The 275,075-nt window shown below is 53.4% G+C and overlaps 11 protein-coding genes and 3 long non-coding RNA genes across 71 annotated transcripts; 9 read left to right on the top strand and 5 right to left on the bottom strand.

Moving 5' to 3' along the window:
- Positions 1-1,217: 1,217 nt before the first annotated feature.
- On the top strand, positions 1,218-13,036 carry TEX28 (testis expressed 28; the record flags this gene model as incomplete). Its single annotated transcript, XM_082376239.1, has 5 exons — positions 1,218-1,370; positions 1,648-2,050; positions 8,470-9,005; positions 9,906-10,035; positions 10,250-13,036. Coding segments are annotated over 2 exons (465 nt in total), but the record flags the coding sequence as incomplete, so codon positions are not given.
- On the bottom strand, positions 2,310-15,956 carry LOC309620471 (long-wave-sensitive opsin 1-like). The gene is given in 7 exon segments (XM_082376904.1): positions 2,310-2,484; positions 4,983-5,222; positions 6,175-6,340; positions 7,510-7,678; positions 9,794-10,054; positions 10,057-10,089; positions 13,121-15,956. Coding segments are annotated over 7 exon segments (1,197 nt in total). The 5' UTR covers positions 13,338-15,956; the 3' UTR covers positions 2,310-2,373.
- Positions 15,957-45,268: 29,312 nt separating this feature from the next.
- On the top strand, positions 45,269-106,346 carry MECP2 (methyl-CpG binding protein 2). 9 transcript variants are annotated; one of them, XM_082376381.1, is made up of 5 exons: positions 45,283-45,424; positions 75,801-76,103; positions 84,843-85,652; positions 94,740-95,090; positions 96,389-106,346. In XM_082376381.1, exons 3-5 carry the CDS (start codon positions 85,564-85,566, stop codon positions 97,470-97,472), a joined length of 1,524 nt encoding a protein of 507 aa, XP_082232507.1. In that variant the 5' UTR covers positions 45,283-45,424; positions 75,801-76,103; positions 84,843-85,563; the 3' UTR covers positions 97,473-106,346. The 9 variants fall into 9 exon arrangements, with proteins under 9 accessions (XP_082232511.1, XP_082232510.1, XP_082232507.1 ...); XM_082376379.1 differs by lacking the exon at positions 45,283-45,424 and adding an exon at positions 50,649-50,770; XM_082376385.1 differs by lacking the exons at positions 75,801-76,103; positions 84,843-85,652 and adding an exon at positions 50,647-50,770 and having other exon boundaries at positions 45,269-45,424.
- Positions 104,722-107,324, bottom strand: LOC309620268. Its single transcript, XR_014239494.1, has 2 exons — positions 106,872-107,324; positions 104,722-106,753 (listed from the first exon to the last, which is right to left on the bottom strand). It is a non-coding gene; the product is annotated as an uncharacterized lncRNA (long non-coding RNA).
- A 1,281-nt stretch (positions 107,325-108,605) lies between these two features.
- On the top strand, positions 108,606-116,964 carry IRAK1 (interleukin 1 receptor associated kinase 1). 5 transcript variants are annotated; one of them, XM_082376376.1, is made up of 14 exons: positions 108,607-108,868; positions 108,962-109,129; positions 109,274-109,405; positions 109,525-109,628; positions 109,780-109,968; positions 110,119-110,183; positions 110,367-110,481; positions 111,160-111,278; positions 111,768-111,975; positions 112,308-112,373; positions 113,575-113,811; positions 114,355-114,781; positions 115,260-115,424; positions 115,875-116,964. In XM_082376376.1, exons 1-14 carry the CDS (start codon positions 108,733-108,735, stop codon positions 115,934-115,936), a joined length of 2,193 nt encoding a protein of 730 aa, XP_082232502.1. In that variant the 5' UTR covers positions 108,607-108,732; the 3' UTR covers positions 115,937-116,964. The 5 variants fall into 5 exon arrangements, with proteins under 5 accessions (XP_082232500.1, XP_082232501.1, XP_082232502.1 ...); XM_082376377.1 differs by having other exon boundaries at positions 108,609-108,868; positions 115,281-115,424; XM_082376374.1 differs by having other exon boundaries at positions 108,606-108,868; positions 109,780-110,183; positions 115,281-115,424.
- Positions 116,965-117,427: 463 nt separating this feature from the next.
- LOC309620267 lies at positions 117,428-133,270 on the bottom strand. The gene is made up of 2 exons (XR_014239493.1): positions 128,096-133,270; positions 117,428-127,729 (listed from the first exon to the last, which is right to left on the bottom strand). It is a non-coding gene; the product is annotated as an uncharacterized lncRNA (long non-coding RNA).
- Positions 133,271-139,491: 6,221 nt separating this feature from the next.
- On the bottom strand, positions 139,492-147,077 carry TMEM187 (transmembrane protein 187). Of its 5 annotated transcripts, none has more exons than XM_082376893.1 (3): positions 146,732-147,077; positions 143,083-143,211; positions 139,492-142,444 (listed from the first exon to the last, which is right to left on the bottom strand). In XM_082376893.1, the coding sequence occupies exon 3, from the start codon at positions 142,191-142,193 to the stop codon at positions 141,393-141,395; it is 801 nt and encodes a 266-aa protein (XP_082233019.1). In that variant the 5' UTR covers positions 142,194-142,444; positions 143,083-143,211; positions 146,732-147,077; the 3' UTR covers positions 139,492-141,392. The 5 variants fall into 5 exon arrangements, with proteins under 5 accessions (XP_082233019.1, XP_082233020.1, XP_082233016.1 ...); XM_082376894.1 differs by lacking the exon at positions 146,732-147,077 and adding an exon at positions 144,464-145,541; XM_082376890.1 differs by lacking the exon at positions 143,083-143,211 and having other exon boundaries at positions 146,706-147,077.
- A 681-nt stretch (positions 147,078-147,758) lies between these two features.
- Positions 147,759-171,391, top strand: HCFC1 (host cell factor C1). Of its 11 annotated transcripts, XM_082376868.1 has the most exons (27): positions 147,760-148,932; positions 154,372-154,520; positions 154,680-154,840; positions 155,416-155,624; positions 156,515-156,599; positions 157,094-157,200; positions 158,267-158,446; positions 158,533-158,591; positions 158,838-158,895; positions 159,135-159,295; positions 159,804-160,001; positions 160,392-160,616; positions 160,707-160,811; positions 161,211-161,454; positions 161,749-161,891; positions 162,040-162,178; positions 162,319-162,539; positions 163,166-164,573; positions 164,772-164,935; positions 165,463-166,039; positions 166,446-166,766; positions 166,959-167,077; positions 167,172-167,309; positions 167,638-167,823; positions 168,432-168,732; positions 169,176-169,239; positions 169,469-171,391. In XM_082376868.1, exons 1-27 carry the CDS (start codon positions 148,740-148,742, stop codon positions 169,506-169,508), a joined length of 5,955 nt encoding a protein of 1,984 aa, XP_082232994.1. In that variant the 5' UTR covers positions 147,760-148,739; the 3' UTR covers positions 169,509-171,391. The 11 variants fall into 11 exon arrangements, with proteins under 11 accessions (XP_082232995.1, XP_082232994.1, XP_082232990.1 ...); XM_082376864.1 differs by having other exon boundaries at positions 158,533-158,895; positions 165,466-166,039; XM_082376867.1 differs by having other exon boundaries at positions 147,761-148,932; positions 158,533-158,895; positions 165,595-166,039; positions 166,449-166,766.
- Positions 171,392-173,541: 2,150 nt separating this feature from the next.
- On the top strand, positions 173,542-181,245 carry RENBP (renin binding protein). 5 transcript variants are annotated; one of them, XM_082376886.1, is made up of 11 exons: positions 173,542-173,631; positions 174,158-174,267; positions 174,393-174,468; positions 174,562-174,637; positions 174,825-175,000; positions 176,066-176,290; positions 176,844-176,925; positions 177,209-177,384; positions 178,064-178,195; positions 180,903-180,990; positions 181,079-181,245. In XM_082376886.1, the coding sequence occupies exons 2-11, from the start codon at positions 174,161-174,163 to the stop codon at positions 181,222-181,224; spliced, it is 1,284 nt and encodes a 427-aa protein (XP_082233012.1). In that variant the 5' UTR covers positions 173,542-173,631; positions 174,158-174,160; the 3' UTR covers positions 181,225-181,245. The 5 variants fall into 5 exon arrangements, with proteins under 5 accessions (XP_082233012.1, XP_082233011.1, XP_082233013.1 ...); XM_082376885.1 differs by lacking the exon at positions 173,542-173,631 and adding an exon at positions 173,755-173,883; XM_082376889.1 differs by lacking the exon at positions 173,542-173,631 and adding an exon at positions 173,851-173,883 and having other exon boundaries at positions 174,828-175,000.
- Positions 181,246-181,470: 225 nt separating this feature from the next.
- NAA10 (N-alpha-acetyltransferase 10, NatA catalytic subunit) lies at positions 181,471-186,732 on the top strand. Of its 9 annotated transcripts, none has more exons than XM_082376902.1 (9): positions 181,471-181,748; positions 182,209-182,307; positions 182,759-182,817; positions 183,467-183,512; positions 183,598-183,713; positions 183,812-183,909; positions 184,060-184,104; positions 185,310-185,466; positions 186,398-186,538. In XM_082376902.1, exons 1-8 carry the CDS (start codon positions 181,728-181,730, stop codon positions 185,435-185,437), a joined length of 612 nt encoding a protein of 203 aa, XP_082233028.1. In that variant the 5' UTR covers positions 181,471-181,727; the 3' UTR covers positions 185,438-185,466; positions 186,398-186,538. The 9 variants fall into 9 exon arrangements, with proteins under 9 accessions (XP_082233028.1, XP_082233027.1, XP_082233023.1 ...); XM_082376901.1 differs by having other exon boundaries at positions 181,472-181,748; positions 183,809-183,909; XM_082376897.1 differs by lacking the exon at positions 183,812-183,909 and having other exon boundaries at positions 181,483-181,748; positions 182,759-182,799; positions 184,057-184,104; positions 186,398-186,732.
- A 4,008-nt stretch (positions 186,733-190,740) lies between these two features.
- ARHGAP4 (Rho GTPase activating protein 4) lies at positions 190,741-206,128 on the top strand. 13 transcript variants are annotated; one of them, XM_082376877.1, is made up of 22 exons: positions 190,741-190,894; positions 194,784-194,991; positions 195,078-195,240; positions 195,476-195,538; positions 195,784-195,948; positions 196,537-196,665; positions 196,744-196,965; positions 200,551-200,652; positions 200,803-200,994; positions 201,080-201,164; positions 201,441-201,468; positions 201,699-201,801; positions 202,447-202,507; positions 202,610-202,687; positions 202,783-202,917; positions 203,018-203,123; positions 203,247-203,480; positions 203,583-203,656; positions 203,749-203,932; positions 204,145-204,237; positions 204,442-204,556; positions 205,757-206,128. In XM_082376877.1, exons 1-22 carry the CDS (start codon positions 190,828-190,830, stop codon positions 205,988-205,990), a joined length of 2,841 nt encoding a protein of 946 aa, XP_082233003.1. In that variant the 5' UTR covers positions 190,741-190,827; the 3' UTR covers positions 205,991-206,128. The 13 variants fall into 13 exon arrangements, 10 of the variants coding, with proteins under 10 accessions (XP_082233003.1, XP_082232997.1, XP_082232998.1 ...); XM_082376871.1 differs by having other exon boundaries at positions 190,764-190,894; positions 191,621-194,991; XM_082376878.1 differs by lacking the exon at positions 190,741-190,894 and adding an exon at positions 190,912-192,009.
- Positions 206,129-206,249: 121 nt separating this feature from the next.
- On the bottom strand, positions 206,250-209,126 carry AVPR2 (arginine vasopressin receptor 2). 4 transcript variants are annotated; one of them, XM_082376881.1, is made up of 4 exons: positions 209,036-209,126; positions 208,548-208,599; positions 207,313-208,197; positions 206,250-207,041 (listed from the first exon to the last, which is right to left on the bottom strand). In XM_082376881.1, exons 2-4 carry the CDS (start codon positions 208,570-208,572, stop codon positions 206,488-206,490), a joined length of 1,464 nt encoding a protein of 487 aa, XP_082233007.1. In that variant the 5' UTR covers positions 208,573-208,599; positions 209,036-209,126; the 3' UTR covers positions 206,250-206,487. The 4 variants fall into 4 exon arrangements, with proteins under 4 accessions (XP_082233007.1, XP_082233008.1, XP_082233009.1 ...); XM_082376882.1 differs by having other exon boundaries at positions 206,578-207,117; positions 207,387-208,197; XM_082376883.1 differs by having other exon boundaries at positions 206,814-207,117.
- Positions 209,127-228,202: 19,076 nt separating this feature from the next.
- Positions 228,203-252,854, top strand: L1CAM (L1 cell adhesion molecule). Of its 3 annotated transcripts, none has more exons than XM_082377785.1 (28): positions 228,203-228,324; positions 237,781-237,972; positions 240,684-240,698; positions 241,311-241,416; positions 241,659-241,861; positions 242,821-242,943; positions 243,049-243,219; positions 243,489-243,600; positions 243,733-243,917; positions 244,058-244,189; positions 244,310-244,453; positions 245,134-245,245; positions 245,357-245,523; positions 245,636-245,792; positions 246,004-246,128; positions 246,274-246,384; positions 246,639-246,836; positions 247,023-247,093; positions 247,268-247,490; positions 248,097-248,212; positions 248,426-248,627; positions 248,718-248,840; positions 248,952-249,125; positions 249,225-249,344; positions 249,474-249,629; positions 250,143-250,277; positions 250,653-250,725; positions 251,439-252,854. In XM_082377785.1, exons 2-28 carry the CDS (start codon positions 237,897-237,899, stop codon positions 251,668-251,670), a joined length of 3,762 nt encoding a protein of 1,253 aa, XP_082233911.1. In that variant the 5' UTR covers positions 228,203-228,324; positions 237,781-237,896; the 3' UTR covers positions 251,671-252,854. The 3 variants fall into 3 exon arrangements, with proteins under 3 accessions (XP_082233911.1, XP_082233913.1, XP_082233912.1); XM_082377786.1 differs by lacking the exon at positions 228,203-228,324 and adding an exon at positions 228,354-228,544; XM_082377787.1 differs by lacking the exon at positions 240,684-240,698.
- A 2,053-nt stretch (positions 252,855-254,907) lies between these two features.
- Positions 254,908-274,180, top strand: LOC309620472. Of its 3 annotated transcripts, none has more exons than XR_014239563.1 (4): positions 254,908-260,253; positions 263,750-267,464; positions 268,224-271,943; positions 271,983-274,180. It is a non-coding gene; the product is annotated as an uncharacterized lncRNA (long non-coding RNA). The 3 variants fall into 3 exon arrangements; XR_014239564.1 differs by having other exon boundaries at positions 254,908-263,970; positions 267,310-267,464; XR_014239565.1 differs by having other exon boundaries at positions 254,908-267,464.
- Positions 274,181-275,075: the final 895 nt, after the last annotated feature.

The following is a 275,075-nucleotide window of genomic DNA, read 5'->3' as shown; positions in this document are numbered from 1 at the left end:
TCAGCTGCCTGGGGGCCATCTCCACGTGGTGCCAGTCAAGTCCCTGAAGTAGGACCTAGTTGACCCACTCACCTCCCATTCCCTGTCGGTGCCTGTGCTTCTCCGCAGGGCCCCGGGCCCCAGCCATTCTCCAGCCTCACCACCCCTGGCTCGGGTCAGGCCTTCCTCGGCTCTTCCCTAAAGAGCTAGAAGCTGCTGTTTGGAAATATTCTAAACCCAGGGAAAACAGAGAAGAACATGATGAAGGTGATATGACCGCCCCCAGCTTTCTCAAGTCTTAATCTATTTGCTTCAAAAATTTTTTTAAGAAATAAAAGTTTAAAAGATGATTCGCTTGAAACTCTCCCATTCCCCTTCCCCCTTTCTCCCCACCTCGCTATCCTCACTAGGCGCTTACCTTTTCCAGGCATGTTTTTAGACTTTTACTACTTACATATGTGGCCATAAAAAACAGGTAGTGATGTTTTATTTGTGTTTTTTTAACAGGTCTACTGAGATATAATTTATGTGCCATAAAATGCACCATTTGAACTGTTTCAATGATCTTTAGTAAATTTACTGAGTTGTGCAGTCGTTACCACAGCCCAATTTTGCTTTTTGTTTTAAACAGCTTTATTGAGCTACAGTTCACATCCCATACAATTCAGCCATTTAAAGTGTAAAGTTCAGTGTTTTTAGCATATTCACAGAGCAGGCCCAGTCCAGAACACTGTCATCGCTTCCAAAAGAAATTCCATCCCCACTAGCAGTCAATCCCCACCTCCTACCCCGTCCAGCCCCCGGCAACCGCAGATTTATTTCTGTCTTTATGGATTGGCCTATTCTGGACATTTCTTATAAATGGAATCATACGATATGTGGTCTTTTGTGATTGCTCCATCCCTGTAATCAACAGACTTTTATGGAAGAACTACTGCATACCAAACACTGGTGTGGGACTATGTATGGAATTTAACAGCACGCACGGACAGTTTAGATCTTGATTTGTGCAACTTCTAGTTTATTGCTATTTTTGTAAAGCCGTTACAAAACAGTGACTATATATAAAAGATACATGAATATCGGTGTGGGTGTGTGGCTGACGTGCACCTGGGGTGTTCTGAGGCAGCCCTGGAGGAGGAGGAGGAAGGTGGATTCTGAACCCAAGTCTAGTCCTGAGGGAGGGCCGCTCAGCCCCAGAACGAGCTTGGGGCCGGGCACTCAGGGAGTGTTAACTTTCTCTTTTGCTCCCAAGACAAGTGCAGCTGGAAGGACAGGTGAATGAGCACCTACAGGGGCACCTGGACAAGATTTACCACCTCAAACAGAATCTGGCCTGCACCGAGGAGAGAATGGCCTATCTGTCCTACGAGAGAGCCAAGGAGATATGGGTGAGAACCTCACAGTGGGACCTTGTGAGAAGCGGCCAGTGAGAAGGCCGTGGGGACGAGAGAAGCAGAAGATGAGTGAATCCGCTCTGACACCCCTGAACCGAGGGAAGAGGCAGATCCTCAAGCTGTGCCCCACAGCGTCCCGTGTTCCCGTTCATGCTGCCCTTTCCCCGGCTCCGGCTCCGGCTTAGCTGATCTGGGAACTCGCGCACTGAGGCTCCGGTACCCCCGGGTGGTGGGGGATCGGGGTGACAGCGTCACTCTCTTCCTCCCGCAGGAGGTTATGGACACGTTCAAGAGCCGTGTAGTCAAGCTGGAGGCTCTGCAGCAGGTGACCCAACTGGAGGTGACAGAGGGCGTGCGTAGCCGGCCCCGGGGCTTCCTGGTCCTGGTCTCCAGTGCCTGCGCCTGCCCGGTGCCGCTGCTGAACTCGCGCCTGCGCACGGGCACCGCGTTCCTGCTCGTCGGGCTGGACGCCCTGGCCTGGCAGAAGCAGCATGCCATCCCCGCCGCGAACTGGCAGGCCTGGGTCCCCTCCAGATGGAGACTGTGTTCCGGGGATTCCAAGCCTCTACCAGAGGGACCTTAAAGGGCCTGGCGTCGCTAGCTCCTCCCGCCTCCCCAGACAGCTGCTTCTCTGCTCTCCCTTTCTTGTTCCATCACCAGCAGCCCAATGAGAGGTACGTGGACGCCCGCCCGCCTTGCGCTCGCCTTTCTTGCGATCCTTCTATCCCGTCTGTAGACATGAGGCTTAGAAAAGATGAGCAGCTCCAAAGTACGGTGCTGCGCCCCTCTCTCCCCCACGTGCTCTCTCACGACCCAGTGACCCAGCGCTCAGAGGCTCGGGTGTCCCAAAACTGCAGTGGCAGCCTCTATGACTCGGTTGCTTTTGGCAAAGAGAAACTACATTTATTTCACAGGGATGGAAAAAAGGGGCAGGGGCGGGGTGGCCAAAGCCCCGGAGGGTGGGGGTGGTTACATTGTCCAGTGGGAGACAGACGACTCAGGCAGGTGAGATCGAAGAGACAGATGAAGCTTCTGCTTTGCAAACGCTGGAGAGCTCAGAGCTGTCTTCCACCTTCTTCCCGAAAAGCTGCAAGCTGCAGCTTCGAAACTGGCAGGACAGAAAGTGTCATTGAGCAGAGCAGGCAGGGCCAACGTGCTAGGCTAAATGTAGTGCTGGGGCACTCTGAGGAAAGCGTTCATTCAGTGCCACCTTGATGGCTTACACATTCACAATCTACAAGGAGAATGGAGGAAGCCTCCAGTTACTCCTTGCACATGGGGATGGTCTATTCCTGAGTATTCGATTATCTAAGTCATCTAATTTAGCAGTTGACAGTGACTATTGTGGGCCCAACTGTGTTCCCCCAGAGATATGTTCAAGTCCTGACCCCTGGAGCCTGTGACTGTGACCTTATTTGGAAATAGAGTCTCTGCAGATGTGATTAAGATGCATATTATCATGAGGTCATGCTGGAGTAGAGTAGGCACTAATCCAATGACTGGTGTCCTCCTGAAAACAAGGGAATTTGGAATCAGACACAGAGGGAAGGTAAAGGCAGAGATTGGGGAGACTCGTCTACAAGCCAAGGAACACCAAAGGTTACGGGTACCTGTCAGGACCTAGGAGAGGGGCCTGGAACAGACTCTCCCTCAGAAACAACCAACACTGCCCACACCTTGAGCTCAGATTTCTTGCCACCAGAACGATCGTCTCTTCAGCCAAGAGAGTCTTCTGGCAACAGGAGGGCTCTGCGCTTTACTGCTCCACCCCTAAAGGCATGCGGGCTGTGCTCACTTCTCAGATTGTATCTCCTGTCATCACTGAGTTAAGAACAATGCTTTGAGAATACAAAGCAGAGGCATTTGCTGTATATTTCGGGCCTCTTCTCGACTACGTCCAGCTACTCCAACATCAAAACTCTTAAAAAAACCATAATTTCTGAAATCAATAGCATTGGGCCGGACAGCAGAACTGACTCGGCTGAAGAGCTGGCAGATGAGGCTGAGGGACTCACCTCTTCAGCTGAGTCAGTTCTGCTGTCCGGCCCAATTCTTATGTTATTATTTTTTAATTTATTTATTTATGGCTGTGTTGGGTCTTCGTTTCTGTGCGAGGGCTTTCTCTAGTTGCGGCAAGCGGGGGCCACTCTTCATCGTGGTGCGCGGGCCTCTCACTATCGTGGCCTCTCTTGTTGCGGAGCACAGGCTCCAGACGCGCAGGCTCAGTAGTTGTGGCGCACGGGCCCAGTTGCTCCGCGGCATGTGGGATCTTCCCAGACCAGGGCTCGAGCCCGTGTCTCCTGCATTGGCAGGCAGATTCTCAACCACTGCGCCACCAGGGAAGCCCTTCTTATGTTATTGATTTCAGCAATTATGGGTTTTTTTTAAGAGTTTTGATGTTGAAGTAGCTGGACGTAGTCGAGAAGAGGCTGGAAATATACAGCAAATGCCTCTGCTTTGTATTCTCAAAGCATTGTTCTTAACTCAGTGATGATAGGAGATATAATCTACATACTGGGCGCCCACTCTGTACTAGACTGTGTCCTCGGGGCATCAGCAGTAAACCAAAAAGAGCAAAATTCCATGTCTTTGTGGAGCTCAATTCCAGAAAATTCTCTCTGAATGCAACAGGAAGGGATAACAGTGTGGAAAGGGTGAAAGCAAAGTTCGAAAGTCTGGAGAGTCTGGAAGTGCAAATAACTGTAGAGGAGGGGGAGTTCCAGAAGGGGAGAATGGAAAGGCTCAAGTAAAGACAATATTTGGCAAGATGGCCTAGGATTCCACAACCAAAAGCCAGACCTAAAAAGAGACCCACGTGAAAGACAGGAAACAGTGGTCAGGTGTAGAGCTATGCTCTGGGTGTTGAGGTGCCAACGGTGGAGTCCCGGGCACTCCTTTGTGGTGCCGGTCCTACTTGATACTTAAACGTTACCATGGTGAGATGGGACGCCCCTGAGGGGGTGGTATTTCTGACCCACAGACCTTGCTGGTCATCATCAAGTCACATCACAGCTGCACCTTAGTGAAGTGGACATGAGGGATTCAAGGACGAATAAGGCAAATTGCCCTTGGAAGATGATGAGCCTCAATCACCTGTAACCTACTAAGAGGCCTAGGACTTGTGGGCTGCCATCTAGCAAGACCACAGCATGTCCTGCCTGAACTAACCCATGAAGTCACAACAGCCAAAGATCAGCACAGGCAAGAAGGGCCTCTTTGTGTCCTGGTCACTGTTAGGGCTTGAAGATGGAAAGATTAAGTTCAAGAGAAGAGTTGTGTCTATGAAATCAAGAAGGGCATGCCTAGGGGACATGTAGACACGTTCTGGCAATCCTAGGCTGTCTGAGCTCCGGGCTCGCCCAAAGGCCAGCAGAGGGGAAGGGCACGCAGCACACAGTACACTGCGGGAAATGCCCACCCTCAGGCCCAGATCATAAAGGGATCCAGAGGGAGGGCTGGCTGGGGCTGGGTCGCGTGCTGAGCCTTCCCTGATTATTGTCCTGGAGGTCATTGTCAGCCTTCCCACAGACACGCTTCCAGGTGGGAGCCATCACTGGGCTCTTCCAGGGTCCATTTCCAGTTTGCTCTGTCAACTGCGTGACTTACCTGCCGGTTCATAAAGACATAGATAATGGGGTTGTAGATAGTGGCACTTTTGGCGAAGTAGGATGGCAGGGCGGCCACCAGAGGGTGGAAGGCATAGCCAGGGTGGGCAGCGGCGAAGCATGCAAAGAATGTGTAGGGCCCCCAGCAGAGGCAGTACGCGAAGATCATCACCATCACCATGCGGGTCACCTCCTTCTCCGCCTTCTGGGCGGACTCGGATTCTTTCTGCTGCTTCGCCACCTGGGGGAGACAGAGAGTCGCCCCGGGGGCAGTGCGTGGGAGAGCCCCTCAGGGCTCCGTACCCCAGGGGATTCCCTGCTGCTGCTGCTTGGGTAGCTAGTCAGGGAGGGTAGTGGGGAGAAGCAGATGGGCCCAGCTGTGTGCGGATACCTGTGGGAGTCGGCTAAGTTGCTTCTGGTCCCTGACTGCCAACATGGTGAGGGGAGCGAGAAGGGGGGCAGGCCACACACTGAAGGCAGCGAGGGGAGGGGAGCTTATCTCCAGCCCGTGGCCTCCACTCCACAAAGAGCTCATAAGCACGTGCTGATCCGATTGTGGGCACAAGCAGCTTCGTAGAGGAAAGGTGCCACCCCAGAGGCCTCTTATTCCCTGTGCCAGGCAGGAGCCCCACAGGGACAGATGGCACCTCCAGATCAAGCTGATTGTAGGTAAGCTGACTGACAAAGGGACAACGTATGCACAGTGTTCAGGACCCCGATCTCATTCTCCTGCTTCGCTCTGATTTCCCACACCAGGGGATCACCTTCCCGGGGGGAGGGGGGAGTACAGGTCTGGGGGGCAGATGGCATGTGAAGGGGACGCGAGCACTCCGGTAGCAGCCTTTTCAAAACACCCCTTGACTGGCAAGTTTAGCCTTTGGATCTGGCCGGCTGTGCTCCGCTCCATGGCAGAGGCTGGCTTTCCACCCCCGGGATCAGGAGGAAATGCAGTTGTGTTCCCTTATTGGGTCCCTCCGCGAGGAGGCGGGCAGTCCCTTCCCACCCTGTAGGGGCGAGGCCGAGGGAGCCAGGGCTGCACCTGCCACCCCGAAGGCATTGGCAGATTCTGGCAGTTCCAGATATCTGGTTTTGGGGCTGGAGAGCGGACTGGGCGGTCCTCTGTGCCAGCCTAGACCTCCCCGGCGTTCATGATCCTGCCCGCGGGGGTGAAGCTGGGAGGGTGCGGGGCTCACCGCTCGGATGGCCAGCCGCACTTGCAGGTAGCAGAGCACGATGACGCTGAGCGGGAGGAAGCAGCAGGTGGTCATGAGCACGATCATGTAAGACTGCACCCCGGGGTATGAGCTGCCGCTGAACACGTCCGGGCCGCACGAAGTCTTCAGGCCGTGGGGCCAGTACCTGGGGAGAAGGGCCGGCAGCCCGTCCTTAAGTGGGCAGGGACCCGGACCCCCGCCCGCCCCAGCACACCACTGACTTGGGTAAGGTTGTTGGGCTTTTTTATTGAGGTGAAATTCACATTACATGAATTAACCGTTTTTGAAGTGAACAATTCGGAGGCATTTAGTACGTTCACAGTGTTGTGCAACTGCCACCTCTGTCTAGTTCCAGAACATTTTCATTGCCCCCAAAGGCAGCGCCTCAGAAGGATTGTAGTAAATCCTTGTCCGTCTCTGCTCTCACGTTCCCTTCTTTCTTTATTGAGGTAAAATACACATAACATAATTATGAGGTTTGGTACATTCACAATGTTATGCATCCATCACCACTATCTGGTTCCACAACATTTTCATAACCCCAATCACACCCCCTTTCTATGAAGGGAAGGCGAGGCACCCTCTCGTCTTAACACCTGTGAACCCCTGAGGATTCAGTGAGTACATGTTCAACAGTCGCAGCCATTGTGGGCCTGGGAGCATGAAGAGGGGGACAGACAGAGCCTGGTTTCCCACAGTGATGGAAGCTTCCCAAAGAAGGACTATACCCTCTCCAGACACCACAAGAACTTGTTCACGAGCTTGCAGTGGAAGATACGAATGCAACGGCCTTGTCCCGTCCAGCCCCCTCAAACACCTGAGCCGTTTCCTTGGAAGTTCGGGACTTCCCCCAAAGGATCCGCCTGGTAAGGACACTGGTAACCAACAGCCCAGGTGTACCTGCGACCCAAGGAGCCTCGGAAAGGGGGGGCCCCTCAGCAGGTGCAAGAAAGAGGCCTGGGGCAGAGTGGGCAAGAGGGCTCTGGAATCCAAACGTGCCTGTGGCCTCAGCTGGCAGCGTTTCTCTGTGTGTTCTCATGAGCTGCCCCTGTTTGGGAGAAACAGACCTTTCCAGAGGCTTGGAGACCACACGGCCCATTTCCACGTTGCAGCCAGGCAGATTCACGCATTCACAGACAGCGCACGCTCCAAGGGGTCTCAGGGAGAGTCAGGGCCATCCTCACTCTACTCGTGGAGCCACAAAGGCCCAGGGACAGGAAATGATTTGCCTCAAGGTCACAAAGGGAATCACGAGTTTGACCCTCCCTGCTCTGTTCTAAACTAATCGCCTTCCTGGCACCCTGGCATCCTTACCTGCTCCAACCAAAGATGGGTGGAGCTGCCCACACAGCAGCCCAGATCCAGGAGAAGGCAATGCCCGCGATGGCCAGCTTGGCATCAAATCTCACGTTGCCAAAGGGCTTGCAGACCACCATCCACCTCTCCCAGGAAATGATGGCCAAGGACCAGAGACCGGTGATCCCTGCAGGGGGAGGAGCAGACAGAGGAGGGCTTTGAGTCAACGCTTTTCAAGATCAAGAGGACACCCCCCACCTACCTGCAAAACCTAATTCTCCAAAAAGTGTTTTCCGGTCCAGGGAGCAGCGGGTCTCTTGGTCAGTTTCTTTCTCTAACCCCTGCTTCCCCGGCTCCTTCCCCATTCGGCCTGCACCCGCCTCCCCTTGCCTTCTCTGATTTGGCCTCATGGCCCACCTCGCTTCCCATCTCTCTTTTACTCGGCCACCAGCCTTTCTTGTGATGCTGTCAGTGCAACTCCTGATGGCCACGTACACACCTGAGGCCACACTGAGGTGCTGCAGTCCCAGCCCAGAGCAAGGAAACAGGACGTGTGCAGTAAGCTGTGCCCTCCTGCCGGTGGGCGGGCCTCCCCTCAGCCCAGGCCTCTCAGCACCGCCCACCATGCAGCGGTCCGTGGATGGAATCCGGGGCTCCATGAACTGGGGTGGGGAAAATGATGTGTTTGTTTCCACTAAGGTCTACTGGACACTTGGCCTTCTTTACTTCCATTACGAGTGTGGTAGCATTAGCAGTGCCCGTGACTTGGTCACTTTACAGGGGTGGCAGACATTTCCCAATATGACTATATTCATTACTACTTTGACATTTCAGTGGCTGTCTGGCCAGATACAGTTATTTGATACCTTAATAAAGAATAGCGTCATGAATACTTCTAAAAATACTGTTAATACTAATACTTTTAATGAGGGATTATGTCGCTAATTAGTGTTTAATACTTTGATAACTATATTTCAGTATCATTGGCTTCCTTTGTAATCCTATGGATCTCATTGTGCACGTCTGCCAACGTTCTTCTAAGAAGGGGTCCACGGGCTTCCCCAGAGGGCTGAGGATGTCTGTGGCCCCAAGACTGGTGACCCGAGAACAGACCTCGAGCAGTTGCAAAGGCAAGACGGACGTAAGTGAGGAGCCGCCCAGGGGGGCCGGGCACCAGCTACCGAGGTGCATGGAGTGTTTGAACTTGGGATGGACTTTCTCTGCCTAACTTCGCTGGTAAAGTAACTTGGTGGAGCTGACACCACTAGTAATTCAAGTCATTGACCAGGTCCCCGCTCCCATGTCCCTCTAATCCTAGTGTCTTTCTGTCATTCTCTCCTCAGAATCTGAATTGGAGATCACTTCAGGCGGCAACAAGACAAACCCAAGTTAGATGTGGGAGCTAAGGACCCAGGCATTGTGACCAGGTGGCCCTGGGAAACTTGAAAAATGGGAAGGCAGCTGCAAGCCTTCGCTGCTTTGATGGCCGGGGGCCTGGAGACAGGCTGCACGTGGTGAGTGCTGTGGCCCTTGGGCTCCCTGTCATCTCGGGTGGACGCCAAGCTGCAACCGCACAGCCCTTGGTTCTGTCCTGGGGACGTGGTGCAAGGGCCTCTGAGGCGTCCTTGGCCTTGTCAGGCCTGCCTGTGTGCCTGTTCTTCATGGGCCCTTGGCAAGGAAACCCCGCCACCCTGACCTTGCCTGGCACCCAGTGCAGACCCACACCCTGCTCTACCTGCCTCCGCCCTCGCTCCCTCATTCGGCCTCCCCGCTGTCAGCCAGCCTCCTCCCGGTCTCCCCATGGGGTCCCCTCCTCCCCACTCCTCAGCGTGCCGTCCTGCTCTGGCCACCCAACCAGCCCAGCTGTCTGTGCCCCTTCCCGCTGACTCAACATTCGGCTCCCTCATCGCCTCCTCCTCCAACTCACGCTCCTCTGAGAGTACTGATGACACCACGTGCTCACTATCTGGGGTGGGAGCCCCTCAGGGCTCGGACCCCGTGTGCAGCATCCTAGAGGCCTTACAGCACGGAGCCGGGAGCGCAGGTACTTCTGGCCCAAGTTGACGTGAACAGGGTCACAGCCCACGGAGATATTAGCAATGGGGCTGGTAGGATCTAGTTTCAATATCTCGGAGCCCTCCCCTCCCACACTGTTCTGAGGTCATGTGGATCTGTCTGTCCCCGTTCAGAGATGTGCCTCGATCACGCCCCAGAGGCACACCTGCAGATTTTGCCGCATGAGTGTTTCCTTTACGCACGGGAGGCTGTGCCCAGGCCTGTGCCCGGGCCCCGGCTGGCTTACCACACAAGGAGACAGTGTAGCCCTCCACGATGCACAAGGGGTGGCCCAGCACAAAGTAGCCGTACATCTGGTTCACAATGCTGATGGTGCCGGCAATGATCGTCTCCGCCAGGTCAGCAATGGCCAAGTTCACCAGGATCCAGTTCAGAGGGTGGCGCAGCTTCTTGAACTTCATGGTGGCTGCCAGCACGAGCCCATTGGTGAGGATGGAGGCGACGACCACAAAGACCATCCAGACACTGGTGAGCTGATACACCCATCGGGAACGATGTGGTGATTGGGGCCGTCGAAGGGGTCTGGAGGCAGGAGACACGCAGTGAGGAGAGGAGCTGGGCAGCAGCTCCACCACCTGGACAGCTACATCTCTGCCGCCCTCCCCACCCCATCAGAATCTCCCCTCAGCCCCCCTGCCTTCCTCCCGCCGCACTCACCTTTGCGACTGGTCTTTCCCTCTAGCTTTGCACATCTGCAGACAACCTTCCCTCCATTCTGTCTCTCGAGCTCGAGGCCATGGCCTGCTAGATGCCTGCACGGGCATCCTTGAACTTAACAAAGCGGAACTCCTCATCATCGCTGCCGGGTGTCGCTCCCCCGTCTGATCTGCGCCCTGCCATATGCCAGGTCGGCCTCCTGGAGTGTGGTTGGCCGGCTTGCTCCCCTCCCCTGAACCCTTCTGCGCCTGGGCCTCATTCGCCCCTACCACAGGGAGCTCCCAGAAACCTGCCGACAGTATCTGCAGCCACGCTAGATACCACAGGTTCCCGAGGAACAGGCCTCTGACAACTTAACACCTGTGTAGTGCCAGTTTCTGTGCAAAAGGGAGCAGAGGGGAAGCCCTGGGGTTGCTGATGGGCCCGAGAACAGCAACCCCCCAAATTGCCAGCAGATCTGACCCAGAAAGTCCAATGGGTTAGTGTGAGAAAAGCAGCTGCAACTAGGAGGTGCGTGGAATGCTATGGCTCGCAGGCAAGCGAGAGGGGCTGGGACGGTTTCAAAACAAGGCAGCCCGACTGTCCTTCCTGGACAACCCATGCAGTCTGAATCAGGCAGGGACAAGGGCCATGTGTGGCACGGAAGGGACAGGAGCATTCCAAACGTGGGAAGCAAAAAGAGGGGGCCTCCGGCAGCGCAACAAGAGCAGGTGCACCGGCCTGCCCCCTTCTCCTGAAAGTTTCAGGTCTAATTTTGTGAAGAAATGAGCACGAGAAGGGTTATCACAGTCAACTCCCAGGTAAGGGTCTCCTGAGCAATACAGGGCGGGAGGGAATTGGGTACGGGGGCTGGCAGGAAGCAAGATTTCTTCCAGTATACCTTGTTTTCTAGATTTTAATTTGGAGCCTTGTAAATATTTTATTCCATAATTATAAAACAACATTAAATTTTAAAAAGCAATCCCTGAAAAATCAAAAATAAAACAAATGGACCTGACCGCATATGCACTCGGTGGCATGGTCACATGGAGAGGGGCTACTCGGAGCGACTCAAGAAGACGCTAGTTTGCCTATTCGAGCCTAGTGGCGTGTTCCCAAAGGATGAAAAGACCTGTCCAAAGGTTAAGCTTTGGGTAATCATGTTGTTGGCGATAGTGTTGGCATCATGATTCTGAGACCATTTTGAGTGTGTTTGAGATAAAGCAAATGAGTAATGAAATGATATTCTAATTCCAACTCTACCCACAGCCCTTAAGAACACGATTCTTAGTGGGAGAGAAAGGAGACGCAGAGGTCAAACCCAACTGGCTCCACTGGGGAACCAAGTCACTATTTGGAACTGGGCGAAATAGAAGGAGACTCAAGCATCTCTTCTGCCTTTCCCACGCACACCGTGTCCCTGGGGAACCCGATAGCACGTGAGAGCCTGTTTCTCTTTATCAAAGTAGTTAAGCTAATAAATGAAGACAGGGTCAGAAGAATCCCAATGTCACCATTTCGAAGTCCCCAGTAGTTTAATGGGTCCTGGCATTGAGTGTCAGCAGCTGCCAACACTGTGGAAAAAGGGACACCCTCCTAATGGAGCGGGCTTGCCCAAACACCTGACACATCCGCCTGGCTGATCGGCAGACCTTCAGCTCGACAGCTAGTTGACGGGAACAGGCGCAGCAGAGGGTGTGGGGAGCCGTCAGCCAAGTCTGAAGCGGGTGAGTCTGGGGACAACAGACTCGCTTTCTTCAACAAATAAATTGCAAGGAGGTTGAGGGGGAACCTCTAAAAGTATGACCTTGTGGTTATGTTTTTAAAGAGTCCTTTCCTCTTACAGGTACCTACCGAAGATTTACAGAGGAAATGATGTGATGTCTTGGATCTGCTTCCAGAAATCGGCAGGAGTGGTTGGTGGAGGGGTTAGAGATGAAATAAGACAAGTGATGGATCCCCGGGGGCCGTTATACTCTCCCCTCTACTTTGGTAGACACTTGAACTTTTGAAAAAATTTTACAATAAGGAATCTTGTGCATCGATGAAGCCCCAGGGGCCTCCAGGGAGAGCATTGTTGTGTCTACATCGAGGACGTTTTGGGGTGCAAACAGTCAGGTCAAGGTGAACTTCACGGTTCTCAACCAATTCGGCTTGGGAACCCTGTTGCTGGTCCTGCTCTGGCTGTCAAGGAGCTGGTGTGGCTTCTGGAAACTGCAGCAAGTGAGACATTCTTAAAGGAACTGAAGGTCTTTGGTTTGAAGAAGGGACCCGGGGAAGGGGGGCCACGGGCTGAGGGTCATTACACTCCTCAGGTCTCTGATGGACTGGCATGCCCAGGGCAGAACTCGGGCTACCTCGATGGAGTTTTCGGCTTTCTTTTGGGCCAAAGCCATCTCTACTGGGGCAGCTTGGAGCAGAACAGCTGCCCCGGGAGCCGAGCTAGCCTCTTCCCTAGCATGTACCGCCAGAGGCCATGGGCTCTGTGCATGAACTTGGACAAGATGGCCACCACAGTCTCTTCTACCCTTAGGCTCTCGAAGTCACTCACCCTCCTCCGGGCCAACCCAGCCTCCCACTCCTGCTGGTGGTCTCCATTTGGCTTTGGGAGATGCAAAGATGAGTCAGGCCCAGTTCCCTCCCTGGAAGCTCAGGGATGAGTGTAATAAGCGCTCACTGGAAGCCTGGGGCCACACGGGAAGAGTTCCTGAACTTTCCTGGGGCAGGAATTCTCAAAGGGTCTGGGAAGCCCATGTGGTTTGAAAATGCGCATTCGATATTACGGTGTCCTTTTATATTCAGAGAGGACCCCCCCATTCATGTTATCATAAAGGCTAAGAAAGAAGGCCACTCGGGCCTGTGTCCCAGGAGGGCTGTTCCAGCCAGCGTGACCCAGCCTTGGCACCTACTCGCTCACCTCTGGTGGAGCTGCTGCTGGTGTAGGTGAAGACGCTCCCCTGGGTGCTGTCCTCAAAGCTGGCCTGTGCCTGCCCGCCTGCAAACCTTTGAGGGCCCCACTGCTGGGCCCCGATGCCTGCCAGCCCTGGCGCTGCCCGGCGGTCACGGTGCTTTATACCAGCCTGCGGGATCAGCCCAGGCCTCCTCACCTTAAAAACTCCCAAACCTTTCACCATCTGATCTCTTAATTGGGCCTGGGACTTAGACCTCCTACTTCCCCACCCCTGGGCCTCCTGGCTCCTAAGGCGAGCCCACGAGGGCGGCTCAGAGGGATTTGCTGGGAGCCAGACTCAGAGCCAGGGTGGCTGTGGAGGCTGTCGTGGGCCCTCGCTGCTGTTTCCCTGTCCTCTCTTCCCTTCTACCGTCCAGTGTCTGCTCCTAGGCCAGGCAGGCACAAGTGTCAGGCTTTTCAGCCCGAAGCCCAGACCCACCTTTCCCAGCGGCTGCTCCCCAAGTGACTTCGCGGGGCTGAGGCCTGGAGCTGGAGCCTCCCTGTGGGTCAGACCATCTCGGGGGCCCAGATGGATGCAAGTTGTGCCAGTGGGGCTCCTTCCCTGGGAAGGGGTGGACAGGCCGGGGGTGGGAGAGACTCTGCCGTGCATCTTGCTTCCCCTTCACCCCACCACCTTGCTCCCTGTGAGCTGCAGCTCGTTCCGTCACCAGGGAGCTCGGCCAGGCCCTCCCAGCAGCCCTCCCGAAGCAGCTGAGGGTGCCCAGAGGCCCTCAGACCCCACCTCAACTCTCCCTCCCCTGAGTTGACAACCTTTCCTTGGCCTGCCCGTGACTACAGCCTCCCTCTAGACTTGCCTTCAAAAGCAAAGCTCTCCACAGAGTGTTCCAGGCAGGCTGCCTTCACTGTCCCTTTTGACCCACTGCAGTCTGGCTGCTGGTACCGCTTACCTGCTAATTGCCCAATTCTGCAGCCTTGCGTGTTTCCACACAAGAAGGCGAATAGGAATGCTCAGAGCAGCATTAGTCACAAGAGGTCAAAAGGTAGAAAGAGTCCAAAAGTGAGTCGACAGCTGAATAGATAAACAAAATGTCGTCTATCCATGCAATGGAATATTATTCAGCCATCACAAGGAATGAAATTCTGACACATGTTCCAACATGAGTGAATCTTGAAAACGTGATGCTAAGTGCGAGGAGCCAGACACGAAAGACCTCATACTGTATGATTCCGTTTACATGAAGCGTCCGGAATAGATAAATCCATAGAGACAGAAAGCAGATTGGTGGTGCCAGGGGCTGGGGTGGGGGGTGATGGAGCGTGACTGCTAGCGGCGACGGGGATGCCTTTGGTGGTGATGAAACTATTCTAAAATTAGATGGTGATGGTGCAGCCACTGTGGAAAACAGTTTGGCAATTCCAAAGATTGAAAAATAGAATTACCACGTGATTCAGCAATTCTCCTTCTGGGTACGTAACCAAAAGAACTGAAAGGGGTCTTTGAGGGGCTCACAATGCGAACATAGCATGTTTGATGGCACTTGATGTCACAAGGTCAGATGCCTAGAACTCAACCCCAGGTTCTTCTGACTTCCAAGGCCATTCTTTTCCCTCTTCCTGGATCCCCGGGAGCTCTGCCTGTCCCCCCCGAACCAGAGTCAAAGAATCAGCGCATCTGAGAATGTGAGAGCCGGAGGTGGGCCCCCTCTGAGATCACCTTCTCAACCTGGTCCCTTCTGAGCATTGGCTGCAGGCCTGCCTCTTCCCAGCACTGCCATGGACTGGCCAGGTGGCCTTGGGTGGGGTGACCCCTCCCTCTCAGGCCAGGTTCACCTTCTGTCTAAAGGGAGAGGGCCCATCCTGCCTGCCCCTGCCACCCCCCACCCCACGGGGCTGCCGCGGGCCCTTTGGAAGCCCTTCGTGAAGCCTCCAGCCGGGGCTGGCCCACTGCTTGCCCAGCCTGCCCCTGTCCAGCATGGCACCAATGACTGAGCTCAGCGGCAGGGCTGCCCCAAGACCCTGGGGAACGAGGGGACGGGGCAAAGGTGGGAGGAGGTGGCGCTGGCAGTGAGTCCTGGACCCTACCCTGGGCCGTCTGCAGAGTGGGGTGCTAATTGATGATTAGGGCTAACAGAAGATCAAGTCCACTTTTAGCCAAAAGCAGATTACTGCCCTGGAAAGTCCCCTGGCACCTGGGTGCACACGTGTGCTTCCCGAGCGAGGCCCAGCGAAAGCTCACCGGTGTCCCGCACTCTGGCAAAGCGTGGAGAAAAAGGGAGGGGCTCTCGAGACGGAGATGAAGAAAAGTGGGTGGGGCCAAAATGTGAGTGAGGAGTGGGAGGAGAAATAGGAGGGGGGAGGAGGGAGAAAGGGCCAAGCCCGGAGGCTAGCGTGCTTCAGGAAACGGCCCCCTGGGCAAAGGCCAAGCCCTCCACTCGGCCCTGGGTCACCCGCCCTCGCCCCAGCTGGGGCCCCCTGGCCAGGCTGGAAGATGAGATGTCAGCCTTGTCTCTAATCCAACTACTCCAAAGTGACTCGACATGGGGGTGCTGATTAGGAGCCCTGGGAGCTGACTGTCACCTGGATTCAGCTCTTGGCTCTGGCCAGTAGACCAGGGGCTTTGTCTTTAATAGCCGGTGGCTGCTACAGCTGCAGGGCAAGGAATCTTTTGGCCATTTGCCTTTGACCTTTTTTTTTAATGTGACAAAATATACATAACATCAAGTTTACCACGTTAAGCATTTTTCAGCGCCCAGTTGGGCGGCATTCAGTACACTCAGGTTGGTGTGCAGCCATCCCCACCATCCATCTCTAGAACTGTCCATCTTCCCCAAGGGAAACTCTGTCCCCGTTAGACACTAGCCCCCCTCCCCCTCCCCCAGCCCGTGCCCTCCTACCCCTCCCCCAGCCCATGGCTCCCCTACCCCTCCCCCAGCCCGTGCCCCCCTATCCCTCCCCCAGCCCCTGCCCCCCTCCCCCTCCCCCTGCCCGTGCCCCCCCATCCTACTTTCCGTCTCTAGGAATCTGATGACTCTAGACTCTAAGCGGCTCATACAAGTGGAGTCATACAGTATCCGTCCTTTGTGTCTGGCTTATCTCACTTAGCACAGTATTTTCAAGGATCATCCATTGCCTTTGACTTGGTGTTTGGAAAAGATTTATATACATTGAATTTTCATTTTTATGTGGTCAAATATGACTCCATTTCCCTTTTGGTTTCTGTTGGAAAAGTTCTCTCAGCTTAAGCTCCTCAGAGATCTGTAAACAGGCACCGCAGATATGAAGTCCAAAGACAAGGGGCGGGCTGTTTCCCCGTTTCTGTGGTGGTCCCAACAAGTCCCCGATCGCTCACCTCAGAACCGACAAGCATCAGATTTTCCTCACCTGTCCAGGTGGCTGATCCCCCAAACTGGCCGAGAGGTCCTCCTCAGTCTAGCCTGCAGACACTCACCTCAGGCCCACACTTTCACCCCGTCCGTCTGCTGCGGGCCTCCCGAAGTACTGCCCTGCTGCCCTCTGTGACCTTGAGCAAGTCAGCCACCATCTCTGGGGTGTGTGTCCTCATCGGGAAGATGGGGATAACATTTACTTGCTGTAAAGCTTGAATGAGGTCATCCTTGAAAAGGTCTAGCGATTCATTCCACAGCGACCCAGCCAGCACCTATTGTGGCCAGGCCGTGTTCTAGGCTCCAGGTGAACAAACAGATGGAGATCCCTGCCTTCTTGCAGCTGCCATTCTAGTTGGGGGCAGGGAGACTACAACATGAACACTAGACATAATAAATAAGCTGTGATAAGTAGGATGGAGAATGGGAGAAAGAGAACAGGTTGTGGAGGTCGGGGAGGGAATGGAGGCCCATTTTCATAGGGCAGCCTGGTGGGCCTCTCCGAGAAAGGGACATGTGAGCAAAGACTCAAAGGAGGGAGGGAGCCATGTGGAGAACTGAGGGGGGCATCCCAGGAGAGGGCCCAGAAAGTAGTGCAAAGGCCCTGGGGCAGGAGCGTGCCTGGCGTGTTAGAGGAACAGTAAGGAGACCAGGGGAGCTGAAGCAGAGTGAGCCAGTGGAGACTAGGAAAGGGAAGGTCAGAGAGGGGATGAGGGCCAGAGACTGTGTGTCCAGGAGGCCGCTTTCAGCATTACCTTTCACTGTGAATGAAATGGAGAGCATTTGATGATTTTGAGTGGAAAGTGGCACGCTGTGATTTAGATGCTAACAAACTCCCTCTGGTTGCTGTTCTGAGAGTGGTGGGGGCCCCGGAGGAAGCAGCGCTATCGGGTGGCAGGCCCTCTGGGCATCCATCCAGGTGAAAGAGCAGAAAGGCTCCCAGCAGGGAGGGGCCCCAGGCCTGGCGACAGTGTGGATTGGGGGATAGCTTGGGAACTGAGCAACTAGAGGGATGGAGTTGTCTGCAGCCCAGAAGTCAGGGCAATGGGGGTGTGGCTGGTGGAGGGAAGGTGTGAGTGTCAGGAATCCAAGCATAAATGTCCAGTGTGAGGAATGAGAAGGAGCCGGCACCTCAACCCAAGTTATTCCAAAGGGGACTTGCTGATCACTTGATTCAAATCAATGTGAAAATTTGGATGAAATGGATAAGCTCCTAGAGAAACACAAAGTAACCAAATGAGCCCAGAAGAAACAGAAAATCTGAAGGGCTCTGTATCTATGAGGACATTGAAGCCCTAGCTTCAAAGCTGCCCTCAAGGACTGCCTCTGTTCTGTTTCTCCTCCCCACAAGGCTTCAGATGATTTTCGGCTGGGCTATGACTTTTTTGTATCATCTTCATCAGCAATTCCCACACCTTTGCAGCTCATCCCCAGAAGTCTTTATTCCTGCCCCAACATCAGAATTAACAAGTGATAGCTTAAAACTTCTGGTGCAAATATCCGAAATTTGAATGGATTAAAAGTTGTCATGCCTCTGCCCCCCAATTCTGCTTGCTGTGGTGGCCATATGATCACCATTGGGAAGAAACAGTTTTGTTTGTTTACAATATTATGAAATGTTACTCTAGAAAAACCTGTTGGGCTTTTGTTGCTTTTTCTTTCTTTGTTTCTTCTTCCTTGTGTTTTAAATTTTATTTTTCTTCTTTTTACTTGGAAAAATGTGTTTTATTTCCAATCTGATCCATAGTTATAATCCAGTTCAGAGCCAAGCCTTAAACTGTACAGAATTTCGACTGTAATTAAACTATCTATTTTGGAATGGAAAGAGCCTTCAAAGAGAGATATTCTCCAAAGCCAGTTACAAAAGGACAGAGAAAGTAGGGGGGTAGGGGCCAGGGGCTGGGGTAAGGGAGATGTAGAGTTAATGTTTCATGGAGACCGAGTTTCAGTTTTGCCTGATGAAAACTTTCTGGAGCCTGGCTGCACAAAGTGTAACACTACCGAACTGTACATCTAGAAATGATTAAGTGTGTGATGCAAATACAATTTAAAAATATATTTATATTTCCCATGACACTGTCAGTGACATCACATCCATGGTGAATGTATGCTCCTGCAGGACAAAATTAAAATGGCCAAAGTCACCTTTGGCAACAGTGTACCCCATCGGTCCCTGCGACTAAAAAAAACACGAAGAAGTTGTTATACGGTTGGCACTGAAGTCTCTGATAGGCGAACGTGTGGGTCTATGACAGCGGTGTTGCCCCTTCGCAAGTATTGGTGTCCACTCCAAACAGGCCAACCACGCATTTGGCTTTGAGCTTGAAGCTGCATTGGGCCAGGGCCAGTCACTTCTTAAGCTCCTGGGGTTTCTGGGAGCCGCCCCTGCACACCTGAGGCACCATGTGGTCTGTAGGAACCTCCCGTGGGAGGGGGACCCACACTGCAGCACGTGCGGCGATGGGGCGCTGAGCCCGGGTAGGCTCCGCTCGGAGGGGACCGGCGAGAGGACACGGGAGCCAGCTTGAGGGGCTGCCCCCGGCCAAACTCGCGACACATTGAGCATCGAACAGAATTTCTGACAGCAGTGGAGTGTGTGCAAGCCTCTGAGTCCATGCTGGCGCGCAAGATGTTTCGCTGCGAGTGAAACGACTCGGGTTTTCCTAACCGCCAACTCTCGGCGCGGGGACCCTGAGCGGGCGGGGGAGGGAAGGGCCCCCGCTGGGCCCGCGCGCCGGCTCTCGGGCGCCCTCTCCTGGCGGCGCCGTGCCGCTCGCCCGGCTAGACCTCGCCGCGCGGCCGCCGGGGCCGCTTCCGCTCTCTGAGCCTCCTCCATCCCTCCACCCGCACCGCCTCGGTCCTGAGCCCCCTCAGATCTGCCCACCGCTGTCCCCGCGCGGCAGTGGGCCGTGTCCCGAGGGGCTGGATCCCAGCCGGTGCGTCCTAGGGACGCCTGGGACCCTTCCTGCCGCCCTGCTGCCCCGCCACACCCTAGTGGCTTCTGGTTGTACAGATTCTTCTGGTTGCCAGTTGTCTGTGCTTTCTGGTTCCCCGAAACACGTGAATTGGGGGTGGAGGGAGTTTCATGCGTTTTTATGTTTCTGTGCTTTTAGAAGTGGGGGAGTTCGGATTTGTTGCTGCTCCCTACTCCTACCTGAACCCAGAAATCTCTTCATTATCCTTTTTTAAAAAACTAGGTTTTAAATTGTGGTAAAACACACATAACAAAATTAACCATCGTCACCATTTCTAAGTGTACAATTCAGTGGCATTAGTACATTAACACTGTCTTCATTGTCATTTTTGTATTAAGATCATTTAAAATTTTTTTAAATTTTATTTTTGGCTGCGTTGGGTCTTCGTCGCTGCGCATGGGCCTTCTCTAGTTGTGGGGAGTGGGGGCTACTCGATGTTGCGGTGCGCGGGCTTCTCATTGCGGTGGCTTCTCTTGTTGCACAGCACGGGCTCTAGGTGCGCAGGCTCAGTAGTTGTGGCGCACGGGCTTAGTTGCTCTGTGGCATGTGGGATCTTTCCGGACCAGGGCTCGAACCCGTGTGCCCTGCATTGGCAGTCGGATTCATAACCACTGTGCCACCGGGAGAGTCTTGTGTTAAGATCATTAATTCAGTTTATGGTCCAGTTAATTATTTTTTTTAAATTTTCACTATCACAAACAGTGAAAATCAGACAAAAGCTTACCCAATATATATGCAATTAAATTATCAACAAGATGTGCATATACAATATGACTCCCTTTAATTGTCCACCATGGTTAGGGAAGAAATTCCAAACAGAAGCCTAGGGAGAATCCGTTTTTTAACAGTAGTATTTGCTGTAGCTCAGGGCTCCGTGTTTTTATTGTGTGTATTCACATTATCTGTTCCTGTGTGTGTTCCTCTTGTCTGTCCTGCCTTTTATACACAGTTCAACAAGAGATATGCTGCTTTGTTTCCATTGTTCTAGAAAGGTTTTTTTACTGTCTTGATTCAGGGAGCCAAGGACAGAGGCTCGTCCCCACCGGGTCCAATTGCAGGGTGCCCCTCTTTCCCTAGGGGAGTGACCTGCTTGCTTCTCTGTAAGGCTGTGACCTTCCACGTCGTTAGGGGACTCCCCAGGCCATTTTCTGCAAGGTCGATTCATGCTTTCTTCTCTAAGGCTGGGTGTCTGAATCCGATAAGATGCGCTTTACCTTTATAAGTGACATTTCTGGTGAGGTTGTGATTAGAAATTCAATTTACCCACAAGCCCGACGCGGACGGACCGATGCAAATGACTGCTTTGCTCTGAAGCCCAGTGTGGCTGCACAGTGCTTAGGGATGAGCCAGCTGCCTTCGGCCAAGGTCTCCGTTGACTTGTTATAAACTTCACCTGAGGTTACTTATCAATGTATTATGATCTTGCTATGACCTGAATATTTGTGTCCTCCCCAAATTTATATATTGAAATCCAAATGGCCAATGTGCTGGTATTAGGAGGTGAGGCCTCTGAACAGTGATAAAATCATAAGGGCAGAACCCTTGTGAATGAGGTTGTGCCCTTGTAAAAGAGGCCTGAGAGGGCTTCCCTGGTGGCGCAGTGGTTGAGGGTCTGCCTGCCGGTGCAGGGGACACGGGTTCGAGCCCTGGTCTGGGAAGATCCCACATGCCGCGGAGCAACTGGGCCCGTGGGCCACAACTACTGAGCCTGCGCCTCTGGAGCCTGTGCTCCACAACAAGAGAGGCCGCGATAGTGAGAGGCCCGCGCACCGCGATGAAGAGTGGCTCCCGCTTGCCGCAACTAGAGAAAGCCCTCGCACAGAAACGAAGACCCAACACAGTCAAAATAATAATAATAATAATTAATTAATAAAAAATTAAAAATAAAAAAAAGAGGCCTGAGAGAGACTCCCTGCGCTTCTGCCATGTGAGGATACGACGGGAAGTCTGAGACCCCGAAGAGGGCCCCCGTCTGACCATGCTCACGCTCTCATCTCCAGCTTCCAGCTCCCAGCACTGTGCGAAACCACTGTTTGTGGTTTACAAGCTACTCCAGTCTCTGCTATTTTGTCACAGTGGCCCGAACTGACTAAGACAGAAACTTGGTACCGAATAGCGGGAGTGCTGCTGTAACGAGTATGGAAAAATGTGGAAGCAGCTTTGGAACCCCGCCATGAGTAGAGGCTGAAAGAGTGTAGAAGCAAGTCCGATGTGGACCAGAAGGTAAAGAGGAGAGCCTCAGCCTTCTCAGAGAAAGCCTAAGTGGTCGTGAGTGGAATGTTGGCAGAAGTGTGGACGGTAAAGGCCATTCTGACGAGGTTGCGGGTGGAAATGAGGAAGAAAGGCCATCTTTGTTATAAAATGGCAAAGAACTTGTCTGAATTGTGTTCATGTTCTTCTAGTGTTTTGTAGAAGGTAGAATCTGTGAGCAGTGAAATTGGCTATTTGGGTGAGGAAATACCCAAGTAGAGTGGTGAAGGTGTGGCTTGGCGTCTCTTGAATGCTCACAGTAAAATTCAAGAACGGAGAAATGACTTAAAGATGGAACGATTAATCAGAAGGGAAGCAGAACTTAAAATTTTGGAAAATTCTCAGCCGTTCCGTCTTGCAAAAAATGAGCAGGCGTGTTGGGAAGAGAACAGTAAGGGTGTGGCCGAGCGAGCCTTTGCTGAGGAGACTAGCGCTCAACCACCTCAGCGGGAAAACTGCCCACTGGCACCGAACGGAGTGAAGGGAGGCTATTCAGAGATCGTCGGCGCTGCCTCCTCTTTTTCAAGGGGGGGTATTGCCTGGGTTTCATCGGGCCAGAAGACTCCCACCCAAAACTGTGGGACAGCGCCTCCCACAGCTCTGGGGGCGTGGCTCCCTCCACCTGGGTTTTGAAGGATGGAGGGCACCTGGTGCTGCAGGCGTGAGACCCAGGCAGAGAGCCTCGGCTTGGGCAACACCCGGTGGAGACATGGGGCTGGCACTGCCCCCCGGAGCCCAAGACTGCTCGAACCACGGGCATGTGACTGGAGCCCGGGAGGGCTGCGGGCGCCCAACTCCAGTCCGTGAGAGCTGCTGCGTGGGCTGCGCCCAGCAAAGCCCTGGGGACAGGGACGCCCCAGTTGTCTGGAAGGCAGGACTCCTATTCCACTGGGTCTGGTGGGCAGAGCATCGGGTTAAAGAAGCTGATACTCAAGCCTTTGTGCTTTATGTTTTGCACTTGCTTGGGACTTTCTTTCTGATTTCTCCCTTTTGAAATGGGAGCGTTCACCCCCTGCCTGTCCTGCTGTTGTATTTTGGAAGCACAGAACTTGTTTGATTTACAGGTTTACAGCTGGAGAGGACTTTGCTTCAGGATGGATTGGACATCAAGTCTGACCCATATCTGATTTAGATGATATTTAGATGAGACTTTGGACTCTAGACTTTTGAGTCAATGCTGGGACTGCTTAAGACTTTGAGGGCTGTTGGGATGGAATGAATGTATTTTGCATGTGAGAAGGACATGACTTTGGAAGGCACGGGGAGGGGGCGGGGTCCAGGGGCAGAAGGCTAAGACAAATGTGAATGAATAAAAGTCAAGGTTAATGTACTGTCAACCCAAATTCCTCTATCAAAAGACAGTTGTGGGCTTTCGAATCCATTTGTGATACAGTGGATCTGCATCTCACTCTGTACTCATCGTCTTCAGGTTTTCTGGAGCATTTTCTGCATTGCAGCGCTTCCCATTTGCATGGTGGCATCAGGAAAATCTAACGTGATCCTGGTGTCAGTGGGCTGTGTAGTACAGTCTGCACAGGTGTAACCTGTTAAATGGAGAGCTAGAGAAAGAGCAAGAAGAAAAGGTTTCTTTTTTTAAATTAATTTATTTACTTTTGGTTGCATTGGGCTTTTGTTGCTGCGCGCGGGCTTTCTCTAGTTGCAACGAGCGTGGGCTACTGTTCGTTGTGGTGCGCGGGCTTCTCATTGCAGTGGCTTCTCTTGTTGCGGAGCACGGGCTCTAGGCACACAGGCTTCAGTAGTTGTGGCACGTGGGCTTCAGTAGTTGTGGTGCACGGGCTTAGTTGCTCCATGGCATGTGGGATCTTCCCAGACCAGGGATTGAACCCGTGTCCCCTGCATTGACAGGCAGATTCTTAACCACTGCACCACGAGGGAAGCCCCTGAAGTAAAGGTTTCATTGTGTGACTATTAGAAAATGGGACTCTAAGGACAATGCCCCCAAAATGCCAGGACAGATCATGATAGCTGGCTCTCCCTCATCAATTTCACTTGTTCCCTGAACGTTTCTGGTAATTACATCTTGCTCACTGGTCTTTGGCCAGCAGCCCACTCCAGGAAGTCACCTACTTCTGGTCAGGGCTGATCCTAGGAATCTTGAGCTTTCGTCCTCTACAGGTTGACGTGGGTTCTTCAGGTAGATTCAGGCTGTTCTCAGGAGTTTACATACATTCTACGATTTGGTCTGGATCTCAGGTGTATCTGCTATCTAGTGCTGCTTACCAAGCCACCCTAAAAGCACAGTGATTTGTTATTTCTTATGAGTTGATGTGTTGGCTAAGCTCTGGGGGGGGGGCCTTTGCTCCACATGGTATTGGTTGGGGTCCCTCTTGTGACTTCATTCAACTGGGCGCATAGCTGAGGAGGCCGGAACATTCTAGACGGCCTCAGTCCCGTGTCTGGCAGTTGGTGCTGGCTGTTAGCTAGGTTCTATTATTCTCTTCCACATGGCATCTCATCCTCCAGGATCTTTCTCCCTGCAGGGCCTCTCAAGCAAAACAGCCCAAACTTTTTTTCCATGGGACTGGATTCCAAGAGGGCAAGTACAGAAACTGTAAAGCCTCCTCTGCTTAGGCCTGGAAGTCACCCAGTGTCACTTCTGCCACAGTGGATTAGTCAAAGCAAGTTGCAGGGCCAGACGTGGTCAAGAGAAGGGGAAATAGACTCCACCTCTTGTTGGGAGGAGGAGTGGCCCAGGCATATTGCAGAAGGACGTGCAGAATGGGAGCCACTGCAGTGGCCATCTGTGGAAACAGTCCGCCCATCCGGTGAGAAGTGCTGCCACTCCCCCCATCTGAGAGAAAACCCAGGAGACAGGAAGATGCTGTTAAAAGTTGGCACTGAGGTCTCTGGTGGGGAGCATGTGGGTAAGTGACAGCAGCACTGGCCCTTCCCAAGCATCGGTGCCTGTGTTGTCAGCACTTGACAAGCCTCAGTGTGGATGCACAGTAGCCAGGCTGCCCACCATGGGACTGTCCTGCGGGGCCATGTGTCTCCAGCCTCCTTGGGCCTGACAATCTGTCCATTTTGTGTGTCCCTGAAGCTATTAATAAACAAGGGGATTTTAAACCTTGGAATATGATCTTGCAGTAGGTATAAAAGTCATTGTGCTGAGAGGGCTTGTGTTAGCTCTTGCATAAAAATAGGAGCATTTAAACACTTATCCTAAGAAGTTATACAATTGCCAAAACATATTTTAACTGTTTTTATTGAAGTGAAATTCATATAACATAAAATTAACCATCTTAAAATGTACAATTCAGTGGCATTTAGTACCTTCACAATGTTGTACAACTATCACTGCTGTCTAATTCCAGAACACTTTCATCATCCCTGCTCCCGTTAGCAGTCACTCGCCATTCCCTGCTCCCCCCAGCCCTTGGCAACCCCCCAACCTGCTTTCCGTCTCTATGGATTTGCCCATTCTGGACGTTTCATATAACTGGAATCATGCAATATGTAGCCTTTTGTGTTTGGCTTCTTTCATGGAGCATCGTGTTTTGGAGATTCATCCAAAATATAGCATGGATCAGTACTTCATTCCATTTTATCAAAACATATTTAAATTAATAACACCTAAATAAATGTACAGGGTAGCTTTTATAATCCCATTGAGCGATTTTTAATAACTATGTCGCATTCTTTTTTAAATTAAACCTTTTTTTAGATAAATTTATTTATTTATTTATTTATGGTTCTGTTGGGTCTTCGTTGCTGCGCGCGGGCTTTCTCTAGGTGCAGCGAGCAGGGGCTACTCTTGGTTGCGGTGCGTGGTCTTCTCATTGCGGTGGCTTCTCTTGTTGCAGAGCACGGGCTCTAGGTGTGCAGGCTTCAGTAGTTGTGGCACGTGGGCTTCAGTAGTTGTGGCTCGTGGACTCTAGAGCACAGGCTCAGTAGTTGTGGCGCACGGGCTTAGTTGCTCTGCGGCATGTGGGGTCTTCCTGGACCAGGGATTGAACCCATGTCCCCTGCATTGGCAGGCTGATTCTTAACCACTGTGCCACGAGGGAAGTCTAAACTAACCCTTTTTTGTTGAAGTATGATTAATTTACAATGTTGTGTTAGCTTCAGGTGTACAGCAAAGTGATTCAGCTATACATATATATATATATATATATATATATATATATATATATATATACATATATTCTTTTCCAGATTCTTTTCCATTATTGGTTATTACAAGTCATTGAACATAGTTCCCTGGGCTGTAGAGTAGGACCTTGTTGTTTATCTATTTTATATAAAGTAGTGTGTATCTGTTAATCCCAAACTCCTAATTTATCCCCCCCCCCCTTGCTATCGCCTTTGGTAACCATGTTTGTTTAACCAGTTTTTAGGTTTTTTAAAAAATTTTATTGGAGTATAGTTTATTTGCAATGTCGTGTTAGTTTCAGGTACACAGCAAAGTGATCCAGTTATACATATACATACATCAATTCTTTTTCAGATTCTTTACCCATACAGGTTGTTACAGAATATTGAGTAGAATAACCAGCTTTTAGTTTCATTGATCTTTTCTATTGTTTTTTTTTAGTCTCTATTTCATTTATTTTCTGCTCTGATCTGTATGATTTCTTTCCTTCTACTAACTTTGGGTTTTCTTTGCTCTTCTTTCTCTAGGTGCTTTACACATAAGGTTAGGTTGTTTATTTGAGACTTCTCTTGTTTTCTGAGGTAAACTGGTATCACTATAAACTCCTCTTAGAACTGCTTTTGCTGTGTCCCATAGGTTTTGGATTGTCGTGTTTTTGTTGTCATTTGTTTCTAGGTATTTTTTTATTTCCTCTTTGAGTTCTTCAGTGATCCATTGGTTGTTTAGTAGCATATTATTTAGCCTCCACGTGTTTGTGTTTTTTGCAGTTTTTTTCTTTTAGTTGATCTCTAGCTTCATAGCATTGCGGCCAGAAAAGATGCTCGATGTGATTTCAGTTTTCCTAAATTTACCGAGGCTTGCTTTGTGGCCCAGCGTGTGATCTATGCTGGAGAACGTTCCATGTGCACTTGAAAAGAATGTGTATTCTGCTGCTTTCAGATGGACTGTCCTATAGATATCAATTAAGTCCATCTGATCTAATGTGTCATTAAAGGCCTGTGTTTCCTTATTGATTTTCTGTCTGGATGATCTGTCCATTGATGAAAGTGGGGGTGTTAAAATCCCCCACTATTATTGTGTTACTGTTGATTTCTCCTTTTATGTCTGTTAACATTTGCCTTATATATTGAGGTGCTCCTATGTTCAGCACATATATATTTACAGTTGTTATATCTTCTTCTTGGATTGATCCCTTAATCATTATGTAGTGTCCTTCTTTGTCTCTTGTGACCGTCTTTATTTTAAAGTCTATTTTCTCTGATATAAGTATTGCTACTCTGGCTTTCTTTTGATTTCCATTTGCATAGAATACCTTTTTCCATTCCCTCACTTTCAGTCTGTATGTGTTTCTAGATTTGAAGTGAGTCTCTTGTAGGCAGCATATATATGGGTCCTGTTTTTGTATCCATTCAGCCAGTCTATGTGTTTTGGTTGGAGCATTTAGTCCATTTACATTTAAGGCAATGTAGTGGAAATCACTGCCACCAAACAGAAAAGAGAATGAAAAGAAATGAGGACAGGTTAAGAGACCTCTGGAAGAACATCAAGCACACTAATATTCACATTATGGGGGTCCCAGAAGAAGAAGAGAAAGGAAAAGGGCCTGAGAAAATATTTGAAGAGATTATAGTTGAAAACTTCCCTAACCTGGGAAAGGAAGTAGTCACCCAAGTCCAGGAAGTGCAGAGAGTCCCTATACAGGATTAACCCAAAAAGGAACACACCAAGACACATTGTAATCAAAATGATGAAAATTAAAGATAAAGAGAGAATATTAAAAGCAGCAAGGGAGGGACTTCCCTTGTGGTGCAGTGGTTAAGACTCCGTGCTCCCAATGCAGGGGGCCTGAGTTCGATCCCTGATCAGGGAACTAGATCCCACATGCATGCTGCAACTAAGAGTTCACATGCCACAACTAAGGAGCCCACGTGACGCAACTAAGGAGCCCATGTGCCACAACCAAGACCCGGTTCAACCAAATAAATAAATAAATAAATAAATAAATAAATGTTTTTTTAAAAAGCAGCAAGGGAAAAGAAACAAATAACATACAAGGGAACTCCCAAAAGGCTATCAGCTGATTTTTCAGCAGAAACTCTGCAGGCCAGAAGGGAGTGGAATGATATAGTTAAAGTGAAGAATGGGAAAAACCTACAACCAAGAATACTCTACCCTGCCAGGCTCTTGTTCAGATCTGATGGAGAAATCAAAAGCTTTACAGACAAGCAAAAGCTAAAAGAATTCAGCACCACCAAACCAGCTTTATGACAGATGTTAAAGGAACTTCTCTAGGTGAAAAAGAAAAGACCACAACCAGAAACAAGAAAATTATGAAATGGAAAAGCTCACTGGTAAAGTCAAACATACAGTAAAGGTAGGAAATCATCCACACACAAAGCTAGTTGGGAGGTTAGAAGACAAAAGTAGTAAAATGATCTGTATCCACAATACGCAGTTAAGGGATACATAAAACAATTAGATGTACAATATGATATCAAAAACAGTCATCATGGGGACTTCCTTGGTAGTGCAGTGGTTAAGAATCCTCCTGCCAATGCAGGGGACACGGGTTCGAGCCCTGGTGCAGGAAGATCCCACATGCCACGGAGCAACAAAGGCTGTGTGCCACAACTACTGAGCCTGCGCTCTAGAGCCCATGAGCCACAACTAATGAGCCCATGTGCCACAGCTACTGAAGCCTGTGTGCCTAGAGCCCATGCTCTGCAACAAGAGAAGCCACTGCAATGAGAAACCCACACACCACAACCAAGAGTAGCCCCTGCTCACGGCAACTAGAGAAAGCCTGTGTACAGCAACAAAGACCCAACGCAGCCAAAAATAAGTTAATTAATTAATTAATTTAAAAAAAAACAGTCATCATGAGGGGAGGAGAGTACAAATACAGGGTTTTTAAAATGCATTTGAAATTAAGAGATCAGCAACTTAAAACAATCACATATATAGAGAGAGTGCTATACAAAAACCTCACAGTAGCTGCAAAAAAAAATCTATAATAGATATACACACAAAAAAGAAAAAGGAATCCAAACATAACACTAAAGATAGTCAGCAAATCACAAGACAAGAGAACAAAAGAAGAGGGAAGAGAGACCTACAAAAACAAATCCAAAACAACAAAACAGCAATGGGAACATACATACGGTGCATTCTGATCATGCCTCACTATTCCTGACCCCCCGCTTTATTCACATGCACTGTACAGTGGGTCACCCAAGCCAGACAAAGGGGCAAACCTTGCTGCTATTAGGCAGCCATCTACCAAGGATGGTGGCATGGAGGAGACCCTCATCAGCATTGTTATTAATTTGAGGACAGACCTTGGAGAAGACCAGTACCAAAGAACATTGTGAGAGGAGAGCTGTCAACTGCTTGATAAGAGCAGAGGTTCCCTAGAACCAGAAATGCCTGCAGCCTTGACAGTGTAACAAGAGTCACAATATTTGATAACAACCCACAGGAGAAAGTAACACAATAACCAGTAAGAATTTTAGCTCCTCCATTAAGGAAGGTCCTTTGCTACTTGTTTTGTTTGCTTGTTTATTTTCCTACAATTGGCCTGAGTTGTGAAATAACCATACCAAGGGGCAGCAGGAAAGCACCTCTGTTAATGGAATTTTGAGCTGTCAGTTCCTACTAGGGTGAGAAAAAAACCTCTGCCCTCTGGATAGAATATCTGTGTTGAAAAGATATTGATTACTTAAAGACCCCTTTCCTTCTGAGTGCCCAGGCCTCTCTACTGTATTATACATAAGTTTTTAAAACATTTATTGACTTAATACACCTTTACATGTATTATGCAAATTTACACTTACATACAGTGACAATGAAAGATGTTCAGGTGGCAATGTTATTTAAAGCGTTAAGATTTTAAGTTTTCAAATACAACTAAAACCACCAGGCAGAGCACAAAACAATGTTTATGCTACAGTAATTTTCTGAATTTGAGTGTTATGAGGGGCAATTTTGTTTATACACAGACAAGAATGTATCAGCAAAAAGTGATCATGTACTTCTGGGGACTTCCCTGGTGGTCCAGTGGTTAAGACTCTACACTCCCAATTCAGGGGGTCCAGGTTCGATCCTTAATCAGGGAACTAGATCCCACATGGCACAAAGAAAAGATCCCACACGCGGCAACAAAGATCCCGCATGCCGCAGCTAAGACCCCGCACAGCCAAAAAAATGTGATCATGTACTTCTGTATTCTTTGTCTCTATGAATTTTAATTCTTTTGGAGATTGTCCAGGTAAAGATTATTTGCTAATTACCTCAATTTATTATTCACCCAAGGACTCAAAGTCAAGGGATTAGGGAATCTTAGAAATTATAGTGGGTCGAGATAGAAGAAAAATACAATCACAGTTGATGAATGAGAATTACTCACTTTACAAAGTGGAGTAGCTTTGTAGAGCTACATAATTACTGCTATTGTTGGAAATTTAAAAGGATCCATTTTTAAAATAAAAACATTAATTATGGGACTTCCTTGGTGGTGCAGTGGTTAAGAGCCCGCCTGCCAATGCAGAGGACACAGGTTCGAACCCTGGTCGGGAAGATCCCACATGTCACGGAGCAACTAAGCCTGTGCACCACAACTACTGAGCCCGCGTGCCACAACTACTGAAGCCTGCACACCTAGAGCCCCTGCTCTGCAACAAGAGAAGCTGCCGCAATGAGAAGCCCACGCACCGCAACGAAGAGTAGCCCCGCTCACCGCAACTAGAGAAAGCCCGCGTGCAGCAACGAGGACCCAACGCAGCCAAAAATTAATTAATTAATTAATTAATTAATTTAAGAAAATGCATTATTTTAACTCAATTTAGTTCAACTCACGTGTTTACATTTACATAACCATTGATATTTAGTGTAAGAAGTGATAACATATCTGATCTATAATTACCATGAGTTTAGGAAGTTACATTCAATAAAGTTTCTTGTAAAAAATTAATAATAAATACATCTCAAACCTTGCAAAAACCCAAATGTAGTGTTTGCATGATATTTTATATTGTGATAAAACTGGGGAGAAGACAGAGCTATCTTTTAAATGAAAATTAACAAAATAATTTATTGAAGGGTTTACCTTGCATAGAAATACTGAAGGAACTTGGAGTTTTAGATTACTACCTTGGCTTTATTTCATCAAATGGAGTACAACTAAGGTCACGACTTGATAAGTGGGGTCCAAAAATTTTAATCACAAAAAATGAAGGGTTGTGTCATTTGGAGATGAATGCAGTGACCGGGGCCTTTGCAACCCAAGGCCACCCAGTTTCCAGCTTAAATGGCCCTAGAATCCCATGACTGGTGGGGACTTGAGAAGCCTCCCAAGTGTTGGCGCCCATGCCTCGGCCCTGGAGGTGTGTGAAGCAGTCAAACCTCAAGGCTCAGGGCATTCCTCTTGGCTTTCCCATTCCCGTCGGGCTTGCAGGCCACTGCCCCATTTATCTCTCTTATGTTGTTAAAGCCCTTGACATATTGGTGAGAGTGTGTAATACGGAAGGGGTTCCTGAAGCTTCTTTATAACTGCTAACGTTTGGCCTGATAGCAATATATGTTTCCTTTCCCTTATTCTGTAACTTAGCAACCAGGATATTGCGACAATTACAGAAAAAAAAATCCAGTTTTCCATTTTCTATCCTCCAAAAACTTTTTTTTTTTTTTTTAAGGAAAGGTTTGAACTTTTTTTTTTTTTTAATTTTTATTTATTTATTTATTTATTTTTGGCTGTGTTGGGTCTTCGTTTCTGCGCGTGGGCTTTCTCTAGTTGTGGCAAGTGGGGGCCACTCTTCATCACGGTGTGCGGGCCTCTCACTGTCGCGGCCTCTCTTGTTGCGGAGCACAGGCTCCAGACGCGCAGGCTCAGTAATTGTGGCTCACGGGCTTAGTTGCTCCGCGGCATGTGGGATCTTCCCAGACCAGGGCTCGAGCCCGTGTCCCCTGCATTGGCAGGCAGATTCTCAACCACTGCGCCACCAGGGAAGCCCCAAAAACTTTTTTTAGAGAGAGAAAGAATGTATTGAGGAAAGAGGGCTACTGCTTAGACTTTTACTATAATAGTCTAGTTGGTTTTATATGGTTATTTATACATTTTTAAAAACTTATTAGAATATAATAACCTCAAGTTCTATGAGTTTATTGATTAATTTTTCTCTTTTCCTTTTTGAGCATTTAGAAATTACCTTTGTGCACAGAAAATAACCCATGATGTGATATTGTCCCCACAAGATCAATTTCTTTAATTTATTTAAATATCTGAATAGGTATACTGACCGGAGGGCAGGTCCACATTGTGTGGGTTCTGAAGTTTAAACAATCTGGGTCCCTCTTTAAGAAAAAGATACAAATTTAGTTCCAAAAGTGTATATTTATTTAGGAAAAGAAAAGAAATCCCAACAAATTACAAATTTTAAAAAGTTGACAAGTACCACAAAAATAACAAAAGCCAGCAAAATTCTACTATTGTTGCATTATAATTTCAACTTCAGCTGACTGTATTATCTTTTTCTCCCTTCGTTTTGGCTGCATACTCTGATCACATCTTTATAGGACAATGATTGTGAAACAGGATTTTCTTTTAAGGGAATAGAACAGTAAGTAAAGCTGTCTTCCTTCCAGCCTGCTTGATGGAAACGGCTTACTGTGGATGGTTTAGAACAGTCTGTTTCCGTTTCGCTGGTCCTTGTCAGGAAAGCCACCTCAGGAGCTTCCTCTGAGGTTTCTTGCTCGGAGGCCCAGCCCTTGGGGGTGAGCTGTGGGTGGGAGCGTGGCCCGGACCCTGCCACTGCTCCAAGCCAGCCTGTGGTTTCTTCTGTGTCCTCACCTTGAAGGACCACGACTTTTACAGCATCAGAGGTGTGGGCTTAACACTTCCAAAGGTTTTCCTCCTGGGAGTCTTTGAGACCAATGAGAACAGGAGTTCTCTGGGCTTTGAGAACCTCAGTATCTTTGCTTGTTCATTTCTTCCGGAAGTGGGCAAAAGTAGCTTTCCAAGGAAACTCCTCCCACTGATATGCATACGGAGGAAAAGGCCCCGCTGTCACCCAGCAGAAGCATCTTCTTGAACTCGCTGGCATGCTGGAGACTGTCAAGGGGTCCCCCCACTGCCACTGTGCCCCAACTGGGGGTCCTCGTTGGGTGCGGGGTCGATAGGGTCAGGAACTCCTGGGTGCGAATTGGCAGGTGGAGTGGAGCGCCCGCATTTCCTGGAACCTTCCCACAACTTCTCCTGCCGTCCTGCCACATGGGTCTATTCCTGGGATTCCTCTGCTTCTTCAGAGGGGAAGAAAGACAGAAAGCCGACAATAAAACACCATGACACATGCACCAGATTGGCAAGAATTAACAGTCCCAACTCTGACAGCACCAAGTCGGCAAGGGACACCAAGTCTCAGGAGCCCTCGGGCATTGCCGCTGCGACCGCAACTTGGCGCACGTGCTGGGAGAAAGTCTGCTCAGCTTGACCATGCACGTGCCCTTGGCCCCAAGCAGTCACTCCCACGTGTGTGTCTGTGCCCAGCAGAGAGGCATGCTGCGCACAGGCTCCAAGACGAACTTTCATAGCAGAATGTTTGACTCTTCGTCATGAGCAAAAACCGGAAACCACGTAAATGCCCATCAGCAGTAGAACAGAGAAATAAACTGTGCTATAGTCACACATCGAAAGATCGTACAGGAGTGACAATTAATTAAGTATAGCTGTATTGAATAACACACGTAAATCTCATAATGGTGAGTGAAAGAAGAGAGACACCAACTAACCTATACTGCATTACTCCATTCACATAAAGTCCCAAAATAGGCCAAAGGAAACTCTTGTTTGGGGAAGCTTCTTTAGGGGGCAACACTCTAAAGAAAAATGAGGACGTGATTATTGCAAAAGTGAAGACAGGAGTGCCAGCTGGCTGTGGGAAGAGGACTGCGGCTGAGAAGTGGTGACACAGGTGTTCGCTTCAGAATTGTTCTTTAAACTGTACAGTATATTTCATGCGCTTTATTTCAAACAGCTTTATTGAGGTATAACTTACATACAACAAAGCGTATTGTTTAAAGTGTACAATGTGGCACGTTTTGACACATATATACACCTGAGAAACCACCACAATCAAAATGATGAGCATAGCCATCACCCCAGAAAGTTCCTGGCACCCCCTGTAAATCCTCTCCCTGCAGCACTCCTCATAGACCAATCCCTGGGCAACTCCGATCTACTTTCTATCACTATATGTTAGCTTGCATTTTCTAGAGTCTTATATCAATGGACTCACAGTACATACACTTTTTCTGTCGGCTTCTTTCTCTCAGCACGATTACTTCGAGGTTCATCCAGGTGGCTGCATGTTTCGATATTTCCTTCTTTTTTGTTGTTAAGCAGTATTCCCTTGGGTGGGTGGATCACAGACTGGTCCCCATTCATATTCTGAAGGACATTTGAGTTGTTTCCAGTTGGAGCTATTACAAATAAAGCCGCTCTGAACACAAAAATGCAGAGAGTTTAATTCCAGGTTGAGATAGCAGATTGAACATCTGTATCTAATTCTGCCCTTCAGTAAAGCTACAGTCAAGAGACTTTTGGGAGAAAAAACAACATAAATCTCTGAAAGGGGAGGGCAGAGGCTGAGACCACAGCAACAATGTTTCGGGAGCTGAGAAAACAGGTAGGTGAGTGGAAACTGACTTAGCCCACCAGAAAGTCAGAGGACAAAACAAGGAGTCAATGGGCTGTGAAATTCTACCTGGACAGGGCAGAGAGCCTTTCCTCCGCACCCAGATGGGAGCCTCCAGGCAGCGTGTTACAAGTCAGGATTCAGAAGGGCAACCCCTGAAACCACGGCTAATGCACCAATTCCTTCTAGATGCTGGAGGAGAATCATTTCCAACCCAGCATTCTGTAAGTAGCCAAATTATCACTGGATTCTCACAAATGTCTCTCCTGCTTGCTTTTCTCAGGGAACTGAAGGTAAACACAACAGAGGAAGGCAAGAGCCACAGGGAAACAAGCTCCAACAGGGGAGAGACGGGGAGGAGTTCCAGGAGGAGCCAGCCTGGACTGGAAAAAATGTTATGCAAAAGACAGACACAGGCGGTCCCCGGTCTCCACCCCAGCCCCGCCACATGCCCGACCAGGGAGCCCTGTTTCCCAGTGGTCACTCATGACCTTGCCCGCTGGCATCTCCAGAAGGGAGCTCCCTGAGAAGCAGAGGCCAGACCACAACCCGGAAACTCTGTCCAGCCTCCCGTCTCTGGGGAGCCTGGACCCTACAGTGATGATGCTAGTTCCTCTTGATGCTGATAATAAAGGCGACAGAGATGCAGGTGTCTTGAGAATGTCTCCATTAGGTCAGCTGACATTTGAGTGCCAAGGACGGGTGGAGAACAAGGTGCAGCCCTGCCCTCATGGTGCTCACCTTTCAGTGGAGGAGACGAAAGCTAACATGCCTCTAGATGCTGTAACGTTGGGGAGAGGTAGGTACCTGGAGCGGGAGGCAGAGTCCAGGTGTGCAGCACGGCGGCTGCGATTTCACGTGTTGTGGGTGCAGAGGGCTTCTCAGAGCCGGGACACTTGAGCAATTGCTTCCGATTTCCTTTGAAGCATATTCTGTGACCACTTTTTGTAAATTTCTCATTGGAACCAGAAAACATGTATTCCTGTAGTATACACGGCTTGATACATAGAAAACCAATGTCATGGATTATAGTTTTAGCCAACTGTATTGTACTGTAAATATTTAAAATGTCTCTGTATATTATGATGTTTTGACATTCTGGCTGCGGAGAGACTGCCCTTCCCAGGGCTAGCCAATTCTTCGAGATAGCAAAGGGCCCAGCCGGGAGTATGTCTTGGATGTGAAAACCAATCCAGTGCCAGGCCTCCTCCATCTGCCCTGACAGCCTGGGAGGCAATACTCCTCCACCTTCATCATCCAAAGGCCAGGTGCCAGGCGACTAGAGACACCCCCATAGCCCAAAGCCCGCGAGAGTATTCAAACCAGCCAGTCCTAAACCGTTCGCCCTGTCCCTTGGAAACCCCAATAACGGCCTTAGCCTAAAGCTTCCCCTCACTCCTGTTCTCTGACTCCTGACCATCCCGGGGCTTCCCCATGTGGCCCTGCAAGGGAAGCATCCTGTCTCTAGGATCCAGGAAGGGAAGGCACTTTGTTGTCCTGAGGCTCTCCTCTGTCTCCTCTTGCGGCCGCACCTGATGGATCATCCTTTAAAAGAATACGAAACACCACTCGGAAGCTTCTGTTTGTTTTGCCCCAAGAATAAGACTGTTATATTTCTGCCCATTTCTTCTTCGCGTATTTCCAGCAAATTGTGCTTTCTCTGCTTCAGTGAAATGCTGCTCATAAAGATTCATTACAGTGACTTCTTTATGGTAAAGTGCTCTCCTTATTGACATAAAATGATACTTTTGGGGTACCATTTAATATTCTTTGAATTCTCCTTTGTCAGACACTAATATTGCTTTTTCCGTTAATTTACGAAGGAGGCACATCTAAGGGACAAACCAGCGCGCCTTGGCTTGGAGTGGTGGGTCCACGGGGTGTAGGGAGGCCGGGGGGGCATCTTTGGTAACTGGTTCAGGGGTAATCATCCCATTTTGGAAATGAGTGATTATCTGAAAGGAAACATTCTGAAGAATGACGGTGAGCATGAAATCCATGAAGATTGGGAGCTGTGGAGCTGCTGTCCCCAAACACAACATACATGTCTGGAAGCGCGAGTTCACAGAAATAATAGTTCAGAGAATGCAATCAGGGCTGGAGGGAGAAGAGGTAGGAGAAAGTTCCAGTGGGCTGACTTCCTTATTTTTTGATAACAGCTATTGCCCAGTGTTGTTCAATCAAGTAGTAAAGGTTTGACTATATTATTTAAAGGTATAAATGAAACCACGAGAAAATCTAAAAGTAATAATATAAACAGAAAGTTTGGAGGAGCAGAGGGCAGGGAGGGAGGGAGGTGGCAAGGAGGATGCATGTGTTAATTTCCTGTCTTTTAAAGTAGAGAATTCATTGATGGGCCTGCCCCAGGCCTTTTTGGCCTCACATCCATGCCTCTGCTGGGCACCATGGCAGAGGGAAGTGACAAACCAGTGACCAAATATTAAGCCAGAAAGTATCCTGAAGAAATTTCAAAAAATAGAAAAGAAAGTAATCCAGAACACATTCTTGGCATAGAACGTTAACAACAAAAAATGGAAAAGAAAAGAAAACAAAAGCCTACCTATAGAATTTAGAACACCCTTAAAAAACATCTTCGGTTAAAAAAAAAAAAAAGCCAAAAAAAATTGCAGAATATCTAGAAAACAGGAATTATGAGAACAGAAAGTACTGAGTTGGAACACAGAGAAATCAGAGAACTAATAAATCAATCCCAAAACTGGTTTTTTGAGAACACAAAAACAAGACAAAAAGATAAAACAGTAGCCAACCTAAGCAAGGCCAAAAAACAACGCAAAGTTAAAAACCCAAACTAGGAAATAACAACACATACTGATGAAGTCTCTAATCCCCCCAAACCCCACACAAGTGGCTATAATCCACCCTAGGGCCACGAGCACCTTGTGATCAAGGCAACAGAAAAAGTAGTTATGGCAGGGAAACCCTTAACCACAGAAAAAGTTCTCGTAAAGCGACCTCTGAGGCCTGACTGAGCTACCGCCACCATCTCAGTTGTCACCTTCAGGCTCAACCCAGTCCAAGCGGAGCAGAGGGGCTGAGGCCTCCCAGAAGCCCCTGAAGGATTTGCCTGAACTTCTCATTGGCCGGAACTAGGTCACGGGCCACCACAGTTCCTTGCAGCAGGATTTCTTCCTGGTTCACACAAGAAAAGAGTGGAATTCAGAATCTAAGCAGAGGGGCTTCCCCGGTGGTCCAGTGGTTAAGACTCCGCGCTGCCAATGCAGAATCTAAGCAGAGCTCTACCGACGAGGCAGAAAGGGGATCTGCCCTGACTATGTCTGGGTCTCTTCAGGGCTCTGCTCAGTCCCGTTGATCATTTGTCTCTTTCAGCACGAAAGCTGCACTATTTCCCTCAATGTCATTTCCACGTGTGTTTGGATAGCTGGTAAGGCAAGTCTTCCCCTGAGTCAACATTTTCTTTACCCACCTTGTGCATTTACTCTGATGAACCTTAGAATCATATTGTCACGTTCCATGACACTCAGGTAGGAAAAGTTGGTATCATTTCTTGGGCACCTTCAAGCCCCAATATGCTTTTGTTTCCCGAACTTCCTCCAGTCTCCTACCTCCCCCTTAGTGATTATCTTTTCATCTTTATCAGGATGGTATGTAAATGTTAACTCTGACAGTATACAAGTAAAGTGTAGCTGATACCAAGTGGTCAAAGATACATGGCTATTGAAAGTTAAGGGAACAAGAGATCTGAGTGTATTATTCAAGCTTACAAGGAACTAAAGATAACAGTGTGAATATCAAATATGGTGTGTCAGGAGTCCCCAAGACCACCCTCAGGAACACCCAGGCCTGCCAAGTTAACCCTTTACTACACCTGAGGGGAAGAGGGCTGTGTCCCACCCTGTAACAAAACCTATGCCTCCATGTTTTGTGCACAAGTTGACTCTAAAAGTTGAAAAGCCGAAGGCAAACATTCACATTATGATGTTTCTGTAAATATTTTAAAACGCCAGATCAAGAAGACGCATAACTAGGATTACATTTCCTTCTTATAAATCTAATTTGATGACCCCCATTTGAAAAGAGAAGTTTCTTAGCAACAAGGGTCAATGGATTCTCTTTTCTTAAACATCATCAATTGGTAGAATTATATTTTACTTTGCTTCTTATTCTGATGATAACTTCCTATTACAGTTCTTTTTTCCCTGCTGTTTCTAATTGGTTTCCTTATTTTCTTGAACTAATTACCATCATCATATTTAATTTTCTTCAAACTCCCAATCACACTATCTAATATGTTGAGTTCACATACATACACTTTAAAAAAAAAGAAACAAAACTTTTCCTCTCTCCCAGAGCCTGCCATTCTCATATTCCAATCTGGACTGATTGCCAGTCAGGCCTTCTGCCCAGTTGGCATCCCTGGTATTTCCTGTCACTGCTCTCCTAGATTAGATCCACTGTCTTGTGGATCCCACATCTTCCTTTTTCTTGGCTTACACCCTTGTTTTGCTGGAGAACATCCTTAAGAAGCTTCCTAAGAAAATATATTTGAGAGGTAAATTTTCTTAGGTATTTATTGCATATTTTTTAATATTTTTATTTCATTTCACACTTGATGGATATCTTGGCTGGTGTAGAATTCTAAATCGAAAATCATTTTCTCTTGGAAGTTTGAAAGCATTGCCCTATTATCACTTTTTAATTGTTGCCCTATTATCTTTTCTTAATTGTTGCCCTATTATCTCTTATCATCCAGTGTTATTATGAGGTCTGATTCCTATTCCTTTTTCTTGGTTTTATCTTGTGAAAACTATTGTTAGTTGCTTGCTGAACTTCCTAGATCTCTTGCAAAGTCCTTATATTTTCTCTATTTTTTGTCTGTGTTGCTTTGTTCTATTTTCCAGGAGACTTCTTCAGTTTTATCTTTCAGTATTTCTATTGGAGGGACTTCCCTGGTGGTCCAGTGGGTAAGACTCCGAGCTCCCAATGCAGGGGGCCCCGGTTCAGTCCTTGGTTGGGGAACTAGATCCCGCATGCATGCCGCAGCTAAGTCTGCATGCCACAACTAAGAAGTCCACATGCCGCAGTGAAGACCCTGAATGCCGCAACTAAGACCCAGAGCAGCCTAAATAAATTAATTAATTAATTAATTAAATATTTTAAAAAATATTTCTATTGGAATTTGAACTTCAATATCACATTTAATTTCCAAGAATTATTTCTTGTCCTCTACTCCTTTTACATAATATTCTGTTCTTGTTCTGTGGATACAGTCTTTTCTTAGTTCTCTGAATATGCTAATTAAATTTTTTAAATTTCCCATATTTTCCACTGCATTTTCTGGGATTCTTCCAAGTTCATCTTTCCCCTATAGTTTATACTTGACTATTTTTCATGTTGAAGACTTTCTTCAAATTTCTGATGATGCTTTGTGGTTTAGTAAAGAAGGGCTGGATAGCTTTTGCAGATTTAATCGGCTTTAGGGCAATGGGTCAATTCTCCTGCTATGACTCCTCTGTGTAAAACAGGGAGCTGAGGAACAGAGTTGCCCACATCCATGCTGGAAGCCCTAGTTCTCTACAGATATTTCATTTAATTTCTTTAGAGAACTGTCAGGTATTTTCCCTGCAGGCCTGCACCAGCTGCTAGCTCAGCTGTCTGGTGGAGGAGAGGAAGTCTCAAATGATGCAGTCATTCTGTATTGGGGCCTTCAGTTAATCCCCGTGTGTTCAGACCCATTTAATTCTGTTGCTTCCACCACGTGCCTGCTGATTCTGAGCCTACTCTCCGGTGTTATATCTGGCTCCACCTCCTCTGTAGTTCCTTTGTCAAATATTCTAGGCTGGATTTTTCCTTCTTATTTTATTATTCAACTAATTCCCATCTGCTTTCCAAAAAATTGTTGAAATGTGTCAATTGAGGATAACCTCCCATCCTCACCACATTCTCTTCACTCTGATGAGTTTATTCCTTTGTGTTCCTAGATACTTTTCTTGTAGTGAGCATCTACGGGTAAAGAAAGAAAATTCCCTGTGTGCGTATGTGTCCGTGTGCACGCATAAATGTGAGCATGATGTGCAAGTATCAACTCATTTCTTATCTATTTTCCTCTTTTCAGTCAGTCAAATATTTCTTTCTTTATTTACAATTATTTATTTATTAAATAAGTTATTTATTAAATTGAAGTATAGTTGATTTACAATGTGTTAATTTCTGCTGTATGGCAAAGTGACTCAGTTATACACATATATATATATATATATATATATATACATTCTTTTTCATAAACTTTTCTATGATGGTTTATCACAGGATATTGAATATAGTTCCCTGTGCTATACAGTAGGACCTTGCTGTTTATCCATACTATATATACTAGTTTGCATCTGCTAACCCCAAACTCCCAATTGTTCCCCCCCCATATTTTCTTCTTTTCTAATAAATGTAGTTACGGTTATTAATTTTTTTTTAAAGAAATTCACGTTCTTTTATTTATTTATTTATTTATGACTGTGTTGAGTCTTCGTTTCTGTGCGAGGGCTTTCTCCAGTTGCGGCAAGCGGGGGCCACTCTTCATCGCGGTGCGCGGGCCTCTCACCATCGCGGCCTATCTTGTTGCGGAGCACAGGCTCCAGACGCGCAGGCTCAGCAATTGTGGCTCACGGGCCCAGTTGCTCCGTGGCATGTGGGATCTTCCCAGACCAGGGCTCGAACCCGTGTCCCCTGCATTGGCAGGCAGATTCTCAACCACTGCACCACCAGGGAAGCCCACGGTTATTAATTTTTCTAGATGGCCACTTTGGCCGCACAGCATAGGTTTTAATATGTGCGGCTCTCATTGTTGGTCATATCTGAAGAGTTTATAATTTCAGTTTATGTTTCCCCTTTAACCAAAGAATTATTTTGAAGCCTGTTTTAAAACTTCCAAGTAGAGAGTGCTTTTTTGGTTTGGTTTTGTTTTACTTTTGCCCATTCTTTTGTTCTTAAGTTTTAATTTTATTGTATTGTTGCCAGAGAATGAACTGCATGATTTCTATGTTTTGGAATTTACTGAGATTTTTTTTGAGAGGTCTAATTCATAAGCAGCTTGAGGAAATGTTCCATGGAGTTTGAAACATATTTGTGTGTTTTATGTTTTGTCGTATCATCTGGGATGTTAGTTCTAAAATTTTGAACAGTTTTACCCTTCTCATTTTCTGTTGTGATTTTGGATTTGCTCTAAATATATATATATTGTTTCTATCAGTTTGAGGGATTTAGAAAGACGGAGTGGAAGTTTGTGCTCTGTCTGCCATATAGATAAAATCCCTCAGGTTGTGGCTTTTCTGTTAATTGCTATCTATACTATAGTTTTCTTCTTTTTATCTTCTATAGACCCATTTTCAAGGGGATGCATTTAAAAATTGTTATAGTAGTCCCATTTTTAAAAATGTCCCATTTTAAATTCTACTAGTAAATACTTTAAACTCTACTATATTTTTCTACTTTTCAATGGCAAGAGTGAAATTGTATCACTTAAGTTCCGTTTATTTAAACTAAGGAATTTGGCAAGACCCTTGTCATTGGTTTTCTCTTTCAAAAATGTCTTGACATCTAGTCTTGTACACCTACTCTTCTCGCCTAGATTTTGACTCAGGCAAAGAATTTCCAGATTAATTTATGAAGAATTGACATCTTTATTATGTCAACTCTTCCTTTCCAGGATTGTGGTAGTTTCTATTTTTTTTTCAGGTCTTCTTTTATGTTTTTCAGTAAAGTTTTACAGTTTTTTAATATAGTATTTTGGCATTTTTTATTAAGTTTATTCCCAGCTGTTTTATAATTTTTCCAGAGTGAGTTGAATCTTTTTTTTCCCATTACTTTTCCAGCTTTTTGTTACTGGCTGGATCTGTATGCCTGCGTCCTAACAGCAAGGGAGTCCATTTGGGATTAATGGGTCTTTCTCCTCACGATGAAACTCCAAGGATAAGGTTTAAAAGAGAATGGGAGGTGAAGGATGTGTGTTTTATTTTACATGAATGATGTTGCACCATAGATCTTGTTCTATTTATTGCTTTGTTCCCACTTAACACCATTAAATGTGACCTTTCCTTTAAGTTTTTTAACAGGTACCTTTGATCAGATTAAGGAAATTCCCTTCTATTCATAGTTCTCTGAGTTGCTGCTGGTTTGTTTTTTTATCATAAGCAGGTGTTGAATTTTATCAAAAGCTTTTCCTACATCTATTGACATGATCACATAATTTGTTCCCCTTAAATCTGTTAAGTTTGATTTTCTAATTTTAAACCATCCTTGCATTCTTAGAATAAAACTCAGCTTGGTTAGGATATATCAATATATACTGCTGGGTTCAGTTTATTTGTCTAGAATTTTTACATCTATTTCCATATCCTGTGTCTTCCTTCATTGGTTTGTTATAGAATTATATTAGTCTCACAAAACAAGTTTGGGGAGATTTCTTTCTTTTTTGTTTATGATTGGAATTACCCAATCATTAAAAATTTGGTAGATGTCATCTGTAAAGTTCTCTGAGCTTTTTTGGGGGGAGGGGTAGATTTTTTTAAAAACATAGTCAATTGCTTTGTGGTCATAGAGGGTCTATCTAGGCTTTCTGTTTCTAGAATCAGTTCTGGTAAGCTGTGCTTTTCTAGTAACTTATTCATTTTGCTTATGTTTTCCAATTATGATATACAGTTGTTTATAATACCTTTTTAGAAAATTTATCTGTTTTATCTATTATCTATTGTATAATCTATTGTATCTATGGTTATGTTTCCTTTTCATTTCTAATATAATTTACTTGCGTCTTCTCTTTCTCTATCTAAGAGGACTGGCTTTTGTTTCCAGCTTTTCAAACCATCAGCTTTTGATGTTCTCAATCTTCTCAATCGGTTGTTTCTGTTTAATCAAATTCTGCTCATCCTTATTTTTCTTCCCTCTGTTTCCTCCAGGTTTACTTTGCTGTTCCTTTTATAGTTTCTTGAGTTAAATGTTGAGCTTGTTGACTTGTTGACTCAACCACATACTCAACATCTCGTCTCAACATTGCATGTCTAATAGGCACCCCAAGCTTAACATGGCCAAAACAGAATTCTTGATCTGTACCTCCCAAAATGTGCTTTTCCTACAATTTTCCCCATCATGGTGAAATCACCCATTCACTCAATTGCTCAGGCCAAAAACTCAGGACCCCTCTTTGTTTTTTCTCTTTCTCTATACGCTACATCCAATCCTTTCTGCTCAATTTTGAAAATATAGCTTGAATTTCACAACTTCTCAGAACCTCCACTGCTACCACCCTAGTTAAAAAGCACTCTCACCTCTCCTAGACTGTTGTCAGGGCCTCCTGACTGGGCTCTTGCTCCTTTTGTCTCACCACAGATCTCCACACTGCACCTGCAACATACATCTGATGATGTCAGCTCCCATTCAAAATCTTCCAAAGGCTTCTCATCTCAGAATAAGCTCCCAGTTCTCCAACCACATACCTTACCACCCTGTAGCCACATAAACTTCCTTGTTACTCCCCAATGTACCAGGCATAGTCTCTCCTCAGGGCCTTTGAACTTGTGTGGAATCTTCTTCTCTCCTCAGATAACCATACGGGGGAATAAAATGAGAGCAAAAGCCTGTGGATATCTAAATAGCACCCCCTTCACCCTTGCTTTATCTATCTCAAAGTTCTTATCATTATGTGACATTATATTATATACTTATTTGTATGTTTACTATGAATCTTCCCCCACAAGAATGTTAGATTGCTGTCTTGTTCAGTACTGTGCATCCAGAGCCTGGAACAGTGCCTGGCACATAACAGGGATCTAATAAATGAATGGGGGGTGAGGAGTGACATCAGAGTCAGAGGGTTCCTTGTCAAGCATGGAACTAGCACAAAGAGCATTGGATGAATTGGATGACAGCTGGAATCAGAGTAAGGTCGCCTTGACAAACAGTCCTATCCTGAACACTCCGTTAGCTAAAACTTTTCTCATACTCTTAAATATTTTTCCATACCAGCGTTGCTGGATCTTGGGTCCCAAATCATGTCTTCCAGGCAGAGCCAAGTGCTGCTTCCTTTGTGCTCCCACTACCCCTTCTGCCCACCCACACCAAACCGTCTCATCCAACAATGACAGGTCTCATGCAGCCTTGGCATGCACCCTCTGCTCCCCCCACCAGAGTTTCAAGAAGGCCAAGACTGTGATTTGTTGTTCAGTTTATTCCCTGCCCCTGTGAGAGTGTGGCACAAGGCAGGCTCAGATGAAAGAATGCATTGGGTAGGCCTCTTAAAGCAAGGTCCCTCGGCTGGAACAATGTCAGGCAACTTTGCTGCTTGTACTGAAGGTGGTGATGTTGAGAAAACGTGGGTGCTGTGAAAGGCTTATGGCAACGTACTTTGTGTGTTTGTGGACAGCGGGTCAAGGGCCCGGGATGGCCGCACAAACAGGCGTCCCGAGCCTAGGCCTTCACTTGCCCCAGCATCCCATTAATCCTTAATATTCAAATTCCGCCCACTAAACCAGCCCCTCGGCACCCAAGCCGCCTCTTTTCCCCAAATGACGGCCGTCGGCAGCCAATCGGCAGCTAGACGGGGCGTCCGCCCCTTTTTCCTTTGCCGGAACGGACACGAACTCCCGCCAATTGGAGGCGTCGCCGCCGAGGCTCCGCCCCGCCCCGGCCGCCGCACCCAATGGCGGGCCGGCTGGCAGCGGCGCCGGGGGCGGGGCGCGGGCGCGCAGGTGCAGCAGCGCACAGGCCGACCGGGAGGGCGGGGCGCGACGTCGGCCGTGCGGGGTCCCGGCGTCGGCGGCGCGCGCGCTCCCTCCTCTCGGAGAGAGGGCTGTGGTAAAAGCCGTCCGGAAAATGGCCGCCGCCGCCGCTGCCGCGCCGAGCGGAGGAGGAGGAGGAGGCGAGGAGGAGAGACTGTGAGTGGGACCGCCGCGGCCGCGGGCGGGGACCCTTGCTGGGGGGCGGGGGGTAGGGGCGGGACGTGGCGCGGGAGGGGCCCGCGGGGTCGGGCGACACGGCTGGCGGATGGCGTCCCTCCTCTCTACCCTCCCCCTCCCGCTGGTGACGGCGCCCCCCCCACCCCCCGCCCTCGGCCCGTTACCCGCACTTGCGGGTGACCGTCCTCGGCGCGGCCTCCCAGGGCTGCCTTCGCCTGGTTCCCCCCGCCCTCCCGCCTTCGGCGCGCATCCCGGCCCCCGGCCTCGCGGGCACCCCTGTCGCTGGGGTTTCGCCTGTCGGGGCTGCGCGCGCGCGTCGTGCCCTTCGCGGGGCTTCGGGCCCGAGGCGCCGTCGCGCGCCCGCGGCCCCGGCCTCTCCCTGGATCGCGCTTTCCCGTCTCCCTCCCTCGCGCGCCCCCTCTCCCGTTACTCGGCCCCCCCACTGGCGCGCGTGCGCAGTCCGCCTCCCGTCGGGAGAGTGCGCCACAAGGGCTCCTGCGCTTTCACCCCCATCTCCAGGCTTTGCCTCCCCCTCCTTCTCGCCCATTCCATGACTTTCTGCCCCCACTGCGAGCGAGTTTCTTTCGCATCTACCAGGAACAAGTAGGTGGGAATTATTGTCCACCCACAAAAGGCACTAGACATTGTGTTCCTGACCCCACAGCTCATCAGAAAGAGGCGGTTTAGTTGCCATCAGGAGCCGTGGGTAGGGGACTGTGTCCGGCAGCACCTGAGGCTCTTCGGTGGGAGCGCGCCCCCAGGGCCTTTGGGGGTGCCGTGGCCTCAGAATACGAGCGCCCTCCCATCCTCCCCCCCTTCGCCGGCGATCTTCCAGTTACATAAGTGGAGTGGGACATAGTATGTGACGGGCTTCCATAGTCCTGGAGTGTGCCCTGCTCAAGATCACCAGTACCAGATGGGGCAAGTTCACCGCATCGCTGTGGCTCCTATCAGTTGGTCCCTGAAAGTTTATTTTCTTTTTAGTTTGGTTCTGACTGAGTCACGCAAACTGAAACTCAGGTGACTTATTCGTGGCGTGGCAATGTTTTTGTGGTTTTGCACTGAAGACTTAAGGTCATTGTGAAGAGTCTAAAGATTGCTCTTACAGAGGAGACCGTTCATGGCATTGCTGAGTGTGGATCCAAGGGGGAAAAGCTGTCTCTGGAATACACCTCTGTGGCCGTCGCTTCTATTGTGAGTGTGTTCGGTGTGGATTGGTCACAGCAGAAATGGGCTCCACCACAAAATTGATATTCCTGACTCATGGTCAGGCAGATGTGTGCTTCTGGTTTTTCCAGGAACAGGCTCTGCAGAGCCATTCACACGTTGTGTCTCTGCTGTGCGGGATCAGTGCCCCAAATTGTAAGATGGTAGGATCAAATTCAGGGGGTGGTTGGTGATTGTGGAACCGAACCTACTGGCCTGGGAGGCTGAGTGGCTTACACTTTGTAGGACTCTGGCAAGTTTTAGGCATTTTGTTATATTACAAAAATGAAGCATATTTGGGCCTTGGTAGTAAAATTCATTGTTAATAGGCAGTTACTATACAGGAGAAGTTTGGGTTTCATGGCCGGAATTTCCATCTGCATCTGAGTGATTTCAGCTAACAATGAGATTAACCTCTCCTCTTGGGTCCTTTGAAATATGCTGGATCCTTATTTTTTTTTTTTTTTAAATCTGGATTTTTTTTAGGTCTTTTGGGAATTTCCACCAGGGATTTACGGAAATAGGCTTATTTATGGGTTTTTTAGGACTTCTACTTAAAATCCTAGTCACGGAGCCTAGGAAACATTTGCTTTTATTTTCTTACCCAGACATATCAGAACCTTAAAGGGCACAGTCAGTCTAGTAGTACAGTTGATTAAATAAGTTGCCACAGAATACCCATTCATGACCTGTCAGCCGGGTGACCGGCCGATCACTGAGGTGCATTCCCGTCTGCACACACAGGTAACACAAGCTCACTTGACGAAGATTCCAAGGTTTGTACGTCTAAGCCTGAGACATGACAGGACAAGGGCTCTGCTTTGTTTTGTGTCATTGGCAGTGCGTTAGCCTCCTTGGGTGCCCCTCCAGTTAGTTGTTCCATCATATCCCTATCCCTTTAAACTGCACAGACAGCTTCCAGAATATGGTTTCTTTGCAGAGTGATTGGTGGCATCTGAAGTCATCGTGTCCTAACAGCTTGAAGAAACCTTCTGTGGCTTTCTTGCCAGTACTGGCCTATCACACCATGCTCTTTTTTTGTTGTTACAGATTTGCCTGGAATACTTTAAACCTAGAGTCCCCAGGTCTTTGTTTCACTTGATAGAGCATGATGCAGTCCACCCGTACTCCAACTTCTGCGCTGCGCTGCTTATGTTTCAGGAGGGTTAGAACACAATTTTGCATTCTATTTGCAATTTCCAGCCACAGCCATTGTTTCCCTGCCTGCCCTGCCTCTGTGTGGCTGAATCTAGTGGGGTGGGGAGGCAAGCTGTGGAATTTGACAGAAGAAGTGGCTAGATGAGTCCAATATGATTTTACCCCACCCGAATACCCCTTCCCCCATGTGGAGATGGCATGAGAAGCTCGCTTCTTGAACCTAGAATAAAGAAGAGCAGACGGAAAAGTGTCCGTTCCTTACTTGAGGGCGGTTTCCACCACTGATACACCTGCCCGGGACTATTTACATTATAAATGATGTCTCCTGGAACCTGTAATCTTTTCTTTATTTTTTTAAAACATCTATTTATTTATTTATTTATTTTTGGCTGCGTTGGGTCTTCAGTGCGGCGAGCGGGGGCTACTCTTGGTTGCTGTGCGCGGGCTTTCTCTAGGTGCGGCGAGCGGGGGCTACTCTTGGTTGCGGTGCGCGGGCTTCTCATTGCAGTGGCTTCTCTTGTTGCGGAGCACGGGCTCTAGGCACGTGGGCTTCAGTAGTTGGGGCACGCGGGCTCAGTACTTGTGGCTCGTGGGGTCTAGAGCACAAGCTCAGTAGCTGTGGCGCACGGGCTTAGTTGCTCCGCGGCATGTGGGATCTTCCCGGACCAGGTCTCGAACCCGTGTCCCCTGCACTGGCAGGCGGATTCTTAACCACTGTGCCACCAGGGAAGCCCTGTAATCTTTTATAAAGGTGAATATCAGTGAAAAGCTTTTAATTGGCTAAGAGCAGTTTGTGGCCAGCCTGCCCAAGTTATCTATGAGAAGAAGAGAAGCACAGAAAATGTTTGGCATTTGTAGTAACTAGTGTTTTAAGTGCAGAAGTGGTAAAGCATTAGTCCTAGACTGGTGGTTCCAGGGAGCGTGGCAGGACACCTGCTTGTTCTCACCACCCTCTGCTCTGGTGACATGCATGCAGACCAGCCTCGTGTGGCTGGCAGACGCAACCTTTTTTCTTGGGTAGAGCATTACTGCCGCTCCAATGGAAGGACCTTGTCCTCAATGCTTCTGTACTAGCCCTCTCCAGTCAAACTGCCATTGTCACCGCTGTGCCTTTACCTCATTTCGGGTAGGACGGATGTAAATGAGTTCCTCTTCCTTGGACTCACTGACACAAAAGTTGTACTCTTCTGCCTTTACCTGGTCTCTTCTGCCTTTCTCTGGCAAGGAACCTCTTCTTATTGAAAGCTTGATTTGCATGCCATTGCTTAAATACCTGGTTCCACCCCTTTGATGGTTGGTATGGTGTGTGGGGGAACTGAGTGGGAATGGGAATTGGGGGGCTGGCAGGGCATGCCCACTCCCATGTTTAAGGGGGGTTGTGACCGTTCCATTACAGAATAAAGCCTTGGCCTTTTTCACTTCTTCAAGGCACACTTATGTTGGTTCTGCTGGTGTATGAATGTGTCTTTAGCATAGCTGTTTTACAGAACTGCAGAGGTCTGGACTCTTGGGAGCAATCCTTAGGAAGGGTTCAGTTGGCTTCTGTGCCTAAGAGCTGGGGGCACTATGTATAGGGACCTGCAAATCATTGCTTTATTGGGTCTTCACCTAAGTGCTCTCATTTGCTGGCTCTTTTTTTTTTCTCCATGGAATCTTGAGTTATCAGAGATCTTAAAATTTCAGAGCTAGAGGAACCTTAGTCCAGCTCCCTCAGTTTACAAATAAAAATGCAATTTACCAAAAAAAAAAATGCAGCTGTGAGAAGTTGTGGCTTTTCCAGGACCTCCCAGCCAGGGTGCCAGTTTGATTTTTATTATATAGCTAACTGAGTAATACTGTAACCTTGACTTCTGGGATTTCAAAGTGTTCTATGGCTCGAATGTTTAAGGGAATTAAAGGCCTCACTGCACCTCAACAGATAATTCCAGGTACCATCCTGGTAGTTACAGACCAGCAGTAAAAGACTTGGTTGGTGTTGCCCTTTCTCTGGGTTTGATTACATGAGTAATTGTTTGTGTGAAGAGTCTCTAAGTTATACACTCTAGGCTTTTTTTAGTCTAAAGATAAAAGTGCTACTCTTGGGCCAGCAAGGTATCAGAGATTAGCTAATATGGGGCAGTTTACGTTTAACAAGGAAATGATGGTTATCTTGATAAAAAATAGAGTGACAAAAGACCTTTTTTGAACATGTGTTCAAAAGCAAAGTAGAAACTATCAAGCTATTAACCCAGTTTGTTGAACATTTCGATTTCCTGATCTAAGAGGCTTAAAAAGTGATGGCTCTAAAACAGACTTGTGTATTTTTTAGAATAGCTTTGGATCTCCCAGGGCACTTGGTTTCTGTTGGTGCTGCCTTTTTTCTCTCACAGTTAAAGCCCCTTTATGTGATGTTACAGCAGCTTGTTGCAACTTCAGCTGCTTTAAAATGAAGGGAGACTTTGCCTACGGATTTCATGTGTTCTTCTTGGGATGACATTTTGACGTTGCATGTTCTCTTGAACATGTCTTCTCTCCCTGAGTATTTCTGTATGACATGTTGCAAGAAATACTAACCAGAGATCGCTACTAACGGTATGCTTTATAGTGTCAAAATTTCCCTCAGAGGTGACAAGACCTGTAATAGTGTCGGTTCTAACATGCATGAGTCTTTCCTTTATTTTAGCACCATGTGTTATATGTCAGTAAATTGCAGTTTATTCTTTGTTTCTAGCTAGGTAAGCTGGGAAATAGCATAGTACTTTGTCTGTATGTTTATCTTCAAAATGTCCCAAATAGCCCTGGGAAAAAGGTCGTGGAGCACAATGGGGGCTTTCAACTTACGATTTTCTTTGTTTTAGGCTCCATAAAAATACAGACTCACCAGTTCCTGCTTTGATGTGACATGTGACTCCCCAGAATACATCTTGCTTCTGTAGACCAGCTCCAACAAGATTCCATGGTAGCTGGAATGTTAGGGCTCAGGTAAGTAACCTTCCTTTTTTTTTTTTTAGTATATGTCCTGGTTTGGCCATCTGTTTTTAAAAAAAAAAAAAAGGAATAAAACAAGTTATACTACTCTTGGACAGTATAAAAGTACCCCAAAGACTAAAGACATAACTGTGCCAAACTGTGCCATATAATAAAAAAAAGTCACTTCCCTGAGCCCTGAAAGGTCAGTTTGGGTAGGGCTACTTGGTAGCCACAGTGTGATCTGGGGGCGGGTGTCAGATTAGAGCTGGAACTGGTGACCTGCACCTTCAGTTCACCTTCAAGCAGGTCAGCTGAGCTGAGAGCGCTTTGACTGAGCTCTTCACTTGCCGCTACTGCTGTCGCCTAGCGGCCTTCAGCACTGTGCTTTGTTTGCTTTGGTCTTGGGTAAATGACTTCCTGGTCAACATTAGTGAGTGGCGGTAATGCATTTTCAGACGTGGGAACTGGTGTGTGGTCCCCTAGAAGGATGACATCCTGAAAGCCGTTGCCAGACAGCGGAGCCCATGGCTAATGGTGTGTGCTTGCCGCACTCCTCCCACGGGGACTGCAGAGAACACCCAAATACACTTCTGGCTCTTGAGACTCTAGAGCAGAATGAATGCCTTTTGAAAAGCTGGGAAGCTAAGTCATTGGAGTCTGACACTCAGAGGCTCTATCAGCCGCGCTTTGGGCTACTTTGGCGCCACTGCGTGGACTTTAATTTCGTAAAAATGAGTGGTTCCCTAATTTCTCAACTGTCTGGCTCAATATCTTAAGCTTTTTTAGAGTAGGGGTCACTCCACATTTGATGTTTTGACATCCGGATTTCAAACATTCCATGTGGTAAGGCAGAACGTTCTAATTTGATTTTTCCATTTCTTTTCCTAAGAAAAAATGTGAGTTTACACATATGCTGCCATTGTGATTCCAGCTGAGACCCTCAAGTAGCACTTTGCTGTATCTCTCTAGTGGTTTCTGACGCCTCAGTGTAAAGCCGTGTGGACATCCGTAACAGATCGCCCATTTCGGGGCTGTGCGAGGGGCAGAGTTTGGGTGGCAGAGAATAAAAGGTGTAGAAGGAAGTGAAGAGCATCACACTGCCTCCAAGTCCCAAGTTCGGTTTCACTCCTGATCCTGTGACTCAAATTGTCATTCCCATTTACCGCTGCGGGCTGTGCTCTGGGCCCTGCCGACAGGGCGTTCTTTGTACGCCACGTATTTATGCTGGTGGGAGTTCTGTGGCTGGCGCTTTGTGCATTGTCTCAGAAATTGTGTGGACTAAATGTAATATAGTCAGTGAATGGGTTTCTTCTGATAGATATTAGGCCTGAGGGGGTGATTTATGTTTTTAATAGTCTTTTTCTCAGATTACGAATGGATTTTAGAAGACAGTGGTGACTCTGTACAGTTTCTTCTAAGAAATGTAGAAAGGAAGAGATGTTTTTAAAAATATCTCTTATTACTTATGAATGGGGAAGACACGGCCATTTGAGCTTCAAGGAACTTTGAAGGTAATTCTCAAAGGACAGAACCTGTTTTTAATAGATAAGTGCTTGATATCTTGCTGTTTTTCTCTTCCTTTTTAAGAAATTATAAAAATAATACATGCTTTTTATAGAAAATTCAAACCATTTTAAAGGATATCAAGTAAAAAAGCGAAAGCTCCCCATTACTCTCCGTACCCATTACTCTCCGTACCCACTACCCAGGGTAACTGCTGTTAATAGCTTAATGTAGATCCTTCTGAATGGTCTTCTCAGGCTACGCCAGTATGCACCTTTTGTATTTTTGACAAAACCAGAATGGTATTGTACGTATTCTGCGTCTATCCATGTGATACGTTTCTCTGCCTCATTTCTGTTTAATAGCAGCGTGGTTTGGTGCCAATTTACTATCATGTGTTGTCCCCCTATTGGTTTTCCCAATGGTTCACTTTTTAAGACGCTGTTGGATTGAACTTCCTCATGTGCCAGTCTTTTTGAAGAATGGCTGCCTAGACTTGGAGTTACTGGTGGGTACTACCACATCACCTTCCAAAATGTCTCTCCCATTTTCCACGACAGTCTTAGAAAGTGCCAGTTCCCATACCCTCCCAGAATTGGATATCCATCTTTTAAATGTGTGCTCCTTGGGTTATTACTGGGGCTGAATGTCAGTAGTCATTGGCCGTTTGTATTTGGTCTTTGTGAATTGCCTGTTCATATTCTGCATTTATCCTTCCCTCAGGGTATTTCTTTTTAAGTCAATTTATAAGAACTCTTAATGTATTAAGGAAATTCTTTGTCATCATGCAGATATTTTTCCTACTTTGTCGTATATCTTTTTTTTTTTTTTTTTTTTTTTTTTGGCTGCGTTGGGTCTTCGTTGCTGCGTGTGGGCTTTCTTTAGTTGCGGCGAGCGGGGGCTGCGGTGCGCGGGCTTCTCATTGCGGTGACTTCTCTTGTTGCGCAGCACCGGCTCTAGGCTCGCAGGCTCCGTAGTTGTGGCGCACGGGCTTAGTTGCTCCGCAGCCTGTGGGATCTTCCTGGACCAGGGCTCAAACCCATGTCCCCTGCATTGGCAGGCGGATTCTTAACCACTGCGCCACCAGGGAAGCCCATGTCATTTATCTTTTGATCCAGCTTGTCTTTTTGATATATAAAATTTTTGTTATGGTTTCTTGTTTTGCTTTTATACTTAAAAAGTCCTTTCCTACTCTAAAAACATGACAATGTGCATCTGTATTTACTTTCTTCCTAAAAAACTTGATGATGTGCTATATTCATATATACATATTTGATATATGCAAAAGAATCTTATAGGTAAGTTGTCCTGTGTTTTTTGTATGGTATTTAAAATACTTGTTTTTGTATTTAACTTTGCGGTGGGATGAGGTCTAGAGCCCACCTAGCCAGTTGTATCATAGCCATTTGGTGAACCAGTCATCTGGTCTTCACGTGTATCATATGCTGACTTCAGGTGAACAAAGCATCTGTTACTTTTTTCTTTCTGAATTTTTTCTTTGTGAGGCTTGATGGCAAGCCTGTCAGCAGATAATCATTTATTCATTCACCCAACAAATATTTTAGCCCCTGCTTTGAGCCAGGGACGGTGCTGGGCCCTGCAAGTACTACCTTCTTGACCGGGCAAGGGGTGCCGGGGGAGGCTACAGAGGTCGTGATGCCAACTGCATGGCTACAGTGCTCATTCCGGAAGACTCAAGAAAATAGTGGATCTTCACAAAAGTAGGTTTTAGATAAACTAGGAGGAATCCAGAGGGTGTGTGTGTGTGCATGTGTGTGTTTTAAATTCTGACATAGAAGTTAAAGCTTTAGGGTAGACTGCAACATAAGCATAGTTTGTTTTCTAACTCATGTAATTGCAGGCTGATTTATGTCTTGATTTATGATGAGGGCTTTTTGCTGTTAAAATAGTTCTATATTCAGCTGGCTTGGTTGTGATGGAATAAAAGTTGCGTACTGATAAAAATGGTAATTTTCTTCTATGATGATTTTGAAGCTTTCTGTAATAGCTGATAAAAATAAAGACAGGATTTTGGTGAATATAATCTTAGGGGAACAAGTGTAATTTTTTGCAACTTGTATCATTTAAATCTAATAAACACCCTCAAAACTGAAGTGGAATCCTGATTTTTTTTTTTTTACTTAAATGATATAAATGATTTTTGATTAAGGAAAAGGCTTCTTGTATAAGGCTGAGGGGTTTTTTAATGATGTTTTAGAATAGTTAGGTATATAGTATGGAATGAAAAAGGTGGTACAAAAGGTTACATGGTGTAAGATCTCCTTGCCACTCTGTCCCCAGACATCCATTTATCTCCCTGAAGGCAGTCATCATTACCAGTTTCTTATTAATCTGTGTGTGTGTGTAATTTTTAAATTGTGGTAATATAGTCATAGTAAACGCACAATTTACTGTTTTACGTCATAACGTAAAATTTACTGTTTTAGCCATTATTAAGTGTACAGTTTAGTGACATTAAGTACATTCTCATTGTTGTGCAACCATCACCACTGTGTATCTCCAGAACCCTTTTTATCTTGCAAAACTGAAATGGTCCCCTTTAAACCATAACTCCCCATTCTTCCTTCCTCCCCCAGCCCCTGGCAATCACTCTTCTACCTCCTGTCTCCTGTGAAATTGACTCTTCTAGATACCTCATGTATTATATGTTTTTATATATGTGTTTATGTATATATTTTATGTATGTGTCTACACACACAAAGGTGTGTGTTTTTTTACCAAACAGTAAAATACTGTGCGTATTTGCAGAGTTTGCTCTCTTTAGTTAATATATCTTGGTGATTGTTCCGTATCAGTTTCTATAGAGCCATGGCACTCTTTTTAAGGGTTGGGGTAGTAGTCCATTATGGATGCACCATAATTTCTTTAAGTGATTTTCTCTTGCTGGGTATTTATGTTTCCAGTGTTTTTTATTTCACTAATGCAGTAGTGAATAGTTTTTTACATAATACCATTTTGCTCACAGCCAAGTTTATCTGTAGGAGAAATTCCTGGAGACGGAACTTGCCGGGTCAAAGGATATATGCATTTTAAACTTTGATAGATATTGCTAAATCAAGGATGGCCTTTTAATTGCACAGTTTTAGAGAAAAAACTACATATGAGTAGATAAGCACAAAATGTATGCCTGCACTGCAATTTGTAGAGATTAGAGAGCTGTTTATTAGGCTAGGAAGAAATTGCTTTTAGCAGTTAGCACGAGAAAGCAAAACTTCGGAAGCTTCCATTTCATGACCTCATGTGAGCAGAGGCTGAGACAGGACCCTTTACTTGGCAAGGGGAACTTCAGCCTGTTCTTGTTTGTGAAATCTTGAAGAAAATGGAGCATTTTTTTTTTGGTACTGTTCTAAGTTTCAGTGGCTCCTTGGAACTCAGGGTTGAAGAGTGCCGCAGCGGCTGGACGTTCTGTCTTTTTTGTATTGTAATATGCGTAAGGAATATCCAGGACCATATTGCAGTTGCTTCATTTGTCTTTGACCATGGTACTCTTATATTGCAATACTTTATTCATTTACCCTGTACTAATTGAGCATCTATTATTTGTCAGTTCCTGTCCTAGATGCTAGGGACTGTTCCTAGCTTCAGTGGTCTTGTGGTCTAAAGGAAGACAGACAGGCAAATAGGCCATTACTTTACAAGGGGCTAAATGCTACAGTGGCCACTGAAGGTGCACATAAATATTAGAGGGATCCCACCTAGACTTCAGGGTAGGGTCAGGGAAGAGACTTCTTTGAAAAGTGACCCCCCACCCCAGACCTGAACGATAAGGCAACATTAGCTGGTCCAGGAGAAAGTATGTGTGGAGGAGAGAGCAGCCCGTCTGCAGGCTCGGATAAGAGAGAGCTGTCAGGCTGGCCGTGAGGGCTCAGGGTGCGGGGATGAGACAGGCAGGGGTCTCGGAGCAGCTGCGCTGGCAGAGTGTGCTGGTGGGAGATCAGACACAGCTGCGCCGGCTGTGCCAAATAGGCTCAGCTTTCCTTCCGAGCCGCCGCACTCTGAGAGCCCCCGGAGCCCCCGGAGGCCGTGCCAGGCGCTCTGGCCACCCGGCCTGTTTCCCCCGACCCCGCCCCTGCTCTCGAGGCCATCTGCCCTGAGTCGGCTGGTCTCCTACCCATCAGGCCCCTGGGGCTCCTGCTCCAGACCTCTTCCTGGAACCTTTCTTCCCTCCACTTCTGCCCCAGGGCGTCACTCTGATACTCGATATTGCGAGGAGGGAGACAGCTTGCGTGGCGTGTGAGTCAACTATGGGACCAAACGCACTGCTTAGTTCTGATTTTTATTTATTATTTTTTTGCCAAGACTTTCGTGGTGAAGGAAGCAGTGCATGAGCAAGCTCACTCCCGTCTTGTCAAGGACCAGGTCCACCCTGATGAGTCCCTGTGGACGGCGCCACCGTCCTCCCCGCGAGCCCGGGCTCGGGAGGTGGGCTCCTTGGCGCCCGCTGCTCCGCGCTCGCGCTCCTGCAGGCCATCCCAAGCCTGCTGCTTCTCAGGTCCTGCCTTCCCACAGGCCTCCTGGCCCTCTTCCTCCCTGTCCTCTGCACTCTACTCGGGGGGTAGACTCGGGTACTTTCTCTTCATACTCCGGAAATGTTAGCAGTTTGCCCAGTTCACGTCAGCCTCCCCTTATGGAACTCGAATGGGACAGCTCCAGTGACACCCCAGCCTATGGTTGCACTTGCCGCCCTGTCCCCCGAAGGTGATGGGCATACTCCCCATGCGTGCTCTGTGCTGTGTTCCACGTGCCAGTACATAACATTCAAAAGTGTTTTGCAAATTTACAGGATGGTATCCTACTATATGTGACATTCTGCAGCTTGCTCTTTTCACGCTATACTTGGCCTTTTGAGCCTGGTCCATGTTGCTCTGTGCAGACCTTCATTCATCTAACATGTCTCCTTGTGCTGTGGAAACATCTTTACAACCAAAGTCCCACCAGAGCCCTGAGGGAGAATGGAATTGTGGAGAAACAAGGATTGACATCTGGTTTATGTTTACATCCTTTGGGTCTATTAACCAAGAAGATATTTTTATTTCTGTGTTTGTGAAAGCTTTCCACAAAAAAAGGCATCCATTTTCCAGACTTATTAATAGAGCAGTCCGAAGGTTTTATTTTTAGATTTGAAAGAAATCAAAGAAGGCTTCTGAGATATGCACATTTCCCTTCATTCCCATCTCCTTTGCAACATTTCACATTGCTGCTAAGACACCAACTTGAGCACTTTTCAGCATGAGCTGACTTTCTACATGTAAATTATTTTTGAAAAATTAAAGCATTTTCATTTTTCTGGGGTTTCTAGTGGTACTTAAGTTTTGACATTTCCTTGAAAAGTTGTATTTTAAATTTGTATATACATTTTTAGTAACTTATTTTTAAAATATAAATTTCTGTGTGTTTGTGGGGTTTGTGTTTTTGTAAACAGCAGAAGCTATTAGTCCATATTAAGTACTAATTCGCTCTGATATTTTCAGCTGTTTTTGGAATTACACTTGGCAAAAAAATAGACAAATGTCTGCAGTTGTGACAGTTTGTCTTTTTGTTCCTTTTAACTCCAGAATAAATAATTCTAGTGAATTTTTTTCTAGGCTTGTAGGAACACAGGAATGATTCAGTTCATCATAATAAGTAGTTAGGGAAGGTTGAAAGTCTTTTTTAAGTGGTAACACTCTGTAAGAAAATGTTAATACAGCTTGTAAGCAACTGTATAAAATTTCTTAACCACTCTTCCAGGTTGTTTAAGACAAAACAGAATGAACAACCAAACAAAAACTATTCATTACGCTCTTTATTTTTTAATTACATAAGTAAGGCATCATTGTAGAAAATTTAGAAAATGCGTATGGAAATCACTCTGAAAATTCCTCCATGCAGAGGAAACTGCTGTTATTGTTTGGTGTATATCTTTCTAGACTGAGGGTTCCGACTCAGGGTTGAGAAGTCAGGGGTTCTATAACCTTGGATGGGAAAAACACTCCATCTTTATTTTCACTAACCTCTCACTGAAAATTTAATGACAAATATAGGCAGCAGACCATGGTAGTATTAGGAGTACCTGTGATTTTGTCACCAATAGAGATCAAAGATGCTTTCATATCATATTACAATTACAGAGATTTTGAAATATCACTTGTGTTCATCACAATTCAGACTTAGTTATTAGACCCACCTGTAGATCTGGCTGTTTAGTGGTTTACTAAAGAAGCACATTACTCTAGCACCAATTCTCAAAGTAAGTTGTTAATCAATTTCTATGCATTTTATTTTATGCACTTCAAAACATTCTTCTGAAGAGTGGTTCAGAGGGCCAAAAGGGCCCATGGCATAAAAAGGTTAAGAATGCCGGTTGTGTCCATTATACTGTGCAACTACAAATACAAGAACAGCCAGCACTTGAGTGCTCACTGTGTTGGGGAAAGAGATCAAGGAAAGCCCTAAAGCACAGGTGCAATAAAGAGAGACAGAATGACATTAAAACTTAGTTCAAATTATTATATCAAATATTTTTTATGAACACATTTAGTGTTTTCCAGATACTGTGCAAAGTATAATGCAACTACAACTGGCAAATAATAGCCTAAAAGTTACCTTTGCTATTGGTATTTTAAACATCCTTCTAGAATCTTCCTTATGCACCTGTGTGCATGCATATATGTTGTTTTAGATAAATGGGATCATATAGTATGTGCTGTTGTAACTTGCCTTCTTTCCTCAATGATTATGTTGTAGATATCTTTCCATGTCACTAAAAACATAATATCATCGTTTTTCCCTAAAATGAAAATAACTTAATTGTATTTTCTAATTGAAAAATATCTGTTTCATGAAAAAAAATGTTTTTTAGAAAATATAGAAAGAGGAAAAGTAAGAATTGCCCATAAATCTGCCGTCTACAGATAGATAACGTCTGGATAATGTTTGTTTTTTACAGAAGGACTCTTTTTTTTTTTTAATATTTATTTATTTGGCTGCACCGGGTCTTAGTTGCGACATGTGGGATCTTTAGTTGCGGCGTGTGGGATCTTTTAGTTGTGGCACACGGGATCTTTAGTTGAGGCATGCAGGATCTAGTTCCCTGACCAGGGACTGAACCCGGGCCCCCTGCATTGGGAGCGCAGAGTCTTAACCACTGGACCACCAGGGAATCCCTGAATAATGTTTTTACATCATTTTTAATGACCACCTGACATTTTATTGTTGGCTATACCTTGATTTAATTAGGGTTGTTTCCATTGTTTCTGTGCTTTCATTGCTCCAGATGATGGGTATGGCTGTGTGCTGACCGTTCTACTCTGTGCCTGTGTCTCCAGCTTGCGTCTCTAACCTCTCACTTGAGCCCCACATTGGATGGCCTCTTCAGTATTTCCCCTGGAGTTGCTCATAGACATCTCAAACATAACAAGTCCCAAACAGAACTCTTTGCTTTTTTTTCCCCCCTTCAAATATGCTTCTCTTCCTAGTTTCTATCTCATTAAATAACATCAGCATCCACCCAGTTACCAATCTAAAATCCTAGGAGTTGTCCTTGATTCTCTTCTTTTCCTCACCTTTCTCTAATTCACCAGCAAGTCCTGTGGGCCTCTACATTCAAAATGTACCCCAGAACCAACAACTTCCCAGCATCTCCACTAAGACCTCAGTCCTCGCCACAGGTCACTTCACTGATGGATGCAGTGGGACTTTGGGTGACATATTAAACAGCTTTCTCACCAACACTAGGAAATACTACATGTTTCATAGGCCTATTTGTTACAGTGACACTTAATTCTAAATGATGGAATTGTTCCACATTTCATAACTTTATCGTCTGACCAATACAGTTCAGTTTAAGTACTGAGTTCCTTGCTGCTCTGTGCTGAAGGATATGCAGTTCATCAGGCTGTCATCCAGCCATTCATTCCATGATGGAGTCAGGTGTCTACAGTACCTGGGGCACTGTGGTAGGCAGGCTGTAGGGTGACTGAGACAGATTGGTATCTCTCCTCATGGAGCTTAAGTTTGGCTGGAGAGACAAACTTTAAATAATTTGCAAGTAATTATGTAATTACAATGGGTTAAGTGCTCTAAAGGACAAGTTGGGGGGAATGTTCACTGTGATTATATGTAATGGAGGAACAACCGAGCCTTGGGAGGGATAAGGAGGCCTGCCCTAAGGAGGCAGTGCTGAAACGGGGAGCCAAGGGGTGAACAGACGTGGGCAAAGCACAGAGTGGAGGAGGGCTTTCCCGATGGAGAAGAGCATGTGTGAAAGCCCTGAGTCTGGCAGGAGCTTAACCATCAGAGATACTTAAGCAGCCCTGTGTGGCTGCAGCAGAGCAGGGGTGGGGGGATGACAAAGATGCAGGGTGAGAGGTTGATGAGCTGGGCGCAGGATTTTAGATTTTATATATTTATTTATTTTTGGCTGCGTTGGGTCTTTGTTGCTGCACGCGGGCTCTTCTCTGGTTGCGGCGAGTGGGGGCTACCCTTCCTTGTGGTGCGCGGGCTTACTGCTGTGGCTTCTCTTGTTGCAGAGCATGGGCTCTAGGTGCGCGGGCTCAGTAGTTGTGGCTTGTGGGCTCTAGAGCACAGGCTCAGTAGTTGTGGAGCACGGCCTTAGTTGCTCCGTGGCATGTGGGATCTTCCCGGACCAGGGCTCAAACCCGTGTCTCCTGCATTGGCAGGCGGATTCTTAACCACTGCACCACCAGGGAAGCCTTGGGTGCAGGATTTTTGATGTTTATGTCAGAGCAGTAGGAAACTATTGAAGGGTTAGGTTGCTTGGATTTTGATTTTTTTTTTAATCAAAATATTGCAGCCACTTGATAACAACATAACCTCTCTCAAAGGAGGTTATGGTGAAAACAGCAGTCTACCCCTCCTCCTTCCTGTTCCATGACCTAGAGATGCCAGCTTTTAACGGTTTCTACTTTGAGTTTCTTTGATGGTTACCGTCAAAACTAAATTGTGTGCTTATACATCTTTTTTAATTTGACAACGTTGGGGAGTTATATTAACTCCCTGAAATGAAAGAAGACAACTTAGCTTGTACCACCTCCCTTGTTGAGATTCATATTCACGTTTTCTCTGTAACTGTAAACAGTGGTTCCTGTTCTATCACCTTTAGTCCGTATGGCACTTCCCCACTATATAAGGGGATATAATGACCCTGCATCAGTATAAATGCTAAATCTTTGCTTTTGATTACTAAATTCCAGAGTAAGGAGTTGGTGTAATAATCATCTCAAATGGTGGTAAAATATTTGCTGTTGTATTTTCTGTTGTCTCATGTCAGTATGGACTCATGGAGTTTTATTTATTAAATGTTTTATAGTTCAGCCTAAGTCACTATTCATTTTTGATCAAATTATTCCAGATTTGGTTAATGAGATTCCCTTTATGCTGGTGCCTGTGTCATCTTGGCCTATCCTTATTAATTAGTCTTTGAATGATTTTTTGCTTTCTGGCACAAGACATTCCATCCCAATGTGTGCTTTTCCTACCCTGGAACTGGTTCCAAGAGCTCCGGATCCTTTTAGTGGGAAATGGTATTTAGAATCCAAGATTTGGGTATTAGGTATGCACACTCTTACCGGGGTGATATTGTATCTAGGCTCTTGCAGTGGACAAAGCTAGAAAACATTGAAAAAATTTCTTAACTCATAAATACATAATGATATCTACAATGGAAATTTAACATTACAGGGTTTGTCTTTAACTTTTATTTTATCGTTGTATATCTTTTTCTTACACAAAAAGTGTTCATTCCTAATTAACATTAACAGTTACTTATTTGCTTTATCTTATAATATACATAAAATAATTATAAAATTGTAATACCAGTATTGCTACTAACAATAAAAATCCTGAACGAAGTTTGTTTCTTTTTGTCCTTAGGATGTATTTCACCAAGGATGTAAAATCAAGATTATTGTGCTCAAAAGTCACTTGGGGAATTTTCTTCTAGTAGTAGTCAGGTAGCTCATCTTGGACTATCCCCCACTCCCTTGCAGATAGTAGCTAAAAACTCAAAGACAAAAATGAAAAACAATTATTTAAAGGCACTAGAGAGTGATTAAAGCAGGCAGAAACTGGAGGGAAGTTGATACTTGGAAGAAAGGAACTGCATTAGATGAATTTCCTGTTTATAACGGCTTTTTACCCAAGGGCAGTCCTAGTCAGTGCTGCTGCAGGGAGACTGAGACTTGGAGAGAGACCTATAATCTCAAGGGTTAAGGAATCAGAGGACTGAAGGCAGAAATCCTGGAAAGCAGATAGCCATGGGCAGTCGGGGGGGGGAGGGCGGGAGCAGCAAATTCTTCATATAAACTCTAGCTAAGGCCAAAGGAATAAACTGATTTCAACTGCTGCCCACCATAGGGAAGACAGTTTGGAGTCTGAGTCCTATCAAATTAACTGCCTGCTAAAATAAAACATCGGTACTCTTCATTGGAACATAACAGAATCCAAAGTCTGACAGTGTATCACTCAAAATATCTAGACGTTTGAAGAAATAGGAAAAATGTGACCTTTACTCAAGAGCAGGGATAAGCAAATTTTTTTCTGTACATAGTAACTATTTTAGGCTGTTATAACTGTGCTCAAGAACATAAAAGAAAATATGCTCATAATGAAAGAACAAATTAGTGGTCCTAAAAGCCAATCTTATCAATAACACATTAAATGTAAATGGACTAAACGTTTCAGTGAAATGGCAGAGATTGTAAGCTGAATTTAAAAGCAAGACCCAGCATATGTTGTCTTTAGGATAAACAGTTTTAATATAAAGACTCAGCTAGCTTAAAAAGAGAAGGATGGAAAAAGATATACCGTGCAAACAGTAAGCGTAGGAAAGCTGGAGTGGCAATACTAATATCAAAAAAGCAGACTTCAAAACAAAGGATATTACCAGAGATTAAAAGACACATTTCATAATGATAAAAGGGTCAGTTCATCAGGAAGAAATTAACTGTCATAAATGTGTATGTGCCTAATTACAGAGCTGCAAAATACATGAAGAAAAATTAGCAGAATTACAGAGAGAAATAGACAAATCCGTAATCGTACTTGGCAATTTTAGTACCCTTCTCTCAATAATTGGTAGAACTAGACCAAAAAATCAGTACGGATGTAGAAGATCTGAGTACTACCAGCCACATTTATACAATAACATGCTCAACAACTGCAGAACACACATTCTTTTCAAGTGTACATGATACAGTTCAACAATGTATTATTTGCTGGACCATAAAACAAGTCTCCATAAACTTCAGAAGCTTAAGATCCTACAGATTATATTCTTTGATCAGAATGGGATTAAATTAGAAATCATAACAAAAGATCTAGGGGAAAAAACCCAAATATTTGAAAATTAAACGACACATTTCTGAATAACCCATGGGTTAAAGAAGAAATCACAAGAAAAACTAGAGAAGATTTCAAGTAATAATGAATTATAATGAAAATACAACATATTCAGTGTTATAGGGTGCAGCTAAAGGAATACTTAGAGGGAAATTTATAGCTTTAAAAGCATTTATTAGAAAAGAAAAAAGGTATAAAATCAGTGATCTAAGAGTCCATCTTAAACTAGGAAAAGTAGAGCAAAGTAAACCCAAAGTAAGTAGTGGGAAGGAAGGAAGTGACAAAGGTAAGAGCAGAAATTTATGAGATAGAAAACAAAGAGTAGAAAAAATTAACAAAACCAAAATATATCAACAAAGTTGATAATCCCCTGGCCAGACTAATGAAGATAAAAAGAAAAGCACGTAAGTTGCCAGTATCAGGCATAAAAGGGGATATTACTAAAGCCTCTTCAGACATTAAAAGGATTATAAGGGAATGTTATGAACAAGTTAAATTGACAACTTGGGTGAAATGGACAAATTCCTTGAAAAAAAAGGACATATAAAAATCGACATAATATGAAATAGAAAAAAGCCCTTCATTTAGTAAAAAGATTCAATTCATTATCAAAAAAATTTTCCACAAAGAAAACTCTAGGCCCATCTGGTTTCACAGCTGAATTTCATCAACCATTTGAGAAATAACACCAATCTTACATAAACATAAGCTTTTAGAAAATAGAGGAGGAAGAAGAAATACTTGGTAGTTTGTTTTATGGGTCTAACATAACCCTGATACTAAATCTTACAAAGACATTACATAAAAAGAAAATTATAGATCATTATCTCTCATGAGCATAAATGTCAAAGTCTTAATAAAATATTAGCAAATGAAATATAACGGTATGTTAAAAAGGTAATATATCAACCAATTCAGGCTTATCACAGGAATACAAATGTGGGGTAACATTTAAAAACCAGTCTGTAATTCACCACGTTAAGAGAATAAAGGAGAAGAACCATATAATGAACTCAATAAATATAGAAAAAGTATTTGATAAAATTCAGTGCTCATTTATAATAGAAACTCAGCAGATTAAGAATAAGAGGGAACTTCCTCATCTGATAAAGTGCCTTAAGAAAGAGATACATATAAATTGTATTTAATGATGAAATATTGAACATGTTACCCTTAAATCAGGGAAAAGTTCTAACCAGTGTAAGGCAAGAAAAAAGATAAAAAGCATATATTAAAAGGAAGTAAAACTTTCTTTTTGGAGGTAATGTAGAAATCTGAAAGAATCTATAAGAGAGAAAGATGTACTAGAACTAAAAAGTGAATTCAGCAAGGTCTCAGGATACAGGGTCAATTATACAAAAATTAACTGGAAATGAAATTTACAATGCAGTCCCATTAGGAATAATTTAATGAGAAATGTACAAGGTCTGTACACTGAAAGTGGAAACATTGCTGAAAGAAATTAAAGACCTAAATAGATAGAAAGATATACCATGTTCATGGATCGAAAGACTAAATAATCTTTACAACAATTCTAAAATGTATATGGAAATGCAAAGTACCTAGACTATCCAAAGCAATCTTGAAAAAGAGCAAAATTGGAGCACTTATACTACCTGACTTTGACTTACTGTAAAGCTACAATAATCAAGACTGCCTGGTACTTGTATAAGGATAAACACATAGTTCAATGGAAGAGACTAGAAAGCCCAGAAATCGACCAAACTTCTATGATTGATTTTTAACAGAGGCGCCAGAGCAATTCAGTGTGAGAAAGGAAAGCCTCTTCAGCAAATGGTTCTGTTCATACCAGACAAAAAGGAACCTTGACCCTACCCGTATTAGTTGCCTAAGGCTGCTGTAACAAAATACCACAAACTGGATGGCTTAAAGCTCAAGGTGTCCTCAGGCCCATGCTCCCTCTGAAACCTGTAGGGAAATCCTTCCTTGCCTCTTCCTAGCTTCTGGTGGTTTGCTGGCAGTCTTTGGTGTTCCTTGACTTACAGCTGCATAACTCCAGCATCTGCCTTCCTCATCATTTGGTGTTCTCTGTGTTGTGTCTGTTTATCTTCACATGGTTATCTTCTTATAAGGACACCAGTCATATTGGATTAGGCACCCACCCTACTCCAGGATGACCTCATCTTAACTAATTACATCTGCAATGACCCTATTTCCAAATAAGATCACATTCTTAGGTGCTGATCACATTCTGAGGTACTGGGGGTTAAGACTTCAACATATCTTTTTTGAGGACACAATTTAACCTGTAACACTACCTCACACCATACATGAAAATTAATTCCACATGGATTATGGACCTAAATATAAAGCTATTAGAAAAAAACAATATCTTCACAATCTGGAGGTAAAGGTTTCTTAGGATACAGAAAGCAATAATTATTAAAGGAAAAAATGGATACATTGGACTTCATTAAAATTTAAAACTTTTGCTCTTCAAAAGATACTATTAAGAAAATGAAAAGACAAGTCACTGAGAAAATAGTTGAGACAAGTCGCAAATAGAAAGTCATATATCTGACAAAGGACATATCCAGAATATATAAAGAACTCTTACAACTCAATAATAAGAAGAATCTATTTTTAAAACAGGAAAAGATTTTAGTAAATACTTCATAAAGGAAGGCATCTGAATGATGACCAGTATTCCCACGAAAAAGTGCTAACATTAGTCATCAAAGAAATGCAAGTTAAAGCCACAGTGAAGTACCACTACACACCCACTGGAATGGCCAAAACTGAAAACTGACAACACCAAATGTTGCTGAGGATGTGGGATGGGGCTGCCTGGAAAGTGGTGCCAGGGAACTTTTTGTGGCCATGGTAACATTGTCTATCTTGGTAGGGGTTTGGCTTATACAGGTGCATGCACTTGACAGAACTTATCAAATGATACATTTAAGATTTGTCATTTCACTGGATGTAAATTTTACCTAAAAAAATGAAAATGAATTTTCATCTCTAGTTAATGATATGCATGCTGAAGTGTTTGGGGATGAAGTGTACTGGTGAACTTTGAAATGCATCACAAATAAGATGGATTGATGGGTGGATGAATCATGTCAACAATGGTAGAATCTGGGTGATGAGTATGTGGATGTTCTTTGTACAGTTCAATTTTTCTGTATGTTTCAAATTTTTCTTTATAATGTGTTGGAAAAAAAGTCACTTGGAATAATTCTTTTTAATGTGGTTATGTTACTGATTTGATATAGTTAGGTTTATTTGTGTTCAGTTTTGTGGTTTGCTTTTTTCTCTTTATTTTTGGAATACATAAAGTATTTGATGGTTCAAAAGTCAAGCCTAATCTGATCGGGGAATTGCTACTTTACCAAACTTTCTTTAGTTATGATTGTGGAATCACAAAAAGTTATAATTGTCATAATGATTCTTTGTATTAATAGACTATATGCGCACTTTATGTACATGTAAACATGTATGGGTTTTGTAATGCTCTTTTGTTATATTTATTCTGATTACATTTATTGAAATGAAATTTGGTATCTGTTGAATCTAGTATAACAGACTTGAATTTAAAAGAAAAAAAAAAGCCAGGCCTCCGATGGTAACTAGACTTGTGGTGGTGATCACTTTGTAATGTATACGGAAATCAAATGCTGTACACCTGAAACTTATATAATTTTAAGTAAGGCCAAAATTTTTTTCTTATTTTTAAGAAGCTAAGCCTATAGAATACTCAGAAGTTATTAGTTTCTTGCTCATCCTTCTAGTGTTTCCTCTTGCAAAAAGATAAACCAGTAAATATATGTATTCTTATTTATCCTTCTTACACAGAAAGCATGCTTGACATGCTGTTCTGCATCTCGTTTTTAGTTTGTTTTCACTTCCTCTATCCTGGAGATTGCTCCCTATCAACGTCGATACCCTCCTTGTTTATGGCGGCGTAGAGCTCTGTCTTCCTCATTCTTTTTGTTCCTGCTGCACAGACTCCGTTGTATAGATGAAGCATGCTTTAGTCAAGCAGCTCCCTGTGGATGGACATTTGGGTACTTTTCAGTCTTTTCCTATTGTAAACAATGACACAGTGTTGTTTCGTATTTGTAACTAACCCATTTTTAATCTTTGAACTCCTGTCCTCTGTTTCTTTTTTGTTTGTGGATGTTTCTGTTCTGGTTTTATGGCTGAATTATCTTCTAAAATATGAGAATATTATCTGTTTCCTCTAGGGACAGAATTGATCTCTCTTCCATATTGCTGGGTCTCTTCCCCTGACCCTGGAGAGCTGTTCGGGTTGGTGACAAGAGCCCTGGGTAGCTGGCACCCTGCCCCTGCTCTGGTGGAGTCGCCCATTTCCTGTGGGGTCCCTCCCCCAGGGAGGGCTGGAGTAGGAGTTCTACGGGGGCTAGGGCAGAGCAGGACAGGCTGAGCTGCAGACTTGGCTTTGGTGGGAAGCAGACAGGGGTCCTCCCTCACACCATGGACCCTTGGAGGCCAGACGGAGGTGGGCTTCACCTGGGCTGCTGCCGGCCACACCAGGAACCTTGTGGGGAGGAAAGGAAGGTTCCAGCCTCTGATTTAGAAAAGACCCTTTGGTTTCTTGTCTGTGGAAGGAAGTGGCGCCTTGCCGCTCCACATGTGCTCCACTAACCAACCCCAGTACTGTCAGCACCCCCTTGGGAGCTTGCTGCAAGTGTCCTGCCCCCAAACCTTCTGGGTCAGAATCTGATAGTCAACAGCCCCCCAGGTGACTTGTGTGTCCGTGAGAGTTTGAGGGGCACTGCTTGCCCCTGGTCTGGTCTGCTCTGATCTGAGAGCCTTTCTGGGGGTTCTGACAGGCACAGGGGCCCCCATCTCCTTTGTAGCTCCCTTGTACTGCATTCACTCTGTTCCATTAGTCAACACACACCTCTTTCCAGCATCTAGAAATTGGTGAAGCGCCTCTCATCTGTTCACAAGTCCCCTCCTGTTAGCGTTTCTGTCGTCTCTGTTGGAGGTTTCTTCCTCTTTATGCATCTGTACTTCGTTTCTTTGAGGTTTGAAGGGCCAGGTAGCAAATGCATGTATACAGTTGGTCATCCTCTAGTGAAGGATTTTAATCAAGGAACTAGCTGTAACGTGACCTTCATCAGAGGTGGTGAGGAGCAGAGGCCGGACGGAGTGGAGACTGGGTGTAGACAGTCCTTTTTGAGAAGTTTTGTTGTGATGAGGACCAGAGAAATGGGCTGGGTGGCGTCAGGGGTGGTGGGGGCGTTGCAGAGAGTCTGCTTCAGGGGGTCTCTGAGAGCACATTTGCACAAGGAGCCGGAGGACCTGGGGTCCTGGACGAGCAGTCTGCTTGGAGAGAGGCCACGGGAGGGCAGGCCCTGGGTAGGCACTTCCTCCTTGAAAAACGCGGGGAGTGTAGAAGGCGCATGGGTCCTGTGTGAAAGCCCAGGAGTCTAGTGAGAATTAGAGCTCGAGCAGAAGCTGGTGAGTTTACGGGACAGCTGCAACGAAGGACCCCAGAGCAGGCGGCTTCCACCCATAGCAACGCATTCTCGCACAGTGCTGGAGGCCAGAGGTCCGAAATCGAGGTGCCATGTGGTCCCACTCTCTCCAGAGACTCTAGCAGAGGATTCTCTCTTGCCTCTTCTAGCGGCTAGTGGCTGCCTGGAAATCCTAGACGTTCCTTGGCTTCTGGTCACATCACTCCAGTCTCTGCTCGCAGCTTCACTTGGCCTTCCCTTGTGTGTGTGTCTTCTCACCCTAAATGCAGAATGATCTCACCTTGAGATCCTTCACTTGGTTATATCTGCAAAGACCCCTTTTCTAAATAAGGTCACGTTTGCAGGGTCCAGGGGTTAAGACGTGCACATACCTTTTGGGGGTTACCATTGAACCCGCTATAGAAACCTGTCCATCTCCAGGATAGAAGGGCCCAGGGAAGGCCAGGAGTCCCCACAGAAGTTGTTTTTGATGGAATCCAGGCTGTAAGAAGATGGGCAGTGGCAATTTGGTCCTATTCCGTGTAGGGTAACCACAGTAGTTTTAACTAAAGGGGTTCATGGTGGATTTAATGCGATGGTCATTTTGTCCTAAGTAGCGTTCACATAGCACCCATATGACTCCTGGCTGTCTGGTTGCCACAGTTTGGCAGCTCTAACAGGACAACCCTCTTTATTCACTGGCAAGTTTGTGTAGTTGAAATCAAGTGTTCCCTTAAGTCCGTGCTCGTACTTCTGTACCTTGTTCTATGACAAGACATGGAAATGAAACATTAAAAAGTGGAAGTACTTAAAATTGTGTTCTTGGAGACACCTTTTTAAAGATGCACATACTCTGAAGGATAGCCCCATCTCTTTATTCTTTCTCAAAGTCAGACTTTCACACTGGCTGGTGCTGGTGCCGATTTGGCCCTAATCTTTTTCCTCATACCTTCAGCTCGCCGCCCCTATAACCAACTCCAGTAATGCGTTCCCCTCACGGGCACTCAGGCACCTTCGATGTTCCCATCTTTTCTCCGGCCCTTGCCTCCCTTGTGTCTTCTCTCATCTCCTTCTCAGTGGCGCACCAACCCCGCAGCTTCACCACCTTCTTGCCTTGTCATACTCAGCTGATAGGGCCCCAACCCTGGTAAAATGCAGCCATCCGCCTGCTTCCCACCTGCTCTGCCGCCCTGCCCCGCAGCTGAATGTGGCCCCCTGGTTGCTCCCATTTCGAGTTCACGTCCACTCACTTCAGGAGCATTTCACGCTGCCTGTCGTACTGCAATTCCCCAGTCTCTTCTGGCTTCTCCCACCCTCCTCACCAGCTGTGACACCATCTCGAAGCTGATACCTCATTTCCCGGTTCCTGGAGAGCAGGGAAGCAATCCGAGGAGAACGTCCCCAGGCCCAGCATCACCTCAGCGGCCTCTGCCCTTGCTCCCCACTCCCTCCTCCTCTCCTGGGCCCCTCTCCCCCGTCAGAGAAGGCTCCTTGAGTGCCGCTGCCTCTCCCACCTGGAAGGGAGCTGCTCTGCTTCTCTTTATTGGCAGGACTGTTCTTTGTGTCTCCATGTGCTCTCTTGGGCCCTTTCCAACTGGTCCTTTGCTGACACGGATGATGACCTTTATGTTTTAAAATCTGGGGGCCACTTGTCACTTCTCCTCTACCCCAGCCTTTCAGCGTCAGTGACCCCGGTATCCACGTGAGTCAGTCCCTCCCCTGCCTTGAGGCTGTGCACCTGCTCAGCTGGTCCTACCCTGACTGCCCTGTGTTTTCCAAACCGTAGCTTTGGTCCCTTTCTAGTAGAAAAGGTGATTGACTGTTTATCTTAACTGTCTGTCGTCCCTGCTGGGGCAGAACTCTACGGGGTGGGGTTGTTCGCCGTGTTCATGGAGGTGGCTTGGACACCTGGGATGGTGTCTGGTGTCCCTGGGTCCTGAGAGGTCCTGGCTGAGCGTGTGCCAGGTCTGCCTCTGCGCCCCACGCGCTGTCGGGGGGCCTTGGGCTCAGACTTCTCTCCACCCTCGCTCCCGAGGGGATCTTTCCCGGCCTCAAGGCTCTCTCTTCCACCTGCGAGCCACTGGCTATCAACTTCATGTCTTCAGGGTGACTGGGCCCCCTGAAGCGCAGACCCGCGCACCCAGCACCGACTTGAGCTCTCTGCTCAGCTTCCAACAGGCTTCTCCAGCTGTACCTGTTCAAGCCTGAGCTCCCAATCCCTCACGCCTGGCCTTTCCCTGGCCTTCCCTTCCCAGTAAACAGCAACTCCACCTTCCTGCTCCTCAGCTCGGAAAGCCGGTGCTAGTGCCCCGTGGTGCTCGCTGTCATACCACCTCCTGCTCCATGAACGCCGCTCATTCCCGCTGGCAGGTCTCCCCAGCTCCACTCTTCCAGCCTGCTCTGACCTCCCGCCTCCCTCTGCCCTTGACCTCGGCCTTGTCTCTGTTAAGCCCTGCAGCATGTGGACTCTCCTCTCAGAGTCAAAGCCAGAGTCTTCACAGTGGCCTGCAAGGCCCAATCTGGGATCCCCTCTCCTGCCCCTCATCCACTGTGGCCTCCCCGGGCCCTCCAGGTACACCCCTGCCTCAGACCTCCGCCCCTGCTCTTCCCTCTGTTGGGAACATTCTTCCCCCAGGAATCGCCCGGCTCCCTTTTTTGGTCTCCTTCAAGTCGGCTCAAGTGTCACCTTCCCAGTGTCACCTTCCCTGAAGATGGATGCCACCCTCCCACTTTCCCCTGCCTCGCCTAGCCCTTGTCATCACCTGTTGTATGCTGTTTTGCTTGGTGGTTTTACTTGTGCTCGCACGCGCTCTCTACCACGCCCTCCTCTCTCCCTCTTCCTCCCACTAGAATCTAAGCCCCTGGAGGGCAGAGGAGTTGTTTTTGCCTCTCCCCTGCTGTATCTCCAGTGCCTGGAATCGTGCATACTTACTGGGTGGACAGACGGATGAATTCTGCAGTGGGACCTTGCCCTAAGATTTTGTCTTATTCTAAGAGGAGCAGAATGGAGTGCAGCCTGCTCTGCTGTTCACTCGTTAGCTTCTCTGTGGCCAAGAGGAGCGATATTCTTTATGCTTTAATCAAGTCTGCAGTCTGGAGCAGAAGGTACCCGCAAAGGGCGAATGTGTGGACTTAGAGTTTGAGGTACTTTTGGGGGATTTGCAGTTGTCCAAAAACATGGCATAAATTGATGAAAGCCTAAATAGCACCTACCCTAGTCCCCCCCACCACCTTTTTCTTTTTTGGTCATGCCGTGTGGCTTGCGGGATCTTAGTTCCCCGACCAGAGATTGAACCCAGGCCCATGGCAGTGAAAGCGCTGAGTCCTAACCACTGGACTGCCAGGGAATTCCCAGCCCCCCACTTTTTAAATATAAAGGCATAACTTGTTTTATTGTGCTTCACAGATAGTACATTTTTTACAAATTGAAGGTTTGTGCAGCCGTGCGTTCTGCAAGCCTGTTGGTGCTGTTTTTCCAACAGCATTTGCTCACTTTGTGTCTCTCTGTTATATTTTGGTAATTCTCGCAATATTTCAGGCCTTTTCATTATTATTATATCTGTTGTGGTGATCTGTGATCAGTGATCTTTGATGTTACTATTGCAAAAAGGTTACAACTCGCTGAAGGCTCAGATGATGGTTAGCATTTTTTCGCAATAAAGTATTTTTAATTAAGGGCTATACATTTTTTTAGGCATAGTGCTATTGTACACTTAATGGACTACAGTGTAGTGTAAACATAACTTTTATATGCACTGGGAAACCAGAAGAACTTGTGTGACTCGCTTTATTGTGGTATTTGCTTTTTTGTGGTGGTCTAGAACTGAACTCACAGTATCTATGAGGTATGTCTGTACATCCTTTATGAGTGTTTAATTTAACAGCACGATTTCCCAATGCAGCTTTGCAGAACAGGAGAAATGAATTTTAAAGGCTGTCAGGTGCCTTTGCTATCTGTGGCTTCGTATTTGTGTAACAGTATTTGTGTTTTGCCAACAGACGTGCAGCTTAAAGTACTCATGAGAATGGCCTTTGAAGAGGTGTTTACTGCCCACCCCAGCTCCTGGGCCTGGGGGCCTGACCACTGCTCCCTTGGGCCCTTAGCGACCCCTACAGACATCTGGTGCAGGCCCTGTAGCCAGGAGGGACAACCGTTTCTGGCATGTTGCTTTTCCCCAGTGGGTTATGAGCTTCTGGAGCAGAGACCCCACGTGAGTCCTTGGGGCCTTCCCCTGCATAGTACAGCGCCCGGCATGAGCAACCGATGGTGTCCCTCCGGGTCTCCTGGAAGCCATAAGGGGCAGCGTTTCTGGCTCACCATGCAGCCTCTGGGCACACGTGTGTGCACGTGCCCGCTACCTGGACCTGGTTTCCCGGCTCACTCCACGGGCTTCAGCCACTCCTTTCCCTGCCTGATGGCTCTGGCTAATTGAACTTTCTCAGTCTCAGCAATTCAAACACTGTTTTGTTTTTGTTCTGATTGGGTTATGACACCCACTACTATGAAGGAAAGAAAAGGAATCTGGTGTTGTAGGAGGTGGTATGTTGTGTCAGTAATTGTTTTATCTGTACGCTTTTTATATTTTTGCAACGAGTTTTCTTTGAATAAATAATTCTGAGAGCTTATCACATAGAAGGCATATGTGTTGTCCTCAGTACATTCTGAATTATCTGGATTTATTTTTGTCTCTTGAATTCACTTATACACAATTCAAAGGCTGCATTTTTAGCCAACAGAAATAGGAAGAAAGAAGCTCAGAATTTATGTCGTTTTTCAGTAGCTTGAGTTATAGTGATTGTGATAACTTGGTGAAAAAAGCTGTGTATCAAGTAAACTTCACATATGGTTTATCATGAATATTTTTTTTTTTGATTTCTAAGTACCTTGATACCTTTTTGTGTTAAAAGAATCCCCTACTCTGTGGATCTTGGGTTTGAAGCAGGTGGATCCTAGCTTCTACTTAAGAAAGCCTAAAGATGGGGTTGGAGGCTTGTGGTGTCCTCTTGTGTGCCCTGACGTCTGGGGGCAGGCTGTGCATGGCTGTAAGTATCTGGGATCCAGGGCCCCTCAGTCTTTTTCCCCCATCACCCTGAGCAGGTGACTTCCATCCTCAAGGTTGCCTGTGGTCACAAGATGGCAGTTGCAGCTCTAGCCGTTGCATCTTGCTCTCCAGGGAGGGAGAAGGAGGGCACGGGGGAAGGGGAAAAGGGCACTTGTTGGCACACCCTCCAGTCCCATTCAGTAATTTCCATTTCCCTCTCCGTGTCCATCATTTTTTTTTTTCTGAGGAACAAACAGCAGCTACAATAGCGATCATTAATTTCTTACTCACGGGTCTGGGTCAGCTGCAAGATGGGGTTCAGATCTGTTCTCAAGCCTGTCGTTCCAGGACCCAGGAGGGAGAAGCAACTGTCAGGGATGGTCTCTTCTTAGGCGGATGTCAGGAGCCCAAGAGGAGTGAGCAGACACACAGAGGCCTTTGAAAGTCTCTTCCTCCTCAGTTCCATCAGTGAAGCCAGATGCGTGAGCAAGTGCAGAGCCAGTGGGCGGGGAGGTGTGCTGAGCGCAAGGTTCTGTTAGGAAGGCAGACAGAGGACCTGGGTGTTGGGGGGCAGCTGGTGGTGCCTGCCGTGGGGGACCGATATTCCTGCCGCTTGGTCTCCAGAAGCTAGGGGGTGGCCATGAGACCCAGGCTTGGCCAAACTCATTCTCCCTTCAGGGACTTGGGCTCTTTTTTTTTTTTTTTTTTGGATCTTAGTTTCATGACCGGGGATTGAACTCGGGCCCTCGGCAATGAAAGCCTGGAGTCCTAACCATTGGACCGCCAGGGAATTCCCCGACTTTGACTCTTGAAAGACAGGTAAGTCATGGTAGTGGCACGTGCAGCAGGAAGCCAGCATCAGTGGCTAATGTCTGAAGTTGCTGGTGGTGCTGCCCAGGGTGGGTGTCCTAAGCACACGGCCCCTTTAGTGCAACCTTGGCTGCATTTTCAGTCATGCAGCTGCTTTTCTGGGCTTAGTTTTCTAGTCTTCTCTTCATTTCCACATGCTGCCGCAGAACTCCTTTGTGACCGGGGTCAGCTAGAGTTGTTTTCTGTTGCTTACAGCCAGGACCTTGACGCTTTCACAGTTTTATCTTGAGTAGAGTGGATGAACATAGGCTTTTTGAGCCAGGTTCCTTTAGGATTAAATCCCGGCTTGTTCACCTACTAGCTTTCAGGTCACTTTTTCCTCCTTGAGCCTCAGTGTTGCCTTCATTTAAACGTTGCTTTTGTGTGTTGCTGAGCATTCAGTGAGATTGTATGTAAAGCGATGATAGTGAAAGTATTGGGAACATATCCTAGTCTGAGGTTTTTGCTGGGCGGTATATCACCTGGGCAGTGGGTTAGCAACCTAGGAGTACTGTTAGCAGCTCAAAGGGCCCTGCTGGGCAGGGGATGAGAAGGGGCAGGAAGCGTTCCTGGGGCCCACTCTGAGCAGCGCTCTCGGCAGGCCCTGGCCTCCGGCAGAGCGCAGTGGTGCTTGACAACCAGAGGCTGTTTGCTGAAAGGAGGAATGCTGCGGTGCAATTTCTTGGGATCTGGGCGAGTCTAAAGTGTTTGGAGAAAATAGTTAAGCTACAGATCACCATCCAACAAATCATCCTAGGGTTAATGCCTGCCACTGGGCAGTGGGAACAAGATCGTTGTGAGTGCACTGGGGCAGATTTTTAAATTTCCTTTTTATTCTAGACTTGAATGCAGCAGTTCTTATTGCTAACTTACTACCAGTCACCACTAATGAACAAAGAACATGAACAGGAAATTCATAAAGAAGAGATACAGGTGGCCAATGAAGATAGGAAAAGAGTTCTGCCTCAGTGATAATCAAAGAGACACACATGGAAACAAAGAAGATGGCATTTTCACCTACCAAATTTGTAAAGATTAAAAGGACAAATAGAAAGAAAAGACCTAGTGCCAGCAAATGTTGGGATCGGCTCCTGCTGCATAGTTCGAGCCCCACGTCCTGGGCTGGCCTGCACGCGCCGTCAGGTGAGGCCTTTCCTCGTCTCTGGGTGCATTTGGATCCGCTATTGAGCAGGTGGCCCATGCACATGGTTCACAACTCAGAAAGTGCGAGCTCTAGAGTGCTGCTTGGTCTCTCAGCGTCCCTGCAGCCACCCGGGCCCCTCTGCATGGGGACAGCTGCCTCCAGGGGCTTGTATGTGTCCTTTGAGGTGTTCTGTGCACATACACGCACTTCGAAGCCTATTTTTATTTCCCTGCACCTGCTCAGGTCAGTGTGGCTAAGGTATATTTTTGTCCATTTCATCTGTGTTACTAAGTTTACTAGCAAGAAGCCATGCTTACCTTTTTATAAACCTTTGCAACATCCGTATTTGTCTCCTTTTTCATTCTAGTGCTGTTACTTTTTCCTTCTCCCTTTTTTCCCTGTCTTAGTAAAAATTGTTTGGGTTTTACTAGTCTTTCAGAGAGTGAACTTGTGGGCATTATTGTCCTGTATTACTGTATGTCTGCTTTCCAGTTCATTAAGTTATGTAAAATTTTATCTTTATTATATCTTCTACTTTCTTGGAGTACATTCTCTGGTTTTCTTCTTCTCACTTCTTAAATTCTAAACTTAGCTCATTGGTTTTCAACCTTCTTTTCAAACATAAGCATTTAAAGCTGATCCTCAGACGATTTCTGCTGCATCGAGCAAGTTTCAATGTGTCGCATCTCCACTTAAAGTCAGCTCAAAGGGTTTTTTAAAAATTTCCTCTGTGATTCCTCTTTGACCCACAAATTATTTAGAAATGTGTTTTTTAAATTTCCAAGTACATGGCTTTGTGTTTTTTTTTTTCCTAGTTACTATTTTTTAAAATAAGGTTTTAGCTAAATGGCACCATGCTCTAAGACTGTGGTCTGTGGGCCATCCGCCTCACAGCTTGTGGAGCAGTGCGGGACCACCCGGACGAGCATGGGCTGTCGGTGGGGTGCAGGAGCCAGAGGAAGCTCGTCTCCTTCATCTCATCCCTGGGATTATGAAAGCATCCTCTCTTCCTACTGTTGTTCTGTCTACTTGAGTTCCTCGCTACTGGGGAGCATGTGTCACAAACTCCAGTTTCTCCAGGGGCTTTGTTAATTTTGGCTTTATTATTTATTTTGAGGCCAGGTTTTCAGTTTTAGAAACCGTTTTGTCTTCCTGGTGAATCAAACCCTTCAGCATTATGAAGTGACCCTCTTTGTAATTAGTCGTGCTTTTGCCTTGAATGTTGCTTCCTCTGATAGTAATGGTGCTGCACCACCTGTGTTTTTGGTCAGCACTGCCACTTTTAATTTTCCTCCTTTCTCTGTGTTTATGGATTAGATGTAGCTCTTGAAAATGGCAAATAGCTGGATTAAAAAAAATCCATTCTGTCTGTCATATTTGTTAACATCTGTTTAATTACTGATGCATTTAGATTTGTCTGTACCATTTTATTTTGTGCATTCTATTTTTTCCACATTTTCTGTTCTTTATTTTTTTCTCCTTTCTTGCCTTCTCCTGGATTGAGTTGTTTTTTTAATCGTGGTAAGATACACATAACATAAAATTTACCATCTTAACCATTTTTAAGTGTACACTTCAGTGGCACTAAATACATTCAAACTGTTGTACTACCATCTCTTGGAATGAGTTTTAATTGTTGTCATGCAGTATATGTAGTGCCATACCCTGCTTTTTCATTTACCATTTCACAATAGAACATAAGCATCCCCGTTGTTACGGACTAAAGTGTTTGTGTGTCTCCCCGCCCCCCCCCCCACGCAAATTCACATGTTGATGCCCTAACCCCAAATGTGAGGATGTTTGGAGATGGGGCCTTTGGGAGGTAATTAGGATTAGATGAGGTTGTGAGGCTGGAGCCCAATGGGATCAGTGTCTTTATAAGAAGAGACACCAAAGATCTCACTCCCTGCCATGTGCCATATGAGGACACAGTGAGAAAGCAGCCGTCTGCAAGCCAGGAAGAGGGCTCTCACCAAGGAATCTGTCGGCACCTTGACCTTGGACTTAGTGCATCCAGAACTGTGAGCAGTAAATTTCTGTTGTTTAAGCTACTCAGTCTGTTCTATTTCGTTATGGCAGCCCGAGCTAAGACACCCATGTTAAGAAAACAGTGAACATCCTTTTAAAGCTAACTTAAATTCCATCACAAATTTAGTGTATCTTCTGTCTTGGCCTTCTATTGGCTCCCTACCCCTTACCTCTGGATGCTTCGCATCTTCTCTGTGCCAAGCTTTCCAAAAGAGTAGTTTATGTTTGTGATCTCCACGTCCCCGTTGGTCAGCTCCTGGGATCACCTCTCCACTCAGTCCTTCCCCCCCCACCCACCCCCTACACACTCACTCACTCACTCACTCACTCACTCGTGCGGTGGTTCCGGACCAGCTGCTGTCTGCCTGCCTGATCAGGATCCGCTCATGGAATCCGCAGCAGCCCGCACAGGGCAGGCTGGTCCTTACCCATACTCTGCAAGTGAGAACTTACCAGACTCAGCATTTATCTTAGTAGCCTCTCCATGGCGTCTGGAAATATTGATTTCCTTCTTGCAGCTCTTCACTGACAGAAAGGGGAGTTAAACCAGGTCATGTCCTTTGGCCCTCGTCTCTTCATCCCCTCCCGCTACACTGGGCTTTGCGGCCTTCTCTCCCAGTATTCCCAGATGATGATGAAGTTGTCTGTTGCCGCATGTGCCCCCTGCTAGGGTGAAGCCACTGAGGCCGGTGACTGCCTCTGCTTGCCCACCACAGCCTCCCCTTGGCATCTCTGGTGTGGCACTCGTTACTCTTCTTGTTCGGTGAGTGACGTTTGTAGGTCTGTCAGAGGTCTGGGAGGAAGGCAGTTAGCAGCAAGGGGTGTGGCTCTTTGTAAATTACCCCCCAAGCTAAGACATTTCAGTAGATTTTTATGCATTCTCAGATTTACAAAGTAAGTCCGCCTCAACCTACAGGTGGCACGTGAAACACTAGAATCAGAAACAGCTCAGCTAGGCTCAAGTGCCCCGGAACTTTTGTCCCACCAAGGGACCGTTAGTTTCAGGGATGTGCTTCTCTCAGCCGCCTCGACTTGATTGTGCATCCTGGGAGTGCACAGAAGCCAAGTCAAAGCTCGTCTGTGGAAAATGATCTGAAGTTGAATTAGGTGTTACCAACCCACACACTCTGTTAGCTCCAGGAAGCTCTAATTTTCCAGAAGAGGGTCCCGTGGACCCTAGAGGTGTTTTCAGAGATCTAAAGTTAGCCAAGCAGGTTCTTCTCCACCCGGGTGCTGTCCCGTCCCCCACAGGTGAATCTTGGGGTTTCAGCTGACATCCCATTAGGTGGCGACAGAGAGCACTGAAAAGGAGTATGAAGGCACTAGAACTTGTTTTCCCTTCTGTGAGAGAAAGGCTCACACTAGTCAGGTTTTACCATGTAAGGCACTTAAAGGGCTTTGCCCTTTTTCTTCCTCCCATTCTCCTCAACCCACTGCCTGCCCTACCACCCTCCCGCCGCCCCCAGAGAAGGTGGATAGATCAGAAGGCCAAACAGCCAGAGCCCGTGTCCTCTGGTCTCTGTCATGGTGGATAGCAGCACCGGTCACACAGGCTGGGAACCCGAGTGTCACCAGCCCTGCCCTTTATTTCTCCCACCTCTTGTCTTCTGCCCTCCTCCCGCCACCAGCCTGATGCAAGCCTTCCAGCTCTCCTCCACGTTTCTCCCTGCCACGCAGTCCCTAGTGTCATATCTCACTCTCCTGCTGTAAACCTGAGAGTGGGGCCTCTGTCCTCCAGTGGCGTCAAGGCCCCTCACACGACTCCTGACTCTTCCGCTATCACTCCTTTTCTCATCCGTGTGCCCCTCAGCCACGTAGGACTGAGCTCATACTCCTGGCCTTTGTCCGGGTCCCCATGCTGCATTTCCTCCTCCTCCTGGTTCTTGAAGACTCGCCTCGGGTATCCCTTCCTGCAGAGAGTCCTTCCTAGGCCCCCAGGCCGCATCTGGGTCAGATCTCTCCTCTCGAGCTCTGGCTCCCTGCAGGTACCTCACAACCAGAGGGCGGCCTGTTGACTGTCCCAGCCCACACACCCCGAGCAGGAGCATGTCCTCCGTGTTCATGATCCACGCTGTGATAAAAAGCACGCTGTGATGCTCAGGCCCCTCAACTCTCCATCATGAGCTTGCCACCCTGGACAGCCCCCCTCCGCTGAGGACTTGGTGCCAGGCCCACAGTCTTTGTCTCTCTGTTCCTGACCATTCTATCCCACAGGTGGCTTAAGCATGCTCATAGAGGGCCCTCCTAGTGCTTGGCCCCCAACTTTTGATCACCTCTGTTCCAGTGACCTCAGCCACCTACTGCCAAGGTCACAGCCTGGACTTTGTCATCACTGGAAACTGCTCCACCCCTGGAGCTCTTAGCAGACAGCTCCACTGGTGACAGAGGCTTCCTGTTTTCCTAGCTCCCCAGGAATCTGTCAGTTTTCCCTCCTCTCGTGAATCATACCCATCACTATACAAACGTGTTTTCGGATTTCCCATCTTTACCAAGTGCTCCCCCCTCAGCTCCTGCCCAGTTCTCTGTTCCCTCTTTGGCCAAGCTTTTCAAGACTTGGCTACTCAGTATTCCCCCTCCTCACCTCCCACTTCTGCTCAGGCCCTAATGGATTTGCGTTGCCCAGGCCAGTGGTGATTCCTCCCCTTGACAGGCTTGTTCCCTCCTGGAATCCCCTTCCTTGTGTCTCTTCGGGGACCCCCACCAGCACCCTCTCCTGGCGCAGCATCACTGGCTTAGTTGGTTTTATTTTCTTCGGCCACCTTCACATCTGAGCCCCCTTCTTTGTTTGAGGGAACTCTTACCCCATCCTATGAGTTTGCTGAGAGACCAAGTGACCTCTGACTGTAGTCGCTGAAAATGCCATACGCTTCTTTTCATAATTTCCCTTTCAGCTGGTACAGGGGTTGGTAAACTACATGCCAAGGCCAAATCTGGCCCACTGCCTGTTTCTGTAAATAAAGTTTTATTGCAGTCCAGCCCCACTCCTTCCTTTATGCATTGCCTGAAGCTACCTTCCCACTTCACTGGCAAGTTGAGTGGTTGTGACAGAGACGGTGAGGCCTGCAAAGCAGAAAAAAAATGCTTACTATCTGGCCCTTTACGGAAGAAAATGGCCTAAGCCCTCCAAGGGGGTATGGCCCTGTGCCTCGGGCTCTCACGTCAGACCCACCCTCTCCAAGGGAGCAGGACCAGCTCCCACAGTGGCTGCTGTGTTGGCGGCCAGTGCTGCCCCCTGCAGGGTGGCAGAGGCAGTGCTGGCTGCCCTGCACCCGCCTGGCAGCAGGGTTTGGAATATTGTTCTTGGCTGACTAGGTTCAAACCTGTCTCTCCAACCCTCTGGCCACCTAATAGCCTTTTATTCCCCCCAGTTTTTGTTATTTGGGTAAAATACACGTGAAAAAATTTACCATTTCAACCATTTTTAAGTGTACAGTTCCATGGTATGAAGTATATTTATACTGTGCAGACATCACCACCACCTTCCATCTTCCAGTAGCTGTTTAATCAAGTCCTTGTCTGTGTAAATCAGCTAGAGTTGGTCTCTGTTGCTTGCCACCAATAATCTGGACAGATAACACCTGATCGTCTTTCTAATACCTCACTCCTCGTTGTCTGTCTCCTTTGCTGACTCTTTCTCCTTGTCACAACTCCAGATAACGGGAGGAAAGTTGTCCACACTCAAACATCTGAGGTGCCCTCACTTGCTCACCTGGCTCTTCAGACCTCTGCGCCAATGACTACCAGATCTCTGTCTCCAGCCTAGACCTGTAGAAGGCATAAATGCCTCAACATCGAACACATAAAATATGGAAGTCAGAATCCTTGATCTCCTGCGCTCCCCCTGCCCCCAGCACACACATGCCCTCCACTGATGGCACCTAGAGCAGCCACCGCATCGCCTGCTTAGACTCTGCAGTAGCCCCACACAGCAGGCAAGGAGGTCACTGTGTGGGTCCCCAGCCAGAAGTGCAGTCCGCAGGCAGCCTCCAGCTGCTGGCTCCTTTGGGCTTGGCCTTGGGCTTGGCCTCAGCTGTGAGCACTTCCTCACTCGGTCACGCCAATTCCAGGGCAGTGCCCAGGTGGCTGGATGAGGCAGGGGGTATAAAACCACTGCCCTGCCATCACTGCCCAAGGTGGCCTGGAGCTTTCTTGAGCCTGCATTGCAATTCAGCTTCTTCCCCTGCCCAGATCTGCTTCCTCTCCGTTCCGTTCACGGGTGTCAATCCCTAATAAACGTTCAGTACCCCAAATCGTGAGTCCACCCTGCAGCACCTTGCGTCTCCCTGCCCCCTCGTCCCCCCTCACACTGTATTTTCCATTAAGAGTGAACTTTTTCAGACTCTTCATCTGATCATGTCACTCCGCAGAGAAAAACCCTCTGAGGGCCTCTCATCCCTCACAGAGTAAAATCTAAAGTCTGTTTCCTGGTAGCAGGGCCGGCTCCCTGGACATGCAGCCTATATAAGGCCCAGGGCTTAGAAGAGCCACACTTGGTTTACTGCTCTACTGCGGCCATCTCACAATTCTCCATTTTTGAGTAAGAGGCCCTGCAATTTCATTTTATACTGGGCCCTGCAAATTACGTAGCCAGGCCTGCCTCATTTTGAGCTCATTTTCTGCGCCTTGCTCACTTGGCTCCAGCCCATCATTCTTGCTTTTCCTGGAACATGCCAGATTGTTCCTGGGGTCGGGGCCTTGGCTCTTGCTGGTCCTTAGTCCTTAACGCCTGGGCCCCTCTTTACATGATCCCTTGGGGCGCTTGAAGAATTCTTTATCCTTGAAATGGAGGAGGTTGACCACGGTCCCTCTCGCTGGTGCGTGGTGTTTGTTTATCACATTTTCCTGGGAACATGGTGTGTTCTTTCAGGCTGCAAATGCAGCTCCTCTTCGTTTCAGGTTAGTCTTCTTATATCTTTGATGGCATCTATGTGCCATTTTGGGTTCCCTACTACAGGGACACGAATTATCCTTATGTTGGATTGTCTTTGTCTCTCTTCCAGTGCTATTAGCTTCACTCTAATTGCTGTAGGTTTTATCTTTTTCATCTGCATACACTGTTTGTCTAGTTTGATTTTCAGCTACGTATATTCTGTTTCTGGCTGTTCTTGAATGTATTTATTAGTTCCGTAATGATGTGTTTTGGTCTGCAGTTTGTTTCCCTAGGTTGGGAATTTGCCCTTTCATCTTACTGTGTTTTATCTTCTCATCTTTGAACTATTATTGAGAACATGTTCTTATAAAGTTGTGAGGAATTTCCTTCTCTTCCTTTTGTGCATTCTCTTCTTGGTGGGATTTTGCCTTTCCTGAGCCATCCCCCTCCCTTTTTTTTTTTTTTTTTTTTTTTTTGCTTTTGGCCATGTTTCTAGAGTTACCGTGTTGTTTCTTGTCAACTTGGCGCAGGCTTAGACGGCTCCGTCCAGTCGTTCTGTTTGCTTTGGTGCCGCAGGGGAGTTCTGGCGCTCTCCTCCCAGTCTTCTGGCATCCTCTCTCACTGCTTTCCCCTCTGGGCTGTCATGAGCTCGTTCTCTTGTGGGCAGAGACAAGCTGCACACGTGGGGGAGCTGCAGTCAGGGGGACTCTTCGGCAGCATCTGGAGTCTTCTCTCTAGCCTAGGAATTGTGTTAATTGTCTTACGCCAGGGTTCAGTCTAGCCGCTTGAAGGACATGTATGCCATTCCTGTAAGGGATGTGGGAAGGGGCCACCCCAGGTTTCCAGTGGTCCCCGTCCCCTGGCCTGGCTCGCTGGGTGCTTTACCTGTTTCTCCTGCATCTCCCGGTTGCAGCTTCTGTAGTTCCTGGGCCTAAAAGGAAAAAGTTACAGACTCCTACCCAGTTGCTTCTTTCCAGCTCAGTGAGGAGAGCTTTCGGGGTGTTGTGGGCTCCCCAGCACGGCTTCCAGGGGTGAGGCAGGAGCTCAGTCTTGCTGCTGCTTTGTTCTCTGGAATCCTTTCTTCGGCTGCCAGGTTTTGAAATGTACTGCGTTCGATTTTATGTCCCTTTCCTTCGTTTGCTGAATTCTGTCCTTCACACTCCTCCTCCCCACGTCTGTGTGTTTCTCATTTTATTAGGCGTTGGGAGAGAGCGGTTCTGTGGGACGTTGTAACCCGCCGTTTGAACCTAACCGTCTAATCCATGTGGAATTGATTCTGTTGTGTGGCGGGAGGATGCAGTGGTCACAAGAAGCACGTCACAGCCCCGCCACCCCTCTGTGCTTTTCTCTGGCTGTTCACAGGCGCTGATTCTAGGTAAATCTCCGCTGGAGAGCCGGTAGTCAATGTTCCCATTGTATTTTCTACCCAGTTAGTATTTGTACACAGGGAAGCCACTCACTGGTTGATACTTGTTACCAGGCATGTTAGTTACTTTTTAGCCGGTCCCCAGAGTTGTTCACGGGATAGAGATTAGTCCCTACTGCTTGCCCGCTGCTGCCCACTGCCCAGCCTGCTGCTGGCCTTGCCGTGTAGGCCTCTAGGCCCTTCCGTCTGCCACCGGCAAACTGCACTTCAGCCAGCCTGGCTTCTGGGTCCCACCGTTGTGACCTTGAAGATTTCCTCGGCCTCTGTTGGTGGGGGGCATCCTGTCACCACCGACCTCCCTGACAGGTCCCTCCTTGGCATCGCTCACGGTGCCTCAGTCATTGGTGGCACCCTCTTGTTTGCCAGCTCTGACAGACACATTTCCCCTTTTTTCTATTTTGTTGGTCATTTCAGTGGCTCCTATGTCATCATCGGGAAGCAAGTCTGTCAGGCATGCAGCTGCGGGGTGACCTACACTAGTGAGAGGCACAGCAATGAAAACAAGGGCATCACCTCAAGTGAGAGGAAAACAGTAATGACAGAAAACTGCAGCAGGAAGGAGCTGTGGGAATCTATTGCTGGGGACCAAAGAGGCAGGCGTGACCTGAGCGCCCGTGCAGACTGGCTGTGGGGACCTGAAGGCTGGATATTTGTCGTGAGGGCACCGGAGGCCAGCTCTGCCCCGTTTGTGAGAAGGGTTGCCGTGAGCACCCTGCGGCGTGGAGGAGACACGATGGAAGAGACGTAGCTAGATGTGGAGGCCGGGGAGCAAATGCTCACGACACAGGCTGTCCAGGGGAAGAGATGAAATCACAAAAACGTCAGTCATAACGACTGGCTTCTTGGTTTTCTCCCATTCTTAACTCATTTGGCCAGCCCCCTCTGCAGTGGCCTGCGTGGGGACAGTTGGTGGTGAAGCCACCCAGCTTGGCTTTAGTCATGGTCCACGACTGTACCAGCTTATCACACCGGGCCCGATCCTTCCCCCACCCGCAGCGGCCCCGCACCGCCTTCCGGAGCGCTCCCCCGGCTCCCGCTCTCTCCCCTTTCACAGCACTCATCCACATCGCTATGATTTCATTATTGACTGTATGCTTTAGAAGATTGTTTGTACCAGGAGAAAGAGAAGAAATGGATGCAGGTAGAAAGCGTGTCTTGTTACCGGAGCAGCCCTGGCCCCAGCACAGCTCGGGCCCGCTACCTAGATTGTCAGCTACCGAATGAGTGAGTAGGTGACATGAAACACCTCCACCCCACTCCCAGTGTCCTTGTTGTGATGACTTCTGTTCAAAGCTTGCCCCTCCCTGTTAGGCATTCCAGAGTGGAAGCAGTTTCTGCCACCCCACTTCACTCCTGTCTAGTTCCAGAACATTTTCATCACCCCCAAAGGAAGCCACGTGGAAAACAGTCTGGAGCTTCCTCAAAAAGTCAAACATGGAGTACCCGTGTGACCCAGCGATTCCACTCTAGGTATAGACCCAGGAGAATTGAAAACATACACCCGTGCAAAAACTTGTACTCAAATATTCACAGCAGCTAAAAGGTAGAAGCAACCCAGATGTCCATCAACAGATGAATGGATAAACAAAGTGTGGTGTGTCTATACAGTGGAATGTCACTCAGCCATAGAAAGGGAAGAAGTTCTGATACATGCTACAGTGTGGAAGAACCTTGAAAACATTATGCTGAGTGAAAGGAGCCTATCACAAAAAGCCATATATTATATGATTCCATTTATATGAAAGGTCCAAACAGGCAGATCCATAGAGACAGAAAAGAGATTAGTGGTTGCCAGGGGCTTGGGAGTAAGGGGGGCTGGGGAAGTACCTGCTTAGTGGGTATAAGATTTCCTCCGGGGGGGGTGACAAAATGTTCTGGAACTAGATAGTGGCGATGGTTGTACAACATTGTGAATGTACTAAGTACTGCTAATGGTAAATTTTATGTCATGCATTTTACCACAATAAAAAAAAAAGATCAAACACCCTCAGAATATTTAGCCAACAACCTTCAACTTGACTAAATGCCTAGTCATTAAACTTCTTGGACTAGGTTCCTTTCTGACTGTCGTGGTTACCGTGTCCTGGGTTTCAGAGATGGCATTCAGGTCAGCGTGGTTCAGTCTAGCATGTGTCACCGTAGGTCCCCACATTCGCCAATTTCTCTCACATGGACAGCAGAGCTACTTGCCTGAGCGTCGTAAAACCTGCCTCTATGATTTAGGGTAATTGGTGAAGTCAGCTGTCATTTTAGTGGGTTCTTATAAAAATTGAGATATAATTCACATACCATGAAATTCACCCATTTGAAGTGTACACTGGCATTTAGTACACTCATAATGTTGTGCAATCATCACCTCTATCTAGTTCCAGAACATTTTCATTACACCCCTTGCCCCCCCCCAAAAAAAATCCCTGTACCCATTAGGAGTCATTCCCTATTACCCACTACCCCCGGACCCTGGCAATGAATAATCTACTTTCAATCTCTGGATTTGCCTATTCTGGACATTTCATATAAATGGAGTCATACAGTGTTTGTCTTTCTGTGTGTGGCTTACTTCACTTAGCATAACATCTTCAATTCAAGGTCCATCCATGCTGTAGCAGGTGTCAGAGTTTCCTTCTTTTTTTTTTTTTTTGCCCCACCACGGGACTTGTGGGCTCTAAGTTCCCCAACCAGGGATTGAACCTGGGCCCTCGGCAGTGAGAGCATGGAGTCCTAACCACTGGACCGCCAGGGAATTCCCGAGTTTCCTTCTTTTTTAAAGCTGAATAACATTCCATTATATGAATGAACCACATTTTTTTTTATAAATTTATTTTTATTTGTTTTTGACTGCGTTGGATCTTTGTTGCTGAGTGCAGGCTTTCTCTAGCTGCGGCGAGCGGGGGCTACTCTTGGTTGCGGTGCGTGGGCTTCTCATTGCGGTGGCTTCTCTTGTTGAGGAGCACAGGCTCTAGGCACGCGGGCTCAGTAGTTGCGGCTCACGGGCTCTAGAGCACAGGCTCAGTAGCTGTGGCTCATGGGCTTAGTTGCTTCGTGGCATGTGGGATCTTCCCGGACCAGGGCTTGAACCCGTGTCCCCTGCATTGGCAGGCGGATTCTTAACCACTGCGCCACCAGGGAAGCCCCGGACCACATTTTGTTTCTGCACTTATGTGTACCTGGACAATTGGGTTGGTTGGTTCTACCTTTTGGCTACTGTGAATTGTGCTGTTACGAACATCAGCGTCCAAGTATCTGTTCGAGTCCTTGTTTTCAGCTCTCTGGGGTCCATACCTAGGAGTGGAATCGCTGGGTCACATGGGAACGCCACATTTAACTTTTTGAGGAACTGCCTGACTGTTCTCCACAGTGGCAGTGTTTTTTCAAACTTACTTCTCTTTCCCATGTGTGGTAGACTCACGCTATCAAGATGAGACTTACCATATGGTGCTGATTGCCTTCATTTGGGGAGGGTTCTACCTTTGGGTGGCAAGAACTGTGTTTTATTTAGCTTTTCAAAACATAGACAGTTTCTTGCATCTTCTAAAAACTGGGGTGTTAAAAAATACACTGAATTCAGAGCTGGTCCGCTAAACTTCAGGTTCCACCATTGAAGCCTTCGAGCTGAACCCCATCCCCTCTTTTGCTCCCCAGAGACCACTGAGACCCTCTTCCAGTGCCAGTTTGATTTCTCTCAGATCTTTAAAGGGGCCAAAGCTGGTGTCTCAAAGCGCTGCTACGTTTATTGATTCGTGCAGAGAAGCCCCCTTGATTCTGAGATTCTGCAGCTCATACTGGAGGATGGAAGCAGCCACTGCCAGGAGGCCACTTCTCTCCTCTGGTCCCTGAGCATTGACCTGGGGAGGTGGCCGCCACCCTGTCCTTCTGGTTTGTGGCTTTGTTGTGGTACTTGGGCTCCTTACGTAGCTCCATGGGGTGGATGACTGGGAATGAAAGGTGCTGAGACACTCCATCTCTGAGATTGGCCTGATGCAAACATGACTGAAATTGGGAAAGGTCAGGATATTGCTGGGGCTCTGGAGGTTTCCTAGAGCTCACTCTGGAGGGGGCAGGATTCAGATTCAAGTGAAGAACACCTTTTAGCTGTGGCTTTCACCTGGCTTTGTGGCCTTTCTTTTGTTTTTTATTCTGGAAGCCTTGGAGATTGAGTAGTCACACCTCAGCTGCAGGTGTCTGGTCAGCTGCACATGTCAGCTGTCGGCTGATTGCACCCCTGGAATGCACAGGAGCCTCAGGTCAAAAGAGTGCCATCAAACCCCTCGGGATACAATGATTTGGCCTGAAATCAAGATTCCTGCAACTCTCATTTTCCTTTGCTAGATCAAAGGAAGGATTTGATCTAATGTTTTCGTTTTAGCAGCAAAATTACCAAATGATGTTTTTTTCACACAAGAGCCTTCTCTCAGTCTTCGTAGATATTTAAGATCTGTGAAGGCCTTCTGCTTCAATGTGATACCTGCATTTCCCCCCCACAGTGCACAGATTAGTTGTTCCATCAATATTAGAAGTCAGGTCCTAGGCAAGGCTGCCTTTGGCAGTGATTTTTTTTTTTTTTTAACACGAAGTACCTCGACACCTTCATTCACACTCAGCGGCTTCACCATACAGAGCATAACGCTGTTGAAAACATTGCAGTTCTTTGAGCCACTACAAGAAGGCACTTCTGCGAGGTTTTCAGCCTTTTCTCTTAATGTATTCATGTAACGTGAAGGCGTTCTCTTTAATTGTTAGGAAGCTTGACCGAAACGGCTCTAAAGTATTCCTGTCCAGCAGCACAGTTTCCGGTTATGTTGCTGTCATCTCCCCCTTTGTGGACACGCTGCCCGCTGCCCCCGCGCCGCTGGCAGTCGCTCCGTCGCGCTCCTGAGCCCTGAAGGATGGCCCTCCCCAGAGCATTCATCCGGGGCAGTTCGGGCACTCGGGGACTTCAGCATCAAGCTCACGTGCAGCCATAGTCACGTCCCCCAGACCCCCCACTGCTGCCTTTTAGCGCCTTCAGACCAGGGAGCCAGTCCAGGACGGCGCGTCGCTCCTATTGTCCTGTCTCTTCAGTCTCCTTTTCTCCTCACGCCGCAGCCCATTTTGAAGAGTCCAGGCCCGCCAGCGTGTAGGCTGGCCCTGTCCTTGGACTCTCCCAGGCTGCTCCTCCCTGGCTCTTCCCCGGCCTCCTCCGCTGAACAGGACCCCTCCCTCCTTCCCTGCCTCTTTAGCCTGCGTATTCCTTACTTTCTGGCCAGCTTGTGAGTACAGGTAAGACTTTTTAAACACTGTCCTCTATAATATCTTCCAGAAGATGTTCGGTCCGGCATTTTTAGTAGTTTCAGCAAGACGAGTCTCTGCAGACCTGTCTGCCTCGTTGCTGGGAGCTGATCTGTGGAAGCCTGGGACCTGTCGTCCCAGCATGACTGTCCTCCGTGTCCCCTCCCTCTCCATCAGTGTAGACGTCACCATCTGCCTTTCTGGGCCCTCAGTGACCACTCCAGCGTCATCTCCTGCCAACCCCGACCCACCAGGGCCCAGGCGTCCAAAGCCATCGTGTACGCACTGACTGAAGCCTATTGCTTTGCGTGCTGAACTAGCCCCTGCTACTTGAAGCTGATGGGCAGGGGAATGGGGCCATCAGAGGAAGCGGAGGTAGCATAACATGTGCACCGAGCAGGGAGACGACAGGAAGGAAGATGCACGGTGTCTGGGGGGTTGAGCGGCGGGGTGGCATATTCAGAATACACTGTGCGGGGAGCAGGGAAGGCCTCTCGGAAGACAAGAGCGAGGGCTGGCCCAGAGCCGCTGTTACACAGAATGCTTGTCCCTCCAGGGAGGGGTGTCACAGTGGTGACAGGGTAGGGCTGTTGCTAGTGCCGCCCGGGCCCACCTGGTCTGGCCTGCCTGGAGCACTCCTTGTTGGCCTGGGGTAAGTACTCCTCAGCCCTAAACACCCAGCTGTGTCTGGGCTTCCTCTGTGCCTGGAACAGAGGAGAGGATCCCTCTTTCTTTGTTGCCTCCCCTCACCCCCACCCCCCGAAACTGGGAGCTCTAGAAGACCGGAGAATGATGCTGGTTCTACCCTGGCCTCCCAGCCCCTAGCAGAGGCTGGCTCAGGGCAAGGGCAGTCGATGAACACACGTCAACTCAGGCATGACCTCAGGCAGTTTCCCTTGTCTGGTTGTACTTGCTTTTCTTTTCAGCTATAACACTGAAGAGTTGAACAGGTGAATACCCCCAACTCTAAAATGTGCGAACTTAAGAACCAGGTGCTCAGTTCTCACGGTCCTCTCAGCAGGTGTGTGTGTGTGCGCACATGCATGCAGAATACACGGTCTGGAGGGCTGTTTGGTTTCTTCCTTTTTTTTTTAAAAATATTTCTTTATTTATTTGGCTGAGCCGGGTCTTAGTTGCAGCACGTGGGATCTTCGTTGCGTCATGCGGGCTTTTTAGTTGCAGTGTGTGGGATCTTTTTAGTTGCAGCATGCGGGATCCTTAGTTGTGGCATGCAGGATCTTTTAGTTGCAGCTTGCATGTGGGATATTAGTTCCCTGACCAGGGATCGAACCCTGGTCCCATGCATTGGGAGCGCAGAGTCTTAGCCACTGGACCACCAGGGAAGTCCCTGTTTGGTTTCTTTGAAAAAGTGTGTTTCAAGAAACCCTATAACCCTCCTGGTGGGGGGCCTTGAGTACTCGCCTAGTACCCCAGCCTGGCCCCCTCCCTCAGGTCACCCTGGCACTGAGCAGGTGGCTGGGCCGAGGGTAAACTCATTTGGATTACCTGTTTTCCATCATTTTTGCCTCCACTCCACACCCAGCAGAATGGCTTCCAGACTTCTTCGTGGGCTTTCATTTGTTTTTAAGCAGAGAAGTAGCAGTCAGAAAATAAAGTACCAAACACGTCTGTGCTCCTCAATGCACAGAATTGAAAATCACCATATACTCACAGTTGCTTCAAGTAATTTCAATTTTTTTTTTTTTTTTGTCTGCATTAGGTCTTCGTTGCTGGGCGCAGGCTTTCTCTAGTTGCGGCAAGTGGGGGCTTCTCTTATTGTGGAGCACGGGCTCTAGGCACGTGGGCTTAGTAGCTGTGGCGCGCAGGCTCAGTAGTTGTGGCTCATGGGCTCTAGAGCGCAGGCTCAGTAGTTGTGGTGCACGGGCTCAGTAGCTCTGCGGCATGTGGGATCTTCCTGGACCAGGGCTCGAACCCGTGTCCCCTGCATTGGCAGGCAGATTCTCAACCACTGCACCACCAGGGAAGTCCCAAGTAATTTCAATTTAAAAGAGCTAGAATAATCACAGAGTTAAAGGCCTTTTTATTCCCATGTTTGGTGCTATTGAAACTTCATTTACTGTATACTTAGGAACAGTTGAAAAGGTAAATTTTATGTTATGTCTGTTTTATCACAATAAAAAATTCTAAAAATCCAAACAGTTCACTAAGGCCAAGTCAGAGTCCGGGCACAGGGGTCTCCCCTCCTTGAGCCTCTTTTGCTTTGTTTACGTTGAAGTGTAGCTGGTTACAGTGCTGTGTTAGCTGCTCCTTCAGCTTCTCGACGCGGGCGTGGCTGTGGCTCCCCCCTGCTGCTGGCCCAGGCCTCCTCGTCCTCAGCTGGTGGCATCACTGTCCTCGCAGGCTTTGGCCATGGTCCTCAGCTCATCCCCGGCCCTCGTCCCCACACCGGCCAGCTCTGCTGCTCCGCCTCCTGGTCACGTCCCCAGTCCTCGCCCTCCTCGCCCTCCTCGCCCTCCTTGCCCTCCTCGCCCTGGACCACATGCCCAGAGCGCCCCGAGAGGCGTCCCACAGGCTCCCTGCTGCCCGCTTAGGTCCCCCACAGGCCATTCTCCACGTGGTAGCCCATCACGCTCAGAATAAAACCTGACACAGCCCCACGTGCCCCCTCGAGGCCTCTCTGCTGCCCAGAACCTTCTTCCCCCATAAGCCCATTGGACCTTCACTTTCTTTATGTCTTTCTCTCTTTCCCCCAACATCACCAAGTGGGTTTTTTCTTAACTATATTCTAATCAGTTCATTCTTTTGGACAGTCACCTGGTCACTGCGTAGCCCAACAGAGGAGCCCTTTCAGCCCACGTCCTTTTGACCCTTCTGTCACCCCTGTGCACTGCCCTGCCTCTCCACCCCACAGGCCACCCCAGAACTGGAGCCCCCACTTTTCCCCAGGCCAGCCTGGTTCCCCTCCACGGGTGCTAGGCATGCTCCCTTCTGTTCCCTTTTGTTTTCATTTTGTTTGTGGTTATGTAAACTTTTACATGATTCAGAAATTGAAATTCTGGTTTGGCACACCCGGCGAGGTCTCGCCTCGCTCCTGTCCTCACCTTGGTCCTGCCTACCCCGTGCCAGGACTGGTTCCCTTCGTTTTTGCCATCTGCTTCCTAAAGTCCCCTTCTTTTCTCCCCCAGAGGGCTGCCTACAGTGTACGGTGTTCCCCTCACAGGAGGTCCTGGGGGTCCCTCACCCACGGTTCGGGCCGCCCGGCTCTCCATGGTGCGCGCGTCGGCGTCTGCCCAGCAGGTCTCTGGCGGCGGCTGTCTGGCTTGGCCACAGTCTTGAGCCGGTGAAAAGAATGCTGTCGCCAGTAACATCGTGCATCTGTTGTTTTGCATTTCTGCGGGTGTCTCTCCAGGGAAGATTTCTAGAAGGGCTGGCCCTAGATGGCATCGGCACCCTTGCTTGTACCTAAGACGCATTCCTGGGGCGTGTGGTTTGTGCTTGACTTCACCATAGTTAAATTATCAGGGGAGTGCAGATGAGGGCTCTGAAGAAGCCAGCCTTTGCCATCAGTGCAGTGTTTTTCTCTGGCTCGGGACTGCCCAGGTTCCCGTGGTGACAGTGGGCTGCGGGCTGCATGAAGCTGCCCAGGGCTCTTTCTCGTCTCCCATCAAGGAGCTAAGCCTGGAGAATTAGAAAGTCAGCTGTGTGCTAGAGCTCACACTCGGGGCTCTAAACTTCTGGAGGCGGAGCCAGGATAGGGAGGAGGTCGGGGCGCGCCCTCCCTACACCCTGTCTCCCCACGCCTGACCTGAGTGTTCCTGGTGCGAACTCGCCATCAGTGACTTAGCCACGTCATTGGAGTCTGGTTGCCAGGGCACGCCGTGGTGCCTTTGTTGCGGTCTCCACGGTTTGGCCAAGAAGGGAAGGCACTTGGGGTGGGCCGACGTGAGGTGGTGGCTGGTGCCGACGTGCGCCGCGCGGGCCCAGGTGGCTCTGGGACTGAGATCTTTTCCCGGATGAGCTGAGCTGCTAGCTGCGGGCTTCTCGGGTGGCTGATTCTGAGCCTCCCTGGCCCGGCCGTGAGAGCAGCATGGCCAGACCCTGATCCCGGGGCCTCACAGTGACCATTGCCGAAGTACACAAGGAGGGGACCTACCGGGCGGGACGGCAGCACGGGGAAGGAACTGTTCTGTCGGCACGAAGGAATGGGGAGGTGCCCGCCCTGGAATGAGGAGCGTCTTCTTCTGCGCCTTTCCGTTCTCCTGCTCTTCCATCACATTGGCCAAGGCCAAGGCCCTGTGTCGTCAAGAGCGTCTGGTGATAAAGGCGCCCCGACCTGGGATTGCTCGTCTTCTCACGCCACAACCCTGGGCAGCAGTGTCTGGTTACCCACATCCACCAGTGTCCTTTGTGACTCTTCTCCCTCTGGGCTGTTGACCCGTTGTTGAGATGAGGAAACCGAGGCACAGGATGTTGTGCTCACTTGCTCAGGTCGTGTTTGGAAATGGCAAAGTCAGCATTTGAGCTCAGGTTGGCTGGCTCCAAATCTGCCTGTTTTTCCGCAGCGCTGTGCTCTGTGCCACCGCCCAAGGGGCACTGTTGGACTCTTCCCGTCAGCAAGTTGTACTGTGCTGTTTTTATTGAGCACACGTTTGAGAAAACCCAAAACACAGAAGCTGTAGTAACAGCCAAGCCAGGCCTTCGTGACGAGGAGCCCCCCTCCATTTTGGTGGGTAGGTCCCTCTCCGGCAGTCGAGGAGGGCCTCTTGTCATCCGTCAGACACGGAGGCCCTCGGGCACAGCTCGTAACACTGAGAAGCCACCTTCTCAGTGCAGGCATGCTAGGAGCGGGACTCAGGGCGACCATGGCGCAGGTAGGGTGCGGTGGGCCATCGCCGTCAGCAGCCCAAGGGCTCTAAAATGATCTGTGAAGGGGAAGGGCATCTGGATCTGGGCGAGCACTGGCAGGGCAGCCCCTCTCCCAGTGCCCTGCCCACGCTGGGGCGCCCGGGGCCTGCTGTGGCTCACTTTTTCTGCAAACCAGTGTGTTCTCCGTGATACTTACGTACTTGTTTAACACTTCAGGGAAGAAAAGGCAGAAGAACAGGATCTCCAGGGCCTGAAGGATAAACCTTTGAAGTTTAAAAAGGTGAAGAAGGATAAGAAAGAAGACAAAGAGGGCAAGCATGAGCCCCTGCAGCCAGCGGCCCACCACTCTGCTGAGCCAGCAGAGGCAGGTAAAGCAGAGACCTCGGAAGGGTCGGGCTCGGCCCCAGCCGTGCCAGAAGCTTCGGCCTCCCCCAAACAGCGGCGCTCCATCATTCGCGACCGGGGACCCATGTACGACGACCCCACTCTGCCTGAAGGTTGGACCCGAAAGCTTAAGCAAAGGAAATCTGGCCGCTCCGCTGGGAAGTATGATGTGTATTTGATCAAGTAAGTAAGGGTGACTCCTGTTTCTACAGAGGGGGGAGGGCCGGGTGGGTGGGGTGTCAGGGACCGGTGCTAAAAAAACTGATGGGGACCCCTTGGAGTGGTAGCTCTTTGCTGCTCATTGATCAGGAAAATGTGTGTGCGTAACCCCACCTCGGGTCGGGGGCTTCAGTAGTGACCACCGCTTGCGGGCACGACGAGGTATGCTTGGAATGACCGCGTACGTAGGTCAATGCCCTGAGTGAGATGTCCCCGGGGAAGCAGAGTGTGGCTTTCCTGCGCCCGCCGTCAAGGCCTCATCTGGAGCTGGAATAGCAGTAGGGCCTACCCAGGGCCTCAGTGAGGGCACCAGGAGAGGCCGCCTGGGAAGCAGTGAGGACGCAGGGCCCTGCTGTGCACACTGGCCTGGGCTGGGGGTGCGAGGGAGCTCCCTGGGCGTGCTGCCATCCCCCAGCTGAGGGGCCCTCCTCAGAACCTGTTAGCATCTTCTTTCTGGAACAGTCCTTCTCTGACACTGCGTCATGAACCCGAAGGAATAGGAGTTCATAAGGCTCAGTCTGCTCTGTGAATCATGTTGGGACAGATGGGCTCTCTGATAGGGCCTCTGGGGAGAGACTCAGATGGGCTCCGTGTGCCTTTCCCACTGTCCCTTGGGCCTTTGTCCAGCTGTGGGCTGGTCATCGGGTGTTACCTGTTGGAACAGAGTAACTTCGAAGCCAGAGCTTCAGAGGACGAGTGTGAATGCGTGCATTTCAGTTCTTCCCCTTAGATGGTTCCAGAAAGGTTAGCAGTTTTCAAAGGCTGCTTTCAGACAGCCTCATTTAATTCCAACAACTCAGAAAAGGGTGAGCAAAGCGTTATCCTACTGACGGATGAGGAAACTGATTCCAAGAGAGGCTAAGCAGCGTACCCGAGTTCAGCCTGACAGCTAGACAGGGTCCCCAGGCCAGACCCCTTTGGGGGCCAGAGGAGCTCGGTGGCCGGCAGCTGCTCGGGGGCATCCAGGCAATAGCTGCGGAGCAGGCAGCACCAAGCCATTCTGGCATCAGAGCAGGCCTCGCGGGCGCCCACGGCCGTTGGGCAACCCGATTGCTTCCTGTATAACCGAGGCCGCAGCTCCCTAGTTTTAGCTCATCTCAGCTTTTCTTAAATGTGACTCTTGCTCAGCTGCGTCGTCGGGCATGCCAGTTGCAGAATGCCTCCTGTCAGAGGGTTCGCCACCACCTTCTCCTCTGCCCCATCTCTGACATGGCTGTGGAAGCTTCTGATTATTCTTTGTGTCTCTCCGTTTGTTCCCACAGTCCCCAGGGAAAAGCCTTTCGCTCTAAAGTGGAGCTGATTGCGTACTTCGAAAAGGTAGGCGACACCTCCCTGGACCCTAATGATTTTGACTTCACGGTAACTGGGAGAGGGAGCCCCTCCCGGCGAGAGCAGAAACCACCTAAGAAGCCCAAATCTCCCAAAGCTCCAGGAACTGGCAGAGGTCGGGGACGCCCCAAAGGGAGCGGCACCACGAGACCCAAGGCAGCAACATCAGAGGGCGTGCAGGTGAAAAGGGTCCTGGAGAAAAGCCCCGGGAAGCTGCTCGTCAAGATGCCTTTCCAAGCTTCGCCGGGCAGCAAGGCCGAAGGGGGTGGGGCCACCACGTCGGCCCAGGTCATGGTTATCAAACGCCCCGGCCGGAAGCGAAAAGCTGAGGCTGACCCCCAGGCCATTCCCAAGAAACGGGGCCGAAAGCCGGGCAGTGTGGTGGCGGCTGCCGCCGCCGAGGCCAAGAAGAAAGCCGTGAAGGAGTCTTCCATCCGGTCTGTGCAGGAGACCGTGCTGCCCATCAAGAAGCGTAAGACCCGGGAGACGGTGAGCATCGAGGTGAAGGAGGTGGTGAAGCCCCTGCTGGTGTCCACCCTTGGCGAGAAGAGCGGGAAGGGACTGAAGACCTGCAAGAGCCCCGGGCGGAAAAGCAAGGAGAGCAGCCCCAAGGGGCGCAGCGGCAGCGCCTCCTCACCCCCCAAGAAGGAGCACCACCACCACCACCACCATGCGGAGCCCCCGAAGGCGCCCGCGCCACTGCTCCCGCCCCCGCCCCCGCCCCCACCGGAGCCCCAGAGCTCCGAGGACCCCGCCAGCCCCCCCGAGCCCCAGGACTTGAGCAGCAGCGTCTGCAAAGAGGAGAAGATGCCGAGAGCAGGCTCGCTGGAGAGCGACGGCTGCCCCAAGGAGCCAGCTAAGACTCAGCCTGCGCTCACGACCGCCGCCGCGGCCACAGAAAAGTACAAACACCGAGGGGAGGGAGAGCGCAAAGACATTGTCTCATCCTCCATGCCAAGGCCAAACAGAGAGGAGCCTGTGGACAGCCGGACGCCCGTGACCGAGAGAGTGAGCTGACTTTACACAGAGCGGATTGCAAAGCAAACCAACAAGAATAAAGGCAGCTGTTGTCTCTTCTCCTTATGGGTAGGGCTCTGACAAAGCTTCCCGATTAACTGAAATAAAAAATATTTTTTTTTCTTTCAGTAAACTTAGAGTTTCGTGGCTTCAGGGTGGGAGTAGTTGGAGCATTGGGGATGTTTTTCTTACCGACAAGCACAGTCAGGTTGAAGACCTAACCAGGGCCAGAAGTAGCTTTGCACTTTTCTAAACTAGGCTCCTTCAACAAGGCTTGCTGCAGATACTACTGACCAGACAAGCTGTTGCCCAGGCTTCTTAGGGTGCGCCTGCACCTCCCTCCCACCCAGCCCCCCAACGTGGTCGTTAGGGACAGAGAGCACTTGAGAGGACACTCCTGGTTTTGGTGCCGTTGGCGCCCCAGTCTCAGCTCTCCTCCCCCCACCCTGCCGGCCTCCAGCTCCCCCCGCCTCGCCCACTCCCACCCACGTCGGGACAAGGAGGTGTGAGGCAAGAGAGACAGGTGGATCCTTTAGAGAAGATGCGGATGGCCAGTGGCTATAGCCCGTGTGATCCCACCTGTGGTGGCACAAACCTGGCCCCACGCCAGCCCCAATCCAAAATCGACAAGGACATTTCACAGGACGGGGAAGTAGCACCTGTTCGCCCCAGTTCTGGCCTGGCTAGGAAGGAGTCATCCTTTGAGCCGCTGGGTGTAGACTGGCCTTAGCCAGAGGAGACGATGGCCCAGGGCCGGCCTCCCGCGGGTGGCGCTAGAGAGAGGCCGCCAAGGCCGCAGGACAAGGCCCAGGCAGGCAGGCCCAGGCTCCAGACCGCCGAGCGCAGCGGGCCAGGCGGAAGGGATTCCTAGTCGCTCAGAGCAGTTGTGACTGGTAGTTAGAGCCTTAGTAGATGGGGCAGGGGGCCAGGGGGAAGGAGGGGGAAATGTTCTTCCAAAACTTTCCAATTCTAACTCCTCTAGGGACAGCTTAGAACTATTTGCACTATTGAGTCTTCATGTTCCCACTTCAAAACAAACACGCTCTGAGAGCAAACTGGCTTGAATTGGTGACACTTTGTCCCTCAAGCCACCAGACGTGACGGTGTTGACAACTACCTGGATCTGTATATACCTGCGCTTGTTTTAAAGTGGGCTCAGCACATAGGGTTCCCACGAAGCTCCGAAACTCTAAGTGTTTGCTGCAATTTATAAGGACTTCCTGATTGGTTTCTCTTCTCTTCTTCAATTTCTGCCTTCTTTCATTTCATCCTTTCACTTCTTCCCCTCCCCCCTCCTCCTCATTTATCCCTTCTGTTCCAGGCAGCCGCAGTGCCCAACTGTACCCTGAGCCGACGCTGTCAGCTCAGGGTCCCAGAGCTCACCCCACCCTTGGCCTTCCTGCCGTCAGCCCCAGCCCCCCTCCCACCCATTCTGAGCCCTGAGGAAGCCCCAGGCTCTGCTAAATCCACCTGGCCCTAGTGCCTCGGCCTCTCCGAGGGGCAAGGGAGTGGCAAGGTCTTGCTCTCCTAGGAGTCCCCTTCCCTGGTCAGACCCCGGATCCCAGGCCTTCTCAACCTTCCCACTCAGCAGAAGTGGGGGAGGGAGAAGTTGGGCCTGATATGGATTTCGAAGCCAAGGGCAGCACAGAGACCCACTGTGGCCTGCCAGTGTCATTGAGTGGCCCAGCCCTGACCTTGGCCTCTGCCGGACCGGCTAGGGGCGGGGCGGTCGGGCGGGGCGGCAGGCGGAACAAGCGCAGACGCCCCCGCGCCCCCTGCCGCTGCTCCTCAGAGCGCAAGTTCTTTTCTGCTGGGCCCCGTGTGGCCTCTGCTTGCGGGAGACCGGGCGGGCTGGTACCTCACGCATCTCCACATGTGCACCAGGGCTGTGGTGTGGGCGCGTAGAGGCTTGGGCTTGTTTTGGGGTGTTCATTGACCAGTTTCAATTCAGGATCCCGTGCTTTCACCCTCTGTTCAGGAAGTCCTTATCTAACTGCATATCTTCATCATATTGGTATATCCTTTTCTGTGTTTACAGAGATGTCTCTTATCTAAATCTGTCCAACTGAGAAGTACCTTATCAAAGTAGCAAACGAGACAGCAGTCTTATGCTTCCAGAAACACCCACAAGCACGTCCCATGTGAGCTGCTGCCATGAACTGTCAAGTGCGTGTTGTCTCGTGTATTTCGGTTACTGTGCCCTGGCTTCCTCACTGCGGTGTAACCATGAAGGAGTGAAACGTCTTAGAAACCGTCTAGCACTTCCTTGCCAGTCCTTAGTGACCAGGACCCATAGTTGACAGTTCCAATCAGTAGCTTAAGAAAAAAACATGTCTGTCTCTCCCAGAATGGTTAGAAGCAAGGGAGTTTGCCCCGTTCTGTTTGTGGAGTCGTAGCTGGCCTTTCTAGCATTTTTGTATCCATTTCTTGATGCTGCAGAAGCAAGTCCCACAACCAAACCTGCTCTGCTGTCGACCCTCCGGGCTTCACTTATGACTCCTCCCCAGGAAGGGCTGGGGGTCGGAGTAGGGGGAGAGTCCTTCGGGGTCCCTCTTCCTCCAAGGACAAAAGGCTCCTGACCCTGCAGTGGCCTCGCACTCCTGGTACCCCCAGAGGACTCCTATTCACGTGAGCACGGTGTCCAGCCCGTTGGTCGTGGGGGCGCCATCTCTTTTGCTCGGTCAGGTTTTTAGGCATTAATTACACTTTTCGTCCAGTAGAATGTGGCTCCTGGGACCAGCATCAAGAGCTGGCCTCCCCATCGGCTTGGTACCATCTGGTCCTGGGCAAAAGAGAGCTGGACCTGCCATGCCCCCCTTTCACCCATAACAGTTCATTCTGGGGCTGACTGGCATTGGTGGTCGAGAACACAAAGTTTCAAGTGTCATTTTCTTTGGGCTTGGCCCGACCTGCAGCCTCCCTCACTCCCCAGCTTCTTCCCCTAGAGTTTCAAGGCTGCAGGTGGCGCCTGAGGCACCTTAGGGTTTTCTCTCCCCGCCCCCCTTTCTTCCACATTCCCTGTTCCCCAAATAAAGGCATTACTAGTGAGTCATCTTTGGGCAGGGGCCCCGAAGCTCCCATACCACCTCTGTCCTGGAGTCAGGTTGACAGGAGGTTGGAGGGAAGGCCTAAGCCACGGAATTCTCCCCAGCTGTGTCTGGCCCGACTTGGGGGTGTGACCTCGGTTTTGTGTGTACTTGAACACCATGAAGATCGGGGGCCATCTCTTAGGGACTGTGTAAAGAAGGCAGGAATTGACCGACAGCTTTCAGATACCCGTGGGCTAGGTCAGAGTCACGTTCGGTCTCCCCGGCCCTCATTCTGGTTATTAGTGACTACCTCCTCTCCTGACGGAATTCTGTGTGTCCTCAAGCTCCTCCCACCGTGCCCGGCCCAGCCCAGCCCTGCCCGTTGGTGGGCTTGTCCTAACCAGTGTAATTGCTGGCCTTGACACTGCAGTGAGCTGGGGACACTGGGCCACAGCCAGGCTCCAGTACAGCTCCCTTCCGCTGCTGCTGTACTCCCGTATCAAAAGGCACAGGAGACACCCAGAAATGCCACGGCCCCCAGTCCGTCAGTGCCAAACTAGCCAAGGACCCCACCCCCTCAGCTCCCCGGAAAGTGGAAGCCGTGGTGGTGGCCCGGGGACGCCGGAACGGCCACAGCCAGCACCTGACTTCTACTCCTGAGACCCCATGCCGGTGCCGGCACCAGTCTTGTTTAGCAGTGGCATTCCAGGCTAGAGGCCACAAACGGTGGCGGTGGGACCTGGAACAGCCCCAGATGGTCGCTTGCCCCTCTGCCTAGCTTGTCATCGTTGTGATGGCCATCGTGAAGGAGAGTACTAGCCAGAAACAAACCGCCACGTTTAGTGGCAAAGGAGTTTCCTTAGCTGACGGGACCTCTGGATCTTAAGTAACTTTTAATAAGCAGCTCAAGCCCAGGAGGGAACAGAGGGTGTGAAGTGAATCCACCAGGTGTGGCCGCCTGGATCTCCTGGAACCCAAGTGGAGCCTGGCAGCTGAGCTCTGTGCCCCCTTTCCGGAGCGTTCCTGCCAGGCTCTCTGGGGTGACGGGGCCAGGGGAGGTCACAGATACCAGCTCTAGCTTTGTCCAGCCATGCCTAGCAGGGTCGTGGCCCCAAATTGTTTCCTGATGCGAGTTTCCCACACGGGTGGCCCAGGCCATCCAGACCTCGGGAAGTAAGCTCTCTCTAGAGCCCTGTGTGCACTGGCCTAGCCGGTCCCCTGAGTCCTGGCCAGTGGCCCCGGGGTCGGGGGGGGAGCATGGCCACGTTACCAGGCCTGTAGTAGAACCCCTGCTCTCTTGCCCGACGGCCCCGCCACGTCGTGTTCTGGCTCTTAGCTGCTCTCTGCAAGGGCCCCATCTCACTTCTCTTCATCCGTGAACCCGTCCACTCGAGGGGTTTGTTGAGTCTCGGTTTTTGCTTCTTTCTCTTTTAGAAACTCTTACCAATCTTCAGAAAACATAGTGTAATTGTTAACAATTCTCTAGGATACTGCCTCCCCCAGGGTCTAAAGTTCCACGTTAAAGGGGAGAAAAGTGAACACTGAAACCCCTTGTCTGCAATTCAGAAGGAAGACCTAAAAAACATGTAGCAGGAAACTACATTTCGATGTTTCTGAATGAGTAAGAGCAAGCTTTTGCAAAAACGCTGATCTAACAGTCCTTGGAGCCTGGCCCATTGTGTGGCAAGTGCTGCGGGTGAAGGGGAATCCGGCCTGAAACTGCTGGATCTGAGCCTTAGGGCCCTCGTGTCACTGGAGAGCCCATCTCTCCGTGGGTAGCAGTCCCTGAGGGCTCAGCGGCCACCCGGTCCTGGGAGAAGGCCTGCCTGTCACAAAGCCGCAGGAGCCCAGCTCTGGGTGTGGGAAGGAAGGAGAGCGCTCACCAGTGAATCCGAAGGCCCGTGACCTTCTCCCTACCCGGCACCACCTGTTCCTTGCTCCTTTCTGATTTCCGCAGAGCCTACCCCAAGTGCTGATTTGTCAGGCAAAATAAGTTCTAACTAGGGTGATGTCTCCTCCCCAGCCTCTGCCTGCGGTGCGGCCTGCCCCCAAGGACAGCCCCCGGCTCTGCTCTTCTTGGGGCCTGGGTGAAGGGGTGTGCCCCCTCGCCCCTCACCCGCAAGAGCCCCCGGGGCAGAGGGAGGGCGGGGGCGAGGACCCTCACGGAGGGAAGTCCAGCTTTGCGTTTCAGAACGTTTGGGAAACTTGCAGGTTACCTTTGCTGTGCTAGCTCCCCCCTCTGTCTTCCCTCTCCTCAGGTCCTGCTCAGCAGTGAGAGAAAATGAAATCAAAAGGCCACAAGGTTTGGCTCCTGCCCACTGGTAGTCCCTCTCCCCACGGTGTTTGTGTGTCAAGTGACAAAGCTGTTCTTCCTGGTGACCCTGATTATATCCAGTATCTTATAGACTATACGCATAGACCTGCTTGGTCTCTTCTATCCTGGGCTTTTGTTTTGCTTTTTAGTTTTGCTTTAAGTTCTTCTGTCCCTTTTATTTAATGCACCGACTAGACACACAAAGCAGTTGAATTTTTATATATATATATCTGTATATTGCACAGTTATAAACTCATTTTGCTTGTGGCTCCACACAAAAAAAGACCTGTTAAAATTATACCTGTTGCTTAATTACAATATTTCTGATAACCATAGCATAGGACAAGGGAAAATTTAAAAAACAAAAACAAACAAAAAAAACACAAAAAAACAAAAACAAAAACAAAAAAAACCAAAAACAAAAAACAAAAAAAAACCGACAAATCCGTCTGCTGGTCACTTCGGTCCAAGCAGATCCGTGGTCTTTCCTCGCTTCTTTCAAGGGCTTCCCAGTGCCGAGCAAAGGAGGCTCCGGGCAGCACCGGGTTTTGCACTGTTTCTCCCGAGCTTGTGAGAGAGGCTCCAGGGTGCCACTGCGGAACGGCTCATTTCAGTGGGTGGGTGCAAGAGTGCTCCCTGGCTCTGGCAAAGCCCGGAATGGCACTGCCTGGTCCTCTTCGATCTCTGGGTGGGCCAGCTGGAGTCCATGGGGGTGGCCTGGTCCCCCCCACGCCTTCCAGCGACCCGGTCCGAGTGATGGTATGTGGAGAGCCGGCTCAGCGGGCCTCCCCACCGGCAGGGCCCCCGCTCTGCCGAGTCTGGGGGCTGGAGGGGAGGCAGAAGGCCGTGTCTTGTCTCTGAAAGTGTGAGCCGTACCAGGTAGAACACCAGGGACCCCAGAACCACACGTGAGGTTCGGTGGGTCCCCTCCAGGAGGTAGCGAAGACTCCAGAAATGTCCCTTCCTCTTCTCCCCCAACCTATGAGTAATTGCATTTGCTTTTGTAATTCTTAATGAGCAATATCTGCTAGAGAGTTCAGCCGTAACAGTTCTTTTTGATCATTTTTTTAAGTAATTAAAAACACCAAAAAAAAAAAAATCCAGAAACTTGTTCTTCCAAAGCAGAGAGCATTATAATCACCAGGGCCAAAAGCTTCCCTCCCCGCATCATTACTTACTTCTGAGGCCTGAATCCAAAAGAGAAACACTCGTAGGCCCTTTGGGTGGCCAGGCTCCCCTCGGGCCCCTCGGAGGACCTGGGCGGGGGCAGCTTCCGGGCCCGGCCTGGGGGCTCGCCCCCGCCTTCGTTCAGTATTAGCGGTGGGTCCCTGCCTGCTCTCCCACCCAGCCCGGGGCCGGGGGCAGAGGGGGCCGCCGCCGCTGCTGTCCGGCCTCGCAGGTGGGTGTCCGCGTTACCTGCGCGCGTGCTTTCTGCCCGAGATCTGAAATCAGCGCCGAGCTAGCCTCACGCGGTGACCTCTCGCCCTGCCCGCCCGACGCAGCAGGGCCCACCCAGTTCAGTGTTTCTGGGGAGCTGGACGGTGGAGTGCAAAAGGCTTGCAGAACTCGAAGCCTGCTCCTTCCCTTGCTACCAAGGCCTCCTTTTCCGTTTGAGTTGTCACTGCTTCAATCAATAACAGCCGCTCCAGAGTCAGTAGTTGATGAATATATGACCAAATATCACCAGGACTGTTACTCAATGTGTGCCGAGCCCTCTCCTCGCGCTGGGCTCCGTGTACCCGGACACTGTAACGTGTGCTGTGTTTGCGCTCCTCCCCCTCCTCCTCCACTCTCCCCTCGTCTCTCTGGGGTTTTTCTGTTTGGGTTTGGTTTGGTTTTTATTTCTCCTTTTGTGTTCCAAACATGAGGTTCTCTCTACTGGTCCTCTTAACTGTGGTGTTGAGGCTTATATTTGTGTAATTTTTGGTGGGTGAAAGGAACTTTGCGAAGTAAATCTCTTCTGTGTTTGAACTGAAGTCTGTATTGTAACCATGTTTAAAGTAATTGTTCCAGAGACAAATGCTTCTAGACACCTTTTCTTTACAAACAAAAGAATTCGGAGGGAGGGGATGGTAACCGAGACGAGAGGGTCTGTCCTTTTTCCCCAGGAGGGGAGATCCAAAGACAGAACCCCTGCCCAGATCAGCCAGAAGCCACCCAAAGAAGTTAAGCCTAAAGCCAACGGACCGAATAGCTGATGTGCTGCCATTTGCGAAGTCAGAGCAAAACCAGGTTTTGTTCCACTCAGTGAATTCTTTTGCGCCCCCCCCCGCCAGATTATTAGCATCATTATTATTTTTTAAGGACAGACAAAGTTGATGTTCCTGCAAGGGGAGCCAGGGAGGGGTGTGAGCACAGCCAACCTCGCCTCGGAGGGGAGAAGGCTGGGGTGGGCCTGAGGGGCGGGGCTCAGCCAGCCGATGGCCATCTCCCTGGAGACCTCCACCGAGGCCACAGGTCAGGTGTATGTTGACAGGGCATTACTGTTCAGGGCACCATCATCACATCCCACCCCATCCCGCAGTGCACGACACTAACGTGACCTCTCGATTCCCCTGCTTTCCCGGACGAGAAGATGATGGTGGAGGGGGCACACTCCCTTTGCTGTCATCCGATCCCCAGCAAAATTTGGACATGAGAAACCCCCTTCTTGTTTCATGGCAAAACCCGATCCTCAAAGAAGCCGTTTACCTCCCATTGTTTAGGGCTGACGGAACAGGGACGGACGTGTGCTCCCTTAGCGCCCGGGGGGGCCCCTCCTCTGAAAGGCAAGAACAGTGCTGACCGTAGTGGCCATTTGTGCATGGGGCTTAGGAGTGGGAAGAACCAGGCAGGGCTGCTGCCCCCTCCTGAGTCACAGGGACACAGGTCGCCCTGTGCAGAGGGAGCTGGCTCCAGCCCCGAAGCCCAGGAGCCCGAGCAAGGGCGGGAGAGGTGTGCGTGGGGCGTGGGGAGCCGCCCAGGACAGACTTGGCTGGAGATGTCTCCAGAAGCCCTCTATCGCATTCACCTTCAGTTTTTGTGTTTTGGGACAATTACTTTAGAAAAATAAGTAGGTCGTTTTAAAAACAAAAAATATTGATTGCTTTTTTGTAGTGTTCAAAAAAAGGTTCTTTGTGTATAGCCAAATGACTGAAAGCACTGATATATTTAAAAACAAAAGGCAATTTATTAAGGAAATTTGTACCATTTCAGTAAACCTGTCTGAATGTACCTGTATACGTTTCAAAAACACCCCCCCACTGAATCCCTGTAACCTATTTATTATATAAAGAGTTTGCCTTATAAATTTACATAAAAATGTCCGTTTGTGTCTTTTGTTGTAAAATCAAGTGATTTTTTCATAAGGTTCTTTTACTATTTGAAAAGATGGGCAGCACGCAGTTTTATTTTATTTTTGTAAGTTTTTTAATACGTGTGAAAGCCAAGAATACTCAGCATGCCTTTCTAAGTGACGCGTTCGCACCTTTTGTTGGGAAGTACTGTATCCTGTGCTGTTAGCATTCTCGATAAATCTCTCTGTGAAAGTGACTCCAGGTCTGGGCTTTCATTATCAGACAGCTCCTAGGACAGCACGGTGGTGCATTTCCTGATCCACTCTGGCTGTCCCCGAACACGCAGCAGCCAGCCGCTTTTGGGGGCGGCCACGGGAGGAAAGGGCAGCCTGCGCCCCGCACCGGCCCCTCTCGGGGCTCCCCGAGGGCCAGGGCAGGGCTGTCCCGTCGTCCTGGACGTGCCGGATGTGCCGAGGTGCTTTTGGAAACCCCCCAGCCCCTCACCTCCAGCTCTGACTCCTCTGGTGCCTCCCGCCCGAGACCCTCCCATGGCCTCTGCTGACCTGGCTCCGGCTGCCCGTGTTCCCTGGCTTCCCGTGAGGCTGTGGGCGCTCAGGAGCTGGCGGCATCCCCACAGCCGTCCTCCATCAGGCTGTCGATGGCCTGGAGCGGACGACAAGTTCTCCTGAGTCCAGAATCACAAGCACATGTGGACACACCTACTGGGAGGAGCACGAGACAGTCCTGGCCTGGAACATTCAAACAAAGGGTTGAAATTCACCTGTGTGCGTACTGAGCTTCCCTCGGGTGCCAGGGCTGTCCCAGGAGCTGCAGTCCAGCAGTGAGCAAGTAGGACCAAGTAAGTCCCTGTTCCCTCAGTGTGTGCATGCCCAGTAATTTCCCATCCTCGGCTCGGTAGTCTCGGTAAGGGCTGTCCCCGTGGGAAGCCACTGGGGCTCAGGGTGTGGCTGGCCTCCTCTTTGGGAGTGGCCGGCATTGGCTGCAGCTTCTAGGAAGAGGCTGCAACGGAGGCCCATCTTGGGTGGACCTGTTTTCTGGAAAGAGCCCTAAATAAGTCTGTGGACGGACAGCCTGGGGGCGGGGAGGGGGGTAGTAGCCCTCTGGGGTCAGGATCCAGAGGGCAAGGGGGTGGCCAGGGAAGACCTGCTGCCTTTCAAGCGTGCATCCAGCTGGAGAAACAAAAGAGGAAGGCACCCTTACTGCTTTGGGGTGGGGGAGGCAGATGAGTGCCGAGGCTGAAGAAGGACACACCAGGGATGCCAGGCACAGCAGGGGCTGCTTGAGCTCCACCTTCGCGTGAGGGCCCCGGAGCTGCAGGTGCAAACTCGTGGGTGCGGGAGCCCTGGCGCACTCTTGGAACCCCGAGGAGTTCTGGATGGCTTAAGGCTGCTGATGTGTGCAAAGAGCCAGACAGAGGTGGGCAGGAAGGGGCCACAGCGTGACAACGGTGGAGCCCGTGCGAAAAAGCCGGGATCCCATCGGAGGGCCTCGGGAACCGAGGGAAGGTCTTCAGCAGGAAGTCGGTGTGGAGTGATCTGTCCCTAAGGAAGACCCCTCAGGCAGAGATGAGGCAGGGAAGCCTCTGGGAAGCCAGCTGATCTAGGTTCATCTAGGTAGGAGGTAGTAGAGGGCAGTGGGCCTGTGGGGAAGAGACGGACTCCAGAGAAGTTCAGGGGGGTGACAGGAAAATGGTGGCTGCTGCAGCAGGGTAGGGAACAGAGAGTCCAGAGAAGTCAGCGGCTGCAGAGCCTGGTGGGATGAAGGTGGGGAGACGTCAGGCTGGGAACGGAGCTTGGTGCCTGGTGACTGCTTCAGAAAAGAGAGTGGGAGCAGCCGGAGCCTGCCATCCTCACGTGTGACAAGAGAGAGGAGGGACAGCCAGAGCTGAAGGCCTGTTTCTAAGACATGTAAACACGTTTTATGTGCTAGTGGGAAGGAGCCAGCGAAGAAGGAAAGATGGCAGATACTGCAAAGACCTAACAATCGCTGGAGCAGGTTCCTGAAGGAGCGGAAAAGATGGGATCCAGGGCCCAGGAGGTGGGTGGAGATGCTCTGAGCTTCCAGACCGTTCTTCCTGCACCCAGCCTCGCGGCCAGCTGAGTGGAGTCAGCCGGGAGCCTTTGTGTGACACCATCTGACCCTGTCCCACCTGGATCTCTTGACCACTCTCCACAGCCTCCCGCATGAAACCGAAACTTCTGAAGAGGACCTCCCAGCGTCTCTCACAAGGCCCGCTTCTAGCCTTTCTGGAACGCCTTCGCCCTGCCCGTCGTCCCCCGGGCCGAGAACCGCTCTCCTCCAGCCCTTGGGGCCCTGCTCAGACGGCTCCTCCTCCCGGCAGCCCGCCCCGCCCTCCTCGCCGGGCTCGGGGGCGCTGCCTCCGCCGGGAGTGACCGCGCGCGGCGCCCCCGTGTGGCCGGGACTCGTGACGGCGGCGGCGGCGGCGGCGGCGTCGGGGGACCTGGCGGAGGGCCCGGGCACCGCCCCTTCCGCCCCGCCGGGCGACGCACGAGGCCGGCTTAAAGGGGAAGTGAGTCAGTGTCCGCGGACTCGGCCGGCCGAGGCTCGCGCCCGCCGCGGCCCCGAGAGGCCCCGGCCCGGCGGCGGCGGCGGCGGCGGCCATGGCCGGGGGGCCGGGCCCGGGAGACCCCGCGGTCCCCGGCGCGCAGCACTTCCTGTACGAGGTGCCGCCCTGGGTCATGTGCCGCTTCTACAAAGTGATGGACGCCCTGGAGCCCGCCGACTGGTGCCAGTTCGGTGGGTGGTGGCGGGCTGGCGGGGTCGGGGCGGGGCGGGGCGGGGGGCGCGCGGGGCCCGGGCGCCCGGGCCTGACGCACCCCCGCCCCGCAGCCGCCCTGATCGTACGCGACCAGACCGAGCTGCGGCTGTGCGAGCGCTCCGGGCAGCGCACGGCCAGCGTCCTGTGGCCCTGGATCAACCGCAACGCCCGCGTGGCCGACCTCGTGCGCATCCTCACGCACCTGCAGCTGCTCCGCGCGCGGGACATCATCACGGCATGTGAGCGCGCGGCCCCGGAGCCCCCGGGACTCCCAGAACCCCCAGGACCTCGGGAGGGGGGCCGCCCAGGGCCTCCCCTGGAGCTCCTCCCCCCCCCCCCCCCCCGCCTGGGCCTAACAGCCCTTTCCTTCCTCTGCTTCCCAGGGCACCCTCCCGCCCCCCTTCTGCCCCCCAGCGCCACCGCCCCGAGGCCTACCAGCATCTCTGCGCCTTCTGAGGCCGCGGCCCCCAGCCCCCAGAAGTTGCACTCGTCGGCCTCCACCCTCCTCTCACCAGGTAAGGCGGCTCCCGGAGGTTGGCCTGATGAACCTGAGGAAAGGAGCCCCTTGACACTGGCCACAGCTGTAGATCCGGCCACTGGTCTCTGCCTGCCTCTCACTGGTGTCTTTATGAAGCTTTTCCAGGCTCCCAGGCTCATTCTGACCCCGAGCTCGGCCCTGTCCCAAGCCCTGCTGCCCTCCAGCCACCACTGCCGTCGCCAGCCCCTTCCTGTATCAAGGTAGGTGGGTCCTGCCCCCACCCAGAGGTTTGAGACAAGCAGTGAGAAGGCAGCCTTTCGTACACTGGGGAGCCCCAGCCAGCCCAGCAGGGGTGGGCTAGGCAGAGGGGAGGAGGCGGGACCTCACCTGATCTGGGGTCTCTTCCCACAGCGGAGCCCGGAGAGCCCAGTGTCCCTCCTGCAGGGGGCCCACTCCTCTTCGTTCTGCTGGCCCCTCCATGAGATTTGCCAGGGCACCCATGACTTCTCAGAGGAGCTGAAGATCGGGGAGGGCGGCTTTGGGTGTGTGTACCGGGCCGTGATGAGGAACACGGTATATGCTGTGAAGAGGCTGAAGGAGGTGTGTGTAGCGTCCAGGCAAAGGCTCTGGAAGGCTATTAGCCGACCCTCACTTTTCTGGCCCTCCCCCCACTACCCCACACGGCTCCTTCAGCCCTCTGATTTCCCAGTCCAAGGCCCCCGCCCCTTGCTTGTTCTGGGCCCAAAACAGGAGGCAGACCTGGAGTGGACCACGGTGAAGCAGAGCTTTCGGACCGAAGTGGAGCAGCTGTCGCGGTGAGCCTGTGGCATCCCTCGTGGTGCGGGCAGCGGGAGAGGCCCACCGGGACCGTGTGTCTCCCAAAGGCTGCCAGGCTCAGGCTAGCTGAGGAACCGGCAGGGACTGTCCCCACGATGGCCAGATGGAAGGCGTGGTAGATGCTGGGGGCCAAAGTGCTCAGACCCCACTTTTTCAAGCAGGTTTCGTCACCCAAACATCGTGGACTTTGCTGGCTACTGTGCTCAGAGTGGCTTCTACTGCCTTGTCTATGGCTTCCTGCCCAACGGCTCCCTGGAAGACCGCCTCCACGTCCAGGTAGCCTTACCTGGCCTGGCACGTTGCATCACACTTGGCACCCGGGCAGAGCGGGACACGGGGCCTGGGCTCTCGGCCTCTGCGACCGGGGCCCCTCCCTGCTGCTCCCGCATGCCCAGAGGCCTGGCTTGTGGTGCCTCTGAAAGGGGGTTCTGGACTCGGAGTAGCTTGACTCGGGCTTCTCCCCTTTGCAAGCAGGGTAGTGGAAGGGTCACGTCAGCATTGCCCTGAGGGAAGGAGGCGATGGACAGCACCGGGGCCCCATCTAGGGAGGCACCCACAAGACGCAAGGGCTAACCGAACACAGGGCAGGAGCATCTCTAACCTCACGCTGAAGGGCTCAGGATAAGCGTGCTGTGTGTGGGGAGGCGGGGAGAGAGCCTCCGACGACATCCTGATCACCCCAGAGCCAGGACTGCCAGAGTCTGTGAGGGGTCCCCAGGGCATGATCCCGGCCCTGTGCGCTGTGCAGAGAGAGCACCGCAGGAGCTTAGTCTCCACTCTCTTCTGAAGTAGTTCCTGGAGACTTTGCTCCTCATTTTCCAGAAGGGGAAACTGAGGCCCAGAGAGTCAACTGCTCGTCCAGACCCCTTGGTGACAGGTGGAGGGAAGGATGGGGGTCAAAGAACAGTGGCCCGCAGCCTCCCCTCTGCCCCCTTGCTCCTTCTGCACTTCCAGACCCAGGCCTGGTCCCCTCTCTCCTGGCCTCAGCGACTGGACATCCTTCTGGGCACGGCCCGGGCAATTCAGTTTTTACATCAAGACAGCCCCAGCCTCATCCACGGAGATGTCAAGAGGTGACGAGGGGACACAGCCAGGCCCCCGGGGCCTCTCAGAGTGGCAGGAACATAGTCTACGGCAAGGGGTGTTGCTCCCAAACCTTCTGCCGGCAGGGAGCCGTGGTGCCTGCTCGCCACGGCCCGCTGTCTGGGCCCAAGAAGCCTTGCCCTGAGCGCCCCCCATGAGAGTAGGCCTACCCTCTCCCGCTCGAGACTCAGGTGGGGGACGTCAGGGCTGGGGGCTCTGAGTACCCGGCGTGGGACAGGTGTGGAAGCAGAGGCCAAGGACGGGCCCCACTGATGAACAGGGGCTGAGCTGTGTGAGCGTGCTCTGGGGGCCACGTGCTCGGAGCCCCAGGTGGCTGGAACGCGCAGGCGCACCAGCCACTGTCTGTGGGCGAGATGCAAGTCGGCAGTCTGATTTTGTCACGACCAGGCAGGTGGGGGGGGGTCACGGAGTGGACCAGGGCCAAGGCCGGGCCGACACCACTCCCTTCCCTCCCCAAGTTCCAACGTCCTTCTGGATGAGAGACTGATGCCCAAGCTGGGAGACTTTGGCCTGGCCCGTCTCAGCCGGTTTGCAGGCGCCAACCCCAGCCGGAGCAGCGCTGTGGCCCAGACTCGGACTGTGCGTGGCACCCTGGCGTACCTGCCCGAGGAGTACGTCAAGACGGGGAGGCTGGCCGTGGAGACCGACACCTTCAGTTTCGGCGTGGTGAGCCACTGGGCCCTCTGATGGAGCTTCAGCTCCAGGGCCCCGTCCTCCCCGGTGCGGGCCACTTCCTCGGTCCCGCACCTCGTTTCACGGTTGTAGTTTTGAATCCTTTTGTTTCAAGTGGGCCCTCCAAACCGCCAGAGCTTTAGTCCCACGGCTGCGGCTCTGTCCCTGCTGGGAGTCGGTCGTCGTGTGCCTGTCTGAGGGATGTGCCCCTGTCAGCCCCGGTCCGCGCCCAGCAGCCTCTTTGGGGTGGGCACCCCCATCCACTGTGCACCCCTCCCCACCCAGTGGCCCTGCCTGCCCCGCCCTCCAGCCTGTCCTCTCTCCAGGTGGTGCTGGAGACCCTGGCTGGCCAGAGGGCTGTGAGGATGCACGGTGCCCAGACCAAGTACCTGGTGAGCCTCCCGAGGCAGGGCAGGGAGAAAGGCAGGCGGGGAGGGAGACAGGGAGGCCGGGAGGTGCTGCTCCTGGCGACAGACAGGTGTAGAGCCGGAGGGCGGAATGATCTGGAACGCAGTGCCCCACGGGAGCCAGCCTCTGCCGCTGCTGACTCATCCTTGAAAATAGGCAGGACCCCAGACAGCTTCATTTACCTTGCCGAGGAGAAACCTGTCTGTCCTCTTGGATGCAGTGGGCCTTTCCAGACCCCGCCTGGGCTGGGGGTGGGCGAGGAGGGCCCCAGCCACGGTGGAAAACAGAACAGGGCGGGCGCGTGGGGACGGGGGAAGCTGTGGCAGAGAATGGGGCCGCCTCTGAGAAGCCCTCCTGGGTGCTGTGGAGCAGGTCCAAGCTGCCCGGGGCCTGACCAGCTCCTCGCCAGGCCCGTCTCCGCTCGCTCTCCGCTCAGTCGGCGCGTGTGCTTCACGCTTTACAAGCTGGTGTGTTTCCTGGCCTTCTGCTCCGGGCTTGGGGCTATTTCTGTCCGTTGCCGGGTCTTGGTGGGTCTGTGCCAGAGCCAGGCAGCCAAACAGGAGACGTCCTCCACGTGGGCCGCTCCGCCCGGTGTCAGCACCGCCTCGAGCAGCGCACCACACTCCTCGGGCCTGACCGCTGGTTCTCTGTGCCACAGCCAGAGTGATCTTTCGTAACCGTGAGGAGACTGTGGAAGCCCCTTTACCTGCCCGCCACCAGCCCCCTCTCTGTCCTCCAGACTCGGGCCAGCTCCCCGATGCCTGCCCCAGGGCCTTTGTAAGAGCCTTTCCCTCTGCCTGAAAGGCCACCCCCACCCCCAACCCCAGTCTTTCCTCCCAGTCTTTCCCCTGTCAGAACTCAAGGTGGCCTCTGGTCCTGTTCCCACCCCTCTCGGCTCCGCCCTCTCCGGCTAGTTCATCCCTTTAGATCCCCGCTGAAGTGTCTCTTGCTTGGGCCCCAGTTGAAACCCCCGTGGGCCTCCGTGCCGCAGTTTCCATTGGTTAAGAGGCATGTCGGTGCCTCTCCCCTCCCAGGAAGTCAGCTCTGTGAAAGCGGGCCCGGGTGCCGTGTGTGTGGCTGGATCCCTGGGGCCTGGGGCACCACTGGGCACCAGCGACGAGGGTCTGGGGGCCACAGCAGAAGGCATGGCCCCCGGTGACCACACTCACGTTACGTGTCCCGCAGAAAGACCTGGTTGAAGAGGAAGCCGAGGAGGCTGGGCTGGCCCTGAAAAGCACCCAGACCACACTCCAAGCAGGTCTGGCTGCAGATGCCTGGGCTGCCCCGATCGCCACCCAGATCTACAAGAAGCACCTGGACCCCAGGCCTGGGCCGTGCCCACCAGAGCTGGGCCTGGCCCTGGGCCAGCTGGCTTGCTGCTGCCTGCACCGCCGGGCCAAGAGGAGACCCCCCATGACCCAGGTAGTCCTGTGAGGCAGGGGGAAGGGAAGCAGCTGAGATGCCAGCCACCCGTGGGGGACCGTGGCCTGCTGGAAATGCCACATTCCTGGCACTGCCGTGTAAGGAGCCAAACACAGCACCTCGCAGACCTCTTTCTTGAGGAAGTCTCCAAATGTTCCTTGCCTGCCTGTGCTTCTGCTAGGAGTGGCCGGAGCGCCACTGAACCCCGCCTGGTACACAGAGGGAGGCGAGAGGCTTTACTGCGCCCCCTTCTGGGTGTGCTGCGCCACTGCATCTACCTTTTTGAGTCCCCTCCCCATCACCCACCTCTTTCTCTCTGAGAAGACGAAGAAGCCCCATTTGAGGGCATCAGGGCAGCGAGGTTCGCTTCCTAGAAGACAGAGAGAAGCCATTCTAAGTCCTTAGCTTTGGTGGCTACAGCTCTCTTCTTCGTCCACGACCCGGAGCCGCTGTGCGGTTTGACTGCCTTCTGTGAGGACCGTGACTGGTCTCCGCGGCCAAGCCTGGGCCGCTCGCCCTGAGAGCCCCTCTCCCTCCTCGCAGGTGTACCAGAGGCTGGAGAAGCTGCAGGCGGCAGTGGCAGGGCCGTCTCTGGAGCCAGAGGCCGCCAGCCGCAGCCCCCCTTCCCCTCAGGAGAACTCCTACGTGTCCACCACTGGCAGTGTCCTGAGCGGTGCCAGCCCATGGCAGCCCCTGGCAGCGCCCTCGGGAGCCCTGGCCCAGGCTACGGAGCGGCTGCAGAAAGGCGCCAACCAGCCCGTGGAGAGCGACGAGAGCCTGTCTGCTGCCCTACATTCCTGGCACCTGACCCCGAGCTGCCCCCCGGGCCCGGCCCAGCCAGGCAGCCCTGGCCCAGGGGCCGCCGTGTGGCCGCCAGCACCCCTCGGGCAGCCTGGCTGTACTCAAGGGGATGCCACCCGAGAGTCGAGCTGGGGGAGCGGCCCGGGGCTCCAGCCCACAGCTATGGAAGGTACCTGGGGACACGTGCCCAGAAGAGGGACCAGCGGCCTCCTTTGGTGGCAGTCCCCATCTTCCCCACCCCCGGCCTTCTGGGAGGAGAGAACTGGGGCCTACCGTTAAGCTCCCTGTGTCCTTAGCAAGTTCCAGGCCACTGTCTTGGGGAGGCCCCCCACCCGGCCTTGGAAAGGCCCACCGAGGACGGTCCCGTGCCGTCTCATCTCCCCGGACCGCGGCCCCAGCTGGCTGAGGAGAGGCCAGGAACTTGCTCCCCGGAAGCCGGGGGCAAGGAAGGCCGAGTCCAGGACCAGGCTCCAGGCCCAGCAGCTAGCCAGGGCCCTGGCACGGCCCCTTCCAGGCCCCGCTCTCAGAGAGAGCGCTGAGGACCTCTGTCCTTCCGAAGGGCAGGGAGCTGGGCTGGGGACCGGGAAGGCTCATGGGGCCAGAAGTGTCGGCAGGGAATTCCAGGGCCATCGGCCCCTGTGGCTCAGGGGGCCCTCTCTCCACCCCAGGACCGCTCTTGGGCAGCTCCTCGTCGTCACCGCCCCCCCAGATTGTCATCAACCCGGCGCGACAGAAGATGGTGCAGAAGCTGGCCTTGTACGAGGATGGGGTCCTAGACAGCCTGCAGCTGCTATCGTCTAGCTCCCTCCCAGGTACCCCCAGGACCGTGCTCTGCGGCCGGGCAGCTGGCCTCTGGGCCACTCGGAGCCTTCGTTCTGATGGGGCCCAGGTGGGGCCCCCGCTCCCCGAGCCCGTCACCCCCTCGAACGGCAGCCGGGAGCCCGGCCGGCCCCCACGCCTCCTTTGGGAAGTCGTGTATCCTGGGTACAGCCCTGTCCGAGCTCCCTCTCCTCCTCCTGACGACACGCACCTTCCCTTAGCCTGGGGGTGCCAGCAGCCCCCGCAGCCACGGTCCATTCCAGGTGCTGTTCGAAGAAGTGCTGCTTAGGAGCAGAAATCGCTAATTCCAGAGAGCGCCCCGGGACAAGGGGGAAGCGCAGCCCAGCCCTCGAGCGCCGGGACAAGGGGGAAGCGCAGCCCAGCCCTCGAGCGCCTCCTCCTGTTTGCTAACCGACTGGCGTTTCTTCCCCCCCCCTCTGCAGACTTGGGCCTGGGGCACCAGAACAGGCAGGGGCCCGAAGAGAGTGATGAGTTTCAGAGCTGAACTGTCCGCCTGGTCAGATCCCTAAACCCGGAAGTCAAAGTTCTCATGCTTGGAAGTTCTCACAGCTCGCGAACCCTCGGCAGCCTTGGGGGCTCCATCCTCGCAGAGGAGGGCAGGTGGTGGCCCTGCTGCTCTTGGGGCGTGGGCACAGGCAGGGCTCAGGGCCCCCCGGGCCGGCTGCTGCTGGCTGTCAGTAGGGCAGGACATCTCAACAGCCTGCCTTCAGGCCAGCATTCACGGGAGAGGAAAGCCGATGTCGTTGGAGGGGCCGGTGGCGGGGAGGAGGGCAGGTCTGAAGGCTGCTGGCTACACAGGCCAAGGAGGAGAGGTGAGTGGTCCAGTGGGACTAGCGGGGCGCCAGCTCCCCTGAGAGCTGGGCGGAGCTTCTGCAGCCCAGGCCTACAGCAGCAGCCCTTAGCCCTTCTTTTCAGACCCTGCTGAAGCCCTGGGGAAAAGCAGCCACTCTGATGACAGGGGCCGATGAGGCCAGGGGCCCTCCCAGCTGCTTGTAATTGGGAAGGGGAAAGTGAGGTGCGGCTGTCCCGTGGTTCAGTCCACTAACTAGAAGCGGGCGTCCTGGGAGGCCCCAGCGAGTGCAGCAGCGCCTCCCAGCAGGCCGGCGTCCGCAGGCTTCCCCAGGGAGCCGGGAGCCAGCCTAACGGGCCACCGCGCCAGGTCGGGCTCCAGAGGCCACAGGCTCAGCCTCAGGCCCGGGCACTGCTTGTGACAGAGGGGCCACTACCCCAGGTTTGGCTAGGCCCAAGCCTTGTGTTACCCGGACAGTGAGAAGCCCCAAGACAGCAGGAAGTTGGGAGCAAGACAGAGAGGAAGGAAAATGAAAATGGGACTCGTATTTTTAGAAGCAAGTCAGCATTCGTGTAACTGAATGTCTTTGAAAGTAGCCCAGGGCTGTAGCACAGGCTTCGAATGATTTTGTGTCTGCAATCATGAGTCACACTACATGCCCCACGAAGCTAGGCATTGGTGAAGTCCAAGTTGTCCTGGAGTAATAAAAACTTACACTTTGATCTCTGGCTGTACTTGTAGGCTTTGTGGCACTGAAAGCCTTGAGCTTTTCCAGAGCTTTTCATCTCAGTGTTCTTGACTGTCCAAACCCAGAGCCCAGCCTCCCACCCGCACACCCTCTGGAGGTTCTTGTTTCCACTCCCATTAAGCCACCATGCTTGTGGCAGATCCACAACACTACTACCCAGCAGTACTTTCACAGGTTGTTAAATTTTCCCTATTTTATGGATTTTGACGCTATTGTAAATGGTATTTTAATTTCGTTTCCTAGTTGATCATTAACAGTGTATAGAAACACAACTGAGTTTTGTATATTGGCTTTGCATTCTGTGGCCTTGGCTTCAATTCACACCTTAGCTCTAGTAGTTTTTTGGTGAATACCTTGGGGTAGTTTATGCGTACAGTCATCTCATCTGCAAATAAAGACAGTTTCACCTCTTCCTTTCCGTTCTGTATGCCTTTCAGTTCTTTTTCTTTTCTAATTAATTAATTAATTAATTTGGCTGCACCGCGCAGCTTGCGGGACCATGGTTCCCTGACCAGGGATTGAACCCAGGCCCATGGCAGTGAAAGCGCAGAGTCCTAACCACTGGACTGCCAGGGAATTCCCTCATTTCTTTTTCTTGCCTTGTTACACTTGCTAGGGCCTCTGGTCAAATGTTGAATAGAAGCGGTGAAAGTGGACATCCTTGCCTTGTTCTCAACGTTAGGGTGCAAAGTGTTGGCTTTCACCATTAAGTATGATGCTACCTATGGGATTGTCATAGATGTACTTTGTCAACGTGGTAAAAACCCCATAAATTGACTTTCCAATATTAAACCAACTTTGTATTCCTTAGATAAAAACAGCACTTGGTCATGATGTGTTGTTATCCTTTTATATATTGCTGAATTCCATTTGCTAATATCTCTTGAGAATTTTTGCATCTGTGTTCATGAGGGGTATTGATCTGTAGTTGTCTGGTAATATCTTTATCTGGTTTTGGTGTCAGGGCCTCATAAAATAAGTTGGAAGGTGTCTCCTTCTCCTGTGTTCTTTTTTTTTAAACGTGATGATTCATTTATTTATTTATTTATTTATTTATTTATTTATTTTTGGCTGTGTTGGGTCTTTGTTTCTGTGCAAGGGCTCTCTCTAGTTGCGGCGAGCGGGGGCCACTCTTCATCGCGGTGCGCGGGCCTCTCACTATCGCGGCCTCTCTTGTTGCGGAGCACAGGCTCCAGACGCGCAGGCTCAGTAGCTGTGGCTCACGGGCCCAGTTGCTCCACGGCATGTGGGATCTTCCCGGACCAGGGCTCGAACCCGTGTCCCCTGCACTGGCAGGCAGACTCTCAACCACTGCGCCACCAGGGAAGCCCTCCTCCTGTGTTCTTAAAGGGCTTGTGTATCCTTCGTGTTACTTTTTTTTTTTCAATATTTATTTATTTGGTTGCACCAAGTCTCAGTTGCAGCAGGCAGGCTCCTTAGTTGCGGCATGCACGTGGGATCTAGTTCCCTGACCAGAGATCGAATCTGGGCCCCCTGCATTGGGAGTTCGGAGTCTTAGCCACTGCACCACCAGGGAAGTCCCCAGTGTTACTTCTTTAAATGTTTGATGGATTCACCAGTGAAGTCATCTGCACCTGGAGTTTTCTTTGTGGGAAGGTTTTTCATTATAAGTTCAATTTCTGTAATTAGATATGAGGCCCTTCAGATTTTGTTTCTTCATGGGTCAGTTTTTGTAACTTGTGTGTTTCAAGGAATTTGCCCATTTCATCTAAGTTGGTATAAACTTAATAATCCCCCCTTACCCTTTTATGTCTGTAGGATCTATAGCAATAGCCCCTCTTTCATCCCCAATATTGGTAATTTTTGTCTTTCCTTTTTTTTGATCAGCCTAAATAGAGGCTTATCAATTTTATTGATCATTTCAAAGAAGCAAGATTGGTTTCACTGATTTTTCTCCATTGTTTGCCCATTTTCTGTTTTATTGATTTTCCACTCTTTATCATTTCCTTTCTTTTACTTGTTTTGGAGTAATAAATCTTATTTTGCTCATCTTTTTTCAGCTTCTTAAAGCATAACCTTGAATCACTGATTTTAAACCTTTCTTTTTCTAACATAAGCATTTAAAGCTATAAATTCCCTTTGAGAACACCTTTAGCTGCATTCTACTCATTTGGATAAGTTCTGTTTTCATTATCATTCAGTTCATAATGTTTTCTCATTTTCCTTGTGATTATGTCTTTAACCAATATCTTACTTAGAAGTGTATTTAGTTTCCAAATATTTGAGAATTTTGCAGATATCTTTTTCTTATGTGTTTTTAATTCTGTTGTGGTCAGAGAATTTACTCCGTGTAGTTGCATTTCTTTTACGATTATTGAGACTTGTTTTATGGCTTAATGTATGGTTTAGCTTGGTGAATGTTCCATGTGTATTTGAAAAGAGTATATGTTCAGCAGTCGGGTGGAGTGTTCTGTAAATGTCAGTTAGGTCAAGGTGGTTGATAGTGTTCGAGTCTCCGGCAGACTGAGAGAAAAGGATCGCAGCCTCCAACTGTAATTGTGAATTTGTCTTTCTCCTTTCAGTTCTGTCAGATTTTGCTGCATGTATTTTGAAGCTATCATTGGGTGCATACACATTTAGGATTGTTGTGTTCTTGATAAATTGGCCCTTTTATTGTCATTTAATGCCCCTCTTTATCTCTGGTAATGTGCTTTCTTTTGACGCCTGCTTTATCTGGTATGAATATGAGTGGCTACTCCCAACTTCCTTATGCCTGATTTGTTCCGTGGTATAACTTTTTCGGTTCTGTTCTTTTAACCTATCTGTGTCTTTGTATTTAAAGTGCAGTTATAGATGCATATGGTTTGGTGTTACTTTTTGTTTTGTTTTGTTTTTTGTCTGTTTCTTTTTCAGTCTTACTTTTTTTTTTTTAGAATCAATTTTATTTATTTATTTGTTTTTGGTTGTGTTGGGTCTTCGTTGCTGCATGCAGGCTTTCTCTAGTTGCGGCGAGCAGGGGCTACTCTTCTTTGCGGTGCGTGGGCTTCTCATTGAGGTGGCTTCTCTTGTTGCAGAGCACCGACTCTAGGCGTGCGGGCTTCAGTAGTTGTGGCATGCGGGCTCAGTAGTTGTGGCTTGTGGGCTCTAGAGCACAGGCTCAGTAGTTGTGGCCAACAGGCTTAGTTGCTCCGCAGCATGTGGGATCTTCCCGGACCAGGGCTCAAACCGGTGTCCCCTGCATAGGCAAGCGGATTCTTAACCACTGCGCCACCAGGGAAGTCCCTCAGTCTTACTTTTTTAACCACTCTCATAATCTCTGCCTTTTAATTGGTCTGTTTAATCCATTTACATGTGATGGTTAGGTTTAAGTCTATCATCTTGCTATTTATTTTCTACTTGTCCCATCTGTTCTTTGTTCCTTTTCTCCTCTATTCCTGATTTCTTTTGATTAATCAAATATTTCTGGTATCCTATTTTTTCTCTGCTATTGGCTTGTGAGCTCTAATAACTGAGACCACTGGTTCTACTCAGGAGCCCCCTCCTCCTGCACCGTATTCTGGAAAGTACCTCCAGGCGGAAGTGCAGGCTGCGCGTAGCGGTCGCCACACGTGTTTGCCTTCTGATCACAGTCTTGCGTTGCCTGTTGGCCGATATCTGAAAATAGTTGTTTCAAATATTTTGACTGGTTTCCTAGTTGTTCACAACGACAGGGCTATTCTGGCCAGAATCGAAACTTTCCCCTCTTTTCTGAGGAATTCTTCAGTCCTAAGATCACCCCATCTTTCTCCTGCAGGATCCATTTCTTCCTCCCTCCTGGATCTACTTTCATCAGCTCACTGACTTTGTATAGCTCTAAACAGCCAGGTGACAGCCACTGCTGAGATCTAAGTCGGTACCAGTTATCTGTTGTTCCAAACCACCTCAAAGTTGAGGGGCTGAAACGATGACATTAACTTTGCCTGTGAACTTGCAACCTGGGCGGGGCTCCGATGGGACAACTCAGTGTCAGCTGCAGTGACCAGAAGGCTGGTTGCTGGCACCATCCGGAGACTCCCACACGTGTCTGGTGGTTGATGCTGGTGGTTAGGCAGGGACCCTGCTGGGACTAGGACACCTACACATACCTCTTCCTTGTGGCCGTGTGGCTTCTTCCCAGCATGGGGCTGGCTTCTAAGACTGAACCTCTTGAGACAGCCTGCTGGAGGCTGTGTCAGCTTTCATGGTCTGCTTTCTGCTGCACCCTCGAGGGGAAAGGAATTACAGTCCAGCTTTTGATGGGAGGAGTGTCAAGATTCATGGACGGGTTGAAAACCAGCCCAAGGGCATTTCCGTCCCCCTGCAAAGGTCCCTCATGCGAGAGGGGCACTAGGCTGGCTGCAAACACATAGATGAGTCCGCTGTGTTCTTGAACTTCCCATAAATGGAACCGTGTAGCGCGGGCCCTGTCGTGCCCAGCTGCTTTCGCTCAGCACATAGTTTTGAGATGCAGCCGTGCTATTGCGAGCAGCCGTAGCTGATGGGCTTTCATGCCCGAGGGGTGTTCTGTTGTAGAAACAGACCGATTTCGTCCCTTCTCCCCTTCACGGACATCTGGGTTTTCAGTTTGGTGCTGGTATAAGTAAAGGTTCCCTGGACATTTTCATGCATGTCTTGGTTATGGATGCCCCCCTTCCTCTTGGATGTTACATCCGTTAGGGTTTAGGCCGAGAGGCAGAGCGACGGTTGGTAAGAGAATAATCGTTACAGATACGGTTAGACCTGCAAATCTACATGAGGCTGTGGCTTCTGCCTCTGGTGTTGGGCCTCAGGTCAGCAGCCCTGGCCTCTGGAAGGGAGAAACAGCCGTTCGTGGGAGAGCAAACCCGAATGGAGCCTGCATCTTTCTCGCTGTATCCAAATGCTGGCGATGCAGGTGGCCTACAGACAAGCGGGCACCCCACGGCGCAAAGTCAGGCGCGCAGCTGGCCTGGAATTTGGACCCGTGGGAAGTGCTGCTGGGGGTTGCTGCCCCCCACCTGCCAGATCCCAAGCAGATTTCTCCTGTGGCCAACCCTGACCTGGGACCACACAGGGAGTGGGACTCTGGGAAACATTATTTCAGTTTAGCTAGAGTGACGCAGTACCAGAGTAGCCCAAGCTTACGTACTGGGAGCAGGACGGCTGGGTCACGCGGGATGCGTGCGGTCAGTTTTAGCAGATTCCTGACAGACGTTTTCCCGCGTGGCTGTACCAGTTTACCCCCCTTCCCCAGCAGTTTGTGAGAGTTCCAGTTGCTCCACATCCTCGCCAGCACTTGGTGTTCTCAGCACGTTTTCATTGTAATCATTCTAACAGGGTTTAGACTCGTTGTGGTTTCAGTTTGCATTTCCCTGATGACTAATGATGAACGTCAGAGGCGGATAGGTGGCTGCCTGGGGGGGCGGGGAGGGAGGGGCGGGAGGGAAGGGTCACCAGGGGCGAGAGGAAACTTTTGGAGGTCATGGATATGGCCATTCTCTCAATTGTGGTGACGGTTTCACAGATAGAACTTTCAAAGACTAGGCTTTAAACTACGTGCAGTTGATTTTATGTCAATTTTCCCTCAATATAGCTGTTTTTTCAAAATACGACGTGACTCTTTTAAGCAACATATTGTCGGGGGTTTTTTTCCATTTAATGCAGCCTGACAATGCCTTCATTGGCATTTTAATGTAATTGCCCATATGGTTGTGTGTGTGTTTGTTGTGGTAAAATACACATGACATAGTATTTATCATGTGAACCATTTGGATCCGATTCAGTAACACTGGATACATTCACAGTGTTGCGTAACCATCACCACTAGCGAAACCCCCAAACTTTTTCATCATCTCCAACATAAACCCTGTGCCCACTAACCAGTGACGGCCCATTCTCCCTCCTGAGATGGCCGTGTTGTCCCATCTGCTCTTTGTTCCTTCCTTTTTCCTTTCTCACCTTCTTTCAGTGTCACTGGTGTCATCCTTCTTGGGTTACCCTGCGGATCGGGTGTGCAGCCCTGCATTTACCCCTCCCCCTTGCCCTGGTGCTGCTGTCTTCACGTTGGCGTGGTTTGACTTCTGCTGTGTTTACCTCATAGAGTCCCCTTCTAATGCTCTGCATGCCTTCCCGCAGCTCTGGTCTTCCACCCTGGATCCCTCCTTCCCTCCCTTGCTCTCTTTCTCAGATGATTTCATTTCTTGACCGAAAATAAGGTCAAGAAAATAATCAGAGGATAATATCACCATAGGGGCCATTAACGAGCATGATCCATCCTCAGACGTTTTCTGACCTTGACTACTGCAAACCACCAAAACCCCTCTGTGGGGCCCATGGCCTAGACGTCAGTACTTTTGGAATAACGCTTCATTTTTTAATTTTTTATAAATTTATTTATTTTTGGCTGCATTGGGTCTTCGTTGCTGCGCGTGGGCTTTCTCTAGTTGCGGCGAGCCGGGGCTACTCTTCGTTGCGGTGCGCGAGCTTCTTGTTGCGGTGGCTTCTCTTGTTGTGGAGCACGGGCTGTAGGCGCACGGACTTCAGTAGTTGTGGTATGCAGGCTTCAGTAGTTGTGGCTCGCGGGCTCTAGAGCGCAGGCTCAGTAGTTGTGGCGCACGGGCTTAGTGGCTCTGTGGCCTGTGGGATCTTCCCAGACCAGGGCTCGAACCCGTGTCCCCTGCGCTGGCAGGCAGATTCTTAACCACTGCACCACCAGCGAAGTCCCGAGACCACATTTTGTTTATCCATTCTTCCATAGATGGAAATGTGGGTTGTTTCCGCTTTGGGGCTGCTATGAATAGTGCCGCTATGAACATTTGTGTGTAAGTTTTCCTGTGGCTGTGTTTCATTCCTCTGGGAGTGGAGTTGCTAGGTGATATGGTAACGTATGTGTAACATTTTGAGGACCTGTCTATTTCCACAAGGGCTGCGCCATTTTACAGCCACACCAGCAACCTGTGAGGGCTCTAATCTGTCCATGTCCTCACCAACCCCACGTTACTGTCTGTCCTTTCGATGATAGCCATTCTAGTAGGTGTGAAGGACTAGCTAATTGAAGTTTGGGTTTCTACTTCCTTAGTGACTAATGACGTTGAACATCCTTGCACGTGCAGGGTCATTTTCCTTCAGCCTGGAGAACTACCTGCAATATTTCTTACAGGACAGGTAGGCTGGCGTTGAGTTGCCCCAACGTTTGCCTGAAATGTATTTATTTTGCCTTCATCTTTAAAGGCTATTTTGCTCGGTATAGAACTCCAGGTTGGCAGTTTTTCTCTTTCAGCACTTTTAAATATATTATCCCATCACCTTTCATTACTTCTGTTGAAAAGCCATCATCAGTCTTATTACATTGCTTCTGCAGTCAATGTTTTGTTTCCCTCTAGGTGCTTTCAGTAGTTCTTCTCTGTCTTGGATTTTCAACGGTCTGACCGTGTGACGCACTTCGTGCCTAGCTGTGATTTTCTTGGTGTCTGTGTTGCTTAATGTTTGTAACCTCCTTGAACCTGGGGTTTGATGTCTTTCTGTCACTTGTGGAAAATTCCCGGCCACTATCTCTTCAAATATTGCTTCTGTCCTCTTTCCTCTGCTGCTTGAGAACCAGCCAGGGTGACTCTTGCCTGCACCCTCATCTCAAGGATTGTAGCCCCTCAAGTCAGGCCTTTGCTGCTTGCTTGTTCTCTGGTGCCTTCAAATGGTTCTTTAAAAATATACATTTTGTCCAGCTTCTCTAGCAGTTTTCAGTGAGAGTTAGTCTGATATACTCTATCAGTCGTGGCCAGAATCAGAAGAAGTCGCCAGAAGTTTTTCTTGACGCCTCCCATTCCTTCGCTCACACCAGCTAACCAACACATCTTATCTTCTTCCACATTGTAGATTTCCCCCCTCTGCCTCGTTCCATCTCCATGGCCCTGCCTTGGCCAAACCGTCGTCAGCTCTGTCACGGCTGGCTGCAGCTGCCTGCATCGTGCTGTGGGGACCCTGCCCCTGCCTGGCCCTCCAGCCTTCTCTCCTACCAGTCGGGTCTCTTCACAAAACTCAGAGGTTAAACTGTGCTGTCAGTCAAGACAGATCTGTGCCCAGGCAAGCCAGAGCGAAGTCCAAGCAAACCTATGTCCCTTCACTTTTCTCTCCGTTGAAGGTACAAACCGAACCGTACTAAGTTCCACCACTAATGCTAATGCTGGGTGGTTTTTTGGTTTGCTTGTGCTCTGCGGGCCATCAGTTGCTGTGGCAACCTGGAGTAAGCACTTGCGAAAGGAAGCTTTCTTTGCACCGTCAGCAGGAGGGTCCAGGCTGGCAGAGGGCAGAGGACCCGTGGTCTCCTAGGGACAGGAGAGCAGAGAGACACCGCTCAGCTAGTGGCAAATTAGAAGAGACGGTCGACTTGTCCTATCACCTTCATTTTTTATCACCTCACCAGGTTGCAAATGTGACATCAGAAATACTCCCTCGCTGTTGTTTTTCTAGAAGAGAATGAAAGTCAGCAGGCACAAACAGTGAATGGAGACCTCCCTCCTGGGTTGGGTTTTCTGCTGAGTCACTGCCTTAATGGCTCCCCAAGATAACTGGCTCCCCCTCTCTTAGCCTGTTTCTAAGGCAACCAGTGAGCAGGCTGGGAGCAAAGCCAACCTGGGGTCAGGAGCCCCATTCCCGGCCGCCATGTGGTCATTTTTTCCTAGCCAGAACATTTTTAGAGTCCATTTTTTAAAAAAACAAACACTGCCTTTTAAAAATACCTGCTCTTTGTGAAGAATCCCAAACAGTACATGAGTGTAGTTACAAAGGAAGACAAACCCCTTCTCACTTTCCCCGCCTGCGTCTCCTCCCCGAGAGCAGAGGGCAGCCGCGCAAGCCTCAGTGGTCCACCTCCTGAGACCCAGACCACGCTCGCCCCCCTGCACCCAGCTGGGCCCCCGAAGGCTGTGCCCCGGTGCGCACACTGTCTGAATATACTATCAAGTGACGTAAGTGGTCCTCTGCGGAGAGTCAGGTTGTTTCCAGTTCTTTCTTCTGTTTGTGCTTTTGCCACCATAAACAACCCTGCATCCTCGCATGTGTATTTTTACACACTTAGGCAAGGGTATTTTTTTAGGCAAGGGTATGTTTTTTAGGCAAGGGTATTTTTTTTAGGCAAGGGTATTTTTTAGGTGAGACCCTTGGGAGCTGGATCACTAGGTCATTTTGGTACATGTAGCCCACGTGGCCTCCAAAGCACCAGGTGTTGGCAAAAGTTTCACCTTTGCAATCTTTTTGGTTTTTTTAATATTTCTTTATTTATTTAGCCTGTGCCGGGTCTCAGTTGTGGCACGCGGGATCTTCCCTGCCGCGTACAGGATCTTCGTTGCTGTAAGTGGACTCTTAGTTGCGGCATGTGGGCTTCTTACTTGTGGCATGCGTGTGGGATCTAGTTCCCCGACCAGGGATCAAACCCGGGCCCCCTGCATTGGGAGTGGGGAGTCTTACCCACTGGACCACCAGGGGACTCCCCACCTTTGCAAATCTAACCGGTAAGAAGGCATATCTTGCTTTTTATTTTCATTTCAGTATGAGTGAGGTTGGACGTTCTTCACTGGTTTGCCTGCATTGGCCTTTTGAATTTCTTTTCATGTGAGCTATCTCGTCATACTCATGGTTAAATTCCACTGGGCTATGGGTCTTTTATTGGTACGGAGAGTTCTTTCCATAATCGGGATCATATGTGTTACAAGTATTCTATCCTCATTTGTGATGTGTCTTTAACTTTGTTCCTGGTACTTTCCATTCAAAAATTTACTAATGTTCACCTGCCAGAATGGCTATTATCAAAAAGACCGCAAATAACAAATGTTGGCGAGGATGTGGAGAAAAGGGAACCCTCGTACACTGTTGGTGGGAATGTAAATTCGTGCAGCCACTACGGGAAACAGTATGGAGGTTTCTCAAAAAACTAAAAATAGAACTACCATGTGATCCAGCAATCCCACTCCTGGGTTTATATCCAAAGAAAATGAAAACACTAACTTGAAAGGATTCATACAGCCCAATGTTCGTATAGCAGCATCATTTGCAATAGCCAAGATAAGGAAGCTACCTAAGTGTCCACCAGGTGAATGGATAAAAAAAGATGCGGTGCATGTATACAGTGGAATGCTACTCATGGACTAAGGAGGAAATTTAAATCTTTTAAAATACTAAATACCAAATGTAACCTTATGCCAGTACGTTTGAATAATAGCTTATTTTTTTAACATTTATTTATTTATTTATTTTGGCTGCGCTGGGTCTTAGTTGCGGCACACGGCTCTTCGTTGGCAGCATATGGGATCTTTAGCTGCAGCATGCAAACTCTTAGTTGCGGCTTGTGGGATCCAGTTCCCCAAGTAGGGATCAAACCTGGGCCCCCTGCATTGGGAGCACGGAGTCTTACCCACTGGACCACCAGGGAAGTCCCTATGCCGGCGGTACGTTTGAAATTCTAGATTAAATGAATGATTTTCTTTGAAAAATAAAAATCTCCAAAATTGTCTCAGAAAGTAGAAAGACTGAATACAGCAAAAATCACATATGATATGGAATCATACGCAAAGGGCCCGTGTTCAGCAAGTTGTTCTCACCTTTCACAGAGGCATTCCCGCAGTGGGACAAGCCCAGGGACCCCCGAGTGTAAGCAGAAATGGGACTCGGGGACCCTCCCCAGCTGAGGCCTGTTGGGGGCTGAGGCCGCGTCTGCACCCCCTCCCCACACCCCATGTGGCCATCTGGCTTCGGACCATTCTGCATCTTCGGCTACTTAACCCGGGAGCCTAACACCGCCTACGCTGAGGATGTGTGTGTGGCCACCAGAGCCACTGGAGGTGACCAAGGGGGCAGACTCCCCAAAATGACCACCAGAAAAACCTGTTGATCAGGCAAAGCTGAGTTTACTGGACTCACTGCCAAGGCAATGAGGAAGAACACCCGCCTCGACAGAGGAACCTAGAAGAAAGGCTCAGAGCCTTAGAGCCGTGCAGTGATTTCCAGGTGGGAACCTGGGGACAGGACTTTGGATTGGTGGACACAGCCTAGGGGCGGGGCTCCACCCAGGGTTGGGTTACAGTCTTACCTTCCTAGGGCAAGTCTGTCCTGAAGCCAAACGCTAGTGTGCTCTGCTCCGTTCCCAGTTTGACAACGCACTGGGAGAGGATGCCCAGTCCCAGAACTGTTCGCCGTGGGGATAGGGTGGCCTGTTTGTTCCCAGCGCAGCTTCACACAGGACCAGGAAAGGGTACTGGTGTCACATTTCACAAGTAACACCCCCTCGGCCACTGTGGGCTCCCACTCATTCCCCTGTGAGGCCACCAAGATGACTTGTTGGTCAAAAAAGGCCAAGATCATTGCAGCCTGCAGTAAGAGAGACCACGACCTTGACAGAGCCTTAGAGGCTTCTTGGAGGGGCGAGGTCAAGGGTGAGGTGTTTTTAATTAGGTTTTTCCAGTCTGGTGTAAGGCAGGTCTTTCAACCAGGGGGTCTGATTGGGATGGAGCAAACCCAGCTCAGGATTGGCGGATCCTGCCAAGCGGAGGCTTTGAAGGTAACTGGAAGAATAAAGGGCCCTCTGAAAAGCCCCCTGAGCCTGCTGTGGTTCTAGGCTGGAGGCTGTTACCCTGATGAGGGCCGGTTGAATAATCTAATGTTTGGATAAATGGATTTGGAGGAAGCTTCTGAAATCAACAATAGAGTTATTTGCAACTTCCACGTCCTAGACAAGAATTTCTTGGCATAGTACAGGCACCGGGAGCTAAGGGCTGAGCGATCGTGGTTTCAGTTCTCACCTGAGCAGGTCAGGAGCTGCCCTGGTGGTGGGGGAAGCCACCTCTCCCTGGGGCTGGCTGAGAGGCACCTTCCGGCACAACCGGCCCTCCCACGACCAGGCAACGAGGGGCACTGGTGGCGGCGCTGTAACATTGGAGGGGAACGCGTGGGCAGCTTGCCCTCTGCAAAGCCCAGGGAGGGGTGCCCCCAGAGAACCAACCCAGGAGACCAGAGGCGCTCGAGTCATCCCCATCTCATCTGGAAGTGGCGGAGCTCCTGGTGCTGGGGGACCCGAGTGAGCCAGGGCGGCCCGGCCGCGGGCGGCCTGCCCCGCCAACGTCTGGCATAGCGAGGAGATGGTGCGTTTGAAGTGGGCTGTCTCGCTGACTTCTACCCACAAGGATGTCCTACTGAGGGACCCCCCCCCAGCAGCAAGAGCCGTGGGGTGGGCAGGGTTGAGAGGCGAGGGAGAAGGCGAGCCCGAGGCGGATGGGCTCCTGGGCAGGGGACAGACTTGAATCGGGTACAAGGGGGATGTTTGCAAATGAACACCATTGGATTTAAGACCCAGAATGAGACTGACTACAGTGAAAAGTGACGGACTCGGCCTCCCATTTCTTAAGGGGGACTTACTACAACCCAACGGTGGGGGCAATTGCTGGTAAAAATAAAACCATTTTCATGCATATGCTTCCAAGGAGTTGAGACTACCTGCGAAGGCTGGTTAAAGGCATGAAGCCCGATCCTAAAACCAGACAAGCCCAAAGAGAAAACCATGCCCGGTCTCAGATCAGACCCAGCACAGAACGCCAGAATCCGGGCTGGCGAGGCCTGCCTCACGTGCCATCTCAGCAGCCCGGACCAGAAACACACCTCCCTGACGGATGCGGGGCCCAGTTGCCGAGAGGAGCAGTGACCCCCAGCAAAGGAGACTGGAGACTGTCAAGTTTTCTCGTTCTTGGTGTGGCTTCAGGAAATGGGGATGGAACGGGATACCCCGCAACGTTTCCTAACTTGTTTTTTCATAGAAACCTGCCCCTTTTTTGGTGTGGTGTTAATTTTGTAACCAGCCAACTGACTGCATTTGCTTATGTTTTAGAATTCTTTTTTCAGTTGATTATCTTGGACCTTTCAGTTGTACAATCATCTTATTTACAAATAATGAGAACTTTGCTTTGTCGTTTCCAACACATATTCCTTGTATCTTTTCCAATGTGAAATAATAATGGTGATCGATCGTGGGATGTTGTCTTTCCCCATGAAGCACAGCAGGGCCTTTTGGCTTGAGAGATAGATATATCAGCTCTGAAGCTACTATCATCTGTTTACAGATTTCACTGTCCAAAAATGGGTGGAGTAATATTTCCCATCCCACTTGTTCTTCCAGAACGTTTCCACTCCCCCATCAAGAAGTAGAGTCCCCTTGGCCATGGAGTCTGGCAGAAGGGACTAGGGACATCCAAGGCTAGGTCTGTCTCTTGAGAGGCTCACCACCCTTGGAACCAGGCGTCGAGCGGTGAGGAAGGTGACCCGGAGGTCACGTGTGCAAAGGAATCAGTGCCCTCTGTCACCCCAGCTGAGCGCCCAGCTACCATCCAGCACCCACTTGCCCTTGGTGGGCTGGCCCCGGCTGACACCACATAGAGCAGAGATGAGCCCTGCCCACGCTGCAGACCCACCAGCAAAACGGACACTTGGCATTGTTTCAAGCCACCGGTTTTTTGTTTTGTTCTGCTTTTTTATTTTTGGGCCGCACCGCGCGGCATGTGGGATCCTAGTTCCCCGACCAGGGATCTAACCCGCGCCCCCTGCACTGGAAGCACGGTGTCCTAACCACTGGACCACCAGGGAAGTCCCTTAAGCCACCATTTTGGGGTAGTTTGTTGTGCAGCCGTAGTGAACTGGAATGTCATCTATTCCAATTCCTCTCTTATTAAGCGAATTGAATTTTACCAAATACCTTTTTCCCTTCATTTTTTTTATTGTAAAAATATGTATCAAATTTACCCTTTTGACCACTTTTAACTGTGAGTTCAGTGGCATTTAAGTTCAGGTGATTCACACTGGTGTGCAGCCGTCACCACCATCCATCCGCAGAACTCTTTTCATCTTCCCAACTGAAACTCTGTCCCCGTTAAACAATAATTCCCCCTCCCATCCCTCAGGCCCTGGCACCCACCATCCTACTTTCTGTCTCTATGAGCTGGGCTACTCTAGGCACCTGATAGAATGGAATCATACACTCTGTGCAATTGTGTCTTGGTTTATTTCACTCAGCACAATGTTTCCAAGGTTTGTCCATGTTGAAACATGTATCAGAATTTCCTTCCTTTTTAAGGCTGACATTCCACTGTGTGTCTCTACCACGCTTTGTCCAGTCATCAGTTGATGGACAGTTGGGTTGCTTCCACCTTTTGGCTATTGTAATGCTGCTGTGAACAATGGTGTACAAATATTTGTCCCAATGCCTGCTTTCAATTCTTTTGGGTGGATACCCACAAGTGGGATTGCTTCAAATACCTTTTGACAACTACTGATGTCATGCTTTCCTCCTTGGACGTATTAATATTACTAATTATAGTAACATCATTCCCAATTGAATCATCTCTGCGCTCTTGGAATGAACTCCACTTGGGTATGGTATATTCATTTCTTAATCTGCTTTTGGATTGTCTGAGTTAATTTTTAATTTTTGAAATGTGCATCAACATTTCAGTGAAAAGGATCTGCAGTTTTCTTTGTGCTGTGTGTGCGGTGTGTGTGTGTTATCTTTGTCAAGTCTGGAAAGCAGATCATACAGTTACTCAGGCCAGAAGTGCCCACGGAGCACCAGACACCGGCCTGGACTTGCGGAATGGAGCCCGGACAGACAGCCACAGGGAGTCTGCCTGTGTGCTCCTCTCGTTCTTCTGGGAGAAGGTCCCTTCGGTTTCATTAAACACACTTGGAAGCTTGTTTTTACTTTCTGGGGTCAAGGTCGGCGACGTCGGTTTCCCCGCCTCCCAGCTGCCAAGCCGCAGAGAGAAGCTGGGCGAGGCCGCAGCTGGCCTCGGGGTCTAGCGGTTCAGGAATGAGGAGCTGGCCCTGCGGGGCCCCCGAGCTCCTCCCTGCGGGGCCCTGCTCCTCCCCCGCCCTCCCCCCTCCTCCAACAGCCCTGCCCCACCTCCTGCTCAGCCTCGTCAGTCGCGGGGAAACGCAAGTGTCGTCAAGGGAGTGGAGCCGCGGTGCGAAGTGGGCCAGCCACTTCCGATGACCACTAGCCGGTTTCTTATGAACTTGAACTTCACCTACCCCCAGGAAGCCATTCCGCTCTAGGTGTGTACCAAAAAGAAATGAATGAGCACGTCCATACAAAGGCTTGTACCTGCGTGTCCACAGCAGCTTTCTTTATATGAGCCCCCAACTAAATGCCCATCAACAGACTAACAGATCAATAGAGCTGTCGGATATCCATATCGCACACTACTACTCAGTAATAAAAAGGAATCAATGTGCTGATACGTGTATGAATGTCACACGCTGTAAGCTTCCATTTGTATGAAGTTCTAGAATGTGCAAAACCAATCGGGAGTGATAGAGGTCACAGTAACGTTTAGTTTGGGGCTTGGTTTGATGGCGCCTCCGCTGTGTGTATGGAAAGTCCAAGTGATTACACTTAATATGTTTTGGGTCAATAAAAATAATGCGGATACGTGAGCCCCTAAAGCTGTAAATTTTACTTTAAATAACATTTTCAGTATCACCCACCACTTTTATCATTTCGTTCTTTTTATTACTGTAGTTCTAAGTATTTTTAAATTCTCGTTACGATTTTTTTTTAACTTTGCAATGTGTGGCAATTGTGCGTCTGTGTGTGTGCACATGCGTGCACCGACTTCTAACCTAATCACACTGTCTTCAAATACAGTGGTCTGACACCAAGCTTCCAACTTGCCATCGTCTTCAGACACCGATTGCGGCCATGGGGGCAGAGGGAAGGTGCTCTGACCGAGGAAGCCTCAGTCACGGTGCCCTTAGTCACTGGCTCCTTCACGTTTTCTGAATCTTCACAGAACTGTTGTCTGCTTGACCTAAATACCTTCGAGGAAAGCCCGTGGAAACCTCCCTCTACGGTGCTAGATTTGTCTATTTCTCCCTGGAGTTCTGTCAATTTTTGCTTTATATATTTTGAACCTATTTTAACATTATTCCTAAAATGTTCTTGTTTTGTCTGATATTAATATAGCCACGCCAGCTCCCTCTTGGTTAGTAGGTGCCGAGTATATCCTTTTTTCTCCCTCTTTCACATGTGATCTTTCCACAGACATATGTTTTAGGTGAGTGTCTAGTAAACAGCATATGCCTGGAGGTTGTGGTTTTGATGCAGCGTGACAATCTCTGTAATCTCTGACAGTTCCCCGATCTGAAGTCCTCTCAGAGGTGACATCTGTTGTTTGTTGTGTCGGCCACCCCAGAAGCCCCACCAGTGGGGCTGGCTCAGCTCGTTGTGGGTGTCACAGGCTCAGCTCCACCACCTGTTTGTGTTGTACACTATAAAGCCCATCTGAATGGCAAGGGCAGGGCGCTCTCCGGGGAAGCTGCGATGCCCCGTGGCACAGCCAGGCGCGCGCGCCAGTGCAGTGCCTATGAGAGGGTTCTGAAAATTAAGAATGTATTTTCAAAGCGTAATGAGATCCCACGCCACGCCCACTAGGATGCTTATAATCAAAACTCAGTAACAAGGGCTGGTGAGGATGTCAAGAAATCAAAAGCTTTGTGTGCTGCGGTGGGAACGGTGCGGCCGCTCCTTGAACAATTCCGCATGGAATCAGCCCCCGTCCCAGCATGGCCACTCCCAGCTACCGACCGAAGAGAAAGGAAGACACCCTGTCCGCACAGAATCTTAGGCACAAATGTGCAGAGCAGCATTACTCATAAGAGCCAAAGGTACAAACAACCCAAATGTCCATCTGATGACTGGGTAAGCAAAAGGTGGTCTAACCACACCGTGGAGAACTATACGGCCGTCAAAGGGAATGCAGTACTGATAGATGCTACGACATGGATGAACCTCGGAAACACAATGCTGGGTGAAAGCAGCCAGACACAAAAGGCCACATGGTGTATCAGTCCATTTATACGAAAGGCTCAGAAGAGGCAAATCCAGAGCGGCAGAAAGCAGATGAGTGGGTGCCAGGACTGGGTGGCAGTATGGGAAGCGGCTGCTAACAGGCCTGGGGTTTCTTCTGGGGTGATAACAATGTCCTGGAATTCATGGTGACGGTTGCACAGAATATACTGAAAAACACTGGAATGTACACTTTAGAAGCGTGAATTGTATGGTATGTGATTCCTATCGCAATTATTTATTTATTTAGTTAGTTAGTTAGTTAGTTAGTTATTTAGCCTGCACCAAGTCTTAGCTGCGGCATGCGGGATCGTTTAGTTGCAGCTTGCATGCGGGATCTAGTTCCCTGACCAGGGATCGAACCCAGGCCCCCTGCATTGGGAGCGCAGAGTCTTACTCACTGGACCACCAGGGAAGTCCCTCAATTTTTAAACATATTTTCAAAATGAAATTTGGCTCCCAAGCCACGGTGGCAAGGGCTCTAATTACAAATCACAACGTAGCAGCCGAGAGCAGGGAGGGAATTCTGAAGCCCCAGGGCCAACCCCACCTTGGCCACTTCCTACCTCCACAAACTTGAAGGTTATTCAACTTCTCTAAACTTACTTTCCTCGACAGTAAGCCCTCAGTAACCATTAGCTACTCCCAGTATGATTCGTGTTTCCTCATCTACGGTGCAGCCCGAGAGATGCAGCTCCGGGCTGGGAAGAGCGGCCAGGACCCACAGCTGGTTCTGTGCAGACACTTTCCTGAACTGCTTTTATGGGTCACCTCGACCAGTGCTCACAACCAGCCATGCCATATGAGAGGGGAAACTGAGGCACAGAGGGCTGACAAAACGTATTCAAGGTGTCTCAGCTAGTGAACTGCAGAGATCAATGTCGATTTTTAAAGTATAGTTAAATACAGATAACATCGTTTACCACGTTAAGCATTTTTCAGCGCCCAGTTGGGCGGCATTCAGTACACCCAGGTTGGTGTGCAGCCATCCCCACCATCCATCTCTAGAACTGTCCATCTTCCCCAAGGGAAACTCTGTCCCCGTTAGACACTAGCCCCCCTCCCCCTCCCCCAGCCCGTCCTCCCCCAGCCCGTGCCCCCCCCCCATCCTACGTTCTGTCTCTAGGAATCTGACGACTCTAAGCGGCTCATACAAGTGGAGTCACACAGTATCCGTCCTTTGTGCGTGGCTGATTTCCCTGACCGTGATGCCTTGTAGGTCCAGCCATGTTGTAGCAGGTGTGAGAACGACCTTCCTTTTTAAGGCTGAATAACATTCCACTGATTGGATGGACCACATCTTGTTCGTCCATTCATCCATTGATGGACACTTGGGTTGCTTTCATGTTTTAGTTATTGTGAATAACGCTGCTGTGAACACAGGTGTACAAGTATCTCTTCAAGACCCTGCTTTCCCTTCCTTTTTTTTTTTTGAATTTTTGAATTTTATTTTATCTTTTTTATACAGCAAGTTCTTATTAGTTATCCATTTTATACATATTAGTGTACATATGTCAATCCCAATCTCCCAATTCATCACAGCACCACCCCCCCCCGCCCCCACCGCTTTCCCCCCTTGGTGTCCATACATTTGTTCTCTACGTCTGTGTCTCTATTTCTGCCCTGCAAACCGGTTCATCTGTACCATTTTTCTAGGTTCCACACATATGCGTTAATAAACGATATTTGTTCTCCTCTTTCTGACTTACTTCACTCCGTATGACAGTCTCTAGATTCATCCACGTCTCTACACATGACCCAATTTCGTTCCTTTTTATGGCTGAGTAATATTCCATTGTGTATATGTAGCACATCTTTTTTTTTCTTTTCTCACATCTTCTTTATCCATTTGTCTGTCGACGGGCATTTAGGTTGCTTCCATGACCTGGCTTTTGTAAATAGTGCTGCATTGAACATTGTGGTATGTGACTCTTTTTGAATTATGGTTTTCTCAGGGCATATGCCCAGTAGTGGGATTGCTGGGTCATATGGTTGTTCTATTTTTAGTTTTTTAAGGACCTTCCATACTGTTCTCCATAGTGGCGGTATCAATTTACACTCCCACCAACAGTGCAAGAGGGTTCCCTTTTCTCCACACCCTCTCCAGCATTTGTTGTTTGTAGATTTTCTGATGATGCCCATTCTAACTGGTGTGAGGTGATACCTCATTGTAGTTTTGATTTGCATTTCTCTAACAATTAGTGATGTTGAGCATCTTTTCATGTGCTTCGTGGCCGTCTGTATGTCTTCTTTGGTGAAATGTCTATTTAGGTCTTCTGCCCATTTTTGGATTGGGTTGTATGTTTTTTGTTATTGAGCTGCATGAGCTGCTTGTAAATCTTGGAGATTAATCCTTTGTCAGTTGCTTCATTTGCAAATATTTTCTCCCATTCTGAGGGTTGTCTTTTGGTGTGGTTTATGGTTTCCTTTGCTGTGCAAAAGCTTTTAAGTTTCATTAGGTCCCATTTGTTTATTTGTGTTTTTATTTCCATTTCTCTAGGGGCTGGGTCAAAAAGGATCTTGCTGTGATTTATGTCATAGAGTGTTCTGCCTATGTTGTCCTCTAAGAGTTTGATAGTGTCTGGCCTTACATTTAGGTCTTTAATCCATTTGGAGTTTATTTTTGTGTATGCTGTTAGGGAGTGTTCTAATTTCATTCTTTTACATGTAGCTGTCCAGTTTTCCCAGCACCAGTTATTGAAGAGACTGTCTTTCCTCCACTGTATATCCTTGCCTCCTTTGTCATAGGTTAGTTGACCATAGGTGCATGGGTTTATCTCTGGGGTTTCTATCCTGTTCCATTGATCCATATTTCTGTTTTTCTGCTTTCCCTTCTGTTGGGGAGATACCCAGAAGTGGAATTGCTGGATCCTATGTTTGATTTTTCCAGGCAACCTCAGTTTTAAGCTGGGAAAGGCAAACCATAAGGAAATGAAATTCTAGTTCACTGCCATCAGCGCAGCAGACAGTAACTCCTCTCCTGGGCAGTCATTTCCGCAACCACCGTGGCGAGGGATTTGGCAACTTCTAGTTCAGCTGAAGTGCAGATGTGCTGTGCACAGGCAGATCCCCTAGCGACGTGCTCACACGTAGGCAGAGAGGCCCAGACAGCAGCACCAAAGGAGGAACTACCCTGATGGGCAGCCAGGAGACCTGGGGGAAAACACCCACAGATCCAGTCCTGAAGCTGGTGGGAGATGGATCAGGGCCACGTGGTGCCTCTAGGGAAGGTTACAGCACGTGCGAGACGGCAGTGCACATTGCTGGTCATCTCCCCCCGCTCCCCTGTAGGAAAGGTCTCAGAACGTGTTGGGGAGTGGGCTACACCCAACTCCGGACGGTGGTTGCCTCTGGGGCGGGAGAGTAGGGTCAGGCCCCGGTGTGATCTGTTAGGCTGCATGAGAAAGAAGAGGCAGAAGTAAAAGCAGAAGTCAGCGGTTCTGAAGATCCAAGTGAAAGGCAGGAAACGGAAGAAAAGACTAGAAACACATGAAAATGGTTAGAAGGACCTGCTGGGCAAGCAGGCTTGGGGAGCTTTTCCGGCCCCGGAATTCAGCACTTAGCAGAGAGGCAGCCAGGGCTCGAGGGGCACCTGGCAGCTGAAAACACCGGGAACCCAAGACCCACTTAGGAGGGGAAGAGGTGCTCTCCAATTTCATGGCTATTTGGGGGCTCGCTCGGGAACAGAAATTGCCTAGTTTATATTTACCCAAAGATTTCTACTCATGGAGGCTTTCGGAGGTGAGAGGGAAATGTTTACCTGTGGGACGTGCCCAACTTTAAGTGCAGAGAAACAAAATCTCCTTCATCCCCCAGGCTGCGATGAGACGTGCTCCACGGGGTTTGGGCATTTCCATAGAACATGATTGTGAAGGGCTCCGGTCAAGAACAGTTCGGTGAACTGTCCTGTTAACAGTGACGACAGCTGCACTGTTTTGCTTCTGAATGTAACTTTCAACTATTTTATGAGTATTAGTCTTAATAATTTTATAATTAACTTTGTATAATGAAAACTACCTGAAGCAGCTATAGGAGATGTTAAGATTTGACAAAGCTACCTGATGTATAGACAAGAAACCCAAAAGCTACAAAGAAAAAGACAGGCATTTAGACATCCATGACCGGGGAAACCTTCAACCACGTTCCCTTAAGATGACAGATGAATGGTTAATGTTTATAATGTAAAACAAGCTCCTGCAAACTTTCGGAAGAAAAAGTCCAATAATGAGGAAAGGATATAAACCAACAACCTACAGAAGAATAAATCCTAACTTCCAACAGACAAGTGCACAAGCACCAGTTGTGCACAAGTGTGCATGCGTGTGTGTGGAGGGGCACGAGTTAAAGTCACAACGAGGTCTTGCTTTGCCCCCATCAGATTGGCACAAAATGGAAAAGCCCCCTGACGCCTTGCCCGGCCTCTCTCATCGCCGTTAGAAACTGAACCATAATGTCAGTGGGAAAGGCAACCCGGGTGCCCTTGAGTCGCCTCCTGACCCTGACCCAGAGGAAGGCAAGCTCCAGGGCGAAGGGGCAGGCACAGGAGGTTGGGGTGAGGGCGGCCGGTATAGATGCCACTGCAGCGGCGCGGGGCCAGGGGCGGCATCGGGGCCCAGCACCGTGAGCGGGAAAGACAGGTGCAGGGGGGTGTGTCCCACGCTGGGGCCACCGCAACCCCGATGGCGCTCTCGGCTGGCTCGTCGTCCCCACCGTGAGCCTGTATACCTGCACAATCAGAGCAAAACCAATACCACTGCTTTCAGGGGGAGCAGATCCCCAGGCCACGTGTGGGGAAGTGAGAAGAGGCCAGGTGGTGCCGCCACTGTCACTGCTTCCCGGGGGAGGTGGGGCATCACGGCAGAAGGGCCTGGAGGCCGGCCGCCTGCCTTTCGGATGCTCAGCGTTGAAACCTTCAGCAAAGTCGCACATCTATAGTTTCAGTTTCTGCGGAACGAGGGGGCTGCGCAGACGGTTTCTGAGATCCCTCCCAGCTTCGGGGCCTCGAAACCGTTAGGCCAGACGCGGGGGCAGGGCCCATCTGGTCACCATCGGCTTCGCTGCTTTCCGGGGGCAGGTTGCAGAGGAAAGAGCAGAGCCCAGAGGGGGCCCGGCCGCCAGCCTCCGTCCTCTGGCGCCTGACACCGCGGGCACCCTCGCAGCCTGGGGCAGGGCTGAGGCTGGTTGAGGCCCCGGCCCCGGAAGCCGGGACTCACCAGGGCTGGAGGGGACGCAGGAAGCTGCGTGGCTGAGGCTGGCCACACTTTGAGAAACACTGATCAAAAACGGGGCAGAGAGAGATGGTTCCAGGCCTCTGGCTTTGGTTGGATGGGTTCAATATAGGGCCGTCTGATTTAGCAAATAAAGACAGAACACGCAGTGAAACCTGAATTTCAGATAAACAATGAACATTATTTTAGTATAAGCACATCTCATGAGACATTGGGGACACACTGGTACTAAAACATTATTTGATGTCCTGCATTTCATCTGACCACCTTGGGCTTCTGGAGGTTTCTGCCCCATCCGAGGTGTCCCTTCCACACGAGTCTCTCCTTTGGGTGGAGTCCACCCCGCCCAGGGTCTCCCCAGGCCCCAGAGTGGAAAAGACCCCCTGCGGTTCCCCCCCCCTTCCCTCCCCCCCTCCCCCGGCACAGTGGTGTTCGTAGTTCTTCATGAAACAGTCCTGAATCACCCTGATCTCAGCGTGACACCTGTTTCCTGTGGGGACCCAGCCTGACACAGGAGTGGAATGAAACCCAGAAGGTTCCCAGGGTTATTTATTAAATAGGTATTGGTAAAAATAAAATAAAATAAAAACAGCAAAATAAGTTATGGGTGCTTGCGGCTCAAAGGTATGGAATGAACGAGGCTATGCAAAGCCCCAATTCTCAGGGGATCCACTCTGTCAAGGAAGGAAACAGCGACTAAGAGAGAGGTAGCCAAGCAGGGGGGAATCAGAGCCCACCCCACATCAGACCCTGGTCCTCCCCCATTCCTCCACACTGCCACCTCCGTCTCTAACTGAGACACCCGAGAAATCACGTCTTTCCCCTCCCTCCCTCTGGCCTCCTCGAGGAGATGCCCATAGCCTTTTTCCTCTTCTAGGACATACAAAGCCTTCGAGATAACTGTAGTGGAACAAAGCTGCTTCCCGAAGCAAATGCTGGCCCTGCTCTTCAAAGCCGGCAGGCCCCGCCTCGGGCCCCAGTCCTCAGGGGAGGGGCAGAGGCAATGTTCACCGACAGGATTCTTCAGGTAACAACTTGGTTGAGACCCGCCACCCACTGGAGATGTGCCCAGAACAGAACATCCTGCCCAGGTACCCGGTTTCAAAATCACCTTGGTAGTCATGGCAACGGTCCACAGGCCAACCCTCGAGGCTCCAGGGAGAGGGGCCTCAGGGGACACTGAACAGATGCATGTGGGCTGCCCATCCCGAGACGCCATTCGGCAGGGACAGGACATCCTCTCCCTTCTGCCCTCACCTTTGTCTTTAAAGACCAGATGCCTTTCAGGTGACGGGGAATGAAACAGGTGTCTAAAGAACACGTTACCAAGTGGGAGAAAGAATGCATAGGGAGATGGTCTCTAAAGGGCAACCCAAAGGCAGACCCCTCAGCATCTCTTGGGCCTCAGTGTCCCCCCCCCGAGGGGGGCCCTCTGGTTCAAGCATTAGCATCTGCATGAGAAGCACGCTTTGGGGTTGAAAGATGCCAAGTCCATGGCCCTACGCTGAGACGCCATCAGGGGATCACGGTTCCTAAGGACCCGGGCTTCTCCATGGGTGACAGACACCTGACACTTCAGTAACCCTAGCTGCTGAGGACATCTAAGCTATACCCTGGCTCTGAGGGAAGACCCAGCAAGCAACATTCTGGTGAGGATTCAACTTTTGACATTTGTGGGTGTTTCTTCATCTAGACGCACCCTGCCTTGTTCCACAAAGGATCTGAGGTGACGTGACTTCCACGTGACCTGCTGTCAGCTTGGCAGTCGCAGATGTCACAGTGAGTTAGTGCTCTGGACTTCGGATTTCCCCACCAGTCTGCTAGGCGCATGTGTTTACTATGACTCAGTCTCCCTGAAGCCAGATACCTCTGGGGACGCTCACTGGTAACCCCAGCGCCTGGCCTGGCACGCCAGCCAGAAGCTACCCTGCCCCACTGTCGCCAGCCCATGCTTGTAGCCCACATCCTGAAGCAGACAACCATTCTTTGTCCAACCATGAGTCTGATGGATTTCTTGGGGTCATTTCCCCCCAGCATTTTATTTTGAAAAATTTCAAACTACAGAAAAATTACAAGAATACTAAAATGGAACCCCACATCCCGGCCCTTAGATATTTGCTTTAACTCTTTGAAAGTAAGTTGCAGAGAGCATAACATTTCATAATGTTGAATATTCATACTCAGAGTATTGAAGCCCATAGCTTGAAGGAAGGGGCAGTCTTCTGTCATCATCCTATCTTGTTGCACCCAGGACACTGAACACTGACGACAGGATGCCAGCGGAGAGCGCATTTTGATGTTAGGGTGGGTCAGCGGCCGCAAGCACCTTCCTTGCACACTTCAACGCACCTTCTCCGCAGGAGGGCGTCTTCGGCAGGTGTTTAAGTTGGTCAGGAACAAGAAGGCAAAGTGGAACTGGAGCACATCGCAGACTTTGGACCAGAAGTGGCCCGTGAGCCGCTGGAAGAGGTGCCACTGCGAGAGCTCGTGGTCATACAGCTTGAGGACCACAAAACCCAGGCAGGAGAGCACGGCCAGAGCCAAGTACGTTCCCGAGGAAGCGCTGCCGTGGCGCCCCTGAGTGCGCAGGGCCTGCCCCACAGCTGCCGCGACGTGTACGCCCAGCGCCGCCTCAAACCCACGGGGGTGCAGCAGGGCCAGGCTGTAACTGCACAGGGAGAGGCCCTCGACGGCCAGGAGCAGCCAGGGCTTCCAGCCCCCGTCCAGGCAGAGGCACCAGGCCACCGGCCACGCAAAGATGGGCAAGGTGAGCCACTGGTCCAGCACGGCGGTGGGGCGCGTCTGCATCGCGATGCGCAGCCACTGAACCGGGCCGTAGACCAGGGCCATGCCCGCAAAGACGTCCTTCAGGTAGCGAGCCTTCCGTGCCTCTGTGCGGCCCCCCGGCGCGCTGGCCTTGGTCTGCAGCCAGTGCAACCCCAGGAGCACGTAGGCCACGTTGACGAGCGAGTTGAAGGGCATGGCCAGGAGGGCAGGGAGGCCGGCGACCGGCGCTTCGGCGTACTGCTCATAGCCCACTTGGACAGAGACACCTGCGAAAACACCGGTGTGGACGGTGGCCGCGCAGAGGCAGCTGACCAGGGCCACGTGGAAGAGGGCCTGCCCCGACTCGGGCCTCATCTGGAGCCCTATGTGTGACCCGGGTCGGAGAGCTTAAGAGAGCAGCCGTCTCCAGTGTTATTTCAGAATTCAGATAAACAGTTTTTTTGCAAAACACTCCTCGGCCTCCCAGCTGAGCCAGCAGGAAGAAGTCCCCGTGATTCCCGACGCAGATGCTGCGACCTTGCCCCGAGTGGAGGCGGTGGCCCAGAGGAAGGCAAGGGTTCCGCTGATTGGTTGGCACCAGTGGAGGATCGTTCTGCCTTTTTCCTCTGTGGTTACAAAAAGAGTGTAGTTAAAGAGTGTGGGTAGAAAGAAAACCATCCAAAACAGAGCCTCCATCTTCCCGATTCTCAGCCTCAGGATCCACCAACAGTTTTCATCAGAAAAAAAAAACACACAGAAATAAAAGTGCAGGAATACCCACACACAGTCCATTCACCTTCTTATATGTGGCCTCTAGAAGCCTCTAGAACCCTCTTTCACCTAGAGGTTTTGTGCCCCTCTCTCCTGATACCTATGCTGTTGTTCTTTCATCTGTGTACTATAAAAATCCCGCTCCTTGCCCTAGTTCCCTTCGAGCCACTGCATTTAGAGACTTAAATCTTTCCTAGGTCTGCTGTTAAAACTCAGAATGGGCTTTTCCACCTCAGTGGCATTACAAATGTGGAAGTTTCCAAGCCAGTCCCAAAGCCCTTTGAACCAAATACCCAGTTAAATGAGAAACCATTAGCTGTGGTCCGAGTTCTGGAATCTAAGGCAAGGATGGTGGGGGTGGGTAGGGGCGGGGGGAGGACTCCCTTCTGCTTCTTAGGTGTGAGGCCAGGTGGCACAGGGAGCCGTCCCCCAGGCCTGCCACCCTGGTTCACCCTCCTGCCTGCCCCTGAAGTGCCGCGCCTTTCAAAATCACCTTCTGTCCTTGGCTCACAAGAAAACCTTCCACTTCCTGCAGTCACAGAAGCAGTCCGATAATTTAAAAACAATGTGGACTTTTCATGGACCATCAACTGCTCTGGGGCCTGCTGCGGTGTGAGTTGGCCTGGTAGCCAAGAGATGTATTAATATCAACAAGAGAAGAGGTTCAATGCCCTGAAAGTGACTCAAAGCGAAGACAGCAATCAGGCAGGCAAGCATGGGGACGAGAGGGACTGTCCCTGTTCAAACCCCAGCTCCCCCACCTACTAACCGTGTGATCTTGGGCCTGAACCCTTCCGGGCCTCAGTTTGCATACCTGCAGAATGGGGATGCTACCAGTACCTCCCTGCAGAGTCGTGGTGTGAATTAAATGAGTTCTTAGAGATGTAGACCACAGTTCATTTCTGAGGCCCAGTGTCCACCTGCCCTCCTGCAGTTCAGGCCCTGAAAGGGCGGGGCAGGGTCTGATTCTGTGCTCTCCCTCCGCTGCTCAGTTTCTGTTCAAGCACAAAACCAGCACCCCTGCTCTTTTTCCTCGTCCTGTTTGCCATTTCACTTCTCAGACTGGCCCTGGGGCCCACCTGTAAGATCCGGGAAGGGGCCCGCTGGGTCTCTTAGTGAGCCTTCTCGCTCCCATCCTGCCTTGGGGGCCTGTTGTTAAGGGGACCAGCATTTCCACGAAGGAACTGAAGGCCTTGTCCCAACCCTCATCTCAGCATGCAGCACTGTCTCGCACCTCCTCGCTGCAGCTTCCGGTTAAGGAGCCTCTAGGCTGGGGGACTGGGGGGCTGCCCCTGCCCCGGGGTCCCCACTTCCAGGCTGGCACACAGCAGCCCCCAGCGTCTCCCTCAAGGACCGCCCCTGCTTAGCACCCTTCAGTGGCCGGCTCTCCACTCGCACACGATCACGCCCCGACCTCTTGGCCAGGCACCAAAGTGCCATGCTCATGTAGCCCCGCGGGTGCCCCCTGGCCTGGCCTGCTGACACCCTCAGCTCGGCTGTGGCTTCCGCTCTGGCACCGGCACTTCCCCATTCCGCTCCTGAGTCTGGCTGGGGCACCAGCTGAGGCCCGGCCTCGTATCTCCAGGTCCTTCCCCGACGCCACCTGGGGCCCGACTCCCTGGTGTGAAGGGCCAGGCCTCCCGGGCCCCACGCGGCCAGCGCTAGCCTGACCCTCTTGTCTGCCAGCAGCATGGAGGAGAGCGGGGGACCGGAGCCCAGCACTGTCAGCTTGGTAGACAAGGAGGCCCAGGAAGGGCGTGGAAAGTGACTCCTCTCCAGCTGCTGGCCAGAGGCTACCGAGCCCTTGCGCAAGCTGAAAGCGACGTGTAATCAGACGAACTTCCCAAGTCCACCAGGAAGACCAGGCTGGGTACCTTACGGCCTAGCTCCTCCGCACCCCTGAGGTGCTGTGACACTTGTTACGTGACTCTCAAAGTTCTTCCCAGCGTCCCCCGGCACATGAAGGGCCGAGGGCTCTCCAGCAACACCCTCTCCCCTGGTCTGGTGCTGGGCTCTTTGCGGGAAGTCCTGCAAAACGTGACAGTCTCCTGGCTAAGGGGTTAAGACGTGTTCCTTAAACTCTCCTGCTTCCTCAGTCTGGATGCATTGAAGCGGAGCCACTGTCACGTGTCACGGTGGCGGTTTCTTTGGCCTGTGTCGTTATGACAACTGTTTATTGTGCCCGTGACGACCCTGACCACCTTTGTTCCCTTTCTGCAGGTAAGGGGACGCCAGTCTGAGGGCTGTACCATGGGCCACCAGCAGCAGGAGAGCTCAATCTGGGCCACTTGGATGCCCAGGGAGCCTGGAACTACCGTACTGATTCTTGAACTCTGAGGACAGAATCACTGAATGTGGCTAAGGCGCCTGGGAACCAGCAGCTTGGCTTCCTTATTTTACAGGGGAAGGAGTTGGGGCCAGAGAGGTGACGTGAATGGACAAGGTCACTTAGGGCAGTTGGTGGCACAGAAACACAGGTGAGGGCTCTTGTCCTTTGGCTGTGTCACAGGACTCTTTGGCTTTTTCTCAAACAAATGCTTCCAAATGCATAAACTAAAACAGAGAATTACAACAGAAACTTAATATGTCGAAAGACAGTTATTAAAGTATTTTTGAAAATGCATGATATATGGGCTTCCCTGGTGGCGCAGTGGTTAACAATCCACCCGCCAATGCAGGGGACACGGGTTCGAGGCCTGGTCCGGGAGGATCCCACATGCCGCAGAGCAATTAAGCCCGTGCGCCACAACTACTGAGCCTGCACTCTAAAGCCCGCATGCCACAACTACTGAGCCCACGTGCCTAGAGCCCGTGCTCCGCAACAGGAGAAGCCACTGCAATGAGAGGCCCACGCACTGCAACGAAGAGTAGCCCCCGCTCGCCACAACTAGAGACAGCCCATGCGCAGCAACGAAGACCCAACGCAGACAAAAATAAATAACTAAAATAAATAAATTTGGGGGCTTCCCTGGTGGCGCAGTGGTTGAGAGTCTGCCTGCCAATGCAGGGGACGCGGGTTCGAGCCCTGGTCTGGGAGGATCCCACATGCCGCGGAGCAACTGGGCCCGTGAGCCACAACTACTGAGCCTGCGCGTCTGGAGCCTGTGCTCCGCAACAAGAGAGGCCGCGATAGTGAGAGGCCCGCGCACCGCGATGAAGAGTGGCGCCCGCTTGCCGCAACTAGAGAGAGCCCTTGCACAGAAACGAAGACCCAACGCAGCCAAAAATAAATAAATAAATAAATAAAAATTAAAAATGCTTTAAAAAAAAAAAAAGTGTTAAAATAAATAAATTTAAAATGGATTTCTATTTATAAAAAAAAAAAGAAAATGTATGATATAGTAATATACGTGCTTCTTAACTAATAGGTTAAATTACAGGATCTATGGGCAGGTTGAATAACTACAGTAATTTCTTTTTTTAAAATAAATTTATTTATTTTAGTTATTTATTTTTGGCTGCGTTGGGTCCTATTGCTGCGAGCGGGCTCTCTCCAGCTGCGGTGCGCGGGCCTCCCACCGCAGTGGCCCCTCCCGCCACGGAGCACGGGCTCCAGGCGCACGGGCTTCAGTAGTTGTGGCACGCGGGCTCAGTAGTTGTGGCTCACGGGCTCTAGAGCACAGGCTCAGTAGCTGTGGTGCACGGGCTTAGCTGCTCCGCGGCATGTGGGATCTTCCCGGACCAGGGCTCAGAACCCGTGTCCCCTGCACTGGCAGGCGGATTCCCAACCACTGCACCACCAGGGAAGCCCAACTACAGTAATTTCAAAGCAGTTATTCTGTAATAACTTGTAATTTAGTTAATTTCAGGATAGCCACAAGAAAAGTTATATGATCTCAAATGATCTGTCATTTCCTTTGGTGACACAGTCACCAGGCTTAACGCTCTGTGCTTTGCTGCCTACACTTGTAATTGCGGGAAAGGCCAAATTTCGGCTGGAGGTTGGTGAATGTGAAGATCAAATAAAGATGAGAGAAACAGGAAAAATCATCTGTTGTCATTCCAAGAGCCCGGACAGCAGCGCATTACACCCTGCGTCTGGCAGTGAGCGTGACAGTGCAGCGACCAGACGGTCTCCTGCAAGATTTGGAACATCGGGGTGATGACAGTACCCACCTCTCAAGGTTGTTGTGAGAACTTACAGGATTGGCGCGAAAAGGCCAGCGATCACCATCCGGGTATTTTGCCTCTCTCGCTTTGCTGGGGGAAATTCAAATCTCGAAAAAGGGCGGACCCGAAAGGCGACCGTGCGCCTGCGCGCGGGGCGGGACGCGGGGCCCTGGGAAGCAGGCGGGGCGGGGTGACGCGAGGTGACGCGGGGCGATGCGGACCGCTCCCGCGCCCGCCCGCTCGCCTCAGGCGCCGCCAGCCTGGCTTGCCCGCCCGACAGCCGGAGGGGCGGCGGGCGGCTCGGCGCGCGGCAGCCCCACTCTTTTTCTTGGGGCGCCGGCGGTCGCGGCGGCGCCCCCGCGTGGGGGCGGGACAGCAGGCCTGGGAGCCTGGGAGGGCTCCGCCCCCGGCGTGGCGCGCCAGGCCGCGTTACCGCCCACTCTCACCCCGCCTCCGGCTCCCCTGGAGGCGGGCTTCGGGCCACCTTTCCGGAGGCAGCTGGGCGTGCGGAGCAGGAAAACGTCCGCTCCCCGGTCCGAGGCCTGACTCTAATGTCTCCGTCAGCCACCCTCAGCAACCTGTGTGCCCTGTCCCCACTGCTAGTTAAAGCGATTCCTCTGGCGTGTGTCCCTTCAGCGACCCGGGGGGCAGTTCCCAAGGGGGCGGGGCCAACGGCTTCTGAGGCATTCTCATCCGGGCATTCCCCAGATGCCGCAGCCGCCATCTTTGTTTTGTGCTGAAAGTCGCTAGTGACGCCCGCGGACGGCCGGGCGAGGGGAAGTGGCAAGATGGCGGCTCCCAGGGCGGAGGCGTGGAGGCGCGCTTCGGCGGCCACAGGGCTGGGGACGCCTGTGCTTGACCCGAGCGCGGCCTGACCCCAAGCCAAGCGCGCAGCGGCACCAGTCCCTCGCCGCGAGGCAGCGCGAGGTTCTTTTAAGAGGCCTCGGCCAGGAGGAGAAGCCTGCGAGGGCGGGGTATGGGGGGAAACAGTGACGTCGCCCAACTCCGCCCCCTCGCCCGACCGCCGCCGCCGCCATGTTTAGTTGTTACTTCTTCACACAAGATGGCGGCTCCCAGGGAGGAGGCATGAGCGCCCTGCCGTTACCGCTCCTCCTGCCGTACAGTTGCCACTTCGGGGCCTAACTCTGCCTCTTTGAAGCGGCTCCTGTGGGAAGGAGTCATAAGGAGGGAAGCGAGGATCGGACGCTGCCTTGCGTTTGGTTTGCAGTGGAAGAACTGACCCAAGAGGAAGAGAATAGGGGGGAAGGGGGAGCTAGTCTCAAGATGGCGGCTCCCAGGGCGGCAGGCGCAGCCTGAGCAGCAGAGGCGGACTAAGGGGAGACGCTCGAGACTTCACGAGCCGTACGGCGCGAGCCTCCGAGCAGCCCTCGAGAACTCAAGCTCGTTTCACTGGCCTCCGGCGCGCCTCTATTCTTCACAAGTGTCGAGGCTGTTTAGGGAGCGGCCTCTGCACTAAGCGCTGGGCGGGGAAGCGGGACGGTCTCAAGATGGCGGCTCCCACAATTGTGGTCTGAGCTCCGGCGGGGCTGGGACAACCGCGGCGCTTGTGGCTCATTTCCACCCGCCCCGGAAGCCGGCCAGTGCAGGAGACTTGGGGGGTGTGGGAACCGGGCCGGGGCTCCGCCATTTCCGGCGGGGGAGGGCTACGATTGAGGAAGGGAGGAGAGAGAGGCGGCTCAAGATGGCGGCTCCCACGGCCTCCCGCTCGAGCTTGTAAGTGGGAGCTCCCAGGCAAGTAGTCAGGGCGGCGGGACTCGGCGGCCTCCAGCTTCTCGGGTCTAGGCGCTCGACAGCTTCAGGAAGCTCTTAAGGAGACGTGGTGAGCGAGAAGAAGGAGAAGAGTAGAAGAGAAGGAGAATAGTTAAGATGGCGGCCTCCATGGAGCTGTTCACCGCTGTGTGAGGAACCGCTTCTCTGTGAGAGACGCCTTAGACGAAAGGGGGGGGTGTGTGTGAGTGGAATTGGGGGGTCTCCCTTCTTGCTTGGTGACTTTTTTCCACCGCGCCCTTTCCCGGAACTATGGCTTCGGCCGTGTCACCCGCCAACTCGCCAGCAGTGCTCCTGCAGCCCCGCTGGAAGCGAGTGGTGGGCTGGTCGGGTCCAGTGCCCCGGCCCCGCCACGGCCACCGCGCCGTGGCCATCAAGGAGCTCATCGTGGTGTTTGGCGGCGGCAACGAGGGGATAGTGGACGAACTGCACGTGTACAACACGGGTGAGTGCAAAGCCCGCTGGGTTCTCGGATCTTTCCCTCCTCCCTCCATCTCCTCCCTCTCCCTCCTTTTCCCTCCCTCTCTGTCCCCTTCCTTCCCTCGTTCCCTCCTCCCTCTCTCTCCTTCCTCCCTCTCCCGCCTTCTCCTCCCCTCGCCTGCAGCCCTCTCCCCCGCCTCCTATTCCGCCTCTCCGTCCGCACCGGTCTGCTACTTCTCCCCTCCGAGAGCGTTTGCTCTGCCCGGCATCTCTGCTTTCCCCTGCTCCTTTTCCCGTTCTTACACCCCTGATTCCCATGTGTTTGAGAGGCGCTTTTCATTATTGGAGAGGAACCCTGTACCCCGGCTGGTGAGGGAGCGGGGGCGGCGCCCGCGGTGGTGACTTCAGACAGACACCGTTACCCCCGCCAGGCGGGCGGATGCGTCCCTTTGGCGCAGAGTCCCACCCCCTCCCTCCCTCCTCCTGCGCCTGGTCCGCTCTTCCTCATCTCTGGTGCTCTTTCGGGAGAAATGACAACTTGTAGATTACAGATTAGGTCGCCGTCTCGGGAAAAGGGGCCGAGTTGAGCAGCCTAATCCCGGCCTGGGGGAGGGGGGCGGGTTGTGTGCTGCGCTGAGTAACCGTCTCCTGGGGACCCACAGGGCAGACGACATTGCTGCTTCCCTCTTGCAGCGTTGACTTCTCCAGTGTTTCTCTACAGATTTCCTGTTGTCTCGATCTGGGATCCTTTGATGTAAGAGGTGAATTAATTCCAGTGGCCTTGCAGCAGGTTGAGGAGGTGCCCCTGCCCATTCTCACGCCTCCGCCAGACCCCGGGCCTGGGTGGTTGGGAGGAGCAAGGTTTGGTCATAGCTGAAGACTGCCGTACGCCTCTGTCTCCGGTGTTGCTGCCGTGCCGGCTCGCCTTCGGCCTGTTGCCTGGTGTCCCCGCTAGGTCTCTAGGGCTTAGCCGCATCCTCCTGCGGCCCCCTCCCCCGTGGTGGCCACTTGGCCCGCTTGGCACACCTGGCGCCTCCTTGGGCCCGAGCTGCCTGTTGAATGGCCGCTGGCCCGCAGGCCTGCCTGGCCCGGAGGGAGGGGCTCGGCGGGCGTTCTCCCCGGGAGCGGTGGGCCTGCGTGCCTTCCGGTCCGGTCCACAGCCTGAGAGATGAGGCGGGCCTGCGGAAAACCCCCTCCCGGCTCAGACGGCGTGCTGTCAGGAAGCTGCCCTCCGCGGCTCGGGCTCGCGTTCGGGCCAGCCGCGGCCGGGGGCCGCCTTCCAGCTCTCTCCCCCTCGCCATCTCATCTGGCGAGCTCCTTTGGCCCCAGAGCCATCCTGCCCCAGGGTTCTGGCGGTGCGGTGTCCTCGGGTCTGGGCACCTCCTTCCAGCTTTAAGGTTGCTCTGGGATAAGGTGTTGGTTGGAGTGCCGAGGGTTGGAGCTGGGCTCTCTGTTGGGTGCTCCCCACCCCCGCCTCCCCCGAGGCACAGAGTTTAGTTTTCTCTGCATCTTGTAGGTTGTTGACGCTACAAAGTTGACTCTCAGAGGCTGGTGGGTTGCTGGTGACCCTTCACATTCTGGGTCTGAGCACCTGTTGCCTCCAGTGAGGCTGGGCTGGCTGGTGGTGCTCTGTGCCAGATCAGACAGCTGCAGCGGCAGCGATTAGCCCAGTAAGGTAAGGTTGAGGGGCAGGGCTGTTTTTAGAGAGGCCGTTGGCCTGAGTAGAACCTCCTAAACTCCTTGGACCAACTTCATTCTCGTAAGGCCTGGAGCAGGCTCCTTGGCAAGGAAAGACAATTTTAGAAAGTAGGGCAGGGGCCTAATTACCATCAGCTCCAAAGTCCACTGCTTCCTGGGGCCTCTGCGTATTCATTAGTTTATTAAAATGAATTGAGCCGTTTGGCGTTAATTCATTCCCCGTCTGCAAGGGCGTGTTGTATAGTAGAGGATAGCCAGCCTACCCAAGGGCTGCAGCCCTGGATTCCTCCAGGGTAGCAGTTTGGAAAGTGCCCGATGAACTCCCTCGGTGACTTGTCAGGAGAGCCGCTAGCTGACCCAGCTCCCTGGTCCTCACCGAGTGTTTGCTATTTGACAGAGCCTCGAGCTCCTGCTGTTCTCAGAGAGACAGGCTTGGTGTTGCCTCTCTCCCACCAGCCGTGGCGCAGTTGCGCAGCATCCTTAGCTGCTGTCTTGACAGCCAGCCTCCCGCTTACCTTGGTTTTGGTTTGTTTATAAATTTATTTATTTATTTTATTTTTGGCTGCGTTGGGTCTTCGTTGCTGCGCGCGGGCTTTCTCTAGTTGCGGCGAGCGGGGGCTACCCTTCGCTGTGGTGCGTGGGCTTCTCATTGCGGTGGCTTCTCGTTGTGGAGCACGGGCTCTAGGCGCGTGGGCTTCAGTAGTTGTGGCACGTGGGCTCAGTAGTTGTGGCTTGTGGGCTCTAGAGCGCAGGCTCAGTAGTTGTGGCGCACGGGCTTAGTTGCTCCGTGGCATGTGGAATCTTCCCGGACCACGTCTCGAACCCGTGTCCCCTGCATTGGTAGGCGGATTCTTAACCACTGTGCCACCAGGTAAGTCCCTTGGTTTTGTTTTAAATGAGGTCAGAGCATACTCTCTAGTGCTTTTCCTTTTGCAAGATGAGTGCTCAGAGTGACTCGCCCTTCGGAGAGAGTTCCCCGTTGCTAAGACAAAGGGCTCCAGGGGGCATGTGCTTGCCACGCTGTCTTGGTTAGCTCAGAGATCGGGGTGGGGGGGGTGACGGGGCTGGGGGTGGCAGGTGTGCACTTGAAGGGTGTGTGTGAGAAAGTGTGTGTCCTTCCTCTTTGGTGGCTGTGGAACACTTCACAGGCCTTTGGGAGATCTTAGGGTAACAACTGTCCTTGACCTCGGGGAATTTTATTTCAACAGCAAAGCGGATTACCCAGAGGACCCGGCCCTGACACAGTGGGGTGCGCCCTGGTGAGGGGAGGGTGTGGCTGGTTGCCAAACCAGTGGCCCAAGGCTTGTCTGCCTCAGTGGTTCTCGAATGTCTGCAACTGATACCGCCGGAAGGAGCCTTGGAAAACATCTAGTGGAACTTCCTTGTTTTTGCACATGAGGAAATTGGGGTCTGAGAGGGGAAGTGACAGGTCCAGGGTCACCCTGCCGGCTGGCAGTGGAGTCAGGCAGAGTACAGGCCGTCACCGAGACTGTCGGGCTGTCTCGCCCTTCAATTAAGGGGTGCGGGCCACCACCTTGGAGACACCTCCCTGTTCCTCTGTCCCTGGAGCTAATTGGTCGCTAAATTGAGCTTATCTCAAACCCGTTTCCCCTCCGTTCGGGGTCCTTCTTGCTCTCACAGTCACTTCCTGCTCGGCCCGGCTGGTTTCACTTGTCGGGAAGTCCTGTTCAACCTTCAAGGCCCCACTCCCATGTCACCTCTTCTGAGAAATTCCCCCCCACCCCCCCGCTTCGAGCCTCAGCCAAGCAGGAAGGCAGCTGCGGGGGGGGCGGGGGCTCGGCCACCTCCTGCCTCCTGGGTACAGGCCTCCCTTCCTCGGCCCCCCTCCCAGCCGAGAGTGGCGACAAGCCCAAGCCTAGGGAGAAGGAGGGACCCGGAGGTCGGGTCATGCGCCGCCCGCCCCGCTAGATGAGCGAGAGATGATATGATTGGGGGCAGCTGCCATCTCAGGGTAGAACTGGGACTGTAGGTGACATGAAGAGCGGCAGGTTCTGGCTTCAGACCAGAAACTGCGCCGCCTGACAGACTGCTCCTGATGGCGGTGCAGAGGGCCCCTGCCCAGCCTGGAGTGTTCTAGAATGAGATCAGCCCCTCTTGGGTGCTGTAGAGTGAGCTGTCAGGACGTCACAGGTCCCTGTACCCCGGCCCGCTGAGTCAGTGGTGGCAAGTGACGAGAGAGCTGCCGTTTCCCGTGTAGCCTCCTCCCGGCCCTCAGGTGGGCACCTAGCAGTCACTTTAAGTTGGTGACAAGGTTCTCATCTCTGTGTGTGTGCTTGGCTCTGTGACCTCGGGTAAGTTACTTCCCCTCCTGGTCTCTGTTCCTTTGTCCACGGAGGGAGGCTCAGAGGTCTGTGTCGGCTTCTATCCGGGGAACTTGGATGAAGCTCCTTCTGGGCACTGCGGGAGGCCATCTCCCCCAGTTCGGGCAGGGCTGATGGCTCCAGCCTGGAAAGCTGCTGCTCTTCTCGGTTTGTCTTTGCGCGCTGCGTGGGAGGACGAGGCGGAGCGCAGGGGTCTGGGTCCTGGGCGTGCGGAGCAGGCAGGGGACCTGGAGAGGGGCGCTGGGCGTCCCGGAGGCCCGCTGACTGCTGAACTGAGGACAAGACCCACAGCCCACCGCAAACTGACGTGTACACTTGGGAAGCGCGAGCCGGGCACCTTTACCTCGGGAGGTGTGGTGTGCTTTGGGCGGTGGGGGGGGGGGCAGGCCTCTCTGCCCAGCTGCAGGTGGAGTCGGGTTACCCAGCCCGGACCGGGTCAGGGTCAGGGACCGGGTGTGCAGTGCTGTCACGCCCCGGCAGGGGCTCTGTTCGCTCCCAGATCCTTGCCCTGCCCACCGGCCCCTCAGTCCCAATTCGCTTGCCTACGTTTGACCAAAAGTGATCGAGGGGCGTGGAATCAGATTTGCAGTTGGCTGCCGGTTTGGGGTTTTCGGAGAGAGTGTGGTGTATGTTTTAGGGGATGGCCCTTCAAATAACATAGGACAGAAAGCATCCCTCACAAGAGGGCAGCGTTTGCCCCCGGACTTTTCCGGGAAGACCTGGCATGGCAGGCGTGGGGGCGGTGGCCCAGGAGGGGCAAGGACGCCAGGCAGAGCAGGGGGCAGGTTGGGAGCCCCAGCCCGGCTAGAGGCGATGGGCTCTGGGCAGCTTAGCTTGCACTGGCTGCTGCCACCTCCGCCCGTGTTCGGGAGCGGGGAGCGGGGAGGGCCCGGGGGAGGGCTGCTCCGGACCGTCACCCGGGAAACAGCAGTAGACATTGATTCGTACCCCCATGGCTCTCCCCAGCCTGTACCGCGGGCTGCTCCTCCCGGCCTGCACCGCTAGCTCTTTTGGCCACTTAGAGGTGCAGCCATGGGCCCCTGGACGGTATTTTGGGTGTTAGACGTTTTTTCCGCTGACCTGTAGAGTGGCGGGAGGTGGCCACATTGCCAGAAGCTGATGAATTTTCTCGGTCAGTGACTTCCTGCTTATTAAGACGACTGTGATGAGAAGCAGGGTGACCACAGGCTGTTTTGAGGTGGCCTCTGAGGCCAGCGGGTTTAGAAGATGGCTTGGATAGAGGGCTAGCCCTTGGATGGTAAAAGGAGAAAGTCCCCCATCCTTGGGAAGAGAGGCACTGCCTCAGCTCCTCCTTTCTTGGACCGTATTTTGAAGGCTGGTGGATATGCGGAGGAAGAGGGGTGGAGGTCCTGGTTCTAGGGGCTCCCGAGGCGTTCTGACTTCTGCTAACTTTCGTTCTTCAGCGACCAACCAGTGGTTCATCCCGGCCGTGAGAGGGGACATCCCTCCTGGATGTGCAGCCTATGGCTTCGTGTGCGATGGGACTCGCCTGCTGGTATTTGGCGGGATGGTGGAGTACGGCAAATATAGCAACGACCTCTACGAGCTCCAGGTAAGGCCCTGGTTGTTGGGGCGGGGGCGGGGGCAGGCCCCATGCCACCCAGGACCTTCTCACTCCCTTCAGGTCCCTCCCTCATCACCACCGGCCCTTCCCTGTGCGGCCAATGGCCCGGCTCATCTCCGATTTAATCACTGAGTCTTGATTTTGCAGGCAAGCCGGTGGGAGTGGAAGAGACTCAAAGCAAAGACGCCCAAAAACGGGCCCCCTCCGTGTCCTCGGCTCGGGCACAGCTTCTCCCTTGTGGGCAACAAATGTTACCTGTTTGGGGGTCTGGCCAATGATAGCGAGGACCCCAAGAACAACATTCCGAGGTGAGGCTTTGTCCTGTTCATGTGGAATCCCATGAAGGCGGGTGCTTGCCCACACACCAGCCAAGCCTGCCGTACCAAGTCCCTTTCCTTTGTGAAACAAGAGGGTGGCACTGGATGCCCTGTAAGGAGCTTTCCAGCACTGAGGTTTCTAACCCCGAGGAGGCCTCGTGGAGGAGGGCTAGGCCAGGAGGTAGAAACCCACCTTGCCTTGGGCTGGTTCCTGCTCCTCAGACCCAGTTTAGAGCTGGCGCTTTGCTTCTCAGCATCTGCTGCCTGCAGCCTTCGTGATGGGTGTTGTCCTTTCTAAAGTTTGGAGATAGTTCTGAGATGGTGCCCCCTTTTCACCCGGGAGGCCCTCATATCACGCCCAGCTTCGTGTGCAGGGCAGACTGGCACACCCCATCCGGCTCTTCCTCTTCTCGCTCTCCTCCTCTGGAGCTTCTGGTAGCCCTTCCTTCGGGGCGAAGGTAGAAGATCTTGGCGTTCGTGCAGCCTCAGCCCCCTTTGTCTCCCCAGGAGTCCACTGTTCACCCACCGAAGCCGGTGGCCTGCCGTAACTGACTGTACTTCTCCAGGTACCTGAATGACTTATACATCCTGGAACTGCGGCCAGGCTCCGGAGTGGTAGCCTGGGACATTCCCATCACTTACGGCGTCCTTCCCCCACCCCGGGAGTCTCACACTGCAGTGGTCTACACCGAGAAAGACAACAAGAAGTCCAAGCTGGTGATCTATGGAGGGATGAGTGGCTGCAGGCTGGGGGACCTCTGGACCCTGGATATTGGTAAGATGTGGGTGCGGCGGCTCCGTTAGTGTCGGAGCGAAGCTGGTCTGCTGGGCGGCTGGCGTGGGGTGTTGAGTTGGGGCTCACGGGGAGGGGAGTGTCCCGCCTAGCCCCATACTTGCTGCAGGGTCAGGATAGGACCCATTTGGGGCTGTCATCTTTGCCCCAAGCTTGTGGCGTTGCTTGAAGAAAGAGCAAGGCTCGGTTGGCTGAGTTGGTCTGCTGTCTTCCAGGAGAGTGAGGGGAGAGGGAAAGGCCTTTCTAGAATGGAACTGTGTAGATGAGGTAGCCCCCGTCCCTGTCGACTTGTCAGTGGTCAGGCTGTGCCAGGAGCGGAGCCCCCTGGTCTGTCACAGTCAGAGGGGATGTGCAGATGCCCTTAGAGCCGTGGGGACTCCTCGGGCTGGTCAGCAGGTGGGGAAGCGGGAGCGGTTGAAAGGAGTTCAGGCTTTCGACCTGAAGAAGGCTGAGGGGAGAAGGTGGCCGACCACACATCTCTGGAGGGTCGGGTGGTCCTGTGGGGCGGCATCGGCGCTCGAAAGAAACAGTGTATCGGGAGCAGCACCCCCAGGAGGTGGCGTGGGGGAGAGAGCGTCTCACGGGGAGTCAGAAGGTGCGCCCCCCGCTCCTACCCCAGCCCCAGGCGCGGTGCTGGCTCGTAGAGGGTGCTCAGTGAACGCTCCGAGGACGGTAGACACAGCTTGGGAAACGCCAGAGCCTGGTGATCGGAGGGCCTCCCATGGGCTGTGGGGAGGCCAGGTGTGGAATTCTTGCGCTGGGTCAGCACCTGCCTCCCTGCGCCTTCCCCGTGTCCGGGGCACATCCTGTGGGTCAGAGGGCCCGTGTCCGACCCGGTGTGGGTAACCTTCCCTTCCCATTGCTCTGCACAGAGACGCTGACGTGGAATAAGCCCAGCCTCAGCGGGGTGGCACCTCTTCCTCGAAGTCTCCACTCGGCTACGACCATAGGAAACAAGTGAGCAGCCAGCCACGGCTTTTCCCTTCCTCGCCCGCCCCACCCCTACCGCCACCCCCGTGGGCTCGCAGTTTCCTTCCAGCAACCCTTAAGGCCTGAGGAGACCTCTTTCTGGCTGGGCTGGCGTTTGGCAGCCCCGTCTTTCCATCATGACCCTGGGGGACTGAGAAAAGACAGAGGGTAGAGGGGCACAGACCGTCCTCTCCGCCAGCAGCTGAGTGTTTTTGTCAATGCCAAGGTCCCAAAGTGAATATAAGAATGATGGGGACTGAGGTGAGCTTTAGGTGAGCTAAACCGAGGCTCCGCATACTGGAGGTGACACGGTTCTTGTGAGGGCTGAGCCACCAAGTAGGAGAGGGCCACGTCCAGAGCTGCGTGCGTCTTGGGGAGAGCTAGAGGACCAAGCGTGTTCAGAACTTTCTGGATGGAAGAGGTGGCCTCGAGCTTGACACCTCCTCTACAATCCTCTCCTACTCTTCCCTCCCTCGTCCCAGAATGTACGTGTTTGGTGGCTGGGTGCCTCTCGTCATGGATGACGTCAAAGTGGCCACACACGAGAAGGAGTGGAAGTGTACCAACACACTGGCTTGTCTCAACCTGGGTATGGCCTCCTTGGGCTTGGGCTCAGAGCGGCCTCCTCGGCCTGAAAGCTGTGTGGGGAGCACAGGGAGCCGAGCTGCTTCTAGGCCATGCCTCTAGAATCCGCAAGGAGTAGCCACTGGTCCAAGCGCTCTGAGGGACGCTCCTCCTTTGCGTCTTTTGAATAGGCTCTTCCTACCCGGCGTAACCACGCAGAGCACCCCTCCTGTCTCCTGTTGGTGGTTTCTCACCCACCCTGCAGGGACTTTGCTATATACACGAGCGTTGCCTATAGGTTTCTTTAAAACCGAGGAAACAGGACAGCGGCCTGCTCTACGCAGCGCAGCGCCTGACCCTTGCGTTTACTCTGTCCTGGAGACCATCCCATCCCTGCAGGGCGAGTGGCCTCATTCTTTTGAATTGCTCTCGTGGTGTCAAAACTTGCACCGACGCTGCTCCGTGAGTATCCTTGCACCATTCTCGCCAAGTGCAATTGTATTCAAAGAGGAAGACCTAGAGGTAGACTTGCTTTCAGAGGGATGTTGCCGTACACACAGATGCCCCTGGCAGTGTTCGCCAGGCCGGCAAACAGTTCGCTCTTCGCGGAGCCCAGTAGGCACTTGACTCTCCCCATGGGCCAGCCCCCATTCCCTCCCCTGGCTCACCCTGAGCCCTGGCTGCACCAGCACGAACATCAAACTGCCAGGCACCTTCTGGGTTAAGTTTGCCTTAATCAGGAGTGAGGGTATGTATTTTTCCTCGGATCCTCTTGTCACCTTTTCTGTAACTTGCGTTCCTCTTCGCCCATCTCTTTCTAGAGGCTCTTGTGTTGCTTGATGTGTGAGAAGGGAAACCTTTGGCTGTGTGTTTCACATAGTTTTCCCAGTTTGTAGTTCGTGGTTTATCATTTTTTACGGTCTTTTTGCTATATGGAGTTGTGGTTTTTGTTTTTGTTTTTGTCTTAATTCAGTAATCTTTGATGACTTCCTGGTTTTAATTCCCCATCCCTGACAGCAAAAGGCCAAAGAGCCCTTGGGGGTTGTCTGTTCCTCTGCCCCCTGCTGACCTCCACGTCCTGCCCTCCCCAGATACCATGGCCTGGGAGACGATCCTGATGGATACGCTGGAGGACAATATTCCCCGGGCCCGCGCCGGCCACTGTGCTGTAGCCATCAACACCCGCCTGTACATTTGGAGTGGGCGTGACGGCTACCGAAAGGCCTGGAACAACCAGGTCTGCTGCAAGGACCTCTGGTACCTGGAAACGGGTAAGGCCAACTGGAGGAGAGCTGCCATGCCCGCCCTCAATTGAAGTCTCTCCCGCCGCCTTCTCACCAGCGGTGCTCTCTTACAGAAAAGCCACCGCCCCCGGCCCGGGTACAGCTGGTACGAGCCAACACCAACTCCCTGGAGGTGAGCTGGGGGGCTGTGGCAACAGCCGACAGTTATCTTCTGCAGCTCCAGAAATATGACATTCCTGCCACGGCTGCTACTGCCACCTCCCCTACACCCAATCCAGTCCCATCTGTACCTGCCAACCCTCCCAAGAGCCCTGCCCCGGCAGCAGCCGCGCCTGCTGTGCAGCCACTGACCCAAGTAGGCATCACACTCCTGCCCCAAGCCGCCGCCGCACCCCCGACCACCACCACCACCATCCAGGTTTTGCCGACGGTGCCTGGTAGCTCGGTCTCCGTGCCTGCCGCAACCAGGACTCCAGGTGAGCCAGGGGCCGGGCTCTCAAGGGCAGGATCCAGCCCACCAGGGGGTCACGTGCCTGAGTGAGGACTGCTAGACAGACGGCACACCTGGTGGCCATTAGTGCAGGCTTGTGGCCAAGTGGTGGCAAGGGACCCCGGTCCCGACCTTGGAGGCTGTCCCTGAGGGTGTGTGGAAGGGCCAGATGTGAAGTACAAGCAGGTCACGGAAGCTGTTCACCTCTGCGCCTTCTCTTGCCAGGTGTCCCCGCTGTTCTCAAAGTGACCGGTCCTCAGGCTACAACAGGAACCCCGTTAGTCACCATGCGACCTGCCAGCCAGGCTGGGAAAGCCCCCGTCACCGTGACCTCTCTTCCCGCAGGCGTGCGAATGGTCGTGCCTACGCAGAGCGCCCAGGGGACGGTGAGGAGCTGGGGCGGGGTGGGACTTTCCTGGTGGTCAGTGGCGCGCTGACGGGGTTCGAGCCCCGTTCATCCTGGACCCGTAAAGTGCTGATGGGGCGACCGCTCGTCACTAACTTAAGGATTAATAAGTTCACGCCTCACGACGACCTCCCTGCCATCTGATCTCAAGGGCCTTTTAAATGTGTGTTTTCTTGTCCTGGAGCCTGAGGGGAGAATCTAGCCAGCTGGGGCTTGACTCAGCCCCACGAGGAGAGAGCTGTATTTGTCTCCGAGGTCTTTAGGAAAGATCCAGAACTACTGGCAGCTCTTGCCGGCGGGTTGCTGTGCCTCGTCGGTGGTAGGCGTCCACGTCTGGGGTCAGTAGAGCAGGGCCCGGCAGTCCTGACGCTGAGAGGTGCCGCTTCAGGGCGAGCCGGCCGGGTGCTGCTGAAGGCCGTGGAGCATGGAGTGCGGTGGCCTCGGGCCTGGCACCCCCTGCGGGCTCACGCTCCCTGCGCCCGCTGCAGGTCATCGGCAGTAGCCCGCAGATGAGTGGCATGGCGGCATTGGCAGCCGCGGCTGCCGCCACCCAGAAGATCCCTCCTTCCTCGGCACCCACGGTGCTGAGCGTCCCGGCCGGCACCACTATCGTCAAAACTGTGGCCGTGACGCCTGGCACCACCACCCTCCCAGCCACTGTGAAGGTGGCCTCCTCGCCAGTCATGGTGAGCACCCCTTGGGCCTGGTTCTCAGCCTTGGGGCCGGGGGCTTCTGGGCACGGTGATCAGACAGCGGTCACTCCTTCCGGGCTTTGGACCAACCCACAGAGGCTGTAGGTCCGTAACTGGTGTTTGCTGTGGGCTGTGGAATAAGCTGGCAGCCATAGGGGTGGGTGTGGCAGCCTTAGGCTAGACTTGCCGGCCCAGCGTCCCTTGCTTTGCTAGAAGAAAGGTAAACCAAACTGAGCTGGGGACACACGCACGCACGCACGCACGCACGCACGCACGCATGGGGCAGGGCAGGCTACAGTTTTGCTGTGCACCTCCGCCCCGCCATTCCAGGCAGAGGCTGGTGCACTCTCTGCCCCACCCACCACTCTTCTCTGCTCCCTCCAGGTGAGCAACCCAGCCACTCGAATGCTGAAGACTGCAGCCGCCCAGGTGGGGACGTCTGTCTCCTCTGCCGCCAACACGTCCACCCGCCCCATCATCACAGTACACAAGTCGGGGACTGTGACAGTGGCCCAGCAAGCACAGGTGGTGACCACAGTGGTGGGTGGGGTCACCAAGACCATCACCCTTGTGAAGAGCCCCATCTCTGTCCCAGGAGGCAGTGCTCTGGTGAGTGATGGGTGCCAGGAGAGCCCAGCCCAGGCCGTGCCCTTGACTGGTCTCTGGATCACTCTTTATGCTCTCTCTCTTCCTTTTCAGATTTCCAATTTAGGCAAAGTGATGTCAGTGGTCCAGACCAAACCAGTTCAGACTTCTGCAGTCACAGGCCAGGCGTCTACAGGCCCGGTGACTCAGATCATCCAGGTGAGCTCGTGGGCCCCAGACTGTGACACAAGCAAGAGTGGGCGCTGGCCTGGGGTTAGAACTTGGCGTCCCTGCCTAGACATGATCCCATGAGCACAGATGGCACAGAAGGTCCTGCTGCTTGGTCCTGTCACCCTCGGTCTTCAGAATGTTCTGAGCTGCTTGGGCTGCCGGGGGAGACTAGCCAGACCAGAGTCACTGTTAAACTTGCCATTCTTCTAAAAAAGGATGGATAGATAAAAAGGGTATAACCGAATCACTTAGCTGTACACTTGGAAACTAACACAACATTGTAGATCAGCTGTGTTTCAATTAAAATTTTTAAAAAAAAACGTTTCCCATCTTGACAATGATGCCGGTTCACCTCACCCCCCCCCTTTGCGTGTTTTCCCCTTACAGACCAAAGGGCCCCTGCCAGCCGGGACTATCCTGAAGCTGGTGACATCAGCAGATGGGAAGCCCACCACCATCATCACTACCACGCAGGCCAGCGGGGCAGGGACTAAGCCCACCATCCTGGGCATCAGCAGCGTGTCCCCCAGCACCACCAAGCCCGGCACGACCACTATCATCAAGACCATCCCCATGTCGGCCATCATCACGCAGGCGGGCGCCACGGGTAGGGGCCTCCTCCAGCGTGCTGGTGAGGGACCATGTCAGGAGGGAAAAGGCAGGCAGATGGAGGGCGGGCTGCGACGTGTTTCCATTCTGGTTTTCCCCTCTTTTTCACCCTCTCCCTGCCTTTTCCTTAAGATATGTCGGGAGGTAGCAGGGGTACGGCTACAGTTGGTACTTCTTTGTTTTAATCAAGGGGCAGCAGGAGTAACTGCTTGAAAGGGGGCCCAAGAGAAACGGGACCCGGCAGCAGGCCCGGGTGGGAGGCCGGCGCTGTCCCTCGTGGCCCGGCCTGAAGGCAGGCTGCCTCCCTCTCCTCCAGGTGTGACCAGCAGTCCCGGCATCAAGTCCCCCATCACCATTATCACCACCAAGGTTATGACTTCCGGAACTGGAGCCCCCGCCAAAATCATCACTGCTGTTCCCAAAATCGCCACTGGCCACGGGCAGCAAGGAGTGACCCAGGTATGGTGTGCCTGGCCGTCTCCTCACCCCAGGGTCCAGTCCGGGAGCCCAGCAGGCCACGTGGGTCTTCCCGTGGGGCCTGGGAGGGCCAGCGCAGGGTCTGGCCAGCCCGCACGTGACGTGGGGCTGCTTTCCTCTGGCATCCCAGGTGGTGCTGAAGGGCGCCCCCGGCCAGCCGGGCACCATCCTCCGCACCGTGCCCATGGGCGGCGTCCGCCTGGTCACCCCCGTTACCGTCTCCGCTGTCAAGCCAGCTGTCACCACGTTGGTCGTGAAGGGCACAACAGGTGTGTAGGCCGCCGGGGGAGTGGGGCAGAGTCGGGCTGTGCCCCAGCCCCGCGTGCCCAGGGAGAAAAGCTGCCGGAAAGGCGGCACCAACAGCAGGCTTCCTCCCACATCCCACCCCCGCCTCCCTCCCTGCCTTCAGGCGTCACGACCCTAGGCACCGTGACAGGCACCGTGTCCACCAGCCTCGCCGGGGCCGGGGGCCACAGCACCAGCGCCTCCCTGGCCACACCCATCACCACCTTGGGCACCATCGCCACCCTCTCGAGCCAGGTGATCAACCCCACTGCCATCACCGTGTCGGCGGCGCAGACCACGCTGACGGCGGCTGGCGGGCTCACCACCCCCACCATCACCATGCAGGTACAGCGGTCGGGAGAGCACGTGAAAGCGCGGGCCCAGCCCGAGGGTTCCGGTCTCCACGTTGGGGCCATCCTCTCCAGGCTTCCTTCTGCTGCCATGTGCAGCTGGGTCCTTTTTTTCCCTCCCGTGTGTGGCACCCGTAGGACGGTTTCCCTGTAGCCACGTAATCGCGATTCTTCAGTCACCATCTGATAGCGTGTTGTGCTGAGAAAATATATTTCAGCCATTTTTAGTTCTTGAGCGCTAGGCTTTCTCTTTCGTGATACTGTAGAGGGTATGACAATTCATTTTGGGGTGCATATAGCATCTTTCTCTTCGTACGTTGTAAACTGAATTCCTGGTGAAGGTGGTGAAGCGTCTGTGGCTGGCCTTGGTACAGCCTGGGGTCAGCAGGGTTCCCAGCCCGGGCCTTGCCCCCGCCCAGCCCCTTCCCAGTCCCTTCCCAGTCCCTGTGGCCCTTGAGGTGACGCAGTACCTCCTCCTTGGTCCCTGAGAGAGTCAGTGTCTTGGGGTCAGAGGGTGAGCAGGTCCCGGATTTGCCAGCTTTGTTGCTTCAGGAGCCAAGTTCGTGGTCCCGGCCAGCATAGGGGATGCTGCACTAATTCCCCATCTGGCCTGTCGCCCAGCCTGTCTCCCAGCCTACCCAGGTGACTCTGATCACAGCGCCCAGCGGGGTCGAGGCCCAGCCTGTGCACGACCTCCCCGTGTCCATTCTGGCCTCGCCTACTACAGAACAGCCCACGGCCACGGTCACCATCGCTGACTCAGGCCAGGGTGACGTGCAGCCCGGCACTGTGACACTGGTGTGCTCCAACCCGCCCTGCGAGACCCACGAGACGGGCACCACCAACACGGCCACCACCACCGTCGTGGCTAATCTCGGGGGGCACCCGCAGCCCACCCAAGTGCAGTTTGTCTGCGACAGACAAGAGGCAGCTGCTTCTCTCGTGAGCTCCACAGTGGGCCAGCAGAACGGCAGCGTGGTTCGCGTCTGCTCCAACCCGCCGTGCGAGACCCACGACACGGGCACCACCAACACGGCCACCACCGCCACCTCCAACCCGCTGTGCGAGACCCACGAGACGGGCACCACCAGCACAGCCACCACTGCCATGTCGGGCATCGGAGCTGGGCAGCGGCGAGACGTCCGGTACACCTGTGTGGCAAGCGCCGTGCCCGCCGTGGTCCGGGTCAGCATGGCTGCCGGGGCGTCAGAGGGCGCCCAGGGCTCTGTCAAGCCCTCGTGCCAAACCCGCCAGACCAGCGCGACCAGCACGACCATGACTGTGATGGCCACCGGGGCCCCGTGCTCAGCTGGCCCGCTCTTCAGACCAAGCCTGGCCCTGGAGGCTGGCGGCCGTGGCGCCACGCTCGTGCAGTTGGGCCCTGTGAGCACCCAGGTCAGGCCTGGCGGTGAGGGTGGCCCCCTAGCTGGCCTGGGCCCGCTGGTGTCCATGGGGCGCCAGCCGGAGGTGCATCACGCCCACACGACGTACACCGCCACCACAGCCCGCTCTACCGTGGGTGCCGGGGAACCCAGTGAGGTGCAGGGGATGCCCACGCTTGGGTACGAGAGCTCGCCTGGCGCCGCTGTGACTGCGAAGGCCCTGGAGGCGCTGCTGTGCTCCTCGGCCACCGTGACGCAGGTCTGCTCCAACCCCCCGTGCGAGACCCATGAGACGGGCACCACCCCTACGCCCACCACCGCCATGTCCACCGGGGGTGCGGGCCAGCCAGAGGGTGGGCAGCAGCCCCCCGCCGGCCGCCCCTGTGAAACGCACCAGACGGCTTCCACCGGTACCACCATGTCAGTCAGCATGGGCGCCCTGCTCCCCGACGCCGCGCCCTCCCACAGAACCCTGGAGTCCGCCTTGGAGGGGGCGGCACCGCCCACAGTTACCCCCCAGGCTGGAGCTTCGTTGCTGGCTCCTTTCCCGACGCAGAGGGTGTGCTCCAACCCCCCCTGTGAGACCCACGAGACAGGCACCACGCACACGGCCACCACTGTCACCTCCAACATGAGTTCCAACCAAGGTAGGTGGACGCAGCCAGCCTGGCACCCGTGCCCCCCGGGGCCCAGGCCCCAGCGAGAGGCCCTCGGTTTGATTCCGCGGAGCTCGGTTTACTAGCCTGGGCGGGTCCTCTGGGCGATGGTGTCCCCTGCTGGCAGAGCTGGGTGGAAACCCTGCTGGAGAGGGGCCTGTCACCCCGCTTTCCGCTTGCCCCCTGCAGACCCCCCGCCGCCTGCCAGCGACCAGGGAGAGGTGGAGAACACCCAGGGTGACGGCGTGAACATCCCCAGTTCCAGTCCCATCACGACAACGGTGTCCTCCACGCTGACACGGGCCGTCACCACTGTGACACAGTCCACACCGGTCCCTGGCCCTTCGGTGCCGGTAAGAGCCCCCGGAGGGCCCCCCTCTGCCTGCCTCCCTGCTGCCCGCTGCACTTCGGGCCCGCGCTGTTCCAGGATTGGACACCAGGTGTCGCTCTCGCTCCAGGCACACGCCACTCCTGGTTCCTTTTCCAGACCATAGAAGGGCAGCCTCGTGCCTGACAAGGCAGGGCGCAGGAGGCCCCCAGGCTTGGTGGGTGTCTCGTGGGCGCTTTTCTTTCTGTAGCTGTTTCCTATGGCTTGTTACTTGGCTGTCGCCTGTAAGAGTGGCACAGCGGGAGTCTGAGGGCCCCTTTGGCGAGGCCGGGAGACCTCTGTGAGGACGGGGTAAAATTGGCCGGCAGGTCGAGGGTCTCTACTCCTTGCCACGCCCCCCACTGCTCAGTGACCTACCGCCCCTGCTCATCAGATGGGGGTCGTGGCGGTCCCTGGGGAATGCAGATCCTGGCCCACAGGGAAAAGAGGAAGGTCTGCCTGGTTCTGGCCTCCCGCTCCTCCCCTCTGACAGGGGCTTCTCTCCCTTTCTAGAAGATCTCATCAGTGACCGAGACTACCCCAGGGGCTCTGACCACCGAAGTCCCCATCCCGGCCACGATAACAGTGACCATAGCCAACACAGAAACTTCTGACATGCCCTTCTCTGCTGTTGACATCCTGCAGCCCCCAGAGGAGCTCCAGGCCTCACCAGGGCCTCGCCAGCAGCTTCCGCCACGGCAACTCCTGCAGCCTGCCTCCGCACCCCTGATGGGGGAGTCCGCCGAGGTCCTGTCAGCCTCCCAGGCCCCCGAGCTCCAGGCCGCCGTGGATCTGAGCAGTACAGGGGACCCGTCTTCAGGCCAGGAGCCTGCCAGCTCAGCCATGGTAGCCACTGTGGTGGTCCAGCCGCCCCCGCCCACGCAGTCCGAAGTAGACCAGTTGTCACTTCCCCAAGAGCTGATGGCCGAGGCCCAGGCGGGCACCACCACCCTCATGGTAACGGGGCTCACACCCGAGGAGCTGGCGGTGACTGCCGCCGCTGAAGCGGCCGCCCAGGCCGCGGCCACAGAGGAAGCCCAGGCCCTGGCCATCCAGGCCGTGCTCCAGGCTGCGCAGCAGGCCGTCATGGGTAGGTGCTGGGGGCACGGTAGGTGGGTCACCCCCACTGTCTTTGGTTAAGTGTAGGTGGGAGCCCCGAGGGGAAGACGGACTCCTCGGGAGGAGTGAGGACCGGGGTTCTGGAGCCTCCCTGCTGGCAGCCCTGGCTGGCGGGCCCCGGTGACAGGCAGCCTGGGAAGAGGAGGCTTGTCTCCCGCCAGGGCAACGGGGCGGGCAGGCTGACTTGGGCGCCCAGGAAGGAAGCGGGGCTTCTCGGGTGGGGGAGGGCAGGGGAGACGAGGGCTGAGAGACAGGCTCTGAGGTCCGGCGCCCACCGGGGGCTGCCCCTAGCTCCGGGAGGGCGGTGACCGTGGGCAGCCGGGGCTGGGCTCTCCCGCCTGCCGCTCCTCCTAAGTAGAAGTTGTCTCCACCTGGAGCAGGCACCGGGGAGCCCATGGACACGTCGGAGGCGGCGGCCGCTGTGACGCAGGCGGAACTGAGCCACCTGTCGGCCGAGGGCCAGGAGGGCCAGGCTACCACCATCCCCATCGTGCTGACACAGCAGGAGCTGGCCGCCCTGGTGCAGCAGCAGCAGCTGCAGGAGGCGCAGGCCCAGCAGCAGCAGCACCACCTCCCCACGGAGGCGCTGGCCCCTGCCGACAGCCTCAACGACCCGGCCATCGAGAGCAACTGCCTCAACGAGCTGGCCGGGGCTGCGCCCAGCACCGTGGCCCTGCTGCCCTCCACGGCCACTGAGAGTGAGTGGGGCCCTGCTCCCCCGGGGAACTCGGTTGGTTGCGGAAGAAAGTCTCGGGGCGGTGGGGGGGGGTGGGGGTTGGTCCCGGGCCCCTCCGTGCAGAGGCGGGCGTGTTCTCTAGCCTGAGGGAAGGGCTCCCACGCAAAAGCCAGGTCTCCGGGGCCTTTCCTGTTGATGCCGTCTTTACTCCCAGGCCTGGCTCCGTCCAACACGTTTGTGGCCCCCCAGCCAGTCGTGGTCGCCAGTCCCGCGAAGCTGCAGGCCGCGGCTACCCTGACGGAAGTGGCCAATGGCATCGAGTCCCTGGGCGTAGTGAGTCTGGAGTGACGGGGACTTGGGGGTGGGGTGCAGCATCTGGGCCCCGAGGGTGGAGGGCCTGATCTCTTCTCCCCTCTCTGACTTCCAGAAGCCAGACCTACCACCCCCGCCCAACAAAGCCCCCGTGAAGAAAGAGAACCAGTGGTTTGATGTGGGGGTCATTAAAGGCACCAACGTGATGGTAACACACTATTTCCTGCCACCCGATGACGCTGCCCCATCGGATGTAAGTGTCCCCGCGAGCTGAGACCCCCGGGTGGGTAGGAATTTATGAAGCTCCCCGGGGGCATGCCTGTCTTAGGGCTGTCCCCTCTCTCTCCCTGCGACCCTTGAAGCGGCAGTGAAGCCCAGCCCCGGCCCACCTTACCCTGTCCCCCGCCTTGTCGTGAAGGGGCTGCCGTGGCTGCCCTTTCCCCGGCCCACCCACCCCACCGTGTGGACCTGCATCGTCCCCAGGGTAGAAAACTCCTCTGCTGGCCCCAGAGCCACGCTCCAGCAGCCCTCTCATGTCACTACCGTCTCTCCCTTCCCGTTCGCCTGGCCTCTTCCCGCAGGACGACTCGGGCACGGTGCCCGACTACAACCAGCTGAAGAAGCAGGAGCTGCAGCCTGGCACTGCCTACAAGTTCCGCGTCGCCGGGATCAACGCCTGCGGCCGGGGGCCCTTCAGCGAGATCTCAGCCTTTAAGACGTGTCTGCCTGGCTTCCCAGGGGCCCCCTGTGCCATTAAAATCAGCAAAGTGAGTCTCGCCGTTGGATCAGCCTCTGTCCTCGGCTAAGTCCGTGCACTCGGCGCCCTCTTCTGTACTGGCCCGGGCGGGGGTGACTCGGGAGGGGGCCCCAAGGTGTGGGCAGAGCCAGCTGGCTCTGGGGTGAGACTTCTGGTCCTGGCTCTGTCAGCGACTGCCAGGGAGACAAGGGCAAGTCCCTCCCCGGGCCCCAGCCGCCGCCTCCCCCTTTTGACACACCGTGTGCCGTGCCCCACGTGCTCTTTCATCTAATCCTTAAGCCCCCAGTGAGGAGACTGAGGCACCAAGATGCTGAACGACGAGCCATACGTTAGGTGGCAGAGCAGGGCTAGGACGGCTGTTCGGAGTCCCGTTCGTTTTATTGTGCCGTTGCGTCTGGCTGCCTTCCAGGTGGGGGCAGAAGAAGCCATCTCTTTGGAGCTCCTCGAACTCTGCTCTGAAGTAGCTTTGTTGTGTTAGGAGGAGGGGTGAAGTATGAGCGCTCAGTTCCGGAGGAGGCTTCGAAGCATTCTAGGCCCTCTGTACCCGGGCGGGTGGGGTGGGAGTAAGTCACGAAGGCCGAAGATGGCCCAGCTTGGTCTCTGCCCCCTCGGTTCCAGAGTCCAGACGGTGCTCACCTCACCTGGGAGCCGCCCTCTGTGACCTCCGGCAAGATCATCGAGTACTCGGTGTACCTGGCCATCCAGAGCTCGCAGGCTGGGGGCGAGCCCAAGAGCTCCACCCCGGCGCAGCTGGCCTTCATGCGGGTGTACTGTGGGCCCAGCCCCTCCTGCCTCGTGCAGTCCTCCAGCCTCTCCAACGCCCACATCGACTACACCACCAAGCCCGCCATCATCTTCCGCATCGCTGCCCGCAACGAGAAGGGCTACGGCCCAGCCACCCAAGTCAGGTGGTTGCAAGGTGGGTGTTGTTCACTGGGCTCCTTCGGGCAGCTCCAGGGAGAGGTTGCGGGGAGGCGGGGGAAAGCCCCACGAGCGTCGCCAGGACCACCCGGCTCCAAGCTGGACTTGGGGGCTTTATGTTCTGGGGCGGGTGATGGCCTAGGGCCCTGGGGCGGTGTCTCGGAGTGGAGGGCTACTCGCCGCCTCTGCGGGTGCAGAGAAAGCTGCTCGAGGCGGGAAGGGCTGCCGGGGCCTGCAGCAGGAGGGGGCCTGCAGCAGGAGGGGGCCTGCAGCAGGAGGCACGGGCTGGGGAGCCGAGGCCTCGGGCTGCTCCGTCAGAGTTTGCGCGGGGTTGGGGGGGCCACGGGCGTCGTCCCCGCTCTCGTCCCCTCAGCTTCGCCACTGGAGTCGTCTCACCTCCCTTGCTGAGCTGCTCGCTCACTGTTGCCTCTTTCCTTTAAGAAACCAGTAAAGACAGCTCTGGCGCCAAGCCGGCCAGCAAGCGGCCCATGTCCTCTCCAGAAATGTAAGCGGGGAGTGCCTTTCAGGAGCCTTCTGAGGCCAGGGGTAGGCAGATCCCGGGAGGAAGGAGCGGTGGGGACGGTAGGGCCCGGCTTCTCCTTAAGCGAGGGCGGCTGCTTTACCGGGCACGACGCCCCGCTAGGGCCCAGCCGGAGCCCCCATGAGTCCCGCTCGCTTCGCCGTCGGGACCCACGCTGACGCTCTTGCTTTGCCTTTGCCTCCCGTCTCCCAAGGAAATCTGCTCCAAAGAAATCGAAGGCAGACGGTCAGTGAGAGGCAGCTGCCCTGCGCCTGGCTGCTTCTCCAGACCCCCCCTCTGCTTCAGGACCGCCACCCGCCCGGGCCTGCCCGCCCCACCCACCCGGCGCTCACTTCGCCCTCACGAGCCGCCAGCGGCTGCCGTTCTCTCTCCCTCTCTCTCTCTCTCTCTCTCTCTCTGTTTTAACAATAATCTTGAGAAAGCACATTTTACCATTGCTGTGGGGAGGAAGCAGAAGGCAGATGTGGAAGAGCCCCCCTTCCTCTCCCCGCCCAGCGCCTGCCAGGGGACCAAGGCCCCAGGAGTGGGGGGTGGGCGTGGAAGCCGAGGAGAGGTGCCCCCCGGGCCCCTTCCCCCGCCTCCGCACCCTGAATTGGGTGTGTGTCTGGTTCTGTTGCATCTTCTTCCGTTAGTGTTGCCCGCCACCTAATGCGCGTCTGCCCCTCCGCTTCCCCCACCCCGCCCTGCCTGGCACTCCCGTGGGAAGCTGACACGTTTTCTCAGAGGCCTTCGTACACCCACCTCTTTCTCCCTTCCCTTTTCTTTCCCGTTTGAAAACAGAGAAGAAAGAAAGAAAAAGAAAGAGGTGGAGAAGGAACCCGTGGTGGCCTGAGCAGTGCTCTGTGAAAACCTCCCGACTCCCAATTGGGGCGTAGAGCAGCCGCCCACGGACCTGGCTTCGGCCTCTCTGGGGTTGGAGCTAGGGGCCACATCACCGACTGCTGCATTTGTTGTATTTTTTTTAAGTTGAAATTGACGGAGTTAACATTTTTATTGTAATTTTAGCCTTAGCGTGTGGGGTTTTGTCCCTTTTTTTTGTTGTTGTTAGATGTGTACAGAATGTGTATCTTTTTTTTTTCCCCTTTTTTTAAAACTCTTTTTCTCCTTGGCTAAGCCTTGGCAGGGATCTTTCTGGAGGAGAGGCTGGGGCAGCCAGGGTAGGAGAGGCATGGAATCTCCCCTGTGGGCCTGGTGTTTGCTGCCCAGCCGGGTTTCCTCTTTCTGGCCCCTGCCCTCTGCCCCTCTGCCTGTCCCCAGGCCTCTGGGACAAAGGAGGGTGAGCTGTCAAACCTCCCTCCCCACGGGCAGTTGCTCCACACCTAGAGGCTTGAGCTTGAGAGTCCGCTAGAGCCCGAGGTCAGTCAGGTTGCTGAGGAGGATGGTGTGGGGGTGGGGGCCACGGCCTGACACCCAGCCCTGGGTTCACAGCACTCTCTACGACCCCCAGGCTCGCTCCCTGGCATGACCGCTTAGAGCATCCAACACCCACAACTGCCGCTTCCTGCAGCCGCCCTCTCTCGGCAAAGCTGGTGCATGATGGAGGGGAACTTGGCCTCAGAGGCAGCCTGGGAGGGCAAGTTGTGTGGTGCCACCGATTCTGTGAATTTGGGGACAGTGCAGTCCCCAAGCTGGGCCCATCCTCCTAGGGCCAGGCTTGGTGGGCTTGGGGCTCTGCTTGGAATGGCTAGTGACAGCTTGCTGCCCCATGCCCAAGCTTTAGGCAACGAGTGAGACTTGCAGGCGGGTCGCACAGAAGGATTTGAAATGACCAGCCGGTCTCTTCAAAACCCCTTTGCCCTGGAGACGCAGCTGTGGCCGGGGGGACCCCAGCCTCTGCAAACCCCCGCCCCTGGCCCACGCCCTCTGGGGCCTATGATTTTTTTTGTTGTATTATAGTATATTTCGCTGTGGAAAACGTCATGTTTAGTCACCTTGGAGCCCACCGCCTGGTCCCATTGTTTCCCCCATCCCTATTCCCGAGCACCCGTTGATCTCTCATTTCTGGAAACAGTAAGCTCGTTCACCTATTGTAGAGTAACCCCCGTGACTCAATATTACCATAGTGCGATGTCGTTTTGTGCTATTTTGAACAATTAAAAGACCTTTTTTGAAATAACCACCTGCCGTCTTGCTGTGTCTGGGGCTCACGCAGGAGGATGCCTGAGGTGGGAAGTTGGGCCCCACAGGGCTCACCAAAACCCTCAGGGAGCCTCTTATTCGCAGGGCCTGCCGCGAGCGGGATTCTGCTTCCCCGTTGGCTCCCGTGTCTCAGAGTTCCGTGGGCTGTGGCCTTGGCACTGAGCTGGACTAGGGCCAGGTTGCCCACAGAAGACCCCATGATGGCCAGAGCGCAGGCCACAGGCCAAGGGGCTCCCTGGGCACCTGTTGCCGACTCCCTGTGTGGAGACCAGGTCACCTTCCTTCTCCCCAACCAGCGGACAGGGGACCGGGTCAAAGGCCTGGCAGGTCGCTAGCCGCTACCCTCCTTGGACGGTTGGCCAGGGCTGAGCACCTACCCCTGAGCGCTCGCAGAGCCCGGAGAGCCCCCGGGATGTCAACCCCGCAGGAGAGCCCGGCGTCACCCGAGGGGCGGCTCCTCCGTCTGGTGCTCAGCGGGCGCTGCCCGAGTGACTCCTTGTCTGCCCTTCCTGCACACGGGCCGGGGCCCCCGAGGGGGAGCAGCAGAGCGTCCGCTGAACCAACTGTGACGGCTGCACTGTTGGGGTGGGCTGCTGTCGCTAGGGTGGCGCTGCACCCAGGGCTAGACGGGCAGAGTTCGTCCTCAGCGCCGACCGGACGGGAGCTCCACAGAGCGCGGGGTGAGGCGGCCGAGGCTCAGCGCGGCCTCGGTGCCACGCGGGGCAGAGGGGGGCCCCTCGCTGCAGGCCCCGTACTCCGACAGGGATCGGGCGCCCCGCCTCACTCCCCGCTCTTGGCAAGTCGCTCTGGTACCAAAAGCCACCTCCCCTGTCTCTACCCCGCGGACGCGCCAGGGAACCTCACCCAAGAGGCCTCCCAGGGCGCGCTCCTGCCCCTGGTACTCCCTCCGCTGGAAGCGCGGGGTCTCATGAGTGTGGTGGGGTCCCGTCGGGCCTCCACCACACCGACTCTGACCTGACTCAGAGCCCAGGCGCCTCACACCTCATGGGGGTAGGTGGGGACAGAGGCCCCCGGAGAACGGCGGGCACGTGTCCTTCAGGCTAGAGCGGGAGAAGCAACGTCCAGGGGTGGGAGGATGCGGGCAAGCCGGGGTGGGGGGTGTCCACCTGGAGGACTCCGGAAAGAAGGGGCCTGTGCAGATCTGCCGGACACGTGGTACGTGGCTCTGTGGATGCTCACAGCGTGGGGGGGAGGGGCGCCCACCCGCCATCCCTCTGCTCACTTGCACGGCTCTCCGGATGGCCAGGGCCACGCTGCTGGTGTCTTCAGCACCGGTCTCAAAATACCGGGCTGCAGCCCCGCACAGGGACGGGAACGCCGCCGGCTCTCACCTTGGGATTGGGACCCAGGGCCGGGGGCCACCCGTAAGAACCTCAGAACCCTCCCCATAGCAGGGCTCCTCCTTGCCTAGGCGTGAGGGAGACAGAGTGCCTGGAAGGCAGGGGATCCGCAGGCAGGCGGCTGACACCAGCCCAGCTGGGCCCACGGCTGGGACCCCCCTACGCAGGCACCAGGGAAGGCGGACGGTGGAGGGGCACAGCAGCTGCCGGCCCCCCGTGCTGTCGGGACCAGCGCACAGCTGCGGGAGCCGCAGGGGCGCCAGGCCCCTGTCCCAGGGCTGTAGGACACTCCTGGGCTGCTGTCCCTCCTTCCGGAAGACGGGGCGACGCGCCCTGAAGGCCAAGCTTCCCTGAGCCCCACTGGGAGCCCAGGGTCCCTGGAATGCCCCCTCCACATAATTCTTCCGCTGGCTGGGCAAGTAGGCGACAGTTCGGCCAGCCTTCCTCAGAGCACCTGACCTAATCAGACAGTCACAGAGCTGTGAAGTGAAAACCAGATGCGGGTGCTGGAAGATATGCCTGGGGAACTCGGGAGTCTGACGGCGGAGAGGGCCCAGGATGCCCACTCTTGCCTGGCCTTGAGCTGCCGTCACTGGGGCGAAGGGGTCAGGTGCTGAGGAGCTGATTCATCAGAGAGGACTTGCCCACCCTGTGGGGGCCCAGGTCAGAGGGGCCCAGGAGTTCAGCCACTTCCAGCTGCACCCGGGCCCACGCCCCGCCCTGTCCAGCCCCCTGCCGGCCCCCTCACCCCCCGTCCCAGACCGTCCTCCTGCCAGCTCACCCAGCACTTCCCACCGGAGGATCTTGAGCGGAGGGTGCCCAGCAGAGGGGCTCCGCGGGACTCTGCCGCCCAAAGGTGGGGTGGGTGGGCCAAGAGTCGGGGCGCAGCCGGAGGGCGGGGTGGAGTCGCAAGCCAGCCAAGCCGCGCCCCCCCCCCCCCCCCCCGCTGCGGGCTCTGCCCCCAGGCCCGGGCGGAACCCCAGGGAGGAGGGGTGGGTGGGGCTAGGCTGGGTCAGCTGAGTGACAGTCACGCGACTGCGACCAGCTCGGCTCCGAGCGGCTTCCTGGAGGAGAGGGGGGCACAAGCCGGAGTCTCCGAGTGTGGCAGGCCAGTGGCGTGGGGCCCGGGAGGGGGTGGGGGAGGAGGGTTTGTCCTGGAGGCTCCCCAGGGCAGCGGGGTCAGTCCTGGGGCTGGTCTGGGTCTGGAGGGCAGACCGGCACAGGGGTGGGTCCCGAGGCCTGGGGGCCTGGGGGACCCAGCCCTGGGGTCCACTCGAGCCTGGGGTGAGCTGGGGCACCAAGGGGCCCACTGAGGAGGCTGGGACCCGGAAAGATGGGGAGGTCTGAGGGGGAGCTGTGCCTCCAAGTCCAAGTTTCCCCAGGACATGGAGAAGGAGAGAGAGACCCTGCAGTCCTGGAAGGAGCGTGTGGGGCACGAGCTGGACGTCGTGGTGGCTTTCTGGTTGCAGCACTCCCACGACCAGGAGCACGGGTGCGCCTCGCCCTGCTCGGGCCCTGGGCGCGGTCCCTGCCCCTCCTGAGTCCCCACCTCACTCAGCTGACTCCGGCCTGCTGGGCTCCTCGCCCCGCTCGGCTAACCCTGTGCGTGTCCCACAGGGGCTTCTTCACGTGCCTTGGCCGTGACGGGCAGGTGTATGACGACCTCAAGTACGTCTGGCTGCAGGGGAGGCAGGTACGACAGGGGCACCCGAGACTCACCGTCATCCCGGCCCTGAGGACTGGGCCGCTCCCCACTTAAGCCATTGTTTCCTCCACTCCCCCACAGGTGTGGATGTATTGTCGCCTGTACCGCAAGCTTGAGCGCTTCCGACGCCCTGAGCTTCTGAATGCAGCTAAAGCAGGTGCCCCCTCCGTGTCCCCATCTCCCCAGAGGCCGCTCCAAGTCACTCTGTAGCACACGTGCTCCTAGGTGCCTAGTTCCTAGAGGGGTGTAGAAGCAGCAAAGGGCCCGGTATGCTCGCAGGTAGGGAGGAAGGGGGAGGCGGTGGCATCCTCACCCAAGTTCTAGCAGGCCACCTTCCCGACCAGCAGGTGGCGAATTTTTGCTGCGTTATGCCCGAGTGGCACCTCCTGCAAAGAAGTGTGCCTTTGTGCTGACGAGGGACGGCCGCCCGGTCAAGGTGCAGCGGACCATCTTCAGCGAGTGTTTCTACACCATGGCCATGAATGAGCTGTGGAGGGTGACAGGGGACGCGCAGTACCAGGTGCATGGGAGGAAGGCTGCCCTGCGTGTCTCCGTGCCCTCGCCTGCCCTGGGCATGGCTGCCGGAGCATTCCCATTCAGCGTGCGAACCCCTCCCCGGGCCCTGTGTGCAGGGCTGGGTCTGTCGTCACCGCCAGTCCTTCCTCTGGGCCCCCACAGCCCGGGGCTGCTGGTAACACCCCCCTTGTTGCGCTGTACTGTCACTGTGCGTCTACAGGTGAAGGAAAGTGCAGGGTTTATTGCAAGCCTCCAAGCAAGGAGAACGGGCAGGTCTTGCTCAAAAGACCCGAACTGCCCGATGGCTTCTGGGGAAGGGCTTTTAAAGGCAAGGTGAGGGAGGGGGTGGCGGGATACCTGATCAGCTCATGGACGTTCTTCTGATTGGTTGGTGGTGAGGTAACCAGGTGGTATTTCGGGAGGGAGTCAACATCATCAACCTTCTGGTTCCAGTGGTCTGGGGTCTACACGCCGGTGGTCAGCATGCCCTTACCTTCTTCCACCTGGTGGGGGTCTTAGTATCTGCAAAACAACTCAGGGATATGACTCAGGATATGATCTATAGCCCTTGAGGAGGAACTAAAGGTCCATGACTTTCTTTTACGGCTGAACTATTATTATTTTGTGTTGCTTATCTGTTTTCCTTTGCTTCTGCATTTTCTCACTTCTATGATTATATTTGCTCTTTGGAACTCGGGGAAGGCCTAGGAGGTTAAAGCTTTTCTACAGACAAGAGGCAAGGGATACAGGGGGTCTACCCCCCAGAAGGCTCTGCAGGGTCCTGCTCAGTTTCACAGGGATCAATCCGTGCCCTGCCCTGGCCGGGAGAGGGCCGCTCCCTCCTCCCTGGGCCCCCTCTTGCTTTCAAACCTGACCTCACTGTCTGGGAATGGTCTACGCCCCCAGCCCGGGGCCAGGCCCAGAGCAGGCCTTGGTGAAGGTGTCCTGTGAGTGGCTGGGGGGACATGGTTCTCCCACCCCAGGGCTGGGGACCCAGCAGGTCAGGACCCGGGGGACCAGACTGGATGGGATGCAGCCTCAGCCTGGGCCTCCCCTCACGCCTCCGCAGAGCGAAGCGGTGGAGATGATGGATCAGATCGTGCACTGGGTGCGGGAGGACCCCTCTGGGCTGGGCCGGCCCCAGCTGCCTGGGGCCCCGGCCTCGGAGTCCATGGCGGTACCCATGGTGCTGCTCAGCCTGGTGGAGCAGCTCGGGGAGGCCGACGAGGAGCTGGCGGGCAGCTACGCCGAGCTGGGGGACTGGTGCGCCGGGAGGATTCTGCGGCACGTCCAGGTGGGGGCAGGGCAGGAGGCGGGCGGCGGCTGCCAGACAGGGCCTGGGGGGCTGGGGGGCAGGGCGACGCCCTACTCCCCGCCCCCGGGGCGCCTCCTCCGCCCGCACCCGCCCCCCTCGGAGCTGGGCCCCGATGGCTCCCTTTACAGACGGGGAGATGGGGCGAGGTGCGGCCCAGAACCCTCGGGAAGGGAAGGAGGGCCCCGGGGGAGCCGGGGTGGGTGCCAGAGCCCCAGGCGCGTCAGGCAGCAGGAAGCCTGGCCAGACGCAACTTCGTCCCAGGCCTCTGGACAGCCCAGTCCTCCCCGTCTCAGCCTCCATTCAGTGTCTTACCCTCCCCACATCAGGGGCCCAGGCCCAAAGCAAGGCTTAGGACAGGCCCAGACCCTTGGGAGTGAATCGGCTCCTCCTCCAAAGCCCCTCTGAGCCAGGCCACCCAAGCCTGCAGATTGGGAGGGAGGGAGGGTGGGAGGGGGCGTCTTTCTTGTTGGATGATGGGGCAGGGGTCAGGGGGTGCTGAAGGCCAAGCTACCTTCTACTCCTCCCTCGGCAGAGGGGTGGGCAGGCTGTGCTGGAGAATGTGTCAGAGGATGGCGAGGAGCTTTCCGGCTGCTTGGGGAGACACCAGAACCCAGGTGAGGGGGGCGCTCAGCCTTGGTTCTGGACTTCAGATGCGGGGAGTGCCCTCCTCCCTCCACCCTCAGCGCACAGAGGACCAGACAGAGGAGGAGGGACGGGCCTCCCACGCTGGAGCGTCAGCAGCAGGAGAGTGACTCTGGGGCAGACCGGCAGGGCTAGGGGACTCAAAAGCGGGCCCCACAGTGAGGAAGAGAGGAAGGGAGTCAGCGGTCGGCACAGCGCTTGGGCCCCCCGCCTGGGGGAGGACACGCTGCCTGCCTTACCCCGAGCCCTCACCAGGCCACGCGCTGGAAGCTGGCTGGTTCCTGCTCCGTCACACCATCCGGAGAGGTGACCCCAAACTTCGAGCCCACGTTATCGACAAGTTCCTATTGTTGCCTTTCCGCTCTGGATGGGATCCTGACCATGGAGGTCTCTTCTACTTCCAGGATGCTGATGGCCTATGCCCCACCCAGGTGGGAATGTACCCAGGGCTACATGGTACTAGCCTGTTGAAGGCTTTCTGCCCAGGGAGGTGCGTGCTGTCATCACCCATTACAGAGAGGGGGACCCGGGGCTCGGAGGAGTGAACCTGCCCAGTGTGACCCCAGTGGGAAGCTCGACTCCCGTGCCGGTGGTCCTCAACCTCGCATGCACAGGGAGGCCGTGAGGGAGCGCAGACCATGCCCACGCGGAGACACATGGCCCTTCATCTTGGAAAGGCTCTCTGAGTGACCCTAAGGCATCAGCAGTGGGAGCAGATTTGCTCCCTTAGGTCTGTGGTCTGACTGTGCCTTGATCCTGCTGAGCTCTGCAGAGGGTGGCTGAGTCTGCCACCAGCAGGAGCTGAGTGTCCGAGGGGCTTTAGACAGACTGACGACACAGCCAGGGTTTCGATTCCAGGGCTCAAGGGGCACCCGCCCCAGCCCTGCCCTTTGGGAGGGGCTACTTGGGCTGCATCTGGCTCAGGAAGCTAGTCGTGATCTGACGGGCGGTTAAGACCCCCAGAGACGTTCGTCCCGCGTTTGAGCTCCAAGAGCTTGGGCCAGATGGAGTCTGAGACAGGGCCCGAAAGATGGGGGTGACTCTCCTGCTGAGAGGGGTGGTGGAGTGGGGTCCAGGGCTCTCAGATGCCTGCCTCCGCTCTGCTCTCAGCTGGAGTGGGCCATGAAGCTCTGGTGGCCGCACAGTGAAGCCATGATCGCCTTCCTCATGGGCTACAGTGAGAGCGGGGACTCCGCCTTGCTGAAGATCTTCTACCAGGTGGCCGAGTACACTTTCCGCCGGGTAAGTGCTGCTTCCTGGTCTCAGCGGCGGTGTGGAGGAGACCGCAGGCGGTGCACACCCCCTCCTTCCCGCGCTCGCCGGACGTGGTCCCTCAGTAGGTCTGAGAGTTCCTGGAAGTCCCGGCCCTGGTGCCCTCTGTTCAGTCAAGAGAGTGGTCCCTGCCCCACTGGAGCTCACATTTCGGTGCTGGTGGGACTGGCCATAAACAAGTAAACCAGCAAACATAGACGGTGATGAGAGCTCTGGGAAATAAAGCAAGGTCAGGGGACTGGGGGGCTAGTGGGAAGGAGAAAAGCTGGGGCTTCAGGAGGGGAGGCCATAGGGCACCAGGCAAAGGCAGGGAGACCGGGCTGTGGCTGTCATCCTGGCTAGTGAGTGGGGGCCTGGCCCGGGGTGGGAGCTGCAGCGGCTCAGGGGTCAGAGTGTGGTCGAGCGGGAGAGGTGTGGGCTGGCCACGAGGGTTTGGGTGTCATAAGGATACAGATGATACTGGAAGCCGTGAGGCAAGGTAAGCTTGGAGTACAGAAGGAAAGGAGAGAGGGAATAGGCAGGCCCAGCAAGGGAGACAAGAATCAGCTGTGAGGTAGGAAGGAAACCAGGCCCCCCGCCCCCCAGAGGGCCGAGCGCTGTGAGCAGAGTAATGCGCTGTGCCAGCTGCTGCCCAGGGGCACCTCGGGTGCTGAGCCTGATGGGGAATGAAGGAAGATTCCTGATGTGCTTCTAAGGCCACGACTCACTCCATTAGTAAACCCCAGTATGGGAGGGATTACACCAGGGGGGTCTTATTCTGAGGTCTGTGGGCTTTGAAACCTGAGAGAAAATTCCATCTTTATTTGCACTAACCTCTAACTGAAATCCAGCATTCACGTCCATCATGAATGAAAGCAGTGAACCACAGTATTAGCAGTGTCCGACTTTGTCACCAGTAGAAATTCCAAATGTGTTCGTATTATGTTGTGGTTAGAGAGGCATCTCCAAGTACTGCACACGCTCGTCACTGCTTCCAAACACGGGAGCCACAAGACCAGAGGCGATATATGTTAATATTGAATGCATTCATAGAGAACATGTGTTCGAGGTGATCGGTCTTAACTGCATAAAGTGAAATTTAAGGAATAAATTTTCAAGAAAGAGAGATTGCATTGAACAATCACAAAAGTTATAAACAACAGGTAATTCACTATGCACTAATCGTCATAACAATACAGAAAGCAAAAATTCAGACATCCATGGAAAGGCTGGACAGGAAAACAGTCAAATCCTTTGTTATCTTCCCGTGTCATATCCAGTAGTCGGATAATAAGTAAGGACGTGAGTAACGTCACTGGAAAGGTAGAATGAACAGATACAGAACTAGTTTTACGGGCTTCCCTGGTGGTGCAGTGGTTGAGAATCTGCCTGCCAATGCAGGGGACACGGGTTCGAGCCCTGGTCTGGGAAGATCCCACAGGCCGCGGAGCAACTGGGCCCGTGAGCCACAACTACTGAGCCTGCGCGTCTGGAGCCTGTGCTCCGCCACAAGAGAGGCCGCGATAGTGAGAGGCCCGCGCACCGCAATGAAGAGTGGCCCTCACTTGCCACAACTAGAGAAAGCCCTCGCACAGAAACAAAGACCCAACACAGCCATAAATAAATAAATAAATAAATAAATAAACCCAAAGGTAAAAAAAAAACAAAACCTGTCATCTTTAAAAAAAAAAAATAGCTTTAAAAAAAAAAAAAAGAACTAGTTTTACCCCCTATGAAGAAGAATACACCTACTCATAGGTCCCCATTTAAAAAGACATTTTTGATAGTGGACTTCAATGTCACTGATTTCTTCTATGGTCCTTCTGAGGAGGGGCTCCACTCAGGTCTCTATCTGGAGAGGAAGGGCCTAGGCCAGGGCTCTGAGGTCTGTCCTGGAGCATCTGGAAGGAACTGGGCAGGAGAGAAGCGAGGAATTTGGAGAGGGTCAACAGAGCTGCTGGGCAGGGGCAGGCTTCAGGTGGCTCCGAGGGAGGGGGAGATGTGTTTGGGACCTGTGGTGAGCCAGGCAGAAGTCAGACCTCTGGGCGGGATATCTACAATGGGTATCTACAATCTCCTCCACTGGAAGACAGTCCTCTGAAGCAGGGAACAGGAGCGCCAAAGGAATAACTTGTTACAAAGTTACATGGCAGGTCAGCACTTCCTCAGGATTCTGTTTCTTTTTCATTGTTACTTTTTAAAATTATATGTAGTTATTTATTTACTTTTCGCTGCGCTGGGTCTTAGTGGCTGCGCGCGGGCTTCTCACTGCGGTCGGTGGCTTCTCTTGCGGAGCACGGGCTCTAGGCGCGCGGGCTTCAGTATTTGTGGTGCACGGGCTCTAGAGCGCAAGCTCAGTAGTCCCAAGCAGGGTTTTTGTCTTTGTTTTTTTTTTTAAATTCCATCTTGCAAGGTTTCATCTCACAGCCTGCGGCCCCTTCCCCAAGTGGGGTAACTAGCTGCAGACTCACAACTCCACCCCCCCTGAAGAAAAAGGAAAAGGAAAAGCCCCTTGCTTTCATATTTGTCCAGGAGGCGGGACCTCATTTAAGAGCACTGACTCTGGAGCCGGGGGTCAGCCCGGGCTCTGACCCCGAGGTAGCGGTTTAGTGGGACCGGTGAACACCCCTTTCCCAGGCCTGTGGCATCTGGGCGGTTCCTGCAGGCGCTGCCTGTCACTGCCTCATTGTTATTGCAGTTTCGCGATCCCGAGTACGGGGAATGGTTTGGCTACCTGAACCGAGAGGGGAAGGTCGCCCTCACCATCAAGGGGGGTCCTTTCAAAGGTGAGTGGGAGAAAGGGCGGGGCCCAGGGGCTCGGGGCACTCGGCTGCCCACGGCCCTCCCAACCCGCCGTCCCGCCTCTCCCCGCAGGCTGCTTCCACGTGCCGCGGTGCCTCGCCATGTGCGAGGAGATGCTGAGTGACCTGCTGAGCCGCCTCGCCCCGGCCTCGGCCCCGGCCGCGGCCCTCAGCGCCCGGTCTCCGCCCGCCGACCCCGCCCGCCGAGGCGCAGAATAAAGCCAAGCCTGTTCCACTGCCCGTGTGTGTGAGCGTCTGTGGGGTGTCGGGTGGGGGACCGACCGCCGCCTTTGGCTGGAGGGCACCTGCTCGCCCAGCCAGTGACCCGCCCCGCGCGCTGGACCCTCCCACCCTGCCAACAGGCCCGCCCCGCGCCGGGGCCCGCCCGGCCATTGGCCCGGCCCGCCCCGCGGAGAGGCCCTACCCCGCCCTTGGCCCTCCCTGCGCATGGCCCAGCCGCCGGGAGGGCGGGCCCGGCGGGCGGGCTCGGCGGCGCGCACTTCCGGCCGGTGGCCGGGCCCGGCGCGCGCCGCCTCTTCCGCCGCCGTCCCCGCGATTTGGGACCCAGATCTAGCTCTAGCTCTAACTCCAGCCCCAGCCCCAGCCCCAGCCCCAGCCCCAGCCCCAGCCCCAGGCCTGGCAGCCCCGGCATCGCTTCGGAGCGCGGCGGCAGCTGACTGCGCGTTCACGACCCGCTGGGAGCCGCGAGCCCCGCCGCCGTTATGAACATCCGCAATGCGAGGGTGAGGGGCCGGGGCCGGAGGCTGTCCGCGCCGCGTGGGAGCGGGGCCCGGTGGCCGCGTGCGCATACTCCCGAGGGGCCCGGCCGAGCACCGGGCCAGCCGCCCTGCGCGGAGAAGTGAAGGCCACCGTCCCCCTGGGGCTGGATCTACCCGAAGAGGCGGCCTGGGGAGCCAGGGGCACAGGGCCGGGGATGCGAACCCCTTCTTTCCGGATGTCGGGGTTCCGTTGGATGGTGTCGGGGAGCTTCCTGGCGCTCAACGTTCATTCCTGGAACAGTCAGTTTTTGCACAGCGGCTGTGGGCCAGGCCTGTGCAGAGACAGATAGTCCCAGCGCCCGCCCAGCCCTGTGGGGGGGCGGGTGTCGTTGAGTAGACAGAGCGGGGTTCTAACACGACCGAGGCCTACTTAGTCACCGCAGCCCCCTGCCTGACTGCATTCCACCGCCCTCCTCCCCTGCAGCCAGAGGACCTGATGAACATGCAGCACTGCAACCTCCTGTGCCTGCCCGAGAACTACCAGATGAAATATTATTTCTACCATGGCCTTTCCTGGCCCCAGGTGGGCAGCCGTTGAATTTGGGGATGAGGGAGACCAGGCCAAGGAAATTCCACCCTGGGTCGGCTTGGGACAAGCCGGCGAGGTCGCGCGAGGTCGTGAAGAGTCCGGAGGGCGCATGGGTCGATGAGGCCCTGAGTGTTTCCGGCTGGGGTGGCGGGAGATGGATAGGAGGTGCCTTGAAGAGGGGCGAAGAACAGGGCCAAGGTAGGGGCCGTGTTCCCACCTGTGTCTGTCCACTTCTTCTGGGTTAAGGACGGCGCACGGTGTGATGTGGGAAAACCAAGCCACTTGGCCTGGAGGTCAGGAGCTGTCACTGAACTCGCTGCTGGATCGGCTTCTGTCTCTCACGCACACAGCGACAGGCAGGCGCTGGGGCCAGGTGTCCGATAAGGGCGCCTCCAGCTCTGACAGGAACTTGTTTTCCGCCTTCTCTTTCCTCCCTGTCACCCAGCTCTCTTACATCGCTGAGGATGAGAATGGAAAGATTGTGGGGTATGTCCTGGCCAAAATGTGAGTCACCAAGGACGGAGGGACAAGCCTGGAGCCTGACCTGGGGGCGGGGGGAGGAGGGACACCGACACTGCACGCCTCTGATGCATGCTGCCTGGGCTGGGTCGGGTTTTTTTGTTTCTTGTTAATAGACTATTTCTTTAGTTCAGTTTCCTCTCATTAACATGTCGTGGCACATCTGTTACAATGGGTGAACCGATATTACTACATTATTACAAAAGTCCATAGTTTACATTGTTTCACTCTTTGAGTTCTACCTTCCACGGACAAAGGTATAGCAACGGTATCCAATACTATAGTATCAAACAGAGTAGTTTCACTGCCCTCCCTCCCTCCCCTCTCCCCGGGAACCACTGATCTCTTTACTGTCTCCATAGTTTCACCTTCTCCAGAAGGTCATATGATTAGAATCATACAGTGTGTAGCCATTTCAGACCACCTTTCACTTAGTCATATGCATTGAAGTCTCCCCCTTGTCTTTTCATGGCTTGAGAGCTCCTTTCCTTTTAGCACTGAACAGTCTTCCATTGACACTGCAAGTGTCTTTTGGCTGCTGCCTGGGGTTTGGAGAGTCCTGGCTCTCCCCCGTCCCGGGACTGGACGCACTTTGGGGTTCACGCCTAGCCCCTCTCCTCTCTTCTTGCTCTAGGGAAGAGGACCCGGACGACGTGCCCCATGGACACATCACCTCCCTGGTGCGTAGGGCCCACCCAGGCTCTGGTGGGGGCGGGGGCGGAAGTTAGTTGGAGCCACCCTGAGGTCCCACCTTTCTCCCACCAGGCTGTGAAGCGTTCCCACCGGCGCCTCGGCCTGGCTCAGAAGCTGATGGACCAGGCCTCCCGAGCCATGATCGAGAACTTCAACGCCAAATATGTCTCCCTGCATGTCAGGAAGAGGTGGAAGCCAGGGCCGAGGGAAGGGGTGGGGGGGTGGGGTGGGGGATACTGTCTGGTTTTTTTTTTTGAATTTTATTTTATCTATTTTTATACAGCAGGTTCTTATCAGTTATCTATTTTATACATATTCGTGTATATATGTCGATCCCAGTCTCCCAATTCATCCCACCACCACCAGCGGGGATACTGCCTCGATGTGGGTCCTGGGCTGCCTTGGCTTTTGGAGAAGATCGGGAAGTGGGACTAGTGGGGAGGGGGACCGGGAGGAGGGGCAGGACCTGGACGGGACGTGCTGTCCCTGCCTGGCCTGGTCTGTACCGCTCAGCAGCGCCTTATTCCCCTGCAGTAACCGGGCCGCCCTGCACCTCTATTCCAACACCCTCAACTTTCAGTAAGTAGATCTAGATTTTTCTAATGGAGTGGGATGGTCCCCAGGTCTGGCTTATCCAGGTGGCTGAGATGGGCTGAACTACCTTCTAGGCAGGGGCGTGGGGATGGCTAGGGTTAGCTGAGATGGGGAGCGGGCCGTGGACAGCACTCCTGGGGGCAAGAGCACCTACCTGCCTGCCGCAGTCTGCTTGAGGCATGTCGTGCTTCCGGAGGACGCTCGGTGTTTCTTGCTTGATGCTGGTGGCGGCTACGCTGGAAGGGCAGCGCGGTGAGGATGTTGGGAAGCAGAGACAAGGGCCCAGGACAGGAACAGAAGCCGAGGAGCAGAACTGAGAGTGACCAGGCACCCAGAAGCATCTAAGCGGGACCAGAAGAAAGCATAAACCTGAGCACGTCCGCGCAGGAAGGGCCAGTGGCAAGAGCAGCGGAGGGATCTAGAGCCCTGGGTGTCCTAGCGGATGAGGGTGGGTCCACTCAGGGATGTGGCAGTCTCTGTGTGCCCAGCACAGGACAGAGAGAGCCTAGCAGGGAACTGCCCTGCCCAGTACGTTGTGGTGAAAGCCGCTGGAAAGCGAGGCTGAGGTGGGCTGTCCATGGAGGGCCCACTGAGACAGCGTCAGCTTCAGGTTGGTGGGGGATGAGGAGGGACTGTTGGGAAGGGAAGTGGCCTCCGGGCTGGGCATCTGAGGCAGGATCTTTGGCCTGGATGCAGACGCCTCTGGTGGTTGACAGTTCTAGGGTCTTAAGGCTGGCAGGGCCTTTCTGGGCCATCCAGACCGGCTCCCTTTTCAGCGGCAGGGTGCCCAGGTCTGCACACACACCTCCCAGTGCAGGCTTGGCCCCTGAGCTGCTCGGGCTACGGGCCACGCTGCCTGGTAAAGACCACCAAGAACAGGGGCCACAGCACCCCTCCCCGGTTCCAACTGTTAGGCATACGAGCCAGCCATGCGTGCCCAGGAAGTGACAGGGAGCAGGGCGGGGAGGGGCGGGGACTGCCCAATTCAGGGCTTCAGTTCACAGGAAACCACGGACACAGATCCTTGGTGGCCAGGTTAGGGACGAGGGGCAGTGGCAGGACGCCAGGGGTGGGGGGGAATAAAGGAGCTGGGTGCTACTTACTGTTGGAGAAAGCAGAGGGAAGACCATGTTGGAAATGTCTCCCAAAGGGTCCTTGGGGGGGGCAATGACACCCTGCCCCACTAGCAGATGGTGCCAGAAGGCTGAGGAGAATTGCCCCCGATGTGGGTTGCCATCCTTCTCTCCACCTGCTGCCCCCAGAATCAGCGAAGTGGAGCCCAAATACTACGCAGATGGGGAAGACGCGTATGCGATGAAGCGGGATCTCACCCAGATGGCCGACGAGGTAAGCGTCCCGCGGGGCCAGGGCCGCAGTCCCCAGGCAAGGCGAGCAGGGGCGGCCTGGGACAGTTGGAGGCTGCGTCGCCGGGAGTCCTGGCCCTCTTCACCTCAGCTTCCGTAGCTGGCAGGCAGTGAGCCGGACCTTGGTAGGGCTTTAACGAAGGCCTTCGGCCCAAGATTCCATTCTCCGAGGAAGAAGCCCGTCCTGCCCAGAGGCTGCTGTGAGAGGAGAGGGAGGAGGCCCCTGGACATGCTGAGACGCGGGGCCTGGGGACGGCTGTGGCTGGCTCCAAGGCTCAGGGGCCAGACAGAACCAGGCTGAAGAGAAAGTCAGGGTTCTGCCCAAGGCTCCTCGGCGGCCAGGGCCGTTCAGAGGGCTCCACGGCAGCCTCGTGAGGGAGCCGTGAGCACCTCCACTTTATTTTATTTTATTTTTTTTATTTTTGCCTGTGTTGGGTCTTCGTTTCTGTGCGAGGGCTTTCTCTAGTTGTGGCGAGTGGGGGCCACTCTTCATCGCGGTGCGCAGGCCTCTCACTGTCGCGGCCTCTCTTGTCGTGGAGCACAGGCTCCAGACGCGCAGGCTCAGTAGTTGTGGCTCACGGGCCCAGTCGCTCCGCGGCATGCGGGATCTTCCCAGACCAGGGCTCGAACCCGTGTCCCCTGCATTGGCAGGCAGACTCTCAACCACTGCGCCACCAGGGAAGCCCCAGCACCTCCACTTTACAGGAGAGGAAACAGGCCCAGAGGGGACAGTGCCAGGGCTGCCCCCCGGGAGTCGGGCTCAGTCCTGTTTCCTGCCCTGGCTCCGCTGCCTCTCATCCTGCCCCCCGCCGCCAGCAAGGGACAAGGCACGGGCGGCGGGAGAGGGCCTTCGTGGTCTAGAGACTTAGGTGCTGTCTCCTTACTCCCGTTTTTCCCCGGGCTCCTGGGGGCAGCTGAGGCGGCACCTGGAGCTGAAGGAGAAGGCCAGGCACGTGGTGCTGGGCTCCATCGAGAACAAGGTGGAGGGCAAGGGCAACTCGCTTCCGAGCTCGGGAGAGGCCTGTCGGGAGGAAAAGGGCCTGGCTGCGGAGGATAGCGGTGGAGACAGCAAAGACCTCAGTGAGGTCAGCGAGACCACAGAGAGCACCGATGTCAAGGACAGCTCAGAGGCCTCTGACTCAGCCTCCTAGAGCCTGCACATGCTCCTCTCCCTGCCCTGGCCTGCCCATCCCATCCTCACCCCGAGAGGTTTCACAATAAACTTCACCCAGTGGCCTTGGGGAGTTTACCTGTGCGAGCGTGCACATTTTTGGGGGTGTGTGTATGCCCCTCTCTGGCTCTTCTGCATCCCTGTGGATGTGGACCTCACATCCTTTTGGCACAGTGCTTCCTGCCAAGCCCAAGTAGAAGGGAAGAGCTTTGTCAGGGCTTTGGAGATGTCTGATAGCTTGGAGCCATCTTTGGGTCCCGGGGGAAGGAAACCCTGGAGTTCTGGGAGCCTTCCGAGCCCTGCTCTGCTGCTGCCTTGCCAGGCTCCGGATGCCTGAGTCCAGCTGCCCGCTGAGCTTCTCTACCAATGTCCTATCTCGGTAATGGCCCAAGCAGCTACCCAGTTGCTCGAGCCCTGGCAACTGTCCCTGATTCCTCCCTCCCCTGCAAACCAAAAGGTCAGGGAGTCCTGTCTGTTCGATCACCGTGATACCCCTTGAATCTACTTCCTAACCCAAGCCTTTAAAATAATCAGTGGGCTTGCTTTCTAGCATGGTTTTACATTTACAGAAGTGAGCAGATAGTACAGAGTTCCCGTGGACCCGCCCCCGTCCCCCGCCGTTTCCCCTATTAATATTTTGTATCAAGTGTTAACAGTTGTTTGAGACAAGATTGATACATTGTTAACTACAGTCCACAGTTACATTTCCCTCTGCGTTGTACACTCCGTGAGTTTTGACAAATGCGTAATGTCATTTCATGCAGCCTGTAAGCCCTCTGTTTTTCATAGCTTCAGCTCTAACCCTAAAATTGGCTCCTGTGCCTTTCATCCCTGCCATTCCCTCTGGCTGCAGCGCCATTGTTTGCTGCTCCTCATCCCTGGGCGGGCCGCCTGGGCCGCCCACCTCCCAGCGGAGCTCAGCACTCCTTAGCTGTCACTGTACCTTGTGCGCCTGCTGCCGCAGAAGGCACACTGCTCCTCTGCTACGCAGAATAATTTGCTACGGAGCTCGATTCGCTCTCTGGCTGGCGCCTGCCACGTGACCAACTAGCAGCCCGGTACGCTCGTGAGCGGGCCGGGAACAGGAAGATGCGCCTGCGCGCGCCCGCTAACGCGCGGGCTGGCGGGGGGAGGGAGGCTGTGTTCTGATAGGCTCAAATCGCGGGCTTGCTGTCGGAGGCGGAGCCTCGCGCCGCCCTCCGCGCCTGGCTTCAGTCCCTTTCGGTTTGCAAGCCGCGCCGGGCTTCGTTCCCAGGCTCTGATTGGTCCGGCGGCGGCGAGGATGGGCTCCGCGCGGCGGGCGGGGCGGGCGAGGGGGAGAGCATGCGCGCTACCTCGGCCGCGCCCCAGCGCTGGCGGGAGGGAGCCCGCGGAGGCTCCCACGGTGCTCTGCGGCACACTCCTTCCTCCCTCGTCGGGCCTGCTCTCTGCCCTCTGCGTCCAGCGTCCCAGGAGGGCCCGTTGACGCTCGGCCGCCCCCAGGCGGTTGGGTTTCCTGGGCGGAGGCGGGAGCTGAGGCGAGGGCGGAGGGCAGAGAGGGGAAGCCGCAGACCCGAGTGACCCTCGGGGCCCAGCACTTCCTCCTTCTCTGCAGGACCCGCCTCTGGGAGGGGCCGCTTCAGTAGCTAGGTGCCGAACGGAGGCTGGAAGGCTGAGGGTGGGAAAAGCAGGAACTCCTGTTCCCTAGCCGTGTGACTGGGGGTGGGCTCTGGGGACGTCTCCCCAGGGGATGAACCTATACACAGAGGTGCACAACCTGGACCCCCATTGTGAAACTTCTCCTGGAAAGCTCATTTGTGGGAAAATGGGAGGGGCCTCACTGTCCAGTTCATGCTCTCGTCTGACGTGGACATCTGTTAACAACCTCCCCGTTGATCTCATCTCCCTCTGGTCTATCCTTCACCCAGCAGACCTGACCACGTCAGCCCTACGGTCACCCCTCAGGACCAAGTGTTCACTCCACTTGTCAACAGGCTTAGCAAGGTCCCGCAGATCTGGTCCTGCCCTTCTGCACCATTTAGATTCTTTGAAGGGGAACAATAGAGCTGAGGACAGAGCAAGCAGTACGGCCTTAAATGCCAAAAAAGCGTCCTAAAAGCCAGGGCTAGTTACTCAAGTTTTTTGTTTTTTGTTTTAAATTAATTAATTGATTTACTTATTTTTGGCTGTGTCGGGTCTTCGTTTCTGTGCAAGGGCTTTCTCTAGTTGTGGAGAGCGGGGGCCACTCTTCATCGCGGTGCGCGGGCCTCTCACTATCGCGGCCTCTCTTGTTGGGAGCACAGGCTCCAGACGCGCAGGCTCAGTAGTTGTGGCTCACGGGCCTAGTTGCTCCGCGGCATGTGGGATCCTCCCAGACCAGGGCTCGAACCCGTGTCCCCTGCATTGGCAGGCAGATTCTCAACCACTGCGCCACCAGGGAAGCCCCGTTACCCAAGTTTTGGCACCGGTGGCTGAATGGGGCTTCACGTGAGTATTTCTGGAGTCCTAAAGTAAAAGGACGAAGGAGAGCATTTGAACGTAGGCGCCGACACCAGTTCAGCCGCAGTTTCCTGCGGGCTTGAGCCCTGTGCCTGGCTCTGTTGAATGGGGGAGGAACTTTGGGCGACCAGTCAGGGCTCAGATACAGGGTAGGGGGCAAGGTGTGTTGTGTTGGGTTTAGCCGATGAGGGGCATGCCTTACCGCTGGGATCCGGCCTGCTCCCAGTCCGAAAAGCCCCAGTGCCCCGTGCACACGCTGCACCTGAGAGAAGGGCCTTGGTACTGGGGGTGGGGGGCAGGGAGCTGAGGACGTATGTTTTCCCCTTCTGGGCGAGCGAGATGCTCACAGTTGAAAGCCAGGAAGTACCTGCGCAGACTCCCCTCCCTCCCAGAGCTGCAGGTCCGGGTCACGTGTGCCCACATTTGCACAGAGGCTGACTTGGACATCCACGCACACACATGCCCGGACCCCTTGCACTAGCGCCTACAGGCCCGCCTCCCCTGGGCACAAGCCCAGAGCCTAACTGCCTTCGCCCCTGTCCCCACCATCTATACCCCAGGGATTTCCCTCCCACCCAACTGAAGACAGTTGTCCAGTCTGGCTGGTCACTTGCTACCTGCATCCTGCCTTCTCAGTATACTGGAGAAAAACCTGTTGGCCTGGCCTGTGACTTCCAGTTGGTAGAGAGGGGTGAAGGGAAACTCCAGCACTCCTGTCTAAGAGAGGCCCCAAGACGCCCCCAGGCTCAGTAAGGCCTTGCTCTGAGGGTGCAGGAAGAGGGCTGCCCCTCCCCAGCCCCCCAGGCCTAGGACAGCAGGTGCAAGCTGCCGGGAAAGGAGGCAGAAGAGTCTCTTCCGGCAGCAGGAAGTGGTAACCACCTATGGGGCAACAAGGCTTGTTCCTCCCCGCAGGGCTGAGCAAGGGGAACCTCAGCCAGAGCCTTCTCTCTGCCCTCCGCCCCCACCCGTTCCCCATGAGGGGGCCTGGAGGGAGCAAAGGCATGTTCTGTTCTCTGGTGCTGACCTCCCTTGCCACCTGGCTCTCCAGGCTCCTTGTGCTTGGGAAGGGTGGGCCCCATCTGATGTCCTGGGGATCTGGGGGAGGCAGGTGACCCAAGGGAGCCCAGGGTCTGGAGCACCTATGGTGTCACTGCGCACTGGCATTGAGGGCCAATGGCCAGATTGTGCAGTCTGGCAGTGGTGACCAGGCAGCCTTCTGGAGGCTGGGGGGGAATGGCAGCCAGAGGATGCCAGCTTGCCGGGCACCTTGGGGCTCCCACACCGGCCCTGGCAGCCGAACCTTGGGCACAAGGCTGCCCGGGTGCATGCCCAGTGCCTGGGGTGAGGCGACGGCAAGGCCCGGCCCCAGGGGGCACCCCCCACCCTTCCCCCCATCACTACCCCTCCCCTCCCCCACCCCTCCCCTCCCCCACCCCCATCCCCCACCCCACCCCTCCCCTCCTATTCCCCACCCCTCCCCCCCTATCCCCCACCCCCCCCATCCCCCACCCCAGACCCTCGCGAGCAGTGCCGGGCCGCCCCCGCCCCGCCCCGGTAGCCGCGCTGGGGGCGGGGCGGGGCGCGGCGGGGCGGGGCCGGCGCAGGGTGCTGGCTGCGGGCCCCCGGTCCCAGCGCCCGGCCGGCTCGCGGCCGCGTGGGAGCAGCGGAGCTCGACGGCGCGGCCGCCCGGCGGCCATGGCCACGCACGGGAAGCTGCGCCGGGAGCGAGGGCCGCAGGCGGACCATGAGGCGCAAGTCAAAGGTGAGAGGGCGCTGGGCGCTCCCGGCCCAGTTCCCTACGGAGACACCCGAAGGTCGTGGGGGAGCCCGAAAAGTCCTGGCCGCTGGCCCAGGGCCCGCCTTTCTCCCCCAGTGACCTCCGGAGGGTGCTGAGGGAGGGAACCCGCGCCCCCTGCCCGCCTCTCCACGCCCCTTTGGCCTCAACCGCCGCTGTTCCCCCTTCCTTCCACTCTCCCTCCCTCCCTTTGGTAGTTCTGTCCTGGGTTCTCCCTGCACCTCACCTAAGGACTCCGAGGAGGGAAGGGGGGCACCGAGTGCCCCCCAAAAAGTGGCATTCTAGCCACAGTGAAATGGAGCGCTTTGACTTTGCTGACGGGGCCTGGGTAGGGGGGTCCGAGAGCTTCGGTGGATGGACCAAGCGATGGCTTTACCCTAACCACTCCAGTCCCTGCAGCCCAGTCCCCGTCCCCTCCCTTGGGCACTGAGGTGGCTCAGAGTTGAAGGCCACTGCCTCTGGGTCAAACCGGCACAGTGAATCTTGGCCTGAGGGATCTTGCACCCTCTGCAAGAGTAGACCTCTTTGGGTTCTGATAAACACTCTGTGCAAATCATATGCAAATCAGCTTTGCAAACTCTTAGTCGACAGCTTTTGTGGGTCTTATTCAGGGCGTGGTAACTCTTGCAAAGGGAAGAAGGCAGCGTCCAAGTGCCAGCAGTTTGAGGCTGTAAAATTTTCTGGTGCCTTCAGATGTGCGACCCCGTATATCGCTCTCAATAGCTCAATTTTACCGATGAAGGAAACCGAAACTCAGAGAGGAGCAGTGACTTGCTCATGGCCACTCCTATAGGTCCTAGGAGGTGTAATGAAATGAACCTCGAATGTCCTTCCAATCCAGAGATGGAGATTCCAACGTAATTATCCAATACAAGCAATTTACACCAAAGTATGCTCGAGTCCTCCCCCTCTGGGAAGGGTGGCCTGCTGCCCAGAGCCAGCTTGAGGTGACCGTGCAGGGCCAGCCAGCTCTCCAAGCCTCGCCTGCAACATTCCTCAGATGGAGAGAATGACCCGCAGCCGCATCCCCCAAATGTCATGAGGCTGAAGGACTTTGGAAACTCTTCAGTCAGCAAATATGGGTCAGTTCATTAACACTGAAAAAAAATGGGGGTTTCGAGCAAGGCTGTCTTTAAGATGTTCCTTGCCTGCTCTGGATCTCTAATGATTTTAGCTTCTGTTCCCCGTACCCCCCGCCCCGTGCCCCCACCCCTCCTGCCCAAAGAAACTTCCTACTATGCTAGAAAAACAGGATCACTGTCTTGACACCCGAAATTCTGAAAGGTCAGCATAATCGTGGTTTGGGAGGCCATCTTTTCTGCTTTGCTTGTCAGCAGAAGTGAGACCGAATGCCTCGCTCACAGGAAGTGTTGTTGAGGCCCAGTCCTGGCTCTGCAATTCAAGCATACGTGGATTCCATCCTTCCTTTTGATAGATGTTTTGTATGCATCTGTTCTGTGCCAGGCCCTGAACATACAATGCTGAGCACAGGAGAAGCAATCCCTGCTGTCATATGGCTCACAGGTCTAGTGGGGGAGACATATAGTAAACAACCTATCACACAATTAATTTCAATTATGATGAAAACCACTATAAAGGGAGAGCACGGATGTCAAGAAAGGGGACAGGAAGAGGGCCAGACCTGGTCTGGGGGGAGGTTGGGAAGGGTTCCCTGATGAGCACATCCCAGCTGAGATCTGAGAGCCTGGGAAGCCTGGGGAGCTAGGTAGGCAGTGGCTCACCGTGCTCAGACCCTGCCGACTCACCGTCTGCCTGACACCAGGTCCGAATCCCAGCCAAGGCTTGGCTGCACCGAACAGAAGAAACGAAACAGTTTGGTGTGCTGGCCCGTTGAGCACTGTTCACTTGTAATAGGTCCCCAGGGAACTGTTGCTCCACGAGGAAGGGGCAGACACCAGAGGACAGTGAGGCAAGCCGGGACATCTCAGATCTTTCTTGGAATGAAATGAAATTTACTTTTATCCCCAAACTGTTACCCTGATTTAATGAAGACTCTCCTGATATCAAGTGGCTTGGCCTCGGACGGTGTAAGGAGACTCTGCATTGGTTTCACCTTCAGGAAGCAGTCCTCGCCCAGGCTTCCATTTACCCAGCTTGACCCCTCGGTGGAAAGAGAGCGCTCTCGTTCAGTCGCTGCGGTGCAAGCGCGGGGAGGGGATGGTGGCCTCTGGGCCTGTCACTGAGCTAGTCCCAGCGGTGGAGGAGGGTGGAGGGGCCGAGGGATGGGTTATGCAAGGGCCACATCTGGGGCACCTGGAGTCAGGGAGCGGAACCCAGGGCCTGAGAGTAGGAAGGGGACATTCTCCAAAGGGAAATCAGAGGAGGAGATGGGGATGCTGAACAGGCAGGACCCATGGAGGCTGCCACATGCCCCACAGCCCGTGGGACGTCACTGGCGGGACAGAAATCCACATGGTACCAGTACTGAGCTGTTCACCGCAGAGTTCTTTCCGACAGCCACCCTGGGTCCTGCCACTTCCCACCTCCTCCCAGGCTGGCTGCCTGGTCCAAGCCCCTGACTGTCTTTTGCCTGGACTGGTGCAGTAGCTGCCACCTGGGCTGGGCACGTTTCCTCTGTCACCTGACCTCTGCCCTGGCTCCCCACGGCAGCCCGAGGGGCCCTGAGTGCGAAGCCGGACCCCCATGGCTCCGCTGCTGTGGCTCCCCTCTCCCTCGGCGTCCAGCGGGGGGTCCTCCCCAACCACGGGCCTTGGCCATCCCCCCCCTCCCCTCGCCTGCACAGCTCTCTCCAGCCACGCTGGCTCCACGACCCCTCTGTTGCTTCCTTCGGCTCTCTGTTCCAGTGTCGCTTGTTCCTGACCACCCTCCTCTCAAAGAGCGCCTCCTGTCCCCACCTCGTGCTCTGTGCTGTCTTCTCAGTGCCACCTGTTCCGACACGTTCTAGCACACGCCTGTCCCCAGGAGGGTGGGCACCGTGTCCCCATGTCTAGACTGACTGGGTGCATAATCAACATTATGCTGAATGAAGGAGTCACTTAACGTCCCTTTTTTGGACAGCGATTAGTAAGTGGTGACCCGCTTGCCAGAAGCCGAGACAGTGCGTTATGTCCCCGGGATGCCCAGGGCTCGCCAGTGGGTTGCTTAAGCTCCTCATTCAGGCGGTTCTTTGCTTTAGGTCTGTGTGGGGAAAGTTGCCAAATCAAGTCAGCGATAAGGTGTCAGAAGCCAGCAGCGTGGGGAGCGGGGTGTGGCTCTCTCTGCCGGGAGGTGGGTAGTTAGGAGTCGGTACTGGGAACAGAGAACAGACCAGTTGCCTCAGTCCCGTCACTGGTCAGCCTCCTCCAGCTGGTCTGGCCCTCCCGCTGGGGCTGCCCTTTCTCCCTGGGGCTGAGGGCAGCGTTTCCAGCCAGCGAGGCCACAAGTTCACTGCAGGTTTGGCAGAGCGCCGTGGCCACCCCGCGCCTGCGCAGCCCCGTGTGTCTCTGTGTTTGTGGGGGCGGCCACCCTGTCTGGGGTCCTGGGCACCCAAAGGTCAGGAAGTGGCAGGGGAACCGGGGAGTCATGGGAAGCCCAAGTGCCGGGTGCTCCCACCATCCCAACCTGCTCCGAGCCTCCGGGACCCTCCACACTCCCTCTTGCCCCTGGCCCTTTGCAGGGCTCTGCCCTCTCCCTGGAAGGGCCTTTCCGTTCTTCCTTCCCGGCTGGTTCCCTTCAGCCTCAGCTCAGAGGTCCCCTTCCTCAGGCCCGCCCCGAGCCGGCTGGACGGCAGAACCTCCCAGGGGGCCCGGCGCTCACTCCACTCTGCGGCGGTGGGTCCACTGCCCCAGCCTGAGCCGCGTCGTCCCCCACCCCACCCCACCCCCGGCCCCTACAGAGATGCGCTGGCAGCTGGGCGAGCAGCTGCGCTGCCTGGAGCTGCAGGGCGAGCTGCGGCGGGAGCTGCTGCAGGAGCTGGCCGAGTTCATGCGGCGCCGCGCCGAGCTGGAGCTGGAGTACTCGCGGGGCCTGGACAAGCTCGTCGAGCGCTTCTCCGGCCGCGCAGGCCGCCTAGGGGGCGGCAGCCGGGAGCACCAGAGCTTCCGGTGGGTCCTGGGGACCGGCCGGTGGGGCGACTGCGGCAGGGCCTGAGGCCCCGCTCCCCGTCGGTCTGAGTGCCCGTCTCCCCCAGGAAGGAGCCGTCCCTCCTGTCGCCCTTACACTGCTGGGCCGTGTTGCTGCAGCAGACGCGGCAGCAGAGCCGCGAGAGCGCGGCCCTCAGCGACGTGCTGGGTGGGCCCCTGGCCCAGCGCCTGAGTCACATCGCGGAGGATGTTGGGCGCATAGTCAAGAAGGCAAGGCCCCTGCCCTGGGCACGGGACGCTGGATGGCCTCAGGATCTAGCGAGGGCAGCCCGTGGGTGCCCGATGCAGAGGTGTCGTGGCTGGGAGGGCCCAGGAGGCCGGGGGGCGTCGGGCAGAGGGGAGCCGGTGGGAGCCTTGAGTGCCGAGCTGAGGGCTGGCCGCCGCTGCAGGATGGAGGTGGGTGGTGCACTGGGGCGGGGCTGTGCTCAACTCCCCTCCTCCCCAGAGTAAGGATCTGGAGCAACGGCTGCAGGAGGAGCTCCTGGAGGTGGTGTCAGAGCTTCAGACGGTGAGAGCCCCGCGGGGCCTGCCCGAATCGGAGGGAGACCATCACCTCACATCTCCCCGAGCCAGGCTCAAGGAGAGGCCTGGGTTTCGAGGACCGCAGGCTCGGCCCTCTCTCCCTGCTCTGGCCGCTGGGTGGTTGGGCAGAGTGCTCAGGTCCGAGTCCCGGACGGGCTGGGAGGGGGAGGGGGAGGGCTGGCTGCGGCCGTGGCCTTGAGCAGGGCTGCCTGGCCTTGGGCCTCCTTGCAGGCCAAGAAGACATACCAGGTGTACCACATGGAGAGCATGAATGCCGAGGCCAAGCTCCGGGAAGCCGAGCGGCAGGAGGAGAAGCGGGCATGCCGAAGTGCCGGCACCGAGGCAGGGCCCCTCCGCAAGGGCTCCCTCAAGAAGGGAGGGCGGCTGGTGGAGAAGGTGGGCCTGGGGGGCAGCCGTCTGTGTCCAGAGGCTCTGGCTCCTGGTCTTTGTCCTTCCGAGTCCCGGCCCTGGCCGGGAGGTGGCGTGGAGCAGGAAGGCAGGGCTGGCTCTGGAGGGCTCCCCAAGCTGGGGTGGTAGACAGAGGGGGCAGGAGAAGAGTCACTAGGCCCGGGACACCCCGCATGCTCCTAGCTGGTCTCCCCCACCAAGCCCCGCTGGGCAAAGAGAGATCTGGTGCCCCGAAGCCTGGGGGCCCTTCCACCCACCCGTCCTTGCCTCACGCAGTGCTGTGAGATTGCAGACAAGCGAGCGGACACGTCGAATGGGGGACTGAGTGACAGGAGGGGAGGAGGAGTGTTTGAGGCGGTCCCTGAAGAAAGGATGGGGACGCTGAGGCTGGCAGGGTCGTGGAGGAAGGACATCATGACTTCGGGGCCAAGTTGTTTGAGGGACCTGGTGGGACGGTCGGTGTAGCTGTCTGCGTGGGGAAGGGAGGGGAGAGAGCGTGTGTCGCGGGTGAGGGTTACATGGGAGGCGGAGCTGGGGCCGCGTGGGTGACCCTGGGGCTTGTGTGGTCCTGAGCAGCGTCACGCCAAGTTCTTGGAGCACAAACTTAAGTGCACAAAGGCGCGCAACGAGTACCTGCTCAGCCTGGCCAGCGTCAACGCGGCTGTCAACAACTACTACCTGCGTGACGTCCTGGACCTTATGGACGTGAGTGCTGGGGGGGCAGGCGGGGCCGGGCGCCGGTGCGCCGAGCCCACCCGAGCCGTGTCCTCGCTTGTCCCCCAGTGCTGTGACACGGGATTCCACCTGGCCCTGGGGCAGGTGCTCCGGAGCTACACGGCAGCCGAGAGCCGCACCCAAGCCTCCCAGATGCAGGGCCTGGGCAGCCTGGAGGAGGTGGTGGAAGCCCTAGACCCTCCAGGGGACAAGGCCAAGGTGCTGGAGGTGCACGCAGCCGCCTTCTGTCCCCCGCTGCGTTTCGACTACCAGCCCCATGAGGGGGATGAGGTGAGGGTCTCTGCCCGCCCCTTCAGGCAAACGGCTTTGTGTTTTCTGGTCTTCATTGTGATGGTAGGTAAGTGGAATGAATTACCTTACATTTGCTAAGGAGTCGAAACTCCTGAATGCAGCTTATTTCTCAGACTCTCCTTCAGTGGCCTCAAGGCAAATGAGGCTCTGAAGGTTTCCGGACTTGCGTTTGAAGCCAGAAGCCAGCAGACCTCCGCAGCTCACTTCTGCGGTTCAGCCAAAGAACGCACACCCCCCCGCAAGGGCAAACACAGCCAGGATGCCACTGGTTTTGAGGCCAGCTGGTGGGTGGTATATAGCTGTCCGTATACTTTTCTTTCCAAGGTTCTGTGTACCTTAGACATTTCCTAATGCAAACTTGCGGGGAAAGAAACCATACAAACAGTAACATATAACTAGGCATCTTTTTTTTTTTTTTCTTTTGGGCCGCACGGCACGGCTTGTGGGATCTGAGTTCCCCGACCAGGGATCGAACCAGTGCCCCCTGCAGTGGAAGCTCAGCGCCCTAACCACTGGACCGCCAGGGAAGCCCCCACTAGGCATTTTTTTAATGCACCTCCGAGCTATTCTTTTGTTTACCGGTTTATCCTCATGAATGTTGTGCGTGGACTGGGGTTACACTGAGCTTTTACTTACTTAATTTGCATTTTGACCAAAGTTGTATCTGAAAAAGTGAAACGTTACTCAAGGCGTCCAATGGCACACAGCCCTTCTCTGACTCACCCGTTCTGTTCCTGATTCCCACTCCCCAGACACAGCCCCTTCCCAGTCTTCTAGCTGCTGCCTCTGCTGCAAGCAACGCGGCAGGTGCTGCTAGTGCTTTTCAGCTTTCCAGAGGCCCTATGACCTCCTTCCGTGGATGATTAGGGCTCCTCCCCACATCACCATCTCCCAGCGCTAGTCCTCTCCGTCTTTTCCCTCACACCAGGCCATCTCTTCAGAGCCCTGCCCTGGAGCCGTCCAGTCCCGGCTTGTAGGCCTGTGAAATTGATTGGTAGTGTAGTTGGGTATAGAATTCAAGGTTGAAAATCATTTTCCTTTTGGAATGTTAAAGGTATCACTTCAAGCTTTCAGTATCGTAGGTGAGAAGTCCAATGCCATTCTGATTTCTGGACTGTTGCACGTGACCTGTAATTTGTCTCCCTGAGCTTTTAGTATAGTCTCTTTCCCTCCTGTAAAATTGTATGATGATATGCCTTGGGGATCCTTTTTCCTTCATGGTGCTGGGCAACCAGTGGGCCTTGTCAGTATGGAAACTTGTGTCTTAAGGTTTTGAGCTCATATATTCCTTTGGTAATTTCCTTCCCTTAATTTTCTTTTCTCTTGCTTTCACGAATTCTTGTAATTTGATGTTGAACATCATGGGTTGACAGTCTAAGTTCCTTATCCTTTTTTTTTTTTTTAATAAATTTACTTATTTATTTTTGGCTGTGTTGGGTCTTCGTTGCTGCATGCGGGCTTTCTCTAGTTGTGGAGAGCGGGGGCTACTCTTTGTTGCGGTGCGCGGGCTTCTCATTGCGGTGGCTTTTCTTGCCGCGGAGCACGGGCTCTAGGCGTGCAGGCTTCAGTAGTTGCGGCACGCGGGCTCAGTAGTTGTGGCTCACGGGTTCTAGAGCGCAGGCTCAGTAGTTGTGGCGCACGGGCTTAGTTGCTCCGCGGCATGTGGGATCTTCCCGGACCAGGGCTCGAACCCGTGTCCCCTGCATTGGCAGGCAGATTCTCAACCACTGCGCCACCAGGGAAGCCCTAATTTCCTTATCTTTTATCTTTCCTATTTCTCATCACTATACCTTTTAATTCTGCTTTCTTAGATATTTTTTCGACTATTTCTTCCTGCCCCTTGTTGAATTTTTTTTTTTTAATTTACTTTCATATTTTTTTGTTTTTAAGAGTTTTGGTTTGTTTTCCAAATTCCTATTTAAAATAGCCCTTTCTTCTTCTTTCATGGATACAATATCTTCTCAAATCTTTCTGAAATGTTCATTCTTTTTCTCAACATTTCCCCCGGTTCCCTGCATTTTCTCTGTTTTCTTGCTTTGATCTATGTCTTCCACTTTAGAGCTCTCCCTCAAACGGCTGCCAGTTCTTGGCTGTCAATTCATATTTCAGAGGAGGCACTGAAGAGAGGTGCATTACGTATTTGATGTGTGTGAACAGAGCTTGTCAGCAGTGGGTTTCCCCACAGGGTGGCTGGGCAGGGACTCAGATCATTGCTGCGAGGGACCCCCACATCACGGGGAACTGGGGGTGTCTCGGTAAGAGGGTGCTAGAAAGGACTCAGAGGACTTGGGCAAGGGTTAGGGGACTTGGGGGAGGGGCTTGGCTCTGGCTTGGATGCTGTCAGGAAACAGGGGTAACTCTGACAGGGTGTCTTAATAAATCTTATTGAGAAGACGGGGCAGGGGTGGGTAAAGGGAGGCTAGAGCCGTCACCAGTGAGGAAGGAACCGTCCCTCACACTAGCTGGGACACAGGGAGGTTTGCTCATTTTTGTGGCTTGGCCAAAGTTCTTGCTTTGGTCTGTGGTCAGACGCGCTGATGACTTGATCTCGTTTTTATCTTCAGCCGTCATGGCCACAGTGGCTTTGTCTGATGCTGACGCTTTGTGACATTCCTTATGTCCAGCAGGCCCACACTGAGGCGCAGCTCTGAGCTCCTGGCCAGCCCCAGATGGCGGCGGCTGCTGTGTTCTCGCTCATCAGTAGGGACTTTTGTCCCCTTCCTCAGCAGTGACTGGTGTCCCTGAGTCCAGAATCCCTCTGATTTACCCTTTCCACAGAGTCAATTTCTAGTTTTCTGCCCATTATGTGGGCTTGAGGGGGTGGGTCTTCTAATGTCAGTGTTTTCTAGGGCCTGGATAGAAATTTTATAATCGTGGTAAAATATGCATAAGATTTACCGTTTTGTCCGTTTTAAGTGCACAGTTCAGTGGCATGAAACACCTTCACATTGTTGTGCAACCATCACCACCGTCCATTCCCCAGAACTTTTTCATCTTCCCCAATGGAAACTCTGTCCCCATTAGACACTAACTCACCCTCCCCCTCCCCCAGCCCATGGCCCCCAGCATCTACTTTCTGTCTCTAGGAATCTGGCTACTCCAGGCACCTCACACAAGTAGAATCATATCCTATTGGTCCTTTTGTGACAAAAGGCTTATTTCACTGAGGATAATGTCCTCAGGGTTCACCCATGTTGAAGCATGTATGAGAATTTCCTCCCTTTTTATGGCTGAATAACATTCCATTGTATGGAGAGACCACACTTGGCTTGTCCTTTTGTCAGCTGCTAGACACTTGGGTTGCTTCTTCCTTTGGGCTGTCAGGAGTAGCGCTGCCGGGGACGTCCATGCACAAGTCTCTATGCGTGGGGGTGTGCGCCTTCCCCTTGGGAAGGTGTCCTTGCCATGCTTCAGATCTGGCTGTACGCAGCGTCAAGGCTGGTGATTCTGTGCATCGGCCACCAAGGCAGTGAAAATGGGCCCCAGAGACCTCGGTGCCTGCTGCCCAGCCCCACCCTGCGTCTCAGGCGTGGCCCTCAGCCCCCTGGATGCTGCCCTCTGCAGGTGGCTGAGATCCGGGTTGAGATGGAGCTGCGGGACGAGATTCTGCCCAGAGCCCAGAATATCCAGAGCCGCCTGGACCGACAAACCATCGAGACAGAGGAGGTATGGGTGACCTGGCCCTGGGTAGGGACAAGGACCTGGAGACATGGAGCCGGGTGGCCATGGCCTGCCCTCCCCCTTCCTTCCGACTTGGACTCCCTGTCCCTCACCTGTCTCCCGCTTCCCCCTGTCCTGGTGCTGCCCCTCCCCCAGGTGAACAAGACGCTGAAGGCCACCCTGCAGGCCCTGCTGGAGGTGGTGGCGTCGGAAGATGGGGACATGCTCGACTCCTTCCAGGCCAGCCCCTCCACCGAGTCCCTCAAATCCACCAGCTCGGACCCAGGGGTTCGGCAGGCCGGCCGGAGGCGGGGGCAGCAGCAGGAGACCGAGACCTTCTACGTCACGGTGGGGAGGCGGGGCCAGGAGGGCGGGGGGCCGGGGAGGCCCAGAGCTAGGACTAAAGCCTTGGACTCTCCCTGGGGCTTCGTAGAAACTCCAGGAGTACCTGAGTGGACGGAGCGTCCTCACCAAGCTGCAGGCCAAGCATGAGAAGCTGCAGGAGGCCATTCAGCGAGGTGGGCCCCGCTCCTGGCCCCCTGAGCCCCTGCCTCGCCACCCCCAGGGCCGGGAGCGGCCGCAACTTGGCTCTCCTCCTGGGTCCTCGACCCGGCCCACGTCCTCTCCACCCAGAGAGGGTGCTTGGCACACAGGGAATAAGCCAGCGAGGATCCCGGCCCCTATCCCGCCTTTTGTCCTGTGACTGCCCTCGGCCTTCAGGCTGCCCTCTCCCTCTGCGGTGTGTTGAGGACCCTCCCGGCCCGAGAGACACACCACCGTTTTCTCCTCCCCAGGTGACAAGGAGGAGCGGGAGGTGTCTTGGTGAGTCCTTCGTGAGGGACCAGCTTGTCCCGAGGAGCTGTGAGGTCCCCATCTCCCCTCTCTTTGGGAGCCGGCTCTGTTGCTCGTTCTTCGGTGGCCTGTTTGCCACTTTGCCCAGTGGGTTCTGGAATAACTCGCGAGCTCCAGCATGCTGTTTGGCTGGGCCAGGGTGTCGGGGCAGCCTAGTCTCCACGCCCACTCCCCTCAGAGCCAGCTCCTGTTCACGACAGGACCCAGTACACACAGAGAAAACTCCAGAAGAGCCGCCTTCCCCGCCCCAGCTCCCAGTATAACCAGAAGCTCTTTGGGGGAGACATGGAGAAGTTTATCCAGGTACTTGCTTTGCGTCACCCGCCAACCGAGTACGGGCCCCTCCCCGCTTCTGCTCTCCCTCCAGCCCCGGGGGCCGCCTGTGAGCCCAGTATCCTCCGCCCGCCCCGGTCACTGGTCTCCTGGGTGGGCCTTTGTCGGGCCTGCACTGATCAAAGGGCCCGTCCCTAACTAGTAACGGAAAGCCTCGGGTGGTAGCGATTTTAGGGCTGAGGAGTTGAGTTAACAGAAGCAAGGGTGTCCGCGGGCCCCACTTGGGGGGTACTAGAGAGGGAAGTAAGGGAAGCAAGAAAGATCAGAAAAGAAAAAATAACACTGTTATTTGCAGGATGTGATTCTGTATGTCATGGTTCAAAAGAATCAACAGATTATTTAAGTGAACAAATTTGGGTTTCACGACGTTACTTGATTCGAGGTCGACATACGGAGTTCGATGGCATTTCCACATGCCAGCAATAAACAGTTAGCAGGTAAAACGTAAGGCATGGCCCGAGATGGCACCAGGGATGTCGGACACCTGGGCATGCATCTCGCAGGCCTTATTGCTGACCGCATAGCGCATTAAGAGAGAATAAAAGCGAGTGAGTGACGAGGCAGGACGTGCTGTGTCCACAGTGGCGGGAACACCCTCTCTGTCCCTGTCCCCAGAGCTCAGGCCAGTCTGTGCCCCTGGTGGTGGAGAGCTGCGTCCGCTTCATTAACCTCAACGGTGAGTAAGACCTGGGCCCTCCTGCCGCTGGCCTGGCGCCCGATCCTGCGGGGAGGGGTGGGGAGGAGACTCGGCGCCCACTGGCTCTCCGTCCTCCCGCAGGCCTGCAGCACGAGGGCATCTTCCGGGTGTCGGGAGCCCAGCCCCGGGTCTCGGAGATCCGTGACGCTTTTGAGAGAGGTGGGGACCGGCGGGGCCGGGGGTGAGGGTGGGGGTGGGTGGAAGAGCCGGTGTAATCCGCCTTCTCGCCCCGTGCGCCACCGTGTCGCCCTCAGGAGAGGACCCCCTGGTGGAGGGCTGCACCGCCCATGACCTGGACTCGGTGGCAGGCGTGCTGAAGCTCTACTTCCGGTGCCTGCAGCCCCCGATATTCCCCCCAGAGCTGTTCAGAGAGCTGCTGGCTTCTGCGGGTGAGGCGGGGGTCCGAGGCGGGCCCTGGGGGGGCCCCTCCCCGCTGGCCTCCACGGCTGTGCTCATGGCTTCTCTCTGGGCTGCCGGCCTCGGCCGCAGAAGCGGAGGCCGCGGCGGAGCGGGTGGAGCGCGTGAGCAGCCTCCTGGCCCGGCTGCCCGGACCGGTGCTGGTGGTCCTGCGCTACCTCTTCACCTTCCTCAACCAGTGAGTACCTCTTGGGGCGGGGGCAGGGGCGAGGGCGGTCGGGGGGGCCCCAGCCAGCCGCTCGCGGGGGCGAGGGGACACCGGGCCGAGAGCCCCCTGCCTGTGACCCCCGCGTACCCGCAGCCTGGCCCAGTACAGCGACGAGAACATGATGGATGCCTACAACCTGGCCGTGTGCTTCGGGCCGACGCTGCTGCCCGTGCCCGCCGGGCAGGACCCGGTGGCCTTGCAGGGCCGGGTGAACCAGCTGGTGCGCACGCTCATCGTGCAGCCCTCGCGGGCCTTCCCGCCCCCGGCCCTGCTGCCCGGCCCTGTGTACGAGAAGTGCATGGCACCGCCTTCTGCCAGCTGCCTGGGGTAGGCTCTTCGCGCTGCCGGGAGGGAGGGAGGGAGGGGGGAGGTCCGGCCGACGGGAGATGCCTTGTCCGCTCATCCACCTCGCTCTGCCCTGGACTGCAGGGACGCCCAGCTGGAGGGCCCGGCGGGGGAGAACGAGCCGGAGCCGGAGGCTGGGAGCCTGGCCCAGGAGGATGGTGAGGGGGGCGGGAAGGAGGGCCCCACCCGGTGCCCGCCCTGGACGCCCACTCCACCCCTCCCCCACACTGGGGTCCCCTCTTCTCCCTAGACCCGGAGGGGGTTGTGGAGGCCGTGGCCTGCTTTGCCTACACGGGCCGCACGGCCCAGGAGCTGACCTTCCAGCGGGGGGACGTGCTGCGGCTGCACGAGCGGGCCTCAGGCGACTGGTGGCGGGGCGAGCACGCCGGGGCCCGGGGGCTCATCCCCCATAAGTACATCACGTTGCCGGCGGGGTGAGTGAGTGAAGTTGGGGCCCTTCCTGGGAGGCTCTCCTTTCACCTGGGCTTCTAGCCCTTGCCCCGCCCCGAGTCCCAGCTTCCGTAGGCCCGGGGTGGCCCAGAGTGTGCCTCTCTGACTGCTTCTGGCCAGCACTGAGCCCTCTGGCCCCCAGACCCCAAGCCCAGAATGAGCGTTCTAACAGGCAGTCTTGTCTTTCTGGCGCCAGGGCAGAGAAGCTTGCTGTGGGCCAGGGGCTGCCGGCCGCCGGGGAGCTGGTGAGCAGCCCAGAGGCCCTCCCGGCCATGGAGCTTGTCCAGAGGTGAGCAAGGGGAAGACCCCTTCCAGGGGCCCTGCCCGCCCACCCCAGGCTGGAGGAGGGTGGGGTCAGACCTCAGCCGCGTGGAGAGGGACCGACCTCACTGTTCCCTTTCCCTTGGCCGCGCCCCGGGCTGGGAGAAGCCACTGCCAGGCAGCGCAGGGGCTCCCCAGGGCCCCCGCCAGGCCCACTGTCTGTGCCCTGCAGGCCAGAGCTGTGCACCCAACCCGAGGCCCCTCTCGGCACACCCGGGGGCCCCTCTGGGCACAGACGGCGCTGCTTGGTCCCAGCATCCCCGGAGCGACATGTGGAGGTGGATAAGGTGAGAGCTGGGAATGGCCATGTGGCAAGTGGGGGGCACCTCTCGGGGGCGGGTCTCTGCTTCCCCTTATGAACCGGACTCTTCCGTCCCAAGGTTCAAGTCTGACCTTCCTGACCTCAGACAAGCCGGTGGAGCCCAGCCTAGGGAGGGGCAGGCCGCCAAGGGTGTGAGTGCAGTGGGGAGGGACGGGCCTGGAGGCAGGGTAGAAGGGAAGGGGACCCGGGGCTCTCACATTTGGGCTTCATATTCGGTTCCTGAGTGGGACGCGGTGAGTGGGACAGGCTTCAAGGCTGGCATCTAGAGCCAGGCTAGGTGAGAGGCGGTGACACGGCGGGCGCTTGGCGAGCCAGGGAGGATGGAAGGGGCAGATGGAAAAGAGACTGAGGGAGGTGGCTGACTGGGGGGCCAGGCGGGGTCGTAGTTCTTGTAGGGGGACAGAGCGGGTGCCGGATGCGGCCCCGGCCGGGGGTGCAGCCTGGGGACAGCCGGCTCCCTGCTGTGTCCGCTGGGCCCAGCACACCGCACTGTGGGCTCCCAGTGGGCGCCGCCGGGCTGAGCCCCGGGAACCGTGTGAGCACTTATCACTACATCTGGGGTCTGCCCAGATAACCCAGGATCGTCTCCCCGTCTCAAGATCCTGAACTTACATCTGCAAAGGCCCTATTTCCACACACGGTCCCAGCCCAGTGCAGGGGGCGGGCGGGGGGGGGCGGGGTTAGGATGTGCACGTCTCTCTCTCCAGGGGCATTTCAGCCCCTCCTCCCTGGGCTGCAGGGGACCACTGGCCCTGGAGGTCCGGGCACGCTGGTGGCCCCCGAAGCCAGGGGGTGGTGGCTGTGATCTCAGCCAGGGAGCGAGTGGGAAGAGGAGGGGGACCCGGGGCCCAGCCAGAGGGGCTCCCATTTCAGGGCTGGGCTGAGGATTGCTGTCCCCGGAGGAGACGGTGACCGCCACACCAAAAGTGGCAGGAGCGAAACCGGGCAAGGGAGGGGCACCAGCTGCGGGGCCCACGGAGGGGAGGGGCCTGGGGACAGGTGGTGGCCGAGGACTTTGTTTCAGGGGGTGGAGGAGTTTGGGCAGCGGAGGGTAGGAGGGCCTCACTCCTGGGTCAGCTGGCAGCACTGATCTGGGGGCGGGGGACTGCCTGGCCAGGTGGGGACCGCTCACACCGATGCCCTGCCTTTCTCTCCTCTCTGCCAGGCCGTGGCGCAGACCATGGACTCTGTGTTTAAGGAGCTCTTGGGGAAGACCGCCGTCCGTCAGGGCCTCGGGCCGGCGTCCACCGTCTCCCCTGGCCCTGCGCCCCGCAGCCCAAAGCCCGTGGCCTGCGGCCGCCTCGGCAAGAACAAAGGCTTCTCCCGTGGCCCTGGGGCCCCAGCCTCACTCTTGGCCTCCCATCCCCAGGGCCTGGACTCACCCCTCAAGCCGCACTGAGGTGCTACCGGTTCCTCTGCAGGCCCCGCCCCGCCCCAGGCGGCCACGGGCGAGACCGGCCGGGCTCCGCAGGCCCCTGGCTTCTCCCTGGTCCTGGGCAGCGTGCCTGCTCGTGACTGTCTGCAGAGAGGAGGGCGAGGCCGCCCCGGCCCACCCCTGCCTCCCCCGCCCTGGCTCAGGCCCCTCTGGGAGGCAGCCGAGGAGGGAGGCTGGGGGCAGGCCCCTCCTGGGCTGGCCGTGAGGGCTTGTCGCTGGTTGTCGGGTGCTCGGTGCCCTTGCTCAGCCGAGGGTGCCAGCCTGGTGTTGGTGGCCATTCATAAAGTCCTGGGCATTGACTCCCCGACGCGAGCCAGTTCTCTGTCTCGGTGGGGCTGGGCAGGTGGGTACAGGGCCAGCCCCCCGGCACCCCAAAGATGGCAGGTTGGGAACAGCTTCTGCAGGGGGTTCCTTGGCACAGGGCTGCCTTTGAAGGCCTGCGTGGCGGGTTCCAGAGCCGCTCACGTGTCTGTGGTTGCGGGAGGGCTCTGAGAATCTTTCCGCGCTGCCCCCGCGCCCACTGTTACCCTGATCCAAGGAGACTCGCCAGGTGGAAAATGAGCTGGAAGTTTTATGACGGGGAGAGTCAGAAGGGAGGGCAGAGGGGGACTAGAGAGGCGGGGAAAGGAAGGCCCCCGGCCCCACCCCTTTCTTTTCTCCTGGGCCCCCCCTCCCCCCGCCAGGACCTCCATCAGCCGGCAGGGCAGGCGCTGGTTGGGGTGGAAGCCATGCGCCAGCCCCGGACCCTGCAGCCCACCGCCGCAGCCCCTCCCCACACTCGGCGCCAAGGAGCTGACTGCCGGATTCCCGCGCGATCGCGGAGCCCGTCCCCGGGCAGGCGGCTGAGCTTCGTGGAGCCTCTGGAAGGAAGGCGCCCCTCGTTTCTCAGGAGGAGGTGTCCCTGGCCAGGAAGGAGCTGGCCGTGGCACAGGACTCCTCGTGGGGCCCCAGGCCGGGCGGGGCACGCGTCCGGGCGCAGCAGAGCAGGCTTCGCAGCTCGGAGGAGACGCTGCGGCTGAAGGAAGCGTAGATCCAGGGGTTGGTGCAGCTGTTGAGGCTGGCCAGCAACATGAGCAGCACGAAGGGGGGCCCTGTGAGGTGCAGGGGTCTGGGCTGGGGGTGAGGGTGCCCAGGGCAGGCCGCGACCCACGTGCCACCCAGCGGCCAGCAGTGCGCATCAGCCCGCGTCCGCTCGGGAGCCCGTGGCTGGCTGGGGAGGGGAGGGGCCGAGGTGTGTGTGCAGCCAAGCCTGAGCGGCCCCCACGGCTCGAGCCACGGCCACACACCTTCCCGAGGCGCCTCCGGGTCCCACGCTGCCCACAGCTGCACGAGGAAGAAGGGCGCCCAGCACAGCACGTACACTATCACGATCACCAGCGTCATCCTCACGGTCTTGGCCATGGCCGCCGACACCCGGGCTCCCTCGCTGGGACTGCCCGTCCGGCGCCCTCCGCGGCGCCCCCCGGCCCTCTCTGCCGGCCCCGGCACCAGGCTGGCGTGAATCTCTCGAAAGATGAGCACCTGGCAGGCGGCAATGCCCAGGGCAGGTGCCACGAACACCATCAGGGCGATCCAGGTGACGTAGGCACGGAGGCCCCAGGGCTCGGCAAAGCGGGCCCAGCAGTCGAGGACACCGCTGCCGTCTCCCACGTCGCGCTGGGCGAAGATGAAGAGCTGGGGCAGGCTGAGGAGAAGCGAGAAGGCCCAGGCCACCAGCACCGGCCGGTTCCAGCGAGCTCCGCCTCCATGGCGGTGTGCCAGCATGGGGCGGCAGATGGCGCGGTGGCGGTCCAGCGTCATGGCCAGGATCATGTAGGAGGAGGCATACATGCCCACCATCTGCAGGTACTTGACAGCCCGGCACAGGGCATCGGGCCCACGGAAGCGGTCGGTGGCGTCCCAGGCCAGCTGGGGCAGCACTTGGAACAGAGCCACGGCCAGGTCGGCCAGGCACAAATGGCCAATGAAGACGTGCATGGGCGCCCAGCGGCCCCGCCGGCCCCGCCGCACTAGGGCACCCAGCACCAAGCCGTTGCTCAGGGCCACAGCCACGAAGACTGTGGAGAGCAGGGCCAGCTCCGCCTGGGCTAGCAGCGGGTCCCGGGCGTCCAGCGGCTCCTCCTCGCTGCCGTTGCCGGGCGGCGTAGGTTGGGAGAGGGGCCGGGGCACAGCTGGGCAGGGGTGGGGGGAGAGGCCCGAGTTAGGGAGCGTGCTCTGCGGGGGAACCGAGCCCAGGGAGCTTCCAGCCGGTCAGGCAGAGCCGGTGGCCTGGGCAGCAGAACACAGGTTGTCCCCCGCTAACCGCATGTGGTGGGGAGGGAAGGGCAGCCCCAGCCCAAGTGAACACACAGGGCCATGCGCTCCCCTCCCCGCACTAGCAGCCCGGAGAAGAGGGTGAAGGAGGTCTCTGAAAGGGACCCCCTCGGCCCACCTGGCTCATCCAACCCCGCCCGGCCCACCTGGCTCATCCCAGTGGAGGGAAGGGTGGGGGGATGGGTAGGGACAGTGGCTGGAGCCTTACCCGACGTGGGGGACGCCGTGACCATGGTGGGGCGGGCAGGAGTCCTGAGCGCCTGGAGGAGATGGGGTGGCGAGCTCAGCCTCCCACCAGAGGGGCCAGCCCGGCTGCCCAGAGTCTCTGGATAGGGGTCCTTAGAGAGCTGCCGGGGTGGGGGGGGGGTGTGTGCACGCGCATGCGTGCGTGTGTGTGTTCCAGTGATCAGGCACTAGGGGTACATTCTTAGCCTAATCAAGGTTGGTGAGGTCTGGCCCCTGAGACAGACATCGACCTTGGAGCCCTGCTACACTCCTCCCAGGACTAGGCGGGGGAAGCTGGAGAGAGGGACAGTCAGACAGATGGACGAACCAAGCCTATGACCTACCTAGGCAGCCCACAAGAAGCGAGGCAGACAGATAGACCCCCCTGCCCTGACAGAGGCCAAGAGAGGTGGCCATCGGAGGGCTGGGGACATGGTGGGAGGACTGGTATGCCCCCGTGTAGCCCCTTACCTGGCCGGGCTCCCGGGCTCCTGGGCAGCTGGGCGGCAGCGGGCGCAAAGGTGGCCCAGGAGCTCAGATCGGCGCTCCATCGCCTGCCCCGCCCCAACCAGGCCTCTGGGAGTGACCTGCTCAGGAGGGGACTTCCTCCCCCTCCCCCATGAGCCTCCCGCCTCTGGCACGGGGAAGTAGGCTCCTGGCCTCCTCTGCTTCGCTTCCTGGCCGCAGCCATCCCTGGACTCCCATCTCCCCGCCGAGAGGGATCCGAGCCCTCCAGAGCTTGGCCTAGCTGCAGCCGGCTATCCGCTACCACCCCCGCCTTTATTAACATGTGGGGCTGCGGAGCTCTGGGAGATGACTTAGTTCAGCGTGTCTATTTTATAAGTGGGGAAACTGCGACCAGAGATGGGTGGGCCTGGCTCAGCATCACACAGCTTTCTCGTGGCAAAGCTTGACTCCCCTTTCCCAAGCCAGGCTCCTTCTGCCCCTCTCCGGGCCTGGGCGAGGCTCTCCCGAGGTCCCCACTAGGCAGAAGGAGGGCTTCTCCCCAGCCCGCGAAGGCCCCTCCCGCTCCTCAATTAGGCCGCAGGAGATGAGGGACAGGAAGAAGGGGGGCGGGGTCAAGCTGGGGCTGAAGGTGCCCCCGAGAGATCCAGCTTCCTCCCCAGACTCTGTGGGAGCCAGGGACACCTCCACGCTTTTCCTCCTCCCACACCTGTCCTAGGAGAAGAGGGCTCAGAGCTTCTGCACTCGCGCATATTCCAGCTCCCTCTCTCCCCTCCCCTCACATACACCGCGCGCCGGCAAACATACGCACGCGCCCGCGCGCGCGCTCCTGTGCCCTCCCTCCCTCCTCTCCCCTCCAGCCCATCCTTTTCCCCATCCCAGGCCCTCCCCACCCCCACCCCAGCCCCTGCCACCGGCCCTGGCCTCCCTCAGCCCAGGCCGGCCCAGCTCAACCCAGCCCAAGGCAGTGGCCTGCATGCGGCCCAGAGCCCGGCTCCAGGCTGAGATTGGCCCTTTCTTCCTGTTTGTCCGTCCTCTCTGTTGACCTGTGAGGCTAGGGACCAAAGCAGCCTCTCACAGACCAGGGGCTCAAGTACAGCCCAGGCCAGGCGTCCCCTTCGCGGCCAGAGTCTGGCGGCGCCAGTAGGGGTCATCAGGGCGGGGGTCCACCCAGCCCCCCTACACCCCGCACCCACACAGCGCACACGCACACACACTGCACCACACGCGCCCCACGTCCAGCACCCACACGGCGCGCAGTACACACACACACACACACACACACACACACACACACACACACACGCACACACTGCTCATAAGCACGCTCCGCACCACACCCCCACGGTACATATGCGTACTTGTAATGCTTTTTGCTGAACGATTTGGAAGTTGGCTGTAGAGTACCAACACCCTGCATCCGAACACGCCAGCCACACCTGCTGAGAACCAGAGCGCCCTCACTCTCTCCCTGTAACCACACGGCCGTCACTAACTCACTAACCCAGGAGCGTAGAAAGGGCTTTTCTGCTGCCATCCAGATCAGCGAAAAGGGTAGGAAGTGGAGTTCCCGGGCACTTCTTTCCTTGTGCCCCCCTCCCCGTGTGCCTCCCGGGGCCCCGGTCCCCAAGACCCTCCCAGCCTTGCCGGTGAGATGACACCTCCCTCGTCTGCCCCGGGGAACTGAGGCGCCTGCAGAGGAGCGCATGTCCCCACTTGGCCACTCCCCCGCTGTGGGGCCTTGGACAGGCTGTGGCCAGCTCTCTGTGACTCAGCTTCCCCCTCTGTAAAATGGGAATCCAACGATTGAAAGTTGAGCCACACGGGCTTCCCTGGTGGCGCAGTGGTTGAGAATCCGCCTGCCAATGCAGGGGACGCGGGTTCGAGCCCTGGTCCGGGAAGATCCCACATGCCGCGGAGCAACTAAGCCCGTGTGTCACAACTACTGAGCCTGCACTCTAGAGCTCGTGAGCCACAACTACTGAAGCCCGCATGCCTAGAGATCGTACTCTGCAACAAGAGAAGCCACTGCAATGAGAAGCCCGCACACCACAACGAAGAGTAGCCCCCGCTCGCCACAGCTAGAGTAAGCCCGCGCACAGCAACAAAGACCCAACACAGCCAAAAATAAATAAATAAATTTATTAAAAAAAAAAAAGAAAGTTGAGCCACGGCGATAGGATGGGCAGAGACTTAAGCCGGCAGGTGTGGAAGCACCTTTTTTCACTCACTGCATCTCGGGCAGCTCTAGAAGCAGTGCCAGCCTTCTGGGGTGAACGGGCCATCACCTCCCTATGGGGTTCTCTGCCCAGACCCGAACGAGGTCATGCAGGCCTGTATCCTGGTGGAGAGCTGGCGCAGGGCTCGGGGCCATCTCTGCTCCCTGTGCGCCTTATTTCCTGCTGTCGAGTCCAGGGAAAAGTCTGGGGGAAGGCCCTTCCCTGTGGCTTTCTCTCGGCTCCAAGAAGGAACGGGAGGGGTTTGTGTCCACACCAAGGCCTGGATGTAAAGGGAAACAAGTGCTGGGACCTCTGGGAGGAACGAAGAGCCCCTGAGGCCAGCCGGCGTGCCCGGAGAGTCTGGCTACCTGGCTGACAGCCCGACTCAGGAGCCCCTGGTGCACCTGCCTGCGCTGTGCCAGCTGAGAGGCTGGGCCGAGTCCCGCTGCCTGCGGCAAAGAGCTGATCAGACGGAGAGACCCCAGGCCGCCCCAGCCCCAGCCACCAAGGAGGACTTGGCCGTGGAGCAGCCAGTTAGCCTCAGGTGGCCTCAGGCCCCGGGCAGAACTGAACAGACACCCTCCTCCGCCTCCCCCGGCGCAGCCCCCTCTGCCCTGCCCAGTACCATCTCCCTGTAGGGCTGCATTTGCAGAAAGGTTCTGTGGGTGGCCGAGGAGTGGGCCCCGAGCTCCCCCAGCCCAGTGTCTGAGCAGAGGGGGTGGGGGCACTGACCATCCCAGGTGCCAGGCGCCAGGGCAGCGGATCAGAACTGTGGGACCTGGGTCTGTCTGTCTTGCTCTGTCACTGGCTCTCAGGAACCAGGACCATTTGCTCAACAAGTGCAGCGGCCCTACCCCCCAGGGGTGTGTGTCTGGGGGGTGGAGGGGGAAGGCACAGGCCTTGGAGGGGACACTTGAAGGCTATTTCAGGGATGAAAGAGAAAGAGGAGCCAGCCAGGGACACGAAGCAAGAGTGACGAAAAAGCCAGGAGAAAACCAGGAGAGCAGAGGTTCCCGAGGTTGGGAGGGGAGACAGGTGCCCTACAGGAAGGAAGGACGCGAGCAAAGCCGCTGGAAGGCCATGCCTGGTGTCAACTGGAAAAAAATGCACACCTGAGGGACTTCCCCAGTGGTCCAGTGGTTAAGAATCCGCCTTCCAATGCAGGGGACACGGGTTCAAGCTCTGGTCCGGGAAGATCCCACATGCCGTGGAGCAACTAAGCCCGTGCGCCACAACTACTGAGCCTGTGCTCTGGAGCCTGTGTGCCGCAACAAAGATCCCACGTGCCACAACTAAGACCCAATGCAGCCAAATAAATAAATAAATTAAATATAAAAAAAGAAAAAGAAAAAAAAATGCACTCCCGAAAAGTTGAGGATTATGTATTATTCGGTGGACTTTCTGAGGATTCCAGTCCGGGGGACAACCTCTCAGAGAGCTCTGAGGAACAGCTCCGAAGAGGTAAGGGGGGAGCCAGGGTAGTGAGAACATCAGAAGATTACTGTCAGTTAAAGAAAACTAGACATTTCAAGTGACTGAATCCAGCGCTTTTCTAGGTGTGGGCAGAGGCAAGAGTCTGACGCTCACCGAGATCATTCCTCTGATCCGGGCCTCAGCTCTCTGGGGCCTCAGCATCCTGTTTTCTCCATCCTGAATCCCCTCAGAGTGCACAACGTGGGGCTTACCGACATGGCAGGCAACTTTCCTTGCACACAAGGATGGAGAGACGTGCCCTAACCGGGCATCCCACCTGTGGGGTGGGCTTTGCAGACGGTGGCAGAGGGAGGGCTGAGTGAGCTCACAGCGAGTGAAATGAAATGGCAGGGAAGGGCAGGGCGAGGAGGCGAGGCCTGGGAGGTGAGAGATCACTGGCGTAGAGGATGCCTCCACGGGGGCAAGGAGGCATTGAATCAAAACACGCGTGTGTGCCTTCGTGCGAGCGTGTACTGGGAGTCAAGTGGACCAAAGACGACAGAAAGACAGCATGGCGACTCACCTGAGGTCTGAATTAAAGTGAACAGTAATTTCAAAAATGGGACAAGGCCTGTTTGCATGCTGGGGGAGGCACGAGAGTGGTACTTGATGGATTAGGAGCCCTGCAGGCTGTGACTTCTCTCCTTGTCCTGAATGACTTTTTAAAAAATTAATTAATTAATTAGTTTTTGGCTGCGTTGGGTCTTCGTTGCTGCATGTGGGCTTTCTCTAGTTGCGGCGAGCGGGGGCTACTCTTCGTTGCGGTGCGCGGGCTTCTCATCGCGGTGGCTTCTCTTGTTGCGGAGCACGGGCTCTAGGCATGCAGGCTTCAGTAGTTGTGGTTCGCGGGCTTAGTTGCTCCGCGGCATGTGGGATCTTCCCGGACCAGGGCTTGAACCCGTGTCCCCTGCATTGGCAGGCGGATTCTTAACCACTGTGGCACCAGGGAAGTCCCCTGAATGACTTTCGTTTTTGTTTATTTATTTATTTATTTAGGCCACGCCTCAGTTTGCAGGATCTTAGTTCCCCAACCAGTGATCGAACCCACGCCCTTGGCAGTGAAAGCGCCGAGTTCTAACCACTGGACCACCAGGGAATTCCCCAGGAATGGCTTTGTAAAATGTGTTTTATTGAGGGATGATTAGCGTACAGTAAAATTCACAACTTGTTTCATGAGATTTGACACACACAGTTGTGTAAGCACCACCATAATCATGATATAGAACGTTTGCATCACTCCAGAAAGTTCCCTCATGGCCCTTTGCAATCTCCCCCCACCTGGAGCCTGACAACCATGATTTTCCTTTCGCTATAGATTTCTCTTCCCTCAAATTTTATATAAATAGCATCGTAGAGTGTGTAGTATTTCGTACCTGGCTTGTTTCACTCAGCAGGATGACTTTGAGTTCATCTCTTTGGTTGTTTGTATCAGGACTTTGTTCCTTTTTCTTGCTAAGCAGCATTCCGTTGTCTGGATGGCCCACAGACAGTTTATTCCATTACCAGCCGATGGACACGTGGGTTGTTTCCAGTTTGGGGCTCTCACGAATAAGGCGACTCCGAACCCTTGAGTGCAAGCTCTTGGGTGCTTTAACTTCTCTAGTGGGCGTCCTATGATAAATATGTTTCAGGTGATAAGAAACCGGCAGGTTGTTTTCCACACTCCTCGGATTGCTTTGCCTTCCCAGCAGCACAGTTCCATTTGCTCTGCATCTTCTCCGGCACTTGCTATGATCAGTCTGTCTTTTTTTTTTTTTTTTTTTTTATAATACATTTTACTATTTTTTAAACAAATTTAAAACGAAACAAGAAGAAAGAAAGAGATGGAGGGGGGGAAGGAAAATAGAAAAGAGAGAGAAAACAAGCTAGTAATAAAACCAGTCTCATATGAGAATCAATAGTTTGCTTTCTGTACAAGTACAAAGAACACATTAAAATGAATCCAGAAAATACCATTCAGTTTCCTTGTATCACAAGATTTACCGTATTGCAGGCTTCTGATTAAATAACTCCTAAGGAAATGAACTATAAAGTACTCTTAGAAATGAAAGACAAACAGCTCAGATCTTATTGTCTTATTTGTAAAGAAGTATTTATATTTTTAAAAATTAAAAAATGCATTTTACCCAGAAGATACTAATGGTCACAAAAGAAAAAGACTTACTCTTTCCAGATCATTGAAACTACAAATATTTAACTAGGTTTCTCATTTGACATTTATTTGTACATGGTACTTTGACCTTCTGAAATTTTGATTTTTTTCTTTTTTTTCTTATCTGTCATTTTTTTTTTAAGCCCCTTTCGTTTTAACCTTTTTAGTGGTATTTTATTTGGGTTTTATTTTGCATTTTCTTTTGACTGATGATATACTTATTTGCCAGTTGTCTATATTCTTTGGTGAAGTATCTAGTCCAATCTTGGGCAATTTTTTAAAGTTTTCTCAATTATTGAGTTGTAAGAGTTTTTTTCTTTTTTTCATTTTGATTATATTTTAGATACACGTCCTCAAACAGAATGGTTTTGCAAATATTTTCTCCCACCCTGTGGCAAATGTTTTAAGTTTTGACAAAGTCTAATTTTATCCATTTTTTTCTCTCATGGTTTGTGTTTTTTTGTGCCCTATCTAAAAAGTCTTTGCCTAATGCACTGTCACAAAGATATTCTCCTATGATTTCTTCTAGAAGGTTTATATTTCTAGCTCTTACATTTAGGTCTGTGATTCATTTCGAGTTAAATCTTGTGCATAGTATGAGATAAAAGTCTGGGTTCCTTCTTTTGTGTGTGGATACCAGTTGTTCCAGAACCATTGGTTGAGGAGACTGTCCTTTTCACCTTGAATTACCTTGCACCTTTCCTGAAAATTGATCATATGTGTGTGGGTCTATTTCTGGACTCTCAATTTTGTTCCTTTGATCTCTATGCCTGTCCTTATACCTTATACCAAGGCTACACTGTCTTGCTTACTCTAGAGTTATGGTAAGTTTTTTTTGTTTTGTTTTGTTTTTTTTGGCTGCACCTCGTGGCTTGTGGGATCTTAGTTCCCCGACCAGGGATCAAACACAGGCCCCCTGCAGTGGAAGCGTGGAGTCCTAGCCACTGGACCGCCAGGAAATTCCCTATAGTAAGTCTTGAAATCAGATAGCATAAATCCTTCAACTTTGTTCTTTCTCAAAATCATTTTGGCTAGTCTAGGTAATTTGCATTTCCACATAAATTTTAAAATCAGCTTGTCTGTTTCTACAAAAAAAAAAAAAAAAAAAAGCCTGCCAGGATTTTAATTGCTATTACATTGAATCTGTAGGTAAATATGGGGAGAATTGACATCGTAACAATAATGAGTCTTTCAACACATGACTGTGGTATTTCTTTCCATTTATTTAAGTTTCTTTAATTTCTCTCAGCAATATTTTGTCGTTTTGGGTATACAGGTTTTGCACATATGTTACTAAGTTATCCCTAAGTATTGATATTTTTGATGCTATTGTAAATGGTACTTTTTAAATATTTTATTTATTTATTTATTTGTTTGTTTTTATTTTTTAATTTTTGGCTGCGTCAGGTTGCATGCAGGATCTTTCGTTGTGGTGCACGGGCTTCTCTCTAGTTGTGGTGTACCGGTTTTCTTTCTCTAGTTGTGGTGCACGGGCTCCAGGGTGCATGGGCTCTGTACTTTGCGGCATGTGGGCTCTCTAGTTGAGGCGCGCAGGCTCAGTAATTGTGGTGTGCGGGCTTAGTTGCCCCGAGGCATGCGGGATCTTAATTCTGCGACCAGGGATGGAACCCGCGTCCCCTGCATTGGAAGGCGGATTCTTTACCACTGGACCACCGGGGAAGTCCTGTAAATGGTACTTTTAAGTGTCAATTTCTGATTGTTGCTAGTATCTAGAAATACTATTGATTTTTGCATATTGACTGTTTATCCTGCAACCTTGCTAAACACTTATTAGTTCTACTGGTTTTGGCAGATTTCTTAGAATTTTTTCTTACATAGACAATCATGTCATTTCTGAATCAAGACATTTACCTTTTTCTTTCTAATCTATCTGCCTTTTATTCCTTTTTCTTGCCTTACCGCACTTGCTAGGACCTCCAGTGCAGTGATGAGTGAAAGTGATGAAAGCAGACAGCCTTGCCGTGTTCCTGATCATAAGGGAAAAGCAGTCAGTCTGTCACCATTAAATATGATAGTAACTGTGGGCTTTTCATAGACGCCCTTTATGAAGCTGAGGCAGTTTTCCTCTATTCCCAGTCTACTGAGAGCTTTTATCACGAGTGGGTGTTCAATTTTATCAAATGTTTTTCTGCATCTATGGAGATGATCACGTGATTTTCTTTTTTTGTTGTTGCTCTGTTAATATGGTTAATTACACTGATTTTCAACTGTCAAATCAAACTGAAACCTTATTTGGTCATGATGTGCTATCTTTTTATATATTGCTAGATTTGATTTGCTATTTTTTTTTTTTAATTTGGCCATGCCGCACAGCTTGTGGGATCTTAGTTCCCTGACCAGGGATTGAACCCAGCCCTCAGCAGTAAAAGCACAGAGTCCTAACCACTGGACCACCAGTGAATTCCCTGATTTGCTAAAATTTTGGTTAGTACTTTTACTTCATGTGTATTCATGAGCGATACTGGTCTGTAGTTTCCTCTTCATGTAATGTCTTTGGTTTTGGTATAGGGATAATTCTTACCTTACAAAATGAGTTGGGAAGTGTTCCCTCCTCTTCTATTTTCTGGAAGAGTTTGTGTAGAATTGGTGTTATTTCCTCCGTAACGTTTGGTAGAGTTCACCAGTGAAGCTATGTAAGCCTGGAGTTTTCTTTGTGAGAATGTTTTTAGCTACAAACTCAACTCCTTTTATAACTATAGGGTTTATTCAGGTTATTTATTTCTTCCTGAATGAACTTTGATAGTATGTATCTTTCACAGGATTCGTCCATTTCACCTGTATTGCCATATGTTTTTCACAATATTCCCTTAATACCCTTTTTTAAAAAATTAATTAATTAATTAATTAATTTTTGGCTGCGTTGGGTCTTTGTTGCTGCGCACGGGCTTTCTCTAGTTGCGGTGAGCGGGGGCTACTCTTCGTTGCGGTGCTTGGGCTTCTCATTGCGGTGGCTTCTGTTGTTGTGGAGCATGGGCTCTAGGTGTGCGGGCTTCAGTAGTTGTGGCATGTGGGCTCAGTAGTTGTGGCTTGTGGGCTCTAGAGCATAGGCTCAGTAGTTGTGGCTCACGGGCCCAGTTGCTATGCGGCATGTGGGATCTTCCCAGACCAGGGCTTGAACCCGTGTCCCTTGCATTAGCAGGCCGATTCTTAACCACTGCGCCACCAGGGAAGCCCCCTTATATCCTTTTAATGTTTGTAAGATCTGTATTGATTGCCCCTCTTTCATTTTTGACATTGGTAACTTGTATCTTCTCTCCATTTTTTCTGATCAGACAGGCTAGAGGTTTATCAATTTCATTAATCTAGTCGCCAGATGGGATGCTGCCCAATTCATGAATCGCCTAATAAAGCCAATTATATCCTCAAATTCACTTGCTTGAATTTTGTTTTTTAACAGTACACACATAGATCAATGAAACAAAATTAGAAACCTAGAAACATATATATGTGAAATGTTATATATGATTTTATTTATTTATTTATTTATTTATTTTTGGCTGTGTTGGGTCTTCGTTTCTGTGCGAGGGATTTCTCTAGTTGTGGCAAGCGGGGGCCACTCTTCATCGCGGTGCGTGGGCCTCTCACTATTGCGGCCTCTCTTGTTGCGGAGCACAGGCTCCAGACGCACAGGATCAGTAGTTGTGGCACACGGGCTTCGTTGCTCCGTGGCATGTGGGATCTTCCCAGACCAGGGCTCAAACCCGTGTCCCCCTGCATTGGCAGGCGGAGTCTCAACCACTGCGCCACCAGGGAAGCCCCTATATATGATTTATATATATAAATTTATTATAAAGATGGTATTGTAAATCAGTTGGGAAAAGATGGATTATTCAATAAAAGGTATTGGGGAAACTGGAAAGACATCTGGAAAAAAAATAAAATTGGATCACTACTACCTCACACTTTATAGCAAAAGAAATTCCAGAGGGAGAAAAGGTTGGAATGTGAGGAGTGAAAGAACAAAGCTGCTAGAAGAAAACACAGGAGAATTTCTCTATTTTGCTGGTGACAAGCCATCTTCAGTATAGTAAAACAAACACGCAGATAGATAAAACAGGAAACTATAAAAGAAAAAACAAATAAATTCCAGGTTTCTTCCCCAGCTTTATTGACCTATGATCAGAAATTGAAACTGTATATATTTAGGGTATGTGATGTGATATTTTGATATACATATTCATCACCCCATCTAGTTACCTTTTTTTTTTTTTTTTTTTTTGGTGGTGGTGGTGGTGAGAACCTTGAGATCTACTCTCTTAGATGAGTTCAAATATACATTATTATTAACTCTAGTCATCATGCTATATATTAGGTCTCCAGAACTTATTGATCTTATAACTGAAAATTTGTACCCTTTGACCAACATCTTCCCATTTCCCCTGGCCCGCAGCCTTTAGTAATCACCATTCTATTCTCTGTTACTACGTGTTCCACTTTTTTGGATTCTACCTATCAGTGAGATCATGTGGTATTTGTCTTTCTGTGTCTGTATTATTTCACTTAAATTCATTAAATTCAACTATTTTTTGTTGTATTTGTTAAAATTTATTTTATTTATTTATTTTTGGCTGTGTTGGGTCTTCGTTGCTGCGTGCGGGCTTTCTCTAGTTGCAGTGAGCGGGGGCTACTCTTCGTTGCGGTGAGCGGGCTTCTCATTGCGGTGGATTCTCTTGTTGCAGAACACGGGCTCTAGGCGTGCGGGCTTCAGTAGTTGTGGTGCGCGGGCTCAGTAGTTGTCGCTCACTGGCTCTAGAGCGCAGGCTCAGTAGTTGTGGCGCACGGGCTTAGCTGCTCCGCGGCATGTGGGATCTTCCCGGACCGGGGCTCAAACCTGTGTCCCCTGCATTGGCAGGCGGATTCCACTGCACCACCAGGGAAGCCCCTAAATTCAACGATTAAAAAATTCTTTTAATTCCTGTACAGAAAAAAAAAGTCTAAGACAAATAACAAACTGCAAAACAAAACAAAACAAAACAAAACTGATTTGGGACCTTTCTCCTTTTCTAATATAAGTAGTTAATGTTATACATTTTCCTTGAGTCACTTGTTTAGTTGAATCCCCAATTTATGATATTTTATGTCTTTAGTTTTATTCAATTAAAAATATTTTCTAATTCAACTTGTGATTTCTCTTTTGATCCATGTGTTACTTAGAAGCATATATTTTTTCATTTCCAAGTAGTCAAATTTCCTAGATGTTGTTTCGTTATTGATTTCTAATTCAACTACATTGTGATCAGAAATCCTGCTTTGTATGATTTCTGTCCTTTGTAATTTATTGAGGCTTGTTCTATTGTCCAGCATGTTGTCTATGTTGGTGAATGTTACATCTGCACTTGAGAAGAATGTGTATTCTCTTGTTGGTTGTAGTAGTCTATAAATTAGGTCACTTTGGTTGATAGTGTTGTTCAAATCTTCCATATCTTAATGATTTTTTCTCCTATTTATTTTGTCAGTTACTGAGAAAGGAATGGGAAAGTCTCCAACTATGTTTGTAGATTTGTGTATTTCTACAACCCTTTGGCACTGTCAATTTTTCTTTCATGATTTGGGAGCTTCGTTATTGGGTGCTTACATATTTAAAATGATTATATCTTCTTGATTATTTGTCCTTTTTCCATTATGAAATATTCCTCTTTACCTCAGGTAATATTCTTTGTCTTGAATTCTACTCTATCTAGCGTTAATGTAGCTATACCAGCTTTTTTATGTTCAGTGTTGGCATGGTGTATCTTTTTCCGTCCTTTTACTTTCAGCTTTTCTGTGTCTTTATGCTTGTAAATAACATATAGCTATTTTATCTAGCCTGACTGTCTCTGCCTTTTAACTGGTGTGTGTGGCAGATTGTGTTTTTCAAAGGTAGCCCCAACAATATCTCCCGTCCCACATGCTCTTCTGGAACCTTGCCATTTTCCCATCAAGAGGTGGGATTTAACTCTCCCTCTATAATCTGGGCAGGCTTGTGACTTGCTTGTAATCAACATGATATGGTAAAAGTGATGCCACTTGATTTCTGAGGCTAGATCAGGAAAGGCAATGCAGCTCCTGCCTCGTTAGCAAGGATACTCACTCTTCCAGCCTTTAGCTACCACCTGACCAGTCCAACTGCCCTGAGGCTGCCATGGTATGAAGAGGCCCAAACTAGCCCTTACAGAGAGACCACATGAAAAGGCTCTGAGACGACATGAAGATGGAGAGATGCCCGACCAGCTCTAAGCTGCTCCAGCTCCAGCCACTGTCTGATGACAACCGCATAAAAGCCCTTCAGCCAGAGCTGCCCAGTTGAGTCCTTCCCAAATCCTTTTTTTATAAAAACTGTGGAATCACTGGATCATATGGTCATTCTATGTTTAGCTCTTTGAAGAATGCCTTTCCCATATACTTGACTCACAGAAACCATGAGCAATAAGAAAATGATTGTAACTACTTAAAAACACTAAATTTTGGAGCAATTTGTTATGCAGCAACAGTAACAGGAATGGAGTTTTAGTCCATTGATACTTACTAAAATTATTGATAATTTTGGGTCTAAATATATCATCTCAATGTTTAATTTCTATTTGTTCCATCCATTTTCCTTCTTTTTCTCCTTTTCTGCCTTTTTTGGGGGGGGGACAAATTGGATCTTTTCAGTATTTCATCTTCTTTATTGACTTTTTGGTTACAAATCTTTTTGTGTTATTTTAAAAATTGTTGCTCTAGAGATTACCGTTTGTTTCTTTGGCTTAGCACATTCTACCTTCAGAAAAAAATTCCACTACTTTATAAACAATGTAAGAATGTTACAACAGTATTCCGATTGCTACAGTTCCAACTTTGTGTTCTGGTTGTCATATAATTATTTTTACACACAATATACAAAAAGATAACTCCACATTCCATTGTTATTATTTTTACTTTAAAGAGTAAATAGTCATATATTTATTCTTTCTGGTGTTTTTCATTCCTTTCTTCAGTCTGCTATAATTGATCTTCTGTCTAAATAATTTATTTTAGCATTTCTCTCATTGCAAGTCTGCTGGAGATGAATTATTCATTCTCATCTGGGGATGCAACTTTATTTTGTCTTAATTTTTGTTGGATATTTTCACTGGATATAGAATTCCAGACTGAAATTTTTTCTTTTCCTTTCAGCATTTGAAGGTGTTGTTTCATTATCTTCTGGCCTCTATTGGTTTTAGATTGGGAGTCTGCTGTCACTCTTATTGTTCCCCTGGATGTAGCATGTCTTTTTTTCTCTGACTGCTTTCAAGGTTTTTTTAAGAAAACTGTTTTTCAGCAGTTTGACAATGAAGTGCCTAGGGGATGCTGGAATTATGATAAATATGTTATTATTTTAAAGTCTCTGATAATTCTGACATCTGGGCCATCTATGAGTCTGGTTTTATTGATACTTTTCTTTTGATGATGGGTCATATTTCCTTGCTTTTCCACATGTATCTTTTTTTTTTTATTGAATGCCAGACATTGATTGTAATAGAACAGTAGGGAATATAATAAATAACATTTATACCCCACAAAGGACATGCCTCTTCTTCTGTTAGGCTACTTGTGTGTGTGTGTTGTGTGTCTAAGGCCCCTAGGGATTCAAACTGTCACATCATCCCATACTCGACATGTAAAAATTTTATTAAAAGTTCCTCCTTCTGCCAAGGATAAAAGCAGCAATGGGTCTTTTTCCTGGGAAGGACTTGCCATTTTTCAGACTTTGGCCCACTTTTGTTGTTGTTGTTGCAACTTCAGCTCCCTGATAGGCTTCAAAGAAAAAGAACCTATGATTTTGTAGGGATGTTGTCTTGCAACTTTCTGTGTCCTAGGCAGAAGCAAAATAGCCAGCTACTGACTTTTGAATTTCTGCTACTGCAGAAGTTCTTGTTTGTTCTCTGAATGTTCTTTTTTATGGCACCCGTTCTTCTCTCATGGATATTCATCCTATTATCTCCCTGAGGAAATTAAGGAGTTCTTTTGTTTGTTTGTTTGTTTTTTTATAAATTTAATTATTTACTTATTTTTTGGCTGCGTTGGGTCTTTGTTGCTGCGCGCGGGCTTTCTCTAGTTGCGGTGAGCGGGGCTACTCTTCATTGCGGTGCGCGGGCTTCTCATTACGGTGGCTTCTCTTGTTGGGGAGCACGGGCTCTAGGCACAAGGGCTTCAGTAGTTGTGGCTTGCGGGCCCTAGAGCGCAGGCTCAGTAGTTGTGGCGCACAGGCTTAGTCGCTCCTTAGCATGTGAGATCTTCCTGGACCAGGGCTCAAACCTGTGTCCCCTGCATTGGCAGGCGGATTCTTAACCACTGTGCCACCAGCGAAGTCCGAAATTAAGGCGTTTTTAAGAAAATATTTCTTATCCCTTACAATCCTGTTTCCCACCAATTGTTCTCTTCTTCGTTTTGATCTTTATCTTTTATGCTTTCATGTTGGAGCGTCCTCAGATGTCTAGTGAGCCTTGGTTGTCATCTCATATTTAAGGATGGGATACTAAAAAGCTTATTGGAAGGGATGGGCTTGTCAAGTATGGGCTTCATTGTAGGGTGAAGTACCTGGGCTGTTTTCGTGGGGAATCCCACTGTTACCCTCTTTGGTCCCTTCCTTTTGGAACGCTAAGTAGCCCAGAGAAACACCCAACACAGCCCCAAATAAATAAGTAAATAAATAAATTTTAAAAAATAATAAAAAAATAAAAGACAACCCAAAGCTGAGGGAATGGCTGGGACGGTCACTGGTGCTCAGCTTTCAGTCCTAACTAACTCCTTTTTTTTTTTTCAATTTATTTATTTATTTTGGCTGTGTTGCGTCTTTGTCACTGCACGTGGGCTTTCTCTAGTTGAGGCGAGAGGGGGCTACTCTTTGTTGAGGCACGCAGGCTTCTCATTGTGGTGGCTTCTCTTGTTGCAGAGCATGGCACACGGGCTTCAGTAGTTGTGGCTCATGGGCTTCAGTAGTTGTAGCATGTGGGCTCAGTAGTTGTGGCTCGCGGGCTCTAGAGCGCAGCCTCAGTAGTTGTGGCGCACGGGCTTAGTTGCTCCGCGGCATGTGGGATCTTCCTGGGCCAGGGCTCAAACCTGTGTCCCCTGCATTGGCAGGTGGATTCTTAACTACTGCGCCACCAGGGAAGCCCCCCAATTCCTTTTTTTTTAAGTACTTTTTATTGGAGTATAGCTGATTTACAATGTTGTGTTAGTTTCTGCTGTACAGCAAAGTGAATCAGTTATACATATACATATATCCACTCTTTTAATTTCTAGCCCCATATAGGTTATTACAGAGTATTGAGCAGAGTTCCCTGTGCTATAGAGTAGGTCCTTGTTGTTTATCTATTTTATATACGGTAGTGTGTCAGTCCCACCTTCTTTTTTTTTTTTTTTCCACCTTCTTTTAATGTGCCTTCGTCCTTACTGTCCAGGTGGGGCGGTTCCCAGACTGTGTGCAGCCGGGCTGTGGAAAGCAGATTGGGCTTTCTCAGTTAGGTGCACCCACATGAGATTTGGAAAGCTGAAGGAAAGGGTGTCTGTCTTTCTGCTGTGCGGAATTGTTTTGCTGCTGGATGTCAAGGCCAGGAGGTGTGGGGCTTTGGCAGCAGAGGCCCTGTGCCTGGCCTATGTTTCTTGTGGCAACAATCCCCGGGTCATGACCATGGTGACGTGTTCTTGAACTCAGCAGGTAGACCATGGCCGCCTTGCTGCTGGGGGCACAGGCAGCAGCCCCGCTGGGGAGCCAGTGCTGTGGTGGTGTCCTGGGAAGCCCGCCCAGAGCATCCTCCGCAGCCCCTCCAAAGGCTGTGCTCACTTCCAGCTCCCCGCACAAGATCTCTTTTTGTGTAAGACGGTTGGACTGCTTCCTGCCCCTAACCTTCACTGATAGAAAGTGGGAGTGGAGGGAGAGAAGTCTGGAAAGCAGGGCAAGTAGAAAGGACTTAATAAGTGGACAAAGATAAATCCAAACATACAGCAACCACCACCAGTGTAATCAACTAAACCCTACAGGTAAAGGACAAAACAGGGAGACAAATTCACCCTATGATGCAGTGAGTGATCCCACTCCTCAATGGTTGCCTTACAGAAACGAAAGCGCGCTCAACCAAAAACCTGTATGTTAATGTTTAGAGCAGCTCTGTTCATCGTTCCCCGAAGCTGGAAACAACCCAGATGTACTTCAACGGGTGCACAGCTAAACAAACTATGCTATATCCAAACAATGCCATACTACTCAGTAATCAAAAGGAACAAACTGCTGGCACATACACACACACAGCAACATGGGGGCAGAGTCCACACTGGACGATTCCATTTGCAATGCAGTCCAGCAAAGACAGAAGGCAGAGCAGGGGGCTTCAGGGGTCAGGGGCTGGGCTGGAGGGAGTGGCTGACCGCAAAGGGACATGAGGGAATTTGGGGAGGTGATGGAAATGTTTTCAATCTTGATTTTGGTGGTGGTTACACGACATTTATCAAAACTCTGTACTGTACACCTCAAAAGGGCGAATTTTACTGTCTGTAAATCATACTTCCGTAAAGCTGATTTTTTTTTTTTTTTTTAAAAAAGACAAGGATTGCTAGACTGGATCAAACTAAACCAAAACCCAACTATATGCTGTTTCAAGAGACACGAAGACACAGAAAGACGGGAAGGAGAAGAATAAAGACACGTCATGCTCAGGAGCCCATCCTGCTAGCCCACTGGCGCTTTCTTCCCCCAACACTGGCTTCTGTGATTCCCGCCCCCTCATCACATGGCCCTTCATCTTGGGGGCGTTCTGGCAAGACTCTGGGGGGCTGCCCTCTCCAGCTGACTGTGCCCAAGAGGGGTGAGTCACGGGGGCTGTGAGGAGCACTTGCCCTCGAAGCGGGTGTGGCTGGGCAAGACCCCGCCGTCTGTCTGTTCAGTGCCTCCCAACCTCCCGGCAAGCATGCAGCAGTGGAGGGATGGCTTCCCTCTTATTCGAGGCCAACCCCTCCTGCTTCCCCTGGGACTTGCTCTGCCCGCAGTCCTCCCTTGTTCCTGCTGGTGCTCCCGCTGGTCCCTCCATTTCTGCACACGGCAGCCACATAGAAGAAAGTTCAAATCCCAGCTCTGCCGTTTACCTTCTGGGAGATCTTGGGTAAGTCACTTGACCGGTCCGAACCTCAGTTTCCTCATCTGTGAAATGGGGGCAATACTGGTGCCTACTTAGAGTGATGGGCTGAGTAGCAGGTGGGTGAATGCCTGCGGAGTGCTCAGCACAGAGCCTCCCGGCTGCGTGATTGCTCCTCTGCCTCTCGGGCTCTTTGCTTGGAGAGGTGGGTAACAGAACCTTCCTCACAGGGTTACCTGTGGATGCAGTGAGCTAATGAGACAAAGACACTCTTCCCAGTCTTGCTCCCTGGGCACATTCCTTGAGCTCTTTGGGCTTCGGTTTCCTCATCTGTGATGTGGACTAATGGTTGACCTCCCTGGTTGGTGTGTAAAATAATTGTGCCAATACATGACATGTGCTTATAACTGGCAGGCCCGGGGCAATGCTCAATAAATGGGATTTAGTGGAATAATAGTAATGAATATAGTATAACAAATGGAGACCGAACCCATCACTATGCACTTAGTAGGAGCATAGGAAATGGCTCTATCCCCTTCTTACTTCACTCTAGTCATTCTCAACCCAGGGATCAGCATGGAACCCTACGCTCCTTAAAGGATTTGAGGAAGTTGGGGCTGGAGGTAGAGGTTGGGAACTTGGCGGGGAGGGTGGTGAGTGGAGGCGGTTGGAGAGCAGAGAGACCAGGCCTATCGGAGGTCAGATCAGAGCAGGCAGGAAGTGAACCGCAGCTCAGTGCCTCATGGAAAATACCCCCTCTTGGGCGCCCAGGCCTGCCCTCTGGCCCAGCTTCCTCCGCGCCCAGCGCCCCGCCCACCAGCCTAAACCCCGCCTCCCCAGCCCCAGCCTCCTCACTGCTCCTGAAAGGGCTGCGACCGCGGCACAAGGGCCCAGCCAGCACTCCTACCCTGGGTCTGCTGGAACCAAAGGGTGGGCCACTGGCAGCTCTGGGGAACACCCTGCCCCCAGCTCCCTGGTCCCCCCCAACTCCAGCCCGCACTTTCACTCAAGACTCTAGTCTTGTCCACGCCCCTTCTAAAGACTCCTAAAAACCTGGCGTCCAGACCTTCCCCGAGGGCAAGTGGGGCCACTCCAGGCCTCCCCTTCCAGGAGAAACTGAAGCTGGCGGGGAGATGGTCGGATGGGAGGGGGACTCCAGGCCCCTTCCCACGTGGGCCCCCTGCATGGCTTGGAGGGTCTGGGGAGGCTGAGCTGAGGGCCCGGGCATGCTTCACTGGGCAACAGGCATGCCCATAAAAATACCGTGGCCAACAGGGCCGCAATCTGCCATCTGGGCCCTAGGCCTTCCTTGCCCTGCGGCTGGGCTCGGCTCACTCCGGAATAGCTATGCCCTCCGCCTGGCCTCGGAGGTCACGGCCGCGAGCCTGTGGGGGGGGGGGCGCTGGGGAAGAGCTGCTTCCCCACGCTTTCCAGTGAGAGGAGTGGGGCCGCCGGGAGAGGTCGGGATGGGGCCAATCTCCACGACAAAGAAATACGACGCCGGGGAAACCGACAGGGAGTCGGAGGAAGATCTGGGGATGGGTTATGGCAGCTCGAGGGGCGCCCTCTCAGCAACCTCCCCGCCCCCCCCCGCCCCCCCCCCGCCCCGGCTCTGGGCTGCGCAGGAGCCCGCGCCCCTCCGCGCCTCCCTGGCGGGCTGAGATCGACGCCCGCGCGCCCCTCCCGGACCAAGCGCCTAGGATGGGAGGGGGGTGCTTCCGGGAAGAGCCCAGGGCCTCGGGAATCCTGCCCTGGGTGGGGGGGCGTCCAAACACCCCACGGCCAGGGCGCGGCCGAGACCGCGTCGCGTGTGGGTGCCGGTCGCTCGCCAGCGCCCTCGAGGGCCGGGTGGAGGCTGAGGGGATCCGTTTCCCCACCCGACTCCTCTCCCCACCGCCCAGCACCGCGCCCCGGGGGCACCCCTGCCTCGAGATTCCTGCCCGGAGCCTCCACTGCGGCGTGGGTGCCCTGCTGCGGGGCACTGCCGGGCCAGGGACTACAGAGCTACGGGCGCGGGTCAGGCGGGACCCGGCGGCGGGGGTCCCACTGAGCTCCCTCCCGGAGGGTGTCACCGCGGTTCCCAGTGCCGGCCTCGGCAGCCCAACTCCGCCGGGACGAGGGGCGCGGCGGGGCGGGGCGGGCGGCCGGGGAGGTGATCTCACTCCCCCTCCCCCGCCTCCCCAGCGCTCCCCTCCCCCTCCCCTGCGCGCACGCCCGCCCCGCCCCGCCCCGCCCCGCCCCGCCCCCGCCCCGGCGCCGCGGCCGCCGCAGCATCAGCATCGCAGACGCGCTCGGGCGGCGGGTCCGAGGCCGGCGTGTGCGGAGGCTGGGCGGGTAGCCCGAGCGGCGGCCGCAGCGCAGGTAAGGCGGGCAGGCCTGCCCTCGCGCCGGGGCCGCGCCTGCAGCTCCCCGAGCCTCCCGTCCCAGCCCTGCCCCGGGGGCGAGAGCGGGGAGCCCCACCCGGACCAGCCCGCGACCACCGGCGGAGCGGCCAGAGCCCCACCCAGGCCGGGCACCCGGCTCCGGGCCCCGCGGAGCGCAGCGGGGCAGGGAAAGGAGGCCGGGGCCCGCAGCCCGACAGGTGAAGAGTACCTGGGCGGCGCCCGAAATGCCGACCCGGGGAGGGGTGCTCCGGGGGAAGTCAGGCAGGGTCTGTGCGGGCTGGCGGGGGCTGAAGGTGGCACGTCCCTCCGGGTATGTGAGTGGGTGAGAAGGGGAGCGCGGTGGGCCGTGACCCCCACCCCCCCATCGGCCGCCGTGGGGTGTGGCCCGGGGCGTGGCTGCCCCCCTTCCCCAGTCCAGAGTCCTGTTTGGCCGAAAATCCAGCTGCCGGCACGGCTGGGGGGAGGTTAGACTAGGCTGCCCCTGCAGTGGGGGGCAGGGGAAGGAACTGGGCTGGGCGCTGCCTGGCCCTCAGCCCCAAGGTGGGGAGGGGGGCTTTGTTCTCCTCCTTTCTAAACCCCAGCCTGGACTCCCCGGGCTTCCCCTCCCAGCCTGCGCCAGGACCAGAGTCTCCTGCCCTGGAAGCGTGGGGTGCCTCTGGGGCCGCAGATTCTGCAGGCTCTTGTGGCCGAGGAAGGGCGCACTGAGTGAGGCTGGCCTGGGCACCCAGCAGGGTGCGGCTGCGCACATGAGTGTAGAATGTGTGGGCCCAGTAGGTAGGGGGACGCGGGGAGGGCCTCAGCTCCTGGGGCCCTGACTTGCCCACTGCAGGTCTTTCGCCCATTGCCAGGTCTCCCTATCGCTGTCTGGTTACGAGAGGGGTCTGCAATTCCTCTTCCCGCCTTCCTAGGGCAAATTTTGGGGGACTCTTGGTTGGCAGGGGTTGCAAAGGGCCCCTAGTACAACCTGCTGTCCCTACAGGGTATCTGGAGCCCAGCCCATCGCTGCCTGTCTCAGGAAGGCAGGCCCAGGGCCATCTACCCCCACCCAAGAAGTGGGGGGCCTGACACCCCCCCTCTAAGTAGGTGCCCTGCTTCCAGTTAACTCCACCCAGAGGCAGGGGCTTCTGGGCAGCCTGGTGCCATCTCTGCTGACTCACGTGGCCCCGAGGGTGAACAAGCCAGTCACCCTTTCTTCCCAAGAACTGCAGCCGAGCCCCATCTTTCTTGTCCCCTGTGAGGTGGCTGGGACAGGGGGCGGCCTGGGGCCTCTCTCCTCTGACCAGCTCCTTGCTGCAGGCGATGGGACTCAGCCTGGCCTGGCCTCTCACCTGGCGCAGCGCCCATGCAACACCCACACGTGCCCCCATGGGCTCCCTAGCTTTCGGGGGGGGCCTTAGCTAATCTGTGGCCACATGGCAAGTGCTTGTCAGTGCTGAGGCTGGGGACCCCCCCCAACCCGTCCCCGGCTCCTGGACATTTTCTTTGCTGCATCCTAGTCTCTCTCTCTTCCTACTTATTTGTGTCTGTGTGTGTCCCAAAAGTGATACATCTTATTGTGGTATGCTTGGAATATACAAAAACGAACAAAAGAAATTAAGGATCCTGGGTGATCTGATCACCGAGGGAGAATCCCGCTCAGCACACCCCAGCCTCAGTCTCCCTGCTTTGCTACAACCCACTCCCAAGAGGCTCCTCCCCCAACACCCAGCGCCCAGCCCCCTGCAAAGCTCGGAGCCGGCGCTTAGCGCGCAGTAAGGAGCTCCTCCCAGCCCAGGAGCTCAGTGGCCCACGGGGCGGGCAGTCATTCGCTGGGCAGCTGCACTGCCAAGGTGCCTGCCTGGACCAGGCTCGGGGTTACCCATGGAAAAGCCAGTAACAAACTGGACCAACACCGTCTTTGTCTTCAGGGGGTGTGGATTGGTTTTCTGTTTTCCTTTGTGACTATTCGCAGGGCAAGGGGAGGCCGGGATTGAGGTTGTGGCCCCATCAGCCTCTTCCCGTGCTGGGGCGGATGCCTTCCACGGTGCGCACTTGGGCGAGGCCAGCTGGGGAGGGTGGAGGGGCAGCCCGCGTGCCACACCCGCCATTGCCCACCCCAGTGACATGGGACCCTCAGTCCTTTCCCCTCTTTGAGTCTCAGCCCTCTTGGCTATCACATGGGGCATGGACTCGTTAATCTCCAAGGTCCCTTTCAAGGCAAACGGTCCCTGGTGCCAGTCTAAGTGGCTGCAGCTGGACAGAACGTCTCCTGGGGCACCCTTTCTGCCAGCGGGGCAAGTGGCCTTGCCTTGCCGGGCCTGCCTTCAGGAGAGTCAGGGCGAAGGTGTGAGGGGAGCTCTCCCCAGCCCCTTCTCGGGGCAAAAGGTTGAAACAGGTCTGGAGTGAGGAGGGGGGCTGCTTCCCGGGGGTGCCCTGGGCCTAGGAAGGGCCTGTTCTGGGGAGAATGGAGCAAAGGGGGGCCCTGGGCAGAGGTTGGCCAAGATGGGCATCCCAGCCAACTGCCCTGCTCCGCCAGGCCCCCCTCTGTGGGCGTGAGTGGCGACCCGGAGCGCCATCCCAGGGGTTCTGTCCCACCCTGTGATGCAGACCAGCGGGCGGCTGTCTTTGCCCTGCCCCTCCTCCCATAATTGGGAAGGCTGGGTTGAGGCCCCTGGGGGGGGCTTTACCCCCCACCCCGGTCTTTCTCCCTCCCGCTCGCTGACCTGGCCCATCCTGGATGCCCCGGTCCTGCTTCCCCTGCCCTCGCCTTGCTCTCGCTGCCTCTTTACACCTCCACTCCCACACCTTCGCCTTTCTCCTCCCTGCTCTGTTGGAGTTTCTCACAGCCCTGCCCTCCTCTCCTTCCCCTGCTTCTGCCTGCCCCACCCCTCCCTGGATGCCCTTGTCCCCATCTCCCCACTTCCCCTTTTGTCCATCTTCTCTCTCTGCACCTGTCCCTGCCCTGATTCCTAAAGCCCAAGGTCGGCCCGGGCTCTGCACCTCAGCACGGGGGTGACCGCCACCCAGCACACGTCCCCTGGACTCTAGGCCTTTGGGTTGGGCCCAGACCTCCCGTGGGGGCCTCGCCTGACCTGGAAGGTGTACAGGGGGCACCTGGTGGCCCCCAGCAGAGGACCCTGGGGGAGGCGGTGGGCGGTTAGCCAGGCCAGCCCACCTTCCCCCCAGATATCAACAGGATCTTTGTGGCTTCCTAGAGGCTGTGGTCTGAGAGAGGGAGGAGCCGGGGAGGGTGGCCTTCCTCTGCAGGGGGAGGGTCTGGATGGACTGCTAGTCTTCCCAGAAGCTTTTCTTTGTCCAGTGCCCCCATCCAAGGCCTCGGGCTACCGCCTACGCCCCCCCTCCGTGTTCTCCCCAGGTCACGAAGCTGTGGGGGCGGACCTGGCGCTGTCCTGCCGGTCTCTGGCCCTACACCCGGCAGGGGCGGCCTCGGATGGGGTGGAGCAGGAAGGCGCCAGGGTCCTGGGCTTTGCGCACTCGGCTGAGGGGCCCAGAAGCTGAGGGGCCCTTCTGAGCCGGGCCGTCTTCCTACCAGTCTGATGGTGGAACTTGAAGGGAGGTGACGAGTCCCCGGGAGGCACGCTTCCCTCTGAAGTGTTCAGAGCCAGGCAGATTGGGAGCGGGCCGCCGGTCCGGAGGTTTGCACGGGGCGGCTTTGGGTGTGGGAGTGTGTGCATGGCGTCCTGTGTTCCTGTTCGCACGTGTGGGCATTAGCCATCTGGTTGCACGTGTGCCATCGTGTGTGTATGTGTGTGCTGGTGAGAGTGCGCGCACAGGTCCTCCTGTGCCCGCACTGATCCTGTGCTGGGAAGGGGCGGGGCTGCCGGTGGTGGCTGCGGAGGCCGCAGTGTCTCCCTGTAAGTCGTGGGGCTTCCCGCTGGGGGGGGGTGGTGCCCTCTGGCCCTTCCCCTGGCCGCCTGCGTTCATGCCTTAGGAATGCTGAAGCCCAGGGAACAACAGAGGCTCCATTGTCCATTCCCAGGCTTCCTGTGCCCCTCTGCTCTTTAACCCTTTGGGATGAGGAGCCCCAAGGTGGCTGGAGGGGCCTGGCAGTGTCTGAGCTTCTTCCAGGCGCCCCCTGCCCTCCTCACTTGGGCCAGGTGTCCCAGGGCCGGCAGGGCTGAGCAGCTCCGGGTGGGCCTCGGGCTGGGCCCCTCCCGCCTCTCTGTTTGCCTGGCACCTTCCCTCCCCCGCACTGCCTGCCTTCCCTCCTCTGGGTCCTGGGGCAGGCCCTGCTGGCCCATAGGAGCCGATATATGTCGCCCCCTCTTGCCCGGCCCCTGAAGCCCCCCGCTGGTGCCAGGTTCACTTCTCAGGTTGGGGGCTTCTGACCTTGTTCTAAGCCCACTTTCCAGAGCTGGAAGGAGGGCTTAGAGGGGGTGAAAGGGCACAGTTTTTAGGCCGTGGGCGTCAATTTCCCCAACCGTGCATCGGCAGCTTGGCTATACTGCTTGCATTCTAGGGGCCTGGGAGGCCGGGGTCTTGGCCCCCGCTTCACTGGACCTCAGTTTTCCCTTCTGCACGGGAAGGGAGTCCGTGCTGTGCCCGAGCTCTGTCTGGAGAGAGGGGCCTTCCAGCTAGCCAAGTGCTCTTTGTGAGGGGGCCCTGGAGCCTTTGGTCTTGAGAAAGCGGTCAGAGCAACCCAAGATTCTGCATAGCCAGGGCGGGGAGCGGGAAACCCAGGCTGTCCTTCCCTTGTGCAGAGTCCGGGGGCGGGTTGAGGGATACGGTGGTTCCTGCCCTGTGCTGAGGCGTGATGTGGGTCACATCCTACTTCCGCGCGGCCTCCTCCCAAGATTTCCCTCCCAGTTCCCTGCATTTGCCTGCCATCTGCCTAGCAAATAGGCCCCTCCCCAGGGGGCAGGCCGGCCTGGAGCCCGTCCTTGCCCAGGCCCTGGCCCTCTGCGAACGCAAGCAGGCGTACACGTTGGGGTGCCTGAGATGCTGAGAGGCGAGCTAACCGCCCGAGTTGTCTTCGGCGGCTTTGGGTGCCTCCCCCCAACTAGAGCCCCATACCTGCCGACCATCAGTGCTACCTCCGTGACCTTGGACATGGTGCTCCGGTTCTCCGAGCCTCAGCTTCCTCAATTATAAAATGGGGATAATGGTAGTGGTCCTTCCCCAGGGTGATTTTAAGGATTCAACGAGTAATACGTGTAGGGGTGTTTAGAAGAGTCCCTGGCGTGCGGTAAGTGCTCTCCGCGAATTCAGTTAATAAAATGGGGGGGGGGGGAGACGTCTGTCTCGCTGCCGATGGTGAGATACCCCCTTCCTTTCTCAGTGGAGACTGTCTGTTCTCCTCACTCTCCCACAAAGGGTTAACCTCTGTCCCGCCCCTTCCTTATCCTGTAAGGAGAATGGTCCATTACAGGTGAGCTGTCGTTGCCTTGGAGACCGAAGCCTTAAGGGGGCTGAGGGCGCGCTCTCCCTTAGGGAGGGGCGAGGCAGAGAGCACCAAGGACTAAGCAGCCGTCCTCGAAGACTTCCGGGGCCCCCGGGTACCTGTGGGGGCTCCCACCCAGCAGCCTCTTTCATGTATTATCTAAATAACCCATTAGGCTGCAGCAAGCTTTCCCGCATCTCTGCCAGTGGAGGGAGCTGGCTCCATCTCCATGGAAACCCGCCAGCCACAGCCTGGGGGGGGAGGGTGAGGAGGAGCCTTAAAGGAACACAGTGCCTGGGGTGTAGGTGACACCCACACCCTCATATACACACCGACAGGCTGGAAGGCCCCCAGCAGCCCTGCTGAGGGGACAGCCCAGGCATAGGTGCCGCCAAGTGCCCCCACAAGCCTACAAGTACGTGGACCTGGCACTCACACTCTGACCATCTCACATACCAGGGCTGAGCCCCCAGCGCTGCCCCCACTCGGAACAGATGGGCTGGGCTACCTGCCTGTGACTTCCCCTTGGGCAGGTGCATTTCTCTCAGATGGGAGGGGCAGAGAGGACTCCAGGCAGGACCTGGGAGCTGGCAGGCCTGTGTGCAGCGAGCATGCACAGGGCACCCTTGGAGGTTCCCAGGGTGTGTGTGTGCACAGAGAGAAAAGCAGCCATCCCAGGTCTCAGCCTGGGTCCACGACCTCCCAAGTGTCCCCCACCCCCCGGTCAGAGGACGGAGGCCAGAGGAGAGGACTGGCCGTGGGACCCAGAGTGTGGCCAGGGCTGGCGCTCTCCTAGGGTCCCACTGAGCCCCTCCCTGCTGGCTCTTCCACCTCAGAGCCCGCCACACCCTTTCTCCTTCCCTGCCCCCGTGAGTGTTCGTGAGGCCTCCAGAGAGGATGGGTACTCGGCCTGCCTTGGTCGTCCCCTCCCCCAGCACGTGGGCACTCACGGTTGTGCCGGCCCATGGACGCACGGGCACCCCCTCAGCCAGGCGGCTGCTCTCTCCATGCCAACAGCAATCTTGGAGGGAGCCGCTGGGGTCCTCTGGGCGCTTCTCCCTGCTCCCCTGTGGGGATCCCCACCTGCTCCCTGAGGGCTGGCCAGCAGTGGCTTGTTCAGCTTGCCTATAACCGTCTCCTTGCCCTAGTGCCACAAGTGGCCAGGGACGTGCTGCTCTGTATCTGTCGTTGTGGGCTTTGTTTGTCTGTGGTCCTGGCTCGCAGCTTCTCTGCCTTCTGTTTGTCTCTCCACCCTACCTGTCAGTCCAACCTCACCTCCAAGCCCAAGAAGCTCACCTCCTCTGACTCAGGTCCATCTCTCCTCCTCTCCTGTCTCTTGCCTGGCACACCCCCCAGGGACAAGGATGCCGAGGAGGCGCCACTGGGCTTGTGCGTAGGTGCGCACGCGCGCGTGCGCACACACCCCCCCCCCCCTCCAGTCTTCTTGCTCTTTCGGCCATTTCTCATCAGTGCTTTCTGCAGCTGTCTCTCATCCTTTGTACTCCTTTCCTCTCTTCTCTTCCTTTCCCCGCTGCCTGGGTCTCTGTTTCTGGATTTCTCCATCTTGGTTACTGAGGTGGTCCAGCATCCGTCTTTGTCTCCCATTCCCTGCCCTCCCTCCCCCAGCCCTACTTCTCTGTCTCTCCTGCTCCCTCCTGCCTCTTTCTCACCCTGTCTGTCACCCTTCAGTCTTCCCCAGCCTGCCCCCCCCTTTGCAGACATGGCCTTGGCTCCATCTGTACACCAGCTTGTGGAACACTCCCCCGCCTCCTTTGCCCCTGGAGGTGCTGATGGGGGGGTGGGGGCCTGCCGAGCTGACAACCTGAGCTGCTTGCTCTGTAATTGCCTGAGGAATGGGGAGAGATCAGAGAGCCGGCAGCAGTGGGACGGGAGGAGGCAGAGCCCCTCCCAGCTGTCACGGGCCTCTCAGCCTTCTGGCTCCTGCCCGTCTCTGAGTGCCTGGGAAGGTGGTGAGCTGGGTGGCAAATACCAGAGACTAAAAGAGGTTGGATGTGAGACTGTGGGGTGTTGGGATGGGGCAGAGAGTGGGGACCAGGGGATTTGGGGGTATCACATATCCCCTGCATATACACTGGGGTACACATGCCAAACCCCATTCTGGGAACCTAGTTTGGGGACAAACAGCCATCATCATTCCAGCAAAGGGAGTGCTCTCGTCTCCTCTCCCGCGGGAAGGTCCGCCTTTGAGATTCTCTCTCGTTTCTCTCCCCTCCCCCTCCTAAGACCAGAGCGCTCAGAGCTCCCAAGGCTGCCGTTTGATCACCTGCCCTCTGATCTGAGGCTCCTACTGCTTCCTACAGGCCTTGGAGCTGAGGCCAAGGCTGCGTGGCGCCCACGCTGCTTGCACTGGCTTTGTGGAGGAAGGTGGGGGCAGAGCAGGGCCGCTGTTGCTCCTCCGCTCTGGGCCCCAGCTTGGCTCTTGCCAGTTGGGAATTGGCCGCGCCTTTGCCGCTTCTTACCCTCCAAGTCACTCTCTTGGCCTTCAGCCCGTCCACGCTGACCCACCCTGGCGCTTCTCCCCCTCCCCCTCCAGCTTTGGGTCTGAGAGCTCTAATCTAATTGCTATTCGCCACCGTCCATTTTCCCTGCCCAGTCCCCAGGCAGTCTGCTGAATTCACCACTCTTCTCGGGTCACCTTACGCAAAACCAACATGTGGCTTCTGGTTGCCTCCTGACAGTCTGAATGTCTTAGTATGGCGTTCCAGGCCTCCCCACCCACCCCTTCAGCATTCTGGCTGAGGCTTGGTCCACGCTTTCATAAGGTCCTGGCTGGGCACAGCGAGGATGCCCGGGATGGACTTGGTGAACGCATCCATACCCAGGCCCCAGCCTCCAAGCTCTCAGTCACCCAGCCACCTGTTCTTGCCCTTCTTGCACTTTTACCACGGTCTCTTTCTCACACCTCTTCTTGTTTGGAGTCAAAACGATCTGTCTTCTTGGGAGTGTCTTCTCTTCTAGTCATTGGCAGAGAAGCCCCCTCCCCCGGGCCCTCAGTCGTTGGGGCTTGTTGCATGCAGGTGGGTGTGCATATAGCTGGCATCACTTGGGCTTGCGGTGGACACATCTATCAGTTGAGCCCTGAAGGCTCAGAAAAAGACCCAGACGGTGGGCTTGCCAGACACTCGAGATGTCAGAAACACTGTCCCAGAGCTTTTCCTGACCCCTGCTCTGACCCTGGCCTGGAGCATCTGGAAGGGGAGAGGCCACAGTCGCTTCTATTGTCCCCCCAGGAGCCTGAGGGACAGCAGGGAGGTGCTTTCCTCCTTGCCTCCCTCCTGCCACTTTTCCTCACCCTGTTCTGTGAAATGCAGCCTTCTTGGGCCCCTTTCCTTCTTTTTGTGTTCCCACTCCCCAGGTCCCCCTTGCCCCCCACCAGCTTTTTAGGCCTGAACAGCGCGCAGGGATCAGTTGGCTGTGAAACGCACAGCAATGAGACGGTGACAAGAGTTCTTCTCCGCCTATGTGCGCAGGCATGCTTGTGCGTGCAAACAGATAGCAGACATGAGGATTCATCCCGCATAGATACAGACACACAAGACACGCACATACTTCTGCGTGCACACGCCCACGCATGAGTGCATCCCCCTTCGTGAAGATGAAAATGGACACACACAGCCACAAAGACACTGATGTGCATATTTGGCTACATGCAGACCCACGTCCACACTCATGCCCGTCGGCATCTGCTTGCTGGGATGTTGAGTCACACATGGGGATGACATGCACAGAGCAGCCTGTGGCATGCCCAGGGGAGCTGATGGGGCAACAAGTTGGTGCTGGAGAGGCAGCTGGCGGAGGAGGCACCGACAGAGAGTAGGAAGGGGATGAAAGGCAAACTGGAGCCCCAGCCTCTGCTGTCTCTTGCAGGTTGCCTTCTCCAAGGTGGGGGGGAGGGAGGGATGGAGGAGCCGGACAGCCGGGGGCGGGGCTGGGGGCGGGGCCAGGAGCCCAGGCTCGCCCAGATGTTAGTCACTAACATCCGTCCGTTCTCTCTCCTCCCTTACCTTTCCCTCCCCTCCTCCCCTCTCGCAGTGTCCCCACCCCCGGCTCCCTCCCCAAGCCGCCCACCAGCCCCCTTCCCTCTGGCCGGAGCTTGAGCCGAGCCCGGCCGGCTTTTGCCGCGCCGAGCCGCCGGCGCCGCCGGGAAGATGGCCGTGGCGCTGCGGTACTTGTGGCCTCTCCTCCTGTGCAGCCCCTGCCTGCTCATCCAGATCCCCGAGGAATGTGAGTAACCGGAGGGAGCCTCGGCGCCTCCCTTCACCGCCGCGCTCGGCTTCTCTTTCTCTTCTACCTCTTCACCTTCTCCCGGTTCCGGCCCCTCACCCCTCCTTTCCTGGGCATGGAGTGGGCAAGAGGTACCCAGGACGTTGAGTACCTCTGGAAAGGACAGGGTGGAAGGCTCGGGGTATCTCAGTACCACGGACAGGGACCAGAGGTGAGGGAGGGCCGGTGAGATTTCAGCACCACGGACAGCAGGCCAGGCCCTGGACCCTCCTCCTCCGGGCCTCCGCGCTCTCCTTCGGCCCGCCCCACCCCTCCTCCAAGGATGGGGCGGGCAGGTGAGTGGGGCCATCCCCGGTCCTCAGCTAGCTCGATCTAGCCTCGCTCCGGCTTCTGGCTTGGGTAATCCTATCTTGGGCCCTTGGTAGCCCTTTCTGTGAACTGAGACAGGAACGGACCCCTTAGCCTTCTGGATCCTCGCGATTTGATGTGTAGTTACTTGGTGGGGCTGGGGGTGGGGCTGTTGGAGTATTACCTTTGGGGGGGTCACGGGCAGGCGTGTGGGTGTTGGGGAGTGTGGCTGGAGGTTTGTGACTGAACATGAGTATTTGTGTATGCTTTTGAGTTGGCCAGACGTTATATTTGTCTAGATGTATTTGCGGATGTGTGTGGTGTAATGGGCTAAGTGTGGGTATTCCCGAGTGTGAGTTTGATTTCCTATATGGGTAAGTTTGTGAGTCAGTATAACCGTTACTTACTGGCCACATTTGTGAAGGTCTGTAGGTATTTGGCTGTTGACACTGGATGGTAGTGGGTCGTGTGTGCATGTGAGTGCCTGTGTGTGTGTGGAATGTGTGTTACTGTGATGACATTTTCTCCTGAAAACACACCGCTGTAAGTGGCTGTTGGGCTTGGGGGAGGGGCGGTATCCTCGGTAGCTCCACTCCCTTCCCCTCTCACCTTTCCACCTTTGTCTCTGAGCCTGGACCGATTGGAGGCCAGCATCACTGAGAGATGAGCCCTGGGCTGAAGGTGGGGACTGTCCATGCCAGGAATGGGACAGGGGCTGAGGGAGGTGGGCTTGGAAGGCGCCTAGCACTGGGGGGCAGTGAGGGTTTGGAGGAGGTGGAGAGGGGCTGATGGGAAGAAAGGTCGGGGATGTCTCCTTAGATACACACACGTAGGTGCATGCAGTCACGCCCGTGCCACTCCCCCAGCTGCGGATGCACACGGACAAGTACGTGGGTAGACGCGGACGAGCCACCTGTATCCACCCAGGCGCAGAGACTCCGAGAGGCACAGTGAGAAGTCTAGATACAAAGGGACACAGTCATCCACACAAACACAGAAGTGGGCGTGCAACACAGAATTGCACACTGAATGTAAGCAGGCACACACAGCCTGCAGACGCACTCCGGCAAGACACACCCGTGTACAGACACATGAGCGGATGGACGTGAGATGGCACTCACGAAGTCACTGCAGCTCAGCCTGGAGCACCCACGCACGTGCCCGGACTCCCCCTTTTCCACATTCCCACACACGTGCTTGTCCTCCTGCCCCTGCTTCTCCTCTCGATTGCTGTCAGGCCTTGCCCTGAGCATCAGCCTGCCCTGCTACACCTGTGTGTGGAGGGGCAGGGAGAATTTGCAGAAAGGCAGGGTAGAGGAAAGAGAAGTAGATCAAAGACCACGGCAAGTCTGAGGCTGCCCTGGGCACCGGCTGGCGCTTGTTATTGACCCCAGTACAATATGGCGGGCGGTCTGGTGCCTCCCTGTTGGAAACTATCCTCCAGCTCTCTCCCTCCCCGGCCACTCCAGGCCCCTTTGTCTCCTTTCCTGCTTTCCCCATCCTGTCGTCCCTCTCTCTGTCTCTGGCTCTTGGGCTGCCTTCACTGGCCCCTTCCCAGCGCAGGGCCCTCTCCGCAGTGTCCCCAGGGAGCCCCCTCTTCTCTCCTGGGGGCCCTTACACTGAGGTCCTCAGCAGAGAAAGCCCACTGCTCTCCACCCTTCCCTCCGCTCTCTCCCTTCCTCACAGCCACCCTGGCCAGTGCTGGGCTGAGTCCAGCGGCACTGGGGGCAGTAGCTCTGGCCTCAGCTCCAGGGAGCTTGGTGGCAGGCTGAGAGGAAGGAAGGGGAGAAAATGAGGGCTGGCGCCGGCCCTGCAGGCAATGGAAACTCAGATTCAGCAGGGCCTTTGGGAGGGCTTGGAGGGGAGGGGGCAGCTGGGCTCTGAAGGCTGGGCCTGGGTAATTGAAAACACTGAGCTGTGCTAATTGGATTAGGAGGGAAGCGGGCTGGAGCAGGGGAGGGTGCCCTGGCTGAGGACTGTCTGCCTCCCAGCCTTCTGAGGCATCCTGCTTGGGGTGGAGGTCAGTTCTGCAGGCCCTGCCAGGAAGATGCAAGGGTCTGTTCAAAGCACACTCTTTGTTAAAGTCACGGATTTCTTTCTCCCTGCCTGCTGGAGCCGAGGCCTGGCTCCCCCTGGGCATTGCCCCACCCCAGGACTGGTGATGCGGGCTGTGTCCCCTCTTTCTGGGTCTCGGCTTGCCACAGCTCTAGGCCGGCACGTGTCCCCACGTTACACCTCCTCTCCCGGCCTCCCCTCCCACAGGGGTGCCTTCCCGCACTTACTTCTTCCCGTGCCAGGGCCCCCTGCTGGGGTGGCATGTCAGCTTTTCTCTCCCTCTCTCCCTTGCTGCCCGGATTTCTCAGATGAAGGACACCACGGTAAGTTGCGGGGAGGGTGGGAGTGTTTCCCAGAAGGGCCAAGGAGAGAGGAAAAGGGGGGGGGGGTGTCAGCACGCCCCTCCCCCTCTCCTGCACATGCTCAGCTCTCCCTGTGTGCCGTGCGCCCTGCGCGGGTTGCAGTCTTTTCTGGTCCTTGGGTCCTGTGCTGGAGGCCTGGAGGCCGCATCAGCTTCCCTCCTCTCTCCTGGGGTGCCTGGGGGGCATCTTTGCTCTGTGTCCGCTGGGTTTCCTGCCTCAGTTTCCCGTCTCTCTCTGCTGCTCCGCCCTTCCCTCTGGTCCCCTCTCTGCCTGTGAGGGGTTTGCCCTTTTTGGTTTCTGTCTTTGGCTTTTTCCTTGTCTCTCTTCTTCCTTTCCCACTCTTTGTCCTTCCCTTTGGCTTCATCTCTCCCCTCTGGTTTCTTTCTCGGTAACCTTTAGTGCCGTCCTCTCTCTATCCTGTCTCGTCCCGCATTTGCCCCAGCAGCTTCTGGCCGGGCTTCTTCCTTCTCTCCTCGCAACCCCATTGCCGTGGGGCCTATAAGGCTCCAGACCCTGCTTCCCTCACCACGGAGCAGGCCATCCTCACCACCGCTGTCCCCATCCTGTCCCCAGTGATGGAGCCCCCTGTCATCACGGAACAGTCCCCACGGCGCGTGGTCGTCTTCCCCACAGATGATATCAGCCTCAGGTGTGAGGCCAGCGGCACACCCGAAGTGCAGTGAGTGACCTTCACCCTCTAAGCCCTGGGGTTGACCACTGACTTTATCTCCAGCTCTCCTGTCTCCCAGGGCCTCCCAACTGCTGGGCGCAGACACCCCAGATCTCCCTCGTCACCCTTGGTCCTCGCGCCACCCCAGCCCGTCCCCGGGGCCCCTGGCGGCTTGCAGCCTTGCCTTGGCCTGTGCCAGCCCCGGTCCTGGGCTCCCGACCTCAGGCCTCTGAGCCTTTTTCTGCCCGCAGGTTCCGCTGGACTCGGGACGGTGTCCTCTTCAAACCCAAGGAGGAGCTGGGTGTGACCGTGAACCAGGCCCCCCACTCTGGCTCCTTCACCATCACAGGCAACAACAGCAACTTCGCCCAGAGCTTTCAGGGCACCTATCGCTGCTTTGCCAGCAACAGGCTGGGCACCGCCATGTCCCACGAGATCCAGCTCATGGCCGAGGGTGCGAGGCGCTGCAGAGACCGGGGAGGGCCTGGGGCACATGACAGGGTCCCCAGACAGGCCTGGGGAGCTCGTGTGGGAGTCCAGCCTCAGCTGGCTGTTAAGTGTGCCCGTAGCCACGTCCTCCTTCCTTGCCTTGTTCTTTCTCCGCTCTTCCTGGTCGGCCCCATCTCCCCTTCCCTCTCTTCTTCTTCTGTGCTCTACCCCCTCTTGGCCCCGGGGGCCTGCCGCCTGGGGGATGCACGTGGGCTTGGGCTTGTTGACTGACTGAATGGGTGGAGGATTGAGCCTGTCTGAGCCACTACCTGGGCTTTGGCTTCCGCCCCGTCCATCCCCGAATTACCATCTCTCTACCGCTCTCAGGTCACCTCCTTCCGCCTCCCCCATCGCTCTGTCTCCTCTCCCCTCTGCTTTCCACCTCTCACCTGGCCTCTCCAGCTCCCTCCTTCCTGCTCTCTGGCTCTGTCTTTATCTGTGTCGCCCTTTCCCTGGGGTTTTCCCTCTGCATTCCATCCTCCCTGAGCTTTCTGCCTCCTGAGCTTGCACTCCTCTCCCCTCTCTGCCCCTCCAGTTACCTTGGGAACCGTTGCCATGGTTTCTGTGTCAGGATGATGGAAGGGTCTGTGACTCCAGCATCCCTCCGCAGCTCCCCTCCCCCCACCGCCGCACCTCAGCCTTCCCCCACCCGCCCTCATCCTGTCCTCCTGGTGGGAGCTGAGAATTGTGGAGAGTTAACCCTTCACAGCCATCTGGCCTCCTGCCCGTCCTCTCCTCTGCATGGAGTGCCGGTCTCTGCCTTGAGCCCAAAAAGGACCCAGAGTCTCTGCCTGCTTTACGTGAACTTCCTCATGGCCTGGCCCTCTGACCCACCCCCTTGGCTAGCCCTCCTCCTTTGCCCTGCTCTGCCTTGGCCGGGAGGAGACTTGAGACCCACAGTGCCAGCCTCTCTGTCCCTTCTAGGTACCCCCAAGTGGCCAAAGGAGACAGTGAGACCTGTCGAGGTGGAGGAAGGGGAGTCGGTGGTTCTGCCTTGCCACCCGCCCCCCAGTGCAGAGCCGCTCCGGATCTACTGGATGAACAGCAGTGGGTGCCCACGAGGGGCTGCTGCCTGGGGCGGGAGGGTGTCAGTGGGTGTGACTCCTGGATGGGGGTCCTGACCTCTGCCTCCTTGCCTCCCGCACCCCGCAGAGATCTTGCACATCAAGCAGGATGAGCGGGTGACCATGGGCCAGAACGGCAACCTCTACTTCGCCAACGTGCTTACCTCGGACAACCACTCGGACTACATCTGCCATGCCCACTTCCCTGGCACCCGGACCATCATTCAAAAGGAACCCATTGACCTCCGGGTCAAGGCCAGTGAGTCCCGAAGGCTCTGATATACCTCCCTACTGCTCTCTCACCTTCAGGCATGGCCCATCCCATCGGTCAGGCCCCCCTGGCATTCCTCGAAGACAGCTTGGCCCAAACGCCTCCCCGGGTGGGGAGGGCAGAGATGGGGCCCTCTCTTTAACAGAGGAGGAAGCTGCAGCCCTGGGGGCTCGCTGGGGTGTCCAGAGTCACCCAGCCTGGGACCTTCGTGGGCGGGGGGAGGGGTCAGCCACGCCGCCCGCTCTGTGTCCTCACAGCCAACAGCATGATGGACAGAAAGCCGCGCCTGCTCTTCCCCACCAACTCCAGCAGCCACCTGGTGGCCCTGCAGGGGCAGCCGCTGGTCCTGGAGTGCATCGCCGAGGGCTTGTGAGTCTGCGCCCCTTGCGAGGGGAGGGGGCGGGGCGGGCAGAGCCTTTGCCGCGGGGCGGGGCTCAGCGGCCTGGTCGTCTCTCCCCTGTGCTCTCTCCCTTGGCCGCCGTGCACCGTGGCCCCGGGCAGCCCCACGCCCACCATCAAATGGCTGCGCCTGAGCGGCCCCATGCCAGCTGACCGAGTCACCTACCAGAACCACAACAAGACCCTGCAGCTGCTGAACGTGGGTGAGGAGGACGACGGCGAGTATCGCTGCCTGGCTGAGAACTCCCTGGGCAGTGACCGGCATGCCTACTACGTCACCGTGGAGGGTATGGTGCCTCTGCCGGCCCAGCCCATTCGGGCTCCCCAGAATGCAACAGCCGCTGTCACCGGGGTGGGCAGGGTCTGGGCCAGGGCCAAGGGCTGGCTGCAGGCTGCGGGCTCAGGGCGGCTCTCCCCTTCCTCGCAGCGGCCCCGTACTGGCTGCACAAGCCCCAGAGCCATCTGTACGGGCCGGGAGAGACTGCCCGCCTGGACTGCCAAGTGCAGGGCAGGCCCCAACCAGAGGTCACCTGGAGAATCAATGGGATCCCTGTGGAGGGTGAGCGGGGCCTCGGGCAGGGACAGGGAGTGAGCCCTGGGGACGGCGGGGACGAGGAGGGGCCTTGGCGTGGCTCACTGCTCTGGCCCTGGGCCCGCGGGCCACCTCCCGCACACACAGAACTGGCCAAGGACCAGAAGTACCGGATCCACCACGGAGCCCTGATCCTGAGCAACGTGCAGCCCAGTGACACGATGGTGACCCAGTGTGAGGCCCGTAACCGGCACGGGCTCCTGCTGGCCAATGCCTACATTTATGTTGTCGGTGAGTGCCAGCCAGCTGGACCCAGCCACCGCCGCCTCTTTGCCTCGCAGCCCCCAGTCCGTCCCTGCAGGCCACCAGGCAAGGCCACCGGGCTGACTCACCCAGCAGCGTCCAGTGGACGCTCTCTGGAGCCTCCCCTCTTCTCCCGCCCAGCCTCCCAACAGCGGGCTGGGGACCATGGAGGAGAGGCAGGCTCTTGTCGGTATTTCCAGGCGAAGAAGCAGCCTCAGAGAGCGGGCTGGCCCACCACAGGTCACCGAGCAGAGGCTCACCCTGGCCAGGGTGTGCCCGAGGCCAGCCTAGTGGCTCCTGTCCCAGAGTCTTGGGGAAGACTAGGGGGCTAGGCCTGGGGGGCTTTGGGGAAGAGGTAGACTGTCAGGGGGACCTCAAATAACTGGTACGACCTGGGTGGCTGGGACGGGAGGCGCATCTGAGGCAGAGGGGATGGCGTGTCCTAAGGCCGAGAGAGGCTCAGCCTGGCAGGGGCCAGAGCCGGGTGCGGGCAAGCAAGATGGGCAGGGCTCTTGGGGGCCTGAGAACGCCTGGAAGGGTCACTGGCAGCTTCCAGAGGCTGCGAGCCCTCCTGGGAGAAGCTGCCCTGCCAATCCCTGCATGTGCCTCGTGATCGCGCGTGGGCACTCACCCGGCCCTGAGTCCTGCCATGTCTCCTCCTCCCTCAGAGCTGCCGGCCAAGATCCTGACCCCAGACAACGAGACGTACATGGCGGTCCAGGGCAGCACCGCCTACCTTCTGTGTAAGGCCTTTGGAGCCCCTGTGCCCAGCGTCCAGTGGTGAGTGCCCCAACCCCGGCGGGGGGCACCATCTTCTGGCCCAGGGAACCAGGGAGGGCCGGGGGGCCGAGCCCACTGACGTCTGAGCCAGGCCTGCCCTGCTCGCACCAGGCTGGACAGGGAAGGAAAGACGGTGCTTCAGGACGAGCGCTTCTTCCCCTACACCAACGGGACCCTGGGCATCCGAGACCTCCAGGCCAATGACACCGGCCACTACTTCTGCCAGGCTGCCAACGACCAAAACAACGTGACCATTGTGGCTAACCTGCAGGTCAAAGGTCCGGTGACACCCCCGCGCCTCGCTGATGTGATCAGCAGCCCCTCCAGGAGGGAGGGTCAGGGTCTCTGGAGGACCCCGGAGTGACCTTCCCCTCCCGTCACTGCCCTCAGATGCCACTCAGATCACGCAGGGGCCCCGCAGCGCGATCGAGAAGAAAGGCTCGCGAGTGACGTTCACGTGCCAGGCCTCCTTTGACCCCTCCTTGCAGCACACCATCACCTGGCGCGGGGATGGTCGCGACCTCCAGGAGCTCGGGGACAGTGACAAGTGCGGGCCCAGCCCCAGCCTCGGCTCGGTGGGAGGCGGCAGAGTGGGGAAAGCAGGACATCCAGACCTCCTGGCCTCATCCATGGGGGGCGTGCCCCACTTTGCGGGGGAAGGTTCTGGCAGGAGAGGGAAGCGGGCGGGCAGAGTGCAGGTGGCAGGAAGTAGCGGGTCCGCTGGGAGCACAGGACAAGCGTGCCCCCACCCCCTCTAGGTACTTCATAGAGGACGGGCGCCTGGTCATCCACTCCCTGGACTACAGCGACCAGGGCAACTACACCTGCGTGGCCAGCACCAAGCTGGACGCGGTGGAGAGCAGGGCAGAGCTCCTGGTGGTGGGTGAGTCCCGGCATGGTATCGGGCTCGTGGCCCAGAGGTGTGGGGGGCACGGGAGCCCAGGCTTACACTGCAGGGCCCTTTCGGGCAGGGGGCTGGGGCGGCCGCCTTGTGAGTGGGCCCGAGATCCACCCTCTGTGGCCCTCAGGGAGCCCCGGCCCCGTGCCTCAGCTGGAGCTGTCTGATCGCCACCTGCTGAAGCAGAGCCAGGTGCACCTGTCTTGGAGCCCCGCTGACGACCACAACGCCCCCATTGAGAGTAAGAGGCCCACCAGCATGGCGCCCCATTAGCCCTCCCTCCTGGCGGGCCCACCCGTCTCCCAGAGCTGCGGCTCCGTGACCGCCCACCTCACCGAAGCACGCACTTGTGTTCGGGGGCTCCGGGTTGGTCACAGGAGCCTGAGAACACCAGTTGCCTGGGGCCCCCTCTCCCTTCCTCAGGGAGGGCCAGACTTTGCCGCCCCATCACCGCTCCCCCACTGGCCACACGCCGATTACTCCACTTCTTGGCAGAGTATGACATTGAATTCGAGGACAAGGAGATGGCGCCTGAGAAGTGGCACAGTCTGGGCAAGGTGCCCGGGAATCAGACCTCCACCACCCTCAAGCTGTCGCCTTATGTCCACTACACCTTTAGAGTTACTGCCATCAACAAATACGGCCCTGGGGAGCCCAGCCCAGCCTCGGAGACCGTGGTCACGCCAGAAGCAGGTGAGCACCCGGGAGGGGCCTCAGGCGCCAGGCCCCCTGGGCTCTGCAAGGAGAGTCTAGAGAAATGACTGTGCCCAAGCTCCTCTGCTTCCAGGGCCAGAACGGCTCGTTGCTTCCTTGGTCCTCGGCCTTCACGGCCTCAGCAGGAGCCCCACAGCGTTGATGTGTTAACACGTTACTTTGCAGCCCCGGAGAAGAACCCCGTGGATGTGAAGGGGGAAGGAAACGAGACCAACAACATGGTCATCACTTGGAAGGTGAGGGGGTCCCTGGGCTGAGCTCACCCCCAGACATAAGACCGGGACCCAGATATTTGCGGCTCCCCCTGGCTGTCCTAAGGGCCAGGGACCTGAGGCTGGGCTGGGGAGCGGGTCGCAGGGCGGGGAAGGGGCTCTTGGCCACCCGGCTCCTCTTCTGCTCTCCCGCTCCAGCCGCTGCGGTGGATGGAGTGGAACGCCCCCCAGGTTCAGTATCGCGTGCAGTGGCGCCCTCAGAAGACGCAGGGGGCCTGGCAGGAGCAGATCGTGAGCGACCCCTTCCTGGTGGTGTCCAACACTCCCACCTTTGTGCCCTATGAGATCAAGGTCCAGGCCGTCAACAGCCAGGGCAAGGGCCCGGAGCCCCAGATCACCGTCGGCTACTCTGGGGAGGACTGTGAGTATTGGGCTGGCCCCACCCACACCTGGGGGTGGAGCCTGCGTGCGCCGCATGGCCCACTCCCCTCCCAGCCCTCAGGGGTCCGCCCAGGTGCCCAGCTCCTACCTCTTAACATACAACAGTGCATTTCCTAAGAGTAAGGATGTTTTCTTACATAACCAAAGTGCCGTTATGAAAATCCGGAAAGAAATTTACCATCAATAAGTTGGCATCTATAACTTTGCATCTATCTGGGTGGCAGCCGATACCCCCGTGTGTGGACCAGTGCTGTCTTTACTCCAGTCCAGGGTCCCATTCAGGATCCTGCATGGGGTCTAGTTATCCTGCTTCTTTCCTTTCCTTGAGTCTAGAACGTCACCAGATGTTAAGTGTGATCATCCAGTCAAGATCTTGTCTAGTTTCTCCTCCATGTAGTTACCGTTTTCCCTCGCGACTAATAAACAGCCTGCAGGGAGAGACCCTGAGACCATGCGAACGCCCTACTCATCAAACTGCCCGCCCCTCACATCGCATCCAAATCCACCTTCCCCCTGCGGGAGGGCAGGGTTCTGGGCTGGCCTCAGGATGCCACAGGCCCTCATCCATGTCATTGGCCGTTTCCAGACCCCCAGGCAAGCCCTGAGCTGGAAGGCATCAAGATCCTCAATTCGAGCACGGTGCTGGTCAGGTGGTGGCCTGTGGACCCAGCCCAGGTCAAGGGCCACCTCCGGGGATACAATGTAAGAGTCCAAGGCGTAGGGGCTGGGGAGGTCCCCGGGGTGAGGGGTGAGGCTACCAGGAGTGACAAGATTGGGGGCAGGCCTCTGCCAGCTGCTCTCCCGGAAGTCCTCAGGTTGGAAGAAAGGCTCCCCTGGGAGGGCAGTGGGGAGCACGTGCCCCAGGGTCACTGCCAGAGGCCTTCTGCCCTTTCGGGGTCTCCTGTCCACCTGCAGGTGACGTACTGGTGGGAGGGCAGTCAGAGGAAGCACAGCAAGAGGCATGTCCACAAAGGCCACGTGGTGGTGCCTGCCAACAGCACCAGCACCATCCTGGGAGGCCTGCGGCCCTACAGCTCCTACCATCTGGAGGTGCAGGCCTTTAACGGCCGGGGACTGGGGCCCGCCAGCGAGATGACCTTCAGCACCCCCGAGGGAGGTGAGCTTTGCGCCCTGCACCCCTGCCCCGCCCTCCGCCCCACCCGGGTTGCCAGGGCGACGACCTGCCTCTGGTCTCTGTGCCCCGCAGTGCCTGGACACCCCGAGGCGCTGCACCTGGAGTGCCAGTCGGACACCAGCCTGCTGCTGCACTGGCAGCCCCCGCTAAGCCACAATGGCGTGCTCACGGGCTACGTGCTCTCCTACCAGCCTCGTACGTGTGTCGTGGGCCCAGAGCTTCGGCGCAGCCCGGCTGGGAGGTGCGGGGGAGCCGGGGGGTGGGCAGTGCTGGCGGCCGAAGCCGACTCCTCGCCTGTCCTCGCAGTGGACGATGGGGGCAAAGAGCAGTTGTCCTTCGACCTCCCGGACCCTGAGCTGAGGACGCACAACCTGACCAACCTCAGCCCCCACCTGCGGTACCGCTTCCAGCTCCAGGCCACAACGAAGGAGGGCCCTGGAGAGGCAATCGTGCGGGAAGGAGGCACCATGGCCTTATCTGGTGAGCTGGAGGGGGCTGAGGAGGCGGGCTAGGCAGCCGGGCCCACGAGGGCGGCCCGGGGGCTGCCTCAAGGTCCCACACCCTCCTCTCAATCCCCAGGGACCCCGGATTTTGGCAACATCTCGGCCATGGCTGGCGAGAATTACAGCGTGGTCTCCTGGGTCCCCAAGGAGGGCCAGTGCAACTTCGGGTTCCAGATCTGGTTCAAAGCCCTGGGGGGTGAGCGCAAAAGGGGACCCCGTGGTAGGGGGGAAGGGGGCTCAGGGCCCAGAGGGGCTGGGGGGTGGCGTGGAGCCAGGGTGCTGCCGGGCCCTCCCATTCACCCCTGCTGCCCTCTCACCCCTACAGATGAGAAGCTGGGCGCTCATCTCCCGCCGCAGTACGTCAGCTACAACCAGAGCTCCTACACGCAGTGGGACCTGCAGCCTGACACCGACTACGAGATCCACTTGCTCAAGGAGCGGGTGCTCCTGCACCAGATGGCCGTGAAGACCAACGGCACTGGTAAGGGAGCCTCGGGCACTGACTGGCCAGCTTCCCTCCGCCCCCGGCCAGGCTACAGCCACCTCAGGCCCCGGGTCACGGCTCGGCTCTTTCTCCCAGTACCTGGGTGCCCCTCGGCCCAGGGTGGAGAAGTCTGGGTCCCTGGAACGATCCCTTTTTGTATCCTCTGTTTGAACTGTTGCCAGGGCAACCATTTTTGCAGAAGGTCCTCCTCCCTGCCCCCCAGAGGGTCCCCCACAAGCATCAGCTACAAGCACGCTTCGCCCCAGCTTATCGCTCCTCCTGGGCCCTCTGGCATCCGTGGGCCTGGCCCTCACCTGCCCTTGCCCAGTCCCCGGGGGTGGAGGGGTCGGAAGTGGACCGATGGAACTAGGGGCTCTGAGGGAAGCCCGCGCACAAGGCTGGGAACTGGGGGAGGTGGGGGGGCGGGCTCAGGTGGTGCGTCTGCAGCGCCCGGGACCCAGCATCTTACCCCGGGCCTGGGCTCGTTCTCCTTCCCACTCTCCCTGCCAGGCCGAGTGAGACTCCCTCCCGCCGGCTTTGCCACGGAGGGCTGGTTCATCGGCTTCGTCAGCGCCATCATCGTCCTGCTTCTCATCTTCCTCATCCTTTGCTTTATCAAGCGCAGCAAGGGTGGCAAGTACTCAGGTAACTCCTGACCGCAGGGCTCAGGGAGGATGGTCGCGCCGAGGGCCCCCCTTCATCCCTCCTACGAGTTCTCCTTGGTCCCGGGAGCCCCTGGCAGGATGGGGTGGGCGTGTTGGGGGCGTGGGCGTGTTGGGGGCGGGCAGGAGGCCTAAGGGGAGTTTGTGCGCACACCGGAGCGCGTGGTAGCCAGGCCCACGTGGGGTGAGCGGTCCACCCTTGAAGGCTTCTCGGTTCCTGAGAGCCGCTGAAACAGGGTGCTGTCAGCGTTCAGAGCCCAAAGGGACAGCCTCACGTGCGTCCCCGCCTGGGGCGAGGCCCGTTGTCCAGTGAGAGGCTGGGGCGGGAGAAGCAGCTGGGCGCTGTCTGTGTCTGCAGTGAAGGACAAGGAGGACACCCAGGTGGACTCGGAGGCCCGGCCCATGAAGGACGAAACCTTCGGCGAGTACAGGTGAGCCGGGGCGGAGCAGGCGTACAGGTGGGCGCACAGGTGAGCCGGGGCGGAGCAGGCGCTGGCGGGCCGCCCAGCCGCTCACCTTCAGGCCTGACCCCGTCTCTCTCTCTCTCTCCTTTGTGCTGCGGGGTGCCGGCAGGTCCCTGGAGAGGTAAGGCAGGGCTGTTGGGAAGATGCTGTTAGGCTGCAGGGCCGGGAGCCTCCCGTGGCCGCCGTGTGCCCGGGAGTGCGATTGGCCCCTGCCTGCCGGGCCTCTGCGCTCCCCCGCTCTCCGGCCCGGCAGCTCCCGATTTCAGGGAGAAGCCAGCGCTGACACCCAGCCCCCGGGCCTGCCTGTCCCCATCCCAGCTCCCACTCTGGGCTCTGCCGGGGCCACAGCTGTACAGGTACCCCTGCCCATCTCGTCTGCAGATGGGAGCCAGGCCCCGCGAGCACCCCACCTCCCCCAGGATCCAGGGCACGCCCAAGCCTCGCCCCACTCGTGCTATGCGTGCCACCTGCCCTCCCGGCAGTGTGTCCAAGCTGAGGGCCTCTGCCCCTATACATTCAGAGCACACGGAAGACGGAAGACGGAAGACGGAAGACGGGCGGAACCCAGGCCCCTGGGGCTCTGCCCCGCCCCCAGCCAGGCCTCCTTTCGCAGGCCAGCCCCTGCCAGCTCCTGGGCACTGCTGGCCAGCCTCCCACTCCCTTCCGCCCTCCCCCTGCAGTGACAACGAGGAGAAGGCCTTCGGCAGCAGCCAGCCATCCCTCAACGGCGACATCAAGCCCCTGGGCAGTGATGACAGCCTGGCCGACTACGGGGGCAGCGTGGACGTCCAGTTCAACGAGGACGGCTCCTTCATCGGCCAGTACAGCGGCAAGAAGGAGAAGGACGCGGCAGGGGGCAACGGCAGCTCAGGGGCCGCCTCCCCCACCAACCCTGCGGGGACCCTGGAGTAGCAGGCTCCACCCAGCCAGGCCAGGCCGAGCACAGCCCAGGGCCAGGCCGCAGGGGAGCCAGAGGCCAAGACCCCCAAGTCCGAGGCCTGTGCTGGGTCCCTGACCTTGGGACTGAGGCCCCTCCCTCTCTTCACCAGGCTGCGGCCCGGCCCTCTGACCCTGAGCCCGAGGGAGGCTTAAGTCGGGGGCAGAGACGAGGAACTCACTGCCTCTAATCCCCTTCTGACTACCTGGTCCCCACTTGATTGCCAAAACCCAGCTGCACCCCTTCTTGGGCACACACTGCTTTGCTCCAGCTCAGGGGCCAGTCACCCACACGTCAGGTGCTGCCTCGCCGGCCTTTGGGCAGAGGGAGGCTGTGGTCAGGGCAGAGGAAGCGGGGCCGCTGCCCGGTGGGGCCTCCTCAGGACCACGGCTGGCACCTGCACCCCCAGCCGTTCCTTGGCCAGCCTGGCTGGGACAGGGGACAGGACTCGGTGTCCCCACCATCTGCTCCCTTTTCTTTGCCATCTCTGCTCCAACTGGGATGGGAGCTGGGCAGGCTGGCCATGGGTGCAGAGGAGGCCATCTGGAGAGCCCAGAGTCCCACCTGCCGGTGTCGCACTCGGCCCACCGCACCCTGCGGCCGGCTTTCAGGAGTTCCATACACACGCTGCCTTTGGTACCCACCAGACGACATCCAAGTGGCCTCCGTCACTGCCCAGGTGCGGGGCAGGCTCACCTCCTCCCCCTGGCCCCGGCCTCTCCCAGCCTCCACCGCACCCCGGGACCCCTTAGCAACCCCCCGCCCCCGACCCCAGTCTGAACAGTCCCCTTCCTCAGCCTCCCCCAGCCCCACCTTGGGAATGTAAATACACCGTGACTTTGAAAGTTTGTACCCTTGCCCTTTCCCCATATGCCACTAGTGTGTAGGCAGATGTCTGAGTCTCTAGGTGGTTTCTAGGTTTTATAGCAATTAGCTTTGATGATCCCATCCCAGGAAAAATAAAAACAGACAAAAAAAAAAAAAAAAAACAAGGAAAGATTGGTTCTCCCAGCTCTGCTGCGCTCCCGCCCAGCAGCCAGCACCTCCCCATATGCCTTTGCTTGGTCCGTTGATGAGCCCTTTACAAAAAGCAAAAGTATATATATATATGTACATAAATATCAGAATTATAAAAGGCAAATAAAAACCTGGAAACAAAGAGGAACTGCTGTCATTTTACCCAACACCCTGTCCCCTACCGTGTTCCACACGGCAGTTCCACCCGCCCCGCCAGGGCCAGGCCCGGCTCTCCGCGCCCTGGGGCCCTGCTGCCTGCTCCTGGCTCGCACTGGCCTCCGGGGGAGCCGAGCTCTAGGCTCTCACCAGGGCTGGGCCCCTTGTTCCCGCAGCTTCGGGCCCCAGGGGAGTCATGCTCCCTGGGCTGCCCAGCCCTCTAAAGCAGTAAAGCGCGCTTTCAACCAGTGACCAAGAACCTCCAGTGGACCCGCAGGGACAGCCAGCCCACCCTGGGGATCTCTGCGTCGGTTCACTCCCTGGCTTTCCCAGGCCGGATTCCCGCACCTCTCCCCAGCCCCTGGCCTCTGCACTCAGCCAGGCCTTGGTTTCATCGTTAACTGAGCCACTAGAAACCACCAGAAGAGGCCGTCTTTGCCCATGTTCCCACCATCAAATCTGTCCCCCCCACCCCAGCCCCAGCCCCAGACCCGAACGCTCTGTCCTCCGGCCCCTGTGGGGGAGCTGAAGTCTGAGGTCAGCCCACCACCCAGGCACTGGGTCCCGCCCCACCAGGACCCATCAACGACTGTTCTCCTGCTATGTCCTCCTTGCCTTTTCTGTATCTCTAACTTTTCTGTCCCTGTTGATCAGTTCCATGGGCAAACATGCTGTAACAGCCTCCATCGCTAAAAACACCCACTACTAACACCACGCGCCCCTCCAGCTCTTGCCCACTTCTCTGCCCCTATTGACCGCACCGCTGCTCAAGAGCTGTCTACGCTCATCAGCCCCACTTAATCTCCACCTGTAGCAGCATCTGCTTCTTGTCTGCAATACCTGTCTTCTTGTTGGTGCATAACGATAGAATTTCGCTCAGCTGAAGATACATCTCCCAGACTCCTTTGCATCTAGGCGGGGCCAGTGGAATGTGAGTGCAGGGGCGACCTCTGGGCTGTGCCCTTAAAGAAGCACAGCGTGCCTTTCCCTGCCCGGCTCCATCTCCTCCCCAGCCTGAGAGGAGAGCCATCCTGCACCGCTGGATGGAACTTGGCTGTTGAGGACGGCAGAGCGGCAACATAAGAAGAGCCTGGGGTCCTGCTGAGGTGGAGCTGCCATGTCTGTCCTGGGCTGCATCCTTGTTTTTAAGAGCAATTTTAGGTTTACAGAAAAACTGAGCAGAGAGTAGAGAGTTCCCACATAGAGTCCCTCAGTCCCGTCCCTCAGCAGTTTCCCTCATTATTCACGTCTTACATTTGTTACAAGCGATGGTCCGGTAGTGATTCGTTTTCATTAACTGAAGTCCACAGCTTACATTAGCATTCACTCTTGGCGTTGCATGTTCTATGGATTTGGACAAATGTACAGTATCATACAGAGTAATTTCACTGCCCTAAAAATCCCCCCAAAATGTCATTGTTGGGAGTTAGCACGCATGACATAAGGTGCACACCTGCATTTTTCACTTTTGAATCCACCACTCAGAACATTTGCGTCACTGCGGAAAGCCCCTCTATGCCCCTACCCGGCCAACACCTCGCTCCAGAGACAGCCCCTCTTGTGACGTCATCCCTCCCATTCACTGCGCGGGGTGGGGGGGTATCCATCGTATGGACGCACCGCAATTTGCTCATCCATTTGCCTGTTGGTGGACATTTGGGTTGTTTCCAGCTCTGGCTCTTCTGGGTACAGTGGATCTGTGCAGTCCGTTTTTGGGGGTGTATGCCCTAGGAGGAGCGTGGCTGGGCCAGGTATTAAGCCATTGTCTCTTGGGTCCCAACCCACTTTGCTGTCCTCTGCTTCCTGATGCCTGAGCAGAGGCTCTGCAAGCCACGTTCCTGCTTTGCCAGCTGGCCCCATCTCAGGCTCTGCTCTCGCAGGGTGTGAGAGGGAGACTGCGAGGCCAGAAGAGGAAGAAGGGATGTGCGCCTCGCTGGAAGCATCACCCTCGCGAGTCCTCTTCAGCCTAGCTGTCAGCAGCTCATTTGCATGGCACCAGCTGAATCCAATTTTCAGATTTCCCAACACTTGCAAAAACAGCTTTGTTGCATCCCACTTCTGAGACACCAACACCAGGCAACCAGTGCCCCTCCTCCTCACAGGTCTGGGTCCCCGCCCCCTGGGGCTCTTTTCGGAGCTCAGAGACCCCAGCACCAGCTAGGCTCTGCCCCTCCTCGGACACTGAGTGTCACCGATCAGGGCCCCTGTCCAAGCTGCTAAGTTTGAGGAGTCGCAGCCCCTTCCCTTCCTTCCAGGCTTAGGGGCTGTATGAGTTTGTGGGGCTGCTGTAGCAAAGGACTACAAGCTGAGGGGCTTAAACAGCAGAAATGAATTGTCTCCCAGTTCTGGAGGCTGGAAGTCCAGGATCAAGGTGTTGGCAGGCTTGTGCAGGGCGCTAGGGAAGGACCTGCCATCGTTTCTGCTTCCTGATTGGATCTAGGCTGATGGAGAAACTGGTAACAGGGGTGGTGTCAGTAATCACATCCTGAGAGGGGCTTTGGGGATGGGTTTGTTTGCATCTCTCGGCTTGAAGGTACCATTCACTCCTCCCCACCCACTGCCCTGCCTTTCACATGAGAAACGTGGAGAGGCTGGGAACTCATCTGACCTTGGGATTCTGCAACCCGCACAATGAAATGTTGCGCTTGATTTGCAGCACTTTCAGCTACACGGCTACAAAAAGTAAGAGAATTTTTAGGGCTGTCGTGGAAGCTCTCTGATGCTTTGCAGGGGGACACCTATTCCCCTCAAGACCCGTTGCCATTAGACCCATGACTAACGCCCAATCTTAGCATGCTCTGGGGGGACAGGCACAGGCAAGAAACAGGAGGAAATAGCTCATACACCAAAAGAATGGCAAGATTTTTGCTAGTTAATACTGGCAGAAATCTGGGAGAATATGTGTGGGAGTGGATTCTAAGGATGTTATACCAAGAGGATGGAATGTAACATTGGGTTAGACACAATTTATTGAGCTGGGTGCATTTATCAGAGAGTCAATATATTTTTTAAAATTTTTATTTATTTATTTATTCTTTTTTGTTTGGCTGCGTTGGGTCTTCGTTGCTGCGTGCAGGCTTTCTCTAGTTGCAGCGAGTGGGGGCTACTCTTCATTGCTGTGTGCGGGCTTCTCATTGCGGTGGCTTCTCTTGTTGCGGAGCATGGGTTCTAGGCACGCGGGCTTCAGTAATTGTGGCTCTCGGGCTCTAGAGCGCAGGCTCAGTAGTTGTGGCGCACGGGCTTAGTTGCTCCGCGGCATGTGGGATCTTCCCGGACCAGGGCTTGAACCCGTGTCCCCAGCATTGGCAGGCAGATTCTCAACCACTGCGCCACCAGGGAAGTCCCCCAGAGAGTCTATATTTAATGTTAGCCCATGCAGCTGGAAGGGATTCTAACAGCCTACTTGGTTGGTTGATTTAAACTTGGACTCAACTGTGGCATAAGTTCAATGATATCAAGATGCCAGAACAACCCTGGCTTGATGTAGAGGAAGGAACACACAGATGTGTCCTAGGGGGAGCTGCAGGTATTTGTGTCTTGAACTTGAACTTGAAAGTTGCAGTTGTAATGATATTGCTCATATCCCCATTTGTCTATTTGAGTCTGGGCAGAAGGTGGATGGATCTTGGAGAATGACTACGGATTGATGTCAACTTCATCAGGCAGTGACTCCAATTACAGCTGCTGTTCCAGATGTAGTCTCTTTACTGAAGCAGTAAACACACAACCCCTGGCCCCTGGTACGCAGCTATTGCCCTACTGACTATTTTACTCCATACCAATTTGCAAAGTCCACCAGAAGCACTTTGTTTTTGCTTGGCAGGGCCAACAGTGCACCTAAGGGCCATGTCATCTCTCCTCCTCTCTGACATAATGTAATGCTTAGAGACTTTGTCTCACCATTTCTCACAACATCCACTGGTTCATTACATCAATGACATCATCCTGATTGAATATGATGAGCAAGAAGCAGAAAGTACTAGAGATGCCTTAGTAAGACATACACAAACTAGAAGGTGGGAGATTTACTCCATGAAAATTTAGGGAAGTAAAACCTCAGTGAAGTTTCGGGAAGTTCAATGCTCTACAGAATGTAAAGGTACCCTCTTCAAGGTGAAAGACAGGACGCTGAACCTACACCAAACACCTCTAAAAATAATGTTTGGTGTACTCTTTCCGATTGTGGAATATATATCACAGGTGAGTGTGCCACATTGACCCATCGACTGTTTAACTCAAGGCTGCCACTTCGTGTGGGGATCTGAGCAGGAGATAACTCTACAGTGAGTCCAAGCTGCTGTGCAAGGAGCACTTCCAACAGGGCCTTGTGACCCAGCAGGTCCAATCATTCTCAAAATGTCTGCGGAAGGTAGTGAGGCTGTGCGGAGTCTCTGGCCAGCACCGATAGGGGGATCGCTGTGCAGACCTTTAGGGTTTTGTAGAAAATCCACGTCCTCATCTTTCCTATAACCATTCTCCTTTGGAGAAGCAGATTTGGCTTGCTATCGGGCCCTGGAAGAGACTGAACTCTTAGGACTCTGGGTGACCTGAGTTTTCCATCCGGAACTGGCTGTCGGTCTGACCTGTCAAGCCATAGTTTGGGCACTTGCAGCGGTGCGTCGCCATGAGTGGAAGTGGGATTTTAGAGACAGGAGCTCAGGTGGTTTCAGAAGGAAAGCGGCCTGAGGAAGCGCCTCGGGTTCCTTTGACCCCGGCTCCTGTAGCACATCCCCTCCCTCTGCCACGTCTGTGCTTCCTGGGATGTTTTGCGTGACAGGTGAGTGAGGAGGGAGCAACTGGAGCCTGGCTTGTGGATGGCGCTGCACAGTCTGCCAGCACCACTCACGGGCGAGCCTGACATACACTATTATGTAAGTTGAAGGCGTACAACATGACGATTTGGTACACGTATTTGTTGCAAAATGTTTACCACGATAATGTTAGTGAACACATCCTTCACCTCACAGAATTATCATTTTGTCGTTGTGGTTGTTAGTGAGAACGTTTAAAGTCTACTCTTATAGAACAGAGTTGTGGTTGCCAAGGGGGAGGGGGGTGGGGGAGGGAAGGATTGGGAGTTTGGGATTAGCAGATGCAAACTAGTATATATAGGATGGGTAAACAACAAAGTCCTACTGTAGAGCACAGGGAACTATATTCAGTATCCTGTGATAAACCATAATGGGAAAGAATATGAAAAAGAATGCATATATATGTATGACTGAGTCACTTTGCTGTTCATAGCAACTTTCAAGTATACAATACAGTATTATTAACTATAGTCACCATGTTGTACCTTAGATCCCAGAACTTATTCCTCCTCTAAGTGGAAGTTTGTGCCCTTGGCCACCATGTCTTCATTTCCCCCAGCCCCTGACAACCACCATCCTACTGTCTATTCTATCACTTCAGCTTTTTTAGACTCCACACAGAAATGAGATTATACATACAGTATTTGTCTTTCTCTGTCTGATTTATTTCACTGAGCATAATGTCCTCAAGTTCTATGCACGTTGTCCCAAGTGGCAGGATTTCTTTCTTTTTTTATGGCTGAATAATATCCAATTGTATATAAACACTGCATCTTCTTTATCCATTCAGCCATCGAAGGCCACTTAACTTGTTTCCATGTCTTGGCTACTGTAAATAGTGCAGCTATGAACATTGGGGTGCAGAAAACTCTTCAAGAAAGTGATTTGATTTCCTTTGCATATATACCCAGAAGTGGAATTGCTGGATCCTATGGCAGTTCTATCTTTAATTTCTGGAGGAACTTCCTTACTGTTTTCCAAAGTACCTGCACCAATTTACATTCCCACCAACAGTGTACAAGGCTTCCCTTTTCTCCGCATCTTCACCAACACTTGTTACCTTTCTCTTTTTGATGATGGCCATTCTGACGGGTGTGAGGTGATATCACCCTGTGATTTTGATTTGCTTTGCCCTGATGATTAGTGATGTTGTACATCTTTCCATGATCCTGTTGGCCATCTGGATGTCTTCTTTGGAAAAATGTCTATTCAGGCCCTTTGCCCATTTTGAAATCAGATTATGTAGTTTTTTGCTGTTCAGTTGCATGTTATGTATATTTGGATATTAACCCCTTATCTGCTGGATGGTTTGTGAATATTCTCTCCCTTTCCATAGGTTGTTTTTTCAGTGCTCTTTCTTTTGCTGTGCAGAAGCTATTTAACTTGATGTAGTTGATTGCCCATTCCGACTGGCCTGAGAGATGGCCAGAAGTATGGACCTACATAGATTCATAGGAAGCTGCTACTGATTTGGCTGAATGGTCATGACTTGGAGAGAACAGGGCTGGAAGTTTGGCAGCAGAGGTTTGGGAAAGAGGACTGTGGATGGACCTTTCAGAAGGGCATCCACTGCAAATGAGACTGAGATGGTGTGCCCTGTGGGTGCCAGCCAGCCTCCTTCCCAGCAACCCCAGTGCTCGCTCAACAGGCCCCTGAACAAAGTGGCCGTGGTGGCAGGGCTGTGTTATTCATGGACTCAGCAACATAGACTTCCCCTGGTCAAGGTCGACCTGGCCCTCACTACCGCAGAGAGCTTAGCCCGCCAAAAGCAGAGATTCACACTGTCCCAGACGTGGTATATATACTACATATATACATATATATATATATATACATTATATATATATATATAATTCTCTGCTTCCTCTCCTCTCCCCTTATTATTTTATATAGCAATTGTTTCGATGCGTGACTTTACAATTTAGTCTCGGGATCACAGGGTATTAAAGTGGAACTATGACATTTAGAGGAGAAATTAACATCAGCAGCACTGTGGCTGTCATCAGAGGTGATTAAAAAGGCTCTTGGGGGAATTCCCTGGTGGTCCAGTGGTTAGGATTTGGCGCTCTCACTGCCGGAGCCTGGGTTCAATCCCTGGTGGGGGAACTAAGATTTAAAAAAAAAAAAAAAAAAAAAAAAAAAAGGACTCTTGGGAATTGGCCTCTCTCCTCTTTGGGGAGAGGGTGGGAGCATATTTTTATGGAAGGTGCTGGCCTTTGGTCAGGCAGAAACAGAAAGTTGTCACCATTGCTGCTGGCAGTTCAAATACATGTAGAAGGGTTTGTGCTGACGCTGAGACGCTGAAGAGGGTAAGAGGCGGGAGCTATGCCACACTGGGCTCCGCGACACTTCTGCCTTGTCTTCGGGCTCTGTCTGCTGGGTTCCGCCAGTAGGGGCGCTAGAGGAAGACCGAAAGGCTGGAGGAGTGGACAAGGGTCTTGCTCCTTCCTGTTCGCTTCCTGCTCCTAGCACTCTTGCCCAGCCTCGGCCCTCAGCCTGGCAGTGTCAGTTGATTTCCGTCCCGAGCTCATTTCAGCGTTCTCAGAACCGGCCAAGGGGCGCCCTTCCTCAGAGGTGAGAGTCCCAGATCGATGTGGCCCTTCCCCTGAGCCTCTGCAGCGGCAACTCAGCACCCTCTCCTCGGTGTCTGATTTCCAACTCTGCAGGGCCCCTCCTCTGAGCTTTGAGACCCACATCCAAGCTCTTCCTTGTGTTCTCCCAGCCCTGAAGGTGGGCAACGGCTCCCTGTAGCTATTGCCTTTGTGCTATCTCAGTTCCTCCAATGCCCAGTCTTCTGCTTCCTGCTTAATAAATTCTCCGTATTAAATCCTCTCTGTTGAAATACTTAGTGTAGTTTCCGTTTTCCTGACTTACAGTGTACTTCAATGGTTATATGTCAATTATATCTCAATTAAGCTGGAAAAGAATTAAAATTAAAATGCCAAAAACGGGCAAAGCATATGAATAGGGAGTTTACAGAAGAAAAACCCAAAATACTGAGAAGCATAAAAAGAAGATGCTCAAGCCCATTGATTATCAGAGAAATGTAAATTAAATTAAAACAGCAATGAGGGCTTCCCTGGTGGCACAGTGGTTAAGACTCCGCCTGCCAATGCAGGGGACACGGGTTCGAGCCCCGGTCCAGGAAGATCCCACATGTCATGGAGCAACTAAGCCCGTGCGCCACAACTACTGAGCCTGCGCTCTAGAGCCCGAGAGCCATAACTACTGAAGCTCGCGTGCCGCAACTACTGAAGCCCAGGCTTAGTTGCTCCACAGCATGTAAAAAAATAATTTCTATTTGTTTAATTTTATATCTATGTGAGACAATGAATGTTCACCCAACTTACTATGATGATCATTGCACGATGTATGTAAGTCAGATCATTGTGCTGGACACCTTTAACTCATACAGTGCTGGATGTCAGTTATATCTCAATAGAACTGGAAGAAAAAAAAGGATAGTAACAAACTTAAATTTAAAAAATAATAAATTTAATATAAAAAAAGTATGTATACACCTGGGACTTCCCTGGCAGTCCATTGGTTAACACTTCTACAACAGGCGGTGTGGGTTCTATCCCTGGTCGGGGAACTAAGATCCCACATGCCTTGCGGCATGGCCAAAATGTAAAAAAAAAAAAGTATGTATACACCTGGCCTAAGACCCTGTAATTCTGTGTCACCTAAGACACAAAGTGTAAGGTGTCACATGTGTGACAAAGCTCATTGTAGCTTTATTTTCAGTGACAAGAAGGTGCAGGCAATCTGAACGTCCATCATTGAGGAAGCAGATAGGACGTTAGGGAGCACTGTGCCGTCTTTGCAAGCAAGGTTTACGTGTAGAGAATTCCCTGGTGGTCCAGTGGTTAGGACTCGGGGCTTTCGCTGCCGGGGCTCGGGTTCAGTCCCTGTTTGGGGAACTAAGATCCTGCAGGCTGCCGGGCACGACAAAAAAATAAACAGGACTTCCCTGGTGGCGCAGTGGTTAAGAATCCGCCTGCCAGTGCAGGGGACACGGGGTCGAGCCCTGGTCCGGGAAGATCCCACATGCCGCGGAGCAACTAAGCCCGTGCGCCACAACTACTGAGCCTGTGCTCTAGAGCCCGCGAGCCACAACTACTGAGACCGCGTGCCACAACTACTGAAGCCCACGCGCCCAGAGCCCGTGCTCTGCAACAAGAGAAGCCACCGCAATGAGAAGCCCAAGCACTGCAACGAAGAGTAGCCCCCGCTCGCTGCAACTAGAGAAAGCCCGCGCGCAGCAAAGAAGACCCAGTGCAGCCAAAAATAAATAAATAAATAAATAAAAACCCAACCGACCAACCAAGCAAGCACAAAAAGATTTACATGTAGACCCAGTGGCATAAAGAGAGCCTCAAATCATGGTGCTGAATGACTTCTGTGGCTGGCAATGATAGAATAAGCAATTTGAACCACAGTTCTCATTGAGAACAACTAGACAAGCTCAACAAAGTATGAAAAACATTTGCTTGAAAATGTCCAAGTGATAACAGGTGGTGAAGAATTGAGGCCAAAATATGGAAGAAAGAGGAAAGTGAAAGAGATGTGAGCTCAGCATTTAAGGGGACTTATCCCCTAAGGCCACCTGCTGAGTCCAGGAGAGGCAGCTGAGAGTCTGAGAAGCTGAGCACAGCTGTTGACAGACTCATGTGGCAGGGGATCAAAACTTGGAGTTCAGGGCCCATCAAAGAGGTGGCACCTCATGCTTTGGGTTAAAGACCCAAAGGTCTAGGAGTAAGTGTAAGGTGGAACTAGAAGAGCCCTCTAAAAGATTGCAGCTCTGTCCTGTAAGGGACTGTACTCAAGATCTGAGCTATTTAGATCCCTGGAAACTGGATTAAGGAAATCCGGGATTTCTAGTGTCCCAACTGTCTGCCAGATGCAAATATAGATTGTCTCTGGAGCAAAGACCTGAGTCCTCACCACGGGACCACCAGGGAATTCTCTATTTGTCAACTTTTTGGTGATGGCCATCCTGACCGGTGCGAGGTGATACCTCACTGTAGTTTTGATTTGCATTTCTCTAAAAGATTCTTTAAATTTGACTACGACTTTACAGGATAATTTGTTGGAACTGGCTATTGATGAAGGATTGAAGGGACTTCCCTGGTGTCGAAGTGGATAAGACTCCTCGCTCCCAATGCAAGGGGCCCAGGTTCGATCCCTGGTCAAGGAACTAGATCCCACGTGCATGTCGCAACTAAGAGTTTGCATGCCACAACTAAGGAGCCCGTGTGCCGCAACTAAGGAGCCCGCCTGCCACATCTAAGACCCAGCGCAACCAAATGAAAAAAAAGAAAGATTGAAGATGAATTTTGAAAATACAGCATCACTTGCTTCATTTTAGAGAAAAGTGTAAAATGAATATCCTGAGCTTGTGAAAATTACTTTAAAAACTCTCTTCCATTCCTGACAATATGTCATTGCTTTGCTACCATGAGATTTATTAACATAAAACATTAAAACAGTTGAGATGATAGACATTATCCCCTGCAAGTAAATTGTTGTCAATCTGACCTAAATTCAGTAAGATAAGCAAGAAGCAAGATAATTTACCAAATGAAAACACTTTAAATATTAGTGCATATGGTATTCATTCTATGATGGAAGGTGCAGCAACGTGGACTTCCACTCACCAAGTCCAGCCCGGCTATGGCCACTGCTGAGTGCCCAATCTGCCAACAACAGAGACTAGTACTGAGTCCCAATATGGTACCAATCCCCAGACTGATCAGCCAGCTCCCTGGTGGCAGGTTGATTACCTTGGACCACTTCCACTGTGGAAAGGGCAGCTGGCTTGATAGATGGGTGGAAGGGCCCCTTGCAGACTCACTTACAGTGCCAGCTAGGTGGAGATACCCTCTGGGGCAGGGGCAAGGTTCTCCAGAAGGCTGTATACACTCAGAGTCAGCGTTCAGTGTACGGTGCCGTTTTTCCCACAGCCAGGATTCACGGTGCAGGCATCAGGGGCTGGAAATGGGGGTGGCACCACTCTCTATTACCCCCAGTGACCCATGGGCAAAAGCTTTGCTTCCTGTTTCTGCAGCATCATGCTCTGCTGGCCTAGAGGTCTTAGCTCCAGAGGGAGGAGGCTTCCACAAGGAAACACAACAATGATTCCATTGAACCGGAAGTTAAAACTGTCCCTCAGCCACTTTGGGCTCCTCATGCCTCTGAATCAACAGGCAAGGAATGGACTTCCTGTGCTGGCTGGGGCGATTGATCCTGACTACCAAGGGGAAATTGGACTGCTGGTCCACACTGGAGGTAAGGAAGACTATGTCTGCAATGTCTGGAATACAGGAGATTTTATATATATATATACACACACACATACCATGAGATTTATTATAAGGAATTGGCTCATGCAATTATGGAGGCTCAGAGGTCCCACAATCTAAAGTCAGCAAGCCGGTAATATGAATTCCAGTCTGACTTCAAAGGCCTGAGAACCAGGGGACCTGATGGTGTAAATCCCAGTCCAAGGTCAGGAGAGACCACCAATGACACCAGCTCACAGTCGGGCAGAGAGAGGAGATTCTCCCCGGGTCTTTGTGTTCTATTCAGGCCCTCAAGGGGTTTGTGGAGGTCCACCCCCATTGGGAAGGGCCATCTGCTTTCCTCAGTCTAACCGATTCAAATGTTCATCTCTTCTGGAAACACCCTCACAGACACACCAGAAATAATGTTTAACCAGATATCTGGCATTCCAGGGCCCACCCAAGTGGACACATAAAATGAACCATCACAACCACCAACAATAGATGAAGGTTCCAGTCTCTCCACATCCTCTCCAACAATTGTTTTTTGTTCTGGCCATTCCAGTGGGTGTAAAGTGACATCTCATTTTTTAAAATTAATTAATTAATTTATTTATTAATTTTTGGCTGCGTTGGGTCTTCGTTGCTGCACACAGGCTTTCTCTAGTTGCGGCAAGCAGGGGCTACTCTTTGTCGTGGTGCACGGGCTTCTCATTGCAGTGGCTTCTCTTGTTGCGGAGCACGGGCTCCAGGCGCATGGGCTTCAGTAGTTGTGGCACGTGGGCTCAGTAGTTGTGGCACGTGGGCTCAGTAGTTGTGGCACACGGGCTCAGCAGTTGTGTCACAAGGGCTTAGTTGCTCCGCAGCTTGTGGGATCTTCCGGGTCCAGGGATCGAACCTGTGCCCCCTGCATTGGCAGGCGAATTCTTACCCACTGCACCACCGGGGAAGTCCTCTCATTTTGGTTTTAAATTATTTCCCGAAGGACAAATAAGATGAGCTTCTTTTCATGTGCTTATTATCCACTCATATGTTTTCTTTGGTAAAATGTCTATTTAAATCTTTTGTCCATTTTTTATATTGAACTTTTTCAGTTTGAGATAATTGCAGATTCACATGCAGTTGTAAAAACAACAACAACAAAAACAATACCGAGAGCTCTCCTGTCCCCTTCACCTAGTTCCCCAATGGTGGTAACATCTTGCAAAATTAAAATGTGATATTACAACTAGGTACTGACATTGACCACGAGGTTCCCTCCTGTTCCCTTTTATAATCACACCCACTTCCCTCGGCCCCACCCCTTCCTTATTCCCGGGTAGCCAGGATCTGTTTTGTTTTGTTTTTTTGGCTGCACCATGTGGCATGCGGGATCTTAGTTCCCTGACCAGGGATCGAACCTGTGCCCCCCTGCACTGGAAGCACAGGGTCTTAACCACTGCACTGCCAGGGAAGTCCCAGAGTTGGATTTTTACACTGAGCACAGTTCTCTGGAGATTCTTCCAAATTACTGAGCGTATCACGAGTTCCTTTCTTTGTATTGCTGAATGCTCCATCGTGTGGATGGACCACAGTTGTTTAACCATCCCTTATTGAAGAACATCTGAATTCTTTGCAGTTCTTGGCTATGACAAACGAACTACATACTGCAATAAACATTCATGTACAGATTTTTGTGTGAACATAAGTCTTCACTTCTCTAGGATAAATACCCAGGACTACAATTGCTAGGTCATATGGTTGCTGCATGTTTAATTTTATAGGAAACTGCCAAACTGTTTTCCAGAGAGGCAGTACCATTTTGCATTCCCATCAGCACGTATGAGTGATTCAGTTCTCTGCATCCTCACTGACATTTGGCATTATCACTATTTTTTATTTTAGCTACTCTGACAGGCATGTAGTGATAATCTCATTGTGATTTTAGTTTGCATTCTCCTAGTGGAAAATGATGTTGAACATCCTTTCATGTGCTTATCGGCCATCTGTATACCTTCTTTGGTAAAATGTCTTTTCATGTCTTTTGTCCATTTTCTAATTGGATTGTTTGTTTTTACTTTTGGATTTTGAATTCTTTATATATTGAAGATACTAGTCCTTTTTCAGATATGTGGTTTATAAATATTTTCTCCCAGTCTGTTGTTTGTCTTTTCATCCTCTTACTTAACAGAGTCTTTTAGAAAGCAAAAGTTTCTTAATTCTAATGAAGTCTAATTTATCAATGTTTTCTTGTACGGATCATGCTTTTGGTGTCAAATCTACGAATTCTTCACCTAGCCCTAGGTCCCAAAGGTTTTCTCTCTTTTTTTTCCCCTAAAAGTTTTACATTTATGTCCATGATCCATTTTGAGTTAATTTTGAGAATAAAGTGTGAGACGTAGAGACTTAGGTCAAGGTTTATTTTTTTTGTCTCTGGATGTCCAGTTGCTCCAGGACAATAGCTTGAAAGTTTACCCTTCCTCCATTAAATTGCTTTTGTACATTTGTCGAAAATCAGTTAGTTATGGGCTTCCCTGGTGGCGCAGTGGTTGAGAATCTGCCTGCCAATGCAGGGGACACGGGTTCGAGCCCTGGTCTGGGAAGATCCCACATGCCACGGAGCAACTGGGCCCGTGAGCCACAACTACTGAGCCTGCGCGTCTGGAGCCTGTGCTCCGCAACGAGAGGCCGCGATAGTGAGAGGCCCGCGCACCGCGATGAAGAGTGGCCCCCGCTTGCCGCAACTAGAGAAAGCCCTCGCACAGAAACAAAGACCCAACACAGTCAAAAATAAATATAAAAATAAATTTAAAAAAAAAAAGACCTAAAAGAAGAAATACATGGCGAATATCTTAAAAAAAAAAAATCAGTTAGTTATATCTGTGCAGGTCTATTTCTGGGTCGCCCTTCTCTTCCATTGATTTATTTGACTTTCCCCTGCCAACAACATACCATCCTAATTACTGTAGCTGTGTAATAAGTCTTGAAATTGGGTAGACTGATTCTTCTCATTTTATTCTGCTTTTCAAAAACTATTCTAGCTATTCTAATTCCTTTGCCTTTCAATATAAATTTTAGAATAATGTTGTTTATATCTATAAGAAATCTTCCTGGGATTTTTATAGGAATTGCATTAAATCTGCATGTCAATTTGGGGAGAATTGATATCTTTACTATGTTGAGTCTTCCAATACATGAACAAGTTGTGTCTCTCCATTTATTTAGATCTTTCATGAGTTTTTTGTAATTTTCAGCATGTAAGTCCTATATAAGTTTCGTTAGATTTATACCTAAGCATTTAATTTTTTTGAGCTCTTGTAAATGATATAAATGATATTGTAATTTTTTTTTTGACCATGCCACGCAGCATGTGGGATCTTAGTTCTCCGACCAGGGATTGAAACTGCGCCCTGTGCAGTGGAAGCACGGAGTCTTAACCACTGGACTGCCAGGGAAGTCCCTGATTAATTTTCAAATATTTAACCAGCCTGCATCTCTGGAATAAGACTCTCCTTGGTCATGGTATATGTCTTTCCATATTTTGCTGAATTTCATTCACTGATATTTTGTTAAGCATTTTTGTGTCTATGTTCATGAGGGATACTGGTTTGTAGTCTTCTCTTTTTAAATGTTCTTTGTCTGGTTTTGGTGTCAGAGTAATACTAGCTTCATAAAATAAATTAAGAAATACTCCCTCCTCTTCCATTTTTTAGAAGAGATTGTGTAGAATGGATATTAATTCTTCTTTAAATGTTTGGCAGAATTCTCCAGTGAAACCATCTATGACTAGAAGTTTCTTTTTTGGGGAGATTTTAAATCATCAATTCGATTTCCTTAATAGTTACAGGATTATTCAAATTGTTTATTTTATATTGGGCGAGATTTGGTAGTTCGTGTTTTTGAGGAATTTGTCTACTTCAATTTCTTTTTTTTTTTTTTTTTTTTTAAATAAATTTATTTTATTTATTTATTTATTTTTGGCTGTGTTGGGTCTTCGTTGCTGCATGTGGGCTTTCTCTAGTTGCGGCGAGCGGGGGCTACTCTTCGTTGCGGTGCGTGTGCTTCTCATTGCGGTGGCTTCTCTTGTTGCAGAGCATGGGCTCTAGGCGCACAGGCTTCAGTAGTTGGGGTGCGCGGGCTTAGTTGCTCTGCAGCACGTGGGATCTTCCTGGACCAGGGCTCGAACCTGTGTTCTCCGCATTGGCAGGCAGATTCTTAACCACTGCGCCACCAGGGAAGCCCTCAATTTCTTTATTTTTATTTTTATTTTTGGCCGTGCAGCACAGCATCTGAGATCTTAGTTCCCCGACCAGGGATCGAACCTGTGCACCCTGCAGTGGAAGCGTGGAGTCTTAACCACTGGACTGCCAGGGAAGCCCCTGTCCATTTCCATTTCTATTTAAATTGTCACATTTATGTAAATTATTGGTAGAATTCCTTATGACCCTTTTGATGCCTGAAGGGTCTATGGTGATATCCCCTATTTCGTTCCTGGTACTCGTTATTTGTTTCTTCTCCCTTTTTTCTTTCTTTCTTTCTTTTTAAAAAATATTTATTTATTTATTTATTTGGTTGTGCCGGGTCTTAGATACAGCAGGCAGGCTCCTTAGTTGCGGCACATGGGCTTCTTAGTTGTGGCATGTGAACTCTTAGTTGTGGCATGCATGTGGAATCTAGTTCCCTGACCAGGGATCGAACCCAGGCCCCCTGAATTGAGAGCACAGAGTCCTATCCACTGTGTCACCAGGGAAGTCCCTCCCTTTTTTCTTTCTCAGTCTTCTAAAGGTTTGTCAATTTTATTGATCTTTTGTTTCATTAGTTTTCTCATTTGTTTTTCTGCTTCCATTGTCCTTGATTTCTGGTCCTACCTTTATTGTTTCCTTCCTTCTGCTTGCTTTAGGTTCCTTTTGTGCTTCTTTTTCTACTTTCTTGAGGTGGGAACTCAGGTCATTGATTTGAGACTTATCATCTTTTCTAATGTATGCATTTTAGTGCTATAAATTTCCCTCTCAGCACTGCTTTAGCTGTCCCACACATTTTGCTCTGCTGAATTTTCATTTTCATCCAGCTCAGTAGACTTTTAAAATTTCCCTCAGGACTTCCTCTTTGACCCATGGATTGTTTAGAATTGTGTTGTTTAGTTTCCAAGTGTTTAGAGATTTTCCTGTTGTCTCTCTGTTATTAATAAGGTGTTAAGCTGTTGGATGTCAGTACTGGAAAGGAGAGCAAAATGCAATATAATTCTACCTTTTTCTTGTCGCAGTGAGAGGAAAACGAGCTCTTCCTATTTAGATGGTCAGCAAGGCTGATGCCATTGAGAAACTGCCCAGGACTCTGAGGTCATCCACATGCCTTCCTGGCCACCTGATATTACCATTTAAAGCCCCAGAAGTGGGGACTTCCCTGGTGGTGCAGTGGTTAAGAATCTGCCTGCCAATGCACGGGACATGGGGTTGAGCCCTGGTCTGGGAAGATCCCACATGCCGCGGAGCAACTAAGCCCATGCGCCACAACTACTGAGCCTGCGCTCTAGAGCCTGTGAGCCACAACTACTGAGCCCACGTGCTGCAACTACTGAAGCCCGCACGCCTAGAGCCCGCGCTCCGAAACAAGAGAGGCCACCACAATGAGAAGCCCGCACTGCAACGAAGAGTAGCCCCCACTTGCCACAACTAGAGAAAGCCCATGCGCAGCAATGAAGACCCAACGCAGCCAAAAAAGAAATAAATTTATTAAAAAATAAATAAATAAAGCCCCAGAAGTTGCTGAAGCACTTGGCAGCGTGAAGCAGTGTCAGTTGCTCAGTTGGAACTCTCTAAAGGGAGTGATCTCTACTCTGGCCAACCTGTAAGGGGGAGAAAGGAAGAAAGACCCTGTATATCTTTATCCGAAGAAGCCGAAGACTCCCAGGCAGAGGGATTTTGGAGAAACAGATCGGAGGAGGCAGGAATTGCAGGGACCAATCAGGAGAGCCTAGAGGGCAAGACCCTCAGCTAGGAAACACTTGGCAAACGGCTCAAAGCTCACAGACTGTGGGACTTTGAGACATGGGAAGTGGGGAACCTCTGTGTCAATAACATTTCCTCCTTTCCTGGGGCTAATCCATTCTTGCCTTTTCTGGCAGATACTGGTGCTGCTTATTCTGCAACTTCCTGAGAAATGTCTCGCTTCCCACCAATACGGGCTGCTGTTCCTTTCCCTCTGCAGTTCCCACACAGATACTTTCTCTGACCAAGGAATGTGTGTTCTCACTGCCTCTGGAATCACCACAAACCTGCTGGGGAGAGGGGCTTGCTGTGCAACTTAGAGGCTGCCATATTCTGTCCTCCAGAGGGAGTGTCTGTGTAGCTCCTGGGGGGAAAGCACCTGATCTGGTTACTCTGTGGCTTCTGAAAGGAAATGGGGATGACAGAAGCGGTCATGTCACACCGTGCTGGAAAAGCACCCCAAGCTGAAACAAATTGTTGCATCTTTTGAACCCTAGAGAATAAAGATGTTAGTTAAATTCGAGATACAGAAACAATACAAATAGTTTACTAAAGGGATAAGCCATAGTCATGTGTAAAACAAAATCCTTTGTGAAGAGCTCAGCTAGAAGGAATGTAACACACACGTTATAAAAGAATTCAAAAAACAAGGGATAATTTTTAAAAGGCACTCACCCCCTAAATTCCCACACTTCCAGTAAAAAATAAAGATGCCTTAATCAGCTTGGGCTGCTATAACAAAATAACATAGACCTGGGGGTGGGGGGCAGGGTGCTTAAACTATAGACATTTATTTCTCACAGTGCTGAAGGCTGGACGTCCTAGATCAAGATGCCAGCAGATGTGGTTCCTGGTGAGAGCTCACTTCTTGTAGCGAGCTCCCTTCTCACTGTGTTCTCCCACAGCCTTTGCTATGCGCTTTTGTTTGGAAAGAACGAGATCTCTATCTTCTTCTTCTCTTAAGGGCACTAATCCCTTATAAGGGCCCCCCCTCATGCCCCTCATGATCTCATCTAAACTTAATTACCTCCCAATGTCTCCACCTCCAAATACCATCCCATTGGGGATTGGGGCTTCAACATATGAATTTTTTTAAAATTAATTAATTAATTAATTTTTTATTTTTGGCTGCGTTGGGGCTTTGTTGCTGCACACGGGCTTTCTCTAGTTGCGGAGAGCGGGAGCTACTCTTTGTTGTGGTGCATGGGCTTCTCATTGCAGTGGCTTCTCTTGTTGCAGAGCACGGGCTCTAGGCACAGGCTTCAGTAGTTGTGGCACACGGGCTCAGTAGCTGTGGCTCATGGGCTCTAGAGTGCAGGCTCAGTAGTTGTGGCGCACGGGCTTAGTTGCTCCGCGGCATGTGGGATCTTCCCGGACCAGGGCTCGAACCCGTGTCCCCTGCATTGGCAGGCGGATTCTTAACCACTGCACCACCAGGGAAGTCCCCAACATATGAATTTTTGGGGGAGACACATTCATCCCATAGTGGAAGGAAAATTTGGTAAAAATAATCAACCATCACATAGATTTGTACAAGAGCCCGAAGAAGTAAATACATTTATTGTTTCATGAACTCCTGCGACTCTTCTGACTTTGGTACCATTGTCTGCACAAGCTTTTCTGTATCTGATCATTGTCCTGCATTTTCTTTCTTTCTTTCTTGTTCCTCTAGCAGATGAGTCTAAATTCTTGTTTGCTTTTGCTTATGGAAAAAGTCTAATATTTATAGCAAGGGACTCCTCGAGAGTTTCACACTCTCTTCTTCTTCTTATTTTTTACATATGGAATGCTTCACGAATTTGCATGTCATCCTTGTGCTGGGGCCATGCTAATCTTCTCTGTGTCGTTCCAATTTTAGTATATCTGCTGCCAAAGCAAGCTCCACACTCTCTTATTATTGCCTCTAGGCATTTATGGGAAAACTTAGAGAGATGTGTCCACCAGAGAGCTCTAAGGTTATTCAGGATACAGATGACTTGCTGGCCAACAGGCAGCGCAAGATTGTGATCAGAAGGCAAACACACACACAAAAAAAAAAAAAAAAAAAAAGAAGGCAAACACATGTGGCGACCGCTACGCGCAGCCTGCACTTCCGCCTGGAGGTACTTTCCAGAATACGGTGCAGGAGGAGGGGGCTCCTGAGTAGAACCAGTGGTCTCAGTTATTAGAGCTCACAAGCCAACAGCAGAGAAAAAACAGAATACCAGAAATATTTGATTAATCAAAAGAAATCAGGAATAGAGGAGAAAAGGAACAAAGAACAGATGGGACAAGTAGAAAATAAATAGCAAGATGATAGACTTAAACCTAACCATCACATGTAAATGGATTAAACAGACCAATTAAAAGGCAGAGATTATGAGAGTGGTTAAAAAAGTAAGACTGAGGGACTTCCCTGGTGGCGCAGTTAAGAATCTGCCTGCTTTGGGGTTTTCTTACAATTTCTCCCTGAATAAGCACATAAGCCTCACCAGGCGAATTGCAGTCTTGCTAAACTCAGGTCGAGTATTTAGAGCATCTGTTGTCAGTTGCCGGCCATAGAGTGTTAGAGTCTAGGAGTCGGCCCATTTCGCAGATAAAACAGCTTACTCCGACTGAAAATAATTAGCCAGTTTGGGGACTAGTTCAGTATAATCCACAGTGGATTCACTCCGGCTTTTGCATAGCAGACCAAACCTCAGATGGAGCAACTGCATGGACATTCTCCCGGTCTCTGCTTTGTGTCTGGAACCTGAAGAGGCTTTTGAACAACTGAAATTGGCTTCCAGTCTCTCCCCCAGCTTTGGGGGTTCCAAACTGTGAAAACCCCAACCTGATTCATCCGATATCCCTATTCATATCGCACATTTGATGACGTTTACTCATGGGTCATGTACTTGGGATAAAAGTGGCCCACTTAAATCTAAAATATGACACAAATGAACTCATCCATGGACTTCCTTGGCGGTCCAGTGGTTAAGATTCCGCGCTTCCACTGCAGGGGGCACGAGTTCGATCCCTGGTCGGGGAACTAAAATCCCGCATGCTGCGAGGTGCAGCCAAAAAAAAAAAGAACTTATCTACGAAACAGAAACACTCACAGGCATAGAGAACAGACTTGTGGTTGCCAAGGGGATTGGGGTGGGGGAGGGAAGGAGTTTGGGATTAGCAGATGCAAACTATTATATACAGAATGGATAAGCAACAAGGTCCTACTGTATAGCACAGGGAACAACTATATTCAATATCCTGTGATAAACCATAATGGAAAAGAATATGAAAAAGAATGTATATATATGTATATGTATAAATCAATCACTTTGATTGTACAGTAGAAATTAACACAACATTGTAAATCAGCTGCTATACTTCAATAAAATAAATTTAGAAAAAAAAGCAGCCCACCTAAAGCTTCCTGTACTGTGGTGACTTGTCATAAAACCGTGGAGGTTTGTTTTGTCTGCAATTAAGCCTGCACAAGCAGACAAGTTAATGTCAGTGACTAGGGCTGCAATTCTTGGTTATGGACTTAAAATGAATACATATTTTGTATATACAGTTTATATACAATATATAAATAATAACTATATGTTTGGTATCAGGCCAAACCACAGGATGAATTTGAAAAAATAGAGGATTTCTGGATTCCATAGGAACTAAAATATCTCATGGAAAAATTGATAGTTGATTCGTCAGAGGCTTTACAACTGCCTGCTCAGATATCAATAAATCATTGCAGAGCTCACACGGGACAGAAGGAGGAAGTTGCTAAAGGCCAGGATTGTCTGGCTAGAGCTGCCAAAGCTGCTGGTAAAACACGGCAGACTCCAGACACAGGAGCTCGGCTTTTCACGATAAGAAGCTTTTGTTCATTAAAAAAAAAAAAAAAAGCTCCACAGAAGGAAATGGGCAAATGAACTGAAAAGGGGGCTAAAAGAGGTTTGGGCTATGGGAATTCAAAATCATTCTTATACCACAATCCCTATTTGCCTGGTTAGTGCTGTTGTGTCATCAACAAAAATCATCTGAGTAAGAGAGGAATTTTAAAGGTACTAGACTCTTACTATGTCCACTAAAAAAAAAATGAAATTATTTGGGGCTTCCCTGGTGGTGCAGTGGTTAAGAATCCGCCTGCCAATGCAGGGGACACGGGTTCGAGCCCTGGTCGGGGAAGATCCCACATGCCGTGGAGCAACTAAGCCCGTGAGCCACAGCTACTGAGCCTGCGCTCTAGAGCCCACGAGCCACAACTACTGAGCCCACATGCCACAACTACTGAAGCCCGCGTGCCTAGAGCCCATGCTCTACAACAAGAGAAGCCACCATAATGAGAGCCCCGCGCACCGCAACAAAGAGTAGCCCCCGCTCGCCACAACTAGAGAAAGCCCACGCGCAGCAACGAAGACCCAACACAGCCAAAACTAAATAAATTAAAAAAATTTTTTTTTAAATGAAATTATTCAAAACACATCAAAGAGATGTGCCATTTATCAGCAGAATCCTCTACAGGCAATTGCCAAGTTAAGTGCAGGAAGTTCTCCCTGACCCACCTTACTGGGAACCTAGTAGAACTAATGCTTGTAAAAGGTAAGAGGTTTAAAATTTGAAATAGTTTGCTCAACAGCGTTAATCATCAGGGAAATGCAAATCAACATCACAATGAGATATCACCTCACACCTGTCAGAAAGGCCATCGTCAAAAAGACCACAAATAACAAATGTTGGTGAGGATGTGGAGAAAAGGGGACCCTCCTACACTGTTCCTGGGAATGTAAATTGGTGCAGCTGCTGTGGAGAACAGTATAGAGGTTCTTCAAAAGACTAAAAATAGAGTTGCCATATGATCCAGCAATCCCGCTCCTGGGCATATATCCAGACAAAACTCTAATTCGAAAAGATACATGCACCCCCTATATTCATAGCAACACTATTCACAATAGCCAAGACATGGAAGCAACCTAGGTGTCCCTCTATAGATGAATGGATAAGGAAGATGTGGTATATATATATATATATGTAGTATATACACATATACTACATATATATGACTATTCTTCAGCTATAAAAAAGAATGAAATTTTCTGCAACTAAAGGTTATCATACTAAGTGAAATAAGTCAGAAAGAGAAAGACAAATACCATATGATATCTCTTATATGTAGAATTTA

The sequence above is a fragment of the Balaenoptera borealis genome, assembly GCF_965194805.1.
Source record: "Balaenoptera borealis genome assembly, chromosome: X".
NCBI lineage: Eukaryota > Metazoa > Chordata > Mammalia > Artiodactyla > Balaenopteridae > Balaenoptera > Balaenoptera borealis.
This window is presented reverse-complemented; position numbering and strand designations above follow the sequence as displayed.

Coding starts and splice junctions, on each gene's coding strand:
- MECP2 (XM_082376381.1), top strand. CDS start 85,564: ATGCAGGTAGAAAGCGTGTCTTGTTACCGGAGCAGCCCTGGCCCCAGC. Junction 85,653..94,739: donor GATTGTCAGCTACCGAATGA/GTGAGTAGGTGA, acceptor TTAACACTTCAG/GGAAGAAAAGGCAGAAGAAC. Junction 95,091..96,388: donor TATGATGTGTATTTGATCAA/GTAAGTAAGGGT, acceptor TTGTTCCCACAG/TCCCCAGGGAAAAGCCTTTC.
- IRAK1 (XM_082376374.1), top strand. CDS start 108,733: ATGGCCGGGGGGCCGGGCCCGGGAGACCCCGCGGTCCCCGGCGCGCAG. Junction 109,406..109,524: donor CTCCACCCTCCTCTCACCAG/GTAAGGCGGCTC, acceptor GTCTTTATGAAG/CTTTTCCAGGCTCCCAGGCT. Junction 113,812..114,354: donor GGAGACCCCCCATGACCCAG/GTAGTCCTGTGA, acceptor CCCTCCTCGCAG/GTGTACCAGAGGCTGGAGAA.
- TMEM187 (XM_082376890.1), bottom strand. CDS start 142,193: ATGAGGCCCGAGTCGGGGCAGGCCCTCTTCCACGTGGCCCTGGTCAGC.
- HCFC1 (XM_082376860.1), top strand. CDS start 148,740: ATGGCTTCGGCCGTGTCACCCGCCAACTCGCCAGCAGTGCTCCTGCAG. Junction 159,296..159,803: donor CGCAGAGCGCCCAGGGGACG/GTGAGGAGCTGG, acceptor CGCCCGCTGCAG/GTCATCGGCAGTAGCCCGCA. Junction 166,040..166,445: donor TGCGCAGCAGGCCGTCATGG/GTAGGTGCTGGG, acceptor CTCCACCTGGAG/CAGGCACCGGGGAGCCCATG.
- RENBP (XM_082376886.1), top strand. CDS start 174,161: ATGGAGAAGGAGAGAGAGACCCTGCAGTCCTGGAAGGAGCGTGTGGGG. Junction 174,638..174,824: donor TCTGAATGCAGCTAAAGCAG/GTGCCCCCTCCG, acceptor CTTCCCGACCAG/CAGGTGGCGAATTTTTGCTG. Junction 175,001..176,065: donor CAGGGGACGCGCAGTACCAG/GTGCATGGGAGG, acceptor ACGCCTCCGCAG/AGCGAAGCGGTGGAGATGAT.
- NAA10 (XM_082376895.1), top strand. CDS start 181,728: ATGAACATCCGCAATGCGAGG. Junction 181,749..182,208: donor TGAACATCCGCAATGCGAGG/GTGAGGGGCCGG, acceptor CCTCCCCTGCAG/CCAGAGGACCTGATGAACAT. Junction 185,467..186,397: donor TCACCCAGATGGCCGACGAG/GTAAGCGTCCCG, acceptor TCCTGGGGGCAG/CTGAGGCGGCACCTGGAGCT.
- ARHGAP4 (XM_082376871.1), top strand. CDS start 194,471: ATGGGAAGCCCAAGTGCCGGGTGCTCCCACCATCCCAACCTGCTCCGA. Junction 196,966..200,550: donor AGCCCCATGAGGGGGATGAG/GTGAGGGTCTCT, acceptor TGCCCTCTGCAG/GTGGCTGAGATCCGGGTTGA. Junction 201,165..201,440: donor GCAGGAGGCCATTCAGCGAG/GTGGGCCCCGCT, acceptor TCTCCTCCCCAG/GTGACAAGGAGGAGCGGGAG.
- AVPR2 (XM_082376881.1), bottom strand. CDS start 208,572: ATGGTCACGGCGTCCCCCACGTCGG. Junction 208,198..208,547: donor CACGGCGTCCCCCACGTCGG/GTAAGGCTCCAG, acceptor ACCCCTGCCCAG/CTGTGCCCCGGCCCCTCTCC. Junction 207,042..207,312: donor CCCGGAGGCGCCTCGGGAAG/GTGTGTGGCCGT, acceptor CGCTTCCTTCAG/CCGCAGCGTCTCCTCCGAGC.
- L1CAM (XM_082377785.1), top strand. CDS start 237,897: ATGGCCGTGGCGCTGCGGTACTTGTGGCCTCTCCTCCTGTGCAGCCCC. Junction 243,918..244,057: donor CTACTACGTCACCGTGGAGG/GTATGGTGCCTC, acceptor CCTTCCTCGCAG/CGGCCCCGTACTGGCTGCAC. Junction 248,213..248,425: donor GCCACCTCCGGGGATACAAT/GTAAGAGTCCAA, acceptor GTCCACCTGCAG/GTGACGTACTGGTGGGAGGG.